The 288,358-nt window shown below is 47.5% G+C and overlaps 2 protein-coding genes across 3 annotated transcripts; both read right to left on the reverse strand.

Annotated features, from left to right (window-relative positions):
* Positions 1-70,505: 70,505 nt before the first annotated feature.
* LOC119168354 (sushi, von Willebrand factor type A, EGF and pentraxin domain-containing protein 1) lies at positions 70,506-139,354 on the reverse strand. 2 transcript variants are annotated; one of them, XM_075866935.1, is made up of 19 exons: positions 139,184-139,354; positions 133,526-133,739; positions 129,771-129,931; positions 128,058-128,265; positions 126,094-126,294; positions 123,064-123,222; positions 120,617-120,805; positions 117,666-117,842; positions 112,540-112,746; positions 110,906-111,154; positions 105,654-105,784; positions 81,250-81,358; positions 80,213-80,413; positions 78,654-78,988; positions 77,711-77,927; positions 75,823-75,984; positions 74,645-74,806; positions 72,431-72,592; positions 70,506-70,702 (listed from the first exon to the last, which is right to left on the reverse strand). In XM_075866935.1, the coding sequence occupies exons 1-19, from the start codon at positions 139,253-139,255 to the stop codon at positions 70,596-70,598; spliced, it is 3,423 nt and encodes a 1,140-aa protein (XP_075723050.1). In that variant the 5' UTR covers positions 139,256-139,354; the 3' UTR covers positions 70,506-70,595. The 2 variants fall into 2 exon arrangements, with proteins under 2 accessions (XP_075723050.1, XP_075723049.1); XM_075866934.1 differs by having other exon boundaries at positions 133,526-133,745.
* A 1,489-nt stretch (positions 139,355-140,843) lies between these two features.
* Positions 140,844-209,294, reverse strand: LOC142765020 (uncharacterized). The gene is made up of 13 exons (XM_075865566.1): positions 209,189-209,294; positions 203,208-203,237; positions 200,626-200,646; positions 196,826-196,841; positions 188,775-188,884; positions 185,168-185,284; positions 175,658-175,871; positions 171,956-172,109; positions 169,082-169,188; positions 165,433-165,562; positions 156,541-156,696; positions 145,219-145,347; positions 140,844-141,269 (listed from the first exon to the last, which is right to left on the reverse strand). Exons 1-13 carry the CDS (start codon positions 209,190-209,192, stop codon positions 141,108-141,110), a joined length of 1,350 nt encoding a protein of 449 aa, XP_075721681.1. The 5' UTR covers positions 209,193-209,294; the 3' UTR covers positions 140,844-141,107.
* Between the last annotated feature and the right edge of the window lie 79,064 nt (positions 209,295-288,358).

The following is a 288,358-nucleotide window of genomic DNA, read 5'->3' on the forward strand; positions in this document are numbered from 1 at the left end:
CCGTGCTTCCGTCCGTCCGCGCGACCATTCGTGCGTCCTTTCATGCATCTGTGCGTCCGTTCGTGAGTCCGTTCATCCATCTGTCTGTCTGTTCATGCGTCCATCCGTCCATACATTCGCACGTCTATCCATCCGTCCGTCCGTCTTGTAGTCTCTCTGTCCGTACGTCTGCGCGTCCATCTAATAAATACTTCAAGTAGTACCATCCGCAATTTCGCATCTCCTGTGGCACGTACCCGCTCTAGAGCAGGTATGTGTCACCAGTGGCTACTTAGTACTACATACATACAAGGGACGAACGGACCCACGTCTTGAGAAGCTTCGCCCCTAAAAATTGACTCCCCTAATTTGTGTACGCACGGTTGATGACAGAAGAGGTATTGAAATGACTGGCTCAAAAGCTTGCTGTGACATTAGCAGGGCATTTGGTGATCTGCTGCAGGTAATGGTAGACTGAAGCACCTGACTAACTATTCGTCTCTGTTTTTTTGTGGTGCCTTCATTTCATTGTGACACCAAAGATAGATGTCACAATAAATAGTTTTGCGAGTCTGAGTACGGTGGTAGAACATCTTAGTGTTAGTCCTAGTGGGCCCGGTCGAAGATAATATTGGCGAGCTTCACTCAGCTGTCGAATCACATAACTACATCTCCTTTGCATGATGAAGACGGCACCTTCACCCCTACTAAGGTATCTGCCATATTGGTGCGTCATTCTTAGAATGATTTCCACTCGAGCTATTCCTTTCAACCCACCCCCCCCCCCCCCCAAAGGAAATCAATGGCCTCCAAACCTAATTATACAGTTTGTGCAGAAAGCACACTCATTGAGACGCGAGTCGCAAAAGATTCAAGACGCAATAGAGTACTGCAGGTGTGACCACATATGAGAATCTCATTTCAGGGCCTATCTCCACATTGTGGCAGTTACTCTTTGTTTTCGCATAGCCATCAAAGAGGTCTGCGAGCTTGTGCTCAGTTTCATGCACCAGATGCAACGCTGTGGAGCCTAGCGAGCCTTCTTGCAACGTATGCGTTCGCACTTAGATAATAGCATGTTTTTAATATGAGACGATTTTTTTTCCTCTTCAAGCTTAGCAATTAATTGAGGTACTTGTGCGTCGAGGATGAAGACGCCCCGCTATATGGTTCTGCATCACTTAGCATCTCTTTGTTCTCGTTTCTTGATGTTTTAATTGAAGCCTGTCGCGACGCTGTGTTTGCGCGTTCGTACCAGGCTTTAACATACAAATAATTTGTTTGTGTCTTACACCGTGGTTTGTACTCGTCTCGCACAGCACAGGAACGATGAAAGTCAAGCGTGAGACGCGCGTGGTCCCGCATATTGCTGACCGAATTTCTGTCGTGGTTACCACAGCGTTGCACCTGACTAGTGAAATGGAGTATAGTATTGAGCTGACCTACTAAGGCCTGGCTATTGCGTGCCGACCATTTCCTATATGGCAGGCCGAGTGCGTAAAACGGTTCTGGCCGCCGAACAAAATCAGTTTTTTATACGTTTACCACCCACGTCTACCAGCATCGTGCTTGAGCCAACGGTAATCTGGGGAAGAAGAAAAAGAAGAACACCGAGGCACTTGTGACGCTCAATCTTACTTCAATAAGTCATCAATTCTTGGCCGATCCCCCTAAGTGGGTACGAGCCATGATTGTGGAATCATCATCATCATCATCATGACGCTTATGCGTGCCTGGGCACGTGTCACGAGCAGAACATGGTTTCATGAAGCAACGCAACAACGTTTCATTGAGTGCCCCATCGAAGTCGGCGACCATTTGACAAAAGACCGCCTTCAGGATCCGGTGGTGAAGCTTAGAAGGACAAGTCTCTGGGCAAGCAGTCGGAAGACACCTGCGCCATGTCCTTTCCGACTTCAACTCGGCGCCCCATCGTAACCGGCGGAGCCGACGAGGAGCGTTCCTCGTGCACAGAACGGCCGTCCAACATCTTACGGGGCGGTTCGAGTCACGACTACGACAGCGTTACCTGGTATGACTCCATGAATTTCTGCAGCGTCAACCATGCACCTCAGACGTCGTGTCGCGGACACCGACGCGCCCATCACCAGCCCTACATTCACCGAGGCTCAGAGACTTCTGGTGTGGCACCGGGGATCGCCGATTGCGGAGGCCACGCTGCACTGGAGTCTAGCTCCCGAGCCTCAAGTCAACCTCTGACAATACCACGTACGCGACACGGGCGTAGATCGGCGCGTGGATCACGTCGGCTCTCATTTGTGGCCTGAGACGCAAGTGTCGTCGTCGTCGCCGTCGTCGTCCGAAAACTGGCAACGAGAGCGGGACACTCGTGGTTGGCGTCGTAGAAGCATTGGACACGGGACGACGATGACAAGCAAGTACAAGAATGTCGCTACTTAGCGTTTAAAAGCGCAGCTGCTTTGCCTCGGGAGCTTCGCGCTTCCGCCTGATGAGGGCCATCTCCAGTCGGCATCGGGAGCTACCACCATGAAAGTGTGAGAATAGAGATGCATCACAGCGGAACTTGGACGCGCCCACAGTGCTATGCGGTGGCCGTTAAAAGTTTCGAGTCAAGGAGGAGAAAACGTGGACGGTTGGGACTCGGGCTGAAGTTCTCCGCGGAGAGTAAGCTGTTTTATTTAGTGAATACCATAGTTTAGTTTTTGTGTCTCGGTACCATATTGTTTTACGTTTGAAAACTTGAATAAATGTACGTATTGAACACAACTTGTAGTCTTTTTTTGTTTGTGATAAGGAGTTTTGACTCCACTGTATCACACTGCTCGCTGTTAAACTTACCAATGCGTGAGACCTCTGCCCTCTTAACGAATGTTTAAAGTGTTTCTTCCTGTTGCTGGGTCTGTTCATTTCTTGTTTTTATGGTACCGCCTATAGTTTCACCTTTTTAAAGACTATAGTCTTTCTTGGGGACCTTCGAAGCAAAAATTTTAGTCTGTATGTCTGTCTGTCTGCCTGCCTACATGCCTGTTTGTCTGTACATTTGTCTGTTTATTGATTCTCAACAGCATCGAGTAATTGAAATGGCCAACCCTATCCGCAGCGCCCACCTATGTTGCTCAAGATTCAGAGTTCATACTAGTGCAATTGCCATATAAAGAAGCATGTCTGGGGCACCATAACAACGCGCATATATTCTGCATATGCATTTGTTACTAGAAAACGCATACATAAGTAATTTTAAGGACTGTAGCGTTTATAGCGCTGCGCTGACCATCCAACGCTTGCACGGAAAGACGAGTTTTTCCAATGCTTTACTAAAACGAGACGGTGGTGGCACCTGCCCATTGCCTTGCGTTCTACACCTTATAACCTCTGAGGTGGGCACGCACACCCATCTCAGAGCCACGCGCTCTGTTTTTGAAAAAAAAAAAACTGCCAGATGGCGTTCAAGTCTCACGTGTGACGCGACTGTATGCACTTGTTCGCCTCCACTGCACGCTCGAGGTTCTCTAACTCACCGATTTTCTTGAACAGAGCATCAAATCAATGTTTTGTTCACTCTCTCCACAAGCAAGACTATCGTGTTTCGTTGATATTTGCTGATTATCGCCATCATCATCATTTATTGAACCCTTAAAGGCCCCTTGCGGGGTATTACAGAAGGGGGAGGCAAAAACCCAATTCAACAGGTGCATGATTGTCAATAGTACAAAGCGTAATTGAAAGTAAACTACATGATAAAAAACAATGTCAACAGAAGGAAAAATATATATATAATGCAGATACGGGGCCAATTTTCAACTATACCCACTACTTCGTCCTTGCAAACATCCCACTACGCTCCATCACCGATCCAACATTTCACCAACCATAAAGTGATATAATACGTGACATTCGCGGATGATTCAGGGTTTCGCAATGAAACCCTTCAGCTCTTCTCCACTCATCATCATTCACTCTGTGGATACACTGTAATTTTTTTAGCCCTGAGGGACAAGACTATAACTAGTCAAAAGACCTGCCCAATCAGGTGAGTTGTATACACCCATGGTGGCACCGGCTCATGGTGACTCTTGGTGACGACAGCCTCTGAACAGCGACGACAGCCTCTCTAGCCCTCTGAACCAGCTGGAGTGTATACGCGTGAGATCTGGACTGCGCAGTCACACCTCTAAGCTGACCACGTCGTGTAGCCTTTGTCAAATGAGCACATCCAGAGCAGCAGGTTTCGTGCACGCATACCGAACACGACTGTGGAAAATCGGAATTGAACCGATTGAAGGCATAGTAGTAAGAAAAGTGGGCGTAGCCCAAAGTGTGAGGGCTATGAATAGAACTCTATACTCTGGGATCGAGCCACAGGTAAGTTTACTTTGTCATTGACTAGTTTATTACACAGAATGAAAGAGTGCTTTGCTACAGTGTGCCGGCTTTTTATTATTTAATGACTGACAATTCAATAGGTAAGATAAATTATGTTTTGTTTACATTAGACATTTCAGTCGTAATTCTGGAGAACCGAATCGAAAAATCTGCCAACTACTTGAACCCGCCACGGTGGTTTATTGGTTACGGTGGCCAACTGCTCACTCGCAGGTCACAGGATCAAATCCCGGCTGCAGTGGTCGCAATTCCAATGCAGGCGAAAATGATTCAGGCCCGTGTGAGCTTACTTAGATTTAGGTGCGCGTTAAATAACGCCAAATGGTCTAAATTTCCTGATCCCTCCACCACGGGTCCCTCAGAATTATATGGTGGTTTTGGTGTACAAACCCACATAATTTATTTTAATATTGTTACGACTAGCTGCTCATTTGTAAAGGGTAGTTGTTGTGGTTGTTATACTCTGGCCATGGCTTGCACCCAAAACAGGAGGTCGGCCGAGTAGTGGGTATGAGGTATCGTTTGAGGACAGAGGAAGAAGAATTGCGGGCGGTGTCGTTTGTGGTCGCGCTTTTTGACAAACGGATCGCGACGCCAGCAACGTAGTACTCGGCTCTTGACGGCTGTCTGTGCTAAGCGTCGGATCGTTCTCTGTTCTCGTGAACGACGCAAGAGGATCGAGACCGGCAGCCAAGCGAGGAAGAGACGAGCACGGCAAGAAGGGAGACGATGGGGCGTCGGCAAAAGTGGGACGACTCAACAATCATCATCGACGTCAACCCGATGCACAGGTTGCCGCTGGTGATCGTCAACGCGGTCGTCTTCGCCTTCTGTTCAATCGTCGTGTTGGCCTGCGTAAGTTTGCACTTTTGCGTGGGGTTTACTCTAAGCTGTTCAGTTTGAGGCGGTGAAGAAGACACGCACAGGCGTCTTCAGCCTTCTCCACGGAATATTGGGGAAGGGGGAAGAATCAGTACCGTTTAAAGGCCCTCTAATAGGGGCACTACAGGCGAATAACATTTTGTAATAGTGAAAGTCCAGTGCTTGAGAACGTCTAGAACGTCAATTTTAAGCACGGAAGCGCTTTTGTGATAGAGGGGTTGAGCTAAATGCGGGACATGATTTTGTGCAGTGAAAATATCGAGCACAAGCCGGATGACATAGTAAAAGTACTCAAAAGTGTAGAGTAACAATGAGAAAAAAGCACTTGACTGAATTTAGTTCGATGAAATTTGTGTAGTTGTGTATGACCAGTCAACCCGACGCAAGTTTCGTTTTCACCGAACTACTTCCGTCCTGTGCCCTCTACTTTCTTTCTTCATTGCCTGCTTAGACTTAAACATTTGAACACAGATACAGTCAGACATCAAACGTAAGAGTAGGCGGTACTAAGTACATGAATTGGGTACGGATAAAAGTATCACTCAAGCTGACTGACTTGCGGTGGCTAAAATTGTTTCACTTGCATCTGCGCCTCAATCCTCGGCACTCATTGAGGTACCGTATCCAATGACTTATGTGCTTCGAAGAACCTGTCCACTGATTCGCTGAAGTACTCCTGTGCCAATCTTGCATCTATGTCGACATGTCAGGTGGCCAAGAAGCTCACTATATGCGATGCGAAACATTAGCATGACTGCGTCAATGAAAACAGCTTCGTCATTTTTGCACAGGTAAAAAACGAATTCCTCGTGGGTGTAGGGAAATGCCTTCATCGTTCTTTGCAATATATCGCTAAATAATATGCCTTCCCAGCATTAGAACAAAACAACACAAAACTAAACATGCTGAAAGGTCTCAGGCATTCTACATATACAGCAGTGCACCCCAAAGAGTACAAACATTCCTTTTTCCTGCAGTGGAGTTATGCGAAAACCCACAGAACTCAGTTTTCGGCAACCAAGAGTCTTTTCTTTCGGAGAAATCTTTGTGGATTTGCTTGTGTCCTCGTGCTACAAAGCAGGTGGTTGTCTTTTTTACCTTTCCGATTACTTTGCCTGCTCCAATATTTTCACCCCTAGAGCGCCTACTGAAAGATTTCATATGCCATTGCAATAGTTCCGTATGCTTCCTTAAAATTCTTACCCGAGACAAAGGTAATACATGTGGTATAATATATGAAATAATTGGGAAGGCGTACGGAACGTTTCAGTATAGGCACCAGGGTGCAATCTGCAGAGAAAGAAATTGGCCCCAGGAGTTACATAAATTCGTATTACACGCTTCAGAGCGTCGCTTCCTCGAGTGACACTATATTTTGTGCGACAGAGAGGCACGTGAAGAAGTATATCAACAAGGTCCTTATATAACTTCCTCGGCTTCATTCCCGGCAAATATTTGCATGAGCATTGCGCACTCAAAATCAACAGGTCACCACAACCTCCTTCAAAGAACCGAAAATTCCTCCTTCTATACATTCGATGGATACAACAAAGTCCAAAACAAGTATGCCTAATAAGCTGTAGTATGGTTCATAAAATAGGGTCCTTCACATCGCATGGGAAGAAGAACCTGTTCACTATTTGCCTCAGGAATAAATGCAACACGGCAAGACCTCCATGATTTGCACGTCAGAACAAGCTGGTACGGCTTGTCCTCTCCCAAACCAAACCGACTCCCAAACGAAATCAGGCACAATTGTGTAGAACGTTTGTACGTTAGTATACTAGAGCAGTGCGGAACGCTTAGCATATACCACTCTTTGGTAATAAAAAAAAACGTTTCACGCCGTCCTACTTGCAAACATGATACATTCCGATCTTTTTGTTTTCTCCGCCTTTGCGCGCATTTCCAAAGCTTGGTTGAGTTCACTGTCGTGGTAAAACTCTAAAGGGGTAGCTATGGGTATCTCATAAGAGTGGGTACCCATTGCATGTTGGCAAATGCTCTAGGTGTCACTGGCCAAGCTCCATTCCATATTCCGAGGCTCTTGTTCCAGTTAAGAGCAGTTCCAGTAGTAAGACTTAAACGGTTCCCAATTCTTGCAGTTCTCGAGATATTGGCGTGGTTCCCACAAAACATTGCTATGTCACCCACATAAACGTGCACTTTATGAGAAGTCGTCAATACAGCTAGTTTTTTTAATGTTTGATATATGAAGCGAAAAGTAACGGTGCAAGAGCGTAGCCCTGACGCGCAAACTGCTGCACTTCGATAAGCTCTCCCGCTGACTTGGTAATTATTAATGTTGTCATGCAACACTTGTACGCCATTGTGACACCCTCCATAATAACGGATCGTAAGTTTACATATTCCAGAATAGTAAGTAGTAATAGCACTGTACACAATAAACGCTTTATTCAAATCAAGCTGGAGCATTGCAACTTGCTTTCATATTACATCACAACCGACCAGCTTCTCGCCGAATGAATGTTCGCGAAAATATACTGGTCCTTAATATTGCTCGTCTGGTGGGGCCCACAAATATATCCGCCTTAACAATCTCAAGTCTTTTAGCCAACACTTCAGTGAATATCTTACAGTCGACATTCGCTAAGCTGATAGGGATATATGCTGTTACTTGCTTTAACGTGTCCTGATCGTCAGTTTTCGGGATCAGAACTTTGCGTGTGGGCAGGAATAGAGGCTCTTATGCATATTCTAAAGGTTTAGCCACTGTGGACACTATTTCAATTTGGAACGCTTTGTAAAAATAGGCTCCTAGCCCATTGGATCCACGAGATTTCACTCCTTTATGGCTTGTTCACTCTGAGCGTTCCGGCCGCAAAAAGGGCGCTGAATCCGATCCAGCGGTGGCGAGATCCATCGAAAGGGTCCTTCCGGGTCGATCGCTCCCGGACCAATTTTTCTGGGGTCTGCCACGGAAACAATCAGCGCCAACCACGAAGCCGTGAACTAATAGGGGAGTGTTGGTCAATCAATTAAAAAAAAAGGTGACCAAGCCTGACCTACTTGTCATGCTGCAGTGCTTGAAATGAATGTTGTAGCCAATGAGAGTTCAACTCACTCTCTGCAGTATACCCTAGTTCACGTCTCCATCTCGTGGAAGAGGAAACAAATGAAATGACCGAGCTTGCCGCGGTCTTGCCGAGCAAAACAATCCCACTAACATGGCTGGCGTTTGGGGGTTTTTTCTGCTCTTCATGCATTGCAAGACAGCGGCTTGCAAGCAAAGTGAGCAGTACTGCTTTTTTTTGCTTCCTGCGTATGAGAATCGCTGAAGTGTTCACGACAGCGTAGTGTATATATAAAGGCGTTCGCGAGCCATGACAACTAAGGCCCCTAGGTGAAAAAAGTTCTTTATCTGCATTGCGATAAGGAAACACGGCGAAGCCATAACATGCTCGCTGTAGAGACATGCTGTAGAAAGAAGATTGTTGTGTGGAGCTAGCTGTAATCGCCACGACAATTTCTCCGGCTCTGATGGAACGCTGTAACATTTACTTTGAGCTGTTATCAATATTTGGTGTTAAAAGCATGAATTCACTCTTAAAACCTTCCGCGTCCACCGGGTTACGCGTGAAGAACTTTCGGTAGAATGTTGTAAACACGTGCTCGATATCTCTCCTAAGTCTATTTAACACCGTCTTGTTCGATCTCGTAAATCGCGTTCCTGCGGGCCCACTTTCCTACCTTTGCGAGGTCACCTTTAGCTGGCGCCTGACATGTTATTATTGCATCTACTCTAGCTTTTAGCAACACCATGTGGTAGCGTTCGATACATGTCTGCTCAAGGCTTTGCTTGAGTGTACAGATGTAATCTCTGAATGTCCAGCAACGACATAGACATCCAGACACGGGTCCTGAAACGAGCGGAAGAAGTCATCGAGAAACACAGCCTGGCAGCCTTCGTGGCTTAGCCTCCCTTACCCCTCACCCCTTCGACTAATAAAGTTGTTACTCACTCACTCACTCTGAATGTCCCAGCTTATAGGCTTATGATATGTAAGCACTTGCAAGCTTCTGTGCAAGTTTGCCTCGTGCTTACTCTTCTCCAAGTTTATAGCGCTGAATCATTCAAGTGCCTTCATTTTAGCTACTGGTTTAAATGTTTTTTGTCATTTACATATTGTTGTGTGTGCTTGGTTCCTAATGTCTTCAAGTAGGACTAACATTTTCTCGCAGAAATCATCATCGTCCAATATTTTGTCATGAAGCTTCCATAATGCCCATGCAAACATATTTCAATTTTTGCTTTGTCTTTAATGCAACACATGCCTTCATAGTGGTCACCGAGGGACACCGACTTTACGCAATATTATTGCGCAAGTATTATCAATTCGGCCAGACGGCCGGATTATCGCTCTGTCAAGTCGGGCGTGGCTGGCCGCTTGAAACGCTGTTTAAACAATCTGCCACGTCCTCGAGCCTACATTCATCAATTATGTTGTAGAGTTTAGCCGTGCTCACATCCCTATGGGCTGTAGCCCTCATATTATCTCGCACTGCAAATACACAAAGTCTCTCGACAAATGGTACCATAATGCCTATCAGCCGTACCGGTTCCCTTCAACATTGCAATAATTTCTGGTACACTTTATTTAAGAACTGTATTTTTGTATTGAGTAAACCAGAAGCATCAATGCATATAACTCGGGAGTTAACTGAACCTAAATGAAATAACACAAAACAATGTGTCTCAAGAAGTCTGACCTCACAGCTTGCACTTCAAGGCCCATACGTTTGCGCGCATCGCCCAAAGCCGTGCCTTATCACCTGCGTACTACCTTGATATAAAAGGTAGATCCACACTCTGGGTCTCATCATCACCTTCAATTTTTTATTCTTGTACGGTAATGCCTAAAATATGTTCCATTCCCAGTTTATACATCTGCCGTTGTCTTCCCACTGCAAGCCCTTGAAGATTGATTGTAGCATCTCGCAAGGGTTTACTGGCAGTGCCACTATATTAATAATAATTGAAAGCTAAAGTGTGGGGCTTACCCTGGACGACAAATTACCTTGGGTCCCGAAACCTTCATCGGGACTTTCGAAACCTACTGCTGCGTAACCGGTAGCAACGTCATCGTCGCTGTCAGCCTCTGGTCTTTTAGGACGGCCGGCCTTGGCTTAACTGTCGACTAATGCCGTGGGGCTACTTTTTGCAGTGGTTCACCGGCCCTCATCAGGTCAGTAGAAGCTCCCTCTCGCTCGACGCCTTCGTATCGTCGCTTATTCGTCAGGGCGCCATTTTTTGAAATGTCACTTGCCTTCTTCACTTCATTATTGCCATGCGCCACTATCACGTTGCTCTTCCCTTCCTGCCTCAGTACTGAAACATTTCTCACCGGAAGTGTTTACTGATCTCAGAAATTTGTCTTTCATACGCAGGCTCTGTCACCTGCAACTAGCTCAGCCAAAGCGCTGTCCGTCGTAGCAATTTGTGCCTCCACCTTCACTGCTGCTTCGCATTTATTTGTGGGGTTTAACGTCCCAAAACCACCATTTGATTATGAGAGACGCCGTAGTGGAGGGCTCCGGACATTTTGTCCACCTGGTGTTCTTTAACGTGCACCCAAATCTGAGTACAGGGGCCTACAACATTTCCGCCTCCATCGGAAATGCCTGCTGCTTCGCAACAGGCTTCATTTGGAGCTTCGAGTCGTCGTCACTTTTCAGGGGCCCTGCAACACTCGCTTAGCTACGCACGTATTCCAACTCGTTGTGGCCAAAGCGACGACACACCGTGCATCGCGGTACCTTATACAGCCCCGATGAATATGCCTAGTGCTATAATAACTATGGAATAGCGGTGCCCTTGGCGGCGCCAGCACGAGGGCTAGCTCACAAGCAACCATTATCTGAGTAGGTGTAGCCTCTGTCTTCACTCCTGCCTTTAGTCTCATTAAATCCTCGTCAGACACATCACTGACCTTTCAGCATTCCTCGACTGTCGGTCGCTCGTCGGGAACGGTAGCCAAGAGCCAGTGACTTCCACCACAGCTCCTGGTTTGATAAGTCTGGCTCTTCACTAGGGATTTTTCCAGCAGCCACTTTACCCCTTCGGCACTCGTGAATACGATTTCCCATACGTGATTCATTTGATACGCCACCAAGGATGAGACCTCAGGGAGCACTGAAGTCAGTAAAGTTTCAAATGACTGAGCGTATATCTGAAGTCTTGTACACGGTAAGGTTGTGTCCTCACATCTGGATTCATGAAAACGGTATTGAAAAATAAACGTCCTGAAGGCAGACTAGGCGAAACAACACGACACTTGTTATCAGAGGCAGCAGACTGAGACGCATGAATGGGCTCTATCAGAGCGGTCTCCGCGGCCAGAAAGGGCCGCTGATACCGCTCCGACAGGGCCCATTCCAAATGCGTCAACTCGCTATCGCGGCTGGAAGTGGAATACCTAGAGCCCCTTCAGTCATGTGCCAAAATCTACGCTTTGCCGAAACCCTCACTTGTAGCGCAAATTCTCACCTGTTGCATGAATGCTGGTTTCGGAAAGATAAGAATCACGTCACGTATCACGTCACTGATCAATCCACGAACACGTCCGTCATGTGAATACAGCTTTACTCCGTCGCGCCGCCTCACCGGCAGTCGGGATGTAAAGCAAGTAAAATGCGGGAATGGCTTCGTCATGATACAGTTTTCAAAGGCGGGTGGTTTAAATTGCACTAACAGTATGCGTACCACTAAAAGATGGCTTTTCTTCCAAACAAGTGTTTTTCTGACACAGAGCAAGATTGCGATGCTTGTAGAACGCTCTTTCAAGAACCTACATCCACGTAAAATTTCGTTTTATTGTTTCTTTTGGAATAGGTGAGATTGACGCAGAAACGGGAGAAGAAACACATGGAATAGGGACTGACGAACAACTAGCGCAAGTTTATTGCATCGGAAAATCTATGTCATAAAATAGAATTTTTTTGTTCTTTTGAGTTGTGTATAATTTTTCGACGCAATGAAATTGAGATGGATTTTGCCAGTTCTCTTGTTTTGTGTTACTTCTACTTGTACTGTAACTGCGTTGTTACCACTTACTATCATGTACGAGGATGCCCTTCAAGACAAACTATGAAGGTAACCGTTAGAAGTGCTTTCACTGGGACTAGCTGGCATGGCATTGCGAAGTGAAACGATGCGCTAGATAGATGAACAGAGATGAAGGGCACGCAAACCTGCTCCTTGTTCGTTTCGTGTTTTTACATTCGTTTCCGCCCTTTAAAATCTTTGCGGGAGAATGCATTCTTTTTGTTAGCATATCTAGGTGGTGTACGATTCCTCGAGTTGGCGACTTCGCAGGTGTACTCCTTCGTGGAGTACAGCTAACCGAACCTAACATTACCAACCGGGGACACAAGAAGACACACAATTCGCGCACGAACTCACATTCTCTTATGTAAGCGTATCACCATGGTGGGCGATTCCTGGAGTCTGTACCTTCTATGGTGTACTTCTTGGTGAAGTACACCGAACCTAACATAACCTAACATAACCTGGCTTAATATAACATAACGGGAACATAAGAAGGCCCACATGAGAGAGTTCGCGGACGAACTAATATTCTTGTATGTTAGTGTATTTCAGAGGGTGTGTGAATTTCTTGTCATCAAATCAATATCAAAAGGGCAATTTTATTCCAATATAACATGAAGGCTTACAGAAATATTTGGAGCTATAGCCTAAGCTGCTAGTGAAGGGCCCGATACAGAAAGATTTAAAATAGAATATTAGTAGTCTTTTAGAAAAAAATAAACAATTGTGAAAGCATTGTACTTGAGCAATATTATGATATACAAAAAAGAAAAAAAAACAATGGTAATTTACTACAGCAAACACACATGAGCACAATTATCAGAATGCCTAAAATCTCAAGAAAATGTCTTGTTAGCAACAAAGTATTGTTTGTAGGAGATGTCAAAACTTCTAGTGCATTTTATTCCTAGGGGCAAATTGTTTCAAAGCTTACCACCAGAAAATTGTATCAGCCTTTCGCCATATACATTTGAACATAGAGGAAGGTTAAGGTTACCAATGCTAGCGTGTCGCGTATTTAACGACGGAAACGTAAAAATGGTGAGGGGAAGAGGCGTGTTTGTGTTTATTATTTTATTTACTAAACAGACATGCTTGTAGCTGCGTACGTCTGTAATTGACAGTATACGCAGTCTCTGAAATAGAGTACTCGAAGGATAACACAATGGGGACAAAGTAATCAGACGCGCAGCTCGTTTCGAAGGTGCACTTCTCCGCGGAAAACACCAAACCAAACCTAATGTAACCTAACAAGAACACAAGAAGACCCACATCGGAGAGTTTTCGGACGAACTAATATTCTTTGATGTCAGTTTATCTCACACGGTGTGTAATTCTTTGAGTCGGCAACCTCGCAGGTGTACTCCTTTGTGGAGCGATACGACGACATCACGTTCCGACATCGGTCATTCGTCATCAGCTTCGTAGTGAACACTGAGGTGTCCGCCCTGGTCGCGTCGGGTATGCTGCACCTCGTCAGCTTCATGGGTTTCATGGGGGCCCTGCGCGAGAATGTGTGCCTGCTGCGCTGGTACCTCTGGGGAATATGCCTGCTCCTCCTACTGGACCTGGTCTTCATCGCGAGCTGCTTCGTCCTGCCTTTCATCAGCACAGGCGTGAGTGGGGAATGTTATTTGCCAATGCTGCATAGTCGATTGAGAGACGCAGAATGGGAGGCTGCGTTCGTATGGCTCCTGTGGACGCGCAACTAAATCTGTGTTTCTAGAGTTTTTTCTTCAAGTGTTCATGAACTGTTGCTCGCATCGGTTCCGAGAAGTCATCAGGATCCTACCGATACCATATTTGACCACAGTGAGTGAGTTTTTGTCAAGTTAGGAACCATTTCTTTTCCTGTGTAGTGGTGACCTCTTTAACCCTAACTAGTGGCTTGGGAGACCGTGCTTTTGTTGGGCTTGTTTTCGCCTGCGACCGGCTCTTCGGAGCCCCGGTGCGCGGAATTATTTGCTCACGATGGAGTATGAAGTGCACGGAGAGGATATTTCAGAAGAAGAGTTTACGCAAGATAAAGGTTGGCAGTCTGCTGGGGCCAGAAGAGGTGACGCCAAAACACGCACTGCTGTCTCAAACGCGCCATCGTCGCAGCCGGGCACACGCCGCGGCAAATCGTGTGGCGCTACGCTGAAGTCCAAAGTAATACGGGCGGGAAAGATGCCCTCCCTTCCTCAAGACGACATGAAGATTGTGATCCGGCCGAGAGGTGGACTCAATATCTCGAAAATTAGCGCAGCTACGGTGGCAGACGCAATAATAGTTGCCGCTGGCATAAGAAAGAAAGATTTGTGTCAGGATACTCTATGCCCAAATCTGCAGCAAAATATTATGGTTGCCAGTACTCCCAAGCGCGAAAACGTAGACCGATACGTTCGGATGAAGCAAATACTCATTTCGGGCAAGCTGCACGAGCTAAGTGCCTATGAGACTGCGCCACACTCCACTTGCAAAGGGGTGATTCGCAACGTCCCGCTTCAAGATGGCCCTGCCGTCATCGATGCGAAGATTGTCAACACAAATAATCCACTCGCCTTAGCAGCCAAGAAAATAGCCCAAACTGGCACGGTCATCATCGCTTTCGACGGGTATCGTGTACCGAACTTTGGCAGGTATGGACCAGTGCTGATGCAGTGCTCACTCTACCGCAAGCAAATCGACGTGTGTTATGCGTGCGGCCGTCTTGGTCATCGCGCTGACGTGTGCCGCACTCCTGGTGACACGATTTGCCGAGGCAGTGGTGCCGCAAGCCCAGACAAGCAACATGTGTGTACTCCCCAATGCAAACTCTGTGGTGGCCAGCATCTCACGGCTAGCAAAGACTGTGCTCAAAGGTTCAAGATCCCGTAGATTGTGCGCTGTCGTCACAGTTAGCGAGGCAGAATAGCTGGTGCTGCGTCACCGTCACCGCAACGTCACCTCGACACTGCGGACGAGTTCCAGTCTTCGTAACCCACCACGGACGCTCAGCGCAGAGGACGCCCCCGTTCCAGGGGACGCTTGGGAGGCCGCTCTAGATCCAGGCGCCTTGGTGCCTCCAAGGGAACGTGCCCAGGGAACTTCCACTTCTCAGCCTCGCTCCACCGCAAGGCCAGGGCACATTTCGTTGGGGCCATATAGGTCCCGCTCCCGCACGCCCACCACCTCTAACAGCAAGAGGCCGACGCTCTCCTGGGCTGTCAAGGCCCGAGGACGGCCCGAGGACGGCAAGGCCCTTCACCTCTAGGAGACGTGAGTCTCCTAGAGGCGACAAATCGTATCGCGGTTCTCCCTACGGGAGTGAGCTCGACGAGATGCGACGAGCTAATGAGCAGCTGAGGAAAGAAAACTTGCAGCTTAAGCAAGAAATGAGCAGGCTAGCTGCAGAGATGGCAGAGATTAGAAATCTTGCGTACTCGCCCCCTTGGGCGCAGCGCGCCCCAACCCCGGTCGCCACGGATACGTCTGAGGCACTTCACAGGCCTAGCGGAACCAAGCGCCAAGCGGTTGAGAACATACAAGAAGAAGAGGCGGTAAACTTACTGTCGGAACTCAAGGTTTCCTTCGTCAACAAGCAGGCTACCTTAGCGAAAATTCAAGAAGCCATGGCGCACCCCAAGATGGGATTAGGAGCACTGAGTGAACGCATAAGCAAGTTAGAAGAGGTCGATGCGAGGAGAGACCCTGCTCCGACTCCTTTGCAGGTCCCAGCACAACGCCATGTACTAGCGCCACTGACTGAGGGCGCGATCCTCCGGGCCGCTGTAGCTGCTCAACCATCCCCTCAGCCTAAACATGAATAGTGTGGACGAAAACTTCAGAATTTGGCAATGAAACTCTGGTGGGTATACTCACAAAAAGCCCATTCTACAGGAATATTTAAGAACTCTCGATGTTAAGCCCCAAATCATCGCTGTTCAGGAATTTGCATCTGGCACCCCCATCAAACTCCGGGATTACCCAGTAGCGTCATCACATTCAGAAGGTAGGGGAGTTGCCACACTTATCAGCAAAAGGTACAATTACCTATCGCGTGACCTCGGTGCAGTTGCCGATGGCATTAAGTACATAATGACTGAAATTAAAATGAACTCACCCAAAAAGGTTCTTAAATAAATAGCCTTTTTATTCGCAACGTATACTTCAGTGTCAGTTATAACAGGGCGAGAGCAAACTTTCTCCTCAAAAGTGCTGTGAGCATGACCAGTAGTTACCTCTTGTCGTCGTAGGGGATTTAAACGCCCACACAGCATTTGGGGATACATGTAAGATATCCCCAAGGGACGCGATCTATGGCAGACTGTGACAGAAGCCGACTTGACGCTTATCACTGACAAGGATTTCCCCACTAGGAGGGGTAACTCCACATGCCGGGATACCACCGGGACCTGACTTTTGTGAAGAATATAGTTGGGGCCAAGTGGGTCAACACGGCTCTAGACCTCGGAAGTGGCCACTACGTCATCGAGATATCCTTTGTGATTGCCCGCTTTAGGACGAAAAAATTCAAGGTGTTTGACTGGGACGTTTTTCGCGAAGTAAGAGCTGAGAGAGCACCGACGGCTGAGACAGACTTTGAAGGATGGTACAAAGAAATATGAGATGACGCCACTGCAGCGACCAAGGAGGTCGTCACTGACCTCGATGTTGAAAACATGGACAGCAGGTTTGCACACCTACTAAAAGCCAAGCAAGCCCTACTCACGAGGTGGAAGGGGCAGAAGCATAACAGGAAGCTCCGCAAGAAGGTTTCCGAGGTTAACAGGGCAATCGTGGAGCACTGCAAAACTATGCGTAAACAACAATGGCATGAGCTTTGCGAGAACATAGAGGGTCCGCTCAGAACTGGGAAGAGCTGGGGTCTTCTCAAACACCTTCTCGATCAGGGCAGCACCAGGTCCAGCCAGAGGCGATCCCTCGCGCGAGCCATTCATCTTACTACTGACTCTACCTCGGACGAATTGGTTGTTAACAAGCCTATAGACAGGTATCTGTGAGTCATGGATAGCTCTGCACCCACAGAGTTTCCGGACTACGCGACGTGCGACGTGCCGGAGTTGGACCAGGACTATACTGTGGCCGAGATATGGCAGGCTCTCTTTTCCCTAAATGCCAAATCCGCCCCTGGAACTGATGGCATAACCAATAAGATGCTTAATAACCTTGATGATGACTCTATCGAATTGCTCACGGAAAAGATTAGTCTGGTGTGGCGCAGTGGAAAGGTCTTCGCACAGTGGAAGATAGCCTAGACAGTTCTAATCCCAAAACCTGGAAAAGAACCAGGAATAGGTAATCTAAGAGCGATTTTCTTAACTTCCTGTGTCGGCAAGGTCGCAGCGCACGCGCTTCTGAACCGACTCAAGGTTCACTTCGAGACCATTGACATGTACACCCACAATATGATTGGTTTCAGAGCTGGTCTCTCGACACAGGATGCCATGAAGCTGATAAAGCATCATATCATCGACCGGAGCACAGGTGATACCAGAGCCATCCTTGAATTAGACCTGGAGAAGGCTGTCGACCACGTTTTTCACGAATTCATTCTCCAGCCTATTACCAGCCCAGGGCTAGGGAAGAGGGTCTACGTTTTCGTGAGATCCTTTCTTTAGCAGAGAACTACCAAGCTCAAGATCGAAGGGTACTTCCCACGAGAGATCAACCTCTGTTCACGCGGCACGCCTCAGGGGTCAGGTATTTCACCAACACTATTTAACATCGTGATGATCGGGCTCTCCAAGGAACTCGTGAAGATTCAAGGAATCAATCATACCATCTACGCAGATGATATAACCATCTGGAGCACTGGCAGGAGCGATGGTCAAGTTGAGGAAGCCATGCAGCGCGCAATCGATGTGACCGAACGTTTCCTCCGTCCCACCGGTCTCAGGTGCTCCCCGTCGAAATCTCAACCTCTGCTCTACAAGAAATGACCCCGAGGCGGCGACCACCGTGACTGGAAACCTGCGTCTTAAAGTGAAGTACGTCTTTTCACTGGTTATGGGTCTCCAGTGCCCAGAGTGGAATTGCTACGAATATTGGGAAGATACACCGAGTCCAAAGGCGTTAACGGAGCTGCACTCAGGCAGATCACTACCAAGACGGAAAATGCTCTCAGCCTCATCCGAAGATCACCAACAGACACTGGGGAATCAAGGAAGACAATCTCATCCGCATCATACATGCGTTCGTGCTCTGCCACCTTTCGTACTCGGAGGCCATGTATAATTGGCATGTTGCAGAGAGAAGTAAGCTCAATTCCCTCATAAGAAAGGTCTTCAAGCTCGCCCTCGGCTTGCCTGTAAGCACTCGCACTGAAAACCTTTTCAAGCTCGGTGTTCACAATACACTCGAAGAGATAATCGAGGTGCAAGAACGCTCACAGCTGCTCAGACTTTCCGGAACCAAATCGGGCCGCAAGATAGTCGATAATTTGGGCCTCAACTCTATTGACCAGTGTCCTGATTCCATGCAGATTCCCAGAAACATCAGGTCTCAACTGCGCATCGCACCCATTCCACGCCATATGCACCCTGCGCACAACGTCGGTCGACGTAGGGCCAGGGGTAGAGCTCTGCTCGAGCACGTACGTAGCAACTATACTGATGCCAGCTTTGTGGATGCTGCGCCATATGTCCAAGAAGAGGTATTCGCTGTTACCATCGTCGACTCAAATTCCAGGCTCACTTGTTCCGCCACGGTACGCACATCGAAGCCCGTGATAGCCGAACAGGTTGCAATTCGGCTGGCTATGGTAGATAGTCGTAGAGAGTCAATATTCAGCGACTCCAAGGCGGCTATCAAAGCCTACGAAACCGTGATGGTAGCCTTTCAGGCCCTACGCATTCTCCAAAGCGTCAAGAGTATCACGCCCATTCTCTCACTTGGTTTCCCGCTCGCCTGGGGTCGATTGAGGGCTCTACCTCTAACCCGAACGAAGGCACTCACGAGGCCGCGCGGCGTCTCACTGACCGCGCCGACTCCACAGTCCCCCTATCTCGCTGGGAACCCTTACTTACGTTCAACGAAATAACAAAGCACTTCTATCTGTCAAGAAGGGTATTATCTCTCCCACACCCGGCCTTGCGCTGGGCGCAGGCAGTCACCCTAAGACTATTGCAAGCCAGTCCGTATCCTAACCCTGCGCTTCTTCATGCCATCTACCCTGAACGGTATCCAAGTGCGGATTGCCCCGCTTGTGGACTGCTATCCACATTCAATCAATTGTTGTAGGAATGTGAAGCCATCGGCCCCGCCCTCAACGAGGACAGGTGAGCTGTGCTCTTAGGCAGCCCCGAGCTTAAGGATCAAACCCTGGCCGTCCAGAGTGCCCGTGAACGGGCCGCCAAGCTGGGCATGACGGTCCCTACGTAGGATTAGCCGGTTGGCTTGGGGTCTCCCGTGCGTCTTTTCATGACTAAAATAAAGTTTTAATCAATCAATCAATCAACCAATCAATCAATCAATCAACCAATACCACATAGTCGTAAGACGTACCTTGTACGCTATGGGTGAGAGAAAAAAATTACAGCATTGAACGATGACAAGTTGGGCGAAGTGTCCTTCCGTCCTCTTGTGCATTCGTTCATACGTCCATACTTCCGTGCGTCTGTCTGCCCATCCGTCCGTCCATGTATGCATCCGTTCTTCTGCCTGTCTTTTTGTCCGTGCGCCCGTCCGTGCATACGTCCGTACGTCTATCGGTCCATCCGTCACTCCATCTGAACACTTCATGTACCGCCATCTCACATCTTTTCTTCATCTATATTTATTATATACAAGTACTGACATGCTGCGGACATTATAAGGACTAAACGAAAGGTGGCTACTACGGCTACGACACGGGAATTCGGCTTATGGCTTAAGTAGTTTCGCCCCTTAAAAAAGAAAAACTTCGTATACGTTTGAGCTTCGCGGGTAGAACGCGATAGCGTAATCTGGCCCAGTCACGTCGCCATCCTAATCGCTAGATTGGCTTCGCTTATCAGTGACACCTCCATAGGTGCACGTGGGGTTCTCGTTTAGGGGGGAGGAGGGGGCGTAGGTTTGTCGTAGCGTTCCTCTCCGTATTGTGTCAATGTGTGCTACAGGCTTTGGACGTATTAAGTCACCATCATTAGAAAAAAAAACCTCACCTAGGTATGGGGGGGATGGTCATGTTTCCATGTAGCTTTACAGTGGTGTAATTAGCTCTTCATTGCTTCGCAAAAAGAAGACTTATGAATTAATGGGTACTTAATATTTGTACTTGCAGTAGGCCTTCTTGCCCTTTCAGCCATGAAGTTTTTTTTCATTTTGGTCGGAGACCTTTACTGTGCATGGTTGCCTATGAGTTGGGACGTCAGAAGACACCAAATAAAAAATTGAGAGCCAGTAGTGCAAGTATTCATGGAATAATGAACACTGTGTCAAATGAGGCCATGAGGGCTCAGTGGTTGTGAAATGGGAAAAAGGGCCTTTTTATTCGTGATACTCGCTATACTACACAGGATGTGAATCAAAGCCATATTTGTCAGTGTGATGCTCATTGAAACAGCATCCGAACGTCATTCCGAAAACGGCGCTTACTTGTCTCATCTTACGCGCCTCAGCTTTGCGTACGACTTCAGTCAAGCTTCCTTTGGCCCCAGCCTCTCATACATGCCGCAATTTCGGTATGAATAGCAATGTGGATCATTGTAGGAATATTTCCCCCAACAATGAGCAGTTTTGGTTTCATTTCTGAGTCACTAGGGGCGATGGTAAAATTCAAATGCTCTACTTTTTTCTAAATACAATTAGATAACATTTCAGGACAAAAAAGGGCACTCTGGAGCTTGACAAAGGCCCGGAAACCGAAAACACAGAGCAGGTTTTGACTTGAAAGCAGACGGGGCGCCTGATTTGCATGTAAATGCTAGATAAAATAGGTACGTATCAGTAGATGAAATAATATTGAAATAACAATTCGTTAGAATAGATAATGAATATAAGTGAACAGTGAAAAAGATGTTGAGTGATATAGAATACAGCAAAAATAACAATAATGAACATAGCACTAAATAAAATAACTAAATATATCTTTTTTCACAACCAAAACAAAAGAAAACCTATTGAGAAGAGAACAAAAGATTTCATTTATGTACACACACGTGTACCCACACGCAGTATATGAATATCCACACATATGTACAAATAAAGTTAAGTACATACAATGTGTGTTAAAAACATTCACTACCTTAAACACTACAACAAGAAGCACAAATGATGGTTCAGAAAGATAGCAACTAAATATTCACAAAGAGTGATGCAGACATGTTATTTGAAACTGCTTTTTCATGTAGCTTAATGATGAAGTACTCTATATGATGAATAAAAATTTTTGACGCACTGATGATAAGGCGAGGTTTCCTATATATTTGTATCAATTAAGAATCGACAGGAGGTTGTGTTTCCGAGACTGCGATTCATAAAAAAATACGGAAACATGGTATTACCCATAGGTCAGTAGAGCGTGTGCGAGGATTACTGTACTGCTTAAGCAATGCGGTGGATGTGATAAAATGCTTAGTAGGGGGCAAAAACACTTTAAGTGTACGTATAACGCGGAATGCTCACACGTGATGTATCCTCATAATGTACGTTGCGTAGTGGTCAAGCATATCAAAGTAAAATAATTGATAGGTGATGCCAAGAGTGCATAATAAGATTGTAGTTTCCCTTGCAATAGAAGAGTTGAGAGAATAGAAGTGTGGCGACGCGACATAACTCTAGTAGTCATTGAAAGCTTTTTGCACAAATTGCATATGTCGACGTGAATGTCGCCTGAAAGAATCAAGCTAAATGTAACACCAAGGTGGTGCCAGTTGACACCGCAGCGCCTGATTGTCATGGTTAAACACTTAAAGTGTACCCTTTTTGCCCTTGCGGAAGGGTTGAAGCGTCCAGCAAGTAGCGAAGCGAGTTTACCGATTGAGGAGGCGATGCGAGCAGAGCGCTATAAAGCTCTCTTGCTCTACTTATTACGAGGATCTCGAGCATCCTCCTTTTTTTATAGCAGGACGAAGTTGCCTTTTCTGTGTAATCCCATGTGTTTAAAGAGTAGGTACACCAGCATGAGCTCGCTGTGCATCGTTAAAATGAAACGCTTGGTCAGGTGCTATTTAGAATGCTATTTGTGATATCGTTGACGTGAAAACCTGATGGTAACTCGGGTCTTTTTTTTCTCGTATATAATATTTTTGCAGAGCGCGCAAAGCGTGTTCAGCATCGAGCTCATCGTCAGCTACAGGGACAACCCGGACTACGCTCGACTAGTCGATTACACGCAGGTAGGCAGTGGCAACGTCTTTTTACGCCCTTTCTCTACTGTAAGATGCAGAGTTATCCTGTACTACGCCATTGCCGCTCAACAGTACGGAATTTCACTAAAGGTAGAATTTCGACTGAATCCCTTCGCGTACTGATGCATGCCGGCCAGATTTCCCAGGCTATCTTAATCTGGATCCGCCCATGTGGGCGAAGTCTGCGCAGCAGTTCCCCAACCTTAACGAGATAGCACATTCCGCCACACGAGACGTAATAGCCCGTGCAAGAGGCCACGCCCTTGTTTAAAGGCATGCGGACCGCGATCGATACTCGGCCCGGAATTGCTATCCTCCGCCTCGTGACAATCTGTGCAGAGCTTAAGCACTTACCTACGATAGCTGCAAACAAACAGTTATCTTTATCCACTGCTATATCATCGAATATACCCCGAGATGTTTAGCACGAGCATCTGTAAGGTCTTCCAGACAGACACAGCTACGCTAGCACACGTGCTCTATATTTGCGTGGCTAAAGCGAAACGTATAAGTCTCGACGTTCTTTCGGCGAGGTGGGAAGCCGCTCTGCTGTGTAATAGTGGGAGTATTAGTAGTACAAAACTTTATTATACATCAACCTGACAGGCTAGAGCACCACTGCCATGTAGGAAATATACAGGGTGAAGGGCCTCGTCTGTCGGGCAGGTTGGTGCCCTCATTCCAGAGCCCCATTAACAGGAGCCATCCGTTCAGCTCTGTGGATCAGTTGCAGCTGATCTACCAGAGCTGGCCTAGACAGCAGCGCCTTTCATTCATTTCATGTGTTATTTGGGTCGTGCTCTTCGCCGAGCTATGCACACTTCCTCGGGATGTCAAAGAGTGTTGGGGTGGCTCCACATCACGGGCACATGTATTTATACACTATGGGGCAGATCGGGTGGTGAGTGTGCAGATATATGCAAGTGCTTGTCTGTAATCTTAGTGAGGTCGCCTCCACAGCGCTGAGCTTTGTTGTGGGGACGTAAATACATCTGCTTATTTTCTTGTAGTAACTAAGGCTCCTTGTGCATCAAGGGTCCAGGACTGCAGGATCCTTTGTTGCAGAGTCTGTAGTGGCTCGGCTGCGGAGCTCCTGGCTCGCCGACCAATTGTGGGCAGTGCAGCAGGCCCGTGAAGCGGCGGAGAGGCAATGTCTTGACGCCTCTACGTGGGAGAGCAGGTTCCGGGCCATTATTCTGCTGAAAAATAGATAAAATTTCCCACTCATCCGTCCATTCTTTTAGGACAATGGTAGATTACCGCTCAAAATTGTTAAGACCTAACATGCAAACACGAACGCAAGGTCAGTTGGTGTTTGAAGTGTTTCGAGTTGTTTAGAGCATGCTCAAAATTTAATGTGAATACGTAAATTTCAGCTGTATGTTATATATTCTATAAGTTGCGAGACCCTGTAATATATGATCCACCCAAAAATTTATTTAGAAAATTTCATTTTGTGAACCGGGCAATCCTTGTTGTATTTGTGTTATGCATAATTATTCTTGTTTAGAGAATAATCAAAGCATCTGTCGAGATTTCTGGGCTACCATCACAACATGAAATTGCATGAACACGAAAAGAACTTTTGCAACATTATTGAAGGTTAAAATTTGGCTAAACAGTCTAGAGAGCACTGGTTTCAGTTGCCGGAAACCTGCTTCAGTGGTATCTGCGTAGCCAACAACATACGGAGCCAACAACGTATCATATACATTAGGTGACACTAGAATACACGGCGCTGACATCTCTGTGCAAAATAAAAGATCGCCAAACCACAATGTTGAAAGTGCGTTCTGGCATTTTACGTAATAAAATCACCGCATGACTTGGCGAGCCATTGTAGTCTGCCTAGGTTTATAATTGACAACCTCACTTTCTTTAAAGAACCCCTGACCCCAAAACTGAAAGGTCAGAACTTTGATGTTGTTTGATTGTACTATGTACGCGGAAACAACTTATTAGGAATCAACGTCCGTTCCAAAGGAACTGTGAGTACTCAGCAGAGTTGGCAGCAGCTCGGGACATCGCCACTGGTATGCGTTAACATTAGCGTTGATTCTAGAAAGCTTAAAGCTCTTTGCACGCTCCCTTATACGCAGCAGTCGTTCGAGTGCTGCGGTGTCACAGAGGCGCGGTACCGCGACTGGGACCAAAACGTCTACTTCAACTGCTCCACGTCGAACCCGAGCTCCGAACGGTGCTCCGTGCCGTCTTCGTGCTGCAGGCACTACGCCACCACAGGCCACGACGCTCAGGTGAAAGCCGAGAATGACCTGGAAGTACGGCTCAAGCGTCGCTTCTGCGGCAGAGGAGTGCTCAACCTCACTGAACAGGAGGCGTGGAAGAAGGTGGGCAGTACAGATCCTTTTCATGGCGTGTAAAAGAGCGATGTAAAAACAACAAGATGAAACCAGGAAGAGCTTCGTTTAGTTAATCCCGATAAGTCGAAGGCTGCTCGTGGTGGCAGTGTACTACGGAATGCTACAATATCAATTTTTTTCTCATTGTCGGTGTTACGTGGGTGAATACTTCGGCTTGCGAAATGTTCAGTGCATTTGGTAAATAGTTTAACTTATATTGACCATTCTAATGAACCCGCCAGTGGCTCGCGAGTGTGTTAACACAGAAACGACCCCGATCAACGGCATAAGGAGCCGATTGCTTTGCGAGCGTCTGTTAGCCGGTTAGCGATTTTGTTGCATGGTGAGCTCGGTATGCAATAAAGTTGTTAAAGCTTTCTTTAGTTCGGCATTTAATATTGTATGGTTTGCAGTGGTTGATAATTAGGTCGAAGATGACGGGTCCACTCTACGAAACACATGACGTCACTCACGTCATGGAAACATTGCGGTAGCTGGCAGTGAGAGATGTTCATAGCTGGTGACATCTAGGCTAGTTTCGCGAATAAATGTCCTTTCGTGGTATATGTTTCACGTATGTAAAGACAAAACGAGTCTATTTTTGTTGAAAAGCGCTATTTGGTGCGTGACAGCGTCATGGCTCCTTTAAGCCACACCTATAATTTACATATTTTCGGCTCGCTGCATCGTCCCTGCCACTGGGTCGTACGAGACTGAGTATAAACAAGCGTGTTGACGTCTGTACCATTACACTGTCAGCTGAAATTTGTTAGCGCATCACACGTCTCCCACTCTTTCCGTTTTCGTGCAAACGTGACTGGTGACCGGCATCCTTGCCTCAGGTGTTCACTCGTGGCTGCGTGGACGCTTGCGTCTCCTACATCCGCTCCAGCGTGTCATTGATGATTGGCGTGGCCCTGGTGGTGTTCGCGGTCCTCTCGCTTCTGCGCACCATGGCCTCCACGGTGCACGACGAGATAATCTCGCTCACGCATCTTTACAGCAAGTACTACCACAATAAGGCACGTGGGTACCGCAAGTCGCTCAAGCGAATGCAGGCCCTGCAGGCCGAGGCTGCCGCCAAGAACCTGGTCGTCAAGAGGATGCAGTGAGTAACATAATTCATCAATGGACATGGCATGAGAAGCTCATCCATACTAATATTATCGCGGTAGCGGAAGAAACTTTTTAACGGAGAGGGGTTCCTGTCCTTTGTGGTGTGTTGTACGGGAGTTTAAGAGCCAACGTCACAGACTAGATAGTGCATTCGTTTTTTTGAGGGGGGAGGGGGGGGGTCACGAATGTTAACAACAGCCCAGAGAGCATAATGACGATGCCCAGGGAGTCTCCAGTGAAATTGGCTACAGCGCAAAAGAACACATCGCTTTAGATTGATGAACTGTTCCTTCAAGTCGGAGATAGTTCTACGATATCAGGTATTTCTCAATAAATTAATGGGTGGCAGAGATGCACCAGAAGAAGCACATATTTGACTACCGAAGCGCCGCGTTATTTACATGGTTCATCAAAAATTTATCTAACGATGTACAACGTGGCAGACGTTCTTGTCACGCTGACGCACTTGCAAGTTGTGATTGTGGACCGGTAATCTAAACTGACGCTTCAATATTTCACGCCATTTACAGCCACAAACATCAACGGAGTCATATCCAGGTGGTGCAACCGGCGACTGACTACTTCGGGCCTCCTTAACCACCGAACTTTGGTCGAGGCTGGTGAAGCTACCAGCTGAGCCCCCACTGCTGTCTTCTTCTAACCAGAGACGGCTTCAAAGCGTTGTGAATCCTATATAGGCGACTTTGTAAACATGTTGATTTGATTTCTTCACAATCTAGTGCGCTTAACAAGGCGACCTATGGTTAATTTACAATGAACTTTTCAAAAACTCTCTATTGACTTCCCCGTGGAGTCGCTTCAGTTCAGATATCATAGACCAATACTCACGCACTAAATGAACTATTTTAATGGAAAATAAATAAATGATACAATAGTGAATGTTGCGAACGTGCTTTTAGCATCCACGCTTTGCTGGCTAATTGTTTTTCTTTGGACACGAACCTGTTACTATACGCAGGGTTCTCTAACCGGGGGACAGTGCAAGTTGCACCACAGCCCTCCGGGCTAATTCTTTTGTAATCGTGGCCATAGGCCGGAGGATAGGAAAGGACTGACTTGGTGAAAGTGCAGGGGCGACTTGGCAAACCCCTGAGATTAAAAGGGTGGGTGCTCCCCTTCTCCCGATTCGCCCCCCGTGCGGACGCCTATTCTTCTTACGCATTTACTATACTACACAATGCCTGGAGTTAGTGCTTTTACGACATATAATGAAGAAGACTGTGCGCATTTTGTGGTTGCGCTGCTGTTTTTGTTTCCAGTTATGACGCCTTTTCGGAGGCATTAGGTTTTCGTGTGACGTCGATGTGCCTGTATTTTATTATCGCATGAAATTGCGATACTGCTTCAACATGCGCATCTGTTCACATTAAGCATCTCCAGTATGTGCCACGTGGCAACGAAATCAAACAAAACAAGGCTCCAGTATAAAACTGAATTTCTGTGCTTCCTGTTTTTGATGTTTCTAGTTTAATTGACCAATTTACACCCAGATAGGTCGTGCAAAATGAGTCGGAAAAAAAACTGGTCCCAAACGTGTGATCACCGCCTAGGCTCCAGGCTAAGCATGAATCTAGGTGTTCCTGTAAATCATGTGTCATAAACTTTCGTTGCTGCTGATGATGCTGATATGTGTGGTTTAACGTCCAAAAACCACCATATGATTATGAGAGACGCCGTAGTGGAGGGCTCCGGAAATTTCGACCACCTGGGGTTCTTTAACGTACACCCAAATCTGAGCAGACGGGACTACAACATTTCCGCCTCCATCGGAAATGCAGCCGCCGCAGCCGGGATTTGAACCCGCGACCTGCGGGTCAGCAGCCGAGTACCTTAGCCACTAGACCACTGCGGCGTGGCAACTTTCGTTGCTGTGTGCGCGTTGTGTTACGTAACTTTTTTTTCTTGTTACAATTTAGTATCATTTTTACATCAACAAAATTAACAGTAACGTTTTACTATAGAAGGCAATGCATGGACAGCCGAATATTACATGTGCAGATCACTGTCGTCATGCGCGATGGGCTGAAAACGTGCGATTTGATTTTGGTGTAGATGAAGAGAGGTACATTTAAGTATTGCCAGCCACAGCTGAAGTTTTTATTGCAAAGCTTTTATTGCAAACCTGTCTTTCATGGCTTGACAAACATCACTTGGTGTGTAGAAGCTTCACGTTTCTGTTGCGTCATCATATCAGTCTTGTCTGCAGACAAGCTCGTGCTGGCGAGTGACACACGTTCCATTTGTGCAAGGGTGTGAGGCACAATGGTCCATTTCCGAAAAGAGGGAACGAACAATTTCCAGAGTCAGGGCCTCGTGTCAACAAATCGGTCTAGATATAACAAAACAGGAAAAAGGAAAGCTGTGCATACACAAAAATAGGTGGCGAAAACTTCAATATAACCAGTAAAGTAAAATGCATTTAAATTGCTCGTTCGCTGCGTCTTACTTTCAAAAGTGTCTATAATTAACATAGCTTCAGTTCATGATAACCGTCACGTGTACTTGTTCCATACAATTCAATAAATCTTTAAAGCGTTGATTGATTGATTTGTGGGGTTTAACGTCCCAAAACCACCATATGATTATGAGAGACGCCGTAGTGGAGGACTCCGGAAATTTGGACCACCTGGGGTTCTTTACCGTGCACCCAAATCTGCGCACACGGGCCTACGACATTTCCGCCTCCATCGGAAATGCAGCCGCCGCAGCCGGGATTTGAACCCGCGACCTGCGGGTCAGCAGACGAGTACTTTAGCCACTAGACCACCGCGGTGGGGCATCCTTTAAAGTGTAGTCTCGTGGGAGCCGATGTCTGCGTAGTTGTGGCGACTTCAAGGCCTTCAAGCTTTTAAGATGACAGGACAATTTGTGGAAGCGACATGAAGCTTGACAGCACAACACCATAGTTGCTGCGCCACCACCAAAGCTGATTTGCATTGCTATATTATGCGGCCAACAACGCAGATTCTTTTGACGCGGCTTCTGTCTGTGGTGCACAGGCCTGCAAGGCCTTGAAGACGAGACCGTTTGTCCAAACGTTGGATGAGCAACGGCACGCCGTGTTGAAGAACTTCATTTCGTAAACACTCCGCCTTCTGCTAAACGTCAGCCTCGCTTCGATCGGATGCAATAGAAATACATCATTCGCTGAAGTATCTGTGTTTGTCTTAGGAGTGAGAGGGGCCGAGCGTCGGAGCTAGAATAATACTAATTCCACGAACTCTAACGCTTCCTTGTTGGAGGCTGCTGAATGTCTCCTCGAGAAGCCTTCCACGTGACACTAAAGTGCACCAGTTTGAATCGCTGTGAATATATTTAGGTAAATAAACTTGTCAGATCTACTTTTAAAGTTGCGCCAAAAAGGTGCTGGTGGTGGTGGTGCTAGTGTGTGGGTGAAAAGGGGGGGGTGCCTCGCTCAGGCAGAAAGGTGACCTTGATCAAAAGTATGGGCTCGCAGATGCTACTAAGGCAGTACATGGCTGATACTGTCCTTCAAGCTTTGCTTATATCGCTTACCTCGCGTTAGAGACTCAGCACCTCTTCACTTTTTGAAACCTCGTATTGCCTTTTGCTGGTGCTTTGTACACAGTTCCACAGTATTGGATTGTAATATAACTCGATTGAATTCAGTGAGCTGCTAACCTTAAGTTGTATATCATTCCAATGCTTTGCATTGCCATTCGGAGCTGCACCCTTTCATCAAAACTGTGACTCGTTGCATAAGCTTTAGACGGAAGTATTCTTTCAGCGAATTTCGCAGAGTGTTGAAGAAGCTTTGATGTTGTCTTATATAAGCGACAATGAGAAGCTTTTGCTCTTTATCTTACCGACGCAGTCATGACTCGAGCGTGACCCTTCGTTTAGGTTTGTTTCCGAAAACGGGCATTGATATGTGGGGCTTAACGTCTCAAAACCACCATATGATTATGAGAGACGCCGTAGTGTAGGGCTTCGGAAATTTTGACCACCTGGTGTTCTTTAACGTGTACCCAAATCTGACCAGACGGGCCTACAACATTTCCGCCTCCATCGGAAATGCAGCCGCCGCAGCCGGGATACGAACCCGCGACCTGCGGGTCAGCAGCCGAGTACCTTAGCCACTAGACCACCGTGGCGGGGCGAATCCGGGCATTCGACGCACGATTTACGACCCCTCATTTCCTGGTAAAAGCTTCGCTCGCACCACGTGCACGGTTCCATTCCACTCTGCGAGTAAGTTCCGGGCTCGTAGTATTCTGTAATAAAAGGAAAATTCACGATAGGCGTATTGTGGGGAGGGGGGTTAGGGGGAGGGAGCTGGTGAATAAAAAGTTTTCTATATCTATACAATATGCAAATACACGTGCGAACACACGTAGGACCGTACTTAAAGGCTGGCTGAGCCTCCTTTCCGTTCCCAAACCTGAACTTTCTCTGGCTTCACTCTTGAAGATGCGGGTCTTTGACACAAGTCCGGCAGTTTTTCCACCTTAGAAGTTGAGACTGCAATTGTGCTAACACTTTCAAATTATGTACTATCATGAGCAATACGTCTTGGAAGACGGGAGTGCGTGGCCGAGAGCCTCAAAATACAGATAACTTGATACTATGATGACGCACCGAAACTGGAAGGAAAAGGAAGACGCTCTTTCACTGACTGTTTGCACTCCCGCATCACCATACCCGCATGATCGTTGCTGTGAGACGGCAGGTTTTCGGGTGCCTTCCGCCACTAGCTATGATAATAAGAAAATAAAATATTCACCGAAAATAAGGATGCGTATCAAAATGCTTAGCGGATGACGTCTAGATGTAATAGAAGCACGGCCTGTGCATCGCTGCCAACTACGTCACAGCCGATGTTTTCGTAGCTACATAGCCTGCTAGGTCAACTGGTTTTGGCTGTGCGCATTGATGCGAATTCATATGACCGATAGCAGCCACTAGCAGCTGAGACTCTATACGCTAAGTTTTGCAGCAACGATATCGAGGAGGGAGTGACAACAGCAGGCGTAAGCGCGCCGCCCTTCCCACTTTGTTTCCCTCAGCAGCCGCTGCAAATCAGCCGATGTAGGGTTCGAGGCTATTCGACACTAGTTCGCGTGTTCAAGCTCATATTGCTCACGATAATAGCAACATTCAATCGTGTACGAATTTCCACTGCAGCAATTTTTAAAACCAACATGGCCGAGATGACCTCAAAATTTATGGATTTTATTCACACGAAGCTGTACAAAGCGAAGGAACGTGATCACATGCCTACAACGCCAGCAACCCTGATCATGCACCATTGCAGATTGCTATTCTGACTTGGTACACCACTCCTCTCTGTACCACCTCAAAGGGAACCGAGAGTACTCAATAAATAAATAAATAAATAAATAAATAAATAAATAAATAAATAAATAAATAAATAAATAAATAAATAATAAATAAATGAGAATGTCATTTGACGGCTCATCCCCCGCATCATGTTTGAGCCATCCATAATTTACTGCCCGTGAGAGCACGTGCCTCGAGCAGAACGTGCACGCTTCCCGAAGCAGAACGCAAGCCCACGTCTGCTCTCCGCCATTGTAGTCGGTGAGCATCGGGAGCGAGACCGCCAGCGGTCCATCATCAGGATCTGACGATGAAGCTTCAAAAAAACGAGTTCCTGGGCAAGCGGTCGCAAGACACCTGCGCCATGAGATCTCCCAGTTCAGCACAGCATTCCTTTAATACCAAAAAAGACGGCGAAGAGCGTTGCTCGGGCACACAACGGCTGTTCAACACCATTCGCTGCTGTTCGAGTCCTGACCTTGACGGCGTTCTCTGGTACGATTTCGGAAACTACAGCGGCGTCACCGGTGGCTTCTGGAGCATCAACCATACACTCCTGACGCCATGCCAGAGTTCCAACGCTTTCTTAACCGAAGGCGCTGAAGAAGAATTCTTTACAGCGCTGCGAGGACACTTAATGCTCGATTTCGGAATAGGCCGGCGTTTTGGACGACGCTCTTCTTTTCGCGAGCCAGACCCGCAACCGTTAGAGCTCTTCAAAAATCCAGAGGCAATCGGGTGCTCGCTCAGCTGCGTTCTGTCATCCCTTCGTGGGTTCCCGCACTCCCATTACCAGCACTACATGCAGCGAGGCTCCGAGACTCCTGGTGCGGCAATGATGATTCCCGAGCCCACACTGCCCAGGAATCTGGCTCGCTCACCCGAAGCCGACGGCCGTCGCGCGTTGACGTCATCGTAGGGTTGTCGCGATGCGGACATCGATTGGTGCGTGGATTGCCTTGGTTCTGACCTGGCACACCAGACGGGGATGATGTCGTCGTCGTCGTCGTCCGAACACTGGAAGCTAGAGCGGGGCAGTCGCGTTTCGCTTCGTTGCACCGATGAACCCGATACGGCGATGACGAACAACTTCGAGATTTTTGTTGGCTTTGCGTTGGAAAGCGCAGCTGCGTCGAATCGCGAGGTTTGAGCTTCCATGTGCTGACGCCCATGTCCAGCGGGCGATGCGAGTGACAGTCATTGAAATTCGAGGCTAGAGATGCGTCTGAGCAGGATCTATACGTGCCAAGAGTGCCAAGTGATGGGTCGCAGTGCGTCAGAGACAAGAAGAGAACTCCGGCTTGAATTATCCAGGAGAATTGTTCATTTTTGTTTTACTTTTTGTGTCCTCGATTAATATTTTTCAAAGTTTGTTGAGTTGAATAAATGTACGAATCGGGAACAACTTGTATTTTTGGCTATTTACCTCACTCCCATGGTGGTGCGTGGAAAACCCTACTCAATGGGTGGGTATTGTGCCTATTGTAGCAAATGGTTATGATGTTAAGTTTATCGGGGTGCTCTAAAACTGGGCTATCCGAATCACAATGAATAAAAAAACTAAAATTTAACACCTTTGTTTTTGGTCGCACATTACGTGACTGAAAAGTACGGCGGTTATGGGTTGAAATTGCTTGCTGCATTAGGAGCAAGCAAAAGGTATTACTGCCTTAGCAGTAATACCTTTTGGGTTGCAACTATTTCATTTATTGGTAGAGTTAAACTGCTGGCTCATTTGTCTTCGTTGTTTTGTAGTACATTCAATCTTTAGAACGCATAGAGGACACAAGAAATATATTTCATTAAGAAATTTAATGTGCATGCATGGTTTATAAAACTTTTTCTAATGTGTCGTACCCTGACTGAATGCTGTCGAGGATAATATTGGCGATATTGAGGCAACAGACGAGTTACACAACCACTATATTTCCGTGGCTGAGGGAAAACGCTCCTTTCGAAGAACTGAAGTCGCTGCCCCTACTGAGGCGGCGGCTGCCATATTGGGCTAACTGAGATGTTCTTAAAATAATTTTCCCTCCATCGTTGGAAACGTGCTCTTCGCAGATGGTGCCCACATTGAGATGAAGTCGTTTGCCTTTGTTAGTTTCAAGACTACAGAGCATTGTTCCCAAGGAAAGTAGCATATCGAGATTAATGTTCCTGACTTCCAAAAAGTTACCGATCTCTTTTGAAATTCGGCAATACTGAATGTGAGTCGTCGGTCGACACCGAAAGGTATATGGCAAGAAAAAAATCTGCTATAATACGTTATAGCTTTGCCTGAAAATAGGGTGGGTTTTACCTCTCAAATCCACTATAGGAATATGAGTGATGCTGTAGTGGAGGTCTTGAGAAATTTGGACACCGGATGCTCTTTGACACAGACCTAAACTTAAGTACTTGGACCTTGAACATTTTGCTTCCATCGAAATGGGGCCGCCACGGCATGGGTTCACTTCCACAATCCTCAGGTCAGCAGTCGGGCTCTGTAAGCACTATATCAGGTGAGCAGAGTGAAAAATCATGCTTCGCAGAGCATCAAGTGCTGCTCCTACGTAGGTTGCGGCCACGGCGGCCATATTGAGGTGTATCAGGCGTCGTTATTATGAGAGTTTCCACAACAGCATATATAATATATGTTTTTAAACCTAGCAACAGGAGATTAATGGCCTCAAAGTCTGTGTAGTTTTTTCAGATGGCGACGTCGTCGAGGCGCGAGTTGAGACCAAGGATTGAGGCGTAATGGATTGTAGACTCGACGCGACCACACACAGAAATTCCATTTTACGCCTCCCCCCCCCCCCCTCCAAACACAGACAGACTTTTTTATTGCAACAAAGACTTGCCTTCAAGGCATAATATTTTTCTGGTAAATGTGTGCTGTTAGGCCGGTGTTGTGTATGATGTGGAGTTGCGTCTTGTGAATTATGTTTTCATGTATTCAGCGGTTTTAACTGGCTGTGTCCCTGTAGCGAAGGCCGGCTTAAGCGAGGTGATGGGAGCGTTCTGGCTGCAACAATTTAGATGTCCATAAAATGTGGTATGTATCTGCTTGCATCGCAGGAGTCGGACAATACGGACACGTATAACCAACTCGTAAATGTGACCAGTTCCATGACGATTTAACGGCCGAAGTAAGGGCCACCACTGCCCGAAGCCTCCTAAGCACAACTTCCTCCGCCCTAGCAAGGTGATGGGGGAGAGAGCACACGCATGGTGGAAACCACACCCTGTTGTTGTTTCACGTCAATTCAAGATCCTTGACGATGTGGCGCACACCCACGCAGGGGGATTGTCTAAGAACCGTATAGTTTTCATGAATGACTTTCTTAATAACAGCTGAAGAATAATTTATTTGTGAGAAAGAAAAAGAAAGATGCAACAGGAGGAGTTTGATAGTAGGGTAGTATATAATATTTAGTGTAATGCAATGAAGCTCCACATTTGACTTAAAGTGAATATGCAACAGTCATACCAACTACCGAAGAAGGGTTTCAACACTCGAACCTTTTTGAGCCTTTGACGAACTCCCGCAATGCGTCAACAATCTTCCCGTCACTGTTTCCAAGAGACAAAACCCCGAAAGAAAGCGCATTTGGCGCATTTAAATATATTACGAGAAGCTGACAAACGGCTGCTTAATATGTTTTTGCGTAAGGCAGAGAATCTATTAGAGGAAATGAGGTAATGTTCAGTGCTCATTTACCTCTCAAACCCACTGAGTACCTCTCAAACCCACTATGGGATTATGAGTGATGCTGTAGTGTAGTGCTTGAGAAATTTGTACACGGCATGCTTTTTGACACACAGACCTAAGCTTAAGTACTTGGACCTCGAACATTTTCCTTCCATCAAAATGGGGCCGCCACGGCATGGATTCACTTCCACAATTCTCAGGTCAGCAGTCGGGCTCTGTAAGCACTATATCACGTGAGCAGAGTGAAAAATCATGCTTCGCAGAGCATCAAGTGCTGCTCCTACGTAGGTTGCGGCCACGGCGGCCATATTGAGGTGTATAAGGCGTCGTTATTATGATAGTTTCCACAACAGCATATATGTTTTTAAACCTCGCAATGTTTTTAAACCTAGTGTAATGCACTGAAGCTGCACATTTGATGTAAAGTGAATATGGAACAGTCATACCATTTACCAAAGAAGGATTTCAACACTCGAACCTCTTTGAGCCTTTGACGAACTCCCGCAATGCGTAAACAATCTTCGCGTCGCTGTTTCCAAGAGACAAAGCCCCGAAAGAAAGCACATTTTGCGCATTTACGTATATCACGAGAAGGTGACAAACGGCTGCCTAATATGTTTTTGCGTAAGGCAAAAAATCCATTAGAGGAAATGAGGTAATGTTCAGTACGCATTTACTTCACCAAAAGGGCGATGAGGGGAGGCTGTCAGACCACCAATGTGTAAATATAAATTTTTCTGCGGAATTCAACAGCGCAGTCTAGTGATTGCAACTTCCGTTCCTCGCGTTAGACATATTTTACTATTCCAATGATATAATAAGTGCAATAAGTGCTTGAATTCTGATGTGGCTGTTAGTGAAGGCAGAGAAAATTTCTCTAATAGCAGTTTGCTTCTTAACCTAGCGCCTAATAAGAATTTCTATGCCGGTAATACCTCAATAACAGGCCGAATTAACGATAACTTTGCCAGCGCATCTACCATTTCATTGATATATACGCCGTTGTGTCTAAACCCAGACCATATACACTCCCTTACCTTCAGCTTCAATTAGCAGAGTAGGAGTCGGTCAACATCCTCCTCCATAGAGTTTACAAATACGCACTAGGCATTACAATCAATACCTCTAACGCACTACTCCACCAGAAATGAGTCATAAATACCCTATGTGAAATCTGTGAAGACCATTTAACAGCTCAATACACAAGGCTCGCGACCACTAGCGCAGGTCGCCACATTTTATCGTCTACCCGATTTAACTTCACCTCACTCACCAATGCTAAATACAAAGTTCCCCAAAACATACACAAACAATTACTCACACCGCCCCTTCCTAAAAACATGCATACAACATATCACACTAAACGTAGAATCCAAAGAGCAAAAGCTCTTCAGAACAAAAATGCATGGAGCCAATGACGTGCTCTACGTCGATGCGGCAGAATACCCATCCTCCTCAGCCTATGCCCTCTCTGCTGTCGACTATAACGACAAGGCACTCACAACGGCATCCATCACTGTCAACTCTTCGGAGGAGGCAAAGGAGGCTGCAATTGCTTTAGGTCTATCCTTCCCCAATATCACTATGATTGTAAGTGACTCCGAAACTGCCATACGCAACTTCAGCACAGGTCGCATCTCATCAACTGCCCTTTCAATTCTTAAGAAACATCCTCCCACGCAAGACGTTGCTCTCATATGGACGCCCGTGCATGTGGGGTTGAGTGGCAATGAGGCGGCTCATACCTGTGCTCGAGGAATGACCGGCCGAGCGCAGCCCTCTGATGGCACCTTAGACCACGCGGACTTTTTCAGCGCGAGAGATTGTCTTTTGACCTTGCCCGATATAACAAATCACTACCGCCTACAGCACACTATATACCCCCCTTACATCACGGAGCTTCGCGCTACCATGAAATACTATGGCGCCGGTTAAAGACGCGTACGTTTCCTACCCCATCTTTTCGCAATCTTATACACCCTGCGATATACCCCTTCACATTGTGCATTTTCTGTCAAAGGGCTAACCTAGACCATATCATGTGGAGGTGTACTCCAAAACCCACCACCCAATTCTCTACACATTAATAGTAAGAAGCAGTGGGAGGCTGCTATCTGCAGCTCGGCGCCCGAGGTCCCGGACCAGATCTTGGATTGGGCCAAGAGGGTAGCGGAGACCTACGCTGGGTAGGCTCCTCTGACACTCCATCACCGCACTTTTCCCTCTTGGGATAAATAAAGTTTTCCTCCTCCTCCTCCTCTTCCCAGACCAATACGATCAGATTGAGTTGCGAGGGAACTAATGCTTTGAAGGCACTTTAATAATTCGAGTTCTTATCTGCAGTTAGGGAGGCACATACTGATAATGAATTCGTCAAAATTATTGCTTAATTTATTGAAACCATTATTTTATGGAGAGCTAGAACTACCGCAAGGAATTCTGCTTCAAAATGGGCACAGAATCTGGAAGGCGAAGCGAAAAGTATCAATCTAGGGCAGGAGAAAAAAGAAAAAACAAAAACAATTTCACATTTTTCTTCACTCTGTGGCGCATCAGTCGCTATGGCTGCTTGTATTGACGTATGTGCCAGGTAATCTCTTAATATAGATTCTAGAAAAACTGAGTGTTATCAATTTTGAATTTTTTGGAAAGACATAATCAAACTGTAATTTAAGAGCATTGTTAATAGTACTGATTAGAGAAACCGATTTTCTGAATGCCTAATTGATTTTAAAAATGCTACATAACCAGAATTCGAGGTATACGAAATCTCGGCCAGTATTGTCCTAGAAAACAAGGCAGGGCGGGTAAAAAAACTGTTCCTAAGCGCCTTACCAACAATTCATACAGCCTAGAAGAATGGCACAACAAAGGGCGCAGCCAACTATGGCCACGAAATGTGCAGTGCTACAATTTGTCAAAAAAAGAAGGAAACCAAAGAAAAAAAAGGGGGGGGGGTACAAGTGAAAAACATGATTTATAGAGAAAGAAATAAACATGTCATATTTTTTTAGAAAATGATCCTATAAAGGCGATGTTGAATCAGAAGTCATTCAGTAAAACATATAATATGAATAAAATTATGATAATATATAGATACATCGTGTTTGAGCCACCCCTAATAAGGAAAAGATAAAGAAAAACGACAGTGACGCGAGTAGTGCCACGGTGCGTGAGGGCACATGCCACGAGCATAACGTGGCTTCACAAAGCAGAACGTGGTCCCGCATCGTTCTGTCCGCATTAGAGCCGGTGAGAGCATCGCAAGGTCAGCGGTCCTGGAGCATTGGTCAACGGTTTGTCTTCAGTATTTGGTGATGAAGCTTCAGGAAGACGAGTGGTCGGAAGACAGCTGCACCTCGACGTTTCCTACTTCGGCACAGGGCTGCCTCGAAACCGAGGAGGACAACGACGAGCGTTGCTCGGGCACAGAAGAGCCGTTCGACACCATCCGCGGCTGTTCGAGGCATGGCCACGTCAGCGTTCCCTGGTACGATTTCGGGAACTACTTTGGCGTCACCGGTGACATATGGAGCCTCAACTACGCAGCTCAGACGCCACGCCAGAGTTCCAACGCTTTCGTAACCGAAGACGCTGAAGAAGATTGCTTTAGAGCGCTGCGAGGACACTTTCTGCGGCGCTTCGGAACAGGCCAGCCTTTGGGACGACGCTTTTTTTCCTTCGCATCAAGCTCGCGACAAGCGGAAATTTTTCTAATTGCAGAAACCCGCAGGTGTTCGCTCGGCATCGTTCGATCGTCTCGTTGTGGCTACCAAAGCGCCCATTACTATCTCTACATGCAGCGAGGCTCCGAGGCTGCTGGCAATGCTACAGGTGAGGCACTGAGGATCGCCGATCGTGAAAATGACATCCAGTTCTATCACGCCCAATTAAGGTTGTAGCGGTGTCGCGATGCGGGCGTCGATCAGCGCGTCAATCACGTCGGCCGAAATGGCGCACCAGACGGGAGTGTTGTCATCGTCGCCATCGTCGTCCGAACAAGAGAATCAAGAGCGGGACACTCGCAATTCGCTTCGCTGCAGCGATTACGACTGGATGACGATGAAGAACAATTTCCGGATTTTCTTTGGCCTTGTGTTGAAAAGCGCAGCTGCCTTGCCTCGCGAGCTCTGGGCAACCACGTGCTGACGGCCGTGTCCAGTTGGTACCGGGAGTGACGGCCATAGAAGTACGAGAACGTAGATGCATCGCGGCAGTACGTAGGCGTGCCCAGTGTGCCAAGTGGCGGGCCTTAGAAATGCAGAGGCAAGGAGCACAAGTCGTCCAAGTCTCGAAGCCCAGCTGCGGTTCTCCGCGGAAATTATTCTTTTTTGTTTCACGAATATCTTGAATTTGTTTTGGTGTTTTGGTTTCATGCTGTTTGAAATTTGTTAAATTTGTAGGGAACTATGCGAACGACGAAGAAGCAGCATGAAACGGCAAGCCACAGCGTTGGTGCACGCGCGACCCGAGCTTGCGTTTGTTTTGTATTTTCGGCCTGTTGGCGTTCCTCGCTCTTCTGGCGTTCCTCGGCCTTCCAGTAGGTCTGTACGTGAATAAACTGCGTGACATCTGGTGGAGGTGCGTGGACTCCCGTACAAACCTGGAACTTCGCTCCCGTAAGCTTCCCCCTCTACGTGACACGAACATGGCCACCGATACGCCTCTCCAGGTGGGACCTTCGACCGTCCATGTCACTTGCGGTGCCGTGTATCCTCAACGAGACCCTCCTATCTTCACGGGCTCCACTGAGTCGGACGTCGAAGATTGGTTGGCGAGGTACGACAAAGTCGGCGCAAGTAACAAATGGGACGACCCAAGTAAGCTTGGCTACGTCACATTCTACCTTGCGGACACCGCGCAGCTGTGGTTTAATAACCACGCAGCTGACATTACTACGTGGTCTGCATTCAAGACGGCTATTACGGACGTCTTTGGACGACCTGCGGCACGCAAGCTTCAAGCCGAGCACCGTTTACGTCACCGTGCACAGCAACCAGGCGAGACCTACACGGGCTACATTGAAGATGTGTTGCATCTATGCAACCGCATCAACTCTACCATGCCTGAGGAAGAAAAAATCAAGCACATATTGAAAGGCATTGACGACGGCACCTTTCAGATGTTGCTCGCGAGAAATCCCCCCACCATTGCTGTCCTCGTTTCCCTCTGTCAAAGCTTCGATGAATTGCGTAGGCAGCGCGCAATTGCTCGTCAAGCCATCACGACGCCAGACACGCTCGCAAGCTTGCACCTGGCTGCCCATCCTACCGACCAGCAGCCGCTGCTTTCGACAATCAAGGACTTCGTCCGCGAAGAGGTAGCGCGCCAGCTGTCACTGCTGCCACTGACACATGAGCCCACGCAAGCTTTGGCACCGGACCTCCAACACGTCATTCGGACCCAAGTCGCTGAAGCCCTTCCGCCGGTGCATCAGCAACCACCAGTCACAACGCCTCTCACGTACGCCGCCGTCGCTGCTCGGCCTACGCAACAGCGTATGCCGTATGCTCAACCTGCCACGCCACCCTATGTCGTGCCTACAACCCCAATTGCGGCGCCGTATCCCTACGCGAGATCTCCAGCTCCATTTTATCGTCGCTCAGACGCTTGGAGGACGCCAGATAATAGGCCCATCTGTTTCACCTGTGGTATCGCTGGACACGTCGCCCGCCACTGTCGCCGAGATCCCCCTCCAGTCGACGCCGTGGGCCGGCCAATGGCGTCGTCGCCTAGGACGCCATCAAGGTACACCACTGACGGTCCTCGACCCTACGCAAACCAACGGTCACCATCGCCACGACGACGCTCCCTGTCACCTATGCGTCGCCGACCTGCTACGGAAGAGGGAAACTGATCGCTGCAGCTCCGGAGGCAACAGCTGCATACAATTCGAACTGCTTAAGGCCTCCATCTTTCTCGCCGCAAAACGTTATTGACGTCAATGTTGAAGGGACCGCCGCACAAGCGCTTATCGACACAGGGGCCGCCGTTTCCATAATCTGTGAGCCCTTATGCCGCAAGTTGAAAAAGGTGACGACGCCTCTTTCGGGCCTGATGCTCCACACGGCCAACTCGCAGTGCATAGAACCTACAGCTGTGTGCACTGCACGTGTCATTATCCAAGGTGAACTTTATGCCATTGAATTTTTTGTGCTGGCATCCTGCTCCCACGAAGTCATTCTTGGATGGGACTTTCTTTCGCGTCATCGGGCCATCATAGATTGCTCACGTGCAGAAGTTGCCCTTACACCGCTGCCAACCTCTTGTTTTGTGGATTCTCTTCCTGAACCTTACAAACTTGTCGTTGTTGCAGACACGGAAATAGCACCGAGAACATCCGCCCTTGTAGCCCTGACCTGTACGGCCGCTCCAGCCGGAACTGTTTTGTTCACTCCGTCTGACGTATTTACCCGCCGCCGTAGCCTACACCTGCCCTTTGCCGTACTCACCGTGGAATCCGGTGCTACCACCATGCTCGTCGCGAACTCGCTATCGTCGCCAGTTACCTTACTTCGCGGAGAATGTTTGGGTAACATACAAGACGTTGACCTCTTGCGCCCTCTAGAGTTCGCCGAACACGCACATCACCTCCAGCTCAATGCTATGACGCCACCTGTGGCCACAGTGCCCGCGCCAGACTCATTCCAGCCCTCTGTTGCCGCTGAGCTATCGCCGACACAAAGAAGCGAACTCTTGTCCCTTCTTCGAGAGTTCCGTTCTGTCTTCGATTGCGCTCAACCATCTTTGGGTCGCACAGCGAACATCACGCACCACATTGACACCGGTACTCATGCTCCCTTACGCCAACGACCATATCGAGTTTCAGCGGAAGAGCGCCGTATTATCAACGAACAAGTCGACGATATGCTCAAGCGTGGTGTCATCCAGCCATCGCAGAGCCCTTGGTCGTCCCCTGTTGTACTTGTGCGCAAAAAGGATGGGTCTATCCGATTCTGTGTCGACTACCGCCGGCTCAATAAGATAACTCGGAAGGATGTGTACCCGTTGCCACGCATCGACGACGCTCTCGATTGCTTGCAAGGGGCAGAATATTTCTCCTCCTTAGATTTACGCTCAGGATATTGGCAAGTTTCAATGGCTGATCCTGACCGATCGAAGACTGCATTTGTAACACCTGATGGGCTGTATGAGTTTAACGTCATGCCGTTTGAACTCTGCAACGCCCCAGCTACCTTCGAACGGATGATGGACACCATCCTTCGCGGCTACAAGTGGAACACGTGCCTTTGCTACCTAGACGATATCGTCGTTTTTTCTCGCGACTTTTCCACTCACCTTGTTCGTCTTCGTGCTATTCTCACGTGTCTCACCTCTGCTGGCCTTCAACTTAACATCAAGAAGTGCCATTTTGCCGCACGTCAGCTCACCATACTGGGTCACGTCGTCTGCAAAGAGGGTGTTCTCCCGGATCCGGCGAAACTCCGCGCCGTGGCCGACTATACGAAGCCCAATTCCATCAAGACGCTTCGAAGCTTCATCGGCCTGTGCTCATACTTTCGTCGATTTGTGCGCAACTTCTCTTCCATCATCGCGCCTCTTACCAACCTGTTGACAACTTCCAAAGGTATTTCTGCTTGGTCAAAAGAGTGCGACGAATCCTTCACCGCGCTTCGGCAGTTATTATTATCACCTCCAATTCTACGACATTTTGACCCTGATGCGCCTACGGAGGTCCACACCGACGCCAGTGGTGTCGGTCTTGGTGCTGTATTGGCTCAACGAAAACCAGGGCACCAAGAATACGTGGTCGCTTACGCGAGTCGAACCCTCAAGAAAGCCGAGTGTAATTATTCCGTCACGGAGAAAGAGTGCCTCGCAATTGTCTGGGCTTTGACGAAGTTCCGCCCATACCTTTATGGCCGCCCTTTCGAAGTCGTTACGGACCACCACGCTCTATGCTGGCTATCATCGCTCAAAGACCCGTCGGGGCGCCGTGGTCGTTGGGCGCTTCGCCTACAGGAATACGACATTCGAGTTGTATACCGATCCGGCCGCAAGCACTCCGACGCTGATGCGCTATCCCGCTCGCCGCTACCGGCTGACCCAGCCTCCTCGTCACCTTCTTCAGCTGTCATAACACCAATCGACTTCACAGACATGGCATCGGAACAACGCAAAGATGTGTGGATTTCCCAACTCCTCGCCTTTTTGACTGATCCGTTAGCTAATTTAGTGTCAAGAACTATCCACCGTCAAGCCACACATTTCGCTATTCGAGACGACCTACTCTATCGGCGGAATTACACGTCTGAAGGTAGGAAGTGGCTGTTAGTGATACCCAACCACATGCGCTCGGAAATCTGTACTGCTTTCCACAACGACCCGCAAAGCGCTCACGCTGGCGCTCTCAAAACGTACAACCGTCTACGTCAGCGGTACTACTGGCGCGGCATGTACACATTTGTCTGCAAGTACGTACGTGCTTGTACTGCATGCCAGCGACGTAAAGTCCCACCTCAACGCCCTGCCGGTACACTTCAGCCTCTGCCTTGTCCAGCGCGTCCGTTTGACCGCGTTGGTATCGACTTATACGGACCACTTCCCACGTCGTCTTCTGGAAATAGGTGGATAATTGTCGGCGTGGACCACCTCACGCGTTACGCGGAGACAGCAGCACTACCCGCAGCAACCGTGAGGGAAGTTGCGTTTTTCATCTTGCGCAACTTTGTTCTTCGCCATGGTGCTCCCCGCGAACTTTTGAGTGACCGGGGGCGTGTTTTCTTGTCTGACGCCATTCAAGCGTTGCTCGCTCAGTGCAACATGGTTCATCGCCTGACGACAGCATATCACCCGCAGACGAATGGCCTCACAGAACGATTTAATCGCACTCTCGGTGATATGTTGACGATGTACACAGCTTCAGACCAGACTAATTGGGACACTGTCCTTCCATTCGTCACGTATGCGTATAACACCGCTACGCACGCGACAACGGGATTCTCCCCTTTCTTTCTGTTGTACGGACGCGAACCATCGTGCACGCTAGACACTATCCTCCCATACACGCCCGACTCCTCTGAGTACACTGCAATTTCTGATGTTGCCAGGTACGCAGAAGATTGCAGACGATTGGCCCGTTCTCTGACAACCGAGGACCAAGGCCACCAGAAGCTACGGCTTGACACCGGCCGACATCTCTCTACTTTCACGACTGGTGCTCTCGTTTGGCTCTGGGTTCCACCGAGCACTCCTGGCCTTTCGTCGAAATTACTGGCACGATACCACGGGCCCTACCGCATTCTCGCCCGTACGTCACCCGTCAATTATGAGATTGAGCCATTGACACAGTCTCAGACTTACGCCGTCGTGGCCGAGAAATTGTGCATGTGAGTCGCCTGAAGCCGTATTACGACCCCGCTATAGTGACTACGCCTTAAGTCGCCAGGTTGGCTACGCTATTCACCGGGGGCCAATGTAGGGAACTATGCGAACGACGAAGAAGCAGCATGAAACGGCAAGCCACAGCGTTGGTGCACGCGCGACCCGAGCTTGCGTTTGTTTTGTATTTTCGGCCTGTTGGCGTTCCTCGCTCTTCTGGCGTTCCTCGGCCTTCCAGTAGGTCTGTACGTGAATAAACTGCGTGACAAATTGAATAAAAGTACGAATCGAAAACATGAGTAGTCGTTGTTGTTCGCGGTTATGAGTTTCGAGCCAACTGTAAAATGGGAACTCTACTAGATGGGCGGCATCTGTGTCTGCTGAATGGTTAGTGGTAAAAGAACCTCCTGGCGCACTAAAACTGGATTACCAGAAACGCTACAGAAAAAAATCACAGCATATCCACGGAGTGAATGATGAGTGAGCCGGAGCGTCAGTTATCCCGTCCGTACTTCCGTGCATCGATTCGTTCTTGCTTTTGTCCGTCCACGCGACCATTCGTGCGTCCATTCATGCGTCTGTGTTTCCGTCTGTGAATCCGTTCATCCATCTCTCTGTCTGTTCCTGCGTGCATCCGTTCATACGTCCGCACGTCTATCCACCCATCCATCCGTCTGTAGCCTCTCTGTCCATCCGTCCATGCATCCATAAAATGAACACTTTAGTACCACCATCTCCAATCTCACATCACCTGTGGCACATACCCACTCTAGAGCAGGTATGTTTCCCCGGTGGCTACCTACTGCTACATACACACAAGGGATGGGCAGACCCACGTTTTAAGAAGCTTCGTCCCTAAAAAAATTGACTCCCCTAATTTGTGTACGCAAGGTTGATCACTGAAGACGTATTGAGATGATAGGCTCAAAGAGCTTGCTGCTACATTAGCAGGGTTTTCATTTTGGTTATCTGCGGAAGGTAATAGTAGACTTAAGCACCTGACTAACTATTTGTGTCTGTTTTAGTGTGGTGCCTTCATTTTATTGTGACACCAAAGATAGATGTTACAATATATTGTTTTGCGAGTCTCAGTACGGTAGTAGATCATCTTTGTGTTAGTCCTAGTGAGTCCGGTCGAGGATAATATTGCTGAGCTTGAGTCAGCTGTCGAGTCACATAACTACATCTCCTTTGCAGGGTGAAGACGGCTTTTTTACCCCTACTAAGGTGGCAGCTGCCATATTGGTGCGTCATTCTGAGAATGATTTCCACTCCAGCTATTTTTTTCAACCCACCACTCCCACCAAAAGAAATCAATGACCTCTAAACTTAATTACACAGTTTCTGCAGAAAGCACACTCATTGAGACGTGAGCCGCAAAAGTTTCAAGACGCGATGAGCACTCTAGGTGCGACCATATATGAGAATCTCATTCTAGGGCCTATCCCCGTATTGTGGCAGTTACTCTTTGTTCTTGTACATCAATCGAAGATGTGTGCGAGCTTATGCTCAGTTTCATGCGCCAGATGCAACGCTTTGGAACCTAGCGAGACATCTTGCCGCGTATGCGTTCGCACTTAGATAATGCCATGTTTTTTTTTATGCGAGACACAATTTTTTTCCTCTTCAAGCTTAGCAATAAATAAAGGAACTTTGTGTGTATAGGATGAAGACGCCCCGCTATACGATTCTGCATCACTTAGCATCTTTTTGTTCTCGTTTCTTGATGTTTTAATTGAAGCCTGTCGCAACGCTGTGTTTGCGCGTTCGTACCAGCGTGTAACATACAAACAATTTGTTTGTATCTTACACCGTGGTTTGTACTATTCTCGCACACCATTGGAACGATGAAAGCCAAGCGTGAGACGCGAAAAGTCACGCCAAGGAGGAGAAAAGAAAAATTGCTGGAGTGGAAGCTCCTGCAATGCTTTGCCAGCAGAAGTGAAGCCACCTTTTGCCACTGCCAAGATGGCGGAAACATTCTCTTTTCTGATAGTGCCCACTTACAGATCAAGTGGGTTTATTACGTTATGTAAATGCTAGGTTTGTTCTAAATTAATGGATAGTTGTTCCCGACGAAATAACGCACACAAACTAGTATGGATGACTGAATCTTCAAAGAACTTTGCCTCGAATTAGAGGCTCACTACGGAAAACTAGTAACTTTAAGCGCACTTGGAGCACTATGTGGCCCGAAAAAGTTCCCACATTAAACTGTTGGGCATGCGAGGGAAACTCTTCGTTTTTAATCGCTGAACAGTGATACTTTATCATGCCCATAGTAAGATGGCCGCCACAACCGCCATATTGCCGGAGGAACGGCTTCACTTCTGCGCAATCATTTCCACTCCAGCAATTTTTTTTATTCCTCCTTGAGTCACGCATATTGCTGACGGAATTTCTGTCGTGGCTTCCACGCCCCGCCACGGTGATTGGGGGGGGCGGGCGCTGCAGGCGTGCGATGATGTAGGACGTGCTGCACTTCGGCTCCGCTGATTTTCGGCTGGAACCACGAGAAACTTCACAGTACCCCGTCAAGACCAGCATCAATCGTTTCGGCGACTCACAGGCAACACGTGGATACCAGTGTCATCCAGGTGGGCCGGTTTTTAAGAACTTTACGGCCGATCATCACCCGACCACGTTGGCGACGCCGTTAAGCCAAATGGCGACGCCGACGCCCGGCGGCATGGAACTGGCTTTCCGAGCCAACATGGACGCTAATCTCATGCAGCGTGGATACGACCCACATGCCATGACGTGGGAGATGATTACGACTTCCGAAACACAAAACTCTGCTTCTTCACCGAGGTTTCGGAGCCAAGCTCTCAACGACGCGGTGTAACGCCGCTCGCAAGCCAACGCCAAGAAGGCGGCGTCCACCGCTGCCCCGGCATCCGGCACGTCAGTTGACAAGACGCAGCCACCCGCTTCGCGCGCTGTGGGACGCAAGGGCAAGGTTCTCACCAAATGGAAGCCTCGCCCGTTTCCGAAACCAAGTCTGGACGACTATGTAATAGTCGTAAAGCCACGAGAGTGCCTCTCATTGCATGATGCTTTCTGAGAGAACTGGTACGGGACCGCGATTAAGGCATACCTCGGGCCCGAGCGAGCTGAGACGCTGACAGTTATTCCATCGAGACAGCAAAATTTGATCGTGATTCACACCCCGGACCCTGACACAGCGGACAAAATCATCGGGGACTTCGCGGTGAACACCGAGCACAGGCAGGTTCTGCTCAACGGGTACCTAGACAAGATGGTAGCAATGTTTGCCACGGAGTCATCGTAGTCCGCAACACAGATACGACAGAGACACTCCGAGAAAGCGTACGCTGGAGTTCAGGCACCATCGTCGAGGTGCGTAAATTTGGCACATCGAACAAGGCGCGTGTAACCTTCGCCGGCACGGAGAAGCCACGCTTTGTTCACTACGACACAATGCTGATCCCCGTCAAACCAGGTGGGTGGTACGGGTAGGGCTGCCTCCTCATCCTCCCTATCATCCCCTCTTCATCTCGTAACGACAACCAAAATAATATTGCCAAGCTTCAGGCACAAAGCGAAGCGTTACAGAAAAGACTAGTGGCAGCCGAGGCCAAACAGACCCAACTAGTCTCCCCTCCTCCTCCCCCCGCAGTAGAGGTAATGGAGAGTGGGACCAGGGCGGCGGCGGCGGACGCGGTAGCCGCACTTGAAGCTCGTTTGAACACCCTTGAGGTCCGTATGGACAGCCGTATAACTGTCCTCGAAACCCAAATCTCAGCGGCTGTAAATGCCGCCATTGCTAAAATGACAGAAACCATCCCAAACCTGATAGCTCAACAAGTTGCGCGTTTCACAAAACGAGCCGGCCCAATTAAGGACGTGTCCGGCCGGTGCCTTAAAACGCCTCGACGACAGATCGAATTTGAGGATGATGACATCTGCTCCGTCTCCGGAATCGAGGACACCACCTTCCTCGCGAGTGCTGGCTTGGGAGCACCACCACCGCAATCGCTCGTTAACTCCACTGACCATGGCGGGCACCCTTAGAATTCGGAAGTCCCCAAAATCCAATACGGCCACTCCCATTCAAATCACTCAGTGGAATTGTTGGGGCTTTAAGGCTCACACTAAGCGGGCCAACCTCCGTCTTTTCCTGGCAGCATTTAAAAACCTTCCTGCTGTGGTAGCCCTCCAGGAGCCAAGGAGTGCTGCCACACTCACAAACTATACTACGTTTCAGCAGGACCCTTTATCTTGTATCTGCTTGCACAAAAATTATACGGCCTACCTAGTTGATCTCGACCTTAAGCCAGCTTTCTCGTACGTGATGGTGACACTCCTTCCGCTGCGTAAACAGGACCCGCCACTGCGCGTGCTATACATTTATTGCTCACCGAAACTAAGCAACATTATATTCGCAGACCTTTTTAGCCACACCTTAGAGGCTGCAGGCAGGGACACTCTGGAGATCGTGGGTGATTTTAATGCCCCCAGCACACTTTGGTGGTATGCACGTGAAGAGAAACGTGGGCGTAAGTTGGCGGAACTTATGTCCACTGTGGGCGTAACTCTTCACACCGACCCTGCCTACCCAACTCGCGTGGGTAACTCCGTAACCCGGGACACATGTCCGGACCTTACCCTCACAAAAAACATTCAGTATGCGAACTGTGTCAACACTGAGGAGACCCTCGGCAGCGACCACTGCATACTCAACACCATCATTCGCACCTATCCTTTGGCAAGACCCTAAGGAGAGGTAAAATTACCCAATTGCACAAAGTGTCGGCAAATAACGCCAATTAGACACCCATTGAAGAGCAAAGATACCATGCTTGGTCCCAGCAACTGGTTTCCTCATTACGCTCCACAGAAACACAAATTAAACTCTCCGATGCAACTCCGGCGTGGATAACCACCTCCTTCACCTCTGGGAGACCCAGCGCAGCTTCGTCCACCGATGGCGCCGGCAAAAACACGACCGAAAGCTCAAAATTCGCATCGCTGAGCTCACCCAGCGAGCAGCAGAGTACGCGGCCTAGCTCGATGACTCTAACTGGGTGGACCATTGCAACACGGTCGCTCGACAAATGTGGAGCCGGAGAACCTGGCGCCTCTTCCGCGCTTTGAGTGATTCGACCCAAACTCGAACAGAGACACAAAAGCATCTGCAACGAGCATTTCGCAGCTTCGACAGAGACACAGCCAAATTGGCATGTAAACTCCGAGACCAATACCTTTGCACACAGCAGGACTCCCGAGGGCCGGCGTACTCGTGTGCAGGTTCCGAGAACGCGGAGCTGGATCAACTGCTCCAGTTACACGACCTGAAGGCAACCCTAGCAAAAAATGAGGCGAGGAACGGTGCAGGGAAAGGATAAAATTACCGTGAAATTACTTGCCAACCTTCCTGACTCTGCCTACGCCATGCTCCTTGCCAACATGAATTCCGTTTAGATCGGGAAAACAAGCCGACAAATTGAGTGGAAGACCGCCCTGGTCACCTTCATACCGAAAGCGGCCAAAGCCATTAACACGGACAACCTCCGCCCCATCTCCCTTACTTCCTGTGTGGGATAATTAATGGAGAGGATGGTGCGCGACAGGCTGTCCACGTTCCTGGTGACCGAAAATGCATTTGCAGACACCGTGTTCGGGTTTCGCCCACACTGGTCCGCACAGAATGTCTTGCTTCAGCTCGACCATGAAATCCTCGATCCAGTCGAATATCCCCTGAATGACAAAATTGTGCTCGCTTTGGATCTGAAGGGGGCCTTTGATAACGTGACCCACGAAATTATTCTAACACATCTCTCACAAGTGGATTGCAGCCAAAACACTTTCAACTATATTAAACAATTCCTCACTGACCGACAATCATACATTCGGATTCAGGACATTGAACACGTCCCTTACCTATTAGGCACGTGAGGGACTCCGTAGGGAGCGTTCCTCTCGCCCCTCCAATGTGGCAATGATGAGACTCCCCGCTCAGCTGGCGAAAGTCGAAGGCATACAGCATGTGCTGTATGCGACGACTTCACCATATGGGCGTCACATGGCTCGGCAGGAGACATGGAGGCAAGTCTGCAGCAAGCGGCGGACATCGTGGATGACTATGCCCGCCGCGCAAAAAAAAGAGATCTGTGGTCCTCGCGTACCTTTAGAATTCACTGAAAGCGTCACGATGGGGGTATGGGGCAAAAGCCACCGAAGCACCTGCACCTTGCAGTCACGTGGTAATAAACTCTGAAACGCAGGTTAAAAATCACGTGACAGAAAACTCCTTACGTGGTAAAACTGGATTTTGACGTCCTTTTACTACTTGCCTGAGAGGTGGTGGTAAAACTATGTCATGTACCATCTTTTACTCCTACACGAGGTAGTAATTTTAAACGCAAGAGAGTTTTCAGAGGTCATAAGCCGCAAAAACCCCAAACTCGGATAGTTTTTGCTTACAGTGTATAACAAACAGGCTTACAGAAATATATAGAATACAGCCTAAGCGGCTAGTGAAGGGTCCAATACAGAAAGATTTTAACAAAAAAATAGATTAATAGCACTATTTTAGAAAAAAATAAACAATTACGAAAGCATCTTACTTGAGCAATCTAGTGATATACAAAAAGCAAAAAAAACTATGGTCATTTAATACAGCAAACACACATGACAACAATTAATAAGAATTCCTAAGATCTCAAGATAATGTCTGGTTAGCAACAAAGTATTGTTTGCGGGCGATGTCAAAATTTTTAGCGCATTTTATTTCCAGAGGCAAATTGATTTAAAGCTTAACACCAGAAAAGTGTATCAGTCTTTCACCATATACATATGAACATAAAAGAAAGTAAAGATTACCAATGCTAGCGTGTCGCGTATTTAGCGATGGAAACGTAAAAATGGTGTGGGGAAGAGACATGTTTGTGTTTATCATTTTATTTACTAAACAGGAAATCTTCTAGCTGCGTACATCTGTAAATGACAGTATACGTAGTCTCTGAACTAGAGTACTCGAAGGATAACAGGATAAGGACAAAGTAATCAGACGCACAGCTTGTTTTGCAGGTGCACTCCTCGGTGGAGAACACTTAACCAAACCTAACCAGCCTAACGGGAACACAAGAAGACCCACATCAGAGACTTTGCGGACGAACTAATATTCTTTAATGTTACTTTATCTCAAGCGGTGTGTGATTCTTCGAGTCGGCCACTTCGCAGGTGTACTCCTTCGTGGAGCGACACGACGACATCACGTTCCGACATCGGTCACTCGTCATCAGCTTCGTGGTGAACACCGAGGTATCCGCCCTGGTCGCGTCCAGTATGCTGCACCTCGTCAGCTTCATGGGTTTCATGGGGGCCCTGCGCGAGAATGTGTGCCTGCTGCACTGGTACCTCTGGGGAATATGCCTGCTCCTCCTACTGGACCTGGTTTTCATCGCGAGCTGCTTCGTCGTGCCTTTCATCAGCACAGGCGTGAGTGGGGAATGTTATTTGCCAATGCTGCATAGTCGATTGAGAGACGCAGAATGGGAGGCTGCGTTCGTATGGCTCCTGTGGACGCGCAACTAAATCTGTGTTTCTAGAGTTTTTTTCTTCAAGTGTTCATGAACTGTTGCTCGCATCGGTTCCGAGAAGTCATCAGGATCCTACCGATACCATATTTGACCACAGTGAGTGAGTTTTTGTCAAGTTAAGAACAATTTCTTTTCCTGTGTAGTGGTGACCTCTTTAACCCTAACTAGTGGCTTGGGAGACCGTGCTTTTGCTGGGCTTGTTCTCGCCTGCGACTGGCTTTTCGGAGGCCCGGTGCGCGGAATTATTTGCTCACGATGGAGTATGAAGTGCATGGAGAGGTTATATCAGAAGAAGAGTCTACTCAAGGTAAAGGTTGGCAGTCCGCTGGGGCCAGAAGAGCTGGCGTCAAAACACGCACTGCTGACTCTAACAAGCCATCGTCGCAGCCAAGCGCACGCCGCGGCACATCGAGTGGCCCTGCGATGAAGTCCAAAGTAATACGGGCGGGAAAGATGGCCTCCCTTCCGCAAGATGACATCGAAATTGTGATCTGGCCGAGAGGTGGACTCAATATCTCGAAAATTGGCGCAGCAACTGTGGCAGACGCAATACTATAGTTGCCGCTGGCATAAGCCAGGAAGATTTGTGCCAGGATACTCTATGGCCGAATCTGCAGCAAAATAATATGGTCGCCAGTACTCCTAAAGCACGAAAACGCAGACCGATACGTTCAGATGAAGCAAATACTCATTTCTGGCAAGCTGCACGAGCTAAGTGCCTATGAGACTGCCCCACACTCCACTTGCAAAGGGGTGATTCGCAACGTCCCACTTCAAGACGGCCCTGACTTCATGGATGCGACGATTGTCAACACAAATAATCTACTCGCCTTAGCAGCCAAGAGTATAGCCTAAACTGACATGGTCATCATCGCTTTCGAAGGGTATCGTGTAACGAAATTTGTCAGGTATGGATCAGTGCTGATGCAGAGCTCACTCTACCACAAGCAAATCGACGTGTGTTATGTGTGCGGCCGTCTTGGTCATCGAACTGACGTGTGCCCCACTCCTGTTGACAGGATTTGCCGAGGCTGTGGTGCCGCAAGCCCCGACAAGCAACACTTGTGTACTCCCAAGTGCAAACTCTGTGGTGGCCAGCACCTCACGACAAGCAAAGACTGTGCTCAGAAGTTCAAGATCCCCTACATTGTGCGCCATCGTCGCAGTAAGCGTGCCAGAATGGCTGGTGCTGCATCACTGTACCCGCAACGTCACCTCGACACTGCGGACGAGTTCCAGTCTTCGTAACCCACCACGGATGCTCAGCGCAGAGGACGCCACCGTTCCAGGGGACGCTCTGGAGGCCGCTTTCGATCCAGGCGCCGTGGTGCCTCCAAGGGATGTTCCAGCCCACGCTCCAGGTCGACAGAACGTGCCCGGGGAAGTTACAATTCTCAGCCTCGCTCCACCTCAAGGCCGGGGCACATTTCGCTGGGGCCATTTAGGTCCCGCTCCCGCACGCCCACCACCTCTAACAACAAGAAGCCGACGCTCTCCTGGGCCGACAAGGCCCGTTGAAGACGTGAGTCTCCTAGAGGAGACTAATCGAATCGCGGTTCTCGCCATGCGAGTGAGCTCGACGAGATGCGACGAGCTAACGAGCAGCTGAAGAAAAAAACGCACAGCTTAAGCAAGAAATGAGCAGGCTAGCTGCGGAGATGGCAGAGATTAGAAAGCTCGCGTACTCGCCCCCTTCGGCGCCGCCCGCCCCAACCCCGGTCGCCATGGATACGTCTGAGGCACTTCACAGGCCTAGCGGAACGAAGCGCCGAGCGGTTGAGAACACTCAAGGAGAAGAGGCGGTAAACTTCCTGTAGAAACTCCAGGTTTTCTTCGTCAACATGCAGGCTACCTTAGCGAAGACTCAAGAAGCCGTGACGCACCCCAAGATGGGATTAGGAGCATTGAGTGAACGCATAAGTAAGTTAAAAGAGGTCGTTGTGAGGAGAGACCCCGGTCCTACTCCTTTACAGGTCCCAGCACAACGCAATGTACTAGCGCCACCGACTGAGGGCGCGATCCTCCGGGCCGCTATAGCTGCTCAACCATCCCCTCAGCCTAAACATGGATAGTGTGGACGAAAACTTCAGAATTTGGCAATGAAACTCTGGTGGGTATACTCACAAAAAGCCCATTCTACAGGAACTCTCGATGTTAAGCCCCAAATCATCGCTGTTCAGGAAGTTGCATCTGGCACCCCCATCAAACTCCGGGATTACCCAGTAGCGTCATCACATTCAGAAAGTAGGGGATTTGCCACACTAATCTGTAAAAGGTACAATTAGCTATCGCGCGACCTCGGTGCAGGTGCCGATGGCATTGAGTACGTAATGACTGAAATTATAATGAACTCACCCAAGAAGGGTCTTCGAAGAAATAGCCTTTTTATTCTCAACGTATACTGCAGTCCCAGTTATCGCAGGGTGAGAGCAAACTCTCTCCTCAAAAGGGCTGTGAGCATGGCCAGTAGTTACCCCCTTCGTCGTAGGGGATTTCAACGCCCCACACAGCATGTGGGGATACATGTATGATACCCCCAAGGGACGCGAGCTATGGCAGACTGTGACAGAAGCCGACTTGACGCTTAAAAGTGGCAAGGATTTCCCGACTAGGAGAGGTAACTCCACATGTCGGGATACCACCCCGGACCTGACTTTTATGAAGAATATAGGTGGGGTAAAGTGGGTCAACACGGCTCTAGACCTCGAAAGTGACCACTACGTCATCGAGGTATCCTTGTGATGGCCCGCTTTAGGACAAAATATTTCAAGGTGTCTGACTGGGACGTTTTTCGTGAAGTCAGAGCTGAGAGAGTACCGACGACTGGGACGGACTTTGAAGGATGGTACAAAGGAATCAGAGATGACGCCACGGCAGCGACCAAGGAGGTTGTCACTGACCTCGATGTTGAAAACATGGACAGCAGGTTGGCACACCTACTAAAAGCCAAGCAAGTTCTACTCACGAGGTGGAAGAGACAGAAGCATAACAGGAGGCTCCGCAAGAAGGTTTCCGAGGTTAACAGGGCGTTCAAGGAGCACTGCAAAACCATGGCATGAGCTTTGCGAGAGCATCGAGGGTTAGCTCAGATCTGGGAAGAGCTGGGGTCTTCTCAAACACCTTCTCGATCAGGGCAGCACCTGGTCCAGCCGGAGGCGATCCCTCGCGCGAGCCATTCATCTTGCTACTGACGCTACCCCGGACAAATTGGTTGTTAACAAGCTTATAGACAGATATCTGCGAGTCGCGGATAGCTCTGCACCCACACAGTTTCTGGACTACGCGGGGTGCGACGTGCCGGAGTTGGACCAGGACTATACTGTGGCCGAGATACGGCAGGCTCTCTTTTCCCTAAATGCCAAATCCACCCCTGGCACTGATGGCATAACCAATAAGATGCTCAAGAACCTTGATGATGATTCCATCTAATTCCTAACGGGAAAGAAGAATGAGGTGTGGCGCAGTGGAGAGGTCCCCGCACAGTGGAAGACAGCCTACACAGTTCTAATCCCAAAACCTGGTAAAGCACCAGGAATAGGTGATCTAAGACCGATTTCCTTAACTTCCTGTGTCGGCAAGGTCGCAGAGCACGCGCTTCAGAACCGACTCAAGGTGCACCTCGAGACCAATGACATGTACACCCACAATATGATTGGTTTCAGAGCTGGTCTCTCGACACAGGATGCCATGAAGCTGATAAAGCATCAGATCATCGAATGGAGCACAGGACATACCAGAGCCATCCTTGGATTAGACCTGGAGAAGGCTTTCGACAACGTTTCTCACGAATTCATTCTCCAGTCTATTGCCAGCCTAGGGCTAGGGAAGAGGGTCTCTGACTTCATAAGATCTTTTCTTTACCAGAGAACTACCAAGCTCAAGATCGAAGGGTACTTCTCATAAGAGATCAACCTCGGTTCACGCGGCATGCCTCAGGGCTGAGTTATTTCACCAACACTATTTACCATCGTGATGATCGGGCTCTCCAAGCAACTCGCCAAGATTCAAGAAGGTAATCATACCATCTACGCAGATGATATAACCATCTGGTGCACCGGCGGGAGCGATGGTCAAGTTAGGAAGCCATGCAGCGTGCAATCGATGTGACCAAACATTTCCTCTATCCCACCGGTCTCAGGTGCTCCCCATCGAAATCTGAACTTATGCTCTACAAGAAAAGACCCCGAGGTGGTGGCCACCGTGACTGGAAACCTGCGTCTCAAAATGAAATACGGCTTTTTACTGGTGACGGGTCCCCAGTGACCTGAGTGAATTCGCTACGAATATTGGGAATGTATATCGAGTACAACGGCGCTAACGGAGCTGCTCTCAGACAGATCACTACCAAGACGGAAAGTGCTCTTAGCCTCATCTGGAGGATCACCAACAGACACCGGGGAATCAAGGAAGACAATCTCATCCGCATCATACATGCGTTCGTGCTCTGCCACCTTTCGTACTCGGCGGCGATGAATAATTGGCATGTTGCAGAGAGAAGTAAGCTCAATTCCCTCATAAGAAAAGTCTTCAAGCTCGCGCTCGGCTTTCCTGTAAGCACTCGCACTGAATACTTTTTCAAGCTCAGTGTTAACAATACACCCGAAGAGATAATCGAGGTGCAAGAGCGCTCACAGCTGCTCAGGCTTTCCAGAACGCAATCGGGCCGCAAGATACTCGATGATTAAGGCCTCAACTCTATTGACCAGTGCCCTGATTCCATGCAGATTCCCAGAAACATCGGGTCTCAACTGCGCATCGCACCCATTCCCCGCAATATTCACCCTGCGCACAACGTTGGTCGGCGTAGGGCCAGGGATAGAGCTCTGCTCGAGCACGTCTGTAGCAACCACACCGATGCAGGCTTTGTGGATGCTGCGCCACATGTCCAACAAGAGGCATTCGCTGTTCCCATCGTCGACTCAAAATCAGGCTCAAGTGCTCCGCCACGGTACGCACATCGAAGCCCGTGATAGCCGAACAGGTTGATATCGCGCAGGCTATGCTAGATAGTCGCAGAGAGTCAATATACAGCGACTCCGAGGCGGGCTCAAAGCCTACAAAACCGGGATGGTAGCCCTTCAGGCCCTCCGTATTCTCCAAAGCGTCAAGAGTATCACGCCCCATTCTCTCACTTGTTTCCCGCTCACCTGGAGTCGATTGAGGGCTCTACCTCTAACCTGAACGAGGGCACTCACGAGGCCGCGCGAGGACTCACTGACCGCGCCACCTCCACATTCCCTCTACCTCGCTGGGAATGCTTACTTACGTTCAACGAAATAACAAAGCACTTCTATCTGTCAAGAAGGGTATTCCCTCTCCCACACCCGGCCTTGAGCAGGGCGCACGCAGTCACCCTAAGACTATTGCAAGCCAGTGCGTATCCTAACCCTGCGGTTCTTCATGCCATCTACCCTGAACGGTATCCAAGTGCGGATTGCCCCGCTTGTGGAATGTTAGCCACATTCAGTCATGTGTTGTGGGAATGTGAAGACATCGTCCCCGCCTTCAATGAGAACAGGTGGGCTGCGCTCTTGCGCAGCCCCGAACTTAAGGATCAAACCCTGGCCGTCCAGAGTGCCCGTGAATGGGCCGCCAAGCTCGGCCTGACGGTCTCTACGTGGGATTAGCCGGGTGGCACGGGGTCTCCCCTGTGTCTTGTCAGGACAAAAATAAACTTTCAATCAATCAATCAATCAATCAATCAATCAATCAATCAATGCCGCATAATCGTAAGACGTACCTTGTACGTTATGGGTGAGAGAAATAATTTACAGCATTGAACGATGACGAGTAGGGCGAAGCGCCCTCATCCTTGCGTCATTCGTTCATACGTACATGCGTCCGTGCGTCTGTCTGCCCATCCATCCGTCCATCTCTGCATCTGTTCTTCTGCCTGTCTTTTTGTCCATGCGCCCGTCCGTGCATACGTCCGTCTGTCTGTCGGTCCATCTGTCCGTCCATCTGAACACTTCATGTACCGCCATGTCGCATCTTTTCTTCACATATATTGATCATATACTAGTACTGCCATGCTGCGGACATTAAAAGGACTAAACGAAAGGGGCTAATACGGCTACGACGCAGCAATTTGGCTTACGGCTTAAGTAGTTTCGCCCCTTTAAAAAGAAAAACTTCGTATACGTTTGAGCTTCGCGTGTAGAACGCGATAGGGTAATCTGGCCCAGTAACGTCGCCAGCCTAATTGCTAGATTGGCTTCGCTTATCGGTGACACCTCCATAGGCGCACGTGGGGTTCTCCTATAGGAGGGGGGGGGGGCGTAGGTTTGTCGTAGCGCCCCTCTCCGTATTGGGTCAATGTGTTGTACAGGCTTTGGATATATTAAGTCACCATCTTTGGAAAAAAACATCACCAAGCTAGGAAGGAAGGGATTGTCATGTTTCCATGTCGCTGTAGAATGGTGTAATTAGCTCCTGATTGATTCGCAAAAAGAAGACTTACAAAGTAATGGGTACTTAACATTTGTACTTGCAGTAGGTATGCTTGCCCTTTCAGCCATGAAGTTTTTTTTATTTTGGTCGGTGACCTTTACTGTGCATGGTTGCCTATGAGTTGGGACGTGAGAAGACCCCAAATGAAAGATTGAGAGCCAGTAGTGCAAGTATTCATGGAATAATGAACACTGTGTCAAATGAGGCCATGAGGACTCAGTGGTTGTAAAATGAGAAAAAGGGCCTTTTTATTCCTGATATTCGCTATATTACACAGGATGTGAATCAAAGCCATATTTGTCAGTGTGATGCTCATTAAAACAGCATTCGAACGTCATTCCGAAAACGGCGCTTACCTGTCTCAGCTTACGCGCCTCGGCTTTGCATACGATATCAGTCAAGCTTCTTTTGGCCCCAGCCTCTCATACATGCCGCAATTTCAGTATGAATAGCATTGTGCATCATTGTAGGAATATTTCCCCCAACAACGAGCAGTTTTGCTTTCATTTCTGAGTCAATAGGGGCAATGTTAAAATTCAAATGCTTCATTTTTTTCTAAATACAATTGGATAGCATTTCAGGACTAAAAAGCGCACTCTGGAGCTTGACAAAGGCCCGGAAACCAAAAGCACAGAGCAGGTTTGGACTTGAAAGCAGACGAGGTGCTTGATTTTCATGTAAATGCTAGATAAAATAGGTACGTATCAGTAGATGAAATATTATTTAAATAACAAGTCATTAGAATAAATAATGGATATAAGTGAACAGTGAAAAAGATGATGAGTGGTATAGAATACAGCAAAAATAAGAATAACGAACATAGCACTAAATAAAATAACTAAATATGTCTTTTTTTCACAATCAAAGCAAAAGAAAACCTATTGAGAAGAGAACAAAAGATTGCATTTATATACACACACGTGTACCCACTTGGAGTATATAAATATACACACGAATGTACAAATAAAGATAAGTACATACTATACGGGATAAAAAAACATTCACTACCTTAAACACTGCAACATGAAGCATGAATGAAGGTTAAGCAAGATAGCCACTAAATATTCACAAAGAGTGATATAGACATGTTATTAGAAACTGCTTTTTCGTGTAGCCTAATGATGAGGTACTCTATATGATGATTAAAAAAGATTTGACGTACTGATGATAATGCGAGCTTTCCTAAAAAATTGTATCAATTAAGAATTGACGGGAGGTAGTGTTTCGGAGACTGCGATGCATAAAAAAATACGGAAACGTGGTATTACTCATAGGTCAGTAGAGCGTGTGCGAGAATTACTGTACTGCTTAAGCAATGCGGTGGATGTGATAAAATGCTTGGTAGTGGGCAAAAACACTTACGGTGTACGTATAACGCGGAATGCTGACAGGTGATGTATCCTCATATTGTACGTTGTGTAGTGGTCAACCATATCAAACTAAAATAATTGATATGTGATGCCAAGAGTGCATAATAAGTTTGTAGTTTCCCTTGCAATAGAAGAGTGAGTGTGGCGACGCGACATAACTTTAGTAGTGATTGAAAGCTTTTTGCACAAATTGCATATGTCGACGTGAATAGCGCCTGAAAGATTCAAGCTAAATGTAACACCAAGGTGGGGCCAGTTGACACCACCAGCGCCGAAAGGGATAGGATTGTTGTCAACAGCCATTAGGACTGGGCAAGCCCTTTTTGCCCTTGACGAAGGGTTGAAGCGTCCAGCAAGTAGCGAAGTGAGTCTACCGATTCAGGAGGCGATGCGAGCAGAGCGCTATAAAGCTCTCTTACTCTACTTATTACGAGAATCTCGAGCGTGCCCCTTTTTTATAGCAGGACGAAGTTGCCTTTTCTGTGTAATCCTATGTGTTTAAAGAATAGGTACACCAGCATGAGCTCACTGTGCATCATTCAAAATGGAACGCTTGGTCAGGCACTATTTAGAATGTTATTTGTGATATCGTTGACGCGAAAACCTGTTGGTGAATAGGTTCTTTTTTTTTACTCGTATATATTATTTTTGCAGAGTGCGCAAAGCGTGTTCAGCATCGACCTCATCGTCAGCTACAGGGACAACCCGGACTACGCTCGACTAGTCGACAACACGCAGGTAGGCGGTGGCAACGTCTTTCCACGCCCTTTCTCTACTGTACGATGCACAGTTATCCCGTGCTACGCTGTTGCCGCTCAACAGTACGGAATTTCACTAAGGGTAGGATTTCGACTGAAGCCCTTCGCGTACTGATGCATGCCGGCCAGATTTCCCAAGCTATCTTGATCTGAATCTCCGCCCATGTGGGCGAAGTCTGCCCAGCAGTTCCCCAACTTCAACGAGATAGCGCATTCCGCCACACGAGACGCAACAGCCCGTGCAAGAGGCTTGTTTAAAGGCATGCGGACCGCGATCGATACTCGGCCCGGAATTGCTATCCTCCGCCTCGTGACAATCTGTGCAGAGGTTAAGCACTTACCTGCGATATCTGCAAGCAAACAGTTATCCTAATCCACTGCTATATCATCGACTATACCCCGAGATGTTTAGAACGAGCATCTGTAAGGTCTGCCAGACAGACACAGCCACGCTAGCACAAGTGCTCTATAAATGCGAGGCTAAAGTGAAACGTATAAGTCTCGACGTTCTTTTGACGAGATGGGAAGCCGCTCTGCTGTGTAACAGTGGGAGTAGCATTACCTGACAGGCTAGAGCTCCAGTGCCATGTAGGAAATATACAGGGTGAAGGGCGTCGTCTGTCTGGCAGGTTGGTGCCCTTATTCTAGAGCCCCATTTACAGGAGCCATCCGTTCAGCTCTGTGCATCAGTCGCAGCTGATCCACCAGAGCTGGGCTAGACAGCAGCGCCTCTCATTCATTTCATGTGTCATTTTTGTCGTGCTCTTCGCCGCGCTATGCCCACCTTCTCGGGATGTCAAAGAGTGTTGAGGTGGCTTCAGATCACGGGCATGTGTCTCTATACACCATGGGGCAGATCGGGTGGTGAGTGTGCAGATTTATGCAAGTGCTTGTCTGTAATCTTAGTGCGGTCGCCTCCACAGCGCTGAGCTTTAGTATGGGGACGTAATTACATCTGCCTATTTTCCTGTAGTACCTAAGGCTCCTTGTGTATCAAGGCTTCAGGGCTGCAGGCTCCTTTGTTGCAGAGTCTGTTGTGGCTCGGCTGCGGAGCTCCTGGCTCGCCGACCAATTGTGGGCAGTGCAGCAGGCCCGTGAAGCGGCGGAGGGGCAATGTCTTGACGCCCCTACGTGGGAGAGCAGGTTCCGGGCCATTATTCTGCTGAAAAATAGATAGATTTTTCCCACTCATTCGTCCATTCTTTTAGGACAGTAGTAGATTACCGCTCATAATTGTTAAGACCTAACGTGCAAACACGAACGCAAGGTTAGTTGGTGTTTGAAGTGTTTCGAGTTGTTTAGAGCATGCTCAAAATTTGATGTGAATACGTACTATTTCAGCTGTACGTTATATATTCTATAAGTTGCGAAACCCTGTTATATATGATCCACCAAAAAATTTAATATTTAGAAAATTTCATTTTGTGAACTGGGCAATCCTTGTTGTATTTGTGTTATGCATAAATATTCTTGTTTAGAGAATAATCAAAGCATCTGTCGAGATTTTTGGGCTGCCATCAGAACATAAAATTGCATGAACACGAAAAGAACTTTTGCCACATTATTGAAGAATAAAGTTTGGCTAAACAATGTAGAGAGCACTGGTTTCAGCTGCCGGAAACCTGTTTTAGCGGTATCTGCGTAGCCAACAACATACGGAGCCAACAACGTATGATATACGTTAGGGGACCCTAGAATAGACGGCGCTGACATCTCTGTGTGAAAAAAAAAGAGCGCGAACCCACAATATTGAAAGTGCGTTCTGGCATTTTGCGTAATAAAATCACCGCATGACTTGGCGAGCCATTGTAGTCTGCCTGGGTTTATAATTGACAACCTCACTTTCTTTAAAGAACCCCTGACCCCAAAACTGAAAGGTCAGAACTTTACTGTTGTTTGATTGTACTATGTACGCGAACTACCTATTAGGAATCAACGTAACTTAGAAGATTTAAAGGTTGCACAGAAAGTAAATTCTGCAATGCGTAACCAACTGCAGAAGCTTTCAACCAAAATGTAGCAAGATTTATGTGCCTCACTTTCTCCATTTACCTCGGCGCCTCAACTGTTGAACATGGTACGCGCCCTCCGACAGCCAGTAGTCCACTCGAGACCGCTACAGGCTCTAGCGCTGTCTCGAGGAGTTAGCGAACGTGTGATTGCCGAAGAATTTTGGGATCTTATACTGAGAAATGGAGAGACGGCCCAAACTAGCGAATATAAATCCTCAGCAGAATCAGCTTCGGCGGTTGTAACAAAGTTCTCTTCGATCAGTTCATCAGATCTGGATGACAGCTTCACACCAGAGGAGCTCCAATATGTGCTGTCTTCAGTAAAACGAACAAGTTCACCAGAAACAGATGGAGTTACATACGCTGCTCTTGCTAATTTGTGCAAAAAAGGAAAATTACACCTGTTGGACATCTATAATAAAAATTGGCAAGAAGAAAAAGTTCCGGAAAGTTGGAAGATATCAAAAGTAGTACCGTTGCTAAAGCCAGGGAAGAGCCCTATGCAGTTCGACTCGTTTAGACCGGTTAGTTTGACAAGTTGTTTTTCAAAAGTGATGGAAAAAATGATCATTGAACAAATTTTATGGTGGCAAGACATGAAAAAACTACTACCAGAAAGCATATCTGGCTTCAGAAGAGGTTGATGCACAATGGACTGCATTCTGGATTTGGTCACAGATGTGGAAAACCAACGAACGCAAGAAAACATCACTGTCGCTGTATTCCTTGATGTCCACCAAGCATACAACACAGTGAGTCATGTTCACGTTCTGGAAGGTCTGGCGTTACAGGGATTCAAGGGCAAGATACTGCGTTGGATCGCTGACTTCCTGAAGCACCGGAAATTTTTGTAGTTACGCAGGAGGGCCCAACGTCAGAACATGTCGTCAACCAAGGAGTGCCCCAGGGCAGCGTGCTAAGCCCTACTCTCTTTAATGCAGTCATGGCGCAGCTCCCGTATAATTTTCCACCTAACATCAGATGTTCAGTATATGCTGATGATATAAGTATATGGACGTCTGGTTCATCGTTTTTGGATATACAACAAACTCTACAAGAAGGATTGGATTATGTAGACCGCTTTCTAAAAAAAAAAGAGGTATGGCACTGAGTCTGGCTAAAACAGCCATACTACCGTTTACATTAAAAAGGCCTGGAAATTTTCAGATTATTCTGCAAAATCAGCCTATTCAAATGGTTAAAGCTCATAAATTGTTGGGAGTAATTTTAGAGCGGAGACTAACATGGTCGCCTCATGTCCAGTCTCTGGAACAAAAAGTGAATCAGGCCGTTCGAATCCTCTGGCATCTCTGCGGGGCCAAATGGGGTGGTACTACAGAGTCGTTAATAGCTCTACATGTTGCCTGGATACGCCCCATCGTAACTTACTCACTGCCTCTGCTGCACGGACTCCCAACCTCCACCGAAAGGAGACTTCACTTGTTATTGGCAAGGAGCTTGAGGGTATGTCTGGGTTTACCACGGTCAACTTCCAGTGCTTTAGTGTATGCGGAGGCTCGAGAGCCACCTTTGGCAGTACTCCGATCTAAAGAAACAACTCGAAATTTATTTAGAATTTTAACGCAACATAAAAGTCATTTTTTATCTGATGCACTAACACAAAAGACGGCAACGAGACTACAGGATACTATATCATCATTTCAAGCAGTAGTACCATAATTTAAACAATAGAAATCTTCAAAACCACATTGGACGCTGCCACTTCTCAACGTTATCAGTGAAATAGATGACATAGAGAAGAAAGCAGACATGGCACTTCTAGTAGCGGCACAGTTCGTACTTCATCAGCTTCATGTAATGCATAATGAAAAAACGAAGATATATACAGACAGATCATGCCCAGAAGAAGCGTCAGCCTGTGTGGTCTTTATACCCGAAATTCAGAAAATGAAGATGTACAAATTATTCCACAAATCTTCATCGACGACAGCAGAATTGGTGGCTATCTTTGAAGCAGTTAAGCTTATCTGCGAGAATCCTGAGCCACGAAAATGAGTGATATGCACTGATAGCAAACCTGCTCTTCAGCTAATCAGAAATGTGAGATCACCTTACAAAAATGGTGAAATAGCGCAATGTATCGCAGAAACTGTGGAATATGCCTCATCGCAGGGTCACAACATCGTACTACAATGGATACCCAGCCACATTGGAATAAAGGGAAATGAATATGCTGATAGTCTCGCGAAGAAAGCATTGAAGGAAGGACGGGATTGCGCAATCTTTATGACTGGGGTGGATATTCGGCATTTTATATCGCAAGGAGCTAACGATTGTTTGATGAAGAAGTGGTTTGAGAACCCTAAATCAAAGGAAACGGTACTTTATGAAGTTCATCCACACAGAAAATTTTCCATAGCGACAGACCTCCCACGACACCTAGAGACATTGAGCCACCGACTTAGATTGGAAGTAGCATACACAAACAGCTTCCTGCACAAGATACATCGATCCAACTTACCGGAATGCCATTGTGGTCATGCAGAAGAAAATGTTCACCATAATCTTTTGGAGTGCGTTATATACACAAATGAAAGAAAAAAATTAAAGAAGAAATTAGCAAGTTTGGACAGACGGCCCCTCACAATAAAGAAACTACTTGGACCATGGCCTGAGATGCATCTCCAGAAAAAGGCAATAATCTTCCTGATAGACTTTTTAGTGGAGACCGGATTGGACAAGCGCCTATGACTGACAGCCAGAGATGGGTATTATATGAAGTGTGGTCATGTATATACTGACATTAGAGTAGTAAGGTGTGCGTGTAAGTAGTTTATGACTATGGGAACTGCGTGAAGAAAACTGGGTATTGACATAATATTTGAGCTGGTTTCAGTGTGCTATTATGTTTTTTTTCTTTCTTTTCCGTATTGTTAATTTTTGGGTACCGTTCTGAATTATTATTTTATTTTTCGCTGCAGAACTTTGTGATATGAAGTAGCCGAGGCAATAGGCACCTCAACCTCTCCACAGCAAAACAGTTAAAACAGAACAGAACAGAACAGGAATAAGCGTCCATTTCAAAGGGACTGTGAGTATTCAGCAGAGTTGGCAGCAGCGCTTGACTTCGCCACTGATATGCGTTAACTTTAGCGTTGATTCTAAAAAGCTTAGATTTCTTCGTGCACTTCTTTATACGCAGCAGTCGTTCGAGTGCTGCGGTGTCACAGAGGCGCGGTACCGCGACTGGGATCAAAACATATACTTCAACTGCTCCACGTCGAACCCGAGCTCCGAACGGTGCTCCGTGCCGTCCTCGTGCTGCAGGCACTACGCCACCGCAGGCCACGACGCTGAGGTGAAAAGCGAGAAGGACCTGGAGGTACGGCTCAAGCGTCGCTTCTGCGGCAGAGGAGTGCTCAACCTCACTGAACAGGAGGCGTGGAAGAAGGTAGGCAGTACAGATCCTTTTCATGGCGTGTAAAAGAGCGATGTAAGAACAACAACACGAAACCAGGAAGAGCTTCGTTTAGTTAATCCTGGTAAGTCGAAGGCTGTTCGTGGTGGCAGGGTACTACGGTATGCTGCAATACCGATTTTCACTCAGTAACTTTGTAATGTGGGTCAATACTTGGGCTTGAAAAATGCTGAGCGCATTTGGTGAACAACTCAACTTGTAACGAGCATTCTTATAAACCCACCAGCGGCCCGAGAGTCTGGAAACACTGGAACGACCACGATCCACGGCATAAGAAGCCGATTGCTTTGCGAGCGACTGTTAGCCGGCCCGCGATTTTGTTGCATGGCGAGCTCCGTATGCAATAGAGTTGTTAAAGCTTTTTTTAGTTCGGCATTGACCTTTGTACGGTTTGTAGTGGTTGATATTTAGGTCGAAGATGACGGGTACACACTACAAAACACATGACGTCACTCACGCCTCGGCAACATTGTGGTAGCTGGCAGTGGGCGAGGTTCATAGGCGGTGACATCTGGTCTCATTTCGCGAAGAAATGTCCTTTCGTGGTATATGTTTCATGTACATGTAAAGACAAAACGAGTCAATTTTTCGTTGAAAAGCGCTATTTTGTGGGTGACAGCGTCATGGCTCCATTGAGGCCACACCTATACTTTACATATTTTGGGCTCGCTGCATCGTCCCTGCCACTGTGTCGTACGAGACTGAGTATAAACAAGCGTGTTAACGTCTGTACCATTACACTGTCAGCTGAAAACTGTTAGTCCATCAGATGTCTGCCACCTTTTCCGTTTTCGTGCAAACTCGACTGGTGACCACCATCCTTGCCTCAGGTCTTCACTCGTGGCTGCGTGGACGCTTGCGTCTCCTACATCCGCTCCAACGTGTCATTGATGATAGGCGTGGCCTTGGTGGTGTTCGCAGTCCTCTCGCTTCTGCGCACCATGGCATCCACGGTGCACGACGAGATCATCTCGCTCACGCATCTTTACAGCTAGTACTACCGCAATAAGGCACGTGGGTACCGTAAGTCGCTCAAGCGAATGCAGGCCCTGCAGGCCGAGGCTGTCGCCAAGAACCTGGTCGTCAAGAGGATGCAGTGAGTAACGTCATTCATGGACAAGGCATGAGAAGCTCATCCATACTATTATTATCGCGGTACAGGAAGGAACTTTTTAACGGAGAGGGGTTCCTCTCCTTTGTGGGGTGTTGTACGGGAGCTCAAGAGCCAACGTCGCAGACTAGATAGTGCATTCGTTTTTTTGAGGGGGGAGGGGGGGGTCACGAATGTTAACAACAGCCCAGAGAGCATAATGACGATGCCCAGGGAGTCTCCAGTGAAATTGGCTATAGCGCAAAAGAACACATTGCTTCAGATTGAAGAACTGTTCCTTCACGTCGGAGATAGTTCTACGATATCAGGTATCCCTCTATACATTATTGGGTGGCAGAGATACCCCAGAAAAAGCACATATTTGACTGCTGAAGCTCAGCGTTATTTACATGGTTAATCTAAAATTTATCTAACGATGTACAACGTGGCAGACGTTCTTGTCACGCTGACGCACTTGCAAGTTGTGATAGTGGTCCAGTAATCTAGACTGACGCTAGATTTCTAATTGATTGACGACTTCTAATTGACGATTGATTTCTAATCTTGCTTGAACTTCTGATCTCATGCACAAGACCGCATTGCCGAACGTCAGCCCAGGAACCATGACCCCTTTCCATATTCCTCTCACAGCATCATACCTATTGTAATTCCACAGTGCCCTATTTTTCATGACTGCTGCATTCCTGTTACCTTTAGTCATCACGTATATTTCGTGTTCCCTCAGATACTCGGTCCCATTACTTATCCATACGCCCAAATATTTGTATTTATCTCTTATCTCTAGCGTGAGCTCCTGTATTCTAAGCTCACTACCTTCGTTGTCATTTAAAATCATGACTGCTGATTTTTCCTTACTGAATCTAAAATCTAACCTATCTCCCTCATTACCGCAGATGTCCATCAATCTCTGCAAATATTCCTTGTTGTTGGCCATTAGCACTATATCATCTGCGTACATTAATGCTGGTAGTGCCTGATCAATAAGTTTTCCTTGTTTGACTAAAGAGAGGTTGAAGCCCAGTCCACTTCCCTCTAATTTTGCCTCTAATCCTTGTAGGTACATCATGAATAATAAGGGTGACAGGGGGCACCCCTGCCTAAGCCCCCGTTTTACTTCTGCAGGCTTGGATACCTGTTTTTCCCACTTTATAACTACCTTGTTACCTTTATAGATACCCTTTAAAAGATTAGTGACGACATGTTCCACACCTAGTGTGTACAGCATTCCCTACTATTCCTCTTGAACCACGCTATCGTACGCTCCCTTGATATCCAAAAATGCTTAGCACAGGGGCCTGTGTTCCTTTTCTGCTATTTCAATGCACTGCGTCAGTGAGAACAGATTGTCTTCCAACCTCCTGTGTTTCCGAAACCCATTCTGCAGTTCCCCCAGCACCTCCTCATCCTCTATCCACGCTTGCAGTCTTTCCTTTATAATCTGCATCGCCAGCCTGTAGACCACTGATGTCACTGTTATGGGACGGTAGTTGTTTATGTCAGCTTTGTCCCCCTTTCCTTTATAGATCATGCTCATCCTGCTAAGTTTCTTCACGTCGGAGATAGTTCTACGATATCAGGTATCCCTCTATACATTAGTGGGGGGCAGAGATACCCCAGAAAAAGCACATATTTGACTGCCGAAGCTCAGCGTTATTTACATGGTTAATCTAAAATTTATCTAACGATCTACAACGTGGCAGACGTTCTTGTCACGCTGACGCACTTGCAAGTTGTGATAGTGGTCCAGTAATCTAGACTGACGCTTCAATATTTCACGCCATTTACAGCCACAAACATCAACGGAGTCATATCCAGGTGGTGCAACCGGCGACTGACTACTTCGGGCCTCCTTAACCGCTGAACTTTAATCAAGGCTGGTGAAGCTTCCAGCTGGGCCCTTTTTGCTGTCTTCGTCTCACCAGACCCGGCTTCAAAGCGTTGTGAATCCTATATAGCCGACTTTCTAAACATGTTCATTTCATTTCTTTAAATCTGGTGCGCTTGACAGGGCGACCTATGGTTAATTTACATAGAACTTTTCAAAAACTCTTCTATAGGTTTCCCCGTGGTGTTACTTCAGTTCAGATATCATAGGCCAATACTCGCGCTTAAAATGATTTATTTTAATAGAGAATAAATCAATGATAAAACAGTGAATGTTGCGAACGTGCTTTTAGCATTCACGCTTTGGTGGCTAATTGTTTTCCTTCGGACACGAAGCTGTTACTACAGGTATATTTAGGATTCTCTAACTGAGGGAAAGTGCAAATCGCACCACAGCCCTCCGTGCCAATTCTTTGTTATCGTGGCCATAGGCCGGAAGATAGGAAAGGACTGACCGGGTGGAAGTGCAGGGGCGACTTGGCAAACCTCGGAGATTAAAGGGGGTGGTGTTCCCCTCTCCCAGTTCGCCCCTTTTCGGACGCGTATTCATACCATGTATTTGACTATACTACACAACGCGTGAAACCAATGCTTCTACGATATACAATGAAGAAGACGATGCGCCATTTTGTTGTTGCGCTGCTGTTTTTGTTTGCAATTATGACTCTTTTCGGAGGCATTAGGTTTTCGGTTGTCGCCCGCGCGCCTGTATTTTATTTATCGCTTGCAAAATCGATACTACTTGAACATGCACATCTGTTCACTTTAAGCATCCCTAGTGTGTGCCACGTGGCGACGAAATTCAACAAAAGAAGGCTCCAGTACAAAACTAAATTTCTGTGCTCCCAGTTTCTGATATTTCTAATTTAATTGACCGCTTTACACCCAGATAGCTTGCGAAAAATCTGTCGAAAAAAAACTGGTCCCAAACGTGTGATCACCGCCTAGGCTCCAGTCTAAGCATGAATCTTGCTGTTCCTGTAAATCATGTGTCATACGCATTTGTCGCTGTGTGCGCGTTGTGTTACATAACTTTTTTTAATCCTACATTTTAGTATCATCCATATACCAACCAAAGCAACAGCAACATTTGAATATTGCAGGCAATGCATGGACAGCCGAATGTTACATGTGCAGATCACTGTCGTGATGCGCGATGGGCTGAAAACGCCCCGCCACGGTGGTCTAGTGGCTAAGGTACTCGGCTGCTGACCCGCACGTCGCGGGATCAAATCCCGGCTGTGGCGGCTGCATTTCCGATGGAGGCGGAAATGTTGTAGGCCCGTGTACTTAGATTTGGGTGCACGTTAAAGAAACCCAGGCGGTCGAAATTTCCGGAGCCGTCCGCTACGGCGTCTGTCATAATCATATGGTGGTTTTGGGACGTTAAACCCCCACAAATCAATCAATCAAATCAAGCGTTGGGCTGAGAACGTGCGATTCAATTTTTGTGTAGATGAAGAGAGGTACATTTAAGTATTGCCAGCCACAGCTGAAGTTTTTATTGCAAAGCTAACCAATCATTTGTGGCTTGACAAAGATCACTTAGTGTGTCAAAGTTTTACGTTTCTGTTGCGTCATCATCTCGGTGTTGTCTACAGACGAAGTCGTGCTGGCGAGTGACACACGTTCCATTTGTGCAAGGGTGTGAGGCACAATGGTCCACTTCTGAAAATAGGAAACAAGCAATTCCCAGAGTCAGGGCCTCGTTCAAACAAATTGTTCTAGAAATAACAAAACTGAAAAAAAGGAAAGCTGTGCATACACAAAAATAGGTGGCGGAAATTGCAAAATAACCAGTAAAGCAGAATGCATTTAAATTGCTCGTTCGCTGCGTCTTACTTTCAAAAGCGTCTACAATTAACATAGCTTTGCTTCATGATAACCGTCTCTTCCACTTGTTCCTTAGAATTCAAAGTGAAATTTTCAAAGCGTAGTCTCGCGGGAGCCGATGTCTGCGTATAGTTGTCACGATTTCAAGGCATTCAAGCCATTAAGATGACAGGACCACTTGTCGATGCGACATGAAGCTTGACAGCACAACACCATAGTTGCTGCGCTACCACCAAAGCTAATTTGGATAGCTACATTATGAGGCCAACAACGCAGATTCCTTCGACGCTGCTCTTATCTGTATAGCACAGGCCTGCAAGACCTTGAAGACGAGACCGCTTGTCCAAATGTTGGCTGAGCAACGACATGCCGTGTTGAAAAACTTCTTCATTTCGTCAACACTCGGCCTTCTGCTAAACGTCGGCCTCGCTCTGATCGGATGCAATAGAAATACATCGTTCGCTGTAGTATCTGTGTTTATCTTAGGAGTGAGAGGGACCGAGCGTCGCTGCTGGAATAATACATATTCCACGAACAATAATGCTTACCTGTGACAGGCTGCTGAAAGTCTCTTGAAGAGACCCTCCACATGACACTCAAAAACTCGAGTTTAAATCGCTGTGAATATATTTAGTTAAATAAACTTGTCAGATCTATTTTAGAGTTGCGCCAAAAGGGTGGTGGTGTGTGTGTGTGTGAGTGTAGGGCGGGGGAGCCTCGCTCAGGTAGAATGGCAACCTTGATCAAATGTATGTTCTGGCATATGCTATCAAGGCTCTTCTAGCAGTACATGGCTCATTGTTCGTGGTTTGCTTTTATCGCTTAATTCACGTTATAGAGAGACTCAGCGCCGCTTCACTCACTGGAGCCGTCGTATTGCCTTATGCCAGTGCTTTGTGTAGAGTTCCACAGTGTTGGATTGTGATCTAACTAGATTGGATTGAGTTAGCTGCTAGCCTTAAGTCGTATCGCTCGCTGGTTTTGTGTCGACCGGTTGTGCTTCGCTATCTCCGACAACGCAGCTCTGCCTGACTGGGCTCGCCCTACGCCATCTCCTGAAGGCACTCTCCGACGACAGCGCAGCGCTGGCCTACTGGACTCGCCCTACGCCATCTCCTGACGCCGTCAAAAGCTCGCGTCGGGTATTGCCCCGTCCTCGGACTCCCGTGACTGTGTCCATCTTTCCCATCTTCTCTTTTCTTCCGTCGCTCGCTCTTCCTGCGCCTCGCTCTCTCATTCCTCTCTCACTATATATATATTTTATTCACAACCTTTTAATCCCTCCTTACCCCCATCCCTTGTGACCTACTGTTGAGGTGTCGCACTCTAGTGCAGACGGTTAGGGGGCTCACTTTTCTCTTCTTTTTCCTTTAAGAACCACACAAGAAAGAAGTTGTATAAAGTTCCAACACTTTGCTAAGCCATTCAGAGCTTCGCCCTTGCATCAAAACTGTGACTCATTGCAAAAACATTAGACGCAAATATTCTTGCAACAAATTGTAAAGAAGCTTTGAAATTGTCTCCTTTTAGGCGACAATGAAAAGCTTTTGCTCTTTATCTTACCGACGCAGTCGTGACTCGAGCGTGACCCTTCGTTCAGGTTTGTTTTCGGAACCGGGCATTCGACGCACGATTTACGACCCCTCATTTCCTGGTAAAAGCCTCGCTCGCACGGCGTGCACGGTTCCCTTCCACTCTCCGAGTAAGTTCCGGGCTCGCAGTATTCTGTAATAAAAGGAAAATTCACGATTGGCCTATTGGGGAAGGGGTGGGGGGTTAGGGGGAGTGGGCTGGTGTGTCAAAAGTATTCTACATCTATACAATGTACAAACACACGTGCAAACACACGTGTGACCATACGTAAAGGCGGGCTGAGCCTCCCTTCTGATCCCAAGCCTGAACTCTCTCTGGCTTCGCTCTTGAAAATGCGGCTCTTTGACACAAGTCCGGGGGTTTTTCGGCCTTACAAGTTGATACTGCAGTGTTGCTAGCACTTTCACATCATGTACCAACTGGCCCGGAAAACCCTGCTGCTAGACTGGGTTTCTACTAGTTTTCGGCCTACTTGTTTCATACACTTGCTTTCTCGGATGCGCTGTTGAAGATCCGAGAATTCACGTGTGCAATCCCCAATGCATGTCGAAACCCCGTGTCCTTAGACGTGGTTGAATGCCGGCCAGTATAAACTAGTAGTGGGTAATAAAAGCACTTCATTGGCCGCAATAACATTCCATATTACTATCTATGTGGGGAGTTATTACTAGGGTGCACGAAATTGCATTAGCTTCCTTATATTTAAAGTTAAATGCAATTAGCGTGATGCTATGTGGCGAAACCTGATATATCATTTGTGGAGTTTGCTGAAGCTCATTTGAATACGAATATATCCTCGGCATTCTAACTTGCATAGTACCTTAAAATAATGATACCAATGCACCACATTGAAGCATTGAAATGAGCATCTAAACGTAAGCTATATTTTACACGCAACTTTGGACAACAATGGTTTTGTTAGGAGCAGTACTTAGAGAACAATTTCGTACCGCTACTGCACGGTTTTTATGTGGTGTACGCCATATTTTTGTTGCCGGCCTCAGGGTTCGACATGCAATGACCAAAGTTGGGGTCGTCGCTGGGAACCTTGTAAACTATGGCAAAGGATTCAAACAAACGGTGCCACAGTGCACTCATTTTTACATTTTATTAGTTTTGAAGGCTCATTAAACTTGTAAATGCGTGCTTATCCTTTAATTGTGTCAGACCTCCCTTATTTCTAACGCGTAGCAGTTTCGTAGAAGATTAGGATGAAGTTATGAAGATGAAGTTATGCCATACACGACTCAGTGTAACTTTTCGTGTGTCACCTAGAGTAAGAAAGCTTCCCGAGCAGCTCAATATATATGCTCTTGATACTCAATGACTTGATGCAACTCTAAAATGGAAATACAGCGGGATTTAAAAACATTTTTAAGGCCGTGATATCGTTTTGGTGAAGGGACGACGGTGTCGTTCACATTTACATTTCATTTACTGACATTTATTTTCAAGAGATGCTTACTTCCACGTTTGCCCCTGGAAGGTCTTGGGGACCAATTTTAGCTTTCACTTCTGAGCTAATCAAAATGTTAAATTCAATGAAGCCATAGCGTTGGAGAGATGGAGACCAGGGAAGAGGACAAGACGAGCGCTACTTCACTGGGCAGAATATTCCCTCTCAGGTCGCTCTGACCCTGCAAGCTGCAAGTGCGGCAAGTTGAACAAGTTTGTTATGATGCATAACTTCGAATGCGTAGCGCATCAGACACGGATACAAAAGACATAGGTAGCTGTCTACGACTCTCATCTTTTCTATCCGTGTCTTATGCACTACCCATTCGAAGTTCCGCAAGCTGCAAGGGCGATGAACGACACGAGTTTGCATGGATCCGTATACCCTTGTCTCCTTCATCATCCTTGCAGCCTGCAGTGCCACAGTGCTTTCCTTTTACATAAGTGCGACGATTCCACCCAACGAAGTAGCGCACGTATGGTCTTCTTCCTTGGTTCTTGTCTTCTCAGCACTATGGCTTCGTTATGGGAAGAACTTCATGGCTCTCTTTCATTTTCACATCATCTACGAAGCTTGTTTTCTTTCGAACTCAATGAATGAGGGGTGAAAGGGGCACTGGGTAAGAGTTCTCCCTCAACTTACACCTCCCTAATGGGGAACTCTTAATACGTCTATAGCAGTGACAACAAGTCGGTATCCGAAGAAAATCGGGAACTGCTAAAACTGACTTTTGCAGTCGGTGATCTGAGCGCTGCCGTAGGCATCGTTTGAAGATCCCGCGGGGCAGAGTTTGCACTGGACCTGCTGGTACTGGTCTTGATATGTTCCCGGAGGACAGGTGCGGCAAGTCCCAAGCCCATTCCTGGAGAACGTGCCCGGAGGACAGGGTGCTAAATATGGGAAACAAAAGATTGAGAAAGTACATGTATTTACTGAGGGGAACAATTCCAAACGGTGAATGTGACACATACGCGATGAAGCGAAGGTTTGTCACTGCTGATACAATTGATAACTTCGAGCTTTTGAACTTGCAACATTTGCGTGTCGTCCTTGAGAAACACTTACTCAATCAAGTCCAGTACATGATTCTTCATGTACAAGGCGAAACGGGATGATGTACTTATAAACGTACAGACTCCTTCGCTAGAGGAAGCAGCATACATGGTGCGATGTGTGAGCCCTGCACTGCTTTGCATGAAGTATCCAGTGAGGCTAAACGTCTTAGCTTACTACACGATGCGTAGTATTTACCCTCGAGTGTTACCGTGCAAGCATAGGGTAGGGAGAGTAGTCGCCAACAGCAGCGACGCACTCATAGCTCCAAAATTATTCTATGCTTCTGCTACAATTCTCCATCGCTGAATCGTTGTTTGCAGCCAGCAGACATTTTCGTGTGGTCACGACGAAGTTTTGAGGCCACAAAAATGTGTCGTTCGCACGTTTTGGTCTGAGCGGCTGTAATTCTTTGTCCGGAGTAATTTAGTAAACCTCACTTCTTTGCTAAGCTCAAGTGTATGATGATGATATGTGAAGTTTAGCGTCCCCAAACCACCGTATGATTATGAGAGACGCCGTAGTGGAGGACTCCTCAAATTTCGACCACCTTGGGTTCATTACCGTGCACCCAAATCTGAGCACACGGGCCTATAAGGTCAAGTGAATCGAGGCATACAACATTCAGAAAACCTTCCACCTCTGTCGCACGCGTAATTTGTGACCTCGTGGCCACTCTGCCTGCCATAGCGGACCGAAGATTTGGTCGACAAAGCATATGACCAAATGAAAGTGATCCGCAGGGTGTGATTGAGCTGACTGTTTCTCGAGCAAGAAGTTACACTAGTTGCGAGACTAGAGACTTCCAGCAGCGGGATCAAAAACCGAGACAGCAGTGAACTCACAAGCTCACCCTGGCAATCCTGAGCACTCGTACTCTTGGAAGCGATGGTCACGGCTCCTTCAGGGCATGGCTTGCAGGCCACGGTGCCGTCTTGGTCCTGGTAGGTGCCCGTAGGACAGGGAGCACAGTAGCCCAATTCGCGGTCGTGAAAGGATCCTTTCGGGCACTTGACTGTAAAATGAAGTAAATGACGACGATGATGCTCGTTACTTTCATTGATGTGACGTACGAACCCTATTCGCTGGACTGATATGTTAGTCTAGAATTTATTGACAAAACATAGGAATAGACTAAGCCGAAAGTACAATTAACGGACAGGCGTATCCACACGCACGAACACCGACCCACGCACACGCGGAAACGAGAAATGATGAGAAATTTGGTACGTGCCGAGATTTCATGTACACGTTCGAGCGTCCCGGCTTGCGTTTGGCATCGTGCTCATGATCAGTAGTTCTGCGCCCGCACCCTTTGCGAAACGCATCGTTCTTCAAACGCACAGTGGCGTTACGGACACAACGTGCGCAATATCGAACTCACTGATGATAAAAACAGGCAGCGTGTACTAAACAGCCACTAATATAGTGTGATTAAAGTGGATCGCTTGAACTTTCTTTGAACATACTCATTAGATGTAAAGGTACATTTTCTCTAACCTCGCAGCATCTTACGGCTTCTGTCAACTGTGTGCGGTTCACAATTTCCGGAGCCCTCTACTACGGCATCTCTTGTAATCATAAGTTGGTTTGAGTTCGATGGGTTTTTGTGAATAATTTCCATTTTGCATGTCCTGCTGCTGTGAGATGGAGATAGAGTTACACGCAAGACTACCGGACACTGGAATGACCACGGGTGTTGCTTCCAGGAATATTATCGTGGTTTTGGGAAGCTAACCCCACATAATAATCAATCAATCAGTCTATACTGTTGCTATAGGTGTTTAGGCGCAGTCGTGCAATATCCCCGCCACTCGTTGTAAGCAACTCAAAAGTCACACAGACTGGAAGGCGGCACCTATCTTTGTGTTTTTCTTCTTAGTTGGTTGCAATTTTTCCAGGCTCCCGAAAGCGTTCTGCAGGTAACATGTTTGTACACTGTCTTCGCGATGAAAAGCTTGGAAGCTCTGAAGCTCTCTGCCCCTTATGCGATGCCTCCGGTAAAGGCCCATTTTTGGCCAAACTACAATAGGATCTAATGACGTGACATGTAATATGCATGTTATCAGAGTGGTGTCATGTTGACGTCTCATAAGGTAAAACATATTGGTGTACTGTGACGTCTTGATGCCGGTACAGCATGACGTAATCGCGTGATTTCTCGCATAACTTCTTGTTGACCCCAACACCGCCAAGACTAACTTTTTCGAACAGCTACGCTACTTATTATAATAATTGCCAGTAACAACAGAGCTACATCGCAGCGATGCTAAGTTGAAGAGAGTGCACTCTATTAAAGCTACACTGGTGGCTCACGGCCGCTCTTGATCATCATAAGGCCTGATCCGGATCTTGTTTCTTCGTAGTGACTGGCTCCTATATACAAACCGCAAAATGGAGGAAATATTTGCCGAGAAAGTTGATTACAGTCCGCCGCGGTAGAGCTGTGGTTACGGTGCTCGGCGACTGAGCCGAAGATCGCCGGTTCGATTCCAGCCGTGGCTGTCGCACTGCGACGGTGGCGAAATGCCAGCTGCCCAGGTACTGTATGAGGTCAGTGCAGGCTAAAGAACACTATAGATGGTCAAAATTTCAGGAGCTGCCCAGTACGGCGTCTGCCACATTCTTATCACAGTTTTGGAACGTAATACTCGCAGGTAATAGTAAACTTGATTCCAGTCGGGTTTATGCGCGATCAGCAGCGCATTGTGGGACGCCGGCATCAGTCCCGATCTACTCACCACAGTCTCCGTCGCTGTTCAGCGCTTCTCCGTCTGCGCAGACGACTGCATAGTCTTCTGTGTAGTAGTCTTTCAAGCGCATGTCCACGGTCACGTGGTCCTCGTCGGCTACTTGCTCTAGTACGAGCGGGTCGATTTCGCCGATTCCACGCAGAATTTCGTCCACTGCTGCGGCGAGCTTTTCGGTGTCGTTTTGAAAGGCGACTTCGTTTTCTTCCTGCATGAAATAATAATAAAAAACAGTATGCTAATGACTGCTAGTGATGCGAGGTTGTTAGCTAGTTAGCTAGATTATTAGAGAGATAAATAGATAGATAGATAGATAGGTAGATAGATGGGTAGATAGATAGATAGATAGATAGATAGTTCTGCTCATTTTTCTTCCTCGTTTTCAATTAAATTCTATTTATCTCACCCTCTATCTGGCTATGTCTTCCTGTTGATTTCTATATTTCAATGGCTTTATTTTTCTCTCTAATTCTCTTTATCTGTTACTATCTATGTATGTCTTTCTCCATCCTCATCCTTTCTCTTTAAACTCGTTCTCTTGCCGAAACATTGTGCTCATGATAAATGTAGCTTTTTTTTTTACACGGCCGACGTACTTCCTCGTTGCGCAGGAATTCAATTTCGTTTTTGCTAAGTATATTGTGCGGCTTGCCGATTTCTGTGGCGCATACATGACGAAGTTTCCAGGTGACATTCATTAGTTCCTTGGTTGCTCGCCATTCTCGATTTCTCGTTTATTCCTGTAGCGATCGATTTATTTTTCATCCTTTCCAAAATAATTACTTCATATAATAACCACTTGCTTTGCGGTGATCCACCGTTGTGGGTAAGAGCCAAAAATCAAGGAACAAACAAGTAAGCAAGAAAGCAGGGTTTGCCAGACGAGAAACGATTCAACCAACAGCTTGGCTGTTGAAAATCTCATCGCACTCACGCTGACATCGAGGACAAATTGAGCATCTACGGCCGCGATAGAGGCGTTGGTCGTGGGTTCGTCGACCACACTCCTCGTCAATCTCGTACGCAGCCAGGAACCGTTGCTGTGGCCCGCTGCGTTGCCCAGCTCCATCACTCTGCCGCAAGACACTCCAACGGTGTTTAATTGACACTTATTTACCGAGCCGCACTTCGAGCTCTTATTCGTCGTCCTCTCGAAGTTTTTGATGAAGATTCTTCTTATGGTGTTCTGTACGATGGGATCCCTGCAGTCACCGTGGTAGTAGTAGTAAGCATGGTACAATTTCCTGGCTTGCGTCGGAAGCGACTTTACTGAAACCATGAGAAACAAACCAAAATATAAGATAGACGTATAGCTCAAGCTTTTTAGTTATGGTTGCACGGAACTAAGACGAAGTGACTATATATATGAGAAGGCCGTGGCATCCCCAATAGAAAGCCACGCGAATCATGACGAACCTACATGACATGCATGTTATAATTTTCATAATACGACATATTATTTATGTTCACCACGCACTCGTGTTATGCCATACCAGTTTCGGTATGTATCAGATATACAAAATGGCCACGAGAGCACCAACTCATTAACAACGGCGAAGCTATAACGGAATTGTGGGCGCTTTGCCGGAATATTTTGCCTTGGCGAACTAAAAGTGATCTGCTGGACGAGTAACTTCGATAGCAGAAATTTCGCATTTCTGCAGCAACACAATGAAGCTCCTAAACCACGTTTTTCTGACCCCGTGGTGGTCTCTCGCTCAGGCTGTTATACAGGCTGATGAACGCTGATTTAGGCATCTTTTCGGAGGGAAGAGGGGGGTGGGTGGGCTCCCCTTTTATATAAAGTGGTCGCTGGGCAGGTAGATGTGGTTCGAGTGTCACTTTGATGTCTTAAGCCACGACAAAAAAAAAGAAAAAGAAAGAAAAAAAGAAAACTGAAGAGAGGGGGGGGGGGGGCACAGGTCGGGCAGGCCACTCCTGGCTACGCCACTGATTACGATCGCTGGAAAGAACATGAAAGACTCTTCGCCAATTCATTCGAAAAACGACGCTCCATGGAAGGCTACTATACAATCGTAAAGTACGCCTGTATTATTATTTCTTTTTTGGAGAACTTTCCTTTCAATGTATAGAATGCGCGTTGTTGGTTCGAATTGCGCTGAAATTCACTTTTGTTTTGCAATAGTATTGCTCGGAAGAATCAAGAACGTGGGGCAGTGCCAAGACATTTCGAGCAAGTTTTTTTCTCCCTGTCCTAACCACATACTGTAAATCCGTATGGGGTAAATAAACTCCATTCAATTCAATTGAAAATGCTTGTAAAGAAACAAAAGAGAGGAAAGAAGAGAATAATAAATTAGCCAACATTTATATCAACTGACTAAAGATAGATAAAAATTAAAGAAAAGCAATACGCCAGTCACGGCCACGCGGAGCTTATTTTGCCGAAATTTCACAGGTTAGGGTTCCAGAACTTTTCTCCTTCATGCATTTGGACAGAAATAGCATCGGCTCAAAAACTTTTATACAAACGTGCACAGTCAGGCCAGGGCACAGGCATGTTCCGTGGTAGAGTCTTCCATTGCAGGCTGTCGTCGCATATGTAGGCTTCTGCCGGCTTACTCAAGAACTCAAACCGGTCATCGCAGAGGGCCTGGCAGAACTGGCCGTAGTATTGGTCATCACACGCCAACGCCCCGTTTAGGGGAGCAGGGTGGAATGGACAGTTGCTGCCTGCGGTGAACGGAACAAATACAGACAAACGATTACGACACCACGGTGACAGCGACCAGCTAACGGTAACGACTACATAAGCGCACCACCGTTCTGTGACATATGAGATGCATGGTTGATTGGGTGAGCGAATATACACCATGCGAAGACGTGAGTTCACGATAGAAACGCAAAGAACTTCCGTCAACATTTGAGACCAGCTGGGCATACGAATCATTGCGTTCGTTTCGACGTGCTCACGTTCTCCCCTTCTGGAATGTCTACCCTTTGTAGACTGGGTTAACTTCGGCTCAGCGCTATAACTTCAGTATTATTATCCGAGTTTTACGTCCCAAAACCACTATATGAGGCAGGATCTAGGCGGCAGTGGAGGAGTGGGGGGTTCAGAATACTTTCACCCTCTGGAGTTCTCTCGCAAGAACAAACGTGGCACAGTACATGGACCGCATTTCACCTTTACTGTAATGTGGCCACCACGGCCGGGATCAAGCGCGACCAACACGTCAGCAGCCGAGCACTGCAACCACTATCGGCCTTTCGTACCGAATCAAATAAATGCTCTCGTCCCTTATCGCTTTTAAAGACTGTAGTCTTTCTTGGGGACCTTCGACGCAAAAATTTTGGTCGTCTGCCTGTCTTTCTGTCTGTGGACTTGTCTGTTTGACAGCCTTACTCAGACTCAAACTCGCCAAAATATTACAGAGGCGGACTCACTCAGAATCAGACTCACGGCTCGATCCGAGTCTGAGTGAGTCCAGGTGAATCGGCTCACAAAGGAGTTCTTTGATCTATGAGAGTCCGTTGCAGTTTGCTACAAAGTTTCTAATCTTACTCACGCCACACGTTGATGTGGAAGACACAAGTAGCGCTGTTTCCACTCTTATCCCGTGCTGTGTAAGTGATCCTGTGAGTTCCGAGTCCGAACATGGAACCAGGCTTTCGGTTCTGGAAAGAGAATAAACAGTGAGAAGCGCGAAGTGCACAAAGGCGGTGCAGAATTGTTTTCGGTACTTTCAAAGAAAGGTCAGAATAATAGGCGGCCCTTGTTCATTTGACAATTACTGCATCGAAAGTGGCGTAGAAGCGAGCATGTCAAATAACTTGAAACTCCGGTGCCCTAGTTACGGTTCTCCAACGTCTTCGTGATGTGCAGCAACGCGAAATTAAAAGATGAAGAGTGGCACTTAGTACCAGTGCTAGCGATCGCATTTCTCGTTGAAACGAGGAATCGTGCAAGGGCACCGTAATCCGGAATGAGACATTGCGCGTCACATCATCAGTTGAACTGTACCAAAATGCAGTTTGTTGCGCTGATCGGGTCAGAAATAATAAACTGTTGCAATGCAGAAGCAGAATTTTCCGACAAGTGCCCGAAATGTGCATGCTAGTAGAAACGAGCATCGTCTTTTCTATACGGAGGATCCGCAATCTGCCTCCCCGGAACGACACCCACCAATACTCCACCCCCATTTTTTACGGAAGACCTAAATGACAGTTCAGACATCCAATAATGTTATTGCTTGTGACCGCTGTTTGTAAATTGCAGTCTTGTGACACGCGTGCCGAAGATAAACAGGATTTTTTCCTCCACACAACTTTTTTCTCCTTTGCCTACAAAGCCCCAAGTTCTCCGCCTTTCTGTTTGTCGTGTGGCACCAGCCGCGTCGTCTTTGTGCAATTTGGCCATCGCCTCAAAATTCTGCCGACTCCTCCTTCAAGTGATGCAAGCTGATCTTTATTGAAACTCAGACAATCTTATGAGCTGTAGCATTTTACTGCCAAGTGTACCATGACTTGAGTCCAAGTTTTATGGCGTCCACGCAGAAGAACTTTATTCTAAAAAGTAAGCGTTAAATGAAGATAGCAAACACATATCGCGGCTCGTTAAGAGCTATAGAGTGAAAGGAAGAATCGGGCTTCCTGACGCACTCTTTTTACCAGCCGGAGCTAGTAGAATTGCACATGTGACACAAAGTGAATAACTAAATGCAATTATAAATACTTCTCAAATATAAAGCATTTCCAAGCGAACTTAGGCAACCTTGAGCGTATCCATTCGTCCGTCCGTCCGTAATTGCATTGCAATAATGCATGTGGTCGAGGATGCAATGTCCACCGTTTTGGCACCAACATCACTGTCTCAAATTTAATTTGGAGCACGAGATAAAAAAAAGAATTAGAAAGAAGATGCATTCATATGGTGGCTACCTTTTATTCATGAAGTATCTTGCATGCAATCTGGACTTACCATTTCCTAATATTTCATGTTTTGTAAATAATCTGATTTTCGTCATTACATGTTTGTACTATAATATCATTATTTCGTTAATTCCGCGAATATTCACCATCGTCGTCTCTGTGAGCAATTGCTAGTGGGCTCATTTGAAAAATAATAATCCTTCTCATTGCTCATTCTTTTCCATACTCTGCGTCGAATTTTCTTGACATTGGAGCGAAGGCTACAGAGCCAAACCGCGTGCATCCTATACCACCAGGGAATGTAGTTCCACGATAACGCCCATATTTTCAACGAGAAGTGTAAGAGTTAGTCTATTTTCTGCGTTGAGCTATTTGAGATAGGACGCAGCACACACCAGTAAGACAGTTGCAATAATTCATCTTTACAGCACTCTCGGGCGCACGAGAAACTCCAACCTTTTTAGACGGGACGCGCGAGGCTCGCAATGGCGTGAGACACGCCTCCGCATCGGCTCCGTGAAATGACCACTTTTTCACGCGGAAAGGACAACGGATGGATGGATGGATGGATGGATGTGGCTGTACCCTTTAGATCGGGCGGCGGCTAACGCCACCTAGCCGTAATACTTAGTGAACTAACCATTACACTTATTTTTTTTTCTTTTAAATAATGAAGTTGAGGATTCGTACTTCGCAGTGAAGGGTTTAATTTTCACTCGTGCCTTGACTTTAGCCACCAATCAGATAACCTCCTTCTAGTTAAGTCTACCCGCTTAAAGTCTATTTTGCCCTTGCTGTCCCTAAATCCCAGTGCTTTGAAAAACTCTGCGCCATCATCCTGAACTATAGGGTGAAGCCCTTTACAGAACATTATCAAGTGTTCGGCAGTTTCTTCTTCCTCTCCACACGCACTGCATACTGTGTCGACCCCTTCGTATTTGGCCCGATATGTCTTGGTTCGCAGTACTCCCGTCCTGGCCTCAAACAGTAGAGAACTACCCCGAGTATTATCATAGATCCTTTCCTTGGCAATTTCCTGCTTAAAAGTTCGATAGATCTCTAGTGCGGACTTCTTAATCATGCCCATTCTCCACATGTCAGTCTCCGTTTCCTTCACTTTTTTCTTAACCGATAGTTCTTTTTGGTTTGGCCACCTGCTGTTGTCTAAGTATTTACCAGTCAACTTCCTGGTTCGCTTCCTCCATTTTGTATCGACATTCTTCATGTACAAGTAGCTGAAAACCTTCCTAGCCCAACGCTCTTCCCCCATTTCTCTCAATCGCTTCTCAAATTTTATCTTGCTGCTAGCTTCCCTGCCCTCAAATGATGTCCATCCCATATCACCTTGTACTCCCTGATTTGGTGTATTCCCGTGAGCTCCTAAAGCAAGCCTACCTATTCCACGTTGCTTAATTTCTAATCTTGCTTGAACTTCTGATCTCATGCACAAGACCGCATTGCTGAACGTCAGCCCAGGAACCATGACCCCTTTCCATATTCCTCTCACAACATCATATCTATTGTAATTCCACAGTGCCCTATTTTTCATGACTGCTGCATTCCTGTTACCTTTAGTCGTCACGTATATTTCGTGTTCCCTCAGATACTCGGTCCCATTGCTTATCCATACGCCCAGATATTTGTATTTATCTGTTATCTCTAGCGTGACCTCCTGTATTCTAAGCTCACTACCTTCGTTGTCATTGAAAATCATGACTGCTGATTTTTCCCTACCGAATCTAAAATCTAACCTATCTCCCTCATTACCGCAGATGTCCATCAATCTCTGCAAATCTTCCTTGTTGTTGGCCATTAGCACTATATCATCTGCGTACCTTAATGCTGGTAGTGCCTGATCAATAAGTTTTCCTTGTTTGACTAAAGAGAGGTTGAAGCCCAGTCCACTTCCCTCTAATTTTGCCTCTAATCCTTGTAGGTACATCATGAATAATAAGGGTGACAGGGGGCACCCCTGCCTAAGCCCCCGTTTTACCTCTGCAGGCTTGGATACCTGTTTTTCCCACTTTATAACTACCTTGTTACCTTTATAGACACCCTTTAAAATATTAGTGACTACATGTTCCACGCCTAGTGTGTCCAGTATTCCCCACAATTCCTCTTGAACCACGCTATCGTACGCTCCCTTGATATCCAAAAATGCTAGCCACAGGGGCCTGTGTTCTTTTTGTGCTATTTCGATGCACTGTGTCAGTGAGAACAGATTGTCTTCCAACCTCCTGTGTTTCCGAAACCCATTCTGCAGTTCCCCCAGCACCCCCTCATTCTCTATCCACGCCGGCAGTCTTTCCTTTATAATCTGCATCGCCAGCCTGTAGACCACTGATGCCACTGTTATAGGACGGTAGTTGTTTATGTCAGCTTTGTCCCCCTTTCCTTTATAGATCATGCTCATCCTGCTAAGTTTCCATCCATCGGGAACTTCACCATCGATTATTATTGTACTCACTGCCTCTCTCAAAGCCTGCTTAGACTTCGGACCTAATGTTTTTATCAGCCTAATTGGAATGCCATCTGGGCCTGTTGATGTACTACTAGGAACCCTTTTCTCAGCCCTTTCCCACTCTTGTTGTGAAAATGGAGCCATTGCACCACTTGATTCGTCTTTGTCTATTGTGGTGCATAAAGTACTTCTTTGTTGAAATTTTTCTGTCACTCTTGTTCTTATATATTCAATAGCTTCGTCCCCTTCTAGCCTAGCACCTTGGGCGGTAGTTATAAAGTTCTGCTCTAGGCTCGTCTCATTTCTTAGGGAGTTTAGATGGTTCCAAAATTTCGCAGCTGCCTTTCTATCTTTTTTATGTACTTCTGCCAGCCACTGAGCTCCCTTCCTTTTATTCTTTTCATTGATCAGAAGGGATGCATCCCTTCTACAGCTTAGAAAGGTTGCCCATTTTCTTTCCACATCATCTGTCGGTTCACCCCACTGCTTAGCATGTCTCTGTTCCCTAGAGGCTTCCTGGCGGTTTGCTATGGCTCTCTTAACTTCCTCATCCCACCAACTTTTGGGTTTGTGTCTTCTTTTCCGGGGTGACTTGTCACGCGTCTTAGCAAGCTCTATCTCAAAGAGTCTAATTAGATTCGTGTATGTCCACACTGTCTTATTATCCTCCGTGATTACTTTCTCAATTTGTTTAGTGGCTATTTCAATTTGCCTTTCTGGATAAAAATTTTCCTGTAGTTGCCCATCTTGTCTCCTTCCCACTTTCACTGCTCTTCCAAAACTTAGCTTGATACGTTTGTGATCGCTACCCAGACTTCTGGAGCCACCTTCATCTATGTGCATTTCCCTGAGCTTATCATACACCCTATGTGACATCAGTGCATAATCTATCGTCGACTGAAGCCTTCCGACCTCCCATGTTATTTTCCCTTCACACTTCTCGGTACAGTTGCAAATGATCAAATCAAGCCTTTCACACATATCCATGATCATTTTGCCTGTCGGGTCGGTATACCCATCTATATTTTCTATGTGCGCATTCATGTCTCCTAGTATAATTATCTCGCACTCTCTTCCTAACTCCTGAATGTCCTTTGATATACACTCTACCATTGCCTGGTTTTCCTCTCTGGCCTTTGCTCCCGTCCACAAGTACATGAAACCAAGGAGTGTCATTTGACCTGGCACTTTCCCTTTTAGCCATAAATGTTCCTTGCACTCCTGCTTGACTCTTTGCCAGTCTGTACTTTTATGAATGAATGCCCCAATACCACCCCCCTTTCTGCTGCCTTCTGTTCTATTACAATACTCCCACGCGTAGTCCGGATTGTTCGGAGGTTGTTCCATGTCCCTGAGATGTGTTTCTACAAAACCGTATACCATCGGCCTCTCTTCCCTTAGCTGTTCTTCTATCTCTTCCCACTTCAGCCTGTTCCTATCACCCTGCATGTTAATATACCCTATGGGTGAATTGGATCGGCGCTCGTGGCTACGTCTATTTATGCCCCGGACTCTACGTATCTTAGATATTGGTGCCACTTTGGAATCGTATCTGTCCATACCACCTGTCGAAGAGTCTCCCTGGTAGTTTTCCTCGTTACTAGCTATCCTGCACCCCGAAGGGCTCGCTTGCCCCCAAAAAAGCTACTGCGCGTCCTGCAAGTCGCCAACCCACCTCATGACCTAGCCGCCCATCGAAGTGAATTCTGCCTCGTTGAAAACCCCCCCACCTATGCACCTCTCTGTTTATTTCCACCACCTCAAAGCCTTTCTCTCGACTCATCCGCCATATCTCTTGGTTTGCGTTGACCACCGCTCTTTGCAGGTTGCTATCACGCACCGGTACCTCCGGTATCGTGCATATCAGTACCTGCACCTTAGGAGAAGTGGCGCGCATGTCATCGACGCCTTTCGCCAGTGTTGCTGCTAGTCCTGCTGCATCTTCATTTAGGACATCGTTTAAACCGCCTGAAATTATGACGAGGTTACGTCTATCAGCTGTCGTTTCTAGCTTTGCGCTCGCTTGCTTCATGACTGCTTCCAGCTTGCGTCCTGGGAACGCCCCTACTGCAACCCTCTTGTCACCTCTTATCCTCTCTTTGATGGCTTCTGTGCATCGATTTAAATTTGAGTCCCCGGCGATTATCACATGCTGTGTCTTTTCCGCTGGAGCGTTCTGCACCTGGGGGCTACTTGCACCTGTGACGCTGGCTGCTTTGTTCCCTTCCTGCCCCACCACTACCTCGCTGAAGCTGGGCATTGCGACAGTTGAACCGGCTAAACCTGTTTTTTCCAAGCTTGCTTGCTTTTCCTTCTCCACCGTTCTGGTTGCCGGTTCCCTACTGTTCTCTCGGTAGGTCGCTTCTTTGTTCAGCTTCGCTAGCACTTCCTCGGCGGACTTCAGTCTTTCTCCAATTGCCCTCGTTTTTTCTTTCTCTGTCGCCAACGCAGTCTCGAGTTTGGCGATTCTCATCAGCAGTTCACTCTGGACAACCATCTTTTTCTCCATTTTTTTCTCGACCTCACATTGCCTACACTTCGCGTCAGCTTCTTCTCCATCCGCTTCTACGCTTGGGTCCACTTTCAAACCCACTCCACATCCTGAACACTTTACAGTCTTTTTAACCATGCCTTTCTGACACCAATTGTCCCTATACTCGATAATTACTAAACTCGAGCCCTTCACTACGAAAAAAAGAAAGTCCAAGCTCTACTACAAAAATTTGCCTGTTCAATGTACGCGCACCTCCCCAACGGGGTGGCAAAAAAAACAACAACAAAAAAATACCTGGTGACTGGCCCCCGAAAAAGCCGTACCATAAAATAAGTGCTACGAAGATTTCAACCGCTGCCTTATAATTATAGAGACAAGCTCAAAACATGCAAAAACACTTCCATGCAAAACATGCAAAACATGCAAAAACATGCAAAAACGCTCAAAAAACACGTCCATCCACCTTGACAGCCTGAACTGCTCAGCCAGCTGATAAAGTGCTGTGTGTGGTTGCGGACGTGCTCAGGATCCTGTGGCTACCATTCTGAAAACTGTGAGTAGATTTTAAAGGATTTTATGGCGCGTTCGGTGTTCGGCTACGTTGTGCGTCTCGCCAACTCCACCGTTCGGCCTAGCGCCGAGGCGGTCGGATCGGCGTTCGAGGCTCCAGACGTCGGCTTGTAGAGCGTCTGCGGAGGCACTATGACGATGGAAGTGACTGTTAATGGTAGAGATGCCGATCAAGAAGAATTGGAAATCTCGGACTGGGTGACGAAAGTGTCGAAACGTGTGGCGGAGCTCCAGGAGAGTCAACAATGGGAACGCGATGGCGCCACCAGGGCGGCGTCTACCAGCAGTGGATGCGGGAAAGAAGGCAGGACGATGCCAACCGGCTTCAATGGCGACAAGCATGGTGTAAGCGGGAGACCCTCATATAAAGCGGCGGGAAAAAAGCTCGCGGAGCGGTCAGTAGCGTCGCATCTAGCGCGTCTTCCGAACGCGGATCACAAGGTTATTATCAGGCCCAAAGAAGGACTGACGCTCACCAGACACACGGCACCTGTTATTGGTGGAGCAGTAAGGATGGCAGCAGGCATTCCATGGCAGAAAGGTCGGGAGGAGGACAGGATCGTTGTCAACGACAAGCAAGGAACATTGATATACAGCACGCCCAGGGAGGATGATGCAAAGAAATGTTGGACCTGAAAGTCATAAAGCTCTACGGCAAGGAGTACGAGGTGAAGACATACATGGCTGCGCCTGAAAGCTGTGGCAAAGGTGTGGTACGTGAACTTGATATCAGACTCTCTGAGAGAGAATTGGAACTGGCTTTCTGACACGAAGAGAATCGTCCTATTCTTGGTGTGCGAAGGAAGGGCAACTCCACTTCGGTAATCATAACCTTTGTTGACAACTACGTGCCGAGATGGATTATCTGCTTTGGGACGCCGATGAAATGTTTTCTCTACAAGAAGAGATATGAAGTGTGTTACAAGTGTGGTGAGCTGGGATATCGATCCGACGTATGTGACAGCCCGCACGAAAAATGCAGAGGTTGTGGGGTGGCCTCCCCACCCAAGGACCATTAATGTACGCCGAGGTGCCGTCTGTGTGGCAAGGAGCACGTGACCGGAGACAAAAGGTGCAAATAACTTTTTCGGACACCTTATATAGTGAAGAAGCGACAGTGGGAAATGAAGCTTGAAGAAGCGCGGGAGCAAGAAGAACGACGCACAAGGCCGAAGAGGGCATGCAGTGGCACAGCAGGACAGACGGGGTTCAAGATCGTTCGAGGCGCAAATCCAAGCATCGAAGTAGATGGAGAGGGCGCTCGGAATCCTTCCCCCGATTGCCACCGCAGGAGAAGCCGGGAGTTTCTCACAAGGCATCCCATGATGGTGGTGATTGTGCCCAGGAGAAGTCAAAATCCACAGGACCACAGGTGGGTTGGGTAACTAAGGTCTCCCAGGATGCTAATACAGAGATGATTAATGGTCTTAAAGAGCAAAACAGGATATTACAGGAGCAAAATGCGGAATTACGCAAACAGCTTGATGAGATTAAGGCTCATCTAACCAGTAAAGCAGGGAAGATGTTGAAAACACCCCAGGTAGCAAACCAACCGCCTTTAAAGAAGAAGAGGGCTAAAGAAATCGAAATTCAAGAAAATCACGGAGCGAGAATTGAAGCGCTTGAGGTGGAAACAAAGTCATTACAAGGTATGTTCCAAGCTGTACTAGAACAGATGAAACAAGTAGACAATGCTATTGAGCAAATTAAGGCTGAATTTGCTAGCAGGGACCGACAGATAGAATGGCTATGCCAAGCGCTCAAGCTAAACCATGATGGCTCGGCACCCTTACAGTAATACGATTTGGCAGTGGAGTTGTAGGGGTTTCTCGCGCAAACGTGCGGTTTTACAATCTTTTCTTACCAATGCCGATCGACCGGAGGTTATTACGATCCAGGAGCGTGGGAAAAATGCAAAATTAGCAGGTTACAAATCTTTTGCCGGGTCGGGTAATGATACCCAAGTTACGACCTTCGTAAAGAGAAACATTACGACATTGCAGCACGAGACAGGGAACTCGCAGATCGATCATGTTTTAGTCGAACTTGTGCCTCGCAAGCGCAAAGACAAGAGTCTTTTTATCCTGAATGTGTATAGTTCCCCCAGGCGACGCAAAATCAACTTTGGCGATCTTTCACGAAAACAAAGGTTATTTCAGCAAACGGTCTGCTATTGATTTCGGGCGACTTTAATGCGCATCATACGGCATGGGGTTATAAATTCACCCAGGTTAAGGGCAGATACTTGTGGAACAAAATTCAACAGCATGAGCTCATTCATACTTATAAGAGACCCAATACAGCCAACGAGGAAATGAAATAGCCTATCTCAATACACGACGCCAGATCTTATCCTGGTCAGCAGTGCCACCACCGCCACGTGGTGCAATACCGGCGAAGACCTAGGTAGTAATCATAGACTTTTAGAGATTATCATTGCCAATGGCCCGCCGGTGATCAATAAGAAAAAAGTTAAAACTACAGATTGGGTGACCTTTAGAAATATCAGGTCGGAACAAGTCCCCATAAATGATATTAACGATTGGAGTGAAGGGGTGATCCGGTCGGTTCAGCACGCTACCGAAGAGATTGACGCTGGCGATGAGGAAGTTGTTGATAGACATCTTGTAAGCATGTGGAAGAAAAAGAAAAACCTAGAGCGAAAAATCAGTCAGAAAAGAGGAGACAGAAATCTCCGAAAGGAAGTTGCTGCACTGAATAGAGAGATGGTAGATTATGCATTGGAACATCCCAAGCAAAAGTGGGGTAGTATCTGTGATCAGATGGATAGAAAGACTGGTAGTGCTAAAACATGGCAGCTACTACGGCATCTACTAGACCCAGAGAAAACCATGTCGGAGGCCCGGTAGTAACTTCAAAAGCTTGTGTATAAATATGAAGGTCAGACGACGGAATTATTAAAGGAGGTTAGGGATCGATACATCTGCCGCGCAGAATCTGAAAAGCTCCCTGACCACGCTGGTTCAGAAAACCCGGACCCAGACAGTCCCATCACGGTTGCAGAAGTCAGGGCTAAAATTAACCGACTTAAAACAAAAACGGCTGCTGGTCCGGATAAAATCAACAACAGAATGCTCAGGAATCTCGACGATGGCTCCATTCGTAAACTTGCAGCTTATATGCAAGAATGCTGGGACAAGGGAGAAATACCGCAAGCTTGGAAAACGGCCAATGTAGTCTTCATTCCTAGGCCAGGGAAAAAGCTCAGTCTTTAACATCTCAGACCCATTTTCATCACATCTTGCGTAGGAAAATTGATGGAGCATGTCATCTAAACAAGACTGACTAGGTTCACAGAAAATGAAAACCTGTACCCTGATACTATGATAGGCTTCAGATCCCACCTATCGACGTGCGATATTATGCTACAGCTAAAGGAGGAGATAATAGACAAAAAGACTGTTGACACCAAAGTAATTGTGGGTCTGGACGTCTCCAAGGCGTTTGACAATGTCAAACATGAAGCCTTACTTAAGAACCATAGTGTGCTAAACATAGGCGTCAAGAGATACAACTACGTGAGGGGCTTTCTCTCAAATCGTACAGCCACTATCAGCATGGGAGGGCAGTCGCTCGAAAACATTAAATTGGGGAACAAAGGGACGCCACAAGGGTCTGTACTCTCTCCGACTCTCTTTAATATAGCGATGATTGGACTTCCTGAGAAGTTGGAAGGAAGCGAAAATCTGCATCACACAATATATGCAGACGATGTGACGCTGTGGATAAACAGGGGTAGGGAAGCACATATTGAAAGCGCACTTTAGGCGGATATAGATACCATCGAACAATATCTCGAACCACTAGGGTTAAAATGCTCGGCAGAAAAATCAGAGGCTCTTTTTCTACCATCGCAAAAAAGGAAAACACACAATCCCCTCGGAAGAGGTTGTGACATCGCTTTAAAGGTGAATGGTAATGCTATTCCAACCGTAGACGGTATTAGAATTCTAGGGATGCGCATACAAGCAAATGGAAAAACACTGAAACTATCCGGAGACTCGAAGCTAGTGCGAACCAGACGTGCCGCCTGCCTAAGCGAATTTCTAACAAGAATGCGGGGATGAAGGAAGCCAATCTTTTAAGATTAGTTCAAGCTTTCGTGATAAGCCGTGTACTATACGTTGCCCCTTATCTTAAATTAAGTAGAGCAGAAAAAGATAAAATTGAAGCCATTATAAGGAAAGGCATCAAGACTGCGCTAGGGCTTCCCCCGAACACCTCTACGGTTAAACTTCTTGGGCTGGGTGTCTCCAACACTTAAGCTGAACTAATAGAAGCCGCCATGATGTCACAGCACCAAAGACTTCTGAGAAGTAGAACAGGGAGGAAAATCATGGAGCGCTTGGGGTTCGAGCCCACGGAGTGTTCCAGGCAGACCCCTAGCATACCTAAATCAACTAAGGCAAGACTGAAAATTATATCGCTGCCGAAAAACATCCATCCGGCGTTTCATGAAGGCAGACGCAAAGCTAGAGCTGTAGCCCTGCAGACGAAACTTGAAGGTCGATCTGGCATGCTTTACACGGACGCTGCAGAATACGAAAGAAAGGGAGCACACACAGCGGTAGTGGTTCGCGAGAACGGGGACCTGGTCTCGTGCTGCACCCTTAAGAACACAACCACCACAGGGGCAGAAGAACTTGCGATTGCTTTGGCAATACCTCAAAAAGGCACACGAGTGATTGTTAGCGACTCTAAGTCAGCCATTAAAACTACGATATGGGCAGGATCTCTGCTACAGCCGCCAAAATTCTAAGACAAGGACCAGTACCCGCAGAGCTAATCTCACTAGTATGGTCCCCGGCCCATCAAGGTCTGAAGGGGAATGAGAAGGCGCACGCGATCGCCCGAGGGCTCACTTTCCGGTCGATCGACGCTGACCCGCCGGCTTCACGCGAGCAGCCCCTCTCCACAAGAGACGAACTACGAACATTTCAGGAAATCACCGCACACTATAAACTCCACCGTAAGATTTATCCAGAGGCAGCTAAACAGCTGAGCAAAAAGGAGGAAATTATGTGGCAAAAATTGCAAACCGGGGTGTTTCCAAACCCTCACCTGTACAGTAAATGGCACCCGGAAGTGTTCAACTCCAGATGTGCGCACTGCAACAGCACTGCGGGTTTAGTGCACATGGTATGGACCTGCCCATCGTACATTGATCCAAGTAGAAACGTAGAATCCTGGGAGGCCTTATTACACAGCCATGACGCCGAAAAACAGCGTCAAGTCATCGGTCTCGCCCTGACCACCGCCGAGTCCCAAGGGATTCCGGCCGATGGCTAGGGGGATGATTGGGGGCAGAGGCCGAAGCCTCCTCACCCGTCATTCTAGACGGGTGCAATAAACGTTATTTCTCTCTCTCTTTCTCTCTCCCCCACCTTTTTACGCGAACTTCAAACGCTAAGCGGCGTATATGCGTCTACATGAAAACGCTGATGGTGCGTCTCCGCCACTTTCCACACCATTACGAAACGAGCGCCAAATCCGACTACTTCGCGTAGGGTTACATATGGAGAAGCTCTGTCCCAGTAGGCTTCCTTTCAATGTCAGGAAAGGTTGCCGCCTAGTATGTTTAGGGAAAAGAGTTGTTAACGATTTAGAGTACGAGGTACATTATATATGGGAGAGCACAAAGCTGTCCCGTGGGCCTCACACTTGGTGAGGCCGTGGCTTCAAAAGTTACGTCGTAAACGAGCTTCGAGTAAACGGCGTTCAGCACACGCGCAGAAGGGTGGTTCAAGCTTCATGCAAGTGCTTATTTGGTGTTTAGAAAAGTGGGTAACGATTGAGAGTACTGCAGGTACTCTTTTTATGGGAGAGCTTAAAGCCGTCGCGTGAACAGCATTAGACCGATCAAGGCTTTTATCTGTTTGGAATGAAAAAATGTTTAATGATTTCGAGTACTTCGTACTCAACTATGGGAGAGCACTGAGCCGTCCCGTGGGTGAAAAGCCCACACTTCCCTTGAGCAGAGTGGTACTAGCTTTTGAGCGAATGTTTCAAAAGTCCAGCTGATGCGAAATTTTCTTTTCCTATAGAATTTGCCAGCCTATGTACTTGCACAAGGTATAACGTCGATTCGCGCAATTGAAGATTTTTACCTCTTCAAAAATTACCATTAAAATTTTTTCGCAATATTTGTTCTCCGTTTTCCTGTATATCTTTATTTGGGCATTTAGAATTTTTTGAGCTTAGTTGTTGTTTTGCCGTTTTTGTGGTTGTGGACGTCGGTAAAGGCACGCTGAATCAAACGCACAGGGTGCTCGAGCTTATCTTTTCTCACAGAATCTATCCGGAAAAGTTGAGTCTGGGGAAGTTTTTGCTCCGCTTGCTCCGTAAAGATCTCCCTATGTCTATGTATTACCCATAGAGTTTCCCAAAATTAACTAGAGGGCACTCTGACACTGCGATCGTTCAGCGACCATGGTAATGATGGGTAGTACACGCATTTGCCTAGTCTTCGTACTTGCGGGTGGCGAATCGCACTGTCGGCTTTGTTTATTACTGGTTACGGTTTTGTTTTGAAAGAAAGAACGAACCCTTTTGAACTTATGGACTTGATTCGAAATAGTAAGCTTAAAAGAATGAGGTTGTGAAGCGCAAACGGTGAACATTCGCTAATTTATGTTTTCGTGAAAAAAAAAAACAGCTCCAAGCCACACGAACACACACGGAGCCAGAAGCAGGCCAGAAGTACGAAAAGTAGACAAATGTGTGTACTACCCATCATTCCCATGCTCGCTGAAGCGCCGTGTGTTATAACTCCCATAGACACTAGCGACAGAGTTCCCTCTAGTATGTATTGTGGGAAACTCTATGGTATTACCTAGGAACACGTGTTGAGTTGTTTATCCCCAGGAAAGCCTGTTGCTTCATAACGCGTGTGTTGTCCGCGAAGTTTGTGTGCGCGCGGATGGTGTCCGGCCCTGGGAGTGTGGCGGCTTGGGCTAGTTGGTATGACATGACGATAGTTATAACGCGAGAACAGAATGACGACAAAGGGTCAAGAAGAAGACGAGTGCTCGTCTCTTTCGTGTCCCTTTGTCGTCGTTCTTTTCTCGCGTTATAATTATCGTCGGGGTGTCCTGCCGGCGAGGTGTGTTTGATAATGTACTCCTGTCACGCTGTCGCTCACCGTCTGTTTCGGTTTTTACGACCATCGAACGTTTAAAGATTGCTGGTTGCTTATTTGCTTTATTTGAAGGTCCTCGCAGTTTCTGAAGTCGACCGCGTAGGTGAACTCTTTGCATGTGGGTATGCACTTGAAATAAGTAGCGGATCTGAACGAGGCAACCTTGCGTCCTGGACTCTGTTACGTGTGTTTACAAATGACTCCACTGCGGAATTAGTGCTGGCGCAGTTGCACAGTGAGCTGTTAAGGGTCTAATCCCGGGTACATTATGTATTCCTACCACTGACAAACATATGCCATGAATGTATGCCATGAATGCCATAATTCACATTTCATAGTCTTGCTTCTCTTACGGTGGTTTCGTTCAAGTGATATATTGCAAAACTGGTATGGTATGACATGACTGCATGGTGAACATAAGTGAGATACGCTAACGAGGCAATCCTGACATGCATGCCATGTATGAATGCATCGTGCCACACTCATGATGCGCTCACCGTCGTTTCGCTAGCTTCACACATACCAAATTCGGTGATTGATTGATTGATATGTAGGATTTAACGTCACAAAACCACCATATGACTATGAGAGACGCCGTAGTAGAGGGCTCCGGAAATTTCGACCACCTGGGGTTCTTTAACGTGCACACAAATCTGAACACACGGGCCTACAACATTTGCGCCTCCATCGAAAATGCAGCCGCCACAGCCGGGATACGAAACCGCGACCTGCGGGTCAGCAGCCGAGTACCTTATACACCCGACCACCACGGCAAGGCATACCAAATTCGGCGTTACGTGACGTCAATGGAGGACGAAGGTATATGACTGGTTGGTGCAAACCCTATATAATCATGATATGCGTATCATGTATCAACATGACATGCATGTAATAACAAGACAACATTCTACGCTCATAATGCGCTCGCAGCCGTTTCGCTAGATTCACATATACCAAATTTGGTATTACGTGACGTGAATGAACGACGCAGGCAAATGACACGTCCAAACATGACAATCATGATAAGCGTGTCATGTAAAACATGACTACATGTTACGCTCATAGCTTGCTCACGGCTGTTTTGCTAGCTCCACATATATGAAGTTTCGTATCACGTGACGTGAATAGAAGACGAAGGTAAATGACACGTCCAAACATACTTATCTTGATATACGTGTCATCAAAACATGACAACATGATAGGCTGATAGCGTTCTAACGGACGTTTCGCTAGCTTCGCATATCACGTCAAGTGATATTGAATTTGGTATGACCTGACGTGAACAGAAGAGGTAGCTTAATGACAAGTCCAAACATGATAATCATGGCATGGTAGTCATGTGCGGCCTAATTTACGCCTGCTCGTCCCCAGGATTCCGGCTTACGAGCAGGAGGCGCGCTTTCCCGCACGGTGGGGGCAGGGCCCCGCGTCACTCTATGGGATCGGAGAGCAAAACGATAATAACTCCTCTCCCTTCCTGATTTTCTCATTGCTTTCTCAGTTTCGAGTAGCAACTGTATGAACCTTTCTTATGCTGGAGTTACAGTAACGTAGTTGCAATAGTGCGAGTTCCCTAGCCTATTAAAAGGTAAGGCACAGCGCCCAGGGGCGCTCTCGGAAATATCGGCTGCTCTACCGCATTCGAATCGCTGCCCTGGAGACGTGCTTGAAGATATCCAATTGCTTTCTGGGATTTAGGTACTGGCATATGTCTAGTTTATGATGGCATAGAGCGTGTTTGGATCGCGTGGTAAAAAAAAAGTTCCCAGGCCAGTTTTGTTCAGGGTGTGACAGCCGTCAAGCCCTCGTGGCTCCGTCTAGCGTTGGGATGGTGTACTCTGCGGTGCCACGTAAAAATGAGATAGGGTACGCGTAAACAGAGAGAATTATTATGGAAGGCACATTCATTACGCCTTGAAACAATATTTAGGGTTCGTTGAGGTAAAGATCGATAGTATAGCACATCAATAGGGTATTTTTTAAAAAGACTTAGTGCGCGTTTCCGAACATTCAGTTATGTACCACATAGACCCCTGAATTTACAGCACATTCTCGAGTTTTACAGCTTACATGGTAGTTACAGTTATCTACTGATGGGTTAATTAGTGCTAATTAACTAACGCGTCCCTTGTCAGGCTTCGAAATTACGAGTATTATTCACTCGGTGCGATAATATGGACGGTGGTATCAACTCGCCGTCGGCGCCGCTTAAATCCGGCATACCTCAGGGATCTGTCCTCGGCTCTCTTTTCTTTCCGGTGTATGTCAATAGTTCCACCCGTTATATTCCAGCAAATCTAAAGCTTTTTGCAGATGCCTGCGTGCTTTAAAGTAGTTACAGCAACCAGGTTCTTTTAAATAACTCTTTATTTAAGATTCAAGATTGGTGCACAAAATGACAAATTACCTTTAACGGGAGAAAAACTGTGGCGATAACCATAACCTGCCAAAAAGATTAATTAAAATTCCAATGCAGCCTAGACAATCAATTCTTGTCCTTTGCCTAGCAGTATACGCACCTTGGCGTTGTCATCACATCTGATTTAATATGGATTGAACATGTGTGTTATACTGAGAAAAAGGCTTTGAAAATACTAGGCTACCTAAGACGGGCACTCGCTAAGGCATGCAGCGAACCTAAATGACCTCATGTGAAACGCACGTAATACCAATACTAGAATAATCATCGGCTGTCTTGGACCCGCACACGCAAGCTAACACACATAAAGTGGAATCAATATGGCGAAAAGCAGTAAAATGCATTTGCAATGCCCAACAGTAAGACATATCCGTCAGTTCTTCTGGAAAGCACTAAGCTGGAAACCCTGGAATGGAGACGTTATCACGAAATAACGAAGCTGTTCTATCTCACTGTGTATAATATTAAACTGGCAATACAAAAAACTAATTACATCGAACCAATCTTGCGCCACGAAACGCATGCCTTCAACCTTGAAAGAGTGAATGAGCCCCTATATACAGGTACATTTTTTTCCGCACAAGCAGAGATTGGAACAATTTGCCACCAGATATTCTTGAAAGTGTCGATCTCAACTACAGTTTCTTCATACGTTAGCTCTTTCACATGGCTCATAACTACACCTTCATGTATATTACAGTGCGCTTCATTTTAATACCTGTCTTGATCAGACTAATTGCTTGAGCTTCAAAGCATCGCTTCTGCGCGATATTTCAATGCTTCAATTTTGCAAAGCCTCGTTTTTAATATTGCCCACTTAATTTTTGCTACAGTTGGTGTTTGAGTTCTTTTTACTTTTTACCCAAGCAATATAACATAGTGGGCACTGCTTTTATAGTTTTTGTTTTGCGCTTGGGATTGTGGACCATATTTCATGTCGTTTCTTTTTTTTTGGTTTTGAATCAACGCGCTTCCGTTCAAAACAATCTACTGCTGTACCTCCTACACATTGTTGCGTCCACTGGGCCACACACCCCTGCCCCAAGTCTGGCACTTGACTGGCAGTTTTTCTCCAATTAAGTAAGAAATCTATAAATAAATAAATCCATTTCCTCTTTTGTTGAGCAACTCTCGAATTTTAACGGTATAAATTAAAAAAAATGTTAATAAAATTAAGAGATGAATATAATGGTGAAAGGCGGGGAGGTTAAATTTTTAGGAACAAATAACCCTACTTGCAGTGTGAGATTTCCACGGTAGCCGCAATAACAAGCGTACGTAACAGGGAACTCAGTTGATTACTATCAAGAAAGGCATTTGCGCGCGGCATGGTCCAAATGGTCAGACCGCTAGCTTTCGAGTCCGCTGTGGGCCATAAAAGGGTTGAGGAGCACAAAAAAGAGGCAACAAGTGCACGAGCCCACTGATTGCCCCGACAGTCAGTCAGTTTTCGAGTCCACTTTCGAGTCCACTGTGGGCCATAAAAGGGTTGAGGAGCACAAAAAAGAGGCAACAAGTGCACGGGCCCACTGATTGCCCCGACAGTCAGTCAGTCCCCGGGCGCGCGGCGTGAAGTATCGGGGGGGGGGGGGGGAGGTCAGGTGGAGGGCAGGGCGCAACCCTGCAGCTGGCTGGAAGCTGGAATGCTGGAATGTTAAGTTTGGTCTGTAAATTAGTCTGGGCAGACGCCATTGTGCGTAAGCCGGTCTACTGGGGAGGCTCTCAATCCCTTCGGCGCACTGTCTGCCAGACGCTGTCGAAAATTTGAGTAATTACCCAGACAATGCGGCAAGAAAAGGCGAGTTCCCGACTTTCAAATGCGGACCCTTTCATCGTCCCTTCAAGCAGCAGCAGTGCCTGATGACCTCGGTGATTCATCTGGCAACGGGGAAGCTGTTGCGACCGGCACCAAAGCTGACAGGAGAGCGGCGCTTCATTTAATCCCCATTTAAGTAGACGACCGGCCGGCTTCCTATGCTCGTCAGGCATTGTCGGTGCTAGCCGGAGAATGACACGTCGTGTCGCCAAGACGCCGTTAACCGTTCGAGAGAGGCCAACAAAGACAGCATCTTCCTGGAAGAGACCGCGGCAGCCACTGCAAGTCACCCCGCTAATTAAGCGAACAAATCGGCGGACGCTTTGATGTATGCTGTCAGGATCGTGGGACCTCTCAACTAGCGGCACACACACGACCAGGAAGAGCCCTGCTGGCGCCACCTCACAGTGCAGTGTTCACGACTCAATATTGGACGTTCACGTAGACCGTGCATGCTCGTCCCCCTCACCTGTTGTGTGTGTGATTGGTGTTCCACTCGGACAGGAGGAGCCCGACAGGGCTTAAAACGACGCCGCAGAGTGCTGGACGTCGCTCTGAACCATGTAACGGTTCAACCACCACGCTCGTGGGTTGTGAAACCCCTAACCTTTCTTTTCTGTAAATATGTGCAAATAGTGCCATAAACCTGTTTTGTTTTCGGAACCTCCAGCGACCTTCCTTCCGACCTTTAACAACGGTCTGTAGATTCTCCATGCGTTTTTCGGTAGAAGACGCTATGGAGGGGTGTTAGCTTCAACAAGCCAAAATCTCCAGCCGATTTTTTTACGATGGGCGCCGTTCATTCGGGCATTCTATGAAACTGGCGGGCGACCACTGGTTGTCCTTCGTGGAGTCAGGGGCAACGCGAGGCGTCGTCCTTATATGGTGTGACCTTTCAAGGCGGTTCTGGCAGAATGGCTGAGATGTGCATTCGCAGCTCGCAAGAAAACATGATATTCTCTGGTACCTGGCCCGTCTGGCTCGTAGCAAGTTGCATGAAAAAAAAAAGCGTGCAATGCGCCGCTGTAATGACCCCGTACATGCAAGAGCACGTTTTAGCTCTACTACGTAGCGTTTGACCTGTTCGTTTGTGGTTGGGTGGTTCGCAGCAGATTTCACCACTGTGATGCAGATGTCACTCTTAGGGTTTCTGTATTTTGGCTGACACGAATGCGATTCCGTTGTTTGAATCCACCTTGTGGGGTAATTCTAAAGTTTCGAACAACAAGCGCAGGAAATAAATGGCATCTGTCAATTTTGTTTTGTTCACTTGGTCAATTTCAACCCATTTACTGTAGGCATCCGGAATTACCAAGAATGTGTGCCAAAGTGTGCTCGGTCTGCCCCAGTCCGGTGTTAAAGCTAGCGTCGGAGCGCGTTGACTTAAGTGGCGGGTTGTGCACTCTACAGCTATCTGGGTACCCTTGCCGATTCCCGGCCACCACATGTAGCTGCGGGCGCACTTCGTAGAGATCACGCCTCGGTGTCCGGCATGAATGAGAGCCATTGCTCATTGTCGAAGTGGGCCATGAATGACAACTCGTGATCCCAATTTGATACAACCACAGTGACAGTTGAACTCCAGAGTGACCTATAAACCTTCCTAATTCGTGCTTCGCATATCAACCATTTCCACTGTACGTGAAAGCTACCATTTTATATAAAAAAAGTGTGATTGACTTTTTGTTCTATTCTGTTTTTTATCGATGTCTTTGCTTGCCGGCATTTTCACATGCAATATTTACTGTTTTTTATGTTGTTTCCAATGTTTCACATGCTGTAAACACTGCTCAAGACAGATCTTTTAACGTTTTTTTTCTTTTCCTTTTTCCTCAAGGTGTATTTACAGTTCGTTACTTTTCTCTCTTTTATCTTTTGCACAACCCACTCCTGCTTATGGCTTGCAAAGCAAGCTGGAAGTAATAAATAACTGAATGAATAAATGAATAAATAAACAAGTAAATAAATAAATACATAAAAATAAATTAAAAAAAACAAATATTTAAATAAATAAAGAACAATTGGTAATTGCAGCCACATAAAAGTAACTGACAATATATGTAATAGATCACCTTTGTAAAAAAATTTAGTCGGTGGGTCATCGCTTCGGAACATCAGAGATGCCTTGCTGTACACAATAGAGCGGTCGCTATATCTCAAGACAGAGATGGCCTCAGAAGACTGGTTACAACTTCATTTAGCATGAGAAAGTAATTGAGTACCGGTAGTCAATCGCAAGAAAGTTTCATTGAACTAACCAGAAAACTGCAGTCTTGGGGATTTTATTGACTGTACTAAAAATACAAAAAGCAGTAATTGATTACAAATAATCAATTAGTGTTAATGCTTGTGTAAACCCCGAGAGTGAGCTTGGGCAACATGCCTTAGATATTCTTCCAATAATTAACACTTTCTAAATTTCCGATGAAGGCGGAAATGCTGTAGGCCCGTGTGCCCAGATTTTGGTGCACGTTAAAGAACCCCAGGTGGTCAAAACTTCTGGAGTCCTCCACTACGGTGTTTCTCATAATCATATGGTGGTTTTGGGACGTTAAACTCCACATACGAAATGAAACACTTTGTAAATCATGAACTTGTCAATGATCAGCCGATTCCGATGTGGCAATGCCATTTTTTATCGAGGCGATTTGTTATTCGACGTTGCCATGTCTAAGTGTTGCTTGGACATGAAAGCATGGCCGTTGTTGTTGCCTGTAGCAAATAACGTGCAGCTGCATTACGCTTCTCAGTGCAGGTCTCATTCTCGCATGGACAAGAAAACATTTACGAATGAGCATTTCTCAATACTATGCAAATAAAAATATATATAAACAAACAAATAAATAAATCAGGGCGGAATGCAATAAACGCAGACACGAAGTTTCGTTCCCTCCAATTTTTGTGACAGAAGAACAGATCATAATGTTTTAAAAATATGGCCCCTTGAAAAAAATTGTTTCTATCAAGTTCACACACCTATCAACCTCGGTAGCGATCATTGCATCATCGAAGTGCTCATAGAGGTTGCCCGCAACAAGACGAGGACCTTTAAGTTCATCGACTGGGACTTGTTCCGAGCCAACCGCTCCGAGCGCGCCCTTTCCCCGGATGCGGACCTAGACTCTTGGTACGACGGGTTAAAAGAAGATGTGGCCAGCGCCACCAAAGAGGTGACAACCGATCTGGAGGTGGACAGGATGGACAATAGGCTCGCGCACCTGTTGGAAGCCAAGCAGGCACTGCTCGCGAGATGGAAGACTCAGCGCCATAACAGAAGACTGCGCAAGAAAATGTCCGAAATCAACAAAACGGTAGGAGATCATTGCAAGGTCTTATGCAAGCAGCCGTGGGATGAGCTCTGTGATTCTATGGAGGGCCAACTCAAGACCGGTAAAAGCTGGAGACTCCTCAAACACCTACTGCACAACGGCAACACCAAGTCCAATCAGAAGAGAGCTTTGGTGAAAGCTGTCCATTTGGCCACCGACTCAACTCCAGATGAGGCGATCACGGAGAAGCTCATAGACAAGTACCTGGCAGCCACGGACGATCCGGTACCTCCCCAGTTTCCCGACTACGAGGGGCGCGACGCGCCATCGATGGACGAGGACTTCACCGTGGCTGAGGTCAAGCGGGTTCTCGCATCCCTCAATAGCAGATCCGCCCCTGGGCCAGATGGGGTAACCAACAAAATGCTCAAGCACCTCGACGACGACTCGATCGAGTTTCTTACAGGCAAGATCAACGAAATCTGGCGCAGCGGTCTCATTCCCAAGAGCTGGAAAGCGGCCTGCACAGTGCTGATACCCAAGCCGGGTAAGGCACCGAGCATCGAGAATCTTAGGCCAATCTCGTTGACGCCGTGCGTCGGGAAGGTTGCCGAGCACGCCATGCTCAACCGCCTCACTGACCACCTCGAGTCTAACGAATGCTATACCCACAACATGATTGGCTTTCGGTCGGGGCTCTCGACTCAGGACGCCATGAAGCTGATCAAGCACCAGGTCATTGACTCCGGCTCCACCGACACCAAGGCGATTCTTGGATTGGATTTGGAAAAGGCTTTTGACAACATATCACACGCCTTTATTCTCAAGAGCTTGTCTGAGTTTCACGTCGGCAAGCGGGCGTACAATTTTGTGCGCTCCTTCCTTTCGTCGCGGTCCACAAGACTGAAGATTGACGATTTTTGACCCACGAAATTACCCTTGGGCCAAAAGGGACACCTCAGGGGGCGGTGATCTCCCCGACGCTGTTCAATATCTGCATGATCAACCTGTCGAGGGCCTTGAACAAAATCCCGAACATTAACCACAAGATCTACGCAGACGACATCACCATCTGGTGCCTCAGCGGATGTGAGGGTCAGGTCGAGAGTGCTTTGCAAGAGGCCATCGATGTGACGGAGCGCTATCTCATCCCCACCGGACTAAGGTGCTCGCCCGCTAAGTCCGAGCTCTTACTGTATAAGAAGAGGCCCAGAGGCGGTTCTCACCGGTCCTGGAAGCCAGCAATGGAAAGCCACATTACGTTATTCACCGGTAACGGCTCCCCAGTTCCGCGGGTGGACACTATCAAGGTCCTTGGAATGTTTATCGAGTCTAACGGAGCCAATGGAGCCGCCGTCAAACGCATTTGTTCCAAGACCGAAAGCGCCATCGGACTGATTCGAAGAATCGCTAAGAGGCACCGCGGAATCAGGGAGCACAATCTGATCCGGATTATCCTCGCATTCGTGCTATGCCACCTCGCTTATTCGGCGGCTATGCACAACTGCCTCGTGTCGGAGCGCAACAAAATCAATGCCCTAATCAGAAGAGTCTTCAAGCTGGCCCTTGGCATTCCCGTTCGAACGCACACGGAAGACCTCCTGAAGTTGGGAATCCACCACACATTCGAAGAAATTGTCGAAGCTTAAGAGTTTGCACAGTTTGTCAGCCTGTCTGGCACCCCAGCGGGTAGAGCCATACCCGGCATGCTGGGACGAAACCCCATGGTTGTCGGTCCTGACGCTGTGAAGCTGCCCAACGACGTAAGATCCAAGATCCAGATTGCGCGGATGCCGCGCAATATGCATCCAACCTACAACGAAGCACGAAGACGAGCCAGGGGTAAATCTCTGCTCGCCAGTGCCCGCTTGGACAAGGATCGAGCCTGCCTCGTCGATGCTGCTTCGTACATTCAAGAAGAAGCCTTCTCCTCAGAGGTCGTCGACTGTGATTGCAGAGTCATCAGCTGCGCTACTATCCGCACTTCTAGTTCCAGCGTTGCAGAGCAGGTTGCCATTGCTCTTGCATTGACGGACGGTGTACATGACACAATTTATTCAGACTCCAAGGGCGCTATCAAGGCCTTCCAGATGGGCATGGTGGCTCCCCAGGTCCTACAGATTACTCAAAAAGTCAAAGACCTCAAAAATCACTCATTGGTCTGGTTTCCTGCGCACCTTGGAACCATTGAGGGTGCCTCGCTCAATCCCAACGAGGAGGCGCACTCGGCTGCACGAGGCTTGACTGACCGTGTGCCGGGTAACGCGTCATCTCCTGGGCGACCTGAGTCTCTCTGCTCGTACAACGAGATATGCAAGCACCACTATCTGTCAAGAAGACTGCTGCCTCTACCACACTCCTCGCTATGCAGGGCCCACGCTGTTACTCTCCGACTGCTACAAACAAACACTTACCCGAGCCCTGCGGCACTGTACACAATGTACCCTGAACGGTTTCCAAGCCCGGACTGCCCCTTGTGTGGTGGTTATGCGGACTTCGAGCATGTACTCTGGGGCTGCGCCTCTGCCGATCCCCCTTTCACCCAAGAGGAAATGAAGCGACTCATTAAGGCCCAGGACCAGACCTCTCAAATCCTGGCCGTCCAGAGGGCCCGCGCGAGGGCCGTCAGGTTTAACCTGATGGTCCCCGAGTGGGCCTAGCCAGGTGACGCTGAGTTTACTCGCGTCTATTGTGGACCCAATAAAGTTGTTTCACTCACTCACTCACTCTATCAAGTTCAAGATAACGGGAACAAACTAATGCGCAAAATTCATAGCCTCAAGACTTGTAAATACATTTTCGTAAGAAATATCTGGTTCCAGAGAAAGCATTCAAAAGTATTTACTTAATTACCGGTTCCTCGAGAGTGAAGTCACCAGAGTTGTCAGCGAAGAGTGGCAGCTCCCAATAGACTCTAGCCTCGTCGTCCGTCGCGTTGACGTCTCTGTCGTAGGGACAGCGCCTGACCTGGGGCTTTTCTTCGTCTGCACAAAATGAACAAAACAAAGACGACAAAGAGGAAAGTGTCATCAAAACGCAGTGAGCGCTGTAACCACTGGTGCGCTCAGCGTGATCAGTGGCCCCTTACACAAAAGACAGCAACAAACTAACGCTCCCCACTGCGCTGACGGCAATGTGCTTCGCACAATAACCCCCATATGCTATACATCAGGGGTATCAGACAAAATTTCTCAGGCCTCCTCTCGTGTAATCGCATTAATCTTTCTCTCAGACCGACGGCCTTGCCTGCACATATCAGTGTATTCGACCCACTTCTCTTGGTTTGCCTAATAATAAGCACGTTCATGCACGACACAGGCTTGGCAAGTCTCAGGCGTTTTTTTTTAGGGGCGAAGCTTCTTATAGCGGCACCCGTTTGTCCCGCGTAGTATGTAACAAGTATAACGTTTTGACCTCCAAGGTGGTGCCGGTGAGAGACTTCTGTGCGTTGTTGAACAATAAAAAAATAGTGCTCAATGTACATGTCAATGGCCGCTAATGGGTATTGAGAGACAGGAGCATTCGGCTTTTAGTTAACGCGCAGGCTGCTATCACCATTAGCAGCCATTGGCATGTACATTGAGCATTATCTGACAAGACAGGGTTGCTACGTTATACTCGCTGGGTGTAACCTCCTTAGCTTTAGAAAGGTTTAGTGAGCGTTGAGCCGCAGTGCCATGAATACAATGAACTTGTATATACCATGAATGAACTCGAGGTGGTTAAAAATGGGAAGTAGATACGAAGCGCAAGCCGTAAGAAAGTAAAAGCCGAATTCTACGCCTCTCATTTTCCATTAGCAGCCATTGGCATGTACATTGAGCACTATCTGACTGAAAAAGTTTGCTACGTCATACTCGCTGGGCGTAACCTCCTTGATTTTCGAAAGGTTTAGCGAGCGTTCGGCCGCAGTGCCATGAATACAGTGAACTAGTATATACCATGAACTCGAGGTGGTTAAAGGTGGGAAGTGGACTTGAAGCGCAAGCCGTAAGAAAGTGTGCGTGTGCCACCTCTCGTTTAGTCCTTGGAATGTCTGCTAAATGACGGTGCTTCTATATGGGGAATGTATGATGAAAAGATGCGAGATGGTGGTACTTGGAGTGTTGGACGAACGGACACATAGACAGATAGATGGATGAACGGACACATAGACAGATGCCTGGATGGACGCATGAACGGACGCTGGGGCGGCTGCATGGACAAACGCAGAAACGGACGCACGAACAGACGCACGCACGGACGGGCTGATGGACACATGGACGGTCACACTGATGGACGCATGGACGGACAGAAGCAAGAACGAATGGACGGACGAATTCTTCGCCCCACTCTCCATCATTCACTCCGTGGATATGCTGCAGTATTTTTTCGTCTTTTCGTTAGGCACACCATTCAGTCAGCATGTGTAAAAGTATGACCAAGAAATAAAAACTCAACATGTACTATTTGGTGTAGAGATTCCACTCTTTCTGGTTAACAGTATCGACAATTTTCTCAAAAGCCGACGTCAAACTTACTACAGAAATGACCCACACGAGAAATACGAGGAAGGCCTCTTCACAAATAACAGTTATAGCTGACATCTTGTTCAACATCCGCCCCCCCTTATCACGTTACAACACATTTCTTGTTCACCTTCACCATCTCTTGTTCACCTCATGAGGGAGACAATGACAGTGACCTGATAGATGAACCGCGTTCGAGATCCCCACTCTAGATGGTATGAGTAGATGTAGTGTAAACTCTGTATTCGTTAAGAGCTCTTATAACAGCAAAATAACGCATGCCAGATTGAGTGTATTAATCTGATCTTTTGTTTCGTGCTAACAAGTAATATTCATGGTAACATAAAGACTGCATCATTATTGAAAATAGCTCAAACTGCAGAAGAATCCAGGAAACACGGCTCTCCCAATAAAATTTTTACCACTACTGCTAATAAATGTAGCGACAAAGCGCCATCGAGGGGTATCATTATTAACATTGCCTCATTGCAACATTGTGAAAGTGATACATAACGAATGCACCAATCTGGGTAATTATGTGGTTCCTCAACGTTGCATGATTTTACACAACGTGGGATTAAAATAGCGAGAAAAAATGTTTTGACCTGATTTGAGCTCTCTTACATAGTCTAACGGCGTTGCAACGTCGAAGAAGGAAACGGCTAAAAAGGCGCGCTTGCCATCAAGTTCCACACTCAAGCTGAAAGTCACGTAGAAACCGCGTCGACAGTACGAAAGAAAGATCTCTGCTTCTTTTGGTTGAGACAGAAAACGCAGTGTGTATCACACTGTTGTGTTTTTTTTCTTCTAGTTTCAGTGTTTATTCAAATTTGGCAAGTTGGGGCAAATCATAGCCAAAAACCTCATGTAACACAACCTAAACAAGATGCGAAAAGTTTATTAGCAAAACTAAAGTTCTTTGAGTGCTTCCATATATTCGGTTTTACCCATTGTGGCGCACTTCCGTTTTTGTAATGGGCCATGCTCTGTGACCACAGGAGTCGCCGAGAAGCTTAAACACAAGGGTGCCTCGCGCCTAACACGGGGCAGCGCCTGACTCATTGTGTCTTCCGTCGTTCCTGAGATACTTCGCTGTTGGTAGGAAGTTCGCATGCAGTACACTGAACCCAGGAAATGCGTACTGAAGATCCTGGCGTGTTGAGCTACCACCTAATCCCGTCTGTGGTGGTTGCATTTTCGATGGAGGCGAAAATTCTGGTGGGCGGGTGCTCAAATTCGGGTGCACGTTAAAAAACCCCAGGTGGTCGAAATTTCCGGGACCCATACTGCTACGGTGGCTTTCATTACCATATGGTGGTTTTGGGATCTGAAACCCCACATATTTAAGCACCACATAGACACAATAATGTCATTATTATGAAAGTTTGCACACCGAGTTTGATGCATTTAACGTCCACATTGTTGAGAGGAGAAATTGGACAAATACTTGTTAGTGTTGTGGACGTCAATCAATCTGGATGATACTTGGTTTCGTTTTAGTTCGTGCAACTCACTTTTAGATGAGCGACCATTTCAACTGAGGCTAGAAATATTCAGGTGCAACCGCAGTTCTGAACGCTTTTGCGTTTACCTTTTCCTTTTTAAAACGGTTATGAAACATGCACTCGGCAGCTGTCGGAGAACAGAATGCATTGCCAGGCAGCGTCAACCATTCGAGATACGCCCCCCGAAACAGCTGCATGCGCGGGGCCGTGATCATGTCAGATAAATCGCGACACGTTCCGTTTCACGAACAGAGGTAATGTGGCAGGACCGCATGCACGAAAAAAGGCATGAAAATTCTATGCGGCAATTTTACTTGTTCTATGGGGGGAGGAGTATTTCAATGATGTTGATGTTATGTGGGGTTTAACGTCCCAAAACCATCACATGATTATGAGACACGCCGTAGTTGGGGCTCCGGAAATTTCAACCATGAGGGGTTTTTTAACATGCACTGAAATCTGAGCACACGGGCCTACAGCATTTTCTTTTCCATTGAAAATGTAGCCTCCGCAGCCAGGATTCGATCCCGCGACATGCGGGTCAGCAGCCGAGTACCTTAGCCCCTCAATCACCGCGGCGGGGCCGGAGGTATTTTAAGAAAGGGTACTGACCCACTTTTCGAAGCAATCGTTGAGTTACCTCAGTACGTGAGTTTATTGCCTCACGGAAGAACTGCCGCAAAATTTTCTGAAATCCGCCAAAAAAAATTGGCCCCGTGTCTGCATGTATTTGCAAATGTCGTCGAAAGACGATAGTTTTGCGTGTGGAGAGAGTGAACAAAACATTTATTTGATGTTTTGCTCAAGAAAATCGGTGAATGGTATTCTGGAGGCGCTGCGTTAGAGTGTCTCAAGCGTGCGGCGGGGGCGAACGAGCGCATCAAGTCGCGTCACACGTGAGACATGAGCGTCATCTGCAGTTTTCTTAGAAAACGAAACGCGTGGCTCCGAGACTGCTGTGCGCGCCCGTCTCTGAGGTAATAAGAAGTAGAACGCAAAGCGACTGGTAGGTGCCACCACCGTCTCGTCTTGAAAAAGCGTTGCAAACACTTGTCGTTTCGTGCAAGCGCTGCGTGGTCAGTGCAGCATGATAAGCGCTACAGTATTTAAAATTACTTATCTATGCTTTTTATTGTAAAAGGCGCACATGCAGAATATATACGTGTTAGTATGGTGCCCCAGAAATGCGCAATAATTTCTTTTTAATTGACAATGTCACAAGTACAAATGCTAAACCGTAAGCAACATTTGTGGTCGCTGCGGATGGAATCGGCTGTTTCAAATACCCAGTGCCTTTAAGAGTGAACAAACAGACAAATGTACAGACAGACAGACAGACAGACAAACAGACAGACAGACAGACAGACAGACCAAAATTTCCGCGTCGAAGGTCCCAAAAAAAGACAATCGTCTTTAAAATTGAAAAGACTTATAGCGTTTAGTCGCACGCTATAGGAGCTTCCTATCTTTCCAGGACCCGCTGTGCCTCCTGGAAGCTACGCAGAGAAAGACGACTCGAGAGAAAGAGATCATGTGGGTGCGTGCCATGCCATTGAACACGCGCGATGAGGCGCAATCGCTTTATCCCGTTGAGATTTTTGTGGGTGAGCGTGGCTCACTGTGCAATGTTAACGGACTATCAGTGCGGCGTTAGCTCGTGGCACCCCTCCTCACGGCAAAAAGTGCATTTGATTCAAACGACGTTCTTCATTGTTGTCGCCTATTGGCCAACAGCATGTTTTGTGTTGTTCGACGTTCAACAGTGGCCACCAGCAGCCCTGAAGAGAGAAAGAGAGCGAGGAGGACGAGCCTCTGTACGAAAAGAGGGCGCTTGAGGAAACGGACACTTCGCGCGCCACTTACAACTCTTCTTGACGCACACAACTACAAGATTCGGCTGAGCTGTCAAAAAAAACTGCATGCTATCTGCAGGATGTGTTTTCTCACCATACCCAAGGAATGGCTCAGAGCATTTCTAAGGTTTCTGGAACAATGGCCTTAAAAAACCCTCACGAAGCCCGACCATGCAATAGGACAGTCGATATATACTGTTAATGCGAATAATCATGAAATAAACACATGTGTTCCTTACCAAGTACTGTGATGGTGAACCTACAACTGTCACTGAGTCCAGCACCGTCTGTCACCGTATAGTCCACTCCGTATGTGCCTATGGGGAAGGAACGCGCTCCTGGGTGGTACGGCGGCGTCAGAAAGAGGCTACTGCTCTTGTCGTTGTCCGAGTAGGTCGGTGCAGGCCACGATAAACGCACAGAATTCTTTCCCACATCGGTGCGAACCCTGACGTCCTCAGGGCAGGTTATGCGAGGCTTTTCGACATCTGGAAACAATAAAGTTTTCTCACTGTCGAGACTTCTAGGCCAACTTTCTACAGCTGTCCCTCTTTCTTTGAAGTCGTTTTGCAACCAAATTAAACAGTACATAGGGTATTCAAAATAAGGCTTTGTGGTTTAAGTTTATAAATAGGCTTATGGTTTATGGGGACTCTCTTTTCAGTTTGTGTCCTTCTGGCCGCATAGCTTCTGCACGTGCCTTCTAGGGATAACTTTAAAGGAATTCATGCAGTTTAAAGCTGAATACCAGGTATAGGTCTTGCGCGAAAAAAAAATAATTGACAAGCACCCGTTTGTAGCACAGAACCCCTTTGTGCCACAAACTGGTGGTTGTCAATTGCACCTTGTATATTCCTTGGGCTACTTTGCGGAATTCCACGGCCTGATACACACTTGTTGGGCTACAGAGACCGAATAAGCCGATATTTATGCTTCAGACAGGTTGGTCTACATGGTGATAGATGAACGTATCTTCTACTACAACCATTCGTGGCCTGTGTGCGCGCTTTATCTATTAAAGGATAGTAAGCCACGTCACGGTACATGGTTTTACTTCTTCTTAGAAACTCTATAGATTGCTTGTACGTGACGTCATAACTGTAGATTCATAACAAACTGGAAACCTAACTTGACAGCCTTCTAGACGTGAAGGCAGCATTATAACATCGTGTTTAATAAGCCTCACTATGATAGCGATGAAATCAGAATTTGATTGGCCTGTGCGACGTTAACAAGAGAACTTGAAAGTGATGTAATGATAATATCAACACGTGGCGTCACACACATTGCTTGTCCCATGCAGTGCACCAAGATGGCGGTTTCAACGACGTCAATGCATGCCATCTATAGCACAGCTCGTTTACGTCCGTCGGCTCGCACCCCTTTTTTTTTCGTACGTAGGTGTCGAGCGTTCTGTGGCTTATAATGCGCATCATAAAGTTTATCGAACTAGCTTCGATGAACTATGTTGAAGAGCAGGAATTTGGAAGCCGGATCTTGTGTCGGGTGGCTTATAACATTGCAGGGGTCGCTTCAGAGTTTGCTGGTTTGCGTTCTCTGATTGGCACAGGTCTTTCATTCCCTGAACTACTGAACTTGTACCAGTTATAGCGCAGCTAAATTTACGGTTTTATCGAAACACGGAAAGTTCCCTCAACTATCGCTTTGAAAATTGCCGGCTTGTGCGACTGAATTATAAACAGGAATTATTGATTAGCGTGGTTAGTCATTCGATCAAACGAAATTAGTTACAAAGTGTCTCAGTGCTACCAACAAGCTGCACCTCCTATCTTTCATCAGGTTACGTCCGCCTGCATACATGACAAGTATATAGTGGCTTCAGAGCATTGCCAAATGAAATCGCCCGACTCACCTACACACTTTGCATCATCCGGGTTCTCACCCGGACTGGCGAACCACTCGCCATCCTCGCCGCATGTTATGACTCTGGGGCCCCGTAGTTCGAAGCCCTCCAGGCACCTCACCACGAAGATTTCGGAGTAGGAGTAGACCTTCTTCACTCTGATATCTCCGGCGGGTACCGCGTTCGGCACTTGACGAGGAGGAGGGCACTGCACCACTAGTGATAAATGGCAGCAACATGTCATTTCAAAATTGAAGAATGTAAAAATGAGATCGATAGATCGATCGATCGATCGATCGATAGATAGATAGATAGATAGATAGATAGATAGATAGATAGATAGATAGGTAGATAGATGCTTCTACAGCCAGCCAGCAAGTCAGCCAGCCCAGCCAGCCAACCAACCAACCAACAAACCAACCAACGAGACAGACAGACAGACAGACAGACAGACAGACAGACAGACAGACAGACAGACAGACAGACAGACAGACAGACAGACAGACAGACAGACAGACAGAGGCCAGACCTTAACTTACGCATGTTTTGAAAAACTATGTTTTAACTTTGGAGCTGTTGAAGCCTTATCCAAAGATCGCAGAAAACTCGGTCCCACTTTGCAAAAGTGATTTGGAAGCGCAGCATAGCAGCACGCATCATAGTATAGCATAGAAAGACATGGCGACGGACAGTGAGAGTGAGTGTCATTCGAAGGAGCAGGGGGAGAGGGTATAGCGTAGCATATACTTGTATAGCAAAGCACAGCAAGGAGGAGGCGAAAATGAAGTGGGTGCGTGGAGGAGAGGAGAGAGTAAAGCATAGCCATCAATTGTATAGTAAGGCAAGAAACGGAAATGGGAAGTGTGATTGAGCAGTGGTGATGTGGGGATGAGAAGAATAAGGGAGTAAGGAGAGGGTAAGACATAGTATAGTTTTGTATAATAAAGCACAGAAAGGGGGAGGTGAAAATCAAGTGGGTGTGTGGAGGAGAGGAGAGAGTAAAGCATAGTGTAGTCATCAATTGGGTAGTATGGCAAGTAAGGGAAATGGAAAGTGTGATTGAGCAGGAGTGAGGTGGGGGTGAAAAGAATAAGGGAGTGAGGAGAAGGTAAGACATAGTTTAGCCTTGTATAATAAAGCACAGCAAGGGGAGGCGAAAATGAAGTGGGTTTGTGGAGGAGAGGAGAGAGTAAAGCTTAGTATAGCCATCCATCGGGTAGTATGGCAAGTAATGGAAATGGGAAGTATGATTCAGCAGGAGTGAGGTGGGGGCGAGAAGAATAAGGAAGTGAGGAGAGGGCAATGTATACAAAGCCTTGTATAGTAAAGCAGGACAAGAGGAAGAGAGTAAAGCATAACATAGCCATTACTTGTATAGTCTGACAAGAGATGGAAATGGCAAGTATGATTGAGCAGGAGTGATGTGGGGGTGAGAAGATTAAGCAGATGAGGAGAGTGTAAAGCATAGCATAGTCTTGTACAGTAAACCATGGCAAGGGGGAGTTGAAAAGGAAGTGGGGGCGTGGAGGAGAGAGGAGAGTAAAGCATAACATAGCCATCAACTGCATAGTATGACTAGGGATGGATATGAGAAGTGTGGTTGAGTAGGAGTGAGGGCGGTGGAAAAAAAAGGAGGTGAGGAGAAGGTAGAGCATAGCATGACCACGCGTCTATAGTACAGCTAGGTGGCGGGAAAGAAAACTGAGGATGAGGCCGAGTGTTGTGATGCTGAGGAGGGAAAAGGAGAGAGGTGAAATAGGGAATATGGTAAATCATAGTAAAGCCACGTACAGTATAGTGTTGCAAAAAGCGGGAAAGGAAAGCGAAATTAAGGAGGAACTTTGTAAGGGTGTGAGGGAAGAAAAGAAAGAGCGAGGGTATAGCATTGTCTTGGGGAGGCAAGTGGGGATGCGATATGAGTTACAGCCTGCAGACACGCTATGGAAGGCCACAAACTACACTGCTTTCCGATTCTTCTATCTACGAGTGCGCAGCTGCAGATATTTTCGGCTAATTGCTATGTTCGGGGCACTGGAGCCCAAAACAGTATCTTTTATATAGTCAGGCGTTGCAGTTTGCTTCGTTGCGTAAAAAAATGTTCGTATTGAAGTATCATGTGTTTTGAATACACAGTGAAATGGCTAAAAGTTTGAATCAGGAGGTTACGTCAGAGGAGATAAAAGCTAAGTTTGAAAGAGGCAATAGACTCTGTCGCACTCGCGTTACTAAGAGTTCTTGTGGTGCAGACGAGCTTGTAGCAAGGAGAAAGCAATAACGTATTCACATGAAATTAAACATTTGACACCACCAGTTAGTCGGAGGACTGCTTAAAAAACGGGAAATATGTCGGGAAGATTACAAATTAAACAACCATTGCCCAGCGGCAGATTGCTGCACACTACTTACACTGGTATAACTATGCTTAGTGTTTTCCATTAGTGGAAGGGGCGAAGACGAAGTCTCACTGCAATGCCCCCCCCCCCCCTCCTCAAGTTGGGTGAACTCAGACTAAAATAGCACCAAAGTAGATGTATGTGTGCCAATGATTCAATGACGTGCTTCGTACGACGGCTTTCCTTTGGTTTTTGGTTTTTTCGGGGTGAAAAATCTGCAACCAAGAGCCGTTGTAATGCGACACTTTGTCTAAAACCAGGATGGCCACAACTTTGCCCGTCAAAAAATTAAGGAACCGGCATGACTGAGTAAATGAATGGGGTGGGCTTGCGCGTCCCCCCCACCTCCTCAGATGTTTGCGGGGAGGGGGGTGGGGCTTCTCCTTCTGCCTTTTCGTGCGCACGCCCACGGGCACCAGAGAGCACAAGTTTCCTTGGGAATAATACGTGTACTTGACCACAGTGCGAGCGAGAATTGGTCCCCATGACTACCTGCTCAAATGAGAGAACAAAAAATCTGCCAAAACCGAGTTTCGAAAACAAAAAACAAAAGTGTTAGCTGCTTTTACACCGTTACCACATATTATTGCAAACTATTCGGCTTATTTGATCACGCCCGTTTTTGAAAAGCGAGATCATTCAATCTTTTAAATATAGGTAATTCTGAAACAAGAGCTTATTGAGTATTGGGAGGCCATTTTGGAGGCCACTGGTGTAACATTGGCAGAACAAGGCATGTACCTTTTAGATAGAACGTATTCGTGCTCACATGATTTTTTCATGAGAGTAAAACGTTGCTGCTGTTATCAAATATTGGCGATTTGCGTGCCTGGTTTTCGTCTGCCGTGGACATCGTGAATCTCTATACCTTAGAAAACTCCCGCCAGCTATTGATGATAGCCATCCTGCATTTCTGTTTCTTCATCATGCGCTCCACATTACGATGCTCTACTAAGCTATTAAATAATGTTTGTTTCTTTATTTTACTCTAAGTAAGGTTTCCTTGCATTTTCGGTCTGCATTTTCGGAACTGCAAGAATGAAATTTTTAAATGACAAAATCTGAGCGTAGTTTTCATCATCTTTCACAAACTTTAATAGATTTCTGTTTGCTTACCAGCGAGTGCTCTGAACGGTACACTGGAGTGGTTCACGAGTGGGTAAACAAGCTACCATTCGTTAGGAGTGGGCGTCATATCGTCCAGCAGTTTCCATTTCTGTTTACTGTGAATGCGCATCTCACTTTCGCAGTGACGACGACTGCACTGTTGCAGTTCTATAGTTTATTTTTCGCGCTGTAGAGCGCGGCGAGGACAGACCATGACAGCAGCGCCAACTGCATATGTGCAGCTCCCGATGAAACAAGTCGGCCAATCGCCGTGTCTGTGCGCTAACGGGTATATATGACGTAGGTAATTTGGGTTATATGAAATCATTAGTACAGCGATTTTCTTAATCATATTGTGGAGCGTTTTCTGTGTGATTCGATCATTCATTTTAAATTTTAGGTGACGTGCTGCGCTGTAACTTTCGGCTCGCGTCTTTTCAGGCGCCTCTGCTACCTATTCTGACCATTGAAAAAATGTGCTGCAAGACCTGTTTCATATTTCTATGGTACGAGTTTGGATATAACTGTTCTACCTCATTTTAATGTCGTGCCATCTGCGTTGTCAAGGGTAATTTTAGGCCATGGGAAAAGTAGTACGCCTTCTCATGTCGTCATCTTAGAGTGGATGGACATGTTGAGCAGTAAATATTGGTATTACCATTGAAACGTAAAGATGCATGAGTCTCGTGGAGGGAAGCAAAAAAAGAATGGCCCCGTATCTGCATGTCACACTGAAACTGTCATCAAAGGATGATGTTCTTGCGTATGAAAACAGTGAACAAAATGCTTGTTTGATATTCTGCGCAAGAAAATCGGTGAAGGGTATTCTTGAGGCGCTGCGTCAGAGTGCCTCGAGCGTGCAGCGGAGGCGAACGAGCGCATCGAGTTACGTCACACGTGAGGCATGAGCGCTATTCGGCGGTTATCTCGGAAAACGAAGCGCGCGGCGTACTCAACCGTCTTGGAGGTGATAAGGTGTAAAACCGAAGGCGACGGGTAGGTGTCGCCACCGTGTCGTCTTAGCAAAGCGTTGGAAACACTTGCCTTTCTGAGCATCGGGTTGCACTGTCAGCGCATCGTGATAAACGCTAATGTCCTAAGAATTACTTATGTGCGCCTTCTCTAGTATAAGGTCACACATAGAAAATATCGACGTGTTGCTATGGTGTCTCATGTATGCTAAATAATTGCTTACGAATATACAGCCACACAAGTATGAACGCTAAAACTTGAGCAATATTGGTGGGCGCTGCGGGTGGGGTCCGCCGTTTGGGGTATCGTTTGGTGTCGTTTGGGGTACCGTTAAGGGTGCGCGAACAGACAAAGGTACAGACAGACAGACAGACAGACAGACAGACAAACAGACAGACAGACAAAAATTTTTGCGTCAAAGGTCCCCAAAATGTCTATCGTCTTTAAAAAAACGAGCATGTTATGTTACACAAAATCTGGTGAGGTCACCAGGTCGTTTGTCTCATGCCGTCAGGTTCGCATGTGGGGTGGGGGGATATCAACATTCTGACAGGCGGTCGCTACCATGTAAAGACGGATGCTCTTTCTTTCACCGAACAATGCACTTTCGACAAAAGTAATACCGCACTTCACGGTGCGAACGTCCTTGATGTAAGCGCTCACGTTCGCAGACGACATCGTCACCAGACCAGCCGCCATCTTTGCAGGTCCTGGAACGACGACCTTTGAGATTGAAGCCTTTCTCGCAGTGGATTAAACAGGTGTCGTTCAGCTCCCAGGGTGCCTTGCAGCCGGTGTAGCCGCCGTTCTCTGGCGCAGGAGACGTGTCACAGGTCTTGACTGAAAGGCGGTAGTACAAAAGAAGGGCGTATTCTGTAAGGGCCTATGTACATGCTATCCGCAAAGACGCACCAGGCGTGGCCGGACCCCTGCCGCACGCAAGCGAGAAACGAAAAAAGCGTATCGGCGACACGCTCTTTCGTCCTTCGCTTGCGTGCGGCAGGTGTCCCATCACGTATGGTGCGGCTGTGCACATAGCACGTGGATTGGTTCTAAAGACAAAACTGAAGGCCGTGGTCGGTATTCCCTGAAAATGCAAGATGAGTTCACAAGAATATTGAATGCGTTGCAAAATAATAACTTTCTTAAATTAGATCTGATGTGATAGAATCGCGTCATACAGTAAAGCGAAAACATTTTTTTTGTAAAGATTGTATTTTCGGGCCGCTAGAAATTTTATAATTAGCCCAGAGATGTGAGCCTGGTTCGTCACGTGGCTTGCTGCTACATGTGTCAGGTATTGACTACGGTAATTACAGTGATCCCACATATCCACAACTGTCGCGCAAAGGAAAATGAAAATGGGGCACACTCATAGGGCTTAGTAGAAGTTACGAAAGTTTACACGAGTGAACGTGCCATTTAGAGACTTAGCACGAACATCAAGATGTCTACAGATATAACAGTCGTCCTTTCAGGAAGGAAACGAGAGAAGAGGGAAAAAGGCACGAATGTATCTAAATATAGTGACACCTGAAACATCACTGGACCTACTTTTTGTTTGGTATTGTACGAAGATCTTCAGCCCTTATTGTTGAAGTCGTAACCTACCAGGGCCGTAAGAAACGTTTGGAACAGTACGGTACGAGCTTTACGCTGACATTCCGGACAATGATTTGAAAAGCTGTGACTCATTGGGGAAAATATGATTTGGACAACTTCTCCCTAGTTGTTCCAAATCTGAAGGGATTTCGGAGCTGGGCATCCTTCTTTTATCTCGCCAGTTTTCTCTTTATTTCTTTCTCTCTTTGGTTGTTTTTCTTTTCATTTTTTGTTTTTTTGGTTTCTTCATTTCTATTTCCCTCCTGTTTTCATTGTCTTTCTCTCTCATTCTATATTTCTCGCTTGCTATACGTTTCAAATTTAGTTCGTGGTTTGTGTGGTCCCTAGCCATAGTTGTTAGTAGCATCAATTAGTACCAGTTAGTACCACAGTTAGTACCATCATGAAGGCGCTGCAGTAACAAAAAGAGAAAGGCTTCTCTGCGGCGTGAGCACGCACTCCCCAGGCTACAGATGGCTATCCCCTATTCGGTTTTGCATGAGTTACGCCAAGTGATAACGACAGCATGCGACAGCCTGGACCCCTAAAATGTTCAGCACCTGAACCTTGAGAGCATTCTACCAGCTAGCCTGCATCGCAGCTTTACTTTGCAGAACTAAAGCAGTATAGTGAGTTCTCTCATTGCTCCCTAGAGGGCACAATGCGTTTTCGCATACTGACAGCTACGTGAAGAAATCAAGGTGTGCCAAATACAGCTTCCATAAAAAAAAGGTCAATGTTCTTTGCGCATTCGCCTAAGGTGACTTGAAGGCGAAGGCCATCTTCTTTATTTTTGCGGCTAACAGCGCAAGACCGCAGACATAGACTAACCCCCGTATTCTAGAACATCCCTTCACTCAACGCACCTTCAATTGAGAAAGCCAATGGGAGCGCAGTCTCTAGGCAGGGCAAGTCACTGTATATCAGCGATAATCTGTTGCGATTCTTGAGTAGCGCAGCCTCATTTTCAGCCGATAAGTGGCGCAGTGCTCAACTCTGTCAAGTAAAGGGTGAAAGTCGAGTCGAGGAGCGTTTGTGAATACGGGGGTTAAGTTATACACGGCAGAGCACTGCCGAGTCATGAACTGTTCTGTTTGTATGATACAGTGCTGTGCCGTGTTAACTTCTAGTCTATGCCTATGATTTCGCACTGTTTGCCACAATGAATCTGCACCAACTCGACCACTTTTGAATCTTACTTTGTTTTTCTTCTCAGCCGATGTATACTGATCCTCCCACGCCCCCTCCCCCCCCCCCTCCCCTACGAAAGGTTTTTACAGATGACGTGTTTTTGCACTGCCTCTAGAATGGGATGCATTACAAGCTTCCAGCGTTGCACCTAGCCATTCACCCAATTTGAAGCCGAGCGACAACGTCATATGATGCCACCATCATGTACCATCATGATATGCGCGCTCCTGATTACGGGACAGGTTTTCGCGATCTCTGACACCATGGTGGCGTCACACGTGCAGAATCACTGGCAAGCACAGGATTGGGGAGCATGTTTACGTGGCGTAAGCCCTCGGTGGCAGCAAAGGTGTTCTGTCGTAACTAAATGACAAATAGGAAAAAAAATTTCTTTGAAACTAAGCTAGTAATGAAAAACTACTCCTGAATCTATAGTGCTGAGACCTACATTTTGGTGACATTTCAGTATCGAATTACAAAGCCTGTTGCTTACCCGTATAATTGAAACTTGCATATTGAAAATACACGGGGCCCCATCGTAAGACATTAAACACTCTGGAAAGCCATGCGGAGTCGTTTTTGATAGCTAGCTTAATTCAAAAGATATAAAGTTTTCGCCTGTTAGCGGCAGGCTGTCGCTATCACCGTCGAGAGATGGCGCTACGTTCAAGTGCCCCTCGAATCCTGGTCATAATGATTATTTTCCTCGCTCAGTCTGACGCCACCGACGTGAGGCGCTAAGGCCATCGACAGTGAGTTTACATGTTTGATGCGATACCTAAGGCTTTCGCCTTAATTAGGAAATGAATAAGAGCACGAACCTAGACACACGGTCGTGTTCCCACTCCAAGTGCCGTCACCCTGGCAGGTCCTGATGTCGGCGTCATCCTCGCCACTCTGCAATCTGTACCCTTCGTGGCACCCGAGTAAGCATTCGCCCATGTACGAGGTGTCGCATTTCTCCTCCAGGTAGCCGTGCTCGGGAGCCTGGAGGGGAGGGCAGGAGAGCGCTGCGAACGGTGGAACGGGTGAGAAGAACTGCAAGTGTCAGTCCCTATGGCCACCCGCAATCGGAGGCCTCCGCTACGACAGTCCTTCTCTGACTAATACCCGTGACACACGGGAAAAGTTAAAGTACTTTGAAGTAAACCCCTTTTGTCGCCTAAGAGGACCATTTGCAGAAAGGAGTGGCGCTGATGACACACGGCACCGGGCTACTGCTTTAGGCGGTGCCTCAGAAGAACGCTGCAGAAAAATGGCGCTGTTTGTGGAAGCAGCAAGATTAGAAATATTAAAAAGAGTCTGCGCATTTACATCACATTCAGCGACGCCGGAGCATAAAACCGTTTTTTTTATTGTCTGGTGGCTTATAATGCGCATACCTGTAATTTTCTTTCGCTTTTTTGCGTTTTTAGCAGCAACCTAAGTTCGTCTGGCAACTATGAAAAGTCGGTGTGTTGCTGTTTTTGTTTTTGATCCTCGATATGTGAGGTGCCCATGCATGTCGGGTTTTACAGGCCCGATCTTAACACACACTAAACATGCAAGCGGGACGCGCGCGACAACGCGTAGCGTGAGTGACCGTCTTATCTGAATGTCTGTGTCAAGTTGTCAATTTTGATGTGAACTTGCGCCCGTGTACGCGGAATACCGGCGTCGGTGAGGCTCTCAGCAACCGCCTGGTACACTCCACCGTTGTGCTTTTGCCCTCGCAAGGCGTCTAAATGGTCCTCCCATAGCTTTATCAGCGCCCAGGTCTCCTTTTCAGTCCACTGGACGCGTGGTTTATTCTTCACCGACTGAGCTGACTCCATTGTTACAAGATACTACGTCGCCGACACAGCAACTGCCGCTGCCAACCCTAACATGATCGCGCTAGTGACGTAATGCAGGCGTTTGAGAGTATGGACAGATTATAGGCCTTCACTTTTAAACAAATCGCACTGCTGCTGAAAATGAAAACATTTTCTCAGCACAAAAAAATACTGACAGGGCACCGCAGTGTTGCGACACGTTTTCTTCTATTGATAAATTATGCACACTGTATGCGAGAGTACTCCCTTCCTGCCAGAAAAGTAGATGCGGGATCTGCTTTTGCGAAAAGGATCTTTGCCGGAAAGGAGTTACTCCTTTGTCGTGTGTCACTGCACCCGAACGCCTTTCCGAAAGATGTCCCCTTGTCTAAAGCACTTCAGGGTGCCCGTGTGTCAGGGGCATAAAGGGCTCTCACCGCCCTTTAGCAGGCCTCACTGGTGTCCATTGCTGTAGATCTCTCGCAGGGCGGTATGTTTTTCATAGGGGTAGGCCTCCAGACTTGCAGGCCAATTTCATTAGGGAGGCCTCCGTCATTAACTTTGTAAATTGTTAAATGAAATAACGTATAAATGCGAAGAACATGCCGAGCTATTTAGCACAGGGGCACTGCCTCGCGACAGTTTTTTTTTGTTTGTTTGAAAAGCTGGCGCATGCATTACATGGTCCAGACACCTTTTTTGAGCATGTCCGGAAGACACCAGTAATGTTACAAACGCAGACACAGATAAATATTTGTCATGTGGTATTTGAGAAAGCGAATGATTTGTTTAGAAGTAGTTTTTTGCTGGGCTAGTTGGTAAATCATAGTGACGCTCTTTACTTGTGCTTCTTCGTTATTCCTGTGGTGTTCTAAGCGTCTGAATATTTCCCTGTATAAGAATACTTTGTCACTCATGAGGACGCAAATCCTAACAAAATTCTTGTTGTTGAGATTTTTGAAAGTAGACATAGTTATTGCAAATGTTAGAATATTTTTAGCGTGGGAACCCAGAAATATTGTGTCAGGAAATGAATGTATGTGCAGTCACCCCCAAATGTTTACGGAATGAAGGCTCCACTGAAATTGCGAATATCTGGTCTAGTAGTGCACGGCGAATACAGCTTGTGAGGTATGGGTCGCAGGCACTATGTCAGGCAGGGACATTTATTTCGAGACTACGTTCTCACATAACGCGGGAATGCGTAGAGCTTTGTAATATAAATCACTTGTAGGAAGTTAGAGCAGTGTGCGCGTCGTACCTCAGTGTCTTGGGACTCATGTCCCTTCTCCGAGCTCTACATGTGTTCAGATGGAATACCAGCATGCCCAAGCTCCTGTTCTTTCATTGACTGTAGGCACTTGAAGAATGAGAATTGAGAATAAATCTTCTTGTCAGAAGTTGCTGTTTTATGGGGATTTCTCACGTTGCATGGAGTAACGTTGGAAGTGAAAGCAGCCAAGTGGCGCACTCACGGACACAGGGCTTTCCGCTGACCGGATCACCGACGTAGCCTGTCTTGCACTTGCAGTCCTTAAGCGAACGGCTGCCCTCGTTTCTTATCTCGCTGTTCGCAGGGCACGCTTGGCAACGCTCGTCGAAGTAGGTCTCCTTGTAGGTGTTCGGCTTGCAGGCTGCCTTGGAAGATAAGAATAATTTGTGAACCATTTCCTTTGGCGAAGTGGATGACTGTGCGAAGCTGTGTCGCACGTACGCGTGAAAACCTGACCCCACGTTTCCATCGCAGCGCGTCAGCGCGAGGTTTTATTGATGACGTACAAAAAAGCACTAGTGAATAGCGCTAGTATAAGTGGCCTCTTTCGAATAATGTAGAAGATGTCTATACCATATCTTGCGAGGGCAACTCTATCGAGCATACACTGATAATGAATGGAACCCTGCACATGCAATGAATTCCCCCGAACTGATTATTGTTTATCATATTTGTGCTCTTCGCCGAACAATGCGTTGTTTGCCTATTCCCATATTTCCGCGGCTTGGAGGTGACGTTATTGATTAAATATTTGTTCCATTAATTTATTTATTTCATTTCTTTCTCTCTATGTTTTTGTTTTTAACAGTGAAGCCATGTGAGCCAAGGAGCAAACTCGCAGACCACGGGCGAAATCCACTCTCTACTAGAAAGTGTGAGTTCCCAACCAATAGCAAACAAGCCCAAAAACGACAAAAAAAAAGTTGAAACTTCGGTTTCTCTAGCGTAGAAACTAAACTCCCTCCACCTGCGAAACCCCATCCTTTGATTACCGCTATTTGGATTCGCTCGCAGGATTTCAAGCTGGACGGTTGTGCCCTCGCGATCTCCGACTTCAGCGTAGCTCCCGCCGACTGGTTCGCCCTCCGCGGTCTCCTGAAGCCGAGCAGCTCTCGCACTGTGGCACCCCGCCCTTGGACTGCTTCGACCGGATCCCCACTTTCCTATCTCCTTCTTTTTCTCTCTCGTTGGCTGGATGGCTTCTTCTCCGTCTATATTTCTTCTATTCTTTTTATCCCTCCTTCTTTTTCCCTATATCTTTTATTCCCCATATCCCATTCCTCTGCTGACCTGTTGAGGTGTCCTCGTAAGGAGAGACAGTTACGGGTCGGCACCTTTCTTTTCATTTCTTCTGATATAACCACTTCTCTCTCTCTTACCGCTATTTGCCGTGCGTTCCCTGGCAAATATGTGCGACCTTAAGGGTGACGGTACACGTATCGGTCACAGCGCGTCAGCGCGAGGCTTTTTGACGCGGTGCCGCGCCCTCTCCCTATAGAAAGCCAAGGCAACGCATGGTGGCGCGGCGACTCAGGACAGGCAGCGCCATCTTTAGTAGAAAAGTAGATATCGGGAATGTAGATTGCGCGTTTTCCCTTCGCTCCGATGTGCTGCCGCTTGCTGACAGGCTCGTGCAGAGAGCGCGCGCTGCGTTTTAGTCACCTCACAATGTACCGCCTGCAGCGCGGCTTCAAAAAGATCCCTGAGCTGGCCAAACACTTCCGAGAAGTGAATCGAACGAAAGGAGTAAAGCTTATTAGTCAAGCGTATGATGTGAAGCAGACGACGGAAGAGGAGGACCCCTCGAGTCACTGCGAAATGCATTTCTCTGGTCCTCTGTGGCACATATTACAAAGATGGCACATATTTGCCAAAAAACACACGACAAATACCATTATTCCAAAGATGGCGGTTCAGCAAGTGGAGGGAGCTTAGTTTCTACGCTATAGAGCAACCGAAGTTTCGCTTTCTCTCTCTATGTGTCGTTTTTGGTCTTGCTCTTTATTGGTTGTGAACTTGCACTTTCTAGTGGAGAGCGGATTTCGCCCGCTGACTGCAAATTCGCTTCTTCGCTCATCTGGCTTCACTGTTGAAAAAACAAAGAAAAAGAGCGAGAGAAATGAAATAAATGAATAAATAGAAGAAAGATTTATGAACGTAAGCTCCCAGCCCCGGGAATATGGGAATTGGCGAAAAAAGGATTGTTGGGCGAACAACGGAATTATGATAAACCATAATCAGTTCTTGGTAATTCGTTGAATGTGCAGGGTTGCGTCCATTATCAGTGTGTGTTCGATAGAGTTGCCCACGCGCGATATCGTAAAGACAACTTCTACACCATTCGAAAGAGGCCACTTATACTAGTGCTATTCATTAGTGTTTTTTTTTGTGCGTCATCATTAGAATGTAGCATGATCATTAAGGTTATTATGTCTTCAAGTGGTAGATGCTGGATATTGAGTCTTCCTCGTTAGAAAGCTGAGCAACTTCAAATGAGGTAGTGCATGAATCTCCATAATTGCCGATAGCGTGGATACTGAGAAGTGTTTGCAATTGCTTGTCGCGGTCCAATCCGTTCTTTAAGTACATGTTGGGTGTATGCTAGAGATTATGGAAATTGGGCTTTGTAGTAGTGAAACAATCGTAATCACGTTACAATATCATAACTAGTTCTGCCTCAATTAGTTATGTGAATAATAATTTTTATATGCTGGTAATTTAATACTATGTGAAGTGTCATTTAGAGCGAACAACTTCAAGAGCGTTTGAAACACTAATTAACGGAAAAACAAACAAACAAAGAAACGATCTATGAATGCATGGGGGTTGTCAAAAATTGATTGATATTCCTACAGCTAATTTTTTTTCTTCAACATGTTTCTATATCTTTCGAACGTATCTTTATGTTGCCCCTACCTTCATCTTTGGTAAGCTATTGCATGTTATTTTTGGTTTATTTAATATCTTTCTATTGACATGAGAAATGAAAATTCACAGTTTTCTTTATTGCAAGTGTTACAACCGCTGCTTTTTTTCTATTCCCTGCTGTACTAGAATGTCTTAGGTATTCTTTCTTATCGGATCTACAGCTAGCCTTTGGCTACAGGTCTGATGGGTGTTTGTTATCCGTGTATATAATGAAATAAAAAAAGACGTCCTACGTTCCATGAGAGAACAACGTCAGGCTTATGAAGCTTACGCACAAAACAGCGGCAAAATAACGACCACTCACGCGTGCATTGCCCATGAAGACCGTCCCCGTAGAAACCAGGTCCACAGAGACAGGCACTAGCTCCCGTTGCCAGGTCGCAGCCACACACGGCGTTCCTTTTGCAGCAACCCGGGTCGTCCTCTTGGCCGCGGTACGGGCTCTTGCAGAGACCGTCGCAGTTCCGTGGGCTCTCCCACGTGGTCCATCGTCGTGTGGCGCCATCTGCATAGCCGTCACGTGATTCAGTTTCACGAATTGGGGGGAAATTAGGTGTTCTCGTCGGCATTCTGAGAGGCGAAAAATATTTACGAGGAACTGGGAAGGATATCATGCCTTCCATGGACTCGACGTTGCGAAGAAATGTAGAGCGAAAAATTGACACACAACAGATCTTGGCGCTTTTTTTTCTAACTATGAGATACAATCTAGCCCAACAAGGTACCCTTCACAGGTATATTCAATGGACTTGGCGCAGTGCGAGGCGCAAAGCAGTCTTGTCTCGCGTGCTGGAGCACTGATAGCTGTGATAGCTGGTCTGTTACGGCTATAACAATAAGAGTGACGCATGAATATAAGGGCGTGGCCGCACGCGCTGAATCTAAGAAACGCGTTGCCACCAAGACTGCCACATGCGCTCACTCAATAGGAGCTGTCCGATAATTTTTTTGAGATGTACAATTATGTTCATACTGCAGGTCTTTGTCAATACTGGTCGTCATTCACCTCTAATTTTGCTTTCCAAGAACTGTTTCATTCCAAGCTTTGCAATGTATCGGTATTAACCAAGCAAGAATCGGAAGCGTTTCTGCGCAATTTAGGACCAAGAAATCATCTTTGGATTTTGTCTGGGAACATACGGTTTCCTGAAGCACAAGGACTTTCGGCCAGTTAGAGTGAAATGAGGGATCATCGCACGTCTTTCTCTTCCTCTAGCTGAAACCCTGCCCTCTCATCTAGGAATTGCACCTAAGGCTGTTACACTCCGGGTGGGTATGCAACTATCATATGCATATGAAGACGCCCCATACCCATTCCGCAGTAATTGCCCATTGTCGTACAAATTTAGGTACAGTATTATTTTATTCGCTGTAGGATGAGTCTGATGTGTAATCACCGTCTGGCAGATTCTTTAGCATGCGATTGCAGAGGCTGGGATCTGTTACTATGAGTGTCTCAGTGACCCAATAGGTGTAAGAGACAATCACAGCAAACGGCTTTCAATGTTGATTTACATTGATGGCACTTTAACTCGAAACGCTGCTCATAAGGCATCACACCATGCGGCTCTTAATGATCCGCTTCATGCTAAAAGCGTGTATGGAGGTCTTTGTCTGTAGGAGACGCAGCTGAAGGAGGCTATCTATGATCGCCTGGGTAACGAGAAATTTAGATAGGCTAATTTCTTTGCAATAGGATTACTCTAGTGAACGATAAACTAAGAATCAGTTGAACTGATGTTCATCAACCGATGTATCAGTGCCATTGTTTGCTGAGTGAGTGGTTTCATAACATTGTATTGAATGTTTGTCCAATAAAATTCTTCTGCGTCGTTGTGATGGTTTAACGCCGTTGTCCTTTCAACCAATGTACTTGTATTTGAAAGTGCACTCATACTACAATTTTCGTAATGGACACAAAGGATTTCACCCGCATGAGCATCGGTACCTTTCCGACTTTTAATAAGGAGAAATAAAGCATCAAACATCGTCAGTATGGCTTAAAATGGTTACCCTCAGCTAGACGAGCACACTGAGAAGTCGACGCCGCAAGATATGCTACCGTATTTACACAGTTACAACGTGCAGCTTTTTTTTGTCGAAAGTGCATGCTTGTTAGATTGTGGCACATACTTTTTCACTGTATGCTGTAGCTGAATTTTTGCTTTTGGTTCATGTAAGTAAGTGCGTGTTGGAATCGGGGAGCGCGATGCGAATTGAATAAATATGGTATGTGTCGGGTGGGGCGTTAGGCTTTGGGTCACTTGCCCGGGTCGAAGCTTCTAAGGAACTCCATGACGGTTTCACATTCGAACAGGTGGTCTGGGGACGACGCAATATCTGCGAGGGCTCGCCTCATGATGCTTGTTCCAATGGCGAATACGAAGATCTCGACTCCAGCATCCTTTAGGTGGTTCGCCTCTGTCACCGGATCTGGACCCACTGTCGGAAGGCCATCTGTCACTAAGAGGAGAACCTGCGCATCGCAATGATGATCCAAGACTGGCCCGTCAACGTTTGCCTGGGTTATATGGTAAGGCATTCATCAAAATCATCATAATCATCATAGCAATCAGGAGCGTCACAATAATTTAATTTTATGTGTGCGACAGGATAAAGTCATCTCCTAATGACCTCGAACTGACACAGTGCTCTTGCAAGGAACCGTAAGGTTTGAGCATTACTCAATCTTGGATGTGCTTTCTGAGCACTTTGTTGGTGCAGGATTAGAATATATAGTGGCGTATTGAACTTTCCCGCAATAAATTATACGTTGCGTACGGCCATAAGTTTAGCAATAGCATTTAAAGACCTAATGTATTGCATCGTGATTTCTGTAAAGCAGTAATTGTGAAGTGAATCGTAGTATATAACGTTCTTAGGACGTTCATCGTACTACTCACGTTTAGCCAACGCCTACTAGGAAATTGTCTTAGCACTTGTATGTAGCGCATCTCACTTCTTACAAAACAAGTGAGAGCCGAATGATTATATCGGTTTACTCCATAAAAATGCAACAGGACACTGTAATCGCCGCCACTGTTGCAAGCATGGTGAATAGGTGCGATTGCTTTGGAACCAAAACCATGCAATGCGTCGAACAGTCTTTCCCTCATAGTACGTCTTTCACTCTGTAAACACAGAAAACAATACTGTGCGCTCTTTTGACCTCGAAGAGTGGCCAATGTCAATGTCCCTTTCCTCCTCGCGTGTGCGTCATCATAGCAACAGACATGCGCAATGTTAATTGGTTCTCCTTTACCCCACACCCAATTTCGTTGGTTTACTAGAACGACGAGCCGGTGGGCATGCGCTCAACTTTTGTCAGGTGACTCAACGCCTGCTATACGATTCCCCGGACAGCATTCCGGTGCTTTCCGCTTGGGGCGCTGACGGCACATGCTTTCGGTGGTAGTTGCTGCTATCGCTGTGAGCTCGGTTTCATCGCTTTCTTCGTCGCAATTTCGTTTCTTACTCGAAATGAAACTCTTCTCAGCGTTCGAAAAAAAGTGCAAGTAGACAAGAAAGTTTTGCCATCACTGCCTCATCTGTTCTCGTTTTCAGATTAGTTTAGCAGTATTCACCGCAACCACTCCAGAACAGGTGGAGGAGCACATGGGAATATCGACTGAAAGCAACACAAATATACGTGACATTTCAGTCCCTATTACTTCTTTGCTTTGTTGCTTCTCAATGACATCAAGCCTATGGCTGAAGTTGTAAAGGGCCCACTCGAAATTCGGGGGTATCTGGCAAAGAAAAAACACGATATGGTTTCGAGGCACGCCATGTATTTGAACACGCAAGCTCAACATTGATGGCCTGGGATAACACTCACTTAAATTTAAGTGAAGATGCACATTCAGTCGACATAAATATAAGATCACTGTGACCTATAGTCGAACCCACGGCTTCGAGCTTCGCTGCTTGAAGGCGTGGACAATGAGCTGCTGTACTGCTATTCATGTTGAAGGGGCTCACCTTGGCCGCGTGCTCTCGGCTGTTCTGGAATATCTTTCGAACTTCTTGCAGGCCGGCGCCCGTGTTGGTGCCGTGATAGTCGGCTACGTTGGCTGCGCTTTGCCTGAGCCTCGATAGCTGACACTTGTTTCCAGGCTCCTTGAGGAAGTCGGCATGCACGACTGAGGGGAATAAAAGAAAGAAAGGATTGTGAGAGAGCAGGTGAAAGGAGAGGGCGAAGCATGTGCAAGCGTTGAGGTACGTGCGACCAAAGAATATGCTGGCAACAAGCCTTGCGTCGGTCAAAAACGTAGAGGAAAGATGCTATGTCACACTTCCCCTTCCGAGTTTTAACAGGAGATAGTCTCCCAAATCTATAACTATTGTCTACGAGGGACGTATTGTATATTTTATATTTGATATGAGTGATGTATTTTCGCCATATGACTGAATTAAGTTCCACAATGGATGAACACAAGCGAATGCCCACAGAACGTTTTTTTTTTACAAATTGTTTCCTTCATATGGCACTGGCTGACAAAAAATGTGCCGCAGAGCAGGATAGGAAATGATTCGCGTGGCTGTACATAAAATTCCCAGGTACCCACATCTCTCGTGAATGTTCGCATGTTCTCACATTTGTGTGTTGTATATTCGTAAAACACATGGGCAATATAGGGCGCCTTTTATAACTAGAAAAACTTCAGAAAAAAATCGTCTCTGATAATACTTTTAAAATCCATCCGTTCAAATGCACCAAGTGGTGGACTTTGCCTGCAACAAGGCAGGTTTTCTCAGAATGAACGAAAATTTACTTATTCATATTTAACTATATAAGCTACGGTACACCGCTATGGTATACACGGTGCTACTGAGAAATAGGGTCCACTGAGAATGCAATAATGCATTATCAAATCATAGGATGTCACTCGGTAACGCTGACAAGACCAAAAATAAGCAGTACTCTAAAGAGGAAAAAACAAAAACTTCTACAGTGATAAAGTGCAAAAAGAGGACGTCCCCCATGTATGCATGGGGATCACGTGTACACGAGTTCATTAATACATGAAGCCTCGTACAATGGACTGCGATAAGGTGGATCTCCAATATAGCGTAACAAAAAACAAAAAAGTTACATAATACCAGGAATGCCACATGTGGTTATATGGCAAGCAGGTAATAATAATAATAATAATAATAATAATTTTTATTTCCATCAGCGATGGAGGAGACTGCGGGTAAAAGTTGCTTGAAGGCACAAGCAACTTGACAGAGGCCCGCAGCCACCCCTACAGTGCAGGCAGCGATGGCAAACATTCACATAAAGAGAAAAAAAAAATCACAAGAAACACATATTCGGAATACAGATATGTCTAAAAAAAAACACATCAGTAAGGAAGAATGAAAAAAGCAATATTTTACACTATTTACTATGTTAGCATGAATTGATGAAATGCTCGCGCAGTGTTCGTGCAGAAGTTATTTTCAATTCAATGTGTAATTTATGAAATGAATTTAAAAGGGTTGGCAGCGTGTATGATAGCTTCTGCATAGAATAGCTTGTCCGCGCAGTGACCACCTTCCACTGTTCTATGTAACGAGTGCCGTATGAATGGGTGTTTTTGGCAAGATGAGATAACTCGTGGAAAAACTTTAGGTTTTCCTTTATCTCTCGTTTGAACGCTATACTTAACTTGTAATTGTATAGGGTAAACACGCGGATGACATTTCCCTTCAAGAATAAATCTGAAGTATGGGAATTGTAGGGTACATTGAAAAGCGCCCGTAGAAATTTTTTCTGCAGTACATGAAGTCTTTCAAGATTTGTATATGTCGTCGTACCCCATACCAAAAAACAATAATACAAGGAAGAAAAAAAGAGCGCATTGTAAACAAGAAGCTTTATTTTAAAAGGTAATATCAATCTGTGACGCGCCATCATACCAACCACACGAGATAGCTTGCCTAAAACTGATTCGATGTGTAAATCCCAAAGCATATTTTGTGTGAAGGTAACTCCCAGTATTTTCACACTACTCACTATTTCTATTGCTTCATTTGTGTAAAGAAGGGTGATGTGATCGCAGGTTATCTGCTTAGATTTTGGTCTGAAAATCACGGCTTTTGTCTTTTTAGTATTAATTTGCAAAACGTTTGCTGCTGACCAGTATTCAAACTATAAAACCCTCTAACGTCTTAATAAGAGACGGAGAATCTTTGGCGTATGGTATATGCTTATTCGGTTTTAGTGAGTGAGAAAAATGCAAACTCTTTCACAGAGAACAAAATATAAAGATATAACAACAAAGAGGATAACCTGTTGACAAGTGACAGCACTAAGATCCGGGAAATTAATTATCACGGGAATAAATGAGCCGGAAAAACATTAAGAGGCAGATAATAAAAACATTGGAATATATGTGGTAATGCTTTAGGTATAAAAGCTCTGTGACCATCATACGTATGTGACAAGTTGGTTTTTATGCGTTTTGCATCTGTTACTCGTCAAATGCTGATTAACTGTTGAAGTGTCTTTTTCTCGTTTGTGTATTCCCATGGAGCAGGTCGTCCACCGTTCGCAAATCTTCGCCGCATTCTCGCAAGCACGCCTCTGTCACGCCGCCACTGCGTTGCGATCACCTGGCCTCCGGGCCACTCGGGGCTCGATCGCGGGGAACGAATACGCTTATGAAGCTACCCGAGCTCTCGTCCACCGGGCTCGTCCTTCCACAAAGTACCAACCCTCGCGAATTAATGCGCCTGAGCGAGAGATGATGGTCTCTTCTTTTCCCGACCATGCGAGGGAGAGAGTGGTTACCTTCGGAGAAATCCTACTGTACAGCCGTATAAGGCCCTGCTTAAACACCCACCTCCCAACATGTTCCCTTAAGAAACAGCAATTATACTACTCGACGATTATTACACACACGCACTTTCTCCTGTCCTTCACCGTACAGCTGTATTTACTCCGCCGTCCACTCACCCCAACGCAAGGCATGCAGTGCACTTGACGCTTAGCTCGACCATATCCTATGGTACTGTCCCGCAGCTACTCATACAATAAAACACAGCACAAATCCGACATTTACAATGACCATTGTCGAGGAGTTGGAGGTTTTGCCTCTCAACACGTGCTCGGAATACCATCTCTGGACTGTCCGGCTGGCCGAAGACGCCATCAGTACTCAAGGTTTGTCCGCCGCCTGAGGAAAGGGGGTTAAGGAGGGGACCGGGAGCCGCATTCTAGCCAGGACAGACGCTTCAATAATGTTTCTCTCACTGACTTCGCCAAGAAGAAAAATCTATAGGACGGTTTTAGTTCCACAATCGATCCACAATCACATCTGCATGTTCTACTTGATATTTAAAAACCAGGTCCTTGTTTTCTTCATGTAGCGCTTTCAGACAGGAAGCAGTATACACCAGTTGGATATTTGCATTTTCCTTTTTACTTTACACGCTTCCACTTTGCATTCTTGAACGCATGAGAAAGTCGCACCGTTTAATTGCGCTTCAAACGCCACGCGGCGTCTGCGTCGGTATCACGGTGTAAGATACAAATCTTACACCGTGGTCGGTATACAACACTGATTGCGCACAGCCATCGCGGCCATCATTTTCGGCAGCGTTACGAGACGCACGCCTGACTGAACTGGACATGCACAGATGCCCCACCCTTGTAGCTTTTTTTTTCCTCATTGCCTAGAACACTTGTCTTGTTTGCTAGTGAAAAGTGGTCATTGCAACCCTTGTGCAAAGAAACGTGTGGTACCCACCAGCCGTGTCACTGAATGACACGATAGCGACTCTCGTGGCATTGGCCATCACGTCAAAGTGACTGACGAAGCTGTCCACGAACGTCAGCTCTGTCTCGAAGCCCGCGTGGCCCACGCTCCCGGATCGGTCAAGGAGGAAGACCAGGTCCGTACCAGTGGCGTTCATCCTTGCCCAAGGAAAGTGCGAGGCATGGGAGTGGTCCGCGTCGTCCTCCTGAAACTTAGTTGGAGGGAGGTAGAGAAGTGTCGCGAGTTGGAATCTAAGCATACCCGAACGATTAAAAAAAATGCCCCCACCTCCTCGAAGGGAATAGAAGAAATGCGTATGCACTGCGTAGCGTCCATAACGGCGTTTCGCTCAGGAGAACACGGCGTTAGAAGAAGAATGTTTTTTTTTCTTACACTGTGTGGCAAATAGCGCCATGCGCAGCACGCGGCCTTTTTCTGTCATGAGAAACGCGGTATGCACTTCCAGCTCTAGTAGCTAGCGTGCACGGTTAAACACAAACGCTACACAAACGCAACACAAACGCTACAAACGCGTTTCACGCACTGCATTGAGGCGGTGGCAAGTCACGTTCAAGCCAAGAAGGTGGGGGCTCCGGTTGCTACACTTGGTGACAACTTTTCTTGGCATTGGAGGAAAGCTACAGAGCCAAATCGCGTGCATCCTACCGCCATTTAAAGTAGTTCCACAATAGAGCTTATATTTTCAAAGTCAAATATAGAAATTCCTGCGTTATTTTTTTCGTGGAGCTATTCGAGACAGAACGCAGGTCACAGCAGTAAGATGTTCGTAGTTCTTTTTATTTTCTCGTTGTGAATTCACGTTGAGCGCGCGGGAAAGTTGCTGCCTTTTTACGTGTAGCTCAAACACTGAGCGGCATCTGCGTCTACATGAAACGCTGCTGGTGCTCCTCCGTCACTTTCCGTAGCGTTACGAGACGCGCGCCACATCGGACTACTTGGCGTATTGCTACAGGTGCCGAAGCTCCGCCCCCGTGGCTTCCCCTTCAGTGCCAAAAAAGTTGTAGCCGAGTGTACGGGCGAAGATAAGCGCGCGCGCCTGCAGCTGTTGCTATGGCAGAGGGCGGTGGACGGATCACGACCGACGCCTGATATAGCCCGACTAAGAAATACATTTGCACTTAAAAATACAGAAAAACAAAAAACATCAAAAACAACGAAGATACCACGGAGAGAACGCTGAAAAAGATAACTTGGCTGATGTCTCCGTCATAGGAATCGGTGTAACACGAAAGTGAAACTTGTCTTCTCAGATGCAGTTGGTTCTTTCCTGTGCATTGATATATTGAGAGCTAGTGCAATGTCTAGACGGGTCGCTTGATGTGGACCCACCCACGTAGGCACCTAGCGGCGCGTCTTCCTTCGAACGACTGAAGCCCATGATCATTATTTAGCAAGTGCGGTAGCTGAAGTAGTTAACATTACTTGCACACCAAACATGCATGGTGAATCCACGGAAAGATGGCAGCAACAAGCACATTATGAACTCTGGTACAACGCAATAGTTTTTCCTGGATTCGAACCGACAACGCCTCCCATACTCAGCAACGAGTGCATCGCATCGTCACTGGTCTGGTATTCTGGTATATGAACTCTCGTACTCGGTATGTACTGGTACTCGTTGTGCACTCCTTCAAAACGTCGTGAAACACGAGGCCAAACGCAACGCGCGTCGTCCGCTCTTTCTAGCCCAGCCGTGCTTTCACACAAGGCTAACGCGGAACGTGTTGTGACAGCCAGGCATAGCCGAGCGAGCGGTGGAGAGCAATATTTAAATGTGGATGAATGTTATGAGCGAGGCCTCTTGGTTTAGCGTGGCTTGGGCTTAAGCCACCTCCTCACGGTGTGCACATTGTTTTTTTTTTTTTTGCATCAGGAAGGCGTATACAAACAGGAGATTGGGCTACCAATGAACAGGAGCACGAGTAAATTACTCGATCTGGGTCTCCACAACACGCTGGAGCAATTGATAAAGGCACAGAACATAGCGCAGTACGAGCGCCTTTCCAAAAGCCCTACGGGCAGGCACATACTAGAGAGTTTATGAATTAGGTATCACACTCAGCACGGTGTCAAAATCGACGTACCAAGCGACGTAAAGGATAGGCTGGTCCTCCTTCCTTTGCCGAAGAACATGCACCCCGAATACCAAAGGGGTAGACAGGAAAAGAGAGCACAGGACATACAGAGGAAGTATGACAGATGTAGGGAGACAGTGTCTGTGGACGCGGCCAGGCATGCGCACAGGCGCGGCTTCGCGGCCGCTGTAGTAGATCACCAGGACGTTTGCAAGACTAGCGTCACGGTATACGCACGGAGCTCGTGGAGACAGCAGAGGAAGTGGCGCTCGCAGTGGCCACCACCACGGCCGAAGTGGTTAACAGTGACTCTCAGGCGGTAGTCCGCAACTTCGCCAACGGCCGCGTCTCTCCTGAGGCATTACAAATTTTACTTGCGGGCGAAATTAAAAATAGGGATGTTTACGTTATTATGGGAACCCACCCACACTTCCTCGCTCGCCGGCAACGAGGTGGCGTACGGGGCGGCTCGAGGGCTTACGGACCAAGCCGCCACCATCAGCACCGCCAGCTCGTCCACGACGTCGGTTGAGGAATGGGAGTGGGAAAATCGTCTCACCAGTTTTAAAGCTATATACCCAGCATTACAGATTGGCCAGGTGCAAATTTCCGCCAGCACACCGAAAACTGAACAAAAGGCAGGCGGTCATGTGGCGACAGCTGCAGACCAGGACGTTTCCAAACCCGGTGATTATGAATCTCTGTTACCCGGAGCTTTATGCGTTGGGCTACAAGTTTTGTGAGGCCAAGGCAACCCTGGATTACGTGCTATGGAAGTGTGAAAGAGGTAAGGCTTCAGACGAGGACGCAGCCTCGAACCGAACGTGCTGTGAGAGTGCTCTGCTGAGCCATGCCCTCGAAGACCAACTGTGGGCCGTACAGTGGGCCGAGGCCGCCGTCAGAGCTCAAGGATTCGTGGCCGATACCTAGGCGGGGACATCTGCCCAGATCCCTGAATAACTCGCTGGACTTGTTTTTTTTTTCAAAATAAGGTTGCGTCTTTCTTTCTTCATGTTCTCATTAAAACCCACACATACCCATCATTGCTCATTCTTAGTTCATTATACTTTGCCCTCATTCACAGTAACGAAACATACTGTTCTTCTTCCTAGGGAAACACTGATATGATTTGTCTGGCCAGGAATGAGCAATTGCAGAAAAAGCAATGAGAATTATCACCAGCGGTGGATCCAGAGGGGGGAGGGTAAAAGCGATCGCCCCCCCCCCAAAGCCTGTCAGTACCCTCTCCCCCTCTTTTCAGTGCTTTCCGGCCACCTGCTATCACCAGTTAGGAGAAATGAGCGCGGACCACTGTGAGCACATATTAAGAGTATTTATGCCGTTACAGAGTTTTAGTGCTAGTAAAAACAAAAAAGCAGTGACCACACCCCTTTCCAATGTTCATTAAGTGACGCCCCCCCCCCTAAATGGGTGGCTGGATTCGCCCCTGATTATCACCTTCTGTCATTTTAGAGTCTTTTTACGCCTATTCTCGACGTTCCACCTATTTCCTTATCGCTGATATCAGGTATGCTCATGTTTCGTGCGCGTCAGCATCATAGGCGAAAACAAGGTTCCCCTTCCGAGGGTGGGGGTATACGAAGGTGCCGAGCGCGAGCTGTTTCCCCGAGCGTTGTGTTTCCTGCGTCGGTGGCTGCCGCCCGCTTTCCGCATCAATAGACTTGCTGTGCAAGTACTACTTGCGCCAATAAACCCCGTTTTACAGTACACATCATGGATGTCGATCGACCTATACAAGAAACGCCTTTGCGATGGGTATTCACTGTTCGCTTTCGCGTTTTACTACCCGTTTCCGATGTCAGCGCATTTATCTGCCACAGGTGAAAGACGACAGCGACCGATGTGTTCCCGCTATAACTGGGGGCCTTCGACTAGTCTAACATCTGAATATCGCCTCTGGTCATTCGTCCGAGGTGAGCTTTATATTGCCTTTAATGCAGTGGACTGAACAAACTTACGCGCTCTTTGCGGCTATCTAGTGTTCTCACGTGATCAGTGCAATGCAGGTGCTTTTTCTATCGTCATAGGTCGGAAAACAGAACGTTTTGAGTAGCATATAAAATTAGCTCAGGCTTGCAGACCACATATTAAAAAAAGAAGCTTGACACAGCCGTGCTCGAGTTGCGAGCGCTTCATCGGCATAATTTTATCCGCATAAAACTTTGGAACACAAGTAGCCATGGCCAGTAACAAGGGCTAAAACTGCGCGAAAACAACCAATACAGGAAGTTTCCAAGGGTGGCTTTATGGTGAACGCACAATTTTGCCCAGAGCCTGGTAGACGCTGGCGAAACCCTCTATAGTTGACTTCTAAGAGGCCGTTTCGAAATAAGCCCGCATATAAAATAGACGCTAAAGTTACAAAACGCAACTCGCAAGGCGAGTTGCGGTTTTTGTGCGTAGATAAGCAGTTTTGAAGGATGTGAAATGAAGGGCTGGAAGGTAAATGCTCATATGCCCTTTCGTGAGTCTCGACATAACCACTGTGAGGGCGCGTTGATGATTCATGATGTTGAAATGAAGACACTTAACCACACAGAGACACAATAACACAAGCAGACTGTTTTGCCTGTCATCTATAGTTTCTCTTTGTAGTTACACTCTTGGATTACAAGTATCGTGGTACTTTTGCTATATGTGTCACGCCAACACACGCTGCTGTTATGAAACATCAACTCGCCGGAATAGCAACCCGTCTGACTTCAAGCGCTTGTCAGGCCCGTAGCCAGAAAAGGTACCCTAGCTTCTCCCTCACCCAGCCCCCCCCCCCCCCCCTCGAAATTTTGATGGAGAGTGTGTGCTACTTATCCAGTAAAAGTAATAAAGACCGGTGCTTCGCAAGGCTTTTGAAAACTGCCTGCTTTTAGGATGACTGCCAGTTGGGCATGTTGGAATAAGAAGTGCGCTTGCCAGCCAAAGCTTTCTGACACACAAATAGTTTACAGGCACTCAAGCGGACGAGCAGAGAAATAACGGAAGCGTATCGAATTGAAATAGGAGGTGGCAAGTGCGTTAGTCAGGCATCTGCACTGTTAACAGAATCTGAATTTGCTTTTGTGAACGTCACATAATTAAGTGCATCTCTTTTCTTGCCTTTGCTTGTTTTTTTGAAAGGAGGGGGGGGGGGCTTAACACGAGTTTTTTTAGGTTGTATGCAATTGATTATGAGAGTGGGTTTTCCTTACTTGATGTTGTTTACAATAGAGATGGTTTGTGGTGACGTATGTGCATCGTGTGCTTATATAAAAGAGTGCTCCCTTCGAAATAAGAAGCATTCAGTTGCTAGTGAGCGCTCACTTTGTGTACTTTCTGAGTGTTCGTACTTATTGGCGCTTGTTTCATGAAGAACTGCCTATCCCTCCCCCGAAAAGAATTCCTGGCTACAGACCTGGCTCGGATGTTCTTGCATTTTGAGATTATTAAAGAGTGGTCGATGCGGCAGTGGATTCGAACCCTCGTACCCGAGCTGGGCTACGTGGAACTTAACCTGCTAAGCTATCACTTGGAAAGAAAAAAAAAGATGTGCCCTCACCTGTGAAAGTGCCGGCTCGTAGAGAAGGATTACGATGAGGCATGTCGGTAGAGTCCATGACGGATGCTTCATCGTTAAATGAACTGAAAAATGCCACAGTACTCTACGCGACGAAGCAACAACTCGGATGGAATTCACTGCCACCTCTGCTGCCGTCGCTTTTGGTCGCCAGTTCTACGCATCCTTATCGTCGCGATCGGAGGAGTCATGAAAAAAAGACTTCTGTAATAGTACACCGTTTGGCAGCGTCGCTGCGATTGCAGAGGTGACTTGCAACCGGGTTGCCGCTTCGGCCTGACTCGCTCCTTCGAGAAAGGTCGTGTTGGGGAGAGTGTCTTGATGATAGCGACTCATACGCGGGTGGTAAACCCATTCAGATGCGACATAAGTAAAACACCCAGTAAGTGCTTCATATTTACACGTCATATTCTAACTACATACGATATCTTATCGCGAAACAAATTGTGTCACAACATATTATTTACATGCTTTGGAGTAATGAATATGACTGAAGTTTCAGCTGAGATGTCTATTTGTGCAGGAGTTCTTAATGTCCTCTTTTTGAATAAACGGCATTGAATGCAAGGCTAAAACATTCAGTGATATCGTTTTCAGTTATGACCATTTAGAGAAAAAAAAAATAACACTTTTGACGTGTCACGCGGAGAGTGGCTCAAACGACTCGGTAAACATGGTAGTGCCTTCAGCAAACTCTTCATGGCAAATACACAGTGAATTTGAACAAAGAAACACTCCGCACACTGGAGGTTAAATTTATCGGAACCTCAACGTCCTTGCTTTTCTTAAAGTAGGCATGACGAGCAACAAACAAGAGTAGAAGGCGTTTAAACAATACGCACAGTGCATACAAGGCGCCTAAAAGGTTTAGGAAAGTATGCATAGAAGGTACACGCCCGTAGCGAAGAATTCGTTTTTTGAAAGGCCCACTTGCTCAAGGCCTTGACATGTTGAGACAAAAGTTATTTGTTTTTTGCTAAACCACCCCGTCCATCAGAATTTCGACGATGGGGTTCTTAGGACACCCTTATTGGCTGTGGGCTTGATGGAATGTGAACGTCGATTTGATTCCGTTGGATGTACTGTTATTACAACACGAAAAACAAGCTCTATATTTGCTCTTGCGAGACATACCCCGAATATATTATTACATGCCCTCAAATTTATCTCTTGCGTTTGTAATTTGTGTATTATTTCATTGATGCAGTGTGCTACTCCAGAGCCTGATACACAGTCAGCACGATGTTTCTATACTTCATTGGATAACTTATAACGTCCACACATGCTAGTGTTAAAACATAAGTGCACCTTTTCTTTTTCTCCTCTGGGGATTCGAGCACACTGAGAACGAGAGTGGCGTTTGCGCTGTTTCCGCTTCCGTAGCTCAATAGCCGTCGAAGTTTCAAAGGTGGTGTGGGGTGCTGCGTTGACTCGATAGACCATTGACTCGATGGCCTTCAAACTCGGGCTGCTCGTTCTTGTCAGTTGAGTCGATAGACCTTTGGTTCAATGGCCTTGGAAACGCCCATGCGACACCAGGAAATGCTCTACTTTTGATACAGAATGCGCAACTCCATTTTAACGATGCTAAACCCATCGGGCATATGCAATATTCGTAAGGCTCATCTTGAATGAAAAACGCTTATTGAATGAAAGAGTTTATTTTCGAATCAAGAAGATTCTTTATTTAGCCCACCTTTTGCATACACTACTGCGTCGACGCACACAACCAACCACCTAGTCCAATTCACCACAACTCCCTCTTCCTTCCCCGAGAAGTTAAGCACAGTTTAATGTCCACGTTTCTCATGTGCAAGGAAGTTCAGCTGCGTGGGAGAAAAAAAGTGCTAAAAGAAAAAAAAAGAGAACTAAGCTCAGGGATGTCCTGTGAAGAGTGTGATGACAATCACTCAATACCCGACTTAGTGAGTTCCGTGATCTTCGTTTTGATGGAGATTAGCCGCTTGAACTTCTTGTCGTCGCAAATTTGGTAGAAGTCGTCCATCTCTACGCTGTAGGCGGCAATGCCGGTGTAGTTGTGTGGCAGAATATTTAGCCTGGCCGTAGTCTGCGTAAAAAATAAGAATCCACTTTGTTACCTAACCGACGGCTACGAAGAACGCCGTTCTCCATGTATATTTTTCAATATGTACAGTACGAGAAACTAAGCACGAGCGCTTATGGCAGCTGCAACGCATGGCGGTTCAGTGAGTGTGGTAATGACTAGTAGGGAATGGATTATTCTAATTCCCGTTCTTCTGTCTCCGTTTGGCTTCGCGCGGCTTGGAGCTGCTTTGTCACAAAATGACTGTAAACGAATGTTCTGCAGTTGCACTTTACCGCCTTGACCTTTTAGGCACATCAATTCTAATCAACTGACGAAGCTCGCATGGGTTTGTTCTTTCATATGAAACAAAGGCAAAACACAGCATTAAACAAAGTCACAGGTGCGTTCGAAGCGCGCAAGCATAATGACTAGGCAAATCCGTGTGCTACCCACCATTTCCATTGTCGCCGAACGATCGCTGCGCCAGAATCCGGTCTGGTTAATTTTAGAGAACTCTATGTGGTTCGCTACACCTTATCAATATCTAACGGTGCCAGGTTTGCCCAGTTTTTGGACAATTGACATTAATCTGGCGCACTGTTGTGGGCTGGTGGCCGCAGAAAAAGAAGTGTCTTGGTTATACCACCCGTTTGTAGCCCGAAGCCACAAAGAACGAATTTACTTGTGGGTGAAGAAACAATCTATAGCTATAGTTCAAGCTTGTTCCTTGTTCGTTCGATATGAAGCAAAATTTCGAAGAATTGGCGTAGTGTTTGCATTAAGCGCGCAAGGACGGGTCACAGCGGACCTGTTGGGCATCTAGACGGCCCTTACTTCACTCGACTTTTACCCTCTTACCTTTTCCCTTTTTCCTACCCTTAATATATATATATGTATATATATATATATATATATTAATAATGAGATTTAACAGATAATAATGCCAAGGAAAGTATAGGGGAAGATATTAGACCAAATCGTAATGTGAATATGAAGAAAGAAAAGTGGGTGAAAAGATAACTTCCCATGGGCAGGATCCGAACCTGCGACCTTCGAATGACGCGTTCAATACTCTACCACTGAGCTACCACGGCAGCTATCCCCCCTGCCACTTTTTTGGGTTTATATGTGAATTTAAACGTGGGAGTGTCAGTCAGCGCCACCAGTAGCCATGGCGGGGAGTGTGGCACACTCTTTTGAGCCTGTTCGGCGTCACGTAGCATGTGAACTTGTTACGAGCGGGCAGCTGACCAATAGTCCCTCGTATACAACCTAACGGCACTAAGTCTGCCAGTACGAGATTCTCGTTAATGAATTAAAGAAAGAAGTGTATACTTTCTTTTTTTTCGTGTTTTCGCAGGTTCGGGTCCAGCCCATGACAAGTTATCTTTTCACCCCCTTTTTTTCTTCATATTCACATGACCATTCGGTCCAATATGTTCCCCTATACTTTACTTGGCATTATTGTCTGTTAGATCTCATTATTATTGTGTAAAACACGCAAAAAACGAGCCCTTAAGTATACACTTCTTTCCTATATATATATATATATATATATATATATATAGAGAGAGAGAGAGAGAGAGAGAGAGAAATTGAAGGGAAGGCACGACCGGTCCGGGTATTTTCTATATTGAATGAACTTGCAGATAGCACATTTGAAAAGGTGACTGACACTCCCACAAGTTCCTTTTCAAATGCGCTATATGCAAGTTCATTCAATATATATATATATATATATATATATATATATATATATATATATATATATATATATATATATATATATATATATATATATATATGCTTGCTCTGGGGTTTAGAAACATGATCGGCGTGTTGCATTACTAGCGCCTTGTTCGGCGGCTGCAGCTAGCGTTTACAACATTTATAGATGCTTTTCCAGTGTCTTAGCTCTTCCTTTCGAGGTGGGGGCGAGTTGCTCCTGGGGAGTGTGGGGACGTTGCAGTTTAACTTTGCGCCAAGTAACCGGCTGCTCTCCTCCGGCTTCACTGCTGCTGTAGTTTCTTGCGTTCCGTACTGGTGTTAAGTGGCACTTTTTTTAAAAACGATAGTCTTTCTTTGGGTACTTCAACAGAAAAATATTGGTCTCACTGTAACTCTGTATGTGCATTTGTCTGTTTGTCCATCTTAACGATGCTCCAAAGGGCTCCGTACAATATTTCAAATGGCCAACCTTATCTGCAGCACCCCCCTAACGCTCCAGTTTAGGCGTTCATTCTTGTGTGATTGTTAAACAAAAAGCAATAATTGCGCATGCATCAGGCACCATAACACGTCTATATTCCGTAAGTGTGTCTTTGTACTAGGAAAGTCATACATAAGTAATTTTAAGGAGCATAGCATTTATCACGCTGCGCTGACAATGGAACGCTACGTTTAAAAAGGCAAGTGTTTTCAACGCTTTGCTGGGACCACACGGTGGTGGCACCTGCCCGTCGCTTTGCGTTCTACACCTTGTCGCCTCCGAGACAGGCGCGCACGCGCCTGTTTCAGTATAACTGCCAGATATCGCTTGTGTCGAACTGCCAGGTATAACTGCCAGATATAGGTATACCTGCCAGATATCGCTTGTGTCTAACGTGCCTCGATGCGCTCGTTTGCCTTCGCTGCACGGATTGAGAGACTTTAACGCAGCGCCTCTAAAATACAATTCACCAATTTTCTCGCGCAGAACACCAAATAAACGGTTTGTTCACTCTCCCCAGACGCAAGACTATCGTTAGGGTGTCTGCTATCGTCTTTCGACGACATTTGCAGTAAAACATGCGAATTTACGTGCCCAAGCTGGGATGGCGCAGATGGTGCAGAAACATGCAGATACAGAATTTACGTGCCCTAACTGGGATGATGGCGCTACCTATGGGAGGGCTGAGAAGTAAGAAAAGTGAGAAGGAAAAGAAAACGAGAATGGGTGCTTGAGTCACTGTGCGAAGCATTGTTACAAGTTTATTTTGGCAATATTAAAAGCAAATAATTATGAACCATGCATCAAACGCGAAAACATCCATGTTGCTGATTTGTTTAGATCTATTTTGTAGTTAGGCCTCGACACGTTCGAATTGGGAAGCTGTCTCAAAAACTACGCCAACTTATCCGTAATATATTGTCCGTCGTCGAAGCTAAGTGAAGGCAAGAAAAGCCACTTCAACCAGTCGTTTGCGGCAAACTGTCTCAAAAACTACGCCAACTTATCCGTAATATATTCTCCGTCGTCGAAGCTAAGTGAAGGCAAGAAAAGCCACTTCAACCAGTCGTTTGCGGCAAACAAAGTGAAGCTTTCAACAAATACGCCGAAATAACTTCAAAGTGGGCGTCCGAGAGCGCCGACACGATTTACGTACACTACGTACACCTACGGTAACACGGCAACACGAAATTTGAGAAATAGCGCAGGTACGGTAAGCGATACGGCTAACGTACGTACCCACGCGTGCGCACTTCCATCCCGCTATCATGGTACGCCCGGTATTCCGGTAAGTCCGATATACTATAGCCGTCTAATAGTTTGCGCGAGCGCGGTGCTAGGTGAGCATTTGCTTATTAAAGAGCCGTTTTGTCACCATGTAACTTCTTGTTCTTCCAGGTAGTGGAAACAAATTTTGAAGCTCAATTGTATTGGGCACGTCTCAACGAAGCCCCAGTAAAAGCTGCGACTCAACTGGTTCCAGTTTAGTAGCTGTTTAGAGGCTGTTTTCGCCGGTCTTAGCATAAGGATCGTTGAAGCTGTGAACATTAACTTTGCGCAGCGATACGCACGTCTGCGGTGCGTACCCTAAAAAAAGTTGAAACCGAGCTCAACATTGCTGTTAGTTATCAGCCACGTATAAAAATCCTGCTGAAATGACGATATTTATCTGTCCAGCTAGAAATAAACCAGTGCGATTTCTCTCGAGGGTACGGAAACTCGTGCTATAGCGAGACAGTGATGGTGTCCGTATTGCGCCACCTTTTCATGAATGCTGTCGGGGCCATCGTAGAAGTCGACCGCCGTGTTGTTCCTGACGTCGAACGTTGTCGAGCCCGACGGGTCACTCGGATCCTTGCTTCGCTTACAAGTGTCTTTGCAGACACAAACCTGGAAAAAGAAAAAAAAGAAAAAAAGGTTTACCTACCTGCAATAAGATATGAACTCCAGCGCACATCTTTGTAATGAGGCACAGTCTCATTTCTTAAAACAGGCTCCGAAACGCGCAGGAAAAGCTCGCGCATCTTTCGTACACCTGACCAACTTTGTTCCACACGCAGTGACGTCAAGTCGGCCATCGGCCACGTTGAATAAATTGGTTGAGACCTGGTGGAGATTGATTGATTGATATGTGGGGTTTAACGTCCCAAAACCACCATATGATTATGAGGGACGCCGTGTCATGAAGGGCTCGGGAAATTTCGACCACCTGGGGTTTCTTAACGTGCATCCAAATCTGAGCACACAGGCCTACAATATTTCCGCCCCTATCAGAAAGGCAGCGACCACAGCCGGGAATTGAACCCGCGACCTGCGGGTCAGCAGCCGAGTACCTTAGCCACTACACCACCGCGGCGGGGCACGCCTGGTTGAGACCAATCGACGAGCTGCGTGCTACGTCACGTCACCGATCACCGAGTTGACGTCACTGCGCGTTGAAAGAAGTTGGTCACACGCAGGAAACATGCGCGAGCTTATCCTGCGCGTTTCGGAGCCTGTTGACTGGTCATTTAATCTCACGGATGCAACAGCGGCGCGCGGTACGCGGAAGAATAAAAGTACATAATAAACTGATAGACTAGCGAGTTGACTGTCATTAAGATAGTACCACCGTGTGCCTAAAAGCCACGCTTTAAAGACGCGAGAACCATGCTCCTAAATTGGAGAGGGAAGTAAGCGAAGCTGGGTGTGTGCATGCATGATCTATTTGTTCCTCCATTTGTATCGTCATGCACTTGAGTAACTTTCAATTATTTCATACCAAGAATTAGATCTTCCTACGCGTGCTCAGCAGCGCTACACTTCACTTGCTACAGGCCACAATGCTGGCCATGCGTCCATATCTGGTCAAAAATAGACTGTCACAGCGTGAAAAGACTTGTCACCTTGATAAAAGATTTAATTGCCATATCACACGTGGCTGATGCCACAGAAGCCGAATATCGAGAGATCACTAGTTTTTTGCGCACTTTACTGGCGCATATTTAAGAGTGACCTCACAATCAATCAATCAATCAATCAATCAATCAATCAATCAATCAATCAATCAATAGTTTTGTCACCTAAATATATTTCGCGATTCGGTAAATTCACCAGGTTTATCACGTACAACGCGGAAGCCCCCTAAGCCGGTATCTCACTGCAAGCTCCGCTTGCAAAAAAAATTCCGCCATATCCACGAAGTGAATGATGATGAGTGGGCGAAGCTCCGGAGGTAAACCTGGTAAACCATGAATCCTCTGTACATTTTGCCCACTCGATTTTATTACATCGCTCCCCCTAGCGTACGTCGCCGCACTAAATCGAACGATTGCCTTCAACCAATGACACGCGCCATATGTGACATCATTCCTATTTTATAAGATCTCACGTCTTTCATCAACTACAAGTACCGCTTTCTAGTTTATAACATCTTGCATCTTTTCATCATCAGCTACAAGTACCACCATCTAGTAAACACTACAAGAACTAAACGAGAGGTGGCTACATACAGGAGACGGTACCGCCATCTAGTGAACACTGCAAGAACTAAACTAGAGGTGGCTACATACAGGGGACGGTACCGCCATCTAGTGAACACTGCAAGAACTAAACTAGAGGTGGCTACATACAGGCTACAGGGGACGCACAGCCCACGCCCTAAGGAGCTTCGCCCCTAAAAGACGCAGATCGTTCGTAAACACGTTCGCTCTAAAAATAATTGATTGATATGTGTGGTTTAACGTCCCAAAATTACCATATAATTATGAGAGACGCCATAGTGGAGGGCTCCGGAAATTTCGACCACGAGGGGGGTCTTTAACGTGCACCCAAATCTGAGCACGTGGGCCTACAACCACCTCCATCGGAAATTCAGCCGCCGCAGCTGGAATTCGAACCCGCAACCTGCGGCTCACCAGCCGTTCGCTCTGAAAAGAGATGGCTGATCCCTCCGCTATTTACGCCATAGCATTAAAGAGCTCGTGTCGCAGAAATTCTGCCATCAGCGTCGGCACCGTTGGGTGAGCGCGGGAAGTCGTCCGTGAGCAAAAATCGAGAAAGAAGCAAATAAAATAAAGATGAAAAATTTTGGTTCCGTTGAGGATCGAACTCTGGCCGTTTGCGTGGCAAGCAGTTGTTCTACCATAAAGCCACGACACTACTTGCAGCTGGATCGAAAAAAAGAAACACTACATAAGTGCTATGTTTTAGAAGGAGTCTTAACGCATTTTGTTCGACAGGTGTAACGACGAAAACAAGCCCATTCAGCGATTTGTAGGCGCATTTGGGAGGCCAGCAGACTACGTCGAATAAGGTCGGGATATTGCTGCCATCGCCAGTAAAACACACAGGAACTTTCAAACAGCTCTAAAATTGGACAACTGTGTCTATCTAGCGGAAAACATATTATGCCTTACCAGAGGCGTTGATTACGCAAACAGCAACGCTAGATGATGTGCTACCATCTGTGTGGTGCTGTGAGACTCTTTACAGCCTCCGACATGGTAAGCGCAGGGCGTGTATCATGAAGGCTATGCGACACTCGCTTTAGATCGAAAACTTGTAGGTACTCTCAGCGTAGAATGAAACCCGAACAGCGCCCCGCCTTGGTGGTCTAGTGGCTAAGGTACTCGGCTGCTGACCCGCAGGTCGCGGGATTGAATCCCGGCTGCGGCGGCTGCATTTTCGATGGAGGTGACACTGCTGTAGGCCCATGCGCTCAGATTTCGGTGCACGTTAAAGAACCCCAGGAGGTCGAAATTTCCGAAGCCCTCCACTACGGCGTCTCTCATAATCATATGGTGGTTTGGGGACGTTAAACTCCCCACATCAATGAAACCCGAACAGCGGCAAGCCTTTGCAATAGTGTAGTGCGTGCCATCCAGTCATCACAATTGACAGGCGCGCGCATCCTGTTCGGCAGCTTTGCGCATATATGCGTGCCTGTTCGTATACTGAGAAGTGGACGGCGTACACCATAACATCGCGAAGGCAGGCTTGCCGCTTTTTGGGTTTCATTTGACGCTGATAGTACCATTCGCGCGCGCGCGCCGGTACAATCTACTGCGTGCGTACGTGCGCTCGCGCGCGTGTGTGTGTATGTGTGTGCGTGTGTGTGTGTGTGCGTGCGTGCGTGTGTGTGCATGTGCGCGTGTGCGTGTGTGTGTGTGAGAGAGAGAGAGAGAGAGACAGATAAAGCCCGTACAATGTCGCTTGGAGTCTGGCAGCTACAGCACCGTTTTACGCGTATGCGCCCACTTAAATCATCTGCTTATTATGCATCCCCATCCCGATGACTAACGCCGATCATCCCGACTTAACCGTTGTTGTAGCTATTGCTTTCGAGATATACCTGGACAAAGGATATCGTAAACCCCACGCGAAGAGGACGTCGGCGAGCCTACAAATAAATCACAGGTTCGACAGAAAGACAAAAAATGAACGTCAAATTGCAATATAACGCAAAGAATGGCAAGCAGCTTAGCACTTGCAGCGGGCTGTCGAAGCATAAAGGACACGCTAATAGAATAAACAGTACCAGTGTGAATTAACAACTGCCCCAACTCGAAACACAAACCGCACTGCTTAAGCACAAAGAAGGAAGTGCAAGAAGCAAAAGCATGCTCAGGAAAAGCGTGAACTAATAACTGTGTGATGATGTTTATTCGAGCAGGAAAGTCGCAACGGGGTTGCAACAAAAAATAACCGTATGGCAAGTCTGGCAAAGGCGGCACAGGCTTTCGCGCAATCAGAGCACGGGGCTTTTCGTTATCTTACGAAGGCGCATACACGTTGGTGCGTATGCTCCACTACAATACCCCCTGGGGTGAAGAGTAGCCATCCTGGCGACTCAGGGAGTAGGCACAATGAGGGGGTCGTAGTAGGGCTTGAGACGGTCAACGTGTACGGTCTCGCGTCCTTGACGGCGCAAATTTGGTGATTGTGTTAGTGGCTCGATGACGTAATTTCCGGGGAGGTTTCGTCAATGACACGGTACGGACCATGGTACCGGGCCAGAAGTTTAGAAGACATGCCAGGAATGTGTGGGGGCACCCAAAGCCGCACAAGGGAGCCAGTACGAGACGTAGGAGTCATGTGGTGAACGTCGTCATGTCGAGTCTTTTGTAGGCCTTGAGCCTCACTTGTCATAGACCGAGCCAACTGACGGCAGTCTCCAGCGTATCTGGAGACTTCAGAAAGCGGGGAGCACTCAGATGCATCAGGGCGGTACGGGAGTATAGTGTCGAGTGGGTGGGAAGGTTCGCGGCTGTACAACAGAAAGAATGGGGAAAAAGCAGTAGTCGTTTGCGTCGCGGTGTTATAAGCGAATGTAACAAAAGGTAATACAGCGTCCCAGTTAGTGTAGTCGGAGGAGGTGTACATCCTCAGCATGTCGCCAAGTGTGCGGTTGAAGCGCTCAGTGAGACCATTTGTCTGTGAATGGTATGCGGTGGATTTCCGGTGGATGATGTTGCATTCAGCGAGGATAGCTTAGATGACCTCCGACAGAAACACTCGACCCCTATCACTGAGTAATTCCCGCAGAGCTCCATGGCGTATAATGAAGCTGCGAAGAATGAAGAGTGCAACTTTGTGGGTGGTCGCTGTTGGTAGAGCTGCAGTCTCAGCGTAGCGTGTCAGATGATCGACGCCGACAATAATCCACCGGTTTTCAGAGCCACTATATGGGAGGTGGCCATAGAGGTCAATACCCACGCGGTCGAATGGGCGAGCCGGGCAGGGGAGCGGCTGTAACATGCCAGTAAGGTGCCGTGGAGGTGTCTTGTTTTGTTGGCAAGTGGTGCAAGACTGAACGTATTTTTGCACAAAGCGATACATTCCTCGCCAGTATTATCGTTGGCGTAGCATTTCGTAGGTATTCAGGACACCTGCGTGAGCACTTTGGGGATCTGCATGAAAATGCATGCAGACGTCAGAGCGCATATGAGTTGGGACAGCAAGGAGCCATTGCCGACCCCCAGGCATGCAAGCTGCGGCGGTACAGAATGTTGTGTCGTAAGGAAAAGTGGGCTGCTTGCCGGCGTAGCGCTCTCGTAGAAGGGACAGCAGACGGATTGGTAAGGTAGTCGACTAACAAGGCAAGGTATAGGTCTTTACGCTGCTCCGAAAGCATGTCAGTGGTGTCGAGTGGTGACAAGGTGGTAAAAAGGGGTGACAGAGAAGCCACATCTGGTGTTAATGACGATCGGGAAAGTGCATCGGCATCCGCATGCTTGCGACCGGAACGATATAGGACACGGATGTCGTATTCCTGCAATCGAAGTGCCCAACGCCCCAGGCGTCCGGACGGGTCTTTCAAGGTGGACAGCCAACATAGAGCGTGATGTTCCGGGACCACGTCGAAAGGACGGCCATAAAGGTACGGGCGAAGCTTCGTCAGCGCCCAGATTATGGCCAAACAATCCTTCTCTGTCACGGAGTAATTTAATTCAGCCTTCTTGAGAGCGCGACTTGCATGAGCGACCACGTATTTGGGTTGGGTGCCTTTCCGTTGTGCCAAAACTGCACCAAGACAGACGCCACTTGCATCGGTGTGAATTTCTGTGGCAGTAGTGGGGTCGTAGTGGCGAAGAATAGGTGGTGAGGTCAGCAGGTGGCGCAGCTGGCGAAATGCGTCATCACATGCAGATGACCATGCAGATATACCTTTGCTGTTGGAAAGCAGGCTCGTCAGAGGTGCGATGATGGACGCAAAGTTGAGCACGAAGCGACGAAAGTAGGAGCAGAGGCCGACGAAACTTCTCAGGGCTTTCAGTGATGTGGGGTTGGGAAGTCAGCGACAGCTCGAAGCTTATCGGGATTTGGAGGAACACAGTCTCTTGTGATGACATTTCCCAAGATGGTTAGCTTTCGTGCTGCGAAGTGGCACTTCTTGGTGTTAAGTTGTAGGCCTGCAGAAGTTAGACACGTCAAAATCTCGTGGAGACGATGAAGACAAGTTGGGAAATCAGCTGAAAAGACTACGATGTCATCCAGGTAACACAAGCAAGTTTTCCACTTGTGGGCACGCAAGATGGTATCGATCATGCGCTCAAATGTCGCAGGTGCGTTGCAGAGCCTAAATGGCATGACTTTAAACTCATATAGGGCATCCGGCATTACAAAGGCTGTTTTAGGGCGATCAAATTCAGCCATCGGCACCTGCCAATACCCAGAACGCAGATCCAATAATGTAAAGTACTCGGAGCCTTGTAAATAGTCAAGAGCATCGTCTATTCGTGGTAGCGGGTAGACATCTTTTTTCGTAATCTTGTTTAAGCGGCGATAGTCCACGCAAAATCGAACGGTGCGATCTTTTTTTTTACCAGAACCACAGGTGATGACTAAGCGCTTTGAGAAGGCTGTATGACTCCACGTTTAAGCATGTAATCCACTTGCTCCGTAATGACGCAGCGCTCTTCAACGGAAACGCGGTAAGGACGCTGTCGCAGAGGCGAATGTGAGCCGGTGTCAATAGTATAAGTGACAGTCGTGGTGTGGCCCAAAGCAGGTTCTTGCAAGTCGGAACAAGGGCGAAACTTGTTAAGGAGAGCAACAAGTTGGCGGCGATGCGAGGAGGGAAGGTCTGCGTCAATAGCATTGTCAAAGGCTAACGAACGTGATGGCTCAGACACATGAGTGATTATGGCAATGTGACATGGGGATTCGTCGGGAAGAATATTATCATCTATATGGTCGACAGGTTGTACATATTCCAACGTTTCACCTCAGAGTAAGACAATGGGGTAGTTGCAGTGGTTGGTAACCAGCATTACGGTTAAACCAGGCATAATTGTAAGAACGGCAAGTGGGAGAACGCTACCCTTGCGTTCAGTAAAAACCGGAGATGGCGTGAACACCACTGTGGCGTCAGGTTGCGCTACACATGAAAGGCTAATAGGGACTGAAGCTTCCGGAGGCAAGGTGATGTCGTCGTCAGCGATGTGTTTGCAGAGCAGAGGAGAACGGTCGGGTGATGGAAATTGGCACACTAGGGACACTTCCGCACGGGAACAATCGATGATAGCTTCATGACGTGATAAGAAATCCCAACCCAGGATGAGGTCATGAGAGCAAGATGGTAGAACGAAAAATTGGACGATGTACAAAACGTCTTGGAAGATGACGCGCGCCGTACACACAGCCGAGGCATGAATGCGTTGCACGCTAGCCGTGGACAGCACCATGCCACAGAGAGATGCGGTGACTTTCTTCAGTTTGCGACAGAATTTTGCGTTCATCACAGAAACGGCGACCCAGTATCAATTAACGCTAGTGTGGCGGCTCCCTCAACATCGACATCAACTACATTTAGCGGCGAAAATGAAGGCCTTGATGATTGCGTAGAAGTTGCAGTTCTTGCCCCCGGAACTGCACTGATCAGTTTCCCTCCTCAGGAGGTAGTCGACGACGCATAGGCGATGGAGATCGGCGACGGGGCGGTGGGAACGAGCAGTTGATGGGCGACGATCCGAATCGGAGTGCCTCTGTTCATATGCAGACGTGGTGGCCAGCTGCGACTCATAGGTAGGAGTTCTAAAGAAGGCATACGCAGGTGTGGGACGGCGGCGGCAGAAGCGTGCAACGTGGCCAGCGATGCCACACGCAAAGCAGATGGGACGGTTGTCATGGATGCGCCACTCATTAAGTGGACGGTAAAAGCGAGGTGGGGGTCTGTAAACCGGAGGCGAGGCCGGATGAGGTGGAGCCGAGAGGGAGACTGGATGCGGTGGGGGCCGCGCGACGACAGCTGCATGGCTGAGAGGTGTAGGTGGCGCAGGTGGTGCGTAGTTGACAGTTGAGAGATCAGGTGCTACTGATGTGCGTGGGTTAGGCACCGGCACTGCAGGGAGGACCTCGGAAGTTTAAGTGCGTATGGCCTGCTGAAGTGCCGAAGGCAGGCTTGCGGTGGGCGCGTCGCAATGCGGCAGCAGGGAGAGCTGTCGGGCGACTTCTTCTCTGATGAAGTCTTTGATCTGGTTGGACAGACTTTCTTGGCGAACGTCGGCATTTGCGAGTGCGACAGCCGAGATCGAATGTGGTGGTGGAACACTCTGCCGAGCGATCGAACGCTGACTGCGCAATTCATCGAAGCTCTGGCACATGCTTACGAGGATTGCCACCGTGGTTGGACTTTTCGCTAGCAACACCTGGAATGCGCCACCCTTAATACCCTTGAGAATCTGCCGAATTTTCTCTTCTTCAGGCATAGATGGCTTAACACGCCTGCAGAGGTCGAGCACATCCTCAATGTAACTAGTTAACGTTTCAACCGGCTGCTGGGCTCGGTGGCGTAGACGCTGGTCAGCGCGGAGCTTCCGGACCTCTGGTCGGCCGAACGCTTCAGTCACGAGGGTCTTAAATGAGGACCAGTTTGCGATGGCGGTTTCGCGGTTGGTATACCAAAGCTTCGCTACGTCTGCCAAGTAAAGGATAACGTAGGCGAGCTTAGAGTCGTCGTCCCACTTGCTGCTGGCACTTACGCGTTCGTACAAGGAGAGCCAGTCTTCCACGTCTTGCTCACCACTGCCGCTTAAGATTGGCCGATGTGCTTGCTTGGCTGGGATGGGCTGGTTGGTGACTGCGTCAGTCATGTTTCGTAGTGGTCTCTCGGCCAACTTGCGAAAGCGGAGCTCCAGGTCTGCTTGGGGATCTCAGCAGCCTCCACCTAATGTGATGATGTTTGTTCGAGCAGAGAAGTCGCAACGAGGTTGCAAGAAAAAATGGCCGTACGGCAAGTCTGGCAAAGGCGGCACAGGCTCTCGCGCAATCAGAGCACGGGGCTTTTAGTTATATTCCGAAGGCGCAAACACGTAGGTGCGTATGCTCCACTACAAATGTCACAGTTTTTTTTACTTGTTTCACTTGAGCGCTCCTTTCGCAAACGTGGCAGGCTGCAGAGAACGAAGTTCGTTCTTGAGCTCGGCCGCTTCAGTGAGAAGTGGCAGAGGTCAACACCGTGTAGGGCAAAGAACAGACCGTATATGCAGGAGGCACACGAGCGTCATAACGAGCCAGGTGACATCGTTTACAGCACGGAGAAAGGAAAGGTAGGAGAGGGCATGCCCAGCCGGCACGCTACGTCAAAAGTGTGGAGGAAATGACATCATGGTGGCCATATTCCCTGGGCACAATGGCGGCGTTGTTATGGTTACGTGTTGCGTGGTGGAGCTGGTCTAGCAGTGAGCGGCCAAGGCTGGCGGTGGCATGTGTGCCGCCCCAGGTCTCGTGCTAAGCCGTGGCGCACAATATTCGTGCTCTGCGCCGCGTTATTGGTTACGCAGTGTTCTCATGGCAACTGCATGTGATCTCAACTTAAGAAACCGCGTTACGGGTTCAGAACACCCCGTTACGCAGTGTTCTCAACATTGCATGTGATCTCAACGTAACAGAAACCGCGTTCAAGTGTCACTTGCACCGTGCTCAATGTCAACACGGTCTCAGAATGCTAACGCTGGTGAGTTTCACGCGGAACACGGACACAGTGACCCGGGCGCTGCGTCGGCCGCGTGGGGGAATGCAATCGCAGAAGGTGCATGACTGATCGTGTGGTCTGTACAGTTGCTGAAATAATGATGCGAAAACAGTCGTCATTGTCAGTGCATCTAGCACGTGTTCTCTTGTACTTTCTTTGTTGTCGGTGAGCTGTTACTCACTGTTAATACTCGGCTGAAATGATTTTACCGAAGGTGTCGCGCTGGCCCAGAGTGTTGAGCCTTGTTGCATTAGTTTCGGATCGTCACGACACGCGCGCTGCTCAGCTCACGTGCTTTCCGAGCTGGAGAGAGAATCGTGCCTTCTGCTTTACCTTCGGATGTAAACAAGAGAGGATAATTTGCCTAGTCAATATGGCCAACTTCCGGCTTCATCATGGCTTCACAACTAGCGACATCAGGGCCTCTTCTACCTTTCCTTCCTCCGTGGTTTACAGCGTGCCCTTCGCGCCCTCTCGCTAGTGATAGCGATATCACGCTGAAGTGCCACCTAAGGTCACTGCAAATGCTCCCTACGGGAGCTGAATAGAGTGAATACGTCCGCCATGTTGCAATAACTAGCAACCACAGCTATGCGACAAAGTCGCACTTTGCTTTTGCAGGCGACACGCCTGATACGTTACCGATCGACGTACTTGACTTGCATCTTTCACGCACTGTTTCCAGTACTTTTTTCTGCCTGATTGCCAACAAAGTGTATCGTAAAAGCTGACTTAGTAACGAGGTGAAAGAAAAAGGAGTGATGTTCTTACTCGACGTGTGGTGAAAAGTGCAGAGCGAACATTGCCAACTTTTTTTTGTCTTGTGACATTGCCATTTGGCGCACTTTCAGAATTACCCCAAACGACAACAAACGATACCCCGAACATCGGACCCCATCCGCAGCGCTCACCAATATTGCTCAAGATTTAGCGTTCATACTTGTGAGACTGTCTCTTCGTAAGCAATTATTGAGCATATATGAGGCACCATAGCAACACACTGATATTTTCTATGTGTAGTTTTTTACTAGATAAGGCCAGATGGCGTTTAGTGTCTGACTGCCAGATGGCGCTCGTGTCTAACGTGCCTCAATGCCCTCGTTCGCCTTTGCTGCACGGATCAAGACTGTCTAAGGCAGCGCTTGTAGAATACAATTCACCGATTTTTTCGCGCACAACATCAAATAAACATTTTGTTCACTCTGTCCACACGCAAGACTATCGTATTTTGACGGCTTTGCACTGAAACATGCAGATGCGGGGCCAATCTTTTCTTATAATTTCAACTCTGTCATCTGCTTGCGTGTATTTAACGTCATATACGGAACGGGAATCAGTCGGTGAAGTGTTGGCAGACAGCAAACATTTTCGTATTAAAACACATGGATAGTTGCTCATTAACCATGTTACCAAAGAACTCAGAGAACCACCAATGGTAAATGGTGCAGAGAAATAGCCGGTTGAGAAAAATGCGAGTAGTTTTCAGAGCAGGTGAATATTGTGAAGAAACCTGCTGAAAAATGTTCTTCGATGTAAGTGTTTGGAATTCAGAAAGTTTATTTATTCCTGATGGACGAACGCAGGGCTGCGCAATCATAAAAACAGGAAAATGAAGACATTGCACTCACCACGCCGTAATCCACGACCATGGAGCTGTTAGACAAGTCCAACTTGTTGTTGTACTTTAAGAGATAGGCACGTCCGAACATTGCGATGGAGATCAGCAAATAGGTTCCCTTTTTCGGTATGTCTTTCAGGTCGCCAATGTGGTCCTTGATGTCATTCTGAGCACGTATCAAGAAGGCGAAATGATAAAGATAATAAACGAATTTGCGGATAGACTACTCAGACTATCCTCATTGTACGCGTAAAAATACATAGTATTTCAACAGCGACTGATAGAATAAAGCTGTGAAACCAGTAGAGATTCAGGCGTTTATTGAGCGAACCTGCACTGAGCCGCAAGAAAACACGCTACAGTAGGATAACAGCAAGTACTCTGGTGGAGTATCTGATCCACATATCTCCCTTGTACGCAGTTTTCTTGCGGAAGTCTAATTTCACATTTCATCAGCAGTCCCAGGTGGTCGCGTTCCATCTAGGGTCGCAGCAGTGGTCCGCTGTTGAAGGAAGCATCGGAGTACATGGTGGGTGCCGCGAGCTCCCATTCTTCGTTCAACAGTGGACCCCCTTGTACTCCACATATATGCATCGTACGTGTAAGGTGACTGGAACACACGAACGCATTAGACAATGACCTCATGCATTGAGGCATGGCTTGCGGTAAGCGATGAGGCGATTTCAGTTGATCAATCACGAAAGCAAATGAAAGAAAAAAACAAGCACATCAGTGAGGTATCCAGAACCTCCTACAGCGTGAACAATTAGCGTATATGATCACTTTATTTAACATGCGTCGATAATCTAACTGTAATGAGGACCAGAACAATTACGAGTGAATACTGGTGTCCGTATTTCCTCTTTAAGGTATATCGACTCAGCTTCAGTGACCGTGCCACTTGGAGGGCATACTGACTTTAACCAGGCCTTTCAACGTGTTTCCACTAAGTTCTTGCTAGCATCCTCTTGATGTCTAACATGGCTACCAGACCGAATTCTTAACGTCTTTTGTACAGTCCTCAAGACGAGCGCCTAGAACGTTGGGGAAGGGCATTCCGGACTGTATAGTCGGCGTCTACTGAGAATCACGTGGCTTGATGTATCCCAAGTTTATGCTTCCGCTGCCACCCAAGGCACAATGTAAGATGTAGGCTATCTGAAGCAACGTGCATGTTAGGCAGAGTGGAGTGCGGAATGTCTTGCTTCAGCGTTCTTGATGAGCACACCGAGCTTTGTACGTCAGTGCTAACCGCCACACGTGAGACGCCTTCCACATTCAATGCCTAGCGTCATGATTGGTCGTTCCTGTCCAGTACGAGTTGTTCCAGCGGAAGACGTTCCCAGTCCTCGGGTTGAGTAAACAGGGAAGAAGGGGGAGAAATTTGAGGATGGCAAGGGAGGGATAGACCTTCCAAGAAGATCAACAAGTCTGCCCCCGCTTTTCGGCTGTTGGACCTGTAGCATGTTGTCTAATGGGTGGGATTATGCCCATTGAAGATTTTGACGGCAAAGAGGGCTGAAGACCCTCCCATTCTAGAAGCCACCCTTCCAGCCTCCCACCTACTCTAAGAAAAGATGGCGACTACGGGCAAGCAACTGTAAGCAGAATGCCTTTTCTTCCCTTTGGGCTGTTGGAGATAATCATCTATTTATTTTCATTACTTCTGATCAATGAAACATGCAGCCCCATAAAATTTCGGGGGGTGGGGTGGAGGAGAAGGCCAATCCTTGAGGGCACCCCTGTGGCCACAGGCCTGTTTCGAGCACATTACTCTTCTCTTCCTCCCCTTCTTAGGTTCGGGTAACAAGGGCGAAGGGTACGCAAGTGCAATATCACGGAAGGAATTTACCGCCTTAGCTCACGAAGACAAGTCCGATGGTTGAAACGTTGGCCACATGGTGAGATCTCTCGTTCAACGAGATTCATTCACTTGAAGCCTCCTAGTTCCCCTGAACTTTTTGTTTGCATTTCTCCGCTTGCAAGTACACCCGCCGAAAAAGTTCTTTTTTTCGGTAATGAAGAGATGTTTGGAGGTTTTAATAGACCATTTCCGATTCTGAAAACTATAGCTCCAGTAAGAGTCCAGTAATAGCTCCAGTAAGGTAATCGAAACCCTTGTCCCTCGGCATTGTCTACTGCACCTCGGTAGATGACGTCAAAGGCCTACATTGGCCCATCTGTAGGGGGGGGGGGAGGGGGGCAGAAAGAGAAATCTTCGAAACTGAGCCACCAGATGTTAATCGCTTCACTCCTAGCGTTACACTGAGGACGCCAAAAACATGAAGCGCACCTGGGCGAAGCAGCTGCGCATGCGCAGACAACCTAAAGGGTTCATTATGCAAGAGTTACCGCTAATCAATCTACGCCCCCGATGGCATTCGGGTTTTTTACGTGGTAAAAAAATCCGCAAACATACTGCTTATTTATTACACAGAGCTATTTGACAAAGTACACAGGTAACCACAGTGAAACATCGATACTGACTTCATACATCCCCATTCAGCAGTTTTAACGCTCGTGAAAGTGCCGCAATATTTATAAGTGCCTCAAAGACAACTTGGCGCTATCAATTGGATGTCCGTCTTCTTCGGACTCTTCGGTCAACTAGCCTGGTAGTTTGGAACGAGCTTTCACTCCCAAATGAGTATGTAAGCAGGTGGGGCGAATGCCATGCTACGCTGTGACGCCGTCAGGCACCATCCAGAGAAGCACGCAAAGCAATCCAATCCAAAACGCGCGTAGAAGACTTCGAGTATGCATGAACTGTGCAGGCTATGTATATCTCCCTCCACTCGTCTCTCTCTTTTTCTTAGCGTGTCCGGCGTTCTTGCATTGCAAAGGCGTAGCGTTAATTCTGGATAATGCATGCCATAACTACCATTCCTCAAGTGGCGTCAGCTATGGAGGATATATAAAAAGGCTAACAAAAACGTAATGTACGCCCTCCTAGGATCGGAGAGTGGCCATAAGCTTACAAGATCAATCATTTGAATATGGCTTTCGAGAATGGTGCCGAACCGACAGGAATACTTCTTCTTATAGCGTATATTTGATTTGATATGCCCATGCTCACGTGTACTTTTTCTAACCACTTCCTCTATGGGCCTGTACAAAGGCCTACAGTATTGTTAAATAAATTAAATAAATATACGGTTAAGGAGCGCACGTTGCTGACTCGGAGACAAAAGGACCATGAAATATGGTACAATGATTAGTCCCCAACTAGCCCACCTCTGAGCATTACTGAACGAATACTTCGCATCAAAGCTTGAAGAACTGTGTCCAAAGCAAACTATAGCATCAGTTTAGAACTAACGAGCAGGAGAGTAAACGAGGGTTACTTGATAGATTTGGGATGAACGGCAACCGCTTTGGGGGTTGAGCCCATATTTTGCGGATGCCCGCATGCACCGTTCACACCATGTTTTCCGGTAAAAGGAAAACGTTTTCCGTGAGGTGTAACATCGCACAGACTAAAATGCTCTATTGCCAAGTGAAGCTGTCACTGAGTATATAGGTCATCAAAACCATGCTTCTCACAATTACTTACTAAAGGGAATTGTGCTGAGACCGTTGAGTCAACGCGGTAATTATGGTTTGTGCATGGATTTGCCTGGTCTTCATGCTTATACGACTTCGACCTCACTCGTGGCTTTTTTTCATTGCTACGTTTGTGCTTTGGTTTCGGATTGAAGTATGACCCCTTGTAAAACTCGAGAGCTGATCTGAATTGGTCGGCCTGTAAAGGGCTCAATGTGCTGAAGTATAAGTGTTATACATTTGCTTAACTTCGTTTTGTGACAACGCGCTTGCAGCGCACAAGGCCCCGCACGGCGCCGAAAGATGGAAGCAACAGGAGCTTAATTTCCGCGAGTTGGTTCATCATGGTTGCGTTCTAGTAACAGCGCGACAACTTCAGGATGAGACAGAAAGGACAGGAAAAAGTGCTGACTGTCAACAGAATTTTATTGAAGGTGCTACGACCACTTTTATACAGAGTGCGAAAAACACAGTGCTCATGCGCGATAATACATATGTGAACATGATAACATAATCTCAACTAAGACAAGAATACTCTCTTTCGGAAAGGATAAGTGAAGGTGCATTGATGCATTGATCCTTGGCCTTCCCGATAGAAAATTCTTCTAAAATCTTTCTAATTGTTTCTTGTTCCTTTTTTTCAAAAACCGTGTTTTATGAAACACAGGACTGCACACACGTCCTTTACAGTGTTCGCCCATAACACTATACCTTAGCCATTCTTAACACTTTACGCATGCTGTCTTCCTCAATCATTGAAGTATTGCTCCGTTTGTCCTATATTTAATTTTCCACATGTCAACAGTATCTCGTACATGACAGTACATTGGTGTTCAATAAACCTGTTCTCGTGTCGGATGGTGCAAGATTGACTGTTCCCGTTTCTGTTTAGTACACACACTTTTGAAAGCTTGCAAGGGGCGGAAAAAAACAAGTTAATTTCATATCTGCTCGCTATTTTCTTAAATTGAGAGACTTGTGAGACACCTTGTGTACGTATGGTGTAACATGCAAAGGTCTTTGGTCATTCTGCAGTGCTTCTCTTTTGTATCCTGTTTTGTTTATCTTACCTTTCTGCAGGAGGGTTTTGCAAACGGGTGTGATGATGCTGTTGGGATACCCAGCATCTTTTAGTTTTACGGCGAAACTGATACGAGATCACTTTTCGGGTCCCGCGCACTTGTCTGCCACCGCCGCCGGTGTCCGTAACTACATAGCGCGAAATCAGGAAAAAAAAATATCTTGCACAAATGAGAGAGTGGGGCTCCGACCCTGATCCACTGGATGCCAGCCCAGTATTCTACCACTAAGCTACACTAGTGCTTGTGACTTGTTGTCAATCTTTCCTTAGGCAGGCTTGATGTCGGGAAAGCAATCGCGTTAATACGACTATAAAGCGTTTCACGCAAGCGAAAGAACGACCAAAAGCGAAAGAACAGCGAAAGAACAACCAGTCGTCGCACAATGCGAATAGCGTAACGAGTGGGCCGTCCAATGCCCCAAACCATCACAAAAGCTTGTTCTTGTTTCCCTATTAACTGTGGCCCAAACCCACTTCAGCCACAACTCCTCATCGTCATCAGCCACTGCATGGACAATTGGCAAAAAATTCCTTGTAAGCGATTAGCGGATACTATGCTTTTCAGAAGAATGATAAAAAATAGCATATCGAATGCCGGCCTACCACTGAGAAGCTTATTATTAACGTCTTAGTGGATACCAAGCAAGTGTGCCTGCAGTTTACTCAATGAGCAGTGTTTTGATAAGGCTCTGAAAGGCCACTCTTCTGTCGCGGGTTTGAATCCCGGCTGCGGTGGCTGCATTTCCGATGGAGGCGGAAATGTTGTAGGCCCGTGTGCTCAGATGTGTGCACGTTAAAGAACTCCAGGTGGTCGAAATTTCCGGAGCCCTCCACTACGGCGTCTCTCATAATCATATGGTGGTTTTGAGACGTTAAACCCCACATATCATTGAAAGGCCACTCTTCTAGCTGTCGCTGTGACTGTTCTGCGCCTACCGCGCAGGCCTGGCGTTTTTTTTTTTAACCTGGTTTTTAAGGCTGACCTCACCCTTGCGTGCACAAGACATTTGAAGGGTGGTCTTAATACACGTGGTGGCTATTCCTCTTTTTACTAAATTTGTATGCCCACTATCAAAAGTCAGGACATTCTTAGCACACCTGGACTGATAGCACCAGCAAGTATGGGCATTATCAGAAAAATAAAGGTGAATGTCCAAGCGCTGAATACGGTTGTATTTTGTCGATACAAATGTGAATTTGAGCCCCCAGGAGTGCTCTTTGAAGACGTTGAGCACGGCTTCAACGTTGTCATTAAAACACATTTGTCCAGTTTTTTTATACAAGCACGAGGTAATCGTCAACATAGCAATACGCTCTGCGTAGAAGTATAAATGCAAGGCTAGCCGAAGTACGTTTGTCCATAACAGATAAAAGGTGTCACTGAGAAGTGGGGCCAATGATGAACCTATAGTTATGCCAGCGCGCTGGATGAAGAATCGCCCATCGCACTTGATGGTAGTCGAATTGAGATAAAATTTTAAAAGCGCAATAAAGTTGTCAGAGTTCATGCCTATATTATTCTAAAAATGTACCTCCTGTTCTCCAAAACATTTCTTCACAGCGAGAACAAGACCATCACAAGTAACAGAGTAATACAGGTATACAACGTCTACTAAAAATACCACCACATTGCAGCACAAGCCTTCCCACAGTTCCTGAACCGAATCGGAGGAGCTTCTTATGAGAAACGGATCTTGGCAATTTAATCTTTTCGAATTGTCCTGAAGAAATCGTCCTACATGTTGCTGCCATGACGTTCTCTACGAAACGATTACTCGGAAAAGATGCTCAGGCTAGGGCGTCTGGCAGCTGAAAAAGGCTTCCAAGTAACCTCTTGCGGACTTGCCTACTAACTTTTTTAAAGTTGTCGAGCTTCGTGTCCCTGATTAGCTTCAACGTTTTCTTCTTATGCTGTTTGGGGTTGAAGTTGATGAGCTTGAAGTGTTTCTGGATCGCCATGGTTGCTTTTGACCCAAATAAATCTTGCGGAAGTACCAAATGTGCCTTCTTTATCGGCCTGTACCACTTCTAAACCGTTATTATTTATATACGTGGCTTTCTTCAGAGGCAATCCCGGGGCTTTCTTGTCGTCTTTAATGGCACAGTTAACACTCTCCGCTATGATACGGCTTCCTTCTTCGTCACTCGCTTTGTGTCCCGAGCTGCGTGTAATAGCCAGCTGTTGATAGGGTTCCAGTCATGGTTCGAAACTGTATTTCGGTCCCTTCTCAAGTACTTTTTCAACTTCATCTGGTAAGGATGCATTTCCTAACTTGGTCACTTTGCTCACCGAATGATTTTGGTTTCTATTCCTTGGTAAAAAAAGTAGAGTACGTTTCCAAAGGAATTCTGCAGTAATCCCTGCAAGGCTTTTGAAGTGAAGCAGTCTTGCCGATTCATGAGGAGGATCCTTCCCTTATATGTTTTAGCGTGCGTACATAAGGTATCTTACAATTTAAAGAAAATAGCGAGCAGATATGAAATTAAATTGTTGTTTTCCACCCTTTACAAGCTTTCCAAAGTGTGTGTACTAAACAGCAACATAAATAGCCAGTCTTGCACCGTTCATCAGGAGAATTCGTTAACTGAAAGCCAATCTAATGTCGTGTATGAGATACCATTGACATGTGGAAAAGTAAACATAGGACAAACAAGGCAACGCTTCAATGATCGAGAAAGACAGCATGCGTTAAAAGTTAAGAATGGCTACGGTTGTCTCATGGCCGTACACTGTAATATATTAATGTACATAATGTCCTATGTTTCATAAAACACGGTTTTTGAAAAAAAGCAAGAACAAAAAAAACAAAAGAGATTTTAGAAGCATTTTTTATCAGAAAGGCCAAGGATCAGTGCATCAGTACACCTTCCATTATCCTTTCCGAAAGAGAGTATTGTTTTCTCACTTGAGATTATGTTATCATGTATCGTCGCGCATGAGCGCTGTATTTTTTTGTAATGTTAATAAAAGAGGTCGTAGCACCTTCAATACAATTCAGTTGACGGTCAGCGTTTTTTCCTGTCCTCTTTGTCTTTTCCTGATGTCGTCACGCTGTTACTATCACACAACCAAGGAATGGAAGCTTTACTACCTTTCCTACCTATCATATCAAGCGCCATGCGTTTGAGCTCCGATGGACACTAGCGCCGGATTTTTTCTCTAGGGTACTAGAGTAAAAGATAATCTATTGGAACTCGACGGACACTATAAAATTGTTCGAAATGGGCGAAGTTTAAATCAGTCGTTTCGCGCAAGAATGAAAGCGACACACTGCCACCCAACGTGAACATAACACAAACAAGAAACGCCTGGGCTAATTATCGCGAATTAGGCTAAACTACATACGCTTATGGCCGGTGATTTCATCAGTTAAGTTCGTGGAGCTCTAACAGCAAGCTGACATAAATTGATGAGTCAGTGATACAACCAAAAGAGGGCTGCGATGCATTCGTGTCAGCGTTGAGCCTTATGGTAGAAATACGTGGCGCAATTTATGCTCCATATTGTGTTCATTTACATGGCAGGAACAATTCAATCAAAGCTGAAAGTAATCAGTAGTCTGTATTAGCTCGCGCTTCTTCTGTTGCAACAACATGAGCACCGTTAATAGCTCGTCGAAGAGCCCCAGGCCAGCGTGCCGATTCGCATCTCTGGAGAAGTGTTGTTTGTTGTTTATCATCTCCAGTAAGCGTGATTTGATTTGGTTTTGAAACCCACGGTAATCACTTTGCGACGACGTGTAATAGAAGGGACGAAAGCTAGGGGTCTCCCACTTTAAAACAACCATTGTGGCTACCGACACGTTCAATTATTCGGGAGTTTTACCCTACCACAGATGTACGACCCTGATTTTTAATAATGTGTGTGTTTAACGTCCCAAAACCACCATATGATTATGAAAGACGCCGTAGTGGAGGGCTCCGGAAATTTCGACCACCTGGTGTTCTTTAACGTGCACCCAAAATCTGAGAACCCGGGCATACAGCATTTACGCCTCCATCGGAAATGCAGCCACCGCAGACGGGATCCGATCCCGCGACCTGCGGGTCAGCAGCTGAGTACCTTAGCCACTAGATCACCGCGGCGGGGCTACACCAACGTGTGATAGAACCAAAGCGTCAGTATAAATTAACTGCAAGTCTGATTTAACCGAGTTCAATCAACAAATGTTTGCTGCAATATAAAACTGTATGCTCAGATTCATCCACCACATAAAGTGCTCATGGTTAAACGCCGTAGTATTAAACAGTACTGCTGGAATGAATACGCTTACTCACCAACGTAATCACGCCGTGGTCCTTGAGGTTTGCTGTATCCGGGTTGGGTGCAATCGGAAAGGTGGAGGTTGGGGCGGCTGCCTTTGCGTGATGGACTTGCAGGATGATCATAGTGATAGCCGGGAAGTCACTGTAAAAAAGGGGAAAAAAGTTAAAGTTGGAAAACTTCCCTAGAGAAAGCTTGCATGAATGGCGGCGACGCTATAGACTCTGGGTAGGCAGCCATTTTTTTGTCAGAGGCGGCCGGGGAGTGCAGCAGAGCAGTCCTGTTTGCGACCGTTCGCGTAGATTGCAGGCGTGATCGAGTGGGAGTGCGGCGCATATTGAACTCCAAGAATCGTGCCAGCACGATGTCAGCTTCGGCGGAAGACTACACCACACTGCTGTGCCAGAAATACCTCAAGCGGTATGAAGAAGAGACCAGAGTTTGCTCTAAGTGGACCCATTTACGCTTAGTGCGGGTGACTGTGTAAGCGACGTGCACTTGTAGCCGCACGTCGACAGCTGCGATATGCATGAATTTTTCGTTCCGAGGATGAGTTTGAAAACCCGGGAGCAGATGAAGCCCAGAAAGGCCCTCGGGGGTCACGACTTCGTGAAGAGTGGCCGCGTGCGGGAGCCGGGAGTGAAGAAAGTCGCCGCCGACACCGTGGCCGTCGTCACTCGAGTAAGACGGGTTAAATTGACGAGCGCTCTTCTCGTGCACGTGCGTCGTACTCCACGTATAGAATAAAAGCGCTGTGAGAAGCGAGCAGGCTTCGCTGTTCCCGGCCATTCATGTGCAGTGCGCGTTAAGGGCTTCGCCATCACTCTTGCCCATGAACAAGACTTCGACGAGAGGCTTCTTAACACACTGGGAGTTTAACCTGAACAGAAAAACATTAGCATCTACTGAAAAATCAAGTTTTTAATACTTCTTACTTGACTGACGGTATCGGTATCGGTGGCGAATTTCTTCACCGACGGCTCCCACAACCAGCCACTCGTCCCAAATTTGTGATCCTTGGTTGCCTTTCTCGACTTCAACAGCTCCCGGGTAATCAAACTCGTCCTCTGAACGAGAAATTCATAAAAATTGGAGCTGTCGACACGCGGCCGCAAGTACACGCAGCTTACCCAGTCGCCCGCACGAAGCGAGAATGGGTCCACTCAGAGCAGACTCTCGTCTCTTCTACGCATCGCTTGAGGTCTTTCTGGCACAGCGTTGTGATGTAGTCTTCCGGTTAGGCTGACATCGTGCAGCACCGTTCTTGGAGTTCTTATGTCCGTCGCGCTCGCACTCGATCACGCCTGCAAACTACGCCAACGCTCGCAAACACGGCTGCACCGCTGCACTCCCCTACCGCCTCTTAGAAAAAAAATGTCTGCCTACCCAGAGTGCATAGCGTCGCCACCGTTAATGCAAGCTCCATAGGGATGGGTATAACACGAAAGTAAAACGTGTCCTCACAGAAGTGGACTACTGTTTAGTGTGAATCGATATATAAAAGCCTGAAAAATTTCTATTGCTGTTTGGAAGCTATAGCGCAATTTATTGCGGATGCAACCACGTAGATGCTTAGTAGCACCTTTACAATCCCCCCCCCCCCACTCACCCAACAGGACTAACGCCCATGATCGCCGATTAAACAAACCCTTGTGGTTGCTGTAGTAGATAAGGGTTTGAACGTAATCAAGAACGAGGTGTGGCAGCCAAAAATTAACATCTTCCTAAAGGGAGCCCTGATGAGATGCGAAGCAGCAGCATTGCTTACTGGTGGCGTCATGGTTTGAACGGTGCTAACGTGGATGCTGCGGTGAGCAGAGAAAGATTCGTTATAAGCGATGAGCCAAAAGACTAGTCACTCGATAGGCACTCGAACATTACGAAAGGTGGAGAGGGTGAAGCAAGAATAGATGACGCGTGGTGAGCGGTGACAGGTGAGGGAGAGAGTAACGTCAACGCGCGTGCACTGCGAGGCAGGGCATGAACTACTTGGCACCACCCAACAACTGCGGCCAGGGAAGCACGGTGCGAACGGAGGAACACCACTACACAGGGTCGTCAAAGAGCTGCTTCGCATTTAAAAAGCGTTGCTGGTTTCTTATCTTCTTCGCATTTACATTAACATTCGGTCAAATATCGTCCCCTATACATTCCTTTGATTATTGTCTATTGGATCGCAATAATATTGTGTGAAAACACGAAGAAACGAGCCCTCAAGTATACACTTCTTTCCAGTATTCATTAACGAGAGTCTCGTACTGGCAGACTTGGTGCCGTTAGGTTGTATACGAGGGACGATTGGTCAGCCACCAGCTCGCTCACGTGCTACGTGAGCCAAACAAGCTCATATAGAGTGTGCCACACTCGCCACCATGGCTGCAGGTGGCACTGATTGACACTCCCACAATTAAATTCACATATAAAGTCAATAAAGTGGCTTGGGAGATAGCCGCCGTGGAAGATCAGTGGTAGAGCATCGCACGCGTTATTCGAAGGTTGCAGGCTCGGTTCCTGCTCACGGCCAGTTATCTTCTCACACACTTTTCTTTCTCCACATTTACATTACAATTGGGTCTAGTAACGTCCCCTATACATTCCTTGGCATTATTGTCTGTTGCATTTCATTATTATTGTGCCAAAACGCGGAAAAACGATACACTTTTTTCCCTTATTCATTAACGAGGGGCTCGTACTGGCAAACTTGGTGCCGTTAGGTTGTATACGAGGGACTATTGGTCAGCTGCCAGCTCCTAATAAGTTCACGTGCTACATGACGCCAAACAGACTCATATAGATTACCACACTCGACGCCATGGCTACATTGGAAGGACGCGTTATTGGAAGGACGCAGGTGCGGTTCCGGCTGACGGCAATTATCTTTTCACCAGTTTTCTTTCTTCACATAACGTCCCCTATGCATTCCTTGGCATTGTTGTCTGTTGGATCTCATATATACGGGTGTGTCTGTGTGTTGCCGCATTCATGCACCATGCATGCACCAACCAAGAGAGAAAAAGAGAGAAACTTTATTTGCACACAACGCGGAGCATTTCAAATCGTCGGGCCCATATTCCAGGGCTCCGCGGGCCCTAGCCATCATCTCTACCCGTTGGACCAGCCAACGCTGATCAGCAATGGCCGAGCTGGACAGCAGTGTTTCCCATTGTTCCTCTGTGTTCATGTTGTGATGTTTATCATTGCGAAGTGTACAATCCCACGTAATGTGAAACAGAGTTGATGTGGCCCCACACCACGGACATATGTATGTTCTGGAGTAGAATATTTGTAGCCTGTGTGTGTTTGTGCATGGGTTTGTTTGGATTCTGCGTGTATCCGCCGATTTCATTGCCGTGAGGTTCTTATGCGGTTCTGGACACAATGCTCTTTTGCCCTGTAATACTCAAGAATTGTACCAAAGTTAGGGTCTAGGAGCGTCGGATCCTCTATTGCAGTGTGCAAGGAAGCTGGGTGATTTGTGAAGCCTCGAGCCGCCTCATCTGCAAACTGGTTCCCGGTGACACTTGTGCCCTGGCACCCAGCTAATGATTTGGGTGTATGCAATTTGAAAGTTTTTATGAGCTTTGGTTAGAATTCGGAATGCCTTCATACATATTACGGGGCATCAAATAGAAATGCGCAAACTTAATGCTAGGCGTTACTCACGTAACAGCTTGCTTGGCTGTTGACACCAGGGATTTCCCGTCGGTGGCGTTGAAGATTCCCAAGAAGCACATCTGCTTGGGTTTTCCCTTCAATACTTCACCAATGACCTGCGACGCGTTATCACCGCATGAGACGAGAGCGTTGGTAAACGCAACTGAAGTATTTCTAACAGTGTTGATACCTTTGGTAGAGATCATATTTAAGGACATTAAGATTCGAGTTAGTTGACACTTTCTATTCAATAACACTGAGAGCACCAACGTTTACACAAGAAACGGCAACGAAGAGTGGGGAGCGCGGAAGAATCCAAAAGCTTAATCTTTGTGTAACTACATATAGGTACCAAGAAAAAACAAGATCTGAACGTAGACGTGAACAGCGCATGTGCTGTTGACATCGTGCCCAACAACTCGGGTTCCACAAGGGGTTGCAGGAACGTGAGGTCCCACACTTATGTCGGGGCAGCAAGTAATGCACTGAAGCCAAACGCAAAGATGAGGGAATTGAGCGTGGAAACCTGAAACGCTCTTCTTGTGTCCTTCCTTTACTTTTTCTTCGTTTTTTCGCTCGACCAGCTATGAATAGTTACCAACTTGCAGAGTTTTTAATACTACTCAACCTGAAACAAGCAGACACCTCTGTGAAAGGTCTCAAGCAGACACACTCGGAGTCGGAATGGCGAAGCTATTTTGAGTAGGAGTGAATTTGCCAAACTATGCTGTAGGATTGCGATCCAAATAATTGTATTGCAGAGAGTATTTTGTCTGCTCCTGCGGGTAACTGGCTGGATTCTCAGAAGAGGCTATAGGGCGTGTGGGGGAGTCAGATAATTAAGCGGGCAGACGAGATCGAGAAGTTGCACAAACAACCTGGCAGCAGAAAGCACATGACCGGGCTGATTGGAGGAACTCGGGAGAGGCCCATGCTTTGCAAAGAGTGCTGTCAGGCTGATGATGACGAAGACGATGATAACATATTTCGTCTGCGCTAGCCTTGAGTATCGGAAGCGTGTCCACGTATAAATCAACCAACATGATATATTAGTGGATGTGACGGCACTCTACTAAAGACGACGCCATGGGTTCGAATCTCAGCTTTGACAAGCTAGCATTGATGCCAGGGGGATGTGGGGTTAGCAGGTCGAACAAAATGCCCCTGCACCCTTATTTGTGTGGACGTTGAACGACTACAAGTGGTCAAGATTAACGCGGATTCATACACTTCAATACACTCCTTGGTGCATTCATATCCTCGCTTCCGCGAGTGAAAGCGCAGAAATAACATTCTTGATTCGTAAAGGTTAAGTGACACCCTGAAGCCTCTGACAAAAGAAACATCGCGCTCCAATCCTACCTTTGCCACAAAGTTCAGTTCCGTGACGTCGGCGAGATCGTCATCGCAGCACCGTACGTAGCGACTGTGGTGCTACCACTGCGTTTCGAACTACGAGAACAGGGGACGTTGAAGTGTTCGAACGTCACAGATGTGTGCTTTTATCAGAATCAACTACCTCTCTTCATTCCGTAAGGACAACACGTTATCCATAAACAATATTTCCCAAAAGAAGCCGCGACAAGCCTAACTTTAACACAAGTCAACGAGAACCAGCAATAGCCAATGTTGACCTACATTAGCCACCAATATCCTACATTTGGTTACCTTAAGCGCAAAATGAAGTTACAGTCACGAACGATATGCATGAGCAGGTGCACTAAAACTGCCCTGAAATGTACAAGAGGCCAACCGCTGGTGGCAAGCGCAAAGGTGCCCATAACACTCAATGCTCAAACAGAAAGGTATCGCTGTCAGTTCATTACGTCGCGTTTCTTTCAGTACAATACAAAGTATTGCCGATTACACACGCATCCATTGTTCTCTCGCATATTGCTGCTAAGCTGCTCAGCGAGACGTTGTCTAGATAAGTGCAACATAACGAGACAAACATATTAATTAAACAGATTATTCTTATAGGGGGAGCCTCAGGCGCTCAGAGCTGGAGAGTCGCGCCTCCTACTGCTTCGACCTGCGTGCAGATGTGATCGCTGTATCCGTCATGAGTGGTTCATATTTTGAGCAGCCCCAGGTAATGAGATATTATGCAAGACATCTTCTACACCAGGGACTGGAACTTCGACACACGTGTCGGAAACATGGCGTGGAATATCTTTGAAGGGACACTGAAGAAGAAAACAATTTTCGGGCGTATTAGTAAAGTACAATTTTGCAACCCCGAAAACGCCATTTTTACGGCAGCTCGACAATTAGTAAGTGAGAAAGACGCGCGAAAAGAAAATGCGCGTGCAGACGTTAACTTCAGATTACCGCAGTGAAGTAAACACCGTGACTTCAAAAATTTTTCAAGGCGTCTGTCTACTGAATCCCACGTAGGCGCTAACCGATAAAAGATGACGCACATTATTATATGTGGGTGCGAAAGACTTAGCATACGAATTTAAAATGATTTCATTGAGAAAATGTCGTGAAGGTACCAAAAAATATATTATGACAAGTTTCACGTCACGCACAGAAACTTCGGCACGAAAGCTACAAAAAGAAAAAATGAACTTTAACCTTCATTTTGTTGAACTTGTGAAAACTTGTGAATGAACTTGTTAAAATGAAACTTATGGCATCAGTGTTCTCGGAGTTCAGTTTGTCAATCTAAACCGCGTCATTGTTTCTCTTTAGCGTCCCTTTAAGATGGGACAAGCCATGCACAACTTGAAACTTTCCTCCGAATGACGGTCTCTTCTCCCTTTAGATGTCCGCGGGCTGTAGGAAAACATCATTACAGCCGTCGGCTTTACGCTAACTCGTAACCACCCTTTATCTTTGGCCACCTCGATTGCCGAATAACTAAAAAGCTCGACTCACCGGAAGGAACTGCAGGCCGGAAGACGAGACCTTGGCGTAGTCGCGTACATCGACCTCTAGCATGCCAAAGTGCACGATGTTGTCTTTTTTCATGGCGTCGTTCATGGCTGCCATGACGTCTGATTTGTGATCCTTGACAACGGTAGGTAGGGTGCTGCAACGAAAAAAGGACGCGCTAACTGTGAGAGAAAAGGCAACGTACCGCGATTAAAGCGCCGACCAAATTGAAGAATGGTCGCAGCATTCAATGCATGCCATCGGATTCTTTTGTAAGGTGCGAATGTATACATTTTTTCTGAGGTTTCATGTCCCAAAGCCACGGTATAATTAAGCGAGACGCGGTAGTGGAGTGCTCCGGGAATTTCAACTACATGAGGCTCTTTAGGCTGCACCCAATTGCAACAGACAGGCCTCAAACATTTCGCCTCCATCGAAAATGCAGCCGTCGCAGCAAGGATTTGATCCCGCGACGTTCAGGTAGGGCAAGAATAAAACCAAGTATACTCTTAAGAAGGGAGCATAAACCTTTTGCGGCAGAGGGCTGAGTTTGATGAGGCCCACGTAGCTGGGGGCCACAATAAATGTTTGGGAAATGTGGGGGTAAGTTTTGTTGGCAAAGCTCAAGAATTAGGCGAATCGACACAAATTTGGAAGAGTGGATTGAAATCATGTTTTTTTCCCACAGGCATGTCACAAAGTTGCAATCAAGCATACGTTACAAGCGAAAATTCTATTTACGACGAAACGGCCTCGTCGGCTTTCAGATGGAAGGTATGAAGGAAAAGGGAACGGAAGGGTGTAACGCCGTGCCGCGGGCCACATGCGGCTCACGTGCTACAGGTTACCTCGTCTAAGGTGACTAGAAAGACAAGTCAGCTTCCATTCCTTGCCAGTCGATGTACAAACTCGTTTAGCCTATACCTCGCCGATGCTCTTTGTATACCTAACGCAATTTAGCCTTGCCTCGAAGATCGGCTAAGATTTGGTCAAGCGCTAATATATGGTGTTCACGTCATCACGTGCCGTCACGGCGACTGCACAAACCATGGGAATTGGTGGTGTCGCAATGACGTCATGTTGTGGCGCCATCGTATGACGGCGTTTTTGCATCATCCGTGTTCACGCTAGAGCACTTCACGGGCGGATCTTTCCGGCCCGAGCCCGGCCCGGCCCGAAAACTTCATGAACCGGCGCGACCGAGCCCAGCCCAGTGTTTTTAAATACGGCCCGTACCCTGCCCGGGCCCGAAAAGTTTGGCCCGGCCTGGCCCGTTTGAGCCAGTATTTCTTTGAACATAAACGGGGCACTGTCTACTCTTCAGTTATATTGAAGACACCCGCCTCACACCGGACATATTCTAGTGAGTGTTTTGGAACTTAAGTGTCACGACTTTCACTGGTATATTTTGTATACTATTGCGTAATTACGCAGGTAACACGTTTGCGAGATAATTTCAGGACAATTTAAAACATATTTAAAGGCATAGCTCTCTGTCTCATGTACGCAGTGCTAACCACATAATCCTTCTACTGCATTTCGAAGAACGACCACAAGGTATACTACCCCCCATAAAGTGATTCATGGAGACTCATCATTTCTTTATGGTATGCAAGACCGTGTTACACTCAATATAATAGCGAGAACTTATATTGCTAGTTTCCTTAACGTGTAGCACACTGACGGAGGGAAACGCCAGACATCTTGTACTTTCAAATTTCAGTGCATGCTAACGCACTCCGGGTGGTTTAAATTAGTCGAAGCCCTTATGTATGGCATCTTGCATAACCTGGGTCACTGTTAGATGCTAAACCCTTCAAAAGAACAAAAGCGAACATCGTAGACATGCTATTATTTCAAAAATGGGTCCCATATATTTTTTTAAATTACAGAAAGGAAGCATCTTCGTGCTACTTGCGGTGTTCTGTGTATTGTGAAAGAAGACACCTTCAGATGCGCACAAAGGTCAATTACATCAGTAGTTGTAGACATTAAAACAATCAGCTTTTCAACCAGTGCAAGTTGCAGATCGAGTTCAATGGGTGAATTCGAACCCTTTCTAAAAATTGTACACATCCACTTCCAAAATTTTTTTTAAAAGCGGTCACTGGTCATTTCCGTTCAGCTATGAAATCTTGCTAATTTAGCAGGCGAAACCAAAACTGACGTAGGAAATTGCTCGTCAATCATTCACTTCGAAAATACCCTCAATGACGACACCGTTCCCTCGCTATTATCAACCATCAATCTAAACGCTTCACTTCATGGCCGCTTATTGACGCTCACTTATCCTCCGTCTCCGATGCGAGGGAAACATCGTCATCATGGAAGGTGTTTTCGACGGGAATGGTAGATTCTCTGTTTGGTGCGTTGGTGTCGGTTTCGTCTGCTAAACTAGCCAGATATGAACGCTTGGCGGTGCTTATATATATATATATATATATATATATATATATATATATATATATATATATATATATATATATATATATATATATATATATATATATATATATATATATATATATATATATATATATATGATGAACATCGGTCTCCCATCGAAACGTCACCAATAAACAGTTTTTTAGAGGCGTATACTTATTTTTCCTTAGTTCTACGGCAACCGAAGCCAGACTTTTTATAATCTACGTATATATATATATATATATATATATATATATATATATATATATATATATATATATATATATATATATATATATATATATATATATCGACGGGCGGTCGACGGGCGCTTTTCAAAAAATTCAAAGGGGCTGTGGACACTCGTGGGAAGGACTTCAATACGTTCATTTCATTTGACCGGTAATTTCGACTGGTTAAAAAGGTAATCGCTTTAATTTCTGTAATTATTACAATAATAACCTACACATTTCAATATGCCTTTCGCAAATGTAAAGGGAACGCAGGAGGTAACGCGCAGATGCCTCCCTTTTCTCATTTTTAAATATTATTCAACGCATTTTTTGAAACACCGTGTACACGACACCCGGGCCTAATACGGGCCTATCCCCGGCCCGCGCGTGACTTGAGCCCAAAGCTCATAAGCCCGAACCCGGCCCAGGCCCGTGCAATGCTCCAGTTCACGCCACCAACGGTCCATTTTTCTGCTTGATGAGGCATCCGAGTTGTGAGCTAGCCTGGCTGAAACATATGTTGGTAATTGTTCAAAGCACTAAGCGCAAGAAAAGGTACTACAAGTGAAGCTCTCGGTTTGGTCGTCTTTTGGCTCGTGTTTTTGCCCTTAGGACTGTTATGGCTGGTATATTACCGGCTTGCGAGCTTTCCATACGGAAGTTTCTTGCCCCCGGGAAAAAAAAGTGCTACACAACCACAGCGGTAATTGGAAACATGACCACGCCACTGTGGTTGTCATGATAACGTTTTAGCTAACATCTCTCCAGCTCATATGCCGTAGCCAAACTTACCCGAGCGCCCCACCGCAGTGGTCTAGTGGCTAAGGTACTCGGCTGCTGACACGCAGGTCGCGGGATCAAATCGCGGCTGCGGCGGCTGCATTTCCGATAGAGGCGGATATGTTGTAGGCCCGTGTGCTCAGATTTGGGTGCACGTTAAAGAACCCCAGGTGGTCGAAATTTGCGAAGCCCTCCTCTACGGCGTCTCTCATAATTATATGGTAGTTTTGGGACGTTAAACCCCACATATCGACCATCAACTTACCCGAGGGCCATTGACAGGCCAAACGTTGTGTGTTTGTACTTCGCTGCAGCAGCAGTGAACACTTTGTAGGCTGTCTGTCCGTACAATGGGTCGAATTTTTTCTCCTTGGTGTCGAAATATACGTGCGTGTAGAAGATTAGGTCGCACACTCCGTCAGGGGGCAGCTGCGTCTCCAGAACTCCAGTCATGCCGTAGGTGCAGGTTAGTACAATGACTGCGAGTTGAGATTGAGAGTGAACCGCCAACGATCAGGACGGATGATGATGAAGCGAGAGCTGTGAACAGAGTGACGAAGTGGCGCCCCTTAAAGGGACACAAACGTGAATGAAGGAATTGGTTTTCATTCAAAAACTTTAGTCTGAGAAATGTTATGTTGTCGTTTGCTTCATTATGTGTCTCCTCATAAAAGCGCAAGAAATCAAGCTCAAAGTTTCATTTTAAATATCGCAACGGAATTACCGCGTGTGACCTCAAGGATTTCACAGCCTACTTTTTGGGGCTGTCGTGACGTTGGCTCAACGAAAAAATTGGTTGACGCTGAAGTTTTACCTTCAAGAGTTTACCGCGATAGCAATATCCTGTCCCTAATAAGTGCTTCAAGCACTTACTGCACACTTTTAAATTTATCATACTACTCGGAAACTTTAATTTGCGATCAAAATAGATAAGACTCAGGACAGTTTATGACCAGAATGGATAAGGACTAACAGAAGGAATTGACGGGGAGTTGAACTGAAAGGAGACATGACACGGCCACTCAACAGACAAGGATTTTCAGCAAAAACAAGAAAACAAAAAAAAAACTGAAAAAAAGTTGAGAGTCTATTGTGAATAATGCATATGAAAAAGGGTGACCCCTCCAACTTGAGAATTGGCGCAGCAAGGCAGTTAAGCGCGTCTTCGCTGGAATAGTTGATTGTTTATAGTGAATCGCTATATACAAGAGCTCGTGCAGTGTGCGTGCCTCCTCGTGGCGCACTCACGAAGGCTCCCTATAATGTCCGCAAATCCTGGACATGTTTTCGGGGTTCTACGTGGCGAAACCACGATATCGTTGCAAGGACCGCCGGTACGCTAAAATAACCACCAGGGGTTGTTTAACGTGACTTATTGCACGAGCTCTGCATTATTTCTCACGAAAATGCGGCCACCGTGACAATCAGTGGAACTCGCGTATTCAAGCTCACCTGCTACCAGGTAACCGGTGTGGGAGTAACTGCTAGCCAATATAAAAGGTCAGTGATAAACTAGCCCTCACTCGCACGAGATCTTCTGATGATAATGTGGAAACGAGAAAGGAAGCGTCTACATGTGCCTAAACAACTGATATCTAATCAAAAACCAATCAGAAGCTCAGCGAACGATACGAACTGGAGCCAAGAGTCGTTTTGACGAAGGTATGCTTATTTAAATATTGAATGTTACTGGATGAATCGGTCGTACATCGTTAAAATTAGGTGCTGCAGGAATGTAACACTGGAAAGGAAGTGAACAAGGCTAGGCGCTTACTCGCGACTGGGTACTTGTATTCGTAAATGCAATTGAACTCGTCCAAACGCCGGCTCCCTACGAAAACACCTTGTCGGAGATTTTTTTCACAATTTGTCAACACGCCTTAGTTGTGGCCATATGCTCGTGAGGTCGGCATTGATGATGAGTGGCTGTATGGTACTTGACAAGAGAACCACAAAATAAAGCAAAATAAATGAATGAATGAATGAATCAACCAATCAATCAATCAAGCATGACCGTAATGTGCATGTGCACGCACACACACAAAAAGAAAACAACAGAAAAGAAACACACAATACAACACAGGTGACTTCTGATTACATTGCGAGTAAAGAGAGCAAAAACACGTAAACATTAAGAAAACACGAAAGGGGATGAGTGGTACTAGATAGCACCAGAATTAGCCAAGTGGAAGGGAAAAGAATATTGCAAATATAAGATTATGAGGCAGGCTGGCTTAAAGACAGAGATGGGAAGAATTCGTACATTGTGCAATACTACGTTAAAACAATGTCAACCTGGGTTGCAAACAGGTAATATGGACGAAGAAAAACTTATACATTAGACAATGACAGCAACACCTATAATAATAATAATAATATTAATAATAATAATAATAATAATAATAAAAATAATAATAATTTATGTAATGTTCTCAGCAACAACCATAAGGTTTGTGTGCAGGTGCACGCAAGGCTAAAACAATAAAAATAAACAATACAATCTTCAGCAAAAGAAACCATATAAAAAGCGAGAACGCACAGAGAAAAAGAAATCAGAACATAATGTGAATAAATAGACAAAACTACAATCGTGGAATGGGAGTGGAAAATAAAGGGGAATATGCAAAACTCTGTGCAAGGCTACCTGAAAAACGTAAAAGAGAAGAATATGTGCATTGTGAAGAACTAAAACCAAAACAATGACAGTGGACAGTGAAAAGTATCAGGATCAAGAAAGTCAGTATTGTAGAGACTTAGCATTCTGTGAGTGGTAGAGTGTTGTTGATGATAAAAACATTTTATTATGCAAATTCAAAGAAAACAGGGAAGGTCCCCTTTCAAGGACACCTTTGGCAACCTCTGCAACAGAGCAGGCCCGCAGAACGAGCACCCAGCACATGTCGGAGGTGCCGGTTCGAATAGTACCTTCCCACTACTCTGGGTACGGGTGGACCGAAGGATTGGAGGGAAGGAGGAGAAGTAGGCGGGGGTTCACTCTACGGTAACGTGAAAAGTTGTGGAGATAGTGCCACAGCCTGGACCGGAATAAGTATAACGACTCGGGTATATTTTATGCCCGAAGTGGAGGTTCGGGAAAGTTCGGGTCTGCAGTTCGTGAAGTGCGACAGCCTTCTCGCGCGTGAAGGAGTCTGCTGGGAGAGTTGGTATTGCTGTCGGCGTACGTAATATTGCGCGACTTCGTGATATGTGAGAAGTGGGGAACCTAGCTTTGTGTTGGCCACCTCACTGCGCGGGGCAGCTCGAGAGTAAGTTCTCGAGCAGCCGCATGAGCGCGTTCATTACTCGACAGTGAGGCATGACCAGGAGTCCAGACCAGGTGTACGATGTGGCTGTTGTGTGAGGCAACTTTGAATATGCGTAAGGGAATAGAATAGGAGCTTTTAGGAATGCCGTGACAAGTTAGGAAAGCCCGACAAGTCGCTTGCGCATTGGTTAGTATGCAGTATGTTCCCGCGAGGAGGCTCAAGGTGTTTTGGATCGCCATGGTAACCACCAGGACCTCGCCCGAGTCAGTGGCTGAAGATGAAGAAGAGTGTTGAAAGAAGTCGGAAGGTACATGAAATGGTCGATTCTCTTTGGTTAACTTCCGCGGAATACGAAAATTTCAAACTGAGAAGGAAAAGCCCGATATCATTGCGTGCACTAGTAGTTTGTAAAAAAAACAACAACTGGTCAGTGCCATTTCGATGGGAGTGAAATTGTGACAATGTTAGTAGTCTGGCAGTGTGAAAACGAGTTCTAGAGTCGTCGTCGTCGTCGTCGACAACAACGATGACTACGACAACAACAACAACAACTACTACTACTACTACTGCTACTACTACTACTAATATAATAATAATTATTATAATAATAAATAATAATATAATATAATAATACTATTGATAACAATAATATTAACAATATAATAATGGTGGTGGCGTCGACAACAAGAGGAAACACATTTGAAAAAACTTGCGTATTCGACATTCGAGGGCACGCTTACTTTTCAGGACAAACTTCGGTGGGGAAGTCTTCTTGGTTGTGGAAGGCAGTGTATGTGTTGTATGTGCTGTAGTCGCTGAAACTAAAGTCGAAAGCGTGTCATTAGTCAAACGCCCATTTGATTGCAACATAAATTGTGGATAAATTCAAAAAACGTTGATGAAAAAACAATGGAATGAGTGAGAGGAGGTGGTAGGGGTTGTAGTGGTAAAAACTGTTTAATTGCAAAAAAAAGGAGAGGCACAGGACCGCTTTAAAGCACCCTAAAAACTAGGTGGAGTCTTAGCGGAAATCGGTTCAAGCCGTCGTCCTTGCTCTCTGAGCCAAGACCTGGTGGGCCTGAAGGTCTGTGCAGTCGAGCAGGGCCGCCTCCCAGTCCTCTCTCCTACAGTTTGGCTGAGAGTAATAGATGTGTTAAGTAAAGTAGGTGCAATAAAGGTGTCACTCCAGTGAAGCTAAAGAAAGTGAGGCGAAAGGCATGTAGGGAAGGGTATCTCAGCTCCACTGGCGTGAAACCTGGGTAAGGGAGAAGAATGCCGTGTTTACGGGTCTAGTCAGAGCCCCCGGTTCACGTCTACAACTGTTTGCTCCGATAAGACAGAGACACCCGCAGTACGCTGTAACATAATAGCCACCGCAACACGTGCTGATATGTGATGTGTGATATGTGATATGCATCGTGTTACGTCAGCACCAGGTTGCTATAAAAGATGAGTGTGTAGGAAATAAAGAGAGTGTTTTTCCACGGTATCAAGTGTGCTGTTCTTCCGTCAGCTGCTCTCCGCGAGTTGGCTATGACAGTGGCGACGAGGATGGGATTGTGATCTGCTGGTGCCGCCTAGAAATTCCCTGTAAGGCTGTGTTCTCTACCGTGTGTAGAATGCCTGGTGTCGGCAAGCTTGAGCCGTTCGACGTGGGAACAACCAGCTGGGATGAGTATCAAGAGCGGGTAGAACAATTTTTCATAGCCAACGACGTCGAAGATGAAAAAAAAAGCGAGCAGTACTTCTCACCTGTTTGGGACCGGCCACGTATTCATTACTGCGGAACCTGCTGTCACCGTCGAAGCCGTCAGAAACAAGCCTGTCCACGATCCTTGACGTACTGAAGAAGCATTTTTCACCGAGACCATCGGAAGTGGTTGCAACGTTCAAGTTTAATTCAAGAATACGTCATTCTGGTGAAACGGCTGGGGATTTCTTCGCTAGCCTGAACAAACTTGCTGACGATTGTGCTTTCGGCTCGTTTCGAGACAGAATGCTTCGTGACCGCATCGTGGCAGGCATCAACGACGAGACAATGCAGCGACGACTGTTAGAGTCACCAGATTTGACCCTGGATACCGCAAAGAAGACAGTTATCGCGATGGAAGCGGCGAACAAAGATTCTCGCCCGCTGTCAACAGCCATGCCAATGACTGTTGCGCCGACGAATGCCGTGTCACGTGATACAGGAAAGCAGAAGCATAAACCAGTTTCATGTTTCCGCTGCGGAGGCGAGCATCTGGCGACGCAGTGTCGACATGCAAGTAGCGTCTGTCACAAGTGTCGAAGCAAGGGGCACCTGGCGCGAGTATGCAAGGGTAAGGCAGTTACAGTTACGAGCGCAGGTGGTTCAGCGTTTTTGTCCCGGAAGCATCAGTCAATCCATACCGTAGACGACGAAGAAAGCCGTTCTGAGACACCGGCACCGCAAGTCTACGAAATGTGGCAAGTGCGCGCACCGGATCACGACGGTAGCCCGTACCGGGTTGAGGTGTCCGTGAATGGAACTTCACTCATTATGGAAATTGACACGGGAGCAAGTGTGTCTGTCGTGTCGGAAGAGACCTTTCGCCGCATATTTCCGTCTTGTCGTCTGGAACCGTCAAGCGTTATGCTGAAAGGTTACACCGGTGAGCTGTCCGCGGTGCAAGGCAGCCTGCCTGCGACTGTACGACTGGGAAACCATGAGTGCCGGGACGTGTTGTATGTCGTCCCAGGACGCTGCCCATTAGGATTACTCCCCAATTACTACAGGATTACTACAGGATTACTCCCCACGAAACTACCGGGTGCTCACCAGCGGAGCTGATCATGGGCCGTAAGTTAAAAACTGCTCTAACGTTGTTGCATCCAGACATGAAAGCTAAGGTCTTGCTGAAGCAGCTCAAGCAGATGATTGTCCATGATGGTGGAGCTCGAACCACACCACCCGCAAGACCCGGAGACTACATCTACGCACGGAATTTCTGTTCGGGGCCAACCTGGATGCCCGCAAGAGTGACTGACAGAGCCACCGATAACATCGCTGATGTCGTTTTGTCAGACGGTAGGTGTTGGCGGCGCCATCAAGAACACCTGCGGCCGAACTTCGCCCCAGTTAGTGCGCCTCCTGGACTGCCGCCTGAGCGAAAGACTTCTTCACCGACGCCAGTGTTACCGCCTGTGCAACAAGCTACGTCAACCACGGAGTGCGTGTCGGAACGAGCGGGTGTGCAACCGGCTGAGAAACTAGTTTCGCTACCCAGGAAGTGTGAATCGGAGCAATCGAGTCCAGTTGCTGAGCCGTGTCCTGAATCATGCAGCGAAAGTGGGACCGCAACACGCGATCTGGTTGTGCCTACTAGCCATGACAGTACGCCAATGCTGCGAAGAAGCACGAGGACAAAAAAAACGAGTTGTGCGTTTCTGACCACGAAGGCCGCTAAACTATCGTTGTTTTGTTTGTTGGTGGGGAGGAGTGTAACATAATAGCCACCGCAACACGTGCTGATATGTGATGTGTGATATGTGATATGCATCGTGTTACGTCAGCACCAGGTTGCTATAAAAGATGAGTGCGTAGGAAATAAAGAGAGTGTTTTTCCACGGTATCAAGTGTGCTGTTCTTCGTCAGCTGCTCTCCGCGAGTTGGCTATGACATACGCTTTTAGTAAAAGTGCCCACTGCGAATTAATATTGTTCAACTACCCACAAAAGAAATATACCAATGGCACTGAGAGCCGGAATCGTTGCACCACCGTGGTGCACAGAGGTTGAAATCACCGCAAGTAACGGAGAAGGAAAGAAAACATTGACCATGTGTCTGTGCGCTTCCCTGTAATGGACTTTCAAAGACGATAGTCTTATGTTTGGAGAGAGAGAATAAAACGTTTCTTTCACGTTCTGCGCGAGAAGATGGGAGAGTGGAACGTGAGATCTGGCGTGATCTGGCAGTAACATGAAGAAATAATTTTTTTAGAACGGAGAGCGACTGGTAGCTGGCCGCACCGCGTCATTTCAGCAAAGCGTATGAAACACCCTATTTTTTTGTTCATACTATCGCACACTCAGAACAGCGTAAGAAACTTGGCAGTCTTTAGAATTACGTATCTATATATTTTATAAAGAAACGCACTACCTAATGCTTACATATTGATGTTGCACCTCAAATATGCGTCATATCTGCTTTGGCATTGACAATGTTCAGAAGTATGAAGGCAGGTACATGATGAAGCTTGGTGGGCGTCGAGCTTAAACCTTCACCGGTGGACTAAATCATTGTACAGACATCAAGAGATGGACAGGCCCAAATTTCTGCGTTTCCCCAAGAAATACCATCGTCTTTAAAAGCAACATTCATCCGTCCTTCCCGCAGTGAGGTGACCGAAGGCACAGCAACCAGGCATACTAGCACGTTACGTTCAGGACGTTCAAATCAAACTCAAACTTCCTACGTTGACTCAAGCATCAGGAACCAGGACATTTATGCTTTACAACACCTGTGGCAGATGCGCGTGGGGTATTCTGTGCTTACTAAAATGGTTTATCTCCACGCTTCGAAACGCGAGCACTCGTTTCTCAAGCCGGCACAGCGCCGTTGCCACTGGGCACTTCTAGTGGAGCGTCAAGGTGAAAAAGAATCGCAGCATATCCATGGAATGAATGCTGATGAGTGGGCGAAGCACCGTAGTTACGTCGGTAAACAATGAATCCTCCGTAAATCTTGCCCAGTGAATCATCATGTAAGAACGGCGAGTACGCGCTGCAGCCATTTCCCGAGCCCTCCACTCCCCCGCCTTGCCTTCGTCGCTCAAGCTCGAAGCACACAGACTGCCGGCGAAAGAGGAAGCACGCCAAGAGCGAACGCATTTTAACGCAAGAGCGAACGCGGTCTCCTATCACACGAGAGTATGGTACGAGAGTACACATTGGAGTGGAGAGAACGCCGCAGCACCATATAGTGAGCAATCCGGGTACTAGCGGAATGAACGCCACCGTGCCATCGCCATCTATTTAGCGCTCCGAGATTTAGAGGTGGCTATGGGAACGCAGGACTTGCTTACGCCTTAAGAAGCTTCACGCCTAAAGGTCACGTCTCACCAATCGGCCTATTGCAGCGCGCGGCGGCTTGAACAAGACCTTTCGCTACTCTTTAGAGGGACACTAAAGTCAACTATTAGGTCAACTTTTGTTGAAATAGCAGTCCAGAAATCTCACAGTGTTACTTTTGTGCCAAGAACAGGTCTATTTTCAATTAAAATCCCGTTTGAGTAGTTCGCATGGGGTTAGCGCACTTCAAATTACCCGCCTCGAGAAGCGTCAAGAAGCGGACCAACAGGACCGACTCACGTCACTGTTGCGGAGCACAACGTTGCCCGGTTTTACTGCGCTAGTAGCAGCAGACCGAAAGCAGCGGGAGCCACAGCAGCAACAACGGCCATTGATCGATTTCTCTCCATTGGCTTCACGATTTTAGATGTTTTTTGGTTCAACTGCGCTCCACTAGATAGCACCACCTGTCCATTGTAACTACTCCAAAATTGAATTTTTCGACCACTCGCACCATTCGCTATAGTACCGTCTGGTAGTACTTTTTTCCATGAATCAAACAGACACGAACAAGCAGCTCTTTACTGCGTCTCTTGATGCACGAAACGTTCTTTATTTAGTACAGCTAGATCGATTATTTGTGATTAATTGCAGGGGTCCTTCTGATGACATCGGGATCGTTTTGAGACTGTCCAACTGTGGCACTTGTGTTCTTGTGCATTTACCTTAATTTCTCGGTGAGTAGGGCACTGTTGTTCATATTATTGTCGTTTTAGATGTTGTCATGCATTGAGTTTTCGCTGTGACGTAAATTGTCATGTTTAAAAACAGACGGGTGTTTTTACTGCCACCAATGTAGTAATGCTATCTATTGGAGCGTCTGGGAACCGAAGCGGAACTTGCGTCATGGAAGAAAATCTATCGTCATTTTCATCATCCTCATATTTTTTTGTCATAACAGGGAGGTGACGGTACTAGAAGCTACACCAGTGGCTTGAGAAGGATCTGGACTTCCTGTTACATGGCAGTGTAATGAACTGTCTTGAAAGAAATACATGCATGAAAATATCTAAAACACAGTATTTAATAAACATCAACATCCATACAATAAATAACTAGAAACAGAAGCAACGTTATGGCTAATAAAAATAGAAATTCATTATTTCACGCTTGCTGCAAAGAGATAGATACATGATACACATGTAGAGTGCGTAATCACAAACGCATCGTGCAACACTTCACAAACGTGAACAACGAGAGTGGAAATTCATTCGGGTGAACGAGGGTGAGCTAGCCATGGGGGCAGGGCCAGCCCAAAACTATGTTGTTGTTAATAATAATAATAATAATAATAATAATAATAATAATAATAATAATAATAATAATAATAATAATAATAATAATAATAATAATAATAATAATAATAATAATAATAATAATAATAATAATAATAATAAAAATAATAATAATAATCTCACCAGTAACTTTGGGCTTCTTGGTTGTCGCAGCAGGGGTCGATGGGGTTTTCACGGTGCAACCCCCTCCGTGGTAATGTCCATCGTCATCGCTTTTGGCGGTAACCTCCGTCGCGTCACCTGTAAATGCGTGCAAATAAATAAATAAACTTATAAGTAAATAAAACAGACGAAGAAAAAATCTATCGGGTGATGGCTGGACGTTCAGCGAGGCGTCATGTGCAGTTGTCTCTAAGGGCTAAGTAAGCTTCATATGTAAATGAAGAAACCAACGTAAGGACGTTGTCTCTCGTGTTTCTCCAGAAATTGACCTTCTGTTTTAACAATCAGACACTTTGAGCTCCGGTCGCCGGCGTCCTTAAAGTGGCATCTAGCCTACTGCCAGCGCCGTTGCCAGTGCACTTAGAACGAGACATCCGGAGAACTTAACGAGAACAAACAACTGTTCCGACGTGATCAGGTGAACATCGAGGCGAGACCACAACGAGACTTCCGGGCCATCAGCACAAACGTTGAAGAATGTTTCGTCTTTGGCAGTCGACCCTTCGGACAGGACCATATTAGGAGAGCCCACGTTACGCGTCAAAGTTCATTTTAGTGTTTGTTCACGTTAATACTGAAACTGTAGTTTCTTGACCCCGGAATGTTTTTTTTCTGAATCAATTTCTTAGTTCTTTTCAAATTATTCTGTGCGTGTGGCAATTTCATTATATGCCATTTTTAATGACGTAACTATAGGTACTCTTTACTTCCGTAATAGTAATAAACTTTATTTTGGCGCTGATTAAGCGGTACATCTAATTGCGGTATTAACGAGGCACAGTTTTAATTCTACGCGAACTCTGTTTTTTTTTACAGTGAAGATGTGTAGCCATGCTTGGTTTTTATTTGTGTTCGAAACACCAGCCAAGCAGGTGTGCAGCACAGAAATCGTTCAAGCTACACTACTAACCTGCAGTTGCGTAATAACGAAGTTTGTTACAAGTGGTTTAGCGAAATAGTGTCAAGCAGCTTCTTGCCTAGCATAGTCATGCATATTAAAGTACACCTCAATAGAGTACGGTATAGTACAGTAAGGGCACCGGAAAGGAAAACGTGGTTGGAAAGTGCTCGAAAAGTGAGGAGGAGTAAAATACGGAGTGGAGATGGTAAAGTACAGTACAGAGATGTGTAGTACGATACATCACTGAGGTTGGATTGAAAAGTGGGGGTAAGGAGGAAGGAAGAGGGTAAAATATAGCACAAGCATGTGCAGTACAATACAGCATGGGGGTTAGATTGAAGAGTGAGGGTGAGGAGTCAGAAAGGGGTAAGGAGGAAGGAAGAGGGTAAAATATAGCACAGCCATGTCCAGTATGATACAGCATGGGGGTTGTATTGAAGAGTGAGTGTGCAGAGAAGTCACAAGGGGGTAAGGAGGAAAGAAGAGGGTAAAATATAGCGCAGTCATGTGTAGTACGATACAGCATGGTGGTTGGATTGATGAGTGAGGGTGGGGAAGAGTCACGCGGAGGTAAGGAGGAACGAAGAGGGTAAAGTATGGCACAGTCATGTTATTAAGATACATCATGAGGGTTGGATTGAGGAGTGAAGGTGTGGAGTCACGCACTGGTAAGGTGGAAAAGAGAGGGTAAAGTATAGCAGGGCCATGTGTAGTACAATGGAGCATGGGGGTTGGATTGAGGAGTGAAGGTGAGGAGGAGTCACGTGGGGTTAAGGAGGAAGAAAGATGGTAAAGTATAGTCACTGTCACGTTATTGCGCACCACCTAAAGGATGAACACTTGAGATGAAGAACTAGACGAACACAAGTGCAAACTTTCAACTAAGTACATTGGACAGATACATAATGCTATTATGCAATCGAGTTTCATGGTTACAAAAAGACGTTCACAAAAATGTATTACAAAAATGTTTGAATAGTGCAGTTCTAATGACCAGTCATATCGAGGTGACATGCACCTATCAAACATCTTTCATTGCGGGTTAACATACATCGATTCTTTCTGCGTCAGTCTCAGAGAAGCCATACTGAGGGAGTCATACTGCAGAGAAAATCTCGGACGCTTCAATGATTTACTCGCCGAAGCAAGTACCCTTATAAGTAATGTATAGTACAGCCATGTTTAGTACGACACAGCGTGGGGGTTGGATTGAAAACTGAAGATTAGGAGTCAGAAAGGGGTAAGGAGGAAGGGAGAGCGTAAAGCATACCACAGCCATCTGTAGTAGGATACAGCACGGGGGTTGCAATAAAAAGCGAAGTTCAGGATTGACGGGGGCGCAAGGAGAGAGGGAGAGCGTAAAGAATAGCACAGCTTTGTGTAGTACGATACGGCATGGGGGTTCGATTGAAGAGTGAAGCGCAGAAGTCACGCTGGGGTAAAAAAAAGGAAGAGGGTAAATTATAGCACAGCCATGTGTAGTACGATACAGAATGGGGGTTGAATTGAAAAGTGATGGTTAGGAGTCACGCGGGGGCAAGGAGGAAGCGAGAGGGTAAGGTATAGCACAGCCATGGGTAGTACGATAAGAATGGGGACTTTGATTGAAGAGTGAAGTTCTGGAGTCACAGGGGTAACGAGGAAGAGAGAGGGTAAAGATTAGCACAGCCATGTGTAGTACAATACAGCATGGGGTTGGATTGAGGAGTGAAGGTTAGGAGTCACGCGCTGGTAAGGAGCAAGGGAAATGGTAAAGTATAGCACAGCCACGTGTAGTATGATAGAGCTTGGGTGTTGGATTGAAAAGTGAAGGTTAGCAGTCACGTGGGGGTAAGGAGGGAGGGAGAGTGCAACGTATAGTATAGCTATGTGTAGTACGATACAGTATGGGGGTTCGATTGAACAGTGCAGTTCCAGATTCACGGGGGGGGGGGGTAAGAAGGAAGGGAGAGGCTAAAGTATATATAAAACAACCATGTTTAGTACGATGGCCATGTGTAGCGCTGGCTGTGTGCGCCGGCTTCAGCGACAATGCAGCCTTGAAAAAGACAAGTCATTTTGTTCAAACGTCAGTTTCAGTGACACTTCAGCTTGAAAGAATATAAGTTTGCCAGTCCAAACGTAATTGCCTGCGATACAGCAACCTTTAAGAAGACATGTTCACCTGTCTAAACGCCGCCTCCAGTGACACTGAAATCAAGGAGAAAAGTCTACTTGTCTAAACGTTCGTTCAAGTGAAACGAAGAAGAAGACAAGTCGGGTTGTCTAAACTGTGGTTCCAGGGACACTACAGTCTTGAAAATGACAGGTACGCTTGTCTGAACATTGGTTTTAGTGACATTTTAGCTTAGGAGAAGACAAGTCAACTTGTGGAATTGTCGGCTCTAGTGACACTCCAAGCTCCAGGAATACAAGTTTTCGCGTCAAAATTTGAGATCCAGTGACACACTGTTTCGATAAATTATTCATCTGGTCAAACTTCCACCTTTTCTTTAACCTAATTACATTTTGGATCTTCAACTTCAAGATTTCGTTTATAGTAAATCCGTATGAGTTCCCTCAAGGTGTGGTAATAATAATGAGTAGTTTTCAATCGTTCATTTTACTACACTTACACCACCTTGAAGGGAATCGACAAACTCATCTGCAGAGTACAAAGATTCTTACTAGATGATTCTTTTGACATCATAAAGAAAACCACGCCGAGGAGCAGAAGGAGAAGAAGAGCCACTAGAATTATCAATGGCAGCTTCGATCGGCGTTCTTCTTCGGCAGGACTGCGAGATAAGAGGAAAAAAATGCATTTCAGAATTTTGAAGTTTTCGTAGAAACAATTGGCACCAGCAGATTGATACCGCCAACGGTATCACCGCCAACGGTATTGATACCGCCAACGTCCCTACGTAGCGCCACAAACAGAACTTCTTTGCAGAGAATAAGGTGCAGCGATGGCATGCTTGCGCAAGCGTTACCGGACCCTTTGACTTTTTCAGCCTCAGTAGTCTCCCTCACATTTTAATCCAGACCACTGCTTTCTCTAAACTCGTTTCCGTTTTTCTCTTTTTTTAGTTGGTACTTCGGTCTGTATATATATGCGTGGTGCTTTCGAAGAAACTTTAGTCGGAATTATGCACTGCATCTATGTACCCTCACATGTATGTTGTCCTGTGTTCGCGCTAAACGCCATTATGAATGACATCATCCAACTTGCCCAACAAGCAACATTGTTGGTTCATGCTTTTGGCCTTTTTTTAATGGTTGGGTTTATTCAATATTTTTAATAGTATGAAAAGCTGGGCGAGTTCGTTTGAGGACGTTCTTGGAAGCCTTTCAGAAAGCCCACAGTAAAAAAAAAACAACAAAAGGCGAGAAGACAAGCATGAGCCAACTCACAACTCAGTTTATCGAAAGAAGTACACGAAATGTATATCCCGGGCTCCTTTGTTTTCTTGCTTGTTTTTGACGCACATGCACTTCTGAGATACGCGGGGATATACATTTCGTGGAATTCTTTCAATAAACTGAATTGAAAGTTCGCACCTGTTTGTAGTCTCGCCTCTTATTTTCCCCGTCTACTGAGTGTGCGCCGGAGTGTGTCCAAGAATGTTGATCACCGTTGTTAGAAGCTTGTGAAATCCACTACCTGTTTGCCGCCGCAGATCTCCGGGTCACGTCAAGCTGCGTGCGCCAGCTTTTTGCCCGAGGACTCTACAGATTGTACATTAGAACCTAAAGTGCCTTCCACTTATGAAACGCTACACGGCCCCACTATTTTTCAAACGGCGAGCTCACATCACTAGGATAGTTATAGCGCGAGAACAGAACGACGACAAATGGACAAGAAGGACACAAGCGCTCGGGTCCTTCTTGTCTCTTTGTCGTCGTTCTGTTATCGCGCTATAACTATCGTGATGTCCTTCCCACTAGCCCAAACTGCCACACTTCTAACTCACGTCGCTACCTGGAAACCACGTGATCTGCTGACACGTTCACTATCACCGCAAACACTCGAATGATTTTACTCGGCGTTTTACATAAACTAACGTCCGAGCAACGGTTGCATTACTTAGTTCTCTTTGGGTAAAACATTCAAAATATCATAGGCAGTTTTGCCCTAAAGAAATCCTCGTTCCCTATAGCGGGGTTTACGGCAGGTTCTTACATATGCTTGCCTTGACGCTGCTTGTATTTACTTGACCAGCGCTTCCTTCAATTTTTTTATTGTCTGATGTAAGAGGAGAAAAAAATGGAGAGTTGGAAATAAAAAAAAACAGGAAAGAAACAAAGCCTGCCCACTGCCGCAGTTCCTTCACGCCTGGCACGCCTTGTCCAAAATTTTTAAATTCCATCACGATTTGATTGCATTATCCTCTGAAATATTGAAATCATATGGCAAACTCCGTCCACCCTCCACTTTCGCTAGCTTTTGGAGGCATCAAATGTAATTCTCATAAGCTATACCAAGGAAGCAAGTCATTAAGTATATTCTTGTAAGCAGCCAAGTGACAGTACGCGCTATTTGGATTATGAACACTACAGGCTTGCTACACCAGCAGAGGATGTAATACATACGGTGCACTACACCAGTAGACGGCAGGATAAAATTTAAAAAAAGTTTTATTCATCAGATACTGCAGGCTGCCTTTTTGGAGCCAAAGGCGGCGAACATTACCGACCTTCACAAAATATACATTCGCGAACTATAAATTGGTGAGCATAACGCATAAAAAGCTTTCAGTACTAGCTACTGGCAAACCCTAACTTGTACCAATCGGCTCTCAGACAGTAAGAAAGCAATCCCAGTCAAGTGAACTTAACGGTGAAAGAACAATATTTCGCGAACCACTGGCATGCGCTCTCATAAGGGCCTAGCAGGTGGTTCACGATCGCCTACGTCATCTAGCCGCCAACAATTATTGCGCTTAAAATAGGCTTGTTGCACAGAGTGGCTAGAGCTCCAGTATTCTACATAGAAAAAAATTCATTATACTTTGAACAGTACGAATACAGCCGAAAGCTGAAGCAAATAACAGCGGCGGCGATTGGTTCCACGGTCTGCATTCCATGAGTAACGAGATGGCAGTGGTTGTACACGGGTGGCGGCGCGTGTTGGCTTGAAGCCACTGGTTCACACGGAAGAGAGAGAGATGTGGCTATAAGAGGGAAAAGAAGAGTAGAGTGAGCCCCGTAACTGTCTGCATCAGGGTGCGACACGTCAACAGTAGCTCGCAAGGGATGGGGGTGAGGAGGGATTAAAAGGATAGGATTAAAGGTAGATATATATATATATATATATATAAATATATATATATATATATATGCCGACAGGCGTCCACTTTGTTTCAACTGCGGAGGTGTAGGCCACATAGCCCGCTATTGCTGGCACCGCGCCGATCCGTCTCGCCCTCTCAGGCCACGGTATGACATTCGACATGCCAACGAGTACGTATCTCGCCGTGGAGATGTCGGTTCTCAAGGACCTCCGGTACCTCGACACCCATTCGACGGCCGCCGTAACAATGATGACGAGGCTATACCTGATTACGAGCCGGTCTTCCGACATCGACCACGCTCTCCTTCTCCTGCCCAGTCACCTTCGTTGCAGCGCCGCACTTTTGCTGACACCAGAGGAGCGAGGTCACCCAGCCCACACCGGGGAAACTGAAGGCAGCGACCTCAGGGGGTAAGGTTGCAGGCTGTCAAGACGAAGAAAAAAAGCCCCCATTACTCCCACCTCAGGACGCTGTAAAGCCGACAAGACGTAATACCGACGAAACTGTGACCCCAGGCCTTACCATTCTTGTGGATGGACAGCAAGTCAAAGCTTTAGTCGACACCGGGGCTGACTTCTCTGTTATCAGTGATGACCTTGCCGTACGCCTCAAGAAAGTAAAGACAGCGTGGACGGGACCTCACTTAAGGACGGCAGGCGGCCAATTACTGATGCCTGTCGGAATGTGCACAGCAAGGCTCGACATCGGTGGCTCTACTTTCGTGGCGACGTTCGTCGTTCTCGCTTCATGCTGTAAAGACATGATTATCGGAATGGATTTCTTGAGAGAACATGGCGCCGTGATCAACATCCCTGACAGTGTCATTACATTTCACAACAGCCCTACTTTAGTGGATTGTTCAGAGCCGAGACATACGTCTTGTTCAGGGCCTTTGCGTCTGACGGATGACGATGTGGTCGTCCCGCCACGATCGTGTACGCTTGTTTCGGTGGCAGGGGATGAGCCGTTTGACGGCGACGGCATTGCTGACCAAATAAGCTCACTGATATTTAGCCATGGTATTTCAGTTGCTCGAGGTCTTGTCACTGTCACTGCTGGACGCACAAACTTGCTGCTCACTAACTTCAGCACTGAGCGCCGACATCTCCCGAAGGGTACAGCCGTCGCTTACTTTGACACTACTGCAGAAATCCAAGGCAGTTTATCGGGCCTAGACGAAGCACCTCAAGAAGAATCACTACCTAATCTTGACGTTGGTACTACGTTGTCAAGGGACGAACGAACGAGACTTCTTGAGCTGCTAGCCAAATTCAAGGACTGCTTTTCATCGACATCACGGGTCGGCCGAACGCCGCTAACAAAACATCGAATAATTACCCACGACGCAGCAAGGCCTATACACCAGAATCCTTATCGTGTGGCTCCAAAGGAACGGGAAGTGATACAGCAACAAGTCGCTAAAATGCTTGAAGATGATGTGATTCAGCCATCACAGAGCCCGTGGGCATCGCCTGTAGTATTAGTTAAGAAAAAGGACGGTACCCTGCGTTTTTGCGTGGATTACAGGAAGCTGAATCAAGTGACTAAGAAAGATGTGTATCCGCTTCCACGTATTGATGACTCCCTCGATAGGCTTCGAAACGCTCGCTACTTTTCTTCAATGGACCTCAGAAGTGGATATTGGCAGATCGAGGTAGACCCAAGAGATCGGGAAAAAACCGCTTTTGTGACGCCGGATGGTTTATATGAATTTAAAGTTCTACCGTTCGGTCTGTGCTCAGCGCCCGCTACTTTTCAAAGGCTCATGGACACTGTACTTTCAGGGTTAAAATGGAAGACCTGTTTAGTTTATCTAGACGACGTCATAGTGTTTTCCCCAACATTTGACGAGCATCTCAAGAGGCTAGAACTTGTTTTACGAGCCATACGCTCCGCAGGCCTCACATTGAAACCAGAGAAATGCCACTTTTGTTTTGAAGAACTGCTGTTTCTTGGTCATGTCGTCAGCTGTACCGGCGTTCGACCTGATCCCGAAAAACTTGCGGCCGTGACACAGTTCCCAGTACCGTCCGATAAGAAAGCTGTCAGGCGCTTTCTGGGCCTATGCGCCTACTATCGCCGGTTCATCGCCAACTTCGCACGGATTGCGTCACCGTTAACTCGCCTTACTAGAGACGACGCCACCTTTGAGTGGAATCACGAACAACAAGCAGCGTTTAATGACCTCCGCCAACGTCTTCAAACACCTCCAGTGCTTGCTCACTTCGACGAACAAGCTCCAACAATGCTTCACACTGACGCAAGCAATGTAGGCCTCGGAGCTGTGCTTGTGCAGTGGCAAGAAGACACGGAAAGAGTGATCGCCTACGCAAGCAGGACGCTAACACGCGCTGAGGCCAATTATTCAACAACTGAGAAAGAATGCCTCGCCGTGGTCTGGGCAGTTATGAAATTTCGCCCGTACTTGTATGGCCGCCCTTTCAAAGTTATAAGTGACCATCATTCCCTGTGTTGGTTGACTAATTTAAGAGATCCAACCGGCCGATTAGCACGGTGGAGTCTGAAGTTACAAGAGTTTGATATGACGGTCATACACAAGTCTGGGAAGCGCCATACGGACGCCGACTGCCTGTCTCGATCACCAGTACAGTCAGCTTCTCTTTCTGACGACGACGATATGGCCTTCCTTGGTGTTCTCGACGCGTCCACGATTGCTCAACAACAACGAAGTGACCCTGAATTGCTTGATTTGATTAATTACGTGGACGGACGTTCTTCGAGGGCACCGAAAGTCTTTGCAAGGACATTATCGTCGTTTTGCTTACGCAATGGCGTCCTCTACAAGAGAAACTTTTCGTCCATCGGAGCTCCCTATTTGCTCGTTATTCCTGCACCCCTTCGAACTGAAGTGCTCCAAGCATGTCACAATGAGCCTACGTCTGGCCATTTAGGCTACACTCGCACATTGGCAAGAGTACAGCAGGGATACTACTGGCCCCGACTCACAACAGCCGTCAAGCACCACGTTCACACTTGCATCGATTGCCAGCGACGCAAGTCACCTCCAAAGAGACCCGCCGGTCAGCTGCAACCAGTTCAGGTTCCATGTACACCGTTTGAACAGGTAGGAATGGATATTTTAGGACCCCTTCCTACTTCTACTGCAGGGAATCGCTGGGTTATAGTCGCAACAGACTACCTAACCAGGTATGCCGAAACAAAAGCTATCCAAAAGAGCACCGCCGTGGAAGTGGCGATATTTTTCATAGAAAATATTGTGCTACGCCACGGTGCTCCGACTATCGTGATCACGGACCGCGGAACAGCATTTACGGCAGCTATTTTAGACCACGTCCTCATGCTTAGTGGAACGACTCACCGTAAGACCACTGCGTACCACCCGCAAACAAATGGACTAACGGAGCGCCTCAACAAGACGATTGAAGACATGCTGTCGATGTACGTGGATGTCCAACATAAGAATTGGGACGAGATCTTACCCTATATCACGTTCGCATACAATACGGCTAAACAAGAGACCACTCGCATGACTCCATTCAGCTTGGTTCACGGACGGGAGGTACGGACTATGCTGGATGCGATGTTGCCACATCAATGGGACGCTACCGACACAGGCGCTGACGTGTTCACTGAACGCGCGGAAGAAGCTAGACAGCTCGCCCGCTTACGGATCCACCAGCGACAAGACTACGACGCAGGCCGCTACAATGCTCGCCATAGAATTGTAACGTACAAAATCGGTGACAGAGTGTGGGTTTGGACACCCGTACGAAAACGTGGACTGTCCGAGAAGCTGCTAAGGCGATATTTCGGGCCATACCGAGTATCGCGCCAGCTAAGTGACGTCACCTACGAGGTTGTCTCCGACAGTCCCCAATGCCCGAGGCGTCGCCAGCACCAGCCTGAACTTGTTCATGTAGTGCGTATGAAGCCGTATGTGAGTGACTGACTGCACGTTCAAAAAGATACTGTGCGTCTGAATCAGCATCGGGGCGATGCTCTTATAAGGAGGGGCAAGTGACACGTGTGTATATGAAAAAGAACGGTGATAGGAATGTTTCATAGATTCCAGCTAGTGGGTCAGGTGGTTGTTCGGGACGACAACGAAGCAGGCATCTTGCTGTACAGCTGATCCTGAATACGCTCTTTTTGCTGCCGTAAGCTGCTGTCATCTTTTGTTCGCGTTGCACTGCGACAATATATATATATATATATATATATATATATATATATATATATATATATATATATAGAGAGAGAGAGAGAGAGAGAGAGAGAGATGCGCAAGCACAGCGAGCGACGACATACCGAGGCGATAGGAGATAGAGGAAAGATGGAAACACGGTCACAGGAGTCCGAGGACGAGGAACCACTTGCCAGAGCTCTTGTCGGCAACCGGAGATGGCGTAGGGCAAGTTCAGTAGGTCAGAGCTACGCTGTCGTAGGAGGTCTGCGTCAGGAGATGACGTAGGGCCAGCCCACTCGGCCAGAGCTACGCTGACGTCGGAGATCGCGAGGGCACGACCGGTCAGCACGGAATCCAGCGAGCGAGTCCCCTAGTTCACACGGAAACATCCGCTTTCTACAGCGAGCGCGATTCTCCTGCCGCCGAAACGCAGCCACGTTCCCACTGGACGCGCCTTGCACCGCCGAATATGCCATCTACCAACGGGCGAACGCCAGATGAACGCGCTGTCACCCGGTTGTTGTCGCGGCTCCCCAACGCCACTACGCTATCTGGTCATGTAGACTTCGATGACTCTCGTACGCAGGAAGCGGGAAGAAGCAGTACTGGTTACTTTGCTGGCAAGTCGCTGTTTTGTAATGTATGAAGAGAAGAAAAAACCACCGACGCCAGCGGCATTGGTCGGTTGATCTTGCTCTGCTAGACCGCAACAAGCTCAGTCACGCCATCGATAAGCTCGGTCACCTGTTCTATGAAATGAGGACGTGAAGTAGGCACAGAGTGGGTTAAAATCCCGTTGTTTATGACATTCAGTTTCGTGCACTGCGACATGACAAGTCAGTTGGGCTTGGACGCCATTTTTCAAAACTCCTTGACTAGCGCTCCCATCGGTCCACGCCAACAGATTCGGCGGAAGGCGCCGCCAAGATCGGCCCGAGAGCGATCGGCGTGGAGAGGGCCCTGTTGGCGGGCTCGCCGCCACCGAATCGGATTCAGCGCACTTCCGGTGGCCGGAATGCTCAGTGTGAACGCGCCTTAACTCCGACGGCCGTATACCAATACGCTCTTGTTGTTCGCCCAGGCCCAGAAAGAGGAGGCACTGGCTTGACATTTCAATTAACGTGTTTTTGTGTGTGTGTGCAGAAATACCGACTCACGGAAAATGCACATTACATAGAAGATGAAACGAAGCCTTTTATCCAGGAATCTTAAAGGCATGAGAAGTTTAAGTGACTGTATCATTTAAACAACGATTGTGAAATAGAAGTGTAGCTTACGCATTCGTGCCGTAGCCTGAAAAAAGAAAGAACAAACAAACAAACAAACAAACAAACAACAACAACAGGAAAGTCGCACAAAAATCAGTGAATGTGGCCGTAAAAATTGACGCAAAGCTACTCCATAAGCCATGGTATCTTCCAAGTGTTTCGCTGAGACTTTACAATCATAATAGAACAAATATTTTTGTGTAGACAAAAAAAGACAAGTGTGCGTTGCTTATATTGCTGACGTTTCACTTGCCCCGTACGTATCCCTGAATAAAAATCGTGACTCGTTAACTCTCATTTGTGTTCCTCGACCATCTACGACGAGGGTATAGACACCTCTGAAGTTCAAGGGACTATTTAAAGGGTATCATATACGTCACAAGCCGCGACTCCCCACTCGTTCCTAATTAACCCCCGAATGCAGAGATGTTACTTGACTCGTACTTGACTCATTCTTGACTCAAGACAGTCTTGCCGGTCACCATAAATCGTTCTCGAACTTGCGGATGACTTGAAGGTGACTTGGCTCGGCCGAAGTCAGGACAAGTTTCAAGTCAGCTGCGGAACTAGCTTGAAAGTGACTTCATGCGTTATTCCAACATGGCCACCTCTCGAATGGACGTCGCGTGGGGGGTGGCCGCTTTTGAGTGGGCTTGCCTTGCCATAAGAGTTGCATTTTCTGAGGCGCACTGCCTGCCGAAGATACTTGGACCTGCTTTACGTGACCGAGGAAATCTGATGGAGTTGTACGACAAGGAACAATTCCATGCTCGGTACAGATTCACGGAGAATGCCGTGCGGCAGCTGTTGGGTATGTTGCCGCTCCATGAAAGTGGGAACAACCGAAGACAGCCTGTGCCCCCAGTGTTACAGCTACTGATGGCTCTCGGGCTTTACGGCACTGGCTCATTCCATAGAGTCACCGGGAATTTTGTCCGCATTCCGTAGTCGACAGTTTGCCATGCAGTAGCAAAAGTTACGCTCTTCCTCGCAAAGCACCTGTACGCAATGCTGGTGCGCTTTCCGCAGCCGGCAACACTTTCTATAGTTATGTGGGACTTTTATGAAGTGGCTGAGTTTCGTGGTGTTACAGGCTGTGTCGACTACACACAAGTGCGTATTAATAGCTTCGGTGGGGACGACGCCGAAGTGTTCCGTTAGCGCAAAGGCCATTTCCGTTTTTCTTAAACACGACGACAATTTCCGCCTCTTTTGGTACAAAATTGACTCGGCGCTGTGTCTGTGTGCCTTGTCTATCCTTTTGTCCCATCTAGGGCGCTGTTTCTCGCTCGGAAAAGCACCGCTTGTAGCACAACGCTACGTAAAAATCTACACACATAAAAAAGAGGTGCCCCTATCACGGGTTTTTTTTATCCGCTTCACCATCATGCAGCGAGATACTGCTGCAACCTGCGAGACAGAAATCTGCTGAGGGCATTGTCCTGATCCCCACTTTTTCTCTTGTTTACCAAGCTCAACAAAAGGATACGAGTCACATTTGCTCCCAGAACTTATTTTTTTTCATATATAACTGCGACCTAGCCTACTACAGGCATGCACACAGGTGAAGAGAAAGGCAAATACCGTGAGAATCGCGTCACCTCGTGAGCCAGGTCAGCACAAATACATGACGTGGCGTTCGATTGAAAAAAAAAACGACGAAAGAACCCAACGTGATGCTTGCTTCACCTCCAAACAAGCAACTGTGGAGAAACACGCCGCATTTGGGTGGCTACTAAAACCAGCGGGCAACGAACGCTTTACAAAAGCAACACTCCGCATCGCTGTGGCGGCAGGCACCACGTGCCGCTCGTTAGCCGTAAAATGGCAGGAATACGCTTGTGGTCATTTGTTTTTTTAGTTATTTTAAAACGTATGGTGTTTTTTTGATGTAATGCATGCCTTACGCGAACAACTTCATTATTACCCTCGTTGGCAGGCGAGCAGCGTGTTTCTGCTTTGAAGCTCGTTCTTGACTTGACCAAGCAAGACAGCCTGAGCATCTATGAAACACGAAGGCTGACTTGGGCGTTTTGAAGGCCGCTGCTTGCTTCACGCTGACTTGCTCAAGTCAAGTTGAAGTCGCGAGCCAAGTAACATCTCTGCATTCTGGTGTAAGTACTGGGCCGCACCGCACTAGTGCAAAGATTGGTGAAGTGACGGAGCTGGTGGCATTGGCCTCCCACTTTCCTTCCTCTCTCATCTTGACCTCAAGTTCTACCACTTGCCATACTATACTATACAATACTTCACGATGCTTTTTCCTCTCCCCTCATACTCACTGCCATTTCTCACCCCTTGATATGCTATACTATACATAAATATGCTATGCTATACCCCATTCCTCCTCCTAATTTTCACTTTCCTTCCCCACCTCTAGCTACACTACACTATACAAAAATATCTTATTATTTACCCTCTCTTCTCATCGATTTTTTCTCCTCAACCTCACTGCCCTTCCCCACGTCTTGCTATGCTATACTACACATAACTACGCTATGCTATGCCCTCTTCCTCCTTCTAATCTTCACATCCCTTTCTCACCCCCTACTATGCCCTACTACACAAAACTATGCTATGCTTTACCCGCTCTTCTCATTCTTTTCCGTCTCCCCATCCTCACTGCCCTTCTCCACTTCTTGCTACACTATACCATACTTCACTATACTGTGCTACACTCTCTTCATCCTCCTAATCCTCACTTCTCTTCCCCTACCTTGCCGTATTATTCTATACAAAACGAAGCTATGCTTGACCCTCTTTCCTCATTCTTTTCCTCCTCCGCATTCTCAATTCTCGTCATATGCATTGATATACAGTACCCAAACTATGCTTGCTATCTTCTTTCTCTCTCTTCTTTTTCGTCGTTTTCTCTCTATTTCTTGGTCTTTTCTCTTTATTTGTTTTTATGTTTTTTCTGTTCCTACCTTTATTTTTCTACTTTTACATCTTTTTCTTCCTTTATTTCTCTCTATGTACTTGCTTTCTCCTTTTCTATCTTTTCCTCTCTTCTGTTCCTTCCTCTCTGCATTTTCTCCGTATACTCATTTTGTCGCCCATAAGGGTTATTGAACCCTCATGTCAGATGAATCGGCACATGAGGGGTAAGGGAGGGAAGCTCATACAGTTCACGATCATGATAGTTTTCTGCTGTCACCACACGTCATAACGAAAAGCTTACTTGCTCCACTGCAGAAAGGGAGTCAAATGACCCTCTTTCCCCATAGAGTGTAATTACCGTGCTAACACGGCATGTAGGATATTTAACGCTTTCTCCTTCTGTGATGGTGTACACCTACGTAGGTTGAAGATGCACATCGAAGTCGAAGCCAAAGATAATAACGTTTCATTGCTGGTGGTGTGACATCCTATGTTTTACCTATGTATTGCTTGTCCAGCGATCATTAACACTGTGGTTATTCAGCGCTGTGTATCTGTGTTTCCGTTTCGTTTTCTGTCGAGGCTTGGTGTGGTGTTCCGCACTCAGTATGTACCAACTGACCCGCCAACAATCAGGGATTAAGAAACTGCGCTACAGTTACTGTGAAATACAAAGTTAGGGAGGAGACACGAAACGAAGTGGACACCACAAGAGCTTGTAGTGTCCACTTCTTGCCTTGTCACCTCTATACCTTCGTATTTCGCTGTGACTGTAGCGCAGTTGCTCAATCCTGAAAAACCAACTTGTGCAGTACCTCACTTTGTCATTATTCAGTGATACAGCTATTGTCCCACGCGATAGAAAACGAAGACCATGGGCAAGCGCGATAGGGGAGGACTCGAAACTAATTCATCGGCTTGGTACTTACTGCTCTCAGTCGACGACACCGCTGAAACACAAAACATAAGAAAAAGCAGAAAGTGAAGAAAAAGAACGTGCACTAAATGAAAACATAAACTATACGCCGCAAGACATTTTCGTATTATTTGCACGTTTAATAAGAATCGTGCGAGGATATACGCCTTACGCACGCGTTCTTAGGTCATTTGCTCGTTGTTTCTTCAATTAAACTAGTGAAGGCTTTTAGTTCCAGTAAACAGCCTTGGTCCACCTTGGATGCCTTAAAGAGATATCTTTCTGTCGAGTTTTTTCCTATCTCCCGTAGTCTAATTTCTACCACCTAAAGAGCAACAGCTGCCCTCTCTATCCACTGTTTGAATCTGGCGCAGTGCGTCAGCATGACTCCTGACTCCCCTATAGCACTTTTTTTCAATCACCTGCCCAATATGTCAGCTTCATCATGGGATACTGTCACAAAACGAGCGCTTAAAAAAGGGCGCGCCGCCAAATTCTCGTGACGAAGCGCCGAGAGGTCAACGATAAAAAAAGAAAACAAGCATCCTAAGATTCCCCGGGCGCGCGTCCCTCTCCCCTCGGAAGCGTGGGTTCGCCGACGAACCTCCTCTTATTGGCGCCTGAGCAAGCCCTGGCACGTTCTCGATGGAAAGGGGCGTGGTGATGCAGGGTTGTGTCATCCGTCGCGGACGGCTCTCGTGCCGTCTCGCCCTTTCCCCAGCCTTCGCTGTGCATCGCGCCGACGAAATGATGAGAATTTTCTGGAATCTCGCGCGGAAGGTATTTAACCGAGCAGCAGAGATGGGAGATCAGAAGAACAAGGAAGTTAACGCCAGTGTGCGTAGGGTATCCCGCCGCGTCTGTCGGTGAAGGTTTTGTGCTTAGTGACAAAGCAGGAGAAGAAGAAAGTATGCGCCAGAGTGCGTAGGGTGTTTCACCTTGTGACCGAAGCCTTTATATTCCGTGACAAAGAAGGAGAAGAAGAGGATTTCCCCCTGAGGGTGAAGACTCGAGCTACGGGCAAGAGTGTGTGCCTACAGCTATCGAGCGAAGACGCGTGGCTTCAGCTGCGTGTGTGAAGCCGACGTGTTTCCGGCAAAGAAGTTTGAAGCTTGGAGAGCGGCCAAGTGAAGACGCGAGGTTTCCTGGAAGAAAAACTTCGGGGGCAGCGGAACGACAACAACGCTGGACTTGAGTGAGTGATTCTCGGAAGAGTATCATTCAGACTTTTGTTCCAAGAACTTTGGACTGAATTAAGTTTTTTTAACTCTTCAGTCTTCAAGTGTCTTGGTTGTTCGATGCATGCGACTGCATTGTAGTGCGTGTTGTTGTCTGTGTCCGTTGTGTCGAGGGTGGCTGATTGTACTGTGTAGTACATTGTTTGATTGGTGACATATTGTATTCAACTATTGTCGAGTATGCATACTTGTGTATCGTTTTGATCTGCCATAATTGAGAATATAATTGTGTTTTGTTTATCAACTCTCGGCTCTGACTTGTTCTTTGGGCCACAGCCGGCATTCGCTGGCGCGCCAAATAGGACCACTTCTGAATTGTCCACGCTTTCGTGGTGCAGTTCGGAGGGCCGATACTTCGGCCCTTGTAATTACCCCGGCGATCGCCTCCCGAATTAACGGGACCCGTGCCAGATACCCTTTCAGTCTTTTAATCAGCCACTCTAATCTAATCAGACCTCATCTAATAATCTGATCAGTCCCCTCCTCTCTACCCTAATCACGTGAAGTTTCTTTTTTTTTGTTAGCGTGACCATGCCGCAGACCACACGGGGTATGCATAGACAGTTTCACTGTTGTAAAAGTGAAAGCAGTAACCACCCATTGAAGAACAGTCGAACGACTAGCTGAGTGATCACCCCCACGGTGGTCTAATGTTTAAGGTACTCGGCTGCTGACCCACACGTCGCGGGATCACATGTCGGCTGCGGGGGCTGCATTTTCTATGGAAGCTAGAACGCTGTAGGCACGTGTGCTCAGATTTGGGTGCACGTTAAAGAACCTCAGGTGGTCGAAATTTACGGAGCCCTCCACTACAGTGTCTCTCATAATCGTATGGTGATTTTGGGACGTTGAGTCCCACATATCACTCTAGCTGGATATTGGAGGCCGTGATGTGATTTATATTTCGCTTTTCCTCATTCGAGAATTTTCATACACCATGTTTCTATTTTGACACTTGGCTCCGCCATTCGATAGTAATCTCCTGAAATGAACATGCTCTAAGATGTGTCGAAATGGTGTCACTTTCTGCTATGTTTTCCTACGTTCTCGACAGGTAATGTTGATTATAAAGTCTCTTGTTACAACCTTAGTCACGGCATGGAGCTTAGCTTTCGTGCGACGCCTCAGAGGGCCTATCTAACTACCCCGGAAACCCGCTGACAGCACCGCGCAGGTGGCCCACTCTGGAAGTCCAGACCATGCTCTAAAAGCCGGATGTCCTGCTCCTTCTAAACGCTCAATTCCTCGCCATTGTGGTGCTTGCTGGTTGCGGGCGTCTAGTGGTTCTGGGGGAATGTAGCGATTGATCTCTGAGTACAAGTTGAAAAGGATCCGCAGGCGTGCACCTCGTACTTACCAGACGACGCCTCGTACATCGACGATTCCCCTGGAAAAAAGGATTGTGATATGTCAGTTGGTATTGAACGAATCACGCACCCCAAAGATAATAATACGGATTAAATACAAAAGACTCCAATGCAAGAATCTGTGTTAGGCGAGGCCTTGTTAGATGTTTCCGTTGCGCAGAAGGGAAGAAGTGAATCGTAATGTGAACGAATGATATCGTTTGCATGCAATACTCATCGACGAAGGGACAAGCTAATTTGAACACTCCGCTTAATGTGACATTCTCGCGTAGACAGGCGCAGACGCAGGTGTTGGTTCGCAAGCGCACAGCAGCGCATGCTTGTTTGGACAAACGCATACAATAACTGCACTTGCTTCTTAATTAGCAAGCCAGTTTATAATAAAGGTAGTAATAGTAAGCCAGTGGTTCGCAAATACTAGAAAGAATTTGAATAATGGATCGAATAGCGATCTATTAGATTATGCACGCCAATGAAGTGGCACAAATATTTGGAAAGCCGGCTTTCTCGAATACTTTTTGAAAAATCAGCACTGATTTAAAAACTTCAATGAACAGCATATTAGAACATCCCGGAGCGCTTTCGTTGTTTTAAGAGCGAAGCTCTTAAAAGCCGAAGTAAAACATTGGGTGCCCCCCGAAAACCCTCCGCGCCACTGCTAATAACAAACCGTTGCCTATTAGCAGCGCACACCTATGAAGACCATCCGAAAAGCCGTCGCACTAAGTTTTCGGCAAGGCGCAAACCACGCGATTTTGAGGGACGAAAGGCTTCTACCGGGGGTGTCGGTGGAAGCCTTTCACACGTTAGTTCTGTCCCAGGAATTTTCCCATACTTGCGTGGTCTGTGACAAGCAGTGATTCAACCGTGTACTTTGTCTACGCCAAGAAAAAACCAATCATCGGCCAGTCCCCCTCGGTACTACAGTGGCTATGGTGCTTGGCTGCTGACTAAAAGGTAGCGGGTTCGATCACGGCAGTGGTGGACGCATTCTGATGGATACGAAATGGAAGAGGCCAGTCAACTGTGCAATGTTAGTGCGTGGTAAAGAACACCAGATGGTCAAAATATCCGCAGCCCTCCATAATAGATCATGGATTTGGGACATTGTACCCCAGATTATTACCAAGCATCATTCAAGACGGCCACATTTACCCTCAAAGGGCCCGTAAGCCATCTACGATATTTCTTCAATCATTTCAAGTAAACACGCCGATCGTGTACAGTGCTGTCGCGATCAACGATTCTACACGTGGCAGTGCTAGGAGCCGCCGGCGCGCCAAAAATGCATGGATGAACTTTATTGGGTCTTTCGGAACGCGCTTTAGCACGTTGCGGGCCGCTCCATTGTCGGAACAGAAAGACCAAGTCTATCTGCTGAGTCGCGGGCATGTTGGATTGCCCAGAACTCTTGTTCGAGTCCGGAGCTTGTAATAGCATCCTCCCATTTGGACTGCGCGATGGCTTCACCACAGTGTAATGCGTGGCATCACAAGAGCATATGTTCTAAGTTGGCTATATAACCACAGAAAAAATGTATTAGTTGGCTGTATTTCGGGATAAATTTTGTTCAATAGCGCGAGGTTAGGGTACGCCCGGCCTGAAAAAGCTTAATTGTAAGGGCCTGAGGTCTGCTTAGTTTTCTGTGTGGTGAAGGGTATTGTCTCCACGCCAGGTAAAAATATTTTGTTACTTCGTTATATGAGATGGGAGGGTCATGGTTCTCCAATTCATCAGTGCCGTGCCCCTGATAGTTACGCGGTTTACTATATAGTCCTCGCGGAGCAATGTGGGCTGACTCATTAAGATTGGGCGGCGCTCCCTCAATGCGTCCCATGTGAACTGGGAACCAAACGAGTGTATGTGGCTGGATGTCTTTGTCCCGAAGAATCCACAAATGTTGGTTCTGATATTGTTTCTTTGGCAAATCTTCGGACCGGTGATCTCGAGTCGCTGTAAATTGTGGACCTCCTGTTATCTAGGAAAGCCAACGCAATCGCCGCTTGCTCTGTTATTTAAGCCACCGTCGTCCCGGCTGTAGTCGAGTTTGTGATACTGCCCTCGTGGTTGATGTTCACCGCCACATACGCCTTTTTCCCTCAGGATATATGGCCGCGCCAATGAAGCCATAGCCCCTGGCATGTTTCCGAGTCCTTAGTAGTAGAGCCTTTACCCTGGTCCATCTTTTACCCTCGTTATGTTCAGTTTGGACATTTCGTGGGATTAGGACAACAGTGATTTGTACTCACTGTTGACGAGGAATGCTGCAGAAGCGAGACTTGATTTACATCGGTGAAATCCCAAGCTCCCGCAGGATATTCCTACCGGAACGCGTGGTGGACAGCCAGGCGAATTGCACGCTCTCCTGTGCCTTTGCAATTTATTCCGTCGTGTTGTGCATGCCGAGAAAGAACAGTCTGTCCTAACTTGTGCACATGGGAAGGAAGCTCGAGAGCTTTGTTGATTGCCTTTATGAATAACGTGTTGAGCTTATCACGCTTCATCTCTGCCAGTTGTGCATGGCTGCAACGTCCGTGAAATGGCACATAACAAAGGCGTGCATCAACCTTACGAGGTGATCTTGTCCAAGTCCCTATTGCCTGTTGTCAACCCTTTTTATCACTCTTATGGCATTCTCAGTTTTTCTGGCAAGCCTCGTAATGTTAATGTAGCCATTCGACTGTAAGGTCATACCTACATCCCAGGGGCAGTTTACCCTGGGGATCAAGCTGCCCTCAGCTGTCCTAAGAGTGATGTCGCTGTCATATAACGGCTACCACCCTTTCAATTTGCGGATCCTGCACTTGGGCCTGTACAGCAGCACTTCCCATTTCCGCGACGAGCACCTAAGACCAATCGGTTTGAAGAAGGCCTCCGTGACCTGAATGGCCTCCTGTAGCACCGTCTCTATTCGGCCATCGCTGCCACCAGTACACCATATGATGATGTCCCCAACATAGATAGTATAATAAATGTCATTGACTTCACAGAGTCTTTAAGACAGATTGATCATGGTGAGTTTGTTAAATAGAGCCAGGGCAAGTACTGAACTTTGTGGCGTCCACAAATATCAAGAAACAACTTCTCCTTCCTTCTGGGCCTTTCGGGCCTCCGCATGACGCGCCGTACGAATATATCGGATGCTCCGCTAATATCTACGCTAGCCACAAATATGCTAGGATTGGTCGAGCAAGAGCCTACGACTTTCGGTTAGTCTGCAGGCAGCTGTTCGCACTGCTTGTTGTTCGCCGTATTGCCCGCGCTCACGCGTGCGAGTCTATCATGTTGGCGACCCTTTGAAGGCGTGTGCGCTACGCATGGTACATAGCGGCCCGATTCGTGTAAGGATGGGCCGGCGCGGCAGCCGTGGTTTGCCAACAAACACGCAGTTGAAGGAGTCAACGAACTTGTGCAAACCGGAAGTAGACGGTGTTTCAATCAGCGCGTCAGCGATGACCTTTGCCACGCGACATAGGGAGGGGCCTGGTAGGGCGTCTCGCTGAGAGGGCGAAGCGTCTTTGGGATAGGATACTAGTGGAGGGTAGCACAGGAGAGAGCGAAAGGAGGCACCGTAGCGGTTTCAATAATCAAACGAGTATAACTCCGCTGTTACCCCTGTAGTTCACATTGAAGCATCCAATTTCAAGAGCGAGCGAAATTCTTCTCTCGCCGAAACGCATTGTCGATCGCACGTGCTGAATTTGCTGAATTATAGAGCGCCATCTGCCGCGTGAACATTCAACTACGGGGCGAGCACGTGAAGGATGTGCTGTTCTTAGGGGGTTGTCGGTGGCTCTCAACTTCAGTGCGCCCGTGAAGAGTTAGATCTTTTTGTTTTGCGCGTTTCAACGCTCATTGCAAATCTGACGAGAAAATCAACTGCATCGCAATGTGCTCGTGACATAATTGGCATAGCGCAAGAAGCCCAGGAACTCGTACGTACCAGTAAATCCAAGATCGTTTCCTTTTTTTCCCCCACAAGTCGTTCTTTAGCAAGCTGTCTTTGTGCTTGCATGGGATGGCGTTTGTCGTATATGACGCGGTGGTTGCGCACCGATTCAATAAGCATTTAGGGTAAGCACACGTTACCTGACTGTGACATGACGAGTCAACCGGACTTGACTGCTTTTTTCTTTCAAATTCCTCGACTAGCGCTCTAATTGGTTCGCGGCGAGCTGATACGGCGGCAGTCGCCACGAAATTCAATGCGAGAGCAAACAGCGCGGAGAGGGCACTTGCGGCGGATCTCGCCGCTGGCGAATCGGATTCGGTGCGTTTTCAGCGGCCGGATTGCTCAGTGTGAACGAGCCACTACAGCACTGTTTCGCAAAATTCTCGCAGCTACACGTTCGTCAGTTACTCGCCCACAAAAATTTCCCAATCAGAACAGAATTTCAACCTCTGTGTGGCTTACGGGCAGCTAAACAACACCGAGTTCAAAGGCGAGAGAGTAGTCTCTCCGCTTCCCCTTGACTACCCTTCCTAAAAACGCTATCTCCTCGCCACTTATTTCTTCATAAAAGACGTCAAATGTTAGCACTAAGCGTTGAGCCAAGCAGGACTTCGTGCATTTTGACTACACGCTGCATGACACCTCCTCTTGCACAGTCGCAAATGCAGAAAATGAATTCGCTTTATCGCTCCGGTTATCCAATCGAGACAATGAAGAACGGGCATGCGAACGCATGGCGATGCAATATGGAGGATGATAATTAATTACAGATATTTCTCGTAGAACGACCTTTAGAGTGCTCATTTTCATCCTGACGTCACGGAAACCTGCTGAGGACGTCACGAAATGTACCGCGAAGACGCTAAACGCTGCGGGAGAATAACACGCTTGTTCGTCAAATTTTCAGTTTGTTCAGAGGCCCTTCAATTCACAATTTCCTACGCTTTACGAGACCAGTGTAAGCTTCTCCCTCTCGCCTTTGAAAAAGAAGAAAAAAAAAAAAACGTTGCATTGCCAAGGTGCATGCAGCGCAACCTTTTGCGAGGCTGTGAATGGTGTACTAATTAGAGATGAAAGTTCTTCTACTTCAAAACTCCAGCGTCGCCAAACACAAAAGCTTCCCATTTGGCTATGCTCATCACGAGATTCATATTAATGATTCGCCGAAACTTCGCTTAGTTGTTATGCCTGTTTTATTTTGAAGGTGGTGAAAAAGTACCACCTCGAATTTGGCAAGAAGCACAGTTCTAACTTACAAGGTATATCTCGTGGGCTGTCACAGCCTAAACGAGCTTCCATAAGTTTACCTAGCTTAGTCAGTTTTTGTCGGTTAAAGTTCATCTTAATGCGCCTTTGTTAATTTTTGTGACTATTTGTTTACACTAAAGTATTGTTGAATTCACGAACTGTTTGAAAATGGTCACCCTATTCTATTACTCGAAAACGATTCTAATAGGATTGTATATACTTATTCGATCCCTAGTCATCAATATACGATTCATATTCAATTTGACTAAACGATTTGCTATTTCCACAACCCCAACAGCAAGTGAAAAGTGTCACCCCTATGAAGGCGAATGCACTGCATCGTCTTACGCGGCGGAACATTTCACGCAAGGAACTCCAACTTACCGTCGTTAACCCTAACGCTTTCACATGCTACCTGGACAAGTTTGACCGATACCAGCCGTGAAACAATAGGAGCTGTTGCCGAGATAATACCTCGGTATGGTTGCATATATTATGTCAGCACGCCAGGGTAACATCTCGGCAACAGAACCGAAAGCTACGCGGCACTAGCGTCAATTAAACTCTTTCAGGACTCGCAGTGGAGCGTTCACGCTAAGCTTGCTGACGACTGTACATCAGCAAGCTTCGGCTCTGCACAAAGGGCGAGGCTTTTACCCTAGCTCTGAAATGCCTCGCCATTAGCCCTGTTTTGTGGCAAAATAGTTTTGTGTTGACATAGCATGAGCGTATGGCAAGCGGGCGAGCTTCCGCAATTTGGAGGACACTCACCCATGTTGGCGGTCGGTGTAGGCGAACGGCGTCCCCGGCTGGCCTTTTTCTTTCAAGGCTGAGCGGCCACTCTCTCGCACCCGGCCCGTGCTGCCGCGGCTACTGCTGACGCCGATGACGATGGTGACGTTCTTGAACAATTGCACGGTCCCACTGAGGCAGGGGCGTAGCCAGGGGGTGGCACACCGGGCACGTGCCCCCCCCCCCCGAGGGTTCCCCTTCTAAAATGAAGATCATCTCCCACCCCGAAATGTTTGTCGTTTTTCGCTATAGCATATAGAGCGACAAATGGCCGTTTTAAGGGGGTGCCTTTTCCGAAATGAAGATGAGGGTTTTTCGCTCATAACCAACGAAGCTGACACCACCACCGAAACCGTCACCGGAATATCTGCAAAACGAGTTCTCCATCGCTCTTTCGTTGAAATTATCACATTGTCCGTTACCAGAAAGTCGAGAAAGATAAAAATAAAATAAATATAAATTTTTTGGTACGAGTGAAGATCAAACCAGCCAGTTTGAGTGGAGAGCAGGTGTTCAGATCCTCTGCCTGGAAATGCAGCGAAAACAACCGCTGCTTTAGAAACACGCGGTTCCTGTATGTAGGTTTCACAACACAACACGGCATGTATTATCGTAGTAATATAGCGTTGTAAAAGCGACCGGTCGTTAGAAAATGTCATTATCATGACGACTTCATGGTTTAAAGCAGGCCACCCACTACGAAAAGCGCACACGTTATTACGCCTATCTTCTTAAGACTACGTATGGGGGCCACATTTGACGCGCAGAACTGCTCGTCATGCTAAGCATTTCACAGAATGCAGCCATATATAGGCGATAGCTTCACTGACACAAGCCAATTACAACTTTATCGAATACATTGCAGTAACCCACAATTTAAGTTTGTCGGATAACACCATACAAAAAAATATGCACTACATGGCTGAAGAAGAACAAAACTAGAAAGAAGGCGTTTAATGAGAAGAAGAAGGAGAGATTGGCCTGGAAAGCGGGTTTCTAGCCTGCTACTCCTCACGGAGGTAGGGGGTATAGGGAAAGGAAGAGAAAGAGGAGGGCATTGTTGAAATATGCATTAGGAACATTAATATTGTTCTTATATAATTTCTCTCTTTTTAAGCAAGCGTTGTATAAAAAAATTTCATTATAAGGTACAGTGTGGCCAATACTTTTTGTGGATATGAGCCAAGATCTTCTAGGCGACGAGACAAGACAAGACGAATTAGGGACTGGGTTCCTGACGAATTAGGACTGGGGATTTTTGCGTTCAACTTTTAAAGGCGTAGCTTTGTGCATGGTGTCAGGATTGTATAAGAAAAATCGGATGATAGATTGTCTTTTATAATTGAACAGAGCCATTGTACGCATGAGAAGGTGCACATCCATTTATTGTGTTTTCTGAAATAAATGCCGATTCAATTTTTTTACTTTGTAATGGCGTATGCAGCAAAAACGATGGGGACACACAGAGAAGGACAGATCTGAGTGCACACCGCACTGTGGGTCATCAGGTATCTTCTTATCTGCCTGTCCTCGTCTCTTGTGCTGCGCCATTACGAAGTAAAAATGACGCACCAACGAGCCGTCATCTATAACCTCTGTGATGTCACTTGATAGCTTGCGACCGTTATCATATGTCTAGCGTCGGTCCCCGAGTTTTTCACTCAAATTGTACAAAGCACTTTGTAAAAAAATGGACGCTGACAGCCCTCCGCAAATCCATTGAGAACAAGTACTTACGCACCAGTTCGTCACATGTGATCTTATGTATACCAGCAGGGGTCGCTGGTATCCGCCACACTCTCGCATATTACCAGAAACGCATGAAGAGAAGTGAGGTACCAGAGCTGGACGCGCGAAGCGCGCCTCACGCCACTCCTATAGGATCCAATACACCGGAGACGTCCGATGAGGCTGCGGTGACGCACAGTCCGTGTTGCAGCCCTTGTGTGTTCGAATACTCACCTTAGATGGCTAAATAGACAGCTTAATGAACAGCGGTCATTTTAAGTCTCATTATAATTTTCACGTAGCCGGCAAAATAGACAGCTCCGTGAAGACCGCATCGCAGACGAATACGATGCAGGCTACTTTGCTGTTTTAAGAAGATGACAGCTCAGTGAATCGCTCAAATAGATCGGATCTCACCGGAATGGTCGTCTGCACACAAGCAGACGCTTCCCCATACGCTCAATGTGAGTAACGTGTATTTTCTCTTGATTTCAACACGAATTAAACCAGAATCTACAACTGTTACGTTTGTTAAATTTAGCGCTTTTCTTCTCGACATGAGGTGGCGCATCGTCTCGTAAAAGCCGTCCAGACGTGTTTTAATTTTCAGGAAGCATGGGCTCAGTGCTGTCTTCTAAGCTGTCAGCGTAGACTGTCTACGTGCTGTCTAAGAATCGGAACACCTCCCCCTATGTCGCAAGTGCGGTCATAGGTGACGGTTGCTGAGGAACTTATAAGGAAACACCAATGGAAGTATGGTGGTAGGTACGGAATGAACGGAGTGTACTACTTGCTACTCAAAAGCTTTAGTGATGTTAACCATAAGTGGTGGGGGGGAGGGGAAAATTCGCGTCACTCTATCTGTTGGTTCAGTCCAACAGACAATGCACTTAAGTTATCTTTGGAAGTTTCATGCAAGAAAGAGTTGATGTAGACATGAAGTGCCGCCCATCGGGTGTTAGAATCAATGATAAAAGCGGCGGTCTTCATGCCAATTAAGCACTTTACTAAAAACACCAACCGTCTTCAATGCTACTAAGCAGCGCTCAGTCGCGAAGCGAAACATATCGCATTCCCAGTAGTTGGGGACATCGGAACATCAAACTAGCTGTTTTCGTTAGACAGAATTTTTTTTTTTTAGAATCTAACCAAGTGTTCATTGAAGTATTGTTGAGGCCCACAGGATGGCTTTCTGGTCTCCCACAGTAGAGTTTCAAGTACTCAAAACGGTTAAACACTTTTGCTGAACACATTTTGCTTTCTGTTACGGCAGGCCACCACTGTGGCCGATGAGAGATGGTGCTATATCCAGATGTCCCCAAATTCTGGTCATGCTTTTGTAATGCACCAATCTCTTTGCGCCTAAATATTAACATAGTGTAGAAAGTGCAGGTAGCGTACTGCTGTTGTCATCGACCGTGGTCTTAAACGTTAGAATATTACTTTCAGCCTCTGGCGTAGTTTGTCGATGTGACCTCATCAAGGGCGAGGCCCGCTCTTCCATAAAAAAGCACCCAGCACTCTAAGTCATTAACCACTTTTTGTAAACATTCTTGCGTGAACCTAGTTGGCCGTAGCGGGACAGCTCGAAGCTCTCCCATGGTCTAATACATCGTACTCAAAATCATCGAACATTTGTTCTGAACATACTCAATACATCAACACATATTGAAAATAGAACTTAAGACAGCTTCACCGAAGTAGAAGCATCGGTAGTACCAAATCCTGCTCATCTGGTCATTATTTTGCGAAGTCTGAAGATAGATACATAATCGTGTCCAAGGACTTCTGCTTCAACAGTTTTTGTCTTGAAGTTTCTTAAATGTGATGTCTTCAGGTTCCATATGCTGAACCACAGATGTGTGAGGTTCCATAGGCTGATGCAGCCTACGAAGTTTGGACTCGTTGCTTCGAGAATTCCACCTTAGGTTGGAGATTCGGCGTAGTAGCTGATCATACGTGGCCATGTTCGAAAAACTCTGAAACTATTTTTACTTCGGTTGATACCGTTTCCATTTCTTCACAGAAGGCAAAACATTGCATAAGGCAAATGCAAAACCGACAGTGAAGTCGTGCAACTGTCGATTATCAGGGAACCAGGTGGTGCATCAACAAGCCATGGTTTTTAGTCACTGATGCTTACATTCAATTTCTTAAAGGTTTCTTATAAATAATTCCTTTTTCCACGTTTTTCGTTTGTCACTATTTAATCTACCATAGATTAACTCATATTGTTGTGGTAGTAATATATATATATATATATATATATATATATATATATATATATATATATATATATAATCTACAGCTAAGGCACCGACCTTACGATTTCACAAGCACTGAAAAATCAAGAAGAAGAAATTAACTTGAGCTGGGCATGACGCATGTAGGCAGACGAACCGCTGGTCATTAAGGGTAACTGATTATATTATCAGTAAAGGAAAACGCATGAAGGGGACAAAGAAAGTTATGTGGGTTGATGAAATTAAGACGTTCTAAGCAGGTATAACGTGGAAGCATAAAGCACAAGACTGGGTTGATTGGCGGATTTTGGGAAAGTTCTTTGCCTTGCAGTGGGCATATTCGTGCTGCTGTTGCTGCTGCTGCTGATGATGATGATGATGATGAAATAAGGAAGACCTCACATACCGTTAAACTGTATCTGGAACAGAAGGCACCTACCCAATCGAGTTATTGGGCAATTAGCTGTTGGAGTACTCGCTAAGAACGGCGCTCGCTGTGGAGCCGTCCGTTAACAAAAAAGCAATGACGTTTCGCCGGCACTCAGATATTGTTTCGCCACAGCTACCACGCAGCACACTCCACTTGTCTCTTCTGCTCAGCGGCATCACCGGTTTCACGCAGCGCACTCTAACCCAAGGAAGCGAGTGGCGACCAATATTCGCAAGCACCACGAGAAAAATGACGTGCCTCGTGTTGCTCGCGTAATTCGGTGCTACTCAGCACTCTGCAAGCGTTGCGCATGCGCTTTGCCAGTAGTGGCGCCTTCCCGCTGTCTAGAGTTCTTGGGGCGGAACGCAGCCGCGCGATAAGCGAAACTGAAAAACCACGCTCGCAGCCACCGTATAGACCTTATGCGAAATGGCTGCCATCAGTCGTAATGCCCCTGGATATTTATAATAAGGGGGCATTAATCTGAAGGTCACTGTTCTGCCATCTGTCGGTCATATGCCATCTGTTCATACCACCATGTTAGAGGCTCAGCGTGGTGCAGCACGCACAGTCCGCGATTGTTGACGTGTCCGCATACGTAAGGCGTATCGACGTGAGGCGTGTATTGGCTGACAATCGCAATGCCGACGTATTGCTGCGTCCCTTGCTGCACACAGAGAGGAACTCGCAAATGCTGAAGGAAACGCGGTAAGTCGTAAACTTGCCGCTTGTTGTTTTTTTTTCAAGCTGAAGAGGTTTCCAGCGTGTGCTCCAGCTACTGGTCCTGAAACGCGTGTATGCTTTATACTAGCATTTGTACAAGACGTGCACTAGCATTTGTACTCATGTTCTTTCATATTGCTGCATTGCGAAGCAAGAAATTTTTTTTGCAACGTTTTCACTGTCAGCTGTTTAACAAATGAATGTGGGCCCCGCCGTGGTGGCCTAGTGGCTGAGGTACTCGGCTGCTGACCCACAGGTCCCGGGATTGAATCTCGGCTGTGGTGGTTGCATTTTCGATGAAGGCGAAAATGCTGTGGGCCCATGTTCTCAGAGTCGGGTGCACGTAAAGGAAACTCAGCTGGTCGATATTTTCGGAATGCTCCACTACGGCGTCTCTCATAATCATATAGTGGTTTGGGACGTTGAACCCCACATGTCAATCAATCAAGTGGAGGTGACTAGCTCGCTTCCCGCATAAGCCACGTTCACGCAACTAGCTTTATGGCAGCTAATATCGCGCGCCTGCATTTCGTTGAAGGTGCGGAGCCCAATCGAATGCTTGAAAAACGTTCGCAGTCATGCGCAAGTCATCCTACTAAACGGCTGCTGATCACACTTCAGAAGAGAAAACGAAACTACATCAAACAAGGACGCTTCAGCACCGGAACTCCCTTCTCAGATTAAACCGATGACGCGCAATTGCTTCTAATTAAGCGTGTGCCATTACCAAAACGTAGCAAACAAAACAACACATTCAACGAATTGTAGGCGCGCGCAATTAGCTGCGATAAAGCTGTGAATTAGCTGCCATGGGGCCCTCTCCACACAGCTTTCTCTGTGCTACGCATACACAAATCATGCAAAAGATTCTTTGTCTTCCCGGCCCGGGCCCAATCTCGTGGCGACGGAGGCATGGAGAGTCAGTTTATGATGCCTCAGTTAGTGAAGTCTGTTGCTCAAGGGATACTGTTGTGCGCTCGACCAAAGGTGTTTGATGATGTAGTGCGTTCAATGAGACTGTAGAAAAGATGACGTCGTAGAAGCAGTGGCAAGTTTTGAAGAGGGTCGCTTAGGAGACATGTGATCACCTCCTACTACGAAGGATTTGAGGAGGAGGAAGAAAGTTATAGCGGAGAGACAGGGAGGTTAGCCAGTTCTTAGACCAGCTGGCTACCCTGTGCAGGGGAAAAGGGTGAAGGGAATAAAAGATGTTAAAAAGAAATACTACAAAGGATAACGAACCCTTAGCGCTGCTGTGTAGGTAGAGTGAAACGTCAATGTGGTGAATGTGACAGGATCTCCGCGCAAACCAACGTAACAAGACCCAGATATGAAGTGTAGCTCAGGGTGAAAATCCGATTTGTTTTGATTGCAAATACAAACACTAAATTACTGTTTGTTCTGTCTGAAGTCAAAGACTACCACATTGCTGTTTCTGTAAATAATAAACGCAGAAGGGACGAAAAGTTCGAGCAAAGCGGTATACCGAACCAACAAATACTTAATATACTTCGTCGTTTACCAGTGTCAACATGATCGAGCGCACTTAGCCAGCGCTGATACGACAGAACGAAAGCTTGAGAGGAAGAGGCGACGCAGTAACTCTGCACAATGTCGGATCGGCTCGTCTGTTGTAATTCACGGCGGTGATTTATTGCTTCCGTAGCCTTTTTTCATAAAGTCTTGCGGTGAATGAGTAAAACCTTGTTGTGGGCACGTTTTGTAGGTGTTGAGCACCCAACCTCCGAGCAATTATTAGACATCTCTGGAAGTTGCAGCCGCCACACATACGAGGAACGTTGCAACTCTTTCACAGAAACACGAAAAACTAGGCACCACACGTACGACGACGCAAATAAAAGCGGTGGTCGTCTGCTTACTTTCCCGATAGTGATGAGCAAGTTCGCCAACTATTGCGCTTCCGTCTGCGCGCAACAGACGTATAACTGGAGAGCCGCATGAACACTCATTCAACAGGTGGGTGTTACCGCCCTACACAAATTGTTTACACTTTCTACTCTTTCCGCCACGTGGGCGCCTGCCCGAGGAAAGAGGCAGAGGAGAAAGAGTCCTGACATTTGTATCGTGAGTGCGGCCGAACGGGTTAATGGGTCGTCGAAGCCGTCGCATTCCGTACTAATGTTCCTTCTTCCCAGCTCCTCGTATATGAAATGCCTTCGCCTGCCTCCCTCGGTGGACGGTCTATATGTAGAAAGCATGTGGTTAGGCTTGCGAGTGACTCGAATGTCTTCTTTCCTGTCCGAGCAACGGTTTCTCAGACGCCCAAGACATATGAGTGAGTGGCGTTTCTTTTGTACTGTTGAAGGATGGGCCGGAAGCTGAATTTTTCCGTGAGCGTTGCCATGCAATCGTAACAAAGGTTTGCTGGTAGCTGTTATATGTTTGTTCGTTAAACAACGTGTGCTTTTCATTTGTTTAAATGCGCATGCCGCTACTCGTACTTGGGTCTCTATACTCGGCGTTATTGGCCGACAATACGAATGTCGGGGAAGGGGGTCCTGAGCTTCTCTGGGCCTCTCCCTTCCCTACCTGCCAGGAACGGATTTGCCCAATCTTCGTGCTTGCGGGTGTCCAACGCATTTGTGACTTCGTTCAGCGCTGTCTTTTGGTTGAATACCTTGTTCCGGTTTAACCTAAAAGGTTAATGTAGTGAAGTGCAACTGCTCAACATTGGCTGACTGTTGTTGTTGTGGCAGAGCGACTTCAAGCTACGCGAAGCCAACCAGAGCAAAAAACGTTAAAATTAGGCGAATCCGTGTATTAACCATCATATCCATGCCATGGCCAGTTGCATATCACCAATGAATCATTCCTTCGCTCTCCGCAGATAACGTGAAAAGAAGCTACAATTGGTTTCGTTTACGCTTGAACGCGATGCGAGCAGCCGCCTCAGCATGCAAGCCAAGTACTCGTGTGTTCTCTTCTACGAAAGTTTACATTGAACGCGAGAGAAAAGTCACAGCATTCTGACCTGTCTATCGGTGTATTCCCGTTTCCACCTATCACCTCGCGCTGCGTAAAACTTTTTCACACATGTTTGGCCGGACACTCTCCATGAACCTACATTTGTAGCTAGCATGTACAAGTACGTGCGTGATCAACCTAACGTGCCTATAATCGAGGCGCAGGATCATTTTCGCCTCCATGGAAAATGTGGTCGTCGCGGCCAGAATTTCGTCCCCCTATCTGCGGTTGACCATTCGAGTTCCCAAGTCAATAAAGCATCATGTTTAGTTCCGCTGAAAAGCGGAACTAAACAATTGTTAGGAAGGCGACATCAGGGGCCTTCGGCCGCCGATATCTTCGAAAGATCGGCATGGCCATAATTGAGTTACCATACGGGGGAGACCTTGTGCTCTCCACCTAGTTGATTAAAGGGGACGGCCGCACCTCTTCTGTGCACGCCTGTGACTACCAGCAACCTATATTTCTCATACTCACCCGTCCTTATATGTCAGCCTTGCTGTAGTGAAAGTTAGGGAGGCGACCATGAGAACGCCGAGACGAAGGCGGAGACAGACAGACAGACTGACGGACAAACAGACAGACAGACGGACAGACGGACAGGCAGACAGACGGATGGACAGACGGACGGACGGACAAACAGACAGACAGACGGACAGACGGACAGACGGACAGGCAGACGGACAGACAGACAGACAGACAGACGGACAGACAGGCGGACAGACAGTCAGACAAACGGATAGACGGGAAGACGGACAGATGGACGGACAGACGGACGGGCGCGCAGACGGACAGACGGACGGGCGGGGAGACGGATGGACGGGCGGGCAGACGGACGGACGGGCGGGGAGACGGACGGGCGGGGAGACAGACAGACGGGCAGATAGACGGGCGGGCGGGCGGGCGGGCAGGCAGACAGACAGACAGACAGACAGACAGACAGACAGACAGACAGACAGACAGACAGACAGACAGACAGACAGATAGATAGATAGATAGATAGATAGATAGATAGATAGATAGATACGGTCAAAGCAGTCATTTCACCAATTAAAAGAGGTAAAAAAGTAAGACAACGAAACGCTTTTTTGATTGAAAGCATCTATGTTTGTACAACTGATAGAATAAGTAAAATATCATTCCTAAGGCTGACAAGCGCCGTTCTCCGTGTCAGTGTCGGGTGCCACAGCAAGATACGGAGCTAATAGGAGTCAGCATGATTTACGTTATTCCGTGGAAGATGAGGCATCGTCCATGATCTCTGTTGCAAACGAGTTTGTCTTCACGAAGGATTGTGGTTCATCGGAAGTGATGTTGACCGATTGCCTCGTCCCGTAGCTGCGCACAAAACAAAACAAAATCAGAGACTCGTTTTATGTTCTACACAGGACTCAAAGCTGCCCTGAATTGCGTTTAAGCCTTGTCAGAACGTGCTGCTGAGTGGTACTTGGTGCCCTTGACAACACGTGACCCAAACCTTATAGCGCAGCATACGACCTTGAATTTAAAGTGAATTCTAGAAAGCAGCTAGAACTCACTCCTTCTATCTACAAATAATGCTATACACCCAAATTGCTGCGTCATGTACCCAAGGTCTACGGCCAATAACATAATTGAGCATCATCAGTTACATAGTTACCACGCCCACCGCGGGATCCCGCCACGTGCCTTCATGCTTGCTCATGATTCCACTGAAAATAAGCCACGTTTCCGAAGAAAAAATCGAAAGAAAGTACTCAAGGCAATGACTTCCGCTGACGAAGCCAGGCATATTCTTGCCCGAATATCATCTGCGTCTCTGCTTAACTTTCAGTGCGATCACTGGTACGAAAAGAAAACAAAATCACTCCGAACGCGCAGCAAATTACTGTAGCTACTTTTTACTAAAACATTTTCCAAAAAATTTTGGCAAACTTCTCGGATTTGAAATTTGCTTCGGCATTAGAATTTTGAGGCAATAAGATCGTTCATTAAAGCCATTAGATGATTGCTTCAAAAAGTGTGTCAGAGCTTTTTTAAAGAAAACTGAAACTGATTAAGCTTCAAACTTGAATTTCACACCCTCATTCACGAAGAAATTTATTGAAGTTCAGCTTGAATACTCAGCTTCAGGGCAGTTGGAAAATGTAATTTAGTACCAGGCGCATTAGGCCGTCTACATTTTAGCCTACGAGTGAGGTGCGTGAAATTCAGGTATTGGACAGTGATTTGGTCAGTTATTTTCAAACCTAATACTTCGGAGCTTTCTTTCACATCGTCTACATTTTTAAAAACTTCGCATTTTTTCATAACGCATCACATTCGCAATATATATATATATATATATATATATATATATATATATATATATATATATATATATATATATTGTAAGATGGCGTCCAGTACCCTCAAGACTCTTCTTTATTGACTCCAGTATGTGCCCCACAACCTAAGCTTGACTAGTGATGATGAGTATGTACAGATGAAAAGATGGGACGCACAAACAATGCTCACACTTATTTTCCCCGCGCACTTGAGCGGCCAGTCCGGCCGAAACTTAGGCGGGAAATGTACGGCGAACAAAGGGTTTAAGACGTGAAACGTGGACTATCTCGGAGGCACGGTAACGACGGTCCGAGGAACCCTCGACGGGAGTGACAAGGTAATTAACAGGGGATGTCTGTTCAGAAATAACGTAAGGTCCGAGAAAGCGTGACTGAAACTTTTCACACAATACTGGACTGCGAACAGGCGTCCAAAGTAATACTTCATCTCCAGGACGGAAAGTGACGTCTCGACGGAAGCTGTCATAGCGTTGCTTGCGGTCTTGTTGACTGGCCTCCGTGTTGAGCTGAGCACGTTGCCGTGCCTCAGCAAGCCTGGAAACGAAATGTTCTGGCGTAGTCGTGGACGTTTTTGTCGTTACATTGAAGAAAGAGGCGTCAATGGTGAATGTCGGCGCACGACCCTAGACGAGGAAGAAAGGTGAATACCCGGTGGTTCGTTGAACAGCGCTGTTGTGTGCAAATGTTACGAACGGCAAGATTTTGTCCCAGTTATCGTGGTTCGGTTCGATGTACATGGATATCATGTCGATTAGAGTCTGGTGGAATCGCTCTGTCAGGCCTGTGGGTGGTAACCGGATGTGGTCTTATGAACTGTGCCACAAGTTTTTAGGATTTCATCGAGAATTGTGGACAGGAAGGCCTTGCCTCGGTCACTCAACAACGCGCGAGGTGCACCATGACGCAACACAATGGCTTCTAAAAAGAAGGCGGCAACGTCTGATGCAGAGCTAGTGCGTAGAGGAGCAGTCTCCGCGTATCGTGTGAGGTGGTCGACAGCTGTGACAATCCAGCGGTAGCCCGCTGGCGTTACGGGAAGTGGCCTGACGAGGTCTACTCCGACAACGACAAAAGGTGTATCGGGACATGTAATGGGTTGTAATAGGCCAGCAGGAGCTGAAGTTGGTCGTTTCCGGCGTTGACAAAGTGTGCAAGAAGTGACATAATTAGCCACAAAGGTAGAAAGATCAGGCCAGAAGAAACGGCTCCTAACGCGGTTGTAGGTCTTTTGGAATCCTAAGTGTCCAGCTGATGGGTTGTCGTGAAATGCTTCGAGAACTTGTTTTCGCAGCGAACGGGGAAGTACTGGCACCCACCGATGCCCATCCGCATTGTAAATATAACGCTGCAGGACGTTGTTCTCTAGCTTGAACTGCCGTAGCTGACGACGTAGTCTGGCATTAGGTGGAGAAGATGAGCCATTCAAGTATCCGATGATGCGGTTACAGTAGGGGTCGTCACGTTGGCACGCGGCAAACTGGGCGCTGTTCTTTAAAGATAGTGACCCAGCAACTGCCAGGGGTGATAACGTGGGCGAAGAGGAAGCCGCTTGATCACCTGAGGGGCATTGATGATTCGTGGTTGGAGTCGAAAGTGGCAGAGGGCAGCGGGAGAGAGCGTCAGCATCCTGATGCTGTTTGCCAGACCTGTACACAACGTCAAAAGTGTACTCTTGCAAACGCAGTATCCAGCGACCGAGGCGTCCTGACAAATTCTTCAGCGAGTACAACCAGCATAGGGCATGGTGGTCGGTGATCACAGTGAAGTGGCGTCCATACAGATAAGGGCGAAATTTCTGGATGGCCCAAACGACAGCGAGACATTCCTGCTCTGTTATCGAGTAGTTCTGCTCCGCAGGTGTTAGTGCGCGGCTGGCATACGTAACTACTCGCTCACGTGATGTTTCATTGCGCTGGAGGAGGACAGCACCAATTCCGTGGCCACTGGTATCTGTGTGCAGGAAAGTGGGTGCACTCTCATCGAAGTGACAGAGGACGGGGTCTGATGTCAGAGCACGCTTAAGGGCTTGGAAAGCACACTCGCACTCGTCAGTCCACGTGAAAGCCGTTCCTGACGTCAGAAGCTTGTGTAACGGCCCCGCAATGGCAGCAAAGTGACGGATGAAGCGGCGGAAAAAAGACACCAGGCCCACGAAACTTCGCAATTGTTTTTGATTGCCTGGACGTGGAAAACTAATTACGGCAGCAACCTTGTCGGGATCGGATCGAACGCCATCTTTGCTGACAAGGTGACCCAATACTTTGATGCTTGTGCTGGCGAAGTGGCACTTCTTTGTATTGAGCTGTAGACCAGCGTTCGAAATGCACGTTAGAACTTCGTCCAAACGCTTAAGGTGCTGAAGAAAAGTAGAAGAATAAATTACGATGTCGTCTAAGTAACATAAACAGTTTTCCATTTGAGACCACGTAAGACGGTATCTATCATGCGTTCGAATGTTGCTGGAGTGTTGCATAAGCCAAAGGCATGACGTTAAATTCGTAAAGCCCATCAGGCGTCGCAAACGCTGTTTTCTCCTTGTCTGCTTCGCGCATAGGTATTTGCCAATACCTGGATCGGAAGTCGAGGCTGGAAAAATATTCTGCGCCTTGTAGGGAGTCCAGGGCATCATCTATCCGTGGCAACGGATATACGTCTTTTTTCGTGATCTTATTGAGCGCTCTGTAATCAACACAAAAGCGGACAGAACCATCCTTTTTCCGGACCAACACTACAGGAGACGACCAAGAGCTGGATGAAGGTCGAATAATATCCCGTTTGAGCATGTCGGTGACGTTTTCTTCAATCATTTACCGTTCCGCCGAAGACAGACGGTATGGGTGGCGGCGCACAATGGAGCTGCCTTTGGTTTCGATGCTGTGCTCTGCAATGAAGGTGTGGCCCAGAACTTTGGAATGTACGTCAAACAAAAGGCTTTGCTTTTGGAGAAGGTCTAAGAGGTCTCTCTTTTGCTCGGCAGTGAGGTGAGGACTTATGGTGTCATTTAAAGCAACAGTAGTAGCCTTCACATCAGTTGTAGCAGACAAAGGCGTTGTTTCTGCGTGAGGGGGAACCAGCGAGAAAGGCTCGCTGTCAGTGAAGCAGCTCACAGCAGTGCCTTGGGGCAGCATCACTGCCGATGAAGTTGGGTTCAAGGCGGTGACCAATGCTTTACTGTCGTTAATTCGCACTAGGCCGGGTGCTATGGTAAGCCCCGAAGGTTTGGAGCGAACTGATGGGGCTATGAACACGTCACCGTTAACTATAATATCCGAAGTGATCGTGAGAGTTTGTTCATCTCCTGGCGAAATGAAACAATCAGCGGCAGCAATGAAACGGAAGCTGTATGAATCGACATCCGATGAACTCTCAGTAGCTGACATTTCAATTACTCGCTGACGACACGATGTGAAAGCTGATGCCGAAGAAAGAAAGTCCCATTCTATAATTACTGTGTGAGTGCACCAAGGAATTACAAGAAACTGAATGTGGTGAAGGATGCCATCTATGAAAACGCGGACTGTGCAAACACTTGAAGGCTGAATAGGGACTCCATCTGCGCAACGAAGGGGAGGGCCATCGTAAGGCGTCCTAACTTTTTTCAAGCAGCCACAAAAGTCTGCACGAATTACGGAAAGTGATGCGCCTGTGTCAACCAGTGCCTCTGTCTGTATACCTTCAACGTACACTAATAAAACATTCGATGGGCGGTCCGGAGGAGTTTGACGCAGTTCGAAAGATGCGGCCTTCCCTCCCGAAGCTGCACTGTTTAGTTTTCGAGTTGGCGGTCAGGAATTGAAGTAGAAGGTCGGAGAGGAGAAGAGGAACGCCGCATCGGTGAAGGTGAGTGACGACATGAGAAACGGGAACTGCCAACTGAGCCAAAGCTCTGCGGAGACGGCGACCGACATCTGCTGTTCTGATACTATCGGCAATAGGGTGGTCCAGTGGGGTAGAAGTCTTTCCGTTCAAAGTTATCGTAGCTTCGTCTTTCGTCTCGCTGACGGCGTCGGCAAAACCTTGAAATGTGACCACGGATGCCGCAATAGAAGCAAGTCAGCCGCGAAGTGCGCCAGTCGTTGTAAGGCTGGGAAGATGGTCGCGGTGCGAGTGAGTTGAGCGAACCATGAAATTCGACCGCTGGTAGCTGCATTGGGCTTTGCTGGGGTGCAGGTGTCCTAGCAGCAACTTGAGCATAAGTTGGCATGGCCACAGGATATGAGCTCGGAACTGGTGAGATTGTCATCGAGGCCAGGCTTTGCTGGGGCGCAGGTGTCGTTGGAGCGACGTGAGCATAACTGGGAATGGACACGGGTTGTGAACTCAGAACTGATGTACCTGTGATCAATGCCAGTTCCTCCCTCACGACGTCGCGTAAACTAGTAGCAGGTGGCGTTGTTCGGATATCAAGGGGGCGAGGTGAAGCCTGTGCATGAAGTTCCTCGCGGATGATAGAGCGGATCAATGCACGCAGCTCTGTTGTGTCATGACTCGAGCTTAGATCAGGCATATCAGGTTGCACCCGAGTGGTTTGAAGCTCCTCAAGGCGCTGACAGGTAGCTACAACATCGGCTACGGTCTGGGGATTCTGCACAACAAGCGCATTAAAAGCGACAGTCGCAATGGCTTTTAGCAGGTGGCGCACACGGTCGTTTTCCGCCATATGGTTGTCGATGTGGCGGCAAAGGGCGAGAACATCTTCAATGTAAGAAGTGTTCAATGTAAAAGGCTTGGTGCACGTGTTCAACACCGGGGTGTTGAACACGTGCACCAAGCCTTTTCTTGGCGATATCCGAGCGCACCGACGGGTTGGCGAAAATCTGGCGGAGCTGGCGCGTAAAGGCGGGCCATGTCAAAAAATCTGTAGCGTGGTTTAAAAACCACGTTTTTGCGGCGCCGCTCAAGTAGAATGCAACGCGGGTGAGTTTCGCAGGCTCATCCCAGTTGTTGGTGGCACTCACGCCGTCATACTCCTCGAGCCAATCTTCCACGCCCTCACCCGGAAGCCCTGCGAACAGCGGAGGATCCTTTTGAGGGATGGTGACCAGGTGAGAAGGGTTTCTTGGCTGTGGGAGCGGTGGCGCAGCTGCTGCGCTGGGCTGGTCGGCTTGCGACATTACCGAACCCAGGTTGTTTAAGCGGCGGCCTGAACGGAGCTCCAGGGATGTGTTCTAGAAGACGCTGGGGCTGTCCGAGAACGCGAGAGGACGCAGGAATCGGGCAGCACACTCCACCCTTTTTAAGATGGCTTCCAGTACCCTCAAGACTCTTCTTTATTCACTCGAGTATGTGACCCACAACCTAAGCTTGACTAGTGATGATGAGTATGTACAGATGAAAAGATGGGACGCATAAACAATGCTCACTATATATATATATATATATATATATATATATATATATATATATATATATATATATATATATATATATATATATATATATATATATATATGTATGTATGTATGTATTGTAGTGATGAATATGGGCCTCAGCGGCATCGCCATCAGCATAAGCTCCTGCTTGCTGCATTTGGCCGGACACTGCTGACTGCTTCGCCTTCTGCGTTCTGCTCTGCAAATTAACCCCGTTACAAGTGGTGGAGGTGCGGGATTTCAATCAGCCTGGAACTTCGGAACCGCATTTTACGTACCATTATGCCTACCGACGCAAGCGCTGCTCCCACTCCTTCACCGGCACCACCTACTGTCCTCTGTGCCGGTTCTCTGCGTCTGCGAGATGCTCCTGTTTTCTCAGGCACAGAACACAAGGACGTTGATGACTGGATTTCTATGTACGAGCGAGCGAGTACTCACAACAAATGCGATGACGCCGCGAAGTTGGCCTTCGTCTCCTTCTACCTGTCGGACCTGGCCAAGCTGTGGTTCATAAACCATGAAGCGGAACTCCCTACGTGGTCTGTCTTCAAAACGAGCCTCACACAAGTTTTCAGATGGCCTGAGGTACGAACGCCGTGACGAACAACGCTTGTATACTCCATACCAGCAGCTTGGTGAGAATTTCACAAGCTATATTGAGGACATTCTGGAGTTTTGCAAGCGAGTCAACGGGTCGATGTCCGAAGAGCTTAAGATGAAGCACATTATGAAGGGCATTGAGGACGACGATTTCTAAATGTTGCTTTCTAAGAGTCCTCGCACTGTCATAGAACTGACTGAGTTATGCCACAGTTTTGACGAGTTGCGCAGGCAACGTCTTTCCACCCGACATCCCTCTGTGCAAGACGACTCTTTGTCCAGCCTGTCCAGCCTTGGCATAAGAGAAGACCATGCTCCCCTTCTCTCAAAGATCCAAGAGTTCATCCGTGCCGAATTCGCTCGCCAACTCTCTTTGATGTCCTGTGTACCCGATCAACCACGCCGATTGATGTCTACACTCCGCGACTTCATTCAAGACCAAGTCGCAAGAGTTCTTCCTCCCGCCCGTGAACCCCCGCCTGTCACCGCACCTCTCACGTATGCCGTGGCCGTTCTCGACCTGGACAGACTGCGTTACAGCCAGCGCCTATGTATTCGCCACCGCCATTTTCGCCGCCAACCTATTCACCGCCGCCTATGCCGATACCACCTCGGCCACAGTTTTCTCCCCCCCCCCCCATCCGCAACTCAGCGTCTACTTCAACCAATGGCGGACCTACGACAACCGTCCGATATGTTCTGCTTGTGGCGGTGTTGGCCACGTGTTGCGTTATTGTCGTTGTTGCCAGGCTGTTACGAACATTAGACGAATGCCCTCTTTTGACCCTCAGTTTTCCTCTGCTCCTTCAAGCCCTCCTTCCTCTTCCTTTCCCCCGTGATCGTTCACTGGGCCCACCCACCGCTCCCCATCTCCACGTCGACGTTCCCCTTCCCCTATGTGTCACCATTCTGGACCCACCGATCAGCAAAACTAACGGCCGCAGTTCCCGAGGCATAAACTGCGTCCCCGCTGCCATGCACAAGTCCTCGGCCCTGTCCAGCTAATGTCATTGAAGTGTGAGCCGATGGTATCGTCGTCATGGCACTTGTCGACACCGGAGCCTTTCTATCCATACTTTCCATCCTCCTATGCCGCAAACTCCACAAAGTTCTGACGCCCTTATCCGGTCTCTCTCTTAGAACGGCTAACGCACATAGTGTAACACCTCTCGCAGCCTGTACCACACGAGTCGTCATCGAAGAGATTGTGTATATCGTCGAATTCGTAGTGCTGAACTCCTGTTCTCATGACATGATACTCGGCTGGTACTTCATTGCGAATAATAATGCCGTCATTGACTGCTGTTGCGCTGAACTTGAGCTGTCAGCACTTCCTGATGTTGAGGCTGTCAAAGCCTCCCTGCCGTATTGTAAGCTGTCTGTTTCTTACGACACTACCGTACCACCGCGCTTTTCTATGCTGGTGACTGTGTCGTGTGAAGCTATTTCTGACACTGTTGTTCTATTTACGCACTCTGCCCTATTCATTCATCGCAAATGTTCTCCACTGCCCGTTGTTCTCCTTACTCTCCACCATGGCGCCACGAAGACGCTCGTGTACAACACGCTTGATGTGCCTTGACCTTTATTCCATGATGAATGTCTCGGTCACGTGCATCCGATTGACGCCCGCCACATTTTTGACGCGCCGTCTAGCTTACTTTCTACGAGCCTCAGCGCACTCATTTCTGACTCAGTAGTTGACCAATCACTCCTTGACGCTTTCCACCGCTCCATCGATGTCGCAAAGTCTTTTAGGGGCGAAGCTCCTTAGAGCGGCCTTTGTTCATCCCTCGTAGCCCTTGTAGTCTGAAACAATTAAGCGTAACATTTTCACCTACAAGGTGGTGCCGGTGAGAGATTTCTTCTGTGCGTTGTTGAACGATAAAAGATAGTGCTTAGTGTACATGCCAATGACTGCTAAGGGGGAATGAGAGACAGGAGCATTCGGATTTTAGTTCACGCACACGCTGCGATCCCCATTAATAGCCATTGGCATGTACATTGAACACTATCTGACAGGAAGCAGTTGCTACGTTATACTCACTGGGTGTAACCTCCTTAGTTTTAGAATGGTTTAGCGAGCGTTGAGCCGCAGTGCCATGAATGCAATGAACTAGTATATACCATGAACACGACGTGGTTAAAGGTGGGAAGTACATACAAAGCGCAAGCCGTAAGAAAGTAAAAGCCGAATTCTCCTGTCTCTCATTTCGCATTACCAGCCATTGGCATGTAGAATTGAGCACTATCGGACAGGAAACTGTTGCTACGTTATACTCGCTGGGCGTAACCTCCTTGGTCTTAGAAAGGTTTAGCGAGCGTTGGGCCGCAGTGCCATGAGTACAGTGAACTAGTATATACCAAAAACTCGAGGTGGTTAAAGGTGGGAAGTAGACCCGAAGCGCAAGCCGTAAGAAATTGTGCGTGTGCATCTCTCGTTTAGTTCTTGGAATGTCCGCTGGATGGCGGTGCTTCTAGATAGGAAATATATGATGAAAACATGCGAGATGGTGGTACTTGGAGTGTTGAATAGATGGACGAATGGACACACAGACAGATGCATGGATGAACGCATGAACGGACGCAGGGGCGGATGCATGGACAAACGCCGGGACGGACGCACGAACAGACGCACGCACGGACGTGCGGATGGACGCATGAACGGTCGCACAGACGGACGCATAAACGGATGAAAGCAAGACTGAATGGACGGACGAATGCTTCGCCCCACTCTCCATCATTAACTACGTGGATATGCTGCCCTTTTTTTCAGAACGAAGCCAGTTGGTCAACCTGCTACAAAAGTTTCGCAGTTCTTTTGACAGCCACGCTTCTGGCCTCAGTCGCACATCGAACATATCTGTCTAGCCTGACACAGGAAGTCATACACCTCTACGGCAGCGTCCCTACAGAGTGTCAGCGTTGGAGTGCCGTTTTATTGGCGATCAGGTTGCTGACATGCTCCAGCGGGGTATTTACAGCCTTCTAACAGTCTCTGGGCGTCACCGGTCGTTCATGTCAAGAAGAATGACGGCTCCATTCGGTTCTGTGTCGTCTGCCGACGCTTAAACAAGATCACCCGTACGGACGTTTTCCCGTTACCACGAATAGACGACGCTCTTGACTGTTTAGAGGGAGCAGAATATTTCTCTTCGCTGGATTTACGTTCTAGATACTGACAAGTTTCTATGGAAGCAACTGACCGATCGAAAACAGCATTTGTCACACCCGATGAATTACACAAATTTACCGTTATGCCTTTCGGCCTTTGTAATGCTCCAGCCACTTTTGAGAGAATGATGGACACTATTTTACGAGGCCTCAAGTGGAACAAAGGTTTATGCTACCTCGATGACGTAGTTGTCTTTTCCACCGATTTTGACATCCATTTAAATCGTCTCGAGCACGTTCTCACACACCTCACCGACTCCGGCCTTCAACTCAACCTCAAGAAGTGTTGTTTTGGTGCTCGGCAGCTCACCATTCTTGGACAAATCGTAACGCAGGACGGCATACTTTCGACCCCGCCAAGCTTCGAGCAGTCACCGATTTTCCGAAGCCAAAAAAACCTAAAGGAACTTAGAATTTTTGTCGGCTTGTCGCCATACTTCTGACACCTTATTCGAAATTTTGCTTCCATATGTGCGCCCCTTACGGACCTTCTTAGCGACGACAAGGACCTTTCCACCTCGTCACCAGCATGCGACGATGCGTTCACCAAATTACGCCACCTGCTAACTTCACCACCCATTCTCCGCCACTACGATCCTGCCACTCCCACGGAGATTCATACTGATGTCAGCTGTGTTAGACTTGGCATTGTGCTCACGCAACGAAAGGCAGGATTTGATGAATATGTCATCACCTACGCAAGCCGTACTCAGACAAAAACCGAGGCTAACTACTCCGTGACCGAGAAAGAGAGTTTAGCTATTATTTGGGCCCTTGGAAAATTTCGCCACTACGTGTATGGTCACGCATTCGACGTCGTCACTGACCACCATGTGCTTTGTTGGCTATCCACACTTAAAGACCCGTCCGGACGTCTTGCTCGTTGGGCGCTCAAACTTCAGGAGTACAACATCCACGTTATTTACAGATCCGATCGTAAGCACACGGACGCCGATGCCCTTTCTCGCTCACCCATATCGCATGAAGGTGTTTGCCTCTCTTCCCTCGAGCCTGCACTTGCGTCATCCACCTTGCACAACATGACGGTGGAACAACGAAAGGATCTCTGGATCAGTGGGCTCATAAGCATTCTTTCTAATCCTCTCACTCCTTCGCCGTCTAGAGCTCTCCGCCGCCAGGCTAGCAACTTTTGCTTAAAGGATGATCTTCTTTATCGACGCAACTTCCTTTCCGACGGTCGCATGTGTCTCCTTGTGATACCCCGCCCTCTTCGAGCTGTTGTCTGCGAAGCTTTCCACGCTGACCCACAGTGCGCCCACACAGGCTTCTTCAAGACATACGCCAGGCTTCAACTCAGATTTTATTGGCGTGGCATATATAACTACGTGCGGAAATTCATTCGCTCGTGTGCTCAGTGCCAACGACGGAAGTTACTTCCCGGCAAGTCTACCCGTCACAACCTCTTCCTTGTTCTAGTCGTACTGATCGCGTCGGCATTGACGTTTACGGACCACTACCATCAACTATAACTGATAATCGCTGGATTATTGTTGCGACAGGCCATCTCACACGCTATGCCGAAGCAGCCGCGTGGCCGACTGCCACAGCCCGTGACGTTGAAAAGTTTCTGTTGTGACGTTTCGTTCTGCGTCATGGTGCATCTCGCCAGCTCTTAAGTGACAGAGGCCATGCCTTACTTTCTCACGCCTTGAAGGCATTACTCAACGAATGCCGGATCGTGCACCGCACAAGTACAGCGTACCACTCTCAAACGAATGGCATGACGGAGTGCTTCAACCGTACTTTTGGCAATATGCTGTTGATGTATGTCGCCTATGATCATTCAAATTGAGACCAAGCTCTCCCGTTCGTCACCTACGCGTGCAATACTGCCGTACAAGCTACTACTGGGTTTTCACCGTACTTTCTTATTTACGGACAAGAACCTTCCTATACAGTAGATACTATTCTTTCATGTAAACCTGATAAGTTAGAAAGTAAAACTCTGTCCAAAGCTACTCAACATGCTGAAGAATGCCGCCAGCTTGCCCGCTCTTTTTCTACCGAGGACCAGTGGCAGCAGCAATCCCGCCAGCCTGGGGACCGTTCGGCTCCAAACTTTCCACCTGGTTCATTGGTATGGCTTCGGGCACTTGCTACTGCACCTGGCCGCTCCACAAAACTTCTTCCCAGATGCATCAGACTATACCCCATTGTAGAGCAAACATCACTCGTCAACTCTATTGTGGAGCCCATCATCCCATCCACAGACCTACGCTACCACGGCCGCGACACTGTCCACGTCTCTCGCCTCAAGCCATACTATGACCCATTAGTAGTTTCTTCTCCCTAATCCGCCAGGATGGCGCCTTTTTCTGCGGAGAGCAATTCTAGTGAAAAAGAGAGGCCTCAGCGGCATTTTTTTTTCTCGGAGCCTCAGGGGCATCGCCATCAGCATAAACTCGTGCTTGCTGCGCTTGGCCAGACGCTGCTGACTGCTTCGACTTCTGCGTTCTGCTCTGCAAATATATATATATATATATATATATATATATATATATATATATATATATATATATATATATATATATATATATATAAGGGAAAGAAGTGTATACCTAAAGGCTCGTTTTTTCGTGTTTTCACACAATAATAATGAGATCTAACAGAGAGTAATGCCGAGGAATGTACAGAGGAAGTTATTAGAACCAATGGAATCTAAATAAGAAGAAAGGAGAAAGAAAAGTGGATGAAAAAATAACCAGCCGTGAGCAGGAAACGAACCTACGACCTTCCAATAACGCGTTCGATGCTCTAACCACTGAGCTACCATAGCGGCCTTCCCTCCATTCATTTTTTTGTGTTTATATGTGAATTTAAAAGTAGGAGTGACAGTCAGCGCCATCTATAAGCCAAACGACGAGTGTGAAAACACTCTTATTCGCATGTTTGGCGTCACGTAGCACGTGAACCTATTATGAGCGGGCAGCTGATTATTTGTCCTTCTTATACAACCTAAACACACCAAGTCTGCCAGTACGAGACCCTCGTTCAATGAAATAAGGGAAAGAAGCGTATACCTAAGGGCTCGTTTTTCCGTGTTTTAACACAATATTAATAAGATCTAACAGACAGTAATGCCGAGGAATGTACAGGGGAAGTTATTAGAACCAATGGAATGTAAATAAGAACAACGAAGAAAGAAAAGTTGATGAAAAGATAACCAGCCGTGAGCAGGAAATAACCAGCTCACGGCTGGTTATTTTTTCATCCACTTTTCTTTCTTCTTTCTTCTTATTTACATTCCATTGGTTCTAATACCTTCCCCTGTACATTCCTTGGCATTACTGTCTGTTAGATCTTATATATATATATATATATATATATATATATATATATATATATATATATATATATATATATATATATATATATATATATATATATATATATATATATATATATATATATATATATATATATATACACATATACTGCAGGCCCCACTAATGCATCGTCTGTAAACAGAATAAAATTAATAACGACGGAGTTCAAGATAATATGTACCCTTTTGGAAGTAAGGCTTCATGGCAGTGCAGTTTCTTTTAGAAAGTGGTTTTGTGGCATTGCAGCAGAATACTGCAGCAAAAATACCTACTGAACGTGCTGTATAAGCTAGAAAAAGAAAAGATATTTTAGTTCGTTCCAAAAACTTTGCTTTTGCGGAAGTTTTCAAGCCTCTGTCAGAGCAAATCTGAACACTGTAACATCATTCGAATATTTTTAAAGCTGGAACGTTTGCATAAACCGCAATGAACTAACCTATTTAGAGGGCCAAGAAGTCAATTCATTCATATAGAAAATTTTGACATGTCTAAGGTGTCAAGTTCCTGTCAGCGTAAATCCGAGTACTTCAACATTAGTTCAAGTATTCCAAGTGCCGGAACATTCGTCCTGCAGGTGAACTCAGGTATGACAATGTCGTTTTTTAGTGCTTACGAAACTGTGGCCGTTCGGCTCCCTTCCGTCGTCATCATTTCGTTGTCGCTATCTGGCACGGCGCTGTACCTGACCAGGATGAAGATCGTCGCTGTGTAGGTGGTGGATGCCAGCAACGTGACGCAGGCGAGTGTCACCAGGAGTCGAGCGTCCACATTGGTTGTTCGCGGTGGAGGCTGCGAAACGGCCAGATCGACTCACATTGCTAGGTTAGAAGAACCAAGCATAGTGCGAGCTGTTATTGTATTGTGAATGCATTTTAGGGAAAAGGAACGAACAAGACGACCCCATGTCCCACGTGTTCTTGCTTTGCTCTTTATGCGTGTTTTTCCGACAATAAGCTTCCATTTGACAGTATGCGCCTCTTGTGTCTTCTTCCCTTCTTGTTAGCGTTTTTTTGAGCAAAATGCATTCACATTGTTAGGACGGCACTTACGTAATCTTAACTACCGCATCTACTCAATCGTGACGTCACCATAATTGTAACACGGGGGGTAATTCATTCTAAGAGACAGCACTGAAAGGCAAGCACACGAAATAAGTGAAGACTTTACCTGCTTTTCTTCATCTTTTACGTAACGGGGAGCTGTGGGACGATGTTTTCCGCGATGTACCTCCCGAGGCCCCCCGAGCTATAATACAGCGGGCCCGACTCATCGCTGGAGTCGTTCTAGGAACCACGGACTAAGGGTTCCTGCCACGCTCTCCTTCATCTTGCCTTTATGAATAAAGGCTTTTTCTCTCTCTCCACAAACGTCGTTTTTGAAGGCACATACATACCGTTTGTTGTGTCTTCACGTATTTCACGTGTGCCTGTTTGCGCGCCCTGCCTTTTAGAATGAACACTTACTAACTAGCCAATATCTGTAACTTCAAATTCTTAGCGCAAAAACTACAGAGATTAGAGGAAGAGACGTAGACACGATAAGGCTTATGGTGTCTCCATCCCTTCCTTTGTTCTGCCTAAATTTTGCGCTAAGATTTCGAAGATATGCAGCTTTACCAACGCCGCACTGATTAGCCTTGATCTCTGTTGTCATAAGCGGGGAGGGGGTTACTTTCTATTGCGGCGAGAAAGTACAAAATATAGTCATTTCTGTATTGCATTTTAATACGAGGGTCGGCTTTAGCCAGGATAGGTCTGAAAATAAACTTGCGTTACATTCGAGTAAATACGGTGAACACTTCTTGCGTGTAGGGTCCATCATGCAGCGCGTACTCCTTTACCATACAGGCATGATGCGAATCAGTGAGCACTTGTTGGTTGATTGAGAAATTCGACGAAAAAGGGAAGGCGCCTTAATCATTGCACTCTTGATATCCTACTTCACACTAAGTGACGGTGTTGCCGAAAACCTTACAAAATTGTCGACCTCCGCATACGCATACCATTTTTCGCGCGGAAACTTGCCTCGGGTAAGTCTTCAGTCCTGAGCGGCTCCATCACGAGTTGACCGTCATCGCCGTGAGTGTAGCGCGGCAAGTCGTACCGGAAAACACTCGGATCCCTCTCCGGGTGAAGATAGCCACTCCGAGACATTTTGCTTAATTCGCTTTCCTGCATCACAAGGTGCGAACTCTGAGAGCAAACTATGACGGAGAGAAAGATAGAAGGAACAACACGGTTCTTTGGACTCTTTTGTCTTGGGCTGTCATATTTCGTGCGCGTCGTCCTGCGTTTTCGCACCTTTTTATTGACCATCTTTTCCCGCATTTTCCAGCGATGAGTCTGAACCAGCGCGCCCTACTTCCAACGGAGCTTAAGTTTCTAAGATGCATGTGTACCAACTGAAGTATTTCGGTCTTACTTCAGGACGTACTTCCACACGATAAAAAAAGAGTATGAGTGATTCTCTTAAGGTAGCCCTGATTGCCAGGCAGGAATATCAAGTAATACGGTAGCCTTTAAATTTTTGTTTTTACTCCTGAAGACTAGAAAAGTGGGTACTGTAGAAAAGTTTAATCTTGACATCTTGCCAGATGAAGGCAAAATAATACTTGGAATGTCCTGCCTTGACAAACGCTTATGGGCATCATTACAGGTGAACGCAGGCAACGTTTAGACGAAATCACGATAATTTAGCGCACACCATGCGGGATTGAGTCCCGGCTGTGGTGACAGCAGTCTCGCTAAAGGCAAGGATGTTTGAGGCACGTGTGCTTAGATTCCGGTGCCGGCTAAAGAGCCGCAAAGAGTCAAAATTTCCGCAGTTTTTCGCCGCAGCCTCGCTCATAATTATATCGTGGTCTTGGGATGTTTAACCCTAACATTTATTTATCTTTTTGGTAATATAATGAAGATAATATTATAATGATAATAGTATTGTTAAGAACAGCAACATCATTATAAAACAGAAATATTACTATTATTAAAAATTTTATATTAGTAATATTTTTATTACGACAACTACTACTACTGTGAGTTAACCTCTATACAGTGTACGAGCAGATAGCTTAAAAAGAGAAGGCTCGTTAAATAAGGATCAGTAAGTTGCCTATTACATAAAATAATTACATAAAATAATTTGATAAATGGGTATGTGGAGTCTAACGTCCCAAAACCACCATATGATTATGAGAGGCACCGTAGTGGAGAGCTCCGGAAATTTCGACCACCTGGGGTTCTTTAACGTGCACCTAATGTGAGTACACGGACATTTCCGCCTCCATCAGAAATGCAGCCGCTGCAGTCGGGATTCAATCCCACGACCTGCTGGTCAGCAGCTGAGTACCTTAGCCACTTGACCACTGCAGCGAGGCCAATCACAACAAATTGGACAAACTGCATACCAAATCTGACAAATAACGTGTGAACGCCAATGCAACCTGTGCTGACGTTTATAAACGATGTTTGCGTGGTGAATCAAGAGTGAGTGAGTGTTTAACTATACAACCCTGAAAGATGGTAGCGAGAAACCTGAACTTATCATCTAGAGGTTACAAATTACAACATTTACGCTTAGTTAAGTATTAGAAGTGCCGATGAAGAATGACAATACTGTTGAATTGCACGTATTTCGTGGGATGACGAAATATGAAGTAGATTATAAAAAAATGTGGGTAATTTGGTAGAAAATATAACCGTTTCAGACTTACAGTATCGTTTGTTTGTTTCTCTGGGCTGATGGCTGCAGTATCGTCTCGTCTTCTTCTTCGTCTTTGTAGTGCTTCTTGTTTTCTTGTTCACCGTCAGTTGTGACTCATACCCACTGTGGAGCATTAACCGAGAATTGAGTGTTCTCATAAAATCTTATAGAATATTAAAGTAGTGGAGGTTATAGAACTAATGGCCAGTAATAACTTAGGAAAATAAAGATGACGTCTTGAACTGACCTTTGAGATGAAATGTAATAATTAAAGAAATTAATAATAGTAAAGGAAGGGTCTGATTTTTCTCAAATCATATATGTCGGTGATTTTTCTATAGTTATGACTATAGGTGACAAGTAATCAAACAAGTTATCGATAGGCCTCTCCTGCACCTATGGTTTGTAATCTCCTTAAAATTCAAGCGTGCCGATTGTGAGCCTCTTGACGCGACATTGTCGCATAAGCACTGGGTCTCCATTGTTTGTGAGTGAGAAAAAAACAACACGTACTGTTGTGCATTGTTATAACGTGACTCAAAGTTAAAGGACATATACTTGTGCATTTTTTATTCGAAAGACTCACATGAAAAGCTGAAAGAGTTCACTGTGAACTCACTTATGACGATTAAAAATAATTTCATTTTTTTTCATTATATTGATCTAGCTACAGCGCTCTCCGAAATCTTTCTGCACCTAACGTGATTTTTCTACTGACTCCGGGATCGGAGGCACCTCACCTGATTTTGCCCTGCCTTCGTGGTCAGCCAACCTTTATACAAGCTATTACATTATGAAATGACGTCATCACGTTAAGTTACGTTACGTTACGTTACAGTGATGTCAAGAATTTTGGTGGCCTTTGGTGTTATACTGACATTATGGGGTGACATCACCACAGGATGATGATTTTCCCATCACTCGGGCTAACTCCACCGATGTGAGACGCCGCCGTGGGACACCACTAAATTGTTTCGTGTCGTGAGTATATTAGGGCTTTTGCCCCATACAGTTTCTTAAAATTATCTAGAGGGGACTCTGGCGCTGCGATCGTTCATCGACAATGAAAATGATGGGTAGTACACGGATTAGCCTAGTCTTCGTACTGGCGGGCGGTGACTCGCACTTGTGGCTTCGTTTATTGCTGTGTTTTTGTTTTCCTTAGAACTAAAGAATGAACCGTTTTGAACTTTGTGACCGGATTGATTTGGTAAGCTTAATAAAATAAGAGGGTTAAGTGCAACCGCTGAACATCTGCTGATTTTCGTTTTGTGAGAAAATCAGCAAAATGGTGTTCGTGCGCCCGTCCATGCGTTCGTTCATGCATCCGCCCCTGCGTCCGTTCATGCGTCCATCCATGCATCTGTCTGTCTGTCCGTTCATCCATCTATTCAACACTCCAAGTCCCACCATGTCGCATCTTTTTATCATATATTCCCCATATAGAAGCACCGCCATTCAGTGGGCATTCCGTGGACTAAACGAGAGGTGGCACACGCACACTTTCTTACGGCTTGCGCTTCGGGTCTACTTCCCACCTTCAACCACCTTGAGTTCATGGTATATACTAGTTCACTGTATTCATGGCACTGCGGCCTAATGCTCACTAAACCTTTCTAAAACCAAGGAGGTTACGCCCGGCGAGTATAACGTAGGAACCTTTTCCTGTCAGATAGTGCTCAATGTACTTGCCAGTGGCTGCTAATGTGAAATGAGAGACAGGAGAATTCAGCTTTTAATTTCTTACGGCTTGCGCTTCGTATCTGCTTTCCCCCTTTAACCACCTCGAATTCATTCATGGTATTTACTAGTTCATTGTATTCATGGCCCTGCGGCTCAACGCTCGCTAAACCTTTCTGAAACTAAGGAGGTTACACCCAGCGAGTATAATGTAGCAACCCTTTCTTGTCCGATAGTGCTCAATGTACATGCCAATGGCTGCTAATGGGGATCGCAGCGTGCGCGTTGACTAAAAACCGAATGCTCCTGTCTCTCAATCCCCATTAGCAGCCATTGGCATGTACATTGAGCACTATTTGCTTATTGTTAAACAACGCACAGAAGAAATTTCTCACCGGTACCACCTTGGAGGTCAAATGTTGTACCTACCCTGTTGCAGTGGCACATACCCTGTTTACGGGTATGTGCCACTGGTGGTTACGTACTACGAGGGACGCACAAGCCACGCCATAAGGAGCTTCGCCCCTAAAACGTTTGCCAGTTAGCGCGTTCCCCGTATTCAAATCACACGTGATTGTGCCTCCTGGACCTTCCACCACCGAGCTGGCTTCTAAGAATGAAAGGCGCACCAATGTCATAAAATCCTAGTGGGTGCTTCTAGCCTGACAGCAGTCAAGAATGGCTGCTCGAGGGAAACCTTCTGCCCTCCGAAACATAAGAATACTATCAGCGTTGTAGCGCGCAACACCACTGTACCATCAGAACAAATGCTGAAGTCGAAGTCTTAGAAATTTTGAGCATATTTTGTTTGACATGCTCCGACATGGAAAAATCTACTCGAATGTACAGTTTAGCCTCTATTGAAATGAGACAGGTGCTGCCTCAATAGAACGCATGACTTTCTTTTCCAATATACGCGCACAGTCAGGCACCATCAAGAAAGTTGAGAAACTTTTGAGCGTTCCACGTCGACTATTTTTCATATTTGAGTAATAAAAGACACCGGATCACTAGAGAACCCTTCATGTCGTCCCCCCGGTTCACGGTGTCATTCAGTTCACGGCGCAAAGAGCCACCAAGCGGCAACAGAGACGAATGGTTGCATGAGATACCACGTCTACCTCATCGTGGAAGTGTACTAACGAAAGGCCAAAGACTTAGATTGTATGACAGAGTGGCAGACGTTTGGACTACATGAGCATCTTGGTACCCTTTTCAATCTTCGTCAATGGCCCTCAACATGAAGGGAGAAGCCATTTTTCTTGAAAACTTGGGTCACGAAAGTCTACTGCACTCAGGTTTACTAATTAAAAAAAATGCAATTTGCTTATACTGAAAAAGAAGCAGGACGATAAACTTCAAGGACACTTTGTGGTTTCCAAAGTGTGTTCGGCGAACGCCAAGACTCATCGAGACGGGGCCGCTCAGAATGAAAGTTGATGCGCGTGTCTCTTTCCTTGCATGATTGGGCAATTTGGCACAGCGGCTCTACGAAAGAAAGCGCGAGCGCCGTAGATTCCGGCGCGACTGTCATCCGTTCAGACGCCGCGTCGGGCACTTGGCACCGTGCCAGGACATCGACGGACGGTAGCGAGCGTGAGACATTCAAGGCTTTCGCCTTACTATTGATTCAAGCAGCGTGACGTCATGAAGCGCCTTGTGCGCGTCAGTATTTCAAGACGGATCAATAGGTTAACAGCTTTGGAGTGTGGTGTAATAAGTTTATAGTCGCCGGCAGCTATGAAGACGCATTTTTCGATTCGTAGATTTATTGAATGCAACACACCTAATGAAATAAAAAACCAAAACATAACTAAGAAACGCATGAAGTTAACGAAATAGCGGAGAAAAAAAATTGCCCGCAGCTTCCCTCGGGGGAGCACTGAGGAGGATGCGGAGCGTATAATTGGTTAACGGGGTGTTAAAGTGCGACTTACTTGGGTCGATGGCTAAATTGGTTAACGTGGTTGTGAAATGGGGTGTTAAATTGCGACTTACTTGGGTCGATGGCTAAATTGGTTAACGTGGTTGTAGGAGGGGGTGTTAAATGAGTGAACACGTACACACGTATGCGAAAGGGCGGCGCTGGTCGAAGGGACGTCGATCATTGTGTTTGTGGATTTGTTGGAATTCATTTCACCGCGACCTTGGACGTCGACGCGCCGTACAAACCAACCGACGAGCGGCAACTGAGCGAGCGAGCGCCGACCTTGAGTATATATACAGCGCGACAGCGCATGCACTGTCAGCTGTCGAATGTTCGAGAAGGGGGAGACGCGCAACGGCGCATGCGCGCGCGTCAGCTGCCGATGTTCTCGAAGCGCAACGGCGCATGCGCGCGCGTCAGCTGCCGATGTTCTCGAAGCGTGACGGCGCATGCGCGCTACATTATACAGCTAGCGAATGTTCGTGAAGAGGAGAAGCGCACGCGGTGTGTAGAGGAGGAAGGGTGCACAGATGGTAGAGGAGTGAAGCGTGCGCGGTGTGTAGAGGAGGAAGGGATGCACAGATGGTGGAAGAAGGAGGAGGAAGCTTGCGGACGGCGCCGCACTACAAGCCTCGAGTATTGGATGCTCCGCATCTAAAAATTCTGAGGAGAAGCAGCAAGTTGAAGCAGTCCAACAGCACCCGGAGTTCCAGCCTTCGAGGACTTGTGCTCATTTCCATTGGAACTCTGACGCATGCAACCACCACAACTCAAATTGTTCGTCACTATCCTCGCTAAGTCGGTGATGCTGCGTGATGAACCATAAGGTTCCAGCTCGTGCCCACCGCGTAGAGACAATGATGGTGACGACGAGGACGACTCCCTCTCGTGCACCAAGTCAGAGCCGAGGTGATCGATGCACTGATGGACGCTCGCGTTGCGCCAACGGTGCGACAAAACCGTCGAGCGACTCCCGCTGATTTCGGCAGGAGGAGCTGGACTCCGGCGCACTGTAGCTTTCACCATCCCCGATCCGACGCCACGAATCACCTCGCTGCATGACAGTGTAGTAATGCGTGCCTTCGAAGCCATGCTGACGCGGTGGAACGACGCGGCGCGAACACCAACGTGCTCCTCCAAATTCGGTTGCTTTCAGTGGTCGATTGGCAGGCCCGTGGAAAGAAAAAAAAAAGATGCGGCGTCCGAAAGCTCGGCCTTTTCCGAAAAGCGGCGTAAAGTTTCCTCGCAGAGATCTCGCGTATTCTTCCTCGGCGTCTCGGTTTGCGAAAGCGTTCCCATTCTTGCGTTGCATACGTGACCCACGGCAGGAGCTCCGCCAAATGCCGGCAATACCTGAGCCACACCAGTTCATGGAGTCGTGCCAGGGAACGCCGTAGTAGTCTTGACTCGAAGAGCTGAGGATGGCGGTGAACGGGTGCTGTACACCTGGATGACGTTCATCGTCTTTCCTGTTCCCGGTGTCGACGTAGCGCTGTACCACTGCTGGGGGACACGTGGCACGCCTGTCTTCCGACTGCTTGTCCGGTGACTCGTTTTCCTGGTGCATCATCACCGGGTCTGAAGATCGATCTCTTTTGCTACGCTTGCCGTCTCCCATGGCGGACAGAATGACGCCGGCTCTGATGATGATGATGATGGACCTTCGGATTTGCTGGCACTCGCCCACAAAGGGGGATCGGCAGGCTTTCGCAGGCTTTCGTTGTTGTTGTTGTTGTTGTTTCCCTGTGCAAATGGCTCGTACCCAAAGAAGGGGATTGGCCGATTATAAGGTGAATTTGCCCTAAACTTTCAGCATTGCGTCATTGCGTCAGGCTTTCGTTCTCTTTCGTGAAGCCACGTTTCGCTCGATGAACGTGCCTCACGCGCAGTGGCGTGAGTGGCGTCGCCGTTTTCTTTTTCTTCTTCCGTGCATTAGGGTAGGGGTGCATTGGCCGTGAAATTTGATGCACCTATGTGGTGGCATCTCATGTCTTAACGAAAGCAAAATGTCATCTGAATGAAGTCGCGTGAATCTTGATCTCATTGATCGTTCAGACGAGGCAGAAACGCGAGTGCAAGGTGGAACTACCGTGAATATGTGTGTAATCCACCCGTGTGTATATCCCGTACACAAACTGGCGGCTCTGGCCTACACGGTCTTCTTCCTGAGCCGCTAGGACGGTGTTGTTGTGGTTCCTGCAAGCAACCTGAACGACAAACGCACTGTTCATGGGAAATGTTGCTGCCTGATATTCGGATAGAGCACCAATCATTGCACTTTTAGTCCTTTTATCGCAAATTATCCGTCTCCTTTTATATTCTTTAGGACCCCGAACTCCCCATTCTCAAACACAGGGTAGCAAACCGCAATATTCTTCTGATGAACCTCCATTTCTTTACTTCGTCTTTCTTTCTCTCTCTCAGAATAAAAGAAAAAAACTACGACGTGTCCAAACCATGGCCTACAAGATTGCGCACAGCGACAGGTTTTCGTTGCGCCCCAATCGCAGAGGCCACGCAAAAATGGTGTTCAGTGCCCCAAAGCGTTCCGAGAAAGATTATGGTAGGATATTTTACTACTAGCCGCACACGAGGTATCTCCGCTACAAGACACGATATTTGCGAACAAACTTGTTTCCGAGAGCCTTGGACAGCTTGGTGCATCCGCTCGAAATCTGCAAAAACGAGCTAAGAATGGCGATAATCTGCCGGTACTATACCTAGTGGATGGCTTCGAGCCCCGTAGCTTTAAGTTATCACAAAATAGCTCCGACTGCGCGGCTGATTCAGAAGTGTACTTCTGGATCATTAACGGGGGGTGTACGTTATTAGTGGAGGCCATCGAAGAGACATTTAAAGGGAGACAAAGGAAACGGTGCATCGTACATCACTAGATTGTACTTCTAGAGCCGTGCATTAAGCTTAGGCCGTGATATGATATGATATTCTACAGCAATGATATATGATATCATTATCAAGCAATGAACTATGATATTCTCGCAGCAATGGGGATGAAACGCAACAAGAATTCAGCCCGGATAGCACGAAGTAATGAAGCACAGAGCAAAAGTAGAGCACAGAACTATTGGTTTCACGTGGTGGGTCAACAGCTTCCGCGCTTGTTTTATGGCTTGGAATTCACGCACGTTAACAGGTTCAAAGAGAACTTATTTCCGATTGGTGAACTTATTCAACATAACACTCCTAACGAAGTTTGAAAGCGAAATACAAATATGTTAAGTAAAATGTTAACCAAAGAAAACAAAATCTTCCCCGCAAGGAGACTCGCGCTCCAAGCTGAGCAGCTGCACATGTAGTCCTGAACTTGCAGAACTTGTTTTCCTTGCAGCTGGGACTCTGACGTGGCCTACTTGGCGCCGCGAGTTGGCTTCCAGCCCACTGTGCTTCCTCGCGAGTCTCATGCTTCGATGGTTGTTTTTCCTGTTGTCAGCTTGACTTGGTCGTCGTCATTTGGACAATTACATCTCTTGAAGCAGAGGAAATCCGCTATTTCAGGAAAAGCTGGGACATCACTTGAAACTGTTCTTCGCCATCGTATAGACATCATCGTTGCTACGTCAAGAACCGCGGGTCCCCCGTTGTCGCTGTGCTCGCTCGGACGGCGACGGCGACGACGCCGACGACAGCCCCGACTCGCACGCCAGGACAGGGCCGAGGTGAGCCTCGCGACGAAGGAGGAGTGAGTCGTACCGCCTTGAGGAGAACATCATCTAGCGACGCCCGCTTATTTCGGGAGAAAGAGCTGCAATCAGACTCAGCGTTGCCTCCGAGATTGGCAATATTCAGCCCGTACCCGAAGTCTTGGAGCCTCCCTAGATGAAGGCGCGGCAATGAGTGCGTTCGCAGCCGCGTCGAGGTGATCGAACGACGCCACGCGAACTGCCGCATGCATGTTCAAACACTAACCATGTCGGCGGTCGTGAGGCTGCTTCACAGAAATTTTAAAACATGTGACGTTCGACAAGGCGGTTTCTTCTGAACTGTGGCGCAAAGTGTCCTCGCAAGGTTCTTCGGCACGCTTCGGCGTTTCGAGCTGCAAAAGCGGTTGCACTCTGCTGTGATCCCCGAGGTGTAGGGCTTGCGCTACGATAATCCTCAGCGACGCTTCAGTTGGGGCTATTCACGGAGCTGAGCCAGGCGACGATGTCGTGGTCTCGACTAGAGGGGCCTCTGGTAGCCTTTAGCGGGCGTCGCATACCTGGGTAGCATTCCCCGCCGCCTTGGGAGACGAAGCAGCGAAGTGGTGGAGATAAAAGAAACGTGGCACTCCTGTCCTCCGGGGGCTTGTGAAGGGGCTGTTTTCCGTAAGCCGTATAAACAGATCCTGGAAATCGGCCAGCGAGAGTTCCTTGATTTTCCAAACTCCTCCGATGCTCACCGACCCCAATGACGGATAGAAGGACACAGGCTTGCGTTCTGTTTCGTAAATCCGCGTTCTGCTATAGAATCGCGTGCCTCAGGCGCATCAACTGATGCTGATGCTGATGACCTCTGATGGATGGCGCTTACCCACAAAGGGGGATGGGCCAAGAACCGGGCGGCAGGATACTTAAATGAAACTAAACTAAAAATGAAGCCAATCTGAAAAAGTAGCGTAAAATAATACTACCAAAAAAACAAAAATGTGTGCTGAGCAAGCGGTCAAACCATCTTTTGTTTTTGAAAGACATTACTATGAATTATAAACTAAAGATCTGAAAAGGTAGTGCTTCACTAGCATGGTAATCTTTTAGTTGCGTTGATGTAGTCAAACACAGCGGAGCATACATCCCTGTGGCAGTAACCAAATGAAGCTCCGCCAAGTGATAAAATTACTGGTAAATTTACTTGTATTCCTAGCTTTTGTAATTGGGCTACTAAAAATCTTTTTCTCTGATAAGAATAACGATGACAGAATAAAAAGAAATGTTCAATTGTTTCAATTTCGTTGCACCAAATGCATAGCGGTGACGCCTTGAGCTGAGCTTTATTAAGGTAATAATTTAGTTGTGGAACTGCACAGCGCAATCTGGTATAAGTGACCTCTAACTGGCGAGATAAACACCACTGTTTATTCCAGCAATAGCTCAAATGCTCGAAATATTTGAAGTTATCCAAATTACCTTTTCCCCATTGCAGGCAAGCATTTCGGAACCTTAGCGCGGTTACGTAAGCCGTATCTGGCAAAACTGGAATGGTGGGCCCACCGAGGGATACTGCTGCTAAAGAGTCCGCCATTTCGTTCAAATATAATCCGCGGTGGCCTGGTACCCATAGCAAATGCAGTTTTTTTACGTTTTTCGGTACTAAATGCCGAAACGTATTCATCAGCTCTGAATTTACTGCCGCAGAAAGTGCATTACAAACTGATAACGAATCTGTAATGATCACTGCTAATGATTCGCTTGAGGGTAATTTGCGTAGGGCAAGAACAATGGCCAATAATTCTGCCATGAATACCGGGGTATAATCTGGGAGTCGAATCGAAAAGGACCAGTCCAAAAAAAGAGAGAAGATGCCAACCCCAGCCTTTTCTTTTGACACAGATGCATCAGTCGCTATGATATTGCTTATCTCTAGGTGGGCTAGATAATCTGCGAACTGGTCATTTAAATACCTATATGCCAATTGTTTCGCGTTATGAGGAAATATATCATCGAATTGTATGCTAAGCATTGAATTTAGATTGTGTATTGGACGAATATGTCTAATTTTTACATTCAGTTGCTTTAGTAGCGCTTGTGCAAATACTATTTGCGGGGTGTGTAGTCGCGACCAATGGGTTTCGAAAAATAAAGTCGGTTCTTGAATGAAAGCGTAAAATGAGAGCCTTTGGTGTGAACTGTATATCTTTAAGAATGCTTGCACAGTAAGAATTTTAAACCTATTTAGCAGAGAAGGTAGGCGAGCTTCCATATACAACACGTTGTTTGCAACAAACTTTGGTAGACCCAGACACAAACGCAACGCTTCTCTTTCCAGCAGTATTAGGGGTCTCAATTTATAGGCTGCGCTGCCAGAAAATAACACGCATCCGAATTCCATGATGGGCCGCACATAAAGTTTATATATCATTATTAGCACATCTCTTCTTAAACCCGCTTCACGGTTTGCAAGCTTCCGTAGCCACCCCATGGCCCGTGTTGCCTTGGAGTACACATCATCAATGTGACTTCTCCAATTTAATGTGTCATTATATATGATGCCCAAATATTTAAGGAAATTCGCCTGCGGAATGAGCTCATTACTGTACATTAACGAGATGTTGATAGGCTGCAGAAAAGAGAATGCAAGGAGCACACTTTTCTTTACGTTCAGGGTCATATGAATATTTTTAAGCCATCTTTCTATCATATTGAGATAATTTTGTAGACTCTGGTATAATGATTGAAGGTCGGTATTACTTGCGAAGAAAGCAATATCGTCCGCGTACACATATTGTAACGGTAGGATGAGAACGACGAAGAAGACAAAGAGGAGGACGATGTTGTCAGATCTGTGAGCCAACTGGGCGCCATCTTGTCCACCACCGAGTTTATTCCTCGTTTTATAAAGTAAAGTTATTATCCCGTAACATCATTGGTGGGAGGTGCGGGGTACTCACTTCACGCAAAACGGAGCTTCGTAGCGGGCGCCTAGTGGTCTCCCCCATGGCGACTGCAGTCAACAATGCCGACCCTTCCCCGACTACCGTGCCTTCTCCAACTACGTCCGTGCTTTCTCCAACTGGACCGTCAACCCTCATCTTGGAGCCCCCGAGAGATCCAGGTACCTTTTCTGGCACTGATGGCATTGACGTAGAAGCCTGGCTGAAGTCATACGAACGAGTGGGTGTACGTATGCGATGGGATCCAACGCTCATGCTGGCCAACGTGATTTTTTATCTCAGAGGTACCGCAAAGGTCTGGTACGAGACGCACGAGGAAGAACTGACTAGCTGGGAGTTATGCAAGCAAAAGCTCCGGGAGCTATTTGGCAGGCCTGTGGGAAGTCAACGCGCCGCCCAAAACGAGCTCGCACGTCGAGTTCAGACGTGCACCGAATCATACCTCACGTACATTCAGGACGTGCTCGCTTTGTGCCGCAAGGTAGACTCGCAGATGTCCGAAGCCGATAAGGTTGGCCATATTATTAAGGGCATAGCAGATGACGCCTTTCACCTTCTTGTGTTCAAGAATTCATCTACGGTCCACGACATTATTTCTGAATGCCGGCGCTTTGAAGAAGCGAAGAGCCGCCGTGTTCTCCACCAGTTTGCCCGGCTTCCAAACACGGCTGCAACGTCCACATGCGAAGACCCTCGCCTGCCTTCTACGGAAAGTCCCGGTGACGTTGTCCGTATTGTCCGTCGGGAAATAGAAGCCGCAGCTCCACTCGTGTCAGCCTCCCCCAACTCCGAAAGCTATCACGCCACCGTCTCTCTCATACAGACCGTCGTGAGGCAAGAACTGGCCAACGCCGGCTTAAACGTCTGCTCCATTCATCGTCCAGACTACGCCACACCAAATCCACCCGTGACTGTTCCGCCCAACCGACGTTTTTCTGCCAGCCCACATTATCGCGACCCGGCGGTATGGCGCACCCCAGACGACCGGCCGATATGCTTCAATTGCGGTCGTATAGGCCACATTTCGCGTCACTGCCGTGCTTGGTCCAGCTCTGCTCCGTGGCCTCACCCTCCGCCCCATCGCCCACCTGTCTGGAATTCACGCTCATCACCGAAAACAGAGCCGCTAACGCCTGAGAATTCCTCGCGCCCCCGATCCAGCCGCTCCCCTTCGCCACAACGCCGTTTCTCCCGCTCGCCCCCATCTCGCCGATCGCCGTCCCCAAGCTCGTTCCGGCGTTCACCTCCGGAAAACTGACGGGAGCAGCTCTTGGAGGTGATGCTGCAATACCGACCCGATCCCAAAATCCTCTACTGACCTTGCCCGCACATCAGAACCTTATCAATGTTGACGTCGACGGTGTACCTACTACAGCCCTCATTGACACTGGCGCACACGTGTCTATCATGAACGCTGACCTTAGAGCACGGCTGAAGAAAGTCCTTACTCCTGGCCCAACTCCTGTGGTCCGAACGGCCGATGGTGGAAAAGTCGCCGTAATTGGTGTGTGCTCAGCTCGCGTCAGCGTCGCCGGACACCACACATCAGTTCTGTTTTATGTTTTAGAACACTGCCCTAATGACATAATTTTGGGCCAAGACTTTTTGTCTGAACATTCGGCCTTGATAGACTGCTCTGCCGGTATAGTGCAACTCGCTCTACCTAATGTTGTTGATCCTCCAAGTTGCCCTCCAAGTCGGCTTTGTTCTACAGAACACCTGCGTCTCCCTCAACGAACAGTAGCTTACATAGGCGTCTCCCCTGTTCCACCTGTCCCAGACGGTGTTTATATTGTGTCCCCCAATGTTGACGTCCTGCTTTCGCACAACGTTGCGTTTCCTCACACCGTCATCACTATTACGGCCAATGCATCCTGCCTACCCTTAGTGAATTTTTCACTATGTACACAAGTCCTCCCTCGTGGTATATCTCTAGCCGAGATCGTGCCGGCGGCAGAGTGCCATATTTGCACTCTAAGTTATGACAGCATCCCGAGTGCCGAAAAAACTTCGTCTACTCCTCCATCAGACCAAAGTGTGTTAACCAAGATGATTGCCCCCGACTTGCCGAAAGAACAAGCTAACGACCTGCGTTCCCTGCTTGCATCTTTTTGGGACATCTTCGACCTTGGCGACCGCCCACTCGGCCAGACGTCCGTTGTTAAGCACCGGATTGATACAGGCGATACGAGTCCCATCCATCGGAGACCCTACCGTGTTTCCCATGCAGAGCGGCGCATCATCCAACAGGAGGTCGACAAAATGCTTTCTCGGAATATCATCGAGCCTTCATGCAGTCCCTGGGCGTCCCCTGTTGTACTTGTAAAGAAGAAGGACAACAGCTGGAGATTTTGCGTCGATTATCGCCATTTAAACAAAATAACGAAGAAGGACGTCTACCCTTTACCACGCATAGACGATGCCCTCGATTGCCTTCACGGCGCAAAATATTTTTCCTCCATTGACCTCCGCTCTGGGTACTGGCAGATTGCCGTTGATGACATGGACCGTGAGAAGACGGCGTTTATCACTCCCGACGGCCTTTACGAGTTTAAAGTGATGCCATTCGGTTTATGTAATGCGCCCGCCACATTCGAACGTATGATGGACGCTCTGTTGCACGGCTTCAAGTGGTCCATCTGCCTGTGCTACCTGGACGACGTTATCGTTTTTTCGCCTTCTTTTGCGACGCACCTTGAAAGGCTATCGAAAATCTTATCTGTCTTTCGTAAGGCGGGCCTGCAACTCAATTCGGCAAAGTGCCACTTCGGCCGTCGTGAAATTTCTGTCCTCGGACACCTCGTTGATTCCGTGGGGGTTCGCCCTGATCAAGATAAAATACGCGCAGTAAGAGATTTCCCTGTACCAACCTGTACCAAAGACGTTCGCAGTTTCGTTGGCCTCTGTTCTTACTTCCGCCGCTTTGTTAAAAACTTCGCCGACGTAGCACGCCCTCTCACTCAACTTCTCAAAAAAGACGCTGGCTTCATCTGGGGCCCTGAGCAAGCAGATGCGTTTCAAAATCTAGTGTGTCTGCTTACGTCTCCGCCTATCCTCGCCCACTTTGATATTTCATCTCCAACAGAAGTTCGTACAGACGCAAGTGGCTATGGCATCGGTGCAGTCCTCGCCCAGAAACAACAAGGACGAGACCGTGTTGTTGCTTATGCCAGCCGCCTTCTTTCGCCTGCTGAAAGAAAATATTCCATAACCGAACGGGAATGTTTGGCACTTGTTTGGGCAGTCGGTAAATTTCGTCCCTATTTGTACGGCCGGCCATTCACAGTAATCACAGATCACCACGCCTTGTGCTGGCTTTCGTCCCTTAAAGACCCTTCAGGCCGTCTTGGCCGTTGGGCGCTGCGCCTTCAAGAATTTGATTACTCAGTCCTGTATAAAACCGGCCGCCTGCATCAAGATGCGGACTGCTTGTCCCGGTATCCTGTCGACCCTCCAGACGGCGACTCCTCTAAAACCACCCTTCCTATCGACGTTTTCTCTCTATCCGCGTTTCATGACATTGGAATCGAGCAGCGACGAGATACTTTCTTGGACGGTATTATCCGAAGGCTCACATCGGTGAGGCCCGACCCTTCCCTTCGAATGTTTGAAATACATGATGGTGTATTGTACCGTTGCAATATGCGTCCTGACGGCCCCGAAAGACTACTCGTCGTTCCCATTCAATTGCGTCACACTGTTCTCGCCCAGCTTCATGATGCACCTACAGCGGGTCACCTCGGCGTGTCACGGACCTACGACAGAGTTCGCCGGCGCTTCTTCTGGCCTGGCATGTACCGCGACGTCTGCCGTTATATTGCAGCCTGCGACCCTTGTCAACGACGCAAAAAACCAAATGCCCCTCCGGCCGGACGTCTTCAGCCACTGCACATCCCACAAGACCCATTCTACCGTGTTGGCGTGGACCTGCTTGGCCCTTTTCCTACGTCAGCTGCGGGTAATCGGTGGATTGCAGTAGCAACCGATTATGCTACCCGATACGCGATCACACGGGCCCTTCCAACCAGCTGTGCAACTGACGTGGCCGATTTCCTTTTGGAGGACGTCATCTTACATCATGGCGCCCCTCGACAACTCCTTACCGACCGAGGCAGCTACTTCCTTTCCAAAGTGGTTGATGACCTCCTCCGCTCCTGCGCCACTAAACACAAGCTCTCGACTGCTTACCATCCACAAACAAATGGTCTAACGGAGCGCCTCAATCGCACTCTCACCGACATGCTCTCCATGTATGTCTCCGCCGATCACCGCGACTGGGACACTACGTTACCGTTTGTAACATTCGCGTACAATTCTTCCAGACACGACACCGCTGGGTTCTCTCCTTTTTTTCTGTTGTTCGGCCGTGACCCTGCGCTACCTTTCGACACCCTCCTGCCGGCCGGACTAAATGACAAGTCTCAGTACGCTCGTGATGCAATAATGAAGGCCCAAGCGGCACGCCAAGTTGCTCGACGACGCTTACTGGACTCCCAGGACAATCAGAAGAGCGTATACGACGCCCGCCATCGTGACGTCCACTTCACACCCGGAGATCTCGTTCTGTTATGGTTCCCCTCGCGCCGCGTTGGACTTTCGGAGAAGCTACTCCCACGCTATTCAGGTCCCTACCGTATCTTACGCCAAGTAACTGACGTCACATACGAAATCACCCCTACGGACCCCGCCATCCTTCACCCTCACACTGACGTAGTGCATGTTACGCGACTCAAACCGTATTACTCCAGTGCCTCCTGATTAGCACCGGGTCGGTGCTCCAGCCGCCGGGGAAATCATGTAACGGTAGGATGAGAACGACGAAGAAGACAAAGAGGAGGACGATGTTGTCAGATCTGTGAGCCAACTGGGCGCCATCTTGTCCACCACCGAGTTTATTCCTCGTTTTATAAAGTAAAGTTATTATCCCGTAACAATATAACTGAATATCCTTAGCTGATGGAATGGAGCTTAAGAAAATGTTAAATAAAACTGGCGACAGGACAGCCCCCTGTGGTACACCACGTGTCTGCTTATATCTATTCGATGAGTACCCATCTTTAAAGCAGTAATATTCTCTCCCTCTTAAAAACTCCGACACCCACGCAGTGATGTAGTTGGGAAAGTGGTGATATTCCATCTGTTTTAATAAAATTGAATGCTCAACCCTATCGTACGCTTTAGCCAAATCTAAAGTAACTAAAGCACAGTATTGGCGCCGACGCCGAGCCAGTTGTATTCGGCTCTCTAAATCAACATGCGCACACCATATTGAGCAACCGGATCTAAAACCAATTTGACTGGGGTTTAATATTGCGTTATTATTAATATATTTCATTATCCGGGCATCAAAACTCTTTCAATTAGCTTAACCAGATTTGACGTGATTGATATCGGCCTTACATTGTCCAAGGCGAATCCTTTTTCCTGCTTTTTAAGAAGTGGAATCACTTTAGACAGCTTCCATTCCGCAGGTATCCAAGCTTTTGTCAAAGAAAAATTCACCAGATTAAGTACTTCAGTTGGACAAATCTCGAATATTACTTTTATCATTGAATTTGTTATCCCGTCTGGTCCAGGAGCCGACGGAGATAAGTGCCTTATTATCTCTGCCAGCTCATCTAAAGTAACCTCCTCGAAATCCTCGCCTGCCATTGGGTTCACAATGTGCAGTGGTAGAGTTGACATAAATCTATCTTGAAGCCCTTTCGCAATATTTTCTACTAAATCAGAGAGCTCACGGGGGGAAAGAACAGAAGAGTCAATATTTTCAGCGGGTGGTAACATCTTTCGAGATCTTAAAAATCTGAAGAGCGCTTTTTTGTTTTTAGCCCTAGAAAGATACTCATGTCGTTTCATATTATAACCATCTTTTGCTGTACTTACTGCGCGTTCGAAGTCTGCTGCTGCGAATTTATAATCACACCAATTTTTTGGACATTGGTTGACCAGCAGTTGTTTCCATGCAGCTTTCCGTTTTCTATAGCTTCTCGTGCACTCTTCAGTCCACCATGGACTAAAAGAACCTCTTGTGGCCGAGTCTAATTTAAACGTTGCGTCTTTTACTGATATTTTTAACACTGCACACAGACTCATAGCCCTAATGTCACCTTGTATGTCCTTGCGGTGATCAAAAGTAGCCCTCAAGTCTTTTTCTAATTTTCTATAGTTGAGGAATGAGCGGGCCTTTTCGGCGACATGTATTCTTGGAAAGTTCAGTGCAAAACTAATAAATAGGCAAGTGGTCACTGTTAGTAGCACAGTCTAAAGTTTGCCACGAAGATATATTTAGAGATGAGCTTGAAAATGTCAAGTCAATTACAGATTTAGAGAGACCTCGCACAAAAGTAGCAGATTGCGAATTTAAACAAGATAAATTCTTGTCAATAGCCCATTCCCACAATCGTTTTCCGCTTAAATCTGTTTTAAAACCCCAGGCCACATGATGTGAATTGAAGTCTCCAGTGATTAATATATCCTTTCTGCAGGCAGAGAACATATCGTCAAGACTTCGTGTGTCTTGCACCCCGGCTGGGAAATACGCATTTACAAACGACAGGGGAGAAGCGTCTGATAATATTATGTCAACTATCAAAATTTCACAATCTGGAGTCACACAACGATAAGCGATCGTAGCGCATCAACTTTCGTTTGTCTATTTTTCCTTCAGTATATGGCCAGTACCCACTATGGGGGATTGGCCAAAAATGAAGAAGAAGAAATGAACTTTATTCGGACCAGGCTCTTTGTACCTCAGCCCTAAAATGGGTGGCCTCCTCAATAGAGGTAGCCATGGCTCGCTGCCACCGCCCGATCCCTGTTCACCATTTGTAGCGGGTGTTCAGAATGCGACATTGAAAACTTAAAATGTTATTGTAATAATGGTAGATGATATAAAAAATAAAGCATGGAAATGCCAATATTATGTAATACATTGAATTAAGGCTAGAAGTATTATGGTATTCAGTTTGTGTTTCAGAGCGCTGTATCAACCTTATGAGAGCAATTTTGAAGAGATTCGTTAAACTCTACTGTAATGACAAAAACTTTAAATAGCAGATTGGCATGGTACTCGTTAAGTAGATTTAATGAAATTACATATGGCATCAAAGTGACAGTCTCCGAAGCCTGAAGCACCGAAGCTTAACACAAATTCTTAAGTTAAGGTCTACACTATTTTTGAAACCGGAGTAACGAGAAGTCTTGTTGTAATATCACATGATCTTCGACGTGCAAAAAAATAATCTGCAAGATTTTCCGGTTCTCGACAGAACAGCACAGGTGTCATATCGTCAGACCAGCCTTTTGAAAGTATAAGGTTAATGGTGGTAGCGTCAACGTCTTCTTTTTATTGTTTTTACATATTAGAGTAGCCATAACACAACGCCAATGTGTGTCGGCGCTTCACGATAAAAAAAAATTGGCAGCATATTCACGGAGTAAATGAAGGAGAGTGGGGCGAAGCATTCCTCCGTCCATTCGTTCTTCCTTCCGTCCGTTCATGTGTCCGTCTGTGTGACCATCCATGCGTCCATACACCCGTCCGTTCGTGCGTCTGTTCGTACGTCCGTCCCTGCCTTCGTCCATGCATCCGCCCTGCGCCCATTCATGCGTCCATCCATGCACCTGTCTGTGTGTCCGTTCTTCCATCTATTCCACACTCCAAGTACCACCATCTCGCATCTTTTCATCATATTGTTACGTGAAAATGACACGAGGCGTGTCTATTTAAAATCTATATTTAAACTGATGCGTATGGCGTCGGCTAAGATGGAAGCAGCACGCACAACCAACAGACCACTTCCTCGTTGTCGTCTTCTGACTGCTGATACGTCAGCTACGTAGATTTACCCCCCCCCCCCCCCCCCCGGCGGTAAAAGCGCCGTCTAGGTGCACAATAACTACGGTCTTCAGTAGGCAGGTGGTAAGGTTTTAGCCTGCTGACGTGCACAAGATCACTGGGTGTGGTTGCAGGCAGGCTTGTGGTCTCAGATGCAGGAATGATCTCATAGGTGACGTCGGTTACCTGGGGGATGATACGGTAAGGACCCATGTAGCGAGACAATAACTTCTCTGATAAGCCAACTCGATGAACTGGGCACCACAGGAGAATAAAAGAACCGGGTGAGAAGTGAACGTCAGCATGCCTGCTGTCGTAGATGGCTTTCTGGGTGGCTTGCGAAGCCGAAAGTCTAGAGCGGGCGATCTGACGTGCGTGGTCGGCACGAGCAATAGCGTCGCGTGCATATTCGGTTGACGGCGTTGTAGTGGTTGGAAGTAAGGTGTCGAGTGATAACGTCGGATCACGGCCATAAAACAAATAAAAGGGTGAATAACCAGTGGTGTCGTGGCGCGAAGAATTTTGCGCGAAGGTCACGTGAGGTAGCGCCAGGTCCCAGTCATGGTGGTCGGAGGACACATACATCGCGAGCATGTCCGTTAGGGTCCGATTTAGCCGTTTGGTACGGCCATTTGTTTGGGGATGGTAGGAAGTGGTCAGCTTGTGGTGCGTCGAGGAAGAGCGCAGAAGATCGTCGATCACACGGGACAAAAACGAGCGGCCACGATCCCTGAGTGATTGGCGAGGAGCGCCATGGTGTAGGATGACGTCGTGGAGCAAAAAGTCCGCAACGTCAGTAGCGGTGCTGGTGGGGAGTGCTCGAGTGATGGCATACCTAGTCGCGTAGTCTATAGCAACGGCGACCCACTTGTTGCCCTATTTCGACTCGGGAAAAGAACCGAGAAGATCTATACCAACACGGAATAAAGGTTCGGTTGGGATGGAGATCGGTTGAAGAAGTCCAGCCGGGGGCGCAGTAGGTCGCTTCCTACGTTGGCATTTATCGCAGGAGGACACGTAACGGCGAACGGACCGGGCGAGACCGCGCCAAAAGAAGCGGTGACGCACGCGGTCGTACGTCCGAGATACACCCAGATGACCTGCAGTTGGTTCATCGTGAAGCTCGTGCAGCACGGTTGAACGCAAATTTTTCGGCACGACAAGAAGGAGCTCAGGGCCATCTGGCTGGAGGCTACGACTGTACAGCGTGCCATTCAGGAGGACGTACATGCGAAGTCACGTGTCGTTCGGAGCAGATTCGAGACGGTCAATAAGTTGTCGCAGAGAAGCATCACGACGTTGTTCATCACGTATCTGAAGAAACTGGGACATTGACATGGCGCTGAGGCTAGGCTCGATGTCTGGTTCGTCGGGCTGATCAACAGGGTAGCGGGATAAGCAATCGGCGTCCAGATGGAGACGTCCAGACTTATAAGCAACCGAGTAGGAATACTTCTGTAGGCGTAATGCCCAACGACCAAGTCGTCCAGTGGGGTCCTTCAGAGAAGAAAGCCAACACAGCGCGTGATGATCTGTGATGAGACGGAAAGGGCGGCCATACAAGTAAGGACGGAATTTCGAAACCGCCCAAACAAGAGCGAGACATTCCCGTTCTGTTATAGAATAATTGCGTTCAGACTTAGAAAGCAGACGGCTTGCGTACGCGATTACACGGTCGTTGCCCCCCTGAATTTTCGGCAAAACTGCACCAATTCCGTGACCACTCGCGTCTGTTCGCATTTCTGCGGGAGCATCGGGGTCGATATGTGCAAGAATAGGAGGTGTCGTTAGAGCAGTGATTAGCTGAGAGAAGGCGTCAGCTTGAGGAGGGCCCCAAGAAAATGGGACGTCTTGTTTGAGAAGGGCAGTGAGTGGCCTGGCGAGTGCCGCAAAGTTTTTCACGAACCGGTGAAAGTAGGAGCAGAGGCCCACAAAACTGCGAACATCATGGACAGAGCGTGGGACTGGGAAGTTTGTTACAGCGCGTACTTTCGCCGGGTCTGGCCGTACGCCGGCAGCGTCAACAAGGTGACCCAATACGGTAATCTGACGAAGACCGAAGTGGCACTTGGAGGAATTGAGCTGCAGGCCGTCCCGTCTAAATATGGACAGAATGGTCGAAAGGCGTTCAAGGTGGGTTGCAAAGGTAGGTGAGAAAATGATCACGTCGTCCAGGTAACGCAAACATGTCGACCATTTAAATCCTTGTAGGAGCATTTCCATCATTCTCTCGAAGGTCGCTGGAGCGTTGCAGAGCCCAAATGGCATGACCTTGAATTGGTAAAGACCGTCAGGGGTAACGAAGGCGGTCTTTTCTCGATCAATTTCATCTACAGCAATTTGCCAGTAACCAGATCAAAGGTCGAGAGGTGAAAAGAAGGTCACGCCATGGAGGCAATCAAGGGCATCGTCAATGCGTGGTAGAGGGTACACGTCTTTTTTGGTAATTTTCTTGAGGTGGCGATAATCAACGCAGAAACGCCATGAGCCGTCTTTTTTTTTACTAATACCACGGGAGATGCTCAAGGGCTCGTTGATGGTTCGATTACGTTTTTCGTAAGCATTTTGGCCACTTCTTCCTGAATCACTTCTCGCTCAGACGCTGACCTGGAAGCCGTAGTGGAAGGCTCCAGAAATTTCGACCACCTGGGGTTCTTTAACGTGCACCCAAATCTGAGCACACGGGCCTACAACATTCCCGCCGCCATCGGAAATGCAGCCACCGCAGCCGGGATTTGATCCCGTGACCTGCGGGTCAGCAACCGAATACCTTCCGCGTAAATATCAGTAACAAATTTCAAAGGCTATGCTTGCGTGGTGCGTGCGTCAGAACCAATTACAGCAGATGAATGCGTGCTGTGGCCTCTAATTATCGTTCGTCATCGGAGAATTTAACCATTCCTGAAATTACCTGCAATACCACGAAGATTCCCCTCTTCCATTTGGCTCAATATGACAGGGGGAGTCTCGTCGCGACCGCCGAAGAGAGCAGACGTGTTTTTCGGTCGGTCCCCGACCGGTTTTCCTGGAGGAGCACGCGAGCGTCTAGTGAGGCGCCGTACCTTACGGGCGCTTCCATGCTTCCATTTTTTTTTTCTCCCCCAGTTTTTTTATTTTGATAGCTTTTGCGCACACCCGTGCGCCGTTTTAATTTTTTCTTCCCTCCCTTGTCCTATTGAGCCATTTTTTGTCTCAAGCCCTGTTCAGGGCTATCAAGATATTGAGGAAATGTAGAGCCCTCTCATCTCCCCTTAGTTCTTTTTTTTTTTAATCTGTAATGACCTCGCCTAGTACGGCCCATCGCCTCTACCAGTAATGACGGACACCCCTTCTAAGGACGCTCCTGACGAGATCACCCTCTGCGCGAGCCTGCATGCTACCGCAACGAGCCGCCCCAGCTCACCCAAACAATCGCCTGCGGCCCCGATGATTACCCGGGCTCGTAAACTGAAGGCTGCTGCCAATCGTCTTCAAAAGCACTCATCTACCAGCACCCCAACTTCTCGGCCCCATGTACGAAGGATCGGGAAACTGTTGCCACCACGCCGGCGTCAGGCACCAACAATCAAGGCCGCCACCACGAAAAGCGCGAAGCTAACGGCCGCAGCCGAGGAGGCCGCCGCCGCCATTTCCTTAGTACCACAGCCTTCCCAACTCCATCTTGTACCCACACTACAAGAGGGAAGCAAGGCTGAGCTGCAGGACTACCAAGAATCGGTCGCATCAACACCGGCAGACAGCGAGGAACAGGCCAGTACCGATTCCTCCTCGCCCACATCATCCTCCTCTTGGGAGCACAACACGCCTCCGTCCTCCTCTCCGTCCCTGTCGCCCTCCCCAAAGGGTCTGGCCCTTTTCAGAACCGGAATCTGCGCTGACGGACCAGGCCGCCAACGAGCAACACAACAGGCGTCGTTTGCAGCTCCCCCCAAGCGAGCGCGCGCTCACTCTGCGCCGCCGGCAACCACTTTCTGCCCTTGCCTGCTGGCCGGGCAAGCCTGCCGCGCCGGGCGTCAAGAAGACCTGTTCGGAGAGGGGTGTGCACGCAGTGCTGTCTCTCCCCTTTTTCCAGGCGAAGGAACGCGCATGACCTCTACTGGAAGGGCAACCGAGGCAACATTGGAGTCTCTTGCGCAAGCGGGAGCCTCCCAGACCGCCACAGGAAATCCCACCCTCCTCGAGCCTTCCCCACCTTCTTCCGGTCACGCAACCCGTCCGACCCGTCCTCCAGAGAGAGCGGCCTCTCCGGTGTCTGATGGGGTGGTTTGTTTACCTCCCACCTCCTCGCCACAACAACAGCACTCTCCTCCACTCTCCCGCTCAAAGGAGAGCACGGGCGCGTCGTCTGCTACGGCCGCAGCTCCTCCGAACTCTGCCGCTAGCACCGCGCCACACCCTCCTTCTGCTTTCGGCCCCATGCGCCCACTGACGGTGGACGCCTCTACCGAAGCAGATTATGAAGAGGCCCGACGCAAGCATCAGCAGAAAAACGGATTTCCGTGCCAGGCATTAACAGCTACAAATGCCCCTTCCAGTAGGCAGCCAGCCAGTGCAGCTCCCCCAAGCAAGGGAAAGGGGCCCCGCCAGAAACCAGGTCGCCGCCAGCACCAACTCGATATTATCGAACACCTGGTCGCGAATGAGCCCCGCCGCACCTCTGCCACCATCCTCTACCGCCCCAAGGGCAGGAAGAACAACTTCCTCTCCCTCAGCCGCGACGCAATTGCAGCACAGCTCTCGAAGGTGCCCGGCACGAAGCGTGTGCGCATTAACTTCAGCGGCAACGTTGTTGCGGTTGACACCACACCCGGAGCTGACACCTCCGCTCTCCTGGCAGTGGAAAGCATCGGGAATGTGGCTGTCAACGCCAAGACCGCCAACAAAGGAACCTGTACCGGCGTACTTCACGGCGTTGACGCGGCTTTTGACGAGGAGGTCCTCAAAAACAACATAGAGAGCTCTGCTCCCATCCTCTCTTGTGCCCGTACCGGACGCAATGTCCTTCTCCGATTTGTGGGTAACGCACCGCCACCTGAGGTGGCGTTATTTAAGCAGACCCGCCCTGTACGTTGTCGTCGTCGCCGCCCTCTCCAGTGCGCTGGCTGTGGCGCTTTCGGACACACTCATGCGACGTGCACCAGCTCCCCACGCTGTTCGCGCTGTGGCGGCGACCACGCCCGCGCCGACTGCGTTGCACCCGGCCCCAAGTGCCTACACTGCGGCGGCCCACATCCCGCCACCGAGCCCCGATGCCCTCGCTGGCAACACGAGAGGAAGGTGCTAGAAATCATGGCCTCTGCGGACCCGCCCCTCTCTCGTCGTGAGGCCGAGAGGAACCTTAAGAGCGAGGGAAAAGCCGTGCCTGCTCGAGCACCGTGCACTGGTATTTCCTCGGTAGTGCAACCGGGCCGGACGTACAGCGCGGTTGTTTCGCCCCCGGCCGCCGAACCCTCGGCCCCCGACTGCGAGGTGCAAAAGGACATGGTGATTAGTGCCCTGGCCGCTGCCGTGCAGGCCCTCATCGGGACAATACCGCAATCCGGCCCTGTGTTCGAGCTGTGCAACGCGGCCCTGGCCGCCCACGCTGCCCTCAATCAACATGGCTAGCGGCAAGGTGTTTCGGCCGCGGATTCTTCAATGGAACGTTCGTTCCCTCCGCTGCCGTCACGCCGAGCTGTCTACCCAACTCCTCCGACGCGAGTACGACGTCTTGCTGCTGCAGGAAACCTACGCTCGCGTCGGAACACTCAACCTACCTGGTTTTGTCGGCTATCACAGCACCACGCAGTGCGAACTTGAAGAGTGTAGCGCAGTCCGGTGCAGCACTCCCTCGCATCCTCCCGGCACGTCGCGGGCTTCGGTTTATGTGCGCGCCGACCTCCCTCACGCTGCAGTGGACATCGAGGACATTCTCTGTGACACCCTCGAGGCCGTCGCCCTGACTGTGCGCATCGGGAGCACGGACACCAGTGTCGCTAGCGTGTACGTGCGCACATCGAACTACTCGGCACGCTGGGACACCCAATTCGTGTGCCGCCTCGCAGACCGCCTAAATCGCGACGCGGTCATCGGTGGCGACTTTAACTCTCACCACACCTCCTGGGGCAGTGGCGTGACGAACCACCGTGGGCGCGACCTTCTCGATGCCGTGCAAAAGGCCGGACTGCTCGTTATAAACACGGGTAGCTGTACTCTCGCGCGCCGTGGTGTGTCCGACAGTGCCATCGACCTGACTCTCGTGGGTGGTACGTGTAAATATGAGTGGCAACGTGCACCGGACTCTCAGGGCTCCGACCACTACCCCATCGTGGTCACACCCCCCTCAGCTTACATCAGGTACACTCGGACCTACAGTGTTGTGAAGTGGACTCGCTTCAGAGAACTGTGTGCTAGAGTGCCAGTCTCTGCAGACTTCTTCACCGCGCTGGCCGAGTGTCACGACGCAGCTACCACCCACTGCACCGTGCCTGCGGGCACCCCCGCACCAGACATCAGCCTCCTCAACCTTCGCGCCGCGCGTCGCAGGGCGCAGATTGTGGCGGTGCGCTCGCAGAAGGCGGAACATTGGCGTGCCTATAACTGTATTGACGCGGTGTGCCGCAGGCACGCCAGACGCCGTCGCAACCAGAGCTGGGGGAGCCTCTGCTCGTCACTAGATGACCCTCAGAACCACGCCCAAGCCTGGCGCATTTTCGCTGCCGTTCTTCGCACCAGAGAGCCTCGCTGCCCGGTTCTCTGTGTTGCTGTTGCAATGAAGATCGCCACGCAGGAATTGGCTGAGCTGCTGGCAGACAAGTTTGCCCCTCCTGCTTGCCCACAGCCTCCACAGGGACTACCACCTGTGCCTGCACTCAACAGGCCTGAGCTCTTCGCTCCCGAGCGGTACTTTCCCACCGAGGGCATTCTGCTAGAGATCCGCGCATTGTGCACGGAGGAGTTTACTCTCAGCGAGCTGACCGCAGTGCTCAACAACCGCACGAAGCGGTCTGCCCCGGGAGTGGACGGCCTCACCTACCAGGTGCTGCGCAACATTGACCCCTCCACGCGGCCCCGGTTGCTGGAGGCCTACAACGAAGTGTGGCGCACAAGTCAGGTGCCTCCTGGCTGGAAAGAGGCGCTCGTGGTGCCCATCCTGAAGCCACGGAAGCCGGCCACGGAGCTTTCATCCTACCGGCCAGTGTCACTTACCTCGGCCGCAGGGAAAGTCATGGAAGCCATGGCATTGCGACGCCTTCGCTGGATTGCCACCGCAACCAACGCATTCCCTCCCGAACAGAGCGGATTTCGCCCAAGGCGCTGTACGTTCGACTCACTGGCCGACGTGATCGCCACCCTCGAGGAGGCCAAGTACCGCGGCGATTACGGCATCCTCGTGCTGCTCGACGTGAGAAGTGCGTTTGACTGTTTGCCCCACGCATCGATTTTGGACGCACTTCGTGACCTCGGTGTGTGCGGGCGGATGTTTGACTACCTGGAGAGCTTCTTGGGCGACCGCACTCTTCGCGTTCGTGTTGGCTCCACAATCAGCGGTCCCCACTCCGTCACCGCAGGCGTACCCCAGGGCAGCATACTGAGCCCTTTTCTGTTCAATCTGGCTCTTGCCAAGCTGCCCGACTACATCCCGTGCAACACGGCGTGTGAAGTGCATGTGGCGATTTACGCCGATGACATTGCGCTGTTTGCCTGCGGCCCCGGTCGCCACCGGGCAGCCCTTCTCGAGTCCCTCCAGGTGGCCATCGACGCGGTTGACGCATTCCTGAACGGGGTTGGACTGGCCCTCGCCGCCTCCAAGACGGAGGCACTGCTCGTCCACCCGCGAGCGTCGACACGCCGCTCCACGCCTCGGCTCTCACTCCGGGGCCTCCCCATCGAGTGGAGCACGAAGGTGCGCTACTTGGGGGTGACCATAGACCACCGGCTCAGCTGGCGACCGGCCGTCAACGATCTGCGGACGAGCAACCGCAAGGTACTCGGCGCCGCACGCAGTCTCCTCGCGCGAGGGCACGGCTGCACCCCTGCCCTTGCCCTGCGAGTCTACAACGCAGTCGCATCGGCACGCGTGATCTACACTGCAGCAGTGGCTTCGTTGAGTGCTTGCCAGCTAGCTGCCTTGGACGCGGACCATCGCAACGCCGTACGGGAGTACTACGGACTTCCCCAAACCTCCCAGGTGGGCCCCACGCTCGCCGAAGCGGGGGAAACTCCCATCTCCCTGCGGGTGACCCAGCGGACACTAAATCATGTACTGCGGCTGAAAACCACAAGGCAGGGGCAGCTCCTTGTGAACAGGCTATATGCTCTACCCCACTCATCCATGGGGCAGCGGGCGAGTGAGCTCTTGACGGTTGTGCCAGACATGCAGTACCCCAGCTGGCTGGCTATCCCACCCTACCGCCACACCCCTCTGGTGATCACCAAGACCATTGGCGGCATCAAAGCGAAGGCGCGCACCCCGCTGGCAGCCATGCAGCAGGAGTGCTCCGCCCTCCTTCACGAACAGCTGAACGGCCGGCTGCTTGTTTACGTCGACGGGTCAGTGCTGCGCGACGGCTCCGCGGCCGCCGCCTGCGTTGTGCCATCAGTCGGCGCGGTTCTCAAGTGCCGCCTCCCCTCCCTCGCCTCCTCCACTGTGGCGGAACTCGCCGCTATAAATTTGGCAGCCGATTTCCTCAGTGAGCGGGCACCCATGAGCGCTGCAGCCATCATCTGCGACTCCCGGGCGGCCTTGGCCGCGATCTCGCGCGAGGAAGACGGCAGCCTCCTTGCGCAGAGAGTTGCCCGGAAGCTGCACGCCGTGCAGCAAACGGGGTGCGACCTTTCGCTGCACTGGGTGCCTTCGCACATCGGAATACCCGGCAACGAGGCGGCCGACTGTGCCGCGAGGGATGCGCACGACCCCGACACCGGCGTCACCAACTTCGTGTGCTCCGCGGATGCCGGCCGTCTCCTCACCGCCCGCTACGTGCGCGAGCGTCATCCCGACCCTCGCGTAGCAGCTGGAAAGCCGCCGCGGCGGCTCCCTCTCAAGGGACTCCCAAGACGAGACCGCGGTTTCCTTCTCCGTCTCCGCACCGGAGACAACTACACCGCCGAGCGAAAACATCGGCACTCCGGGCGTGGCAGTCCATACTGCATGGACTGCGGCGACCTGGAGACTCTGGACCACCTTTTGCTTCATTGCCCGGCTGGTGACGCGAGCAGACAGGTGATGCTCGCAACGTACGGAGCTCTCGGCCTGCCTCGGACAACAACTGAGCACCTCTTGTTCCCGAACAGTGGCCGCGCGCATATCAAGCGTGCCCTTTCAGCGCTGCTCGACTTTGTAGACGGAAGCGGACTGCGTGAGCGAATTTAGAGAATTCGCGCCCCGTGATTTTGGTAGACGATCTGTGCGTCCCCCCCTTCCTTTGCTCGCTCTCTCCTTTCTCTTTCCTCTCTTCGCTCAAGTCTATTATCCCCCATTCCCCTTCCCATGTGAACCACTGCTGAGGTGTCGCACTTAGCTGCAGACAGTTGCGGGGTTCACTTTTCTTTTCTTTTCCAATTTTAAGAACCACTTCCCCCCCCAATATGACAGGAGAAAATTTCCTAAAAAAGGGAAAATTCCCTGCACGCAACATCACTGTGTCCCACCAAGGTCGCCATGCATAGTGTAGGGACATAAAGTTCTTCGCCGACCACTGAGCCACACGAAAGTTTAAATCTGTTTTCCACCACCAACAGCACTTTATAGATTTGATAACCTCAAATCGGGTTTTGATTTCCACGAGCATCTATTTCATAACACGTTCTGATCGATATTTAGTCTCATTGGCGAGTAATTAATCTCAATTTCGCTCAGCGTGAGCTGAAAGATTGATGCATTCACTTTTATATGTAATTAGGCTGTAGGGTGCTATGATAAGTGGCGGTCCTACATACACATTACTTCTTTCTGTCCCCATCATCATCCTTCATCCCTATTTCTTTCCCTCTTCTCTTATCCCATGTGTAGAGTAGCAGGATAGAGTGAAGCTTGCAAATAAGTGCACAAATGTGTTGTATCATATTGTATTGCTTTGTATTGTATTGTATGGTTTGGATATTGTGTTTTGACTTGTCTCATTTATTGTTCTTGTAATGTAGTTTATAAAGCGGTCGGCCTGGTGAGGCGACAGCTCCGATTCAATCATATTTCGAAAAATAGCATCGTCGTGAGACTGCGCTTGGATCAAGAGCAGATACAGCGACAACACTGACATCGTCCTCTGTTATGGCAGTTAGCTGGGCTAGAGACATCTGGCAGGGCAACACTTGAGGGTTAAAACCAAAGTTAAGGAGCGGAAGTAACACACAGTTATCCGCTATGGTCGCAACGGTATAGGGCACAGTAACACTGCACGTAAGCCGAACATCAGTAATTGGCGTAACGATATAATCACCATCAGGAACGGGAGGGGTCGATGACAAAGACACGTACGTGGCGGCTCAAGGTGGCCGGCGAACGAATGTGGTTGGGCTCAAGCGGCTGGTGGGCTTTGCAGAGTAGTCGGCAAAGATTGGTAGATCAAGGCTGAGGGTACCAGACGAACAATCAATTAAGGCCGAGTGTGCCGAAAGGAAATCAAGGCCAAGTATGAGGTCATGAGGGCAGCAGGCTAGCACGGCAAAAAGGACCACGGCGTGACGACCGGCAATGTCTATTTAAAATCTATATTTAAACTGCTGCGTATGGCGTCGGCTAAGATGGAAGCAGCACGCACAACCAACAGACCACTTCGTCGTTGTCGTCTTCTAACTGCTGATACGTCAGCTACGTAGCTATATATTCCCCTTATGAAAGCACCGCCATCCAGCGGACATTCCAAGAACTAAACGAGAGGGGGCAACGCACACTTTCTTACGGCTTGCGCTTCGGGTCTACTTCCCACCTTCAACCAACTCGAGTTCATGGTATATACTAGTTCACTGTATTCATGGCACTGCGGCCCAACGCTCGCTAAACTTTTCTAAAACCAAGGAGGTTATGCCCGGCGAGTATGACGTAGCAAGCTTTTCCTGTCAGATAGTACTCAATGTACATGCCAATGGCTCTAATGGGAAATGAGACAGGAGAATTCGGCTTTTACTTTCTTATGGCTTGCGCTTCGTATCCACTTCCCACCTTGAACCACCCCGAGTTCATTCATGGTATATACTAATTCATTGTATTCACGGCACTATGGCTCAACGCACCCTGAACCTTTTTAAAACTAACGAGGTTACACCTAGCAAGTATAACGTAGCAACCCTTTCTTGTCAGATAGTGCTCAATGTACATGCCAATGGCTGCTAATGGGGATCGCAGTGTCCCATGTTCACTAAAAGCTGAATGCTCCCGTCTCTCATACCCCGTTAGCAGCCATTGGAATGTATATTGAGCACAATTTTTTATTGTTCAACAACGCACAGGAAGAAATCTCCCACCGGCATCACCTTGGACGTCAAAATGTTACACTTCTTACACACTGCAACGGCTACGAGGGACGATTGGGTGCCGCTATAGGGAGCTTAGCCCCTAAAAACAATGGCCGAGCGCGTCTGAAAAGTGCTTGTAATGTGTTATCTTTCTACGCTTCGTGTTTGTATTTTTTGTGTTTTTATACTTCAACGACACTGCTTGGCGAATAAATTTACTTAACGCTAAGGTAACCAAAACCACGCCATGCAGAAAACGCGTTTTATGTAGCTTCATGAAGTTTGTTATTTTACGCGCTTAAAGGCACATACCCACTCAGGGAGAGTGACTTAGAGTAGGGCGCGCAATATAGTCGGAAAGTTTAAGGACTAGTGATCGTCAAAGTAGACCGGCAGCCGCTCTCTTCATTTTTGTTCTTCGTCTTGTTCACATTCTGTTGTGGATCACACCGTATTGGCCAGGAATTCAGTGGTCCACACAGTGTTCTCTCTTGTTTGTTTGTTTGTTAGATTTGTTCGTTTTTTTTTCTACCATATATTGTACGTACGCTCTTTCGGCGATCGGCCAAGAAAGCCTGGCACATAACCTTTCTGGGGGTTTGGCTAACAAAACTTGCGGTAGTCTTTATGGGAACTACATAAAAAATTTTCTGCCTATTGCAAACATATGCAAAGAGAAAAAAATTGAAATGGCAAAATATATTTTAGGAATATATAATAATAAAATTAAAATGAATTTATAGAAAAAATGAGAAGTAATATTACATTGAAAGTCTTAAATTTTGAGATGAACAGACAGTTGAATTTGCTACCAGAACACTGGCGCTAATTGGACCGACATTGCCCGCAAATAACCCCGAATAGTAAGAGAACGGATACAGATTAAAATTAGTAAAACAATTGAAGCGAAGAGAAAAAAAAATGTTGGCGAAAACATTTTTCGACGAAGTAGGATTTGATAGCGCGTACCCACCACTCGAAGGAAAGAGAGATATATAGATAGATAGATAACTTTATTTAGGACTGCGGGAGGAGAGCTAAGTTTACCCATGACAGAATAGATAGAGTGATGCGGAACGTTGTTTTAAGCGGGCTGCTGCCACGTTGGGACAGTCAGGCCAAGCCTGACTACCGCATCGTGGGCCTTCTGAACAGCCCACAGTTTATCCCCGTCACAGGAGCTCTTGATATCAGATAGCCACTGGTATTCATTGAATTGATTTGTACCCCATAGCGCACATCGACGAGAGAATGAAATATTTGATTCATTGAGAGGCACTCATGTATCGAAGGCTTTAACCACACAATTCACGTGGGCGATATTACCATTTGGTGCACAGGTGGCAGCTGGATGGATAGATGGATGGATATAGCTGTACCCTTTAGATCGGGCGGTGGCTAGCGCCACCAACCCGTAATACTTAATGAGCCAAAAACTAAATTTATTTTTTTCTCTTAAATAGTGAGGTTGAGGATTCGCACTTTGATGTGAAGGGTGTCTTTTCACTCGTGCCTTAATTTTAGCCACCAATCAGGACACCTCCTCCTGGTTAATTCTACCCGCTCAAAGTCTATTTTGCCCTCACTGTTCCTAAACCCCAATGCGTTGAAAAACTCTGCGTCATCATCCTGAACTATAGGGTGAAGCCCTTTACAGAACATTATCAAGTGTTCGGCAGTTTCTTCTTCCTCTCCACACGCACTGCATACTGCGTCTACCCTTTCGTATTTGGCCTGATATGTCTTGGTTCGCAATACTCCCGTCCTGGCCTCAAACAGTAGAGAACTACCTCGAGTATTATCATAGATTCTTTCCTTGGCAATTTCCTTCTTAAACGTTCGATAGATCTCTAGTGCGGACTTCTTAATCATGCCGATTCTCCACATACCAGTTTCAGCTTCCTTCACCTTCTTCCTAACTGATAATTCTTTTCGGTTTGGCCTCCTGCTGTTTTCCAAGTATTTACCAGTCCATTTTCTGGTTCGCTTCCGCCATTTAATATCGACATTCTTCATGTGCAAGTAGCTGAATAGCTTCCTAGCCCAACGCTTCTCCCCATTTCTCTCAATCGCTTCTCAAATTTTATCTTGCTGCTAGCTTCCCTGCCCTCAAAGAATGTCCATCCCATATCGCCTTGTATTCCCTGATTTGCTGTATTCCCGTGAGCTACTAAGGCAAGCCTACCTATTTGACGTTGCTTAATTTCTAATCTTGCCTAAACTTCTGATCTCATGCACAAAAACCAAATTGCCGAACGTCAGACCAGGAACCATGACCCCTTTTCATATTCCTTTCATCCTATCATACCTATTGTAATTCCACAGTGCCATTTTTCATTACCGCTGCATTGCTGTTACCTTTAGTCGTCACGTATGTTTCGTGTTCACTTAGGTACACGGCTCCACTGCTTATGCGTACGCCCAGATATTTGTATTTATCCGTTATCTCTAGCGAGACCTCCTGTATTCTAAGCTCACTACCTTCGTTGTCATTAAAAATTATGACTGCTGTTTTTTCCTTACTGAATCTGAAATCTTACCTACCTCCCTCATTACCGCCGATGTCACCAATCTCTGCGAAGATTCCTTGTCGTCGGCCATTAGCACTATATCATCTGTGTACATCAATGCTGGTAGTGCTTGTTCAATGAGTTTTCCTTCTTTGACGAAAGAGAGGTTGAAGCACAGTCCACTGCCCTCTAATTTGGCCTCTAATCCTTGTAGGTACATCATGAATAATAAGGGTGACAGGGGACTCCCCTGCCTGAACCCCGTTTTACCTCTGCAGGCTTGGACACCCGTTTTTCCCTCTTTATAATGCAGACTTTCCACTTTATAACGCTTGACTTGCAGTCACGTGCAAGTCAAGCGCACCCTGCAGGAGGCCATAGACACCACGGAAGATTACCTCTGTCCCACAGGCCTGAGGTGTTCCCCAAACAAGTCCGAAATCCTCCTCTACCAACCCACTAAGCGAGGGCCCATGCCCAAAAACTGCTAGCCGATCTCGAAGAGTGATGTCAAGCTCTACACCGGAGAAGGCAACGCAATAACCAAAGTCGACTCCATTTGGGTCCTCGGCATGACCATCGAGTCCAATGGTTCCAACGGCAAGAGTATACTCAAGCACGCCGCCAAGACGGATAACGTGGTTCGGCTGGTTCGGCGGGTGGCAAACCGCTACCGAGGCTTCAAGGAAGACAACCTAATCCACCTGGTCAATGCCTTTGTGCTCTGCCACTTTTCATATGTCGCGGCCATGCACAATTGGCAGTGTGCCGAGCGTGACAAAATCAACGTATTGCTCAGAAAGATTACCAAGCGGGCCCTCGGTATCCCGATCAGGACGCGCTCCGAGTGCCTGCTGCAGCTCGGATTACACAATACGTTGGAGGAGATTGCCGAAGCGCAGGAGCGGACCCAGCTCGCGCGCCTTTCGAGCTCCCAGACCGGTAGACATATACTCCGAGAGCTCGGTCACTCTCCGGCTGAAGTGAACGAGAAAATGAGACAGGTGCCCCGTGAGATTCGTGACCTCATCGCCGTGGCACCGATACCGAGGAATGTCCATCCCAAGCACAATCGTGTTAGGCGACGGGCCAGAGCTGCCACTCTTCTCAAGCAGATTCACAGTGAAGAGCGCGGCGTAAGCTTTGTCGACGCAGCACCGTATCGTGGGAGCCGCGCTTTCTCCGCAGTCGTCGTCGAGTCCAAACAGCAAATCACCAACGGCGCATCGGTTCACAATGACGATCCGACGTTTGCCGAGCAAGTGGCCATCGCCCTGGCCATCCTGGAAGGTGAAAGGGAGGTCACCTATAGTGACTCTAGGTCAGCTATTCGTGCTTTCGAGTGCGCTGTAATCTCCAAGAAAGCCCTGCACGTACTCCAGAGTGGTGGCTGCGACAGTATCAAGCACCACGTACTGATCTGGTTTCCTGCACATGTTGGACAGGTCCAAGGCGCTCCCACCAACCTCAACGAGTCTGCCCATGAGACCGCGCGCGCGCTAACCGACGGCGCCGGTTCCGGGCAACTATTCCGGGCCAGCGGGGTTGCGGAAAACAGGGACGCGCCTGTCACGTACAACGAAATAACAAAACATTTTTACCTCGCACGAAGACTATATCAACTCCCTCATCCAAATCTTAATTGGCCACAGGCCCTTACGCTCAAACTACTGCATACCGACACGTACCCTAACCTGAGATCCCTTCACGCTATTTATCCTGACGTGTTCCCCAATGACGCTTGCCCCGCATGTGGGGATGTATCCACGCTAGCGCATATGCTCTGGGAATGCAAGGCAATGTAAACTAACTCCAACAATACATCGGTCAGCTGGGAGGCGGCCCTACGCAGCTCCCTCCTGGCCGACCAACTTTGGGCCGTCCAGCAGGCCCGCGGAGCGGCCGATAGGCTTGGCCTAACGGTCCCGACGTGGGAGTAGCCCACTGCGCGCTGACGCGCGCCTTTCGGGACCACAATAAGTTTTCGCTACCAACCCACCAATGAACATTGCAGTAGGAAAATCGAGGAAAGAACATTTAAAGATACACCCGCGACCGCCGTCATAAGATAAGCGGTGGAACGTATTTCATCTGCAATGCACTCATAGACGACGGGCCCAGCTGACTGCGCTTTGTCAGCATGCACTCACCCTGGTCCTGCTGCAAGTCGGCACCTTTGCATGCCGCTGACGCCCGAAAAGCCACCGTTGGCGCACGTGTATTAGGCCCAACCACATGCACGTGGTTTTGTAGCGACAGCGACAAGCAGCATACACAAATTTGCTCCAACGCGCCATCGCGTCGCGATGGCCGCAACATGTCGGCGATAAAGTGTCGTTGTTGCCTGAATGAAAACTATCGCGTGCATACCCATAAATTGCAAACAAAAGTTTAAAGGTTTTTCAATGACAACATACCAAGGCAAGGCAAATACTGTCTCAGCTGCATAAAGAAACGACAAAAGCTTTCGACGACCAAATGTTTTCACAATTTTTGGTTTCGCCGCGATTCGATGCCCACAAGCGCATACAAACGCTACGACAGCTACCACGCGCTTTGATGATGATTTGGCATTGTAACACTAGTCTCTACAATTAACAAGGGACCATAGTTGTCATAGGCTGCCGTCAAAACTTCGAAAGAAATCTTCGATAACAAAATTTAGGGCAATATACGGACGCTCTCTCACTCTCCGCGTGAAATGCGAATGCAAAAAAAAAAAAGTGGTCAATACATTGCATTCCTTGATGTACGCGTGGATAGCAAGCATCGAGAGGATATCGCAACCTAAGCGAGGAACGGGGGGGTAGCTTCGTTGCCAGAAATCGCCACGCTGACTTTCAGGTGACAAGCGATCTTTTCTGGTTTTCCAGAAACGCGCGATGGGACAAGCGACGGATGTGCCTCCGCGACATCTGTCACTCCTTGCTACTGCTTGTCGCTGTCGGTATAGACACCAGCGTACACGTTGTTTTCGTTCTGTTTCATCAAGCCACGTTTCTCTTCAGGAATGCCCCTCACGCGCGGTAATGTCAGAGACGCCACCGCCTCTTTTTCTTCTTCTTCACTGTATGAGCGTATGCTGGCCATGAAATTGGATTCAGGGAAGTGCTCGCGTCTCAATTCGCGCTACTGGCATCTCAACTAAAGCACCCGCTAAATACAATTGCATAAATATTGAGCTTCGCTGCCTTTTCCGATGCAAAAGCTTTTGGATAGAAAAACTTCAACGTGCCGAAACCTTGCCTACGAGATTGCGCGAGGTGACAATCTTGCCGCTGCGCTTCGATACCAGAGGCCAATAAAACATACATTTTTTTCCCACGTAGCGCTACAAGAAGGACGATGTAGGGAAATTGTAACCGTTCGTCGCATACCAATTATCATAGCTACAACAGAGGATGTTTTCGAATGAACTTGGCTGTATTCCAGGAGGCGTATATAGCCTGCAGAAACCGCTCGACATTGTGAAAACAGGCCATTGAAGACGCCATTCTGGTGGTATTACAGGGAGTGGATGGTTTCGGATGTACTGAACGAGAGCTTCGGGCTACCACGAAGTAACTGTAACATCGCGATTGATTCAGCAGTGCGAGTTTGGATCTTCAACGTGTGGCCTACACTGTCACAGGAGATCACCGTGGCGGAGACATCGCCGAGCCATTTAATGGAACACTAAATAGAATGAATGCATCAGTTTATAATAATAAATTATGCTTACAGAGTTCTCAGAGCAACGGGGACGAAATACAGCAAGGTTTTCGCCCGGATAGTGTTATGTCAGAAAGCCCAGAGCAAAGATCCGTTGGTTTCACCCAGGGGGTTAATCACTTCCTCGCCGGTTTAAAATTGACGGTTAAAATTCGCGGCGCAAACAGGAAAGAGAGATTAATTTCGATTCGTAAGTTTATTGACCAAGACATACTTAACGAAATCTCAATCTAAAACGCAAATAAGTGAAGTAAGTTATTAACAGAAAAAAACAATATCATCACCACAAAAACAATATCGTCCCCGGGCCGAGCAGCTGCAGGCGGCGTCGTGGCCTTGCAAGACCTGCGCTCCTTGATGCTGGGACTCCGACGTGCCCCACGTCGCACCGCGAGTCCACCTGGAGCTTTATCTGCGCTCTCGCTAATCCCGTGTTTCCGCGGTCGTCCGCTGCATCGACAGCTTCAATCGACGAACTTGACCAGGTCTCTCACGGCTCCCAAATCTGCACCACTCGACTATTCTAGAGAAACCTTCCACAACTCTTGAATCTGTTCATCACCGTCGTAGCACCGTCATCGCTGCTACGTCGTTGCGCTCTTTCGGACGACGATGATGACCACTCTACCGTCTCGTACACAGTGTCAGGGCCGAGGCTAATCTAGCGGCGTAGGAGGAGAGGGTCGTACCAATGGTACGGCAATGTCGGCGAGGGACGGCCACTGATTTCGGGAGAAGGAGCTGCACTTCGGCTCAGCGTGAGACCGGAGCTCGGCGATCCTCAGCATTGTAATAGAGCTCTTGTAGCCTCGCTGGATGCTGGCATCGTGATGGGCGCGTTGGCAGCCATGACGAGGGCATCGAACGACGCCGAACGAGCTGCTGCGTGCACCGACAAACACGAACGGCGTCGGTAGTCGTGAGGCTGGCACGCGAAAAGGAAAACGCATGCTGCTCACGAAATGGTCGTCTGCTCGGACCTGCAGCGCAAAGAGTCCTCCGAGGGTTGTACGGTACTGTTCGGCGTCTCGAGTTGCGAAAGTGGTGGGACTCTGCTGTGGTGCACGAGGTGCACAGTTTGCGCTCCAGTACCCCTTCGAGACCCTGATTATGTAGGAATTTATGGAGTCGTACCAGGTAACGCTCTCGTAATCGTGACCCGAAGAGGTACTGGCAGTCTTGAACGGGCGTTCTATACCTGGGTAGCGTTCCCCGTCGTCTTCGGAGATGAAAGCGCCATGTTCTGCAGCTGTAGGAGACATGGTGCTCCTCTTTTCCTGATGCTTGCCAAGGATCTGCTTTCCTGAAGACGTGTCACCAGAATCTGTAGATTGGCGGATGAATTCCGAGACCCTCGGACCTCGGTCGATGCTTGTCGAGCCCATTGGCATAGAGAAGAACACCAGCTTGCGTTCTATTTCGTGAAGCCACGTTCTGCGCGAGGCCACCAGCTTCACGCGCCACAAGTCGGAAGCATCACCAACTTCTTTTATAGCACCGGGCCAAAGTGGCTTCGCGTGCACGTCCAACAGCTGTGCTGTGTATGCGCCATTAGCAGTGACTGCGCGTGCCTTGCCGGTTTTCGCATTCTAGAGGAGTGACGCTATAGCCACGTCGGATGCATTGTCAACATATCCCGCTCGTGTGCCTCGAGCCACAGAGTTTTTTTTATGAAACTCTATGCCTCGATCCACCTTGCTCTCTTTGGTCACGTCGGCCGCGGCGCTGCGCAGCGGCTAAGAGTAAGGAGCCGCCTACATAACCGCCTGTAGACTCCATAGATAAAAGTGGAGAAGTTTAGCGTCGCTATCCCGTGAAGGGTGGTTGACGGAGGGACCAACGCATCTGGCATGGCGAAGGCCCATTCAGGATGTTGTTGCGACAGAGACGCTTGGTTTGTGAAAGTTATTTACTCAGGAACAACTTTTCTTGCCGTTGCAGGGAAAGTATACGGAGGAAAAGCTTCTGCACATGTAGCCCTTGTTGTACAAGTCCGATTTGGCGCGCATCTAGTAACGCTGTGTGAGGAGACGGGGGTGCACAACATTGTTTCATGCAGATTGAGAGAGCGCTTAGACTTTAAGGCATAGAGTTTACTAAATTTAACTAGAGGGGACTCTGGCACTGTGATCGCTCAGTGACCATGGGAATGATGGGTGGTACATGGATTTGCCTAGTCTACACACTTGCGAGCTGTGAATCGCACGTGTAGATTGGCTTACTGCTGTGTCTCGGTTTTGTTTCGAAGGAAAGACCAGACCGTTTTTCTCTTCGTGAACCGTTTCGAAATGGAATGCCTAAAATAATAAGGTGGTGGAACGCAACTGCTGAAAATTCACTGTTTTTTGTTTCTTGAGAGAACTGCTCCAAGCCCCACAAACACACACGGAGCCTAAGTACAAAGACTAGAGAAATCCGTGTATTAACCATCATTTTCCTGCTCTCTGAAGTGCCGTGTGGTGCAGCTCCCATGGACACTATGCCAGAATTACCTCTAGTATGTATTTAGGAAACCATATGCTTTGAGGTACGCGAAAAAAGCGAGACGTTATCACGAGTTCAAAAACCATGTATAGGTAAATAAATACAACTGTCTCACTTGTGCGTGCTGCATCCTGTCTCAAATAGCTTCACGTAGAAATTAAAGGGAAAATGTATATATGTCAAGTTGAACATACGGGTCGTATATTGTGGAGTTAAACACACGGGTCCTATATTCACGGGTAGTAGCATGCATGTGATTGGGCTCTGTAGCCTTCGCGTCAGTGCCAAATGAAGGTGTCGCCGAGCATTGATCAGATCTCAAAGACTTTGCTTGGAAATTAGCGGCTGGTGTAGGAAGAAAAAACGGAAGAAGGATAAAATCGTAGTGGAGACACCGTATGAAAGAGATAAATGTCTCTCTAGCAAATGGCGTCTCTAGGAGGTCCATTTCGAAAGCAATAGTGTGACTCGGACCTTCCAGATGAACTAGGTAAACACTTCTTTTTTATATGTGTTGATGCGTGTAAAAGACTGACAGGGCACAGGTAATTCGTGCCATGCGTTAAACGTTAAGTTTAGCGGCGCCCCCTTGGCTGACCCTACGCATGTCCTGGCAGAGCCGACCTAAGCCTCTGCTAAATATTTTTATCCTTGAGCGTAGTATTTGCACCACGAAATCATTGTCGGCCGGATTATCTTGTGGTGAGAAGACAAAATAAAAACGGGTTGATGAAGTAAACACAAACGTCTCTGGCTTACATAGTAGCCTCGCCGGGGTGGTCTAGTGGCTAAGGTACTCGGCTGCTGATCCGCAGGTCGCGGGTTCGATTCCCGGCTGCAACGGCTGCAGTTCCGATGGAGGCGGAAATGTTGTAGGCCCGTGTACTCAGATTTGGGTGCACGTTAAAGAACCCCAGGTGGTCAAAATTTCCGGAGCCCTCCACTACGGCGTCTCTCATAATCAAATGGTGGTTTTGGGACGTTAAACCCCACAAATCAATCAATCTTACATAGTAATGACCCTCTGGTATATTTCAGCAAAATCGCCGTATTGCACTACAAGACGTGTAGTTTTCCAGGACAAGTGAACAGCGCCCTAGAAACACACGGGATCCCGTTGTTAAATATTAAACACTGTGGGAAGCTGGGCAGTTTGCAAGGTGGCTCTGTAATTATGCCTCACTGTTCAAGTAAGTTTCTGCTGTATAAAACCAGGAGTCGTTTTTGATAACTAGCTTTTTTCATCAGATATGATTTTTTTCAGCTATCTTCTTTTCAGTTGCGGCAGGCCGCCGCCGTCGCTTACAAGAGATGGCGCTACATGTATATATTCCCTAGGATGCCTCGATGCGCACACCTTCACTCAGCGAAGGAGCGAGCATCAAGACACTTTAAGTGTCCCAAATGCTTGTCATGAAAAAAGAGATGTATTATTACAAATTGCAGCATATAATCGAAGTAAATGATAATGAGTAGGCGAAGCTGCGGGCGATCGTTCATTTACCTGTCGATCCTCCGTACATTGCCCCCCCCCCTCTTGAATATGCAAAAAGTTACAAAACATATAAATATGTTCGTGTTCATGGGAAAGGTCCTCGCAGTATATACTATGTTGTTTTATTGATCATCGTAAGAGTCATCTCCGCGAGGGCCTTTCGCGGGGTATAGTGCTGTCATAATCGTTTCTCTCTATGTCAGAAAGAGAATGTGTGGTCTGGAACGATCTTCCTCTTCATCGCCATCAGTACCATCGTCATCGTGATGGCGTATAGCGGGTACCTTGCATTCGCCCTGATGGCAGAAAGAGAATGTGTTGTGCAGTGCAGGGTTGCTGTTTATCGTCATCATGGCGTGTCACGAGAACCGGCGAGCATACCTCGACCCTCGGAAGCTTCGCCTATAAAAAAGGATGAAGTTTATTGTCCCAATACCACGATCAGAATGTAGGCGACGATGCCCCAGTGCAGAACTCGGGGAATTCAAATCGCCTGGGTTATTCTTAACGTCCACCTAAATCCTAGTGCACCGATATTGCGCGAAAGCGGTCATGATTAGACCATGATCTTGCTTAGTATGCCGCAATATTCCTGGTGTATCACGCTTCTCAAACGAATATGTTCCACAGATAATCGGTAAGCCCCGCTACCAACCCCTGGTACTTTAAATGTTAAGAATAAGGCATCAGCTAGACGAACTAGAAGCTACTAGAACAGGGGAGTGCCTGAAATGGCCATAGCGCCTATAAACAGAAAGCGAAGATCACGCAGGGTCAATGTGCTCGCAGCACTGCAGTCGGTAGTCTGCAATGTTTCGTCGTTTTAAAAGCTATCGCGTGGCTCTGCCTAAGCTGCTGAGAGGTGTAATGCCTGCTTCCCACTTCAAAGACGCAGGTTTAGATCCTATCTGTGGATGATGCATCGTTGTATTCTCAAGTTTACTTGTAGAGTTATGTTGGTTTGCTATTTTTCATGTATTGTTTCGAAAACGTACGCGAACACAAAGAAATAGCGTACTAGAGAGCCACCAGTCATGTAGGCTCCCTAGCACGCTCGCTGTCAAATGTTTTGTTTTTTACTAACGAGGTTTTACTGTACTTGAGGTAACCGCCTGTCAAATCATTCAGCTGACTACTTCGCTTAAATGTAACCTCGTAAAAACTGGCTATAGAACGTCGTAGTACTTGTCTATACCGTTGTATTACACGATTGTAATGTCGTAGTACTTGGTTGAACTTGAATATAACGCCGTAGCCCCAGCTTGAGCCCAAAAGCGACGTAGAAAAAAGCTAGAAAAAAAAAACGTTTTCTCCTAGCAAAGGACTAGAACCAGCCTAACAGAAACCAGGCTAATCTTGAGAATCGCCCTGTCTCGCTGTTTCATGGCTTGAGCGGCTTCATCATTAGCGCACGCTTCGGCAATTTATTAGACGGAGGTGCGAAATTGAAAGTCAATGTGGACCGTCTAAGTTATTCCGAAGGACATTCAGTACGTCGCACCTACAACGATAGTGCGGTTTTGTCATGTAAGAGAATTTCTATTTTTTGATAACTTCAGCAACTTGAATGATAAGATTTATTGTATTAGGATATGCGATTGCAATGACGATGGTACAACAAAGAAATCAAACCTACGTAAAGAAAGACTTATTGTAAAATGAGAGCTTTTAACTATTCGGTGCCATCGTCACTATCTGTATACAAATAGTGACGTCAATATCTGTATACGTGTCATCGTCACTATCTGTATATGTGTCATCGTCACTATCTGTATACGTTTCTATAGTAACGTCTGTTTTCGCGAGGCCCTCGCCAGTGGACTTGGCGGTGGACGGCAATAATTTTTTGTCACTGTCCTCACTTGCTCGCGAGGAAACCATGTCCGAGTCTTCGACGGTGGAGGGGGTGTTCGACGCTGTTTTCCACGCCCGTTCCAGGCTACATTGAGAAGAAAGGACAGATTTGAATCAGAAAGAGCGAAGTGGCTGCTAACCGTTGGCTCAAATCTTTAGTGCGTTAAAGCGTTCCGCCATTTTATATTGTCTTGTCTATTTTTTTTTTTCATGGAGACGAACGCTCTTTAGTCTAGCATACTTATTCTTCGGTGCACGTTCAAGAGCCCCACGTAGTCGTTATTTCAGGAGCCGTCCTCTGTGGTGTCATATATTCACGTCGTGGTTTTGGCACGTTCAACTTCAATAACTAAAAAAAGGGTTAATTTATGTGTGTGTACAAGAACGTTGCAAGGTCACTTGGAAATCACTGCCTGACAACAAGGTAGATGCCAGGCATCAAGGCATAGATGTGATCGAACTTTGATCAGGAATGTGGTAAGACAACTAGTTTTATTCACTCAAGAAATGTCAAGGATGCACCTCACGTAAGCGAAATAGCAGGAGGCATACTAGAGCGTCACCAAGAATTCTAGACAAAGCGTTCTAGCTAGCCCAACCACACATTCTGGCAAGCTGCGTTTCTTGATCAGTGGTCCCTGATCACCTTTCTGCTGCAAACACACGTTCTGGTAAGCTGCGTTTCCTTATCAGTGGGCTCTTATCACCTTTCTGCTGCTTATTCTGTGGAGTCTTCTTGACTGCAAATGTGACGCTTTACTTTTTAAATGCGAAGCATTTCTTAGCAAACTTCGGCGACTTTGAGCGTATCTATCTATCTATCTATCTATCTATCTATCTATCTATCTATCTATCTATCTATCTATCTATCTATCTATCTATCTATCTATCTATCTATCTATCTATCTATCTATCTATCTATCTATCTGTCTGTCTGTCTGTCTGTCTGTCCATCTCGCCGCCTACGACTTTTAGCTCTCCTGGCCGTTTTGGTAATTGAATTGTTACCAAACTTGGTATGACATAACATGACTGTATGGCAAACTGTTTTGACTAGTCATAACAAGAAAATCATGAATTGTATGTCATAATGTCATTATTTACAATTCATGGTCTTGCAGCTCCTGTGGTGATTTCGTTCACATGGATGTTGCGAAATTGGTATGTTATGACATGATTGCATGGCGAACACAAGCGACCGACCCTAACATGAAAGTCATGACATGCATGTCATATAACAACATGACTACCTGCCACGCTCATGATGAACTCGCTGCCATATATATATTAAATATACATAATTTGGTATTACATAACATGAATGGATGATGAAGGTATGTGACTGGTGCAGACATGATAGTCATGAGATGCGTGTCATGTAATAACACGACTACATGCCACGCTCATGATGCGCTGGTGGCCGTTTCGCCAGCTTCACTTATACCAAATTTGGTATTACGGGACGGGAATGGATGACGCCGGTATGATACTGGTGCACACATAATAAACATGAGATGCGTGCCTTGAAACAACAGGACTACATGCTAAGCTTATGATTCGCTCGCGGCTGTTTCGCTATCTTCAGATGTACCAAACTTGGGTATTACGTGACGTGAACGGACAGACGGCATAGGTAAATGACACATACAAACGTGTATGTCATGTAAAACATGACTACATGCCACACTGATGATGCGCTCGCGGTCGTTTCACTGGCTTCACATATGCCAAATTTGGTATTACGTGACGCCCGTGGATGACGAAAGTATGTGACTGGTACAAACACGATAATCCTGAGATGCGTGTCATGTGAAAACATCACTTCATGCCGCAGTCAAGGCGCCAATAAATTTTGACGTGGCGCAGTGCGCGTGCTCGTCAGCGTTCATTTCGTTGCGTCACGCTGGCGTTGCAACGCCAGGCGCCGGTCCGGCAATATACTCGCAGGCGCGCGCCGCGCTGCGTTGCTTTGACGCATGCGCGTTTCAGCGCGTCTGGCGTCCCTCCATCACTAAAGCGCGAGACAACGTGTGATTTTCCGTGCGATGCGGTGTACGGCATCGCATGGTGCGGCGTGCGATGCCGTACACCGCACACACGAGAGCAAAGGAGCTATCAGCGGCAGGCTCCCCCCCCCCCCCCCCCCCCGATGCGGCGCCTCGGCATGCAGGGTCGAACGACTTGGTATCCCCGTAATGAGGCTCAAAACAAACAACAATGCACAGCCACGCTTCGTTCTATAAAATAATTAATAAATCGCCTTCGTGAACGACAAGCACGTCGTAACCGCGGCAACAGCTGATTATTCACGACTCCGACAGCTAGGCCTAGCATGGCGGGCGCCGGCCGTCGCTTACGCCGTTCACACGTGAGCTCGTCGTCGAGAGCTTGTTTTTGACAACACTATCAAGCATTGCGCTCGTATGTAATGCGTTAGCACACATTATTACTACATCGATGCCATCAATGTGAAGAGCAAAGGTGGAAGCGAAGCAAGCCAGCGCAGAGACGTCGGTAGCCGTGTTTACCCGCGAAATGAACTTGCATCGCTGCTCACGATCTCCAAACTCCCTAGCGGCTTCAAAACAGGCATTGTCGTGCAGAAAAGGCACACTTTGACATCACTTCATTTAATCCGCATTACTATCACGTCACCAGGGAACTGTACTCGATGTATGTCACGCCGTCGCAGTCGGCGATGTCAGCAAATCCACGCTCGCGCCGCTCCATCGACTGGCCTGGAGCCTTGGACCACGGGCGATGGGAGCGGCGACAGGGAGAGGGCGCCACTAGCATCGTGACGCTACTCGTATTCTCGCGCTGTTATTGGCTACTGCCATGTGGTGGTGCGATGTGACGACGAAAATATCTGGCCCGTTCCGCCGCTCCGGCTTTGAGGCGGTGCGATGCGATGATACGTCACGAAACGGCTGTCGCATCGTCGCACCACACACAGCATTGCTCGGAAAATCGCACGTCTGTCTCGCGCTTTAAAGAAGGAGACCCAGTGTTGCCACGGCGAGGCATCGGCGCGAAATGCAGCATGTCACATTTCGCGCCGGTTGCCGTCGGGCCGCGCCGACGGAGGCTGGTCGCGCCTAGCGTCAGACTATAGAGTGCTCGCGTTTTGCTAACGTAGCGTTGCTGTGCCCAGCTTGCGCGCACGTCAACGCAACAATGAAGTATAATGGGCCTTTCATGATGCGTTCGCGGCCGTTTTGATAGCTCCACATATACCAAATTTGGTGTTACGTTACGTCAATGGCTAACCAAATAATGACTGGTGCATACATAATCCTGAGACGTGTGTCGTGTAAGAACATGACAGCATACCACGCTCATAGCGTGCTCGCGGCCGTTTCGCTAGCTCCACAGTTGCTAAATTTGGTACCACGAGACGTAAACAGATGACGAACGTAAACGACACATCCAAACATAATAATCATGGCATGGAAGTCATGTACGGCATTATTTACCTCAACCTTGTTACGTTGTGCTGATTTTAAAGTGACATATCTCTATATCTCATTCGTTCTACGCATATCATTGATTCGCCCTTTACATGGGTTCTGCCAATTTTTCTATTTGCTTACGCGGGTTGAGTCTTTATCCTTCTTCAGCATGAAGCAGCAAGCCCAACAACACGTTCTATTAAGCTTTCTTCTCTAGATGGAGCTGGACAGTGTGCGTAAAACATGCATGGGGAAGTTAACCGGTGCTGTAAGGTTCAAATTGCTGCCAAACACAGAAAAATACTGTGGTGGGTGGGAGAGTAATGAGACTGCGGTGAAAAAAAAAGAAACTCTGCTATTATATAGAAGGAAAGGGGCTGCCGCAGTGCAAATGTGTCTCTAGGTACCTTTTGGTGCTGCGGAGAACGCTAGTGCGGCGAAAATCAATGAAAGCCATCTCTGATTATTTGGGCGAAAGCTTTCGATAACTCACCAAAGGTGATCAGTGCGTGGTCGGCGTTGGTGGCGCCAGCTCCACGCGAGCGATGTAAAATATTGTGACGGTTATTAGCCATACAACAGAGGAGGAAGAAGCCAGCATCGCGAGTGGTAGTCTCTGGCGTTTTTAAAGCAAGACGACGTTGTGCGTCTGCTCTTGCGTTTTGTTCTTCTGTATTTGGATAAATTCAAAGATTTCGAGCATTTGAGGTATTGCTGGAATAAACAGTGCTGTGTATCTCGCCGGTTAGAGGTCACTTATACCAGATTGCGTTGTGCAGTTCCACAACTAATTTATTACCTTAACAAAGCTAGACTCAAGGCGTCACCGCTATGCATTTGGTGCAACGAAATTGAAACAATTGAACATTTCTTTTTATTCTGTCATCGTTATTCTTATCAGAGAAAAAGATTTTAGTAGCCCTATTACAAATGCTAGGAATACAAGTAAATCTACCGGTAATTTTATCACTTGGCGGAACTTCATTTGGTTATACTTCACAGGGATATATGCTCCACTGTGTTTGATTACATCAACACAACTGAAAGATTACCGTGCTAGTGAACCCTACCCTTTTCAGATCTTTAGTTTATAATTCGTAGCTATGTATATAAAAAACAAGAGATGGTTTGACCGCTTGCTCAGCAAACATTTTTGTTTTTGGTAGTATTATTTTTACACTACTTTTGCACATTGGCTTCATTTTCATTTTAGTTTAATCTAAGTATTCTGCCGCCCGGTTCTTGGCCCATCTCCCTCTGTGAGTGAGCGCCATCTGTCAGAGGTCATCAGCATCATCAGTCAGTGCGATTAGAGCCTTGCTGTTCACGTCGAAACGAAGCTTTGTGTCCTGTTCTTTGCACGTTGGACACCGGCGGAGTTGCTGGACTTCTACGACTGATGCTCAGGACTCCTCCGCGGCCCGGCACTTTAAGTCCGACACCACAACCCACTCCTTCAGTGGATACCCCTGTCCACCGCTACAGTCGCCTACAGCGAGTCCTTAGCCCTGAGGCGATTTCCCCAGAACTTTTCTAAAAAAGCACTCCGCCTGGAGAAATGGACACATCAGGTGCTTCCCAGCTGACTTTTGTGCAGCCTCAGATTCCGGAGACATTCCATGTTGAGGCATATGAAGACGTTGAGGACTGGTTAGCCCAGTTTGAGTGAGTCACCAAGGCAAACCAGGGCCGTTTGCGCGGAAGCTAAAGGGCCGTTTGCGCGGAAGCTAAAATAGGCGCGGAAGCTAAAGCTTTCACGCGCCTATTTTGCTTTAGCAGACAGCGCCCGTACGTGGTATGAGAACCACGAGGCAATGCTTTCTTCATAGGATGAATTTCAGCAGCAGATTCTTTGCACCTTCGCAAATAACGACCGCCACGACTTTGCTCCGCGACTCATCGAGTCTCAGGTCCAGAAACCAAATGAGAGTGTCGCCATCTTTACGGAGGACTTGACCCGCCTATTTCGACGGGATGACCCTTGCATGCCTGAAGACAAAAAACTCCGCCATTTGATGCGAGGCGTCAAAGAACAGCTGTTTACCAGCCTTCTTTGCAATCCGGCTATAACCTATGCGGAATTCATTAAAGAGGCTACATCAATCAAGCGCGCACTGCCGCAATGGTGTCGCCATTACGACTGACCAAACGGCACCTCGATCAGCGTCTCTGCTCTGACGGCCAGCAGTGACGGTTTTCTGCGTGAGCATACTCGCGAAGTTGTTCGTGAGGAGATCCGCAGCTTTCTTGTGACTTCCCAAGAACGTGCCATGGCTTCAGTTCGAGAAGTTCTGCGGCAGAAAATCAGGGAAGCATTTTCGCCGCCCCAATCACTATCAGCCCAGCAGTCATCGCCGCCACCTCCACCACCAACGACGACGACTCCGCAATATAACGCACATACTGAAGCTCCGTTCTAGCCACCGTTCTACGCTCCCCCGACATCTGCAACTTGATCGCCGAAGGTGCCTGCCAGTCGATCATTCGTTCACAAGACGGATCTGTGGCGCACCGTCTACTGATGTTTACCGTGTTTCAGTTGCGGAGAAGCTGGACATGTTTACCGCATCTTCCCATATCGTGAACAAAGATACCCGACTCATGCACCAAGTTTTTCACGACCTCATTTCGACGCTCGACGTACCAGCGCGCACTCGCAAGCACAGCCATGTGCTCTCTATCGTCGCTCATGCTCTCCATCACCTTCGCCGAGCTCTTCGCTGAACCGTCCTAGTTACGCCGACGCTGTCCGGGGCAGGTCCCCAAGCCCTCACTGGAGAAACTAACAGCCTTGAACTTTGGAGGGAAGTTTGCCGCCCTTCGTGATGCTGCAATACATCCAGTACCAGTACGATACGACGATATGACGAACGATCGCCGCTGACCTCACAGGAAATCGTAAGCGCCGACCTAGCTTTTTGCATTGACGGATATCTGGGAAAGCACTAGTAGACACTGGCGCAGATTTCTCTATCATGAGCAGAAAGCTTGCCGATTGGCTTAAAAAAGAACTTCATGAACGAGGCCTAACATAAGAACCGCGGGTGGCCAACTGATGACGCCTACTGGAAAGTGGACTGCCAGAATTAGTATCGTTGGTTCAGCTTTCGTTGCCTTGTTCGTGAATTGCTACGAGTGCTGCAAAGGCCTGATCTTGGGAATGGATTTCCTGTGTGAATACCTGTCATGGCTAATAACCATGACAATGTCATAAAGACGTGATTGGCGTCATATAACGCTGTCACCAAAGCGTCATAGTTTGTTAAACTTTGTGAGACCTCCATTCCGTCCCCGTGACGACAGATAATGTGACCTCATATAAAGACGTCACCACATCACATCCCCGCCTACTTAAGGATGGGACAGAGGCACAGCCCAGCCACGGGAGGGGCCGGAAGCTTTCAGTGCCTCGGATCGCGAAGGTAATGCAGTATCATTTTGATCTCAGGTGCGGAATGCCGTCAAGGAAGGGGGGGTAGGAGGTTATTACAATCAAATGATAAGGAAGAGAAGACGAAGCTGCACTTCACCCTGCAGTTGTCTGAGGCAAATGCCAGAGATAGTTTCACGTAAATGGCTTACTCAGTTGGTTTCACTTGGTACGAGTGTTGGAGGTATTAGAGCGGCCGTTGTGCCACGTAGAAGGAGTAGGCCATGGCGGCCAGTCGCACGATGACTACGGTCAGCACACCCACCGTGATAGCCGTGCGGATGTGAGCGTCCCCCTCAGACTCCTCTTCGGATAGCGCTGGCCGAAGCACCTCTGTTTCTGGAGTCTCCTGCGATTACGCCCGAAACCACAGAAAGAGTGACATTTGTGACGCAGTTACCGCTCTAGGGTCATGTCTAATTTTCAAGTTCCTGTCAGCGAAAATCTGAGTACTCCAACATTTGTTTAAGTATTCCAAGTGCTAAAACATTCGTCCAGGCGTGCTTAAGTATCATGCTGTTGTTTTCTAAGTGCCTACGAGACTGTTTCGGTTTCGCTCCTTTCCGTCATCGTTATTTCGTTGTCGCTATCCAGAACGGCGCTGTACCACACCAGGATGAAGATCGTCACTGTGAAGGTTGTGGACGCCAGCAACGTGACGCAGGCGAGCGTCACCAGGAGTCGAGTGTCCAGATTGGTTGTTCGTGGTCTGCGAAATTGCCAGATCGGCTCACTTTCTTCAGTTAAAAGAACCAAGCATTGTGTGAGTTGTTATTGCATTTTGAATGCAAGTTGAAGGAGAAAATGGCAAACAAGAAGACCCCTTGTCCTACGTGTTCTTGCTTTGTTCTTTATTTGTGTTTTTCTGACAATAAGCTTCTATTTGACAGCATGCGCCTCTTGTGTCTTTTTCCCTTCTTGTTAAAGTTTTTTGTGCAAAATGCCAATCAATTTTTTTAGGGTGGACCTTACGTAATCTCTATTACCACACCTGCTCGATCGTCACATTACCATAAATGTAACACGAGGGGTGTTCGTTCTAAAGGACAGCGCTGAAATGCAAGCACAAAAAAGAAGTGAACACTCTACCTTATTTTCTTCACCCTTTATGTAACGAGGAGCTGTGGGACACTTGGCCCATCGCGGTGGTCTAGTGGCTAAGGTGCTCGGCTGCTGATCCGCAAGTCGCAGGATTGAATCCCAGCTGCGGCGGCTGCATTTCCTATTGAAGCGGAAATGCTCTAGGCCCATGTGTTCAGATTTTATTGCACGTTAAAGAACCCCAGGTGGTCACATTTTACGGAGCCCTCTACTACGGCGTCTCTATATTCGTAAAGTGGTTTTGGGACGTTTAATCCCACCAATCAATCAATCAATCAATCAATCAGCTGTGGGACGATTCTCTCCGTGATGGACCTCATGAGGGCCTCTGAGCTAAAATACAGCGGGCCCGACTCGTCGCTGGATTCGTACAAGGGACCGCGGACAAAGGGTTACTCCCACGCTCTCCTTCTCCTCGCCTCTATAAATTAAAACATCGTCTCTCTCTCCACAAACGGCGTTTGCGAAGACAAATACAAAGCATTTGTTGTGTCTTCACGTCTTTTGTGTGTGCCTGTTAGCGCGCTGTCATTTAGCATGAACACTTACCAAGCAGCCAAGATCTATAAGCTCGAATTCTTAGCGCAATAAGTACAAAGTTAAAAGGAGAAGGCATAGACACCATACGTCTACGTGTCTAAATTATGGGGGGGGGGGTGAATTTAAATTGCGTCGAAAAAGTAAAAAAAAATGGTCATTTCAGTATTGCATTTTAACGAGAGGGTCTACTTTAGCTAGGATAGGCATGGAAATAAACTTGCGTTACATTCGAGTATATACGGCAAACTCTTCTTGCGTGTAAGGTCCATCATGCAGCGTGTACTCCTTTACCGTACAGGCATAATGCAAATCAGTGAGCATTTATTGGTTGGTTGAGAAATGCGACGAAAGGGAAGGCGCCTTAATCATTGCACTCTTGATATCCCACTTCACGCTAAGCGACGGTGTTGCCGAAAACTTTACAAAATTGTCGACCTCCGCATACGCATACCATTTTTCGAGCGGAAACTTACCTCGGGTAAGTCTTCAGTCCTGAGCGGCTTCATCACGAGTTGACAGTCGTCGCCGTGAGTGTAGCGCGGCAAGTCGTACCGGAAAACATCCGGATCCCTCTTTGGGTGAGGATAGTCACTCCGAGACATTTTGCCTAATTCGCTTTCCTGCATCACAAGGTGCGAACTCTGAGGGCAAACTATGACGGAGAGAAAGAGAGAAGGAACAACACGCGTCTTTGGACTCTTTTGTCCAGGGCTGTCATATTTCGCGCGCGTCGTCCTGCGTTTTCGCATCTTTTAGATGCGGAGCATCTAATACTCGAGGCTTGTAGTGCGGCGCCGTCCGCAAGCTTCCTCCTCCTTCTTCCACCATCTGTGCATCCCTTCCTCCTCTACACACCGCGCGCGCTTCTCCTCTTCACGAACATTCGCTAGCTGTATAATGTAGCGCGCATGCGCCATCACGCTTCGAGAACATCGGCAGCTGATGCGCGCGCATGCGCCATCGCGCTTCGAGAACATCGGCAGCTGACGAGCGCGCATGCGCTGTTGCGCTTCTCCCCCTTCTCGAACATTCGACAGCTGACAGTGGATGCGCCGTCGTGCTGTATATATACTCAAGGTCGGCGCTCGCTCGCTCAGTTCCCGCTCGTCGGTTGGTTTGTACGGCGCGTCGACGTCCAAGGTCGCGGTGAAATGAATTCCATTGAATCCACAAACACAATGATCGACGTCCCTTCGACCAGCGCCGCCCTTTCGCATACGTGCGTACGTGTTCACTCATTTAACACCCCCTCCTACAACCACGTTAACCAATTTAGCCATCGACCCAAGTAAGTCGCAATTTAACACCCCATTTCACAACTACGTTAACCAATTTAGCCATCAACCCAAGTAAGTCGCACTTTAACACCCCGTTAACCAATTATATGCTCCGCATCCTCCTCAGTGTTCCCCCGAGGGAAGCTGCGGGCAATTTTTTTATTGACCATCTTTTCCCGCATTTTCCAGCGATGAGTCTGAACCAGCGCGCCCAACTTCCAACGGAGCTTAACTTTCTAAGATGCATATGTACCAACTGTGAAGAAGAAAGAGCGTCGTTGGCAAGCAACATCGCCACCGCTTGGGTACTGGGTGCTGGGCTTCGCTCGCTCGGCTCGTGCTGATCATCGCCGCCATCTGCTTGACCGTTGCTCTTGCACGATCGTGTTTCTTCGTAGAACCACCGTCGCAACAGTCGTCAATAAACCCTTTTTCAATTGGTGGAGGTGCTGACATTCCCCGTCGCCTGAACCTGGGTGCTGCCATTCGCCGTCGCCTGAACCTGGAGCTGCGCAACCGAACGCTACCTCCCATCATGGCTACCAACAACGCGCAACCTGGCTCTTCCACTCCATCCCCCAGCAACCCCGGCGTTCTTCGTTTGCGAGAGCCTAAGGTCTTTAGCGGAGCTGATGAGACCGACGTGGAAGACTGGTTCGCTAACTATGAACTGGTGAGCGCTAACAACAAGTGGGATGACACGGACAAATTGACTTACGTCATCTTTTACCTCACTGACGTGGCCGAAATGTGGTACAACAACCACAAAAACGACATCACGACGTGGTCCATCTTTAAAACCTTGTTTGCTGACGTTTTTGGCCGACCTGCAGTCCGCAAGTCCAGAGCCGAACAACGCTTGCGGACTCGCGCACAAAAGCCAACAGAATCTTTCACCAGCTACATCGAAGACATTATTGGTCTTTGCAACCGTGTCAACACCACCATGCCCGAGTCGGAGAAGATTCAACACATCCTCAAAGGGATAAATGACGGTGCATATCAGCTGCTCCTTGCCCGTAATCCTGCCACCGTTGCGGAACTTGTCACTTTGTGTCAAAGTTTCGACGAGTTGAGCAAGCAGCGCGCCATGACTCGCCCATTTTCCTCACACGCCGACTCACTCTCCAGTCTCACTTCTGTTCCCGACCACTCACCAACCCTGCAAGAGATTGAA

This window comes from Rhipicephalus microplus, chromosome 6 (genome assembly GCF_043290135.1).
Source record: "Rhipicephalus microplus isolate Deutch F79 chromosome 6, USDA_Rmic, whole genome shotgun sequence".
NCBI lineage: Eukaryota > Metazoa > Arthropoda > Arachnida > Ixodida > Ixodidae > Rhipicephalus > Rhipicephalus microplus.

Coding starts and splice junctions, on each gene's coding strand:
- LOC119168354 (XM_075866934.1), bottom strand. CDS start 139,255: ATGAAGCATCCGTCATGGACTCTACCGACATGCCTCATCGTAATCCTT. Junction 112,747..117,665: donor TGACGATGTCGTCTGCGAAC/GTGAGCGCTTAC, acceptor ATTTATCACTAG/TGGTGCAGTGCCCTCCTCCT. Junction 80,414..81,249: donor CTTCCACATCAACGTGTGGC/GTGAGTAAGATT, acceptor CGTTCACCGCAG/GCAGCAACTGTCCATTCCAC.
- LOC142765020 (XM_075865566.1), bottom strand. Junction 156,697..165,432: donor ACCACGGCGTGATTACGTTG/GTGAGTAAGCGT, acceptor ATACGTGCTCAG/AATGACATCAAGGACCACAT. Junction 141,270..145,218: donor CCGACAGCATTCATGAAAAG/GTGGCGCAATAC, acceptor TTTTTTACGCAG/ACTACGGCCAGGCTAAATAT.